General features: G+C 36.5%; 17 protein-coding genes, 4 long non-coding RNA genes, 1 other non-coding gene and 2 pseudogenes across 41 annotated transcripts; 16 read left to right on the top strand and 8 right to left on the bottom strand.

Moving 5' to 3' along the window:
- The first annotated feature begins 14,079 nt into the window (after positions 1–14,079).
- LOC106350276 lies at positions 14,080–20,786 on the top strand. The gene is made up of 4 exons (XM_013790184.2): positions 14,080–14,230; positions 14,365–15,964; positions 16,146–16,677; positions 20,631–20,786. The coding sequence occupies exons 1-4, from the start codon at positions 14,080–14,082 to the stop codon at positions 20,784–20,786; spliced, it is 2,439 nt and encodes an 812-aa protein (XP_013645638.1).
- A 41,591-nt stretch (positions 20,787–62,377) lies between these two features.
- On the bottom strand, positions 62,378–63,790 carry LOC106350275. The gene is made up of 3 exons (XM_013790183.1): positions 63,578–63,790; positions 62,734–63,447; positions 62,378–62,653 (listed from the first exon to the last, which is right to left on the bottom strand). Exons 1-3 carry the CDS (start codon positions 63,788–63,790, stop codon positions 62,378–62,380), a joined length of 1,203 nt encoding a protein of 400 aa, XP_013645637.1.
- A 9,553-nt stretch (positions 63,791–73,343) lies between these two features.
- LOC125575748 lies at positions 73,344–77,818 on the bottom strand. Its single transcript, XR_007314321.1, has 2 exons — positions 74,535–77,818; positions 73,344–73,722 (listed from the first exon to the last, which is right to left on the bottom strand). It is a non-coding gene; the product is annotated as an uncharacterized LOC125575748 (long non-coding RNA).
- Positions 77,819–99,756: 21,938 nt separating this feature from the next.
- LOC106347701 lies at positions 99,757–101,614 on the bottom strand (annotated as a pseudogene).
- An 8,956-nt stretch (positions 101,615–110,570) lies between these two features.
- On the top strand, positions 110,571–111,164 carry LOC106350274. The gene has a single exon (XM_013790182.1). The coding sequence runs from the start codon at positions 110,571–110,573 to the stop codon at positions 111,162–111,164; it is 594 nt and encodes a 197-aa protein (XP_013645636.1).
- Positions 111,165–119,157: 7,993 nt separating this feature from the next.
- Positions 119,158–119,265, top strand: LOC125575978. The gene has a single exon (XR_007314518.1). It is a non-coding gene; the product is annotated as a small nucleolar RNA R71 (small nucleolar RNA).
- Positions 119,266–136,143: 16,878 nt separating this feature from the next.
- Positions 136,144–139,208, top strand: LOC106351756 (endoglucanase 16). Of its 2 annotated transcripts, XM_022687495.2 has the most exons (9): positions 136,144–136,588; positions 136,731–136,943; positions 137,155–137,355; positions 137,451–137,528; positions 137,673–137,822; positions 137,904–138,012; positions 138,122–138,285; positions 138,581–138,939; positions 139,031–139,208. In XM_022687495.2, the coding sequence occupies exons 1-8, from the start codon at positions 136,367–136,369 to the stop codon at positions 138,902–138,904; spliced, it is 1,461 nt and encodes a 486-aa protein (XP_022543216.2). In that variant the 5' UTR covers positions 136,144–136,366; the 3' UTR covers positions 138,905–138,939; positions 139,031–139,208. The 2 variants fall into 2 exon arrangements, with proteins under 2 accessions (XP_022543216.2, XP_022543215.2); XM_022687494.2 differs by lacking the exon at positions 139,031–139,208 and having other exon boundaries at positions 138,581–138,996.
- Positions 139,209–140,328: 1,120 nt separating this feature from the next.
- On the top strand, positions 140,329–143,952 carry LOC111198906. Its single transcript, XR_002653023.2, has 3 exons — positions 140,329–141,697; positions 141,780–142,148; positions 142,229–143,952. It is a non-coding gene; the product is annotated as an uncharacterized LOC111198906 (long non-coding RNA).
- Positions 143,953–166,479: 22,527 nt separating this feature from the next.
- Positions 166,480–167,487, bottom strand: LOC106351755 (40S ribosomal protein S29). The gene is made up of 3 exons (XM_013791507.3): positions 167,318–167,487; positions 166,821–166,920; positions 166,480–166,733 (listed from the first exon to the last, which is right to left on the bottom strand). Exons 1-3 carry the CDS (start codon positions 167,377–167,379, stop codon positions 166,725–166,727), a joined length of 171 nt encoding a protein of 56 aa, XP_013646961.1. The 5' UTR covers positions 167,380–167,487; the 3' UTR covers positions 166,480–166,724.
- A 45-nt stretch (positions 167,488–167,532) lies between these two features.
- On the top strand, positions 167,533–168,660 carry LOC106347700 (protein BUNDLE SHEATH DEFECTIVE 2, chloroplastic). Its single transcript, XM_013787290.3, has 4 exons — positions 167,533–167,853; positions 167,928–167,964; positions 168,274–168,357; positions 168,444–168,660. The coding sequence occupies exons 1-4, from the start codon at positions 167,575–167,577 to the stop codon at positions 168,494–168,496; spliced, it is 453 nt and encodes a 150-aa protein (XP_013642744.2). The 5' UTR covers positions 167,533–167,574; the 3' UTR covers positions 168,497–168,660.
- Positions 168,661–173,307: 4,647 nt separating this feature from the next.
- On the top strand, positions 173,308–179,945 carry LOC106350273 (cyclin-dependent kinase B2-1). Of its 4 annotated transcripts, none has more exons than XM_048734814.1 (15): positions 173,308–173,576; positions 173,858–174,061; positions 174,133–174,244; positions 174,322–174,415; positions 174,500–174,605; positions 177,629–177,766; positions 178,048–178,251; positions 178,323–178,434; positions 178,512–178,605; positions 178,690–178,930; positions 179,022–179,187; positions 179,270–179,374; positions 179,487–179,596; positions 179,668–179,771; positions 179,869–179,945. In XM_048734814.1, the coding sequence occupies exons 1-10, from the start codon at positions 173,548–173,550 to the stop codon at positions 178,797–178,799; spliced, it is 1,203 nt and encodes a 400-aa protein (XP_048590771.1). In that variant the 5' UTR covers positions 173,308–173,547; the 3' UTR covers positions 178,800–178,930; positions 179,022–179,187; positions 179,270–179,374; positions 179,487–179,596; positions 179,668–179,771; positions 179,869–179,945. The 4 variants fall into 4 exon arrangements, with proteins under 4 accessions (XP_048590771.1, XP_048590772.1, XP_048590769.1 ...); XM_048734812.1 differs by having other exon boundaries at positions 173,309–173,576; positions 178,690–178,913; XM_048734813.1 differs by having other exon boundaries at positions 173,309–173,576; positions 178,690–178,918.
- Positions 174,606–176,974, top strand: LOC106347699. Of its 10 annotated transcripts, none has more exons than XR_007314312.1 (9): positions 174,606–174,997; positions 175,080–175,184; positions 175,297–175,406; positions 175,476–175,579; positions 175,677–175,766; positions 175,898–176,053; positions 176,159–176,256; positions 176,353–176,518; positions 176,626–176,974. It is a non-coding gene; the product is annotated as an uncharacterized LOC106347699 (long non-coding RNA). The 10 variants fall into 10 exon arrangements; XR_007314318.1 differs by having other exon boundaries at positions 176,159–176,265; XR_007314317.1 differs by having other exon boundaries at positions 176,136–176,256.
- An 8,943-nt stretch (positions 179,946–188,888) lies between the features above and the next one.
- On the top strand, positions 188,889–192,103 carry LOC125575747. Its single transcript, XR_007314310.1, has 4 exons — positions 188,889–189,409; positions 189,508–189,592; positions 189,662–189,821; positions 189,917–192,103. It is a non-coding gene; the product is annotated as an uncharacterized LOC125575747 (long non-coding RNA).
- Positions 192,104–193,854: 1,751 nt separating this feature from the next.
- On the bottom strand, positions 193,855–195,084 carry LOC106351753 (serine/threonine-protein kinase BSK1-like). The gene is made up of 2 exons (XM_013791506.3): positions 194,394–195,084; positions 193,855–194,310 (listed from the first exon to the last, which is right to left on the bottom strand). Exons 1-2 carry the CDS (start codon positions 194,745–194,747, stop codon positions 194,176–194,178), a joined length of 489 nt encoding a protein of 162 aa, XP_013646960.1. The 5' UTR covers positions 194,748–195,084; the 3' UTR covers positions 193,855–194,175.
- Positions 195,085–196,249: 1,165 nt separating this feature from the next.
- On the top strand, positions 196,250–201,853 carry LOC106347695 (kinesin-like protein KIN-12E). 2 transcript variants are annotated; one of them, XM_013787285.3, is made up of 19 exons: positions 196,251–196,654; positions 196,729–196,968; positions 197,036–197,269; positions 197,336–197,428; positions 197,494–197,583; positions 197,658–197,728; positions 197,804–197,878; positions 197,972–198,059; positions 198,141–198,199; positions 198,281–198,344; positions 198,436–198,501; positions 198,571–198,729; positions 198,817–198,921; positions 199,027–199,262; positions 199,348–199,417; positions 199,504–199,599; positions 199,688–199,747; positions 199,836–199,915; positions 199,989–201,853. In XM_013787285.3, exons 1-19 carry the CDS (start codon positions 196,379–196,381, stop codon positions 201,655–201,657), a joined length of 3,831 nt encoding a protein of 1,276 aa, XP_013642739.2. In that variant the 5' UTR covers positions 196,251–196,378; the 3' UTR covers positions 201,658–201,853. The 2 variants fall into 2 exon arrangements, with proteins under 2 accessions (XP_048590768.1, XP_013642739.2); XM_048734811.1 differs by having other exon boundaries at positions 196,250–196,654; positions 197,972–198,199.
- Positions 201,854–201,931: 78 nt separating this feature from the next.
- LOC106347696 (MD-2-related lipid-recognition protein ROSY1) lies at positions 201,932–203,042 on the bottom strand. Its single transcript, XM_013787287.3, has 4 exons — positions 202,815–203,042; positions 202,517–202,615; positions 202,274–202,434; positions 201,932–202,200 (listed from the first exon to the last, which is right to left on the bottom strand). The coding sequence occupies exons 1-4, from the start codon at positions 202,903–202,905 to the stop codon at positions 202,093–202,095; spliced, it is 459 nt and encodes a 152-aa protein (XP_013642741.1). The 5' UTR covers positions 202,906–203,042; the 3' UTR covers positions 201,932–202,092.
- A 1,980-nt stretch (positions 203,043–205,022) lies between these two features.
- Positions 205,023–206,958, top strand: LOC106347694 (glycosyltransferase BC10-like). Its single transcript, XM_013787284.3, has 2 exons — positions 205,023–206,356; positions 206,559–206,958. Exon 1 carries the CDS (start codon positions 205,259–205,261, stop codon positions 206,336–206,338), a length of 1,080 nt encoding a protein of 359 aa, XP_013642738.1. The 5' UTR covers positions 205,023–205,258; the 3' UTR covers positions 206,339–206,356; positions 206,559–206,958.
- A 27,420-nt stretch (positions 206,959–234,378) lies between these two features.
- LOC106347692 lies at positions 234,379–235,910 on the top strand. Its single transcript, XM_013787283.3, has 3 exons — positions 234,379–234,814; positions 235,232–235,339; positions 235,433–235,910. The coding sequence occupies exons 1-3, from the start codon at positions 234,410–234,412 to the stop codon at positions 235,742–235,744; spliced, it is 825 nt and encodes a 274-aa protein (XP_013642737.2). The 5' UTR covers positions 234,379–234,409; the 3' UTR covers positions 235,745–235,910.
- Positions 235,911–236,078: 168 nt separating this feature from the next.
- On the bottom strand, positions 236,079–238,720 carry LOC106347691 (outer envelope protein 39, chloroplastic). 2 transcript variants are annotated; one of them, XM_013787282.3, is made up of 11 exons: positions 238,461–238,720; positions 238,119–238,185; positions 237,997–238,032; positions 237,769–237,913; positions 237,537–237,695; positions 237,399–237,469; positions 237,219–237,297; positions 236,998–237,113; positions 236,770–236,917; positions 236,627–236,696; positions 236,079–236,547 (listed from the first exon to the last, which is right to left on the bottom strand). In XM_013787282.3, exons 1-11 carry the CDS (start codon positions 238,492–238,494, stop codon positions 236,384–236,386), a joined length of 1,089 nt encoding a protein of 362 aa, XP_013642736.1. In that variant the 5' UTR covers positions 238,495–238,720; the 3' UTR covers positions 236,079–236,383. The 2 variants fall into 2 exon arrangements, with proteins under 2 accessions (XP_013642736.1, XP_013642735.1); XM_013787281.3 differs by lacking the exon at positions 237,997–238,032 and having other exon boundaries at positions 237,769–237,955.
- Positions 238,568–240,429, top strand: LOC106350270 (annotated as a pseudogene).
- A 19,441-nt stretch (positions 240,430–259,870) lies between these two features.
- Positions 259,871–266,460, top strand: LOC106350269. The gene has a single exon (XM_048734810.1). It carries the CDS (start codon positions 262,005–262,007, stop codon positions 262,476–262,478), a length of 474 nt encoding a protein of 157 aa, XP_048590767.1. The 5' UTR covers positions 259,871–262,004; the 3' UTR covers positions 262,479–266,460.
- Positions 266,461–273,508: 7,048 nt separating this feature from the next.
- On the bottom strand, positions 273,509–275,122 carry LOC106347690 (ferroptosis suppressor protein 1-like). Its single transcript, XM_013787280.3, has 3 exons — positions 274,915–275,122; positions 274,485–274,741; positions 273,509–274,418 (listed from the first exon to the last, which is right to left on the bottom strand). Exons 1-3 carry the CDS (start codon positions 275,034–275,036, stop codon positions 273,697–273,699), a joined length of 1,101 nt encoding a protein of 366 aa, XP_013642734.2. The 5' UTR covers positions 275,037–275,122; the 3' UTR covers positions 273,509–273,696.
- Positions 275,123–280,866: 5,744 nt separating this feature from the next.
- Positions 280,867–282,786, top strand: LOC106351751. 5 transcript variants are annotated; one of them, XM_013791504.3, is made up of 6 exons: positions 280,868–281,177; positions 281,261–281,307; positions 281,548–281,617; positions 281,827–281,965; positions 282,127–282,316; positions 282,392–282,786. In XM_013791504.3, exons 2-6 carry the CDS (start codon positions 281,283–281,285, stop codon positions 282,409–282,411), a joined length of 444 nt encoding a protein of 147 aa, XP_013646958.1. In that variant the 5' UTR covers positions 280,868–281,177; positions 281,261–281,282; the 3' UTR covers positions 282,412–282,786. The 5 variants fall into 5 exon arrangements, 3 of the variants coding, with proteins under 3 accessions (XP_013646958.1, XP_013646957.1, XP_013646959.1); XR_002652743.2 differs by having other exon boundaries at positions 280,867–281,177; positions 281,548–281,687; positions 281,827–282,316; XR_001271384.3 differs by having other exon boundaries at positions 280,867–281,177; positions 281,548–281,963.
- Positions 282,787–285,792: 3,006 nt separating this feature from the next.
- LOC125609944 lies at positions 285,793–287,629 on the top strand. Its single transcript, XM_048781570.1, has 3 exons — positions 285,793–285,928; positions 286,175–287,310; positions 287,612–287,629. Exons 1-3 carry the CDS (start codon positions 285,793–285,795, stop codon positions 287,627–287,629), a joined length of 1,290 nt encoding a protein of 429 aa, XP_048637527.1.
- Positions 287,630–288,358: the final 729 nt, after the last annotated feature.

Here is a 288,358-nt window from a genome sequence, read left to right as displayed (position 1 = left end):
ACAAAAGATGACATCAGACATGTTTTACACACAACCATGGAGAGGAGATCTCAGCTGACACATACGCCAGAGTTATGAGACATCAGTTCAATCTTGAGAGTTTTGGAGATAGATTGCAAAAGATAGAAGATGCAACTACAATAATGAAGGACAAATGGCGCAGAAGAGATGAAGCAATACGAGACTTCACTGGTACATGGTTCAACAATTGCGAAGAAGAGATGGAGACTTGTTTCCCAAAAGTGCCAGCTTTCAACATTACTAGCCTAAATCACCTCCAAAGTCTAGGTAAATGACTATAACAAAGCGTTGAGTGGGAGACAACCCACTATTAGGTAATATTTAATTGGTTTTTATTTATCTACTATTTATGTTGGTTTTAAATTATTGCAGATCATAAAAAAAGATCCGAGTAGACGATTGCCGTCAGTATCGACCGACAAGACATTGTCAACATCGATCGATATAGCATCACCTGCCGAGACCGATATCAGCTTCCTTACATCGGTCGACATCCATTCCGGTCTGGTATATCGTTCTAACTTGTTACATTACATACTCATGATTTAATTATCACCATAACTCCAACTGATGTTACACTGGGAAAAGTATAGTTTAAGTCTGGGGGGAGATTTATTGATATTAGTTTATTTATTGGTGCGGCCCAGACTGAAGCCAAGCAAGACAGTTCCAGCAGTAATGAGGAAGGCGATGAGCTAACTGAACTCTGGTCAAGTGTGAACCAGGGCGATGGAGGTGCATCTAGTTGGAAGCCTGACATGGAACCTGAGGAAGACATTGGCATAGTTCAAGAGGACAGTAGCATGCTAGAACCGGCAGATGGGAACAGCGCGCCAGATCAAGACCCCTTGGTCTTGAGGGAGGGACCTATCACGAGATTCAGAGCCAGAGCCTAAGAGAAAGCCTTACAACACTTAGTCAAATTCGTGAGAGCTAAAGTGGAGGAGCTGGACGAGATCAAGACTAAACCAGCTTGTTGGTTTAATTTTTTTAAGTCATGTAATTGATTCAAATTCAGAACCAAAAGACATGTCGATTTAGGAGTTTTATTAAAGTAAACCAAAGACAATTAGGATTAAAATTCCTAAACCATCTCGGTTTAGGCTTATGGTTTTCTAGCTAGTGTAGTAGCCGCTTTCTTTCTTATTTATGTCATGTAACCAGCTAAGTTGGAGATTAACGATTAATCTAAGAACTTTGAGCTATTGCTTGTGTTGTGTCCTATTGCTTTCTCTGGTCAGCATCAAGAACATTGAACTCACCTAAGGAGAGGAGTCTCCAACATGATCATCCTAGCAACCAGCAGGGCGCACCTGTGCTAGAGAGTAGCTATACATCTTGTAAGCAACCCATAGCTTCCATGAGATGTCCATCCGTCCAAAGAGTGTTAGTAACCTCGGAGAACAACTTCAATTCGACCCACTTCAAGTGATCCAGGAACAACAGCCTATCCAAGGCCGTACCAAGTGGTATTAGAGCCACTTGAAGGTTAGGGTTAGAGTCTGTCTACTCAGATCATCCATCAAACACTTTTCTGATCTTTCTGTCTGTTGTATGCTGAACCAGCCGACCCCTTAAAGAGATCAAAGATCCAAATTAAAATAATAATAATAATAATAATAATAATAATAATAATAATAATAATAATAATAATAATAATAATAATAATAATAATAATTACCTGCTGAAGAGAAATCCAGCAAAGAATAAGCTGAAGAGTAATCCAGCTGGGGTGGTAGAGCGGTTTGGTGCCTAAAACTCTTGCAATCTTTTTGTCTGTACACGTTTGGGGTTAAGGTTCTAAGTCTTAGGTGATTGAACTTTGTCTTGAACTGAGCTTGTGCGAAGAGCAGGGACATTGGATGAGTAAAACTGAGTGAGAGAGAGATTTAATAAGCTAACTTGTGATAAGAACTTGTTGTAGGTACCATGGCTGACGCAAGAAGAGATGGGGAGAACGTAGACGAACCACCAGTGCAACGCATTGCTCTTGATCAAGTGCAATTTAAGGCCATGCTCGCAGATGTTACACACCAATTAAGAGGACATGCCGGACAGATTTATGCGCAAGCTAACCCTCGTGTAGTTGATCCTGCAGGTATAGCTGGAAAAGTTCGAGGAGCCTTGGCACGACAAACCATACGTGCTAGGAGAGGGGAACAAGCTGAGGAGGATGATGAACGAGAAGGACTTGCTAATGAGGAAGACGGTAGACGACCTCATAGGTTCAACAACAACAACACAAACAATAACAACAACAACAACAACAACCACAGACGTCAGCATGATGATAGCTTTGGCAATCTTAAGCTTAAGATTCCACCCTTCCAGGGAAAGGCTGATCTAGACGCATACATTGAGTGGGAACAGAAGATGGATGCTTTATTCAAGCTTCAAAGGTTCAGTGAGGAGAGGAAAGTCAGGCTAGCCGCAACGGAGTTTGAGCGATATGCTATTACGTGGTGGCAAAATCTCTCCAGCATCAGGAGACGCAGTGATGAATCAATAACTTCATGACATGAGATGAAGAAGGTTATGAGAAACAGATTTTTTCCCATCCACTATGGTCGCGATCTCCACAAGAAACTCAGGAAACTATCTTAAGGAACCAGGAGCGTAGAAGAGTATCATCTTGAGATGGAAACCCTCATGATCAAGGCTAAAGTTGAGGAGGAAGTTGAAGCCATGATGGCTAGATTACAATATGGACTGAATATGGATATCCAAGACAGGTTGGAGATGCAAGACTTCCATACCCTTGAGGAGATGGTTCATAAAGCCACACTGATTGAACAACAGCACAAGAGAAGGAATGCCACACGAAGTCCTTTTGGTTCTAACTCAAAAGCTTCTTACTCCAAGGATGACAAGTCATACACCAAGCCAAAGGAGGGAACTCCCTCAAATTCATCAACACCATCAACAACTACTCGTGAGGACAAAGGCAAGGGACCAGCGACACCAGTAAGGGCCAGAAACATCAAGTACTTTAGGTGTCAGAGTTATGGTCATTATGCCAATGAATGTACCAGTAAGAAAGTCATGATTGTCTTGTCTAATGGAGAAGTTATCTCAGAGGATGAACGAGAGGAAGACGAGTCTGATGTGGAAGAAGATATGGACTACTCTGTTAAGGGTGAGATGTTAGTTACTAGAAGAGCCTTGAACGTCGAGCCTAAGGCCAAGGATACAGAGCAGAGAGAGAACTTATTCCACACAAGGTGCCTGGTGCAAAGTAAAGTGTGTAGTCTGATCATAGATGGAGAGAATTGTACCAATGCAGCAAGTGAAACCTTTGTGAAGAAGCTTGGGCTATCCGTACATAAACATCCACGACCATACTTGCTTCAATGGCTGAGCGACACAGAAGGAGAGCTAAGGGTGACAAAAAAAGTGAAGGTACCACTCACGATTGGAAGGTACCAAGACGAAATCACTTGTGATGTATTACCCATGGATTCCAGTCACATCCTGTTGGGGAGGCCGTGGCAATTCGACAGAAGGGTGCTGCATGATCGTTTCACCAATGACATTCCTTTTCCCATGGAGGAAAACAGATCACACTTGTTCCTTTGATGCCACAGGAAGTACATGAAGATCAGATGTACCTCAAGCCGAAGCTGCTGCAAAATCTCTACTGGTATAGGGAGCCGATCAGGTAAGTCATCTCAATTTATTAGCTACCTCAGGAGATCTTAAGGATGCCGTGTTTAATCAACAATCCCTGGTCCTGATTATTTACAGAGGTTTACTAACTCAAACTAACAGTGCACCTTCTATTCCTAGAGAAATTGAAAATATTTTACATGAATACAAGGATGTCTTTCCAGATGATAGCCCCGTTGGTTGCCACCCATCAGAGGCATTGAGCACCAGATTAATCTTGTACCAGGAGCTACACTTCCTAATCGTCCAGCCTACATGACCAACCCTGTGGAGACTAAGGAGCTCCATAAACAAGTCAATGAGCTTCTGGAGAAGGGACACATCCGAGAAAGTATGAGCCCATGTGCTGTACCAGTACTACTAGTTCCCAAGAAGGATGGGAGCTGGCGTATGTGTGTTGATTGCAGAGAATTAATAACATCACAGTTAAGTATAGACATCTTATCCCTCGTTTAGATGCTATGTTAGATGAGTTACATGGTTCATGTGTCTTTTCTAAGGTTGACTTAAAGAGTGGTTACCACCAGATTAGAATGAAAGAGGGAGATGAGTGGAAAACTGCCTTTAAAACTAAACTAGGATTGTATGAATGGCTAGTTATGCCCTTTGGCCTCACTAATGCACCTAGTAATTTCATGAGATTGATGAACCATGTTTTGAGAGCTTACATAGGACTGTTCGTGGTAGTTTACTTTAATCACATTCTCATTTATAGTAAATCAATGAAAGAACATGTTGAACACTTAACAGGTACTAGATGTGCTTAGAAAAGAAACTTTGTTTACCAATTACAAGAAGTGCTCTTTTGGGACAGATAACCTGGTCTTTTTGGGTTTTGTTGTGACTTCACAGGGTGTACAGGTTGATGAGGAGAAAGTGAGAGCCATCAGGGAATGGCCGACGCCTTGAGAGGTCCGGAGCTTATTGGCTGGTTTCTACTGAAGGTTTGTAAAAGACTTCAGTACTATTGCTGCCCCAGTCACTGAGGTTATAAAGAAGAGTGTGGGATTCTTATGGGGTCACACCCAAGATAAGGCATTCCAATTGCTGAAAGAAAGATTATGTAATGCCCCATTACTTGTGTTACCTAACTTTCTTAAAACTTTTGAGATAGAATGTGACGCCTCAGGAGTATGCATTGGAGGTGTGTTGATGCAAGAGAAGAGATCTATAGCATATTTCAGTGAAAAGCTAGGAGGTGCTTTTCTGAACTACCCTACCTATGACAAGGAGTTGTACGCACTGGTGAGAGCCCTTCAGACGTGGCAGCACTGTCTTTTGCCTAAAGAATTTGTGATCCATACAGATCATGAATCTCTCAAACATCTCAAAGGGCAACATAAGCTGAACAGGAGACATGCAAGGTGGGTATAGTTCATAGAAACCTTTCCTTATGTCATCAACTACAAACAAGGTAAGGAGAATGTAGTAACAGATGCACTCTCACGCAGGTATTCTCTTCTCTCGTCCATGGAAACAAAACTCTTAGGCTTTGAACACCTAAAGACTTGTTATACAGATGACCCTGATTTCCATGAAATTTATAAGGAAACTGATAAGCATGCTAGTGGTCGTTACTATCAAGTAAAAGGATTTGTTTTCTATGATAACCGCCTGTGTGTGCCGTGTGTGTCTCTGAGAGAGCTGTATGTTAGGGAAGCTCACGGAGGAGGCTTGATGGGACACTTTGGTGTTGCGAAAACACTAAGCACCCTGCCAGAAAATTTCTACTGGCCTAAGATGAAACAAGACGTGGAGAGAGTGTGTTCCAGGTGTGTCACTTGTAAGCAAGCTAAATCAAAGGTACAGCCGACTGGTTTGTATATTCCTCTTCCCATATCTGAACATCCTTGGGTTGATATCTCTACGGACTTTGTTTTAGGTTTGCCTAGAACTAAAAGAGGTAGGGATAGTATCTTTGTGGTGCTTGATAGGTTTTCTAAGATGGCACATTTCATTCCCTGCCATACGACTGATGATGCATCTATTGTAGCTGATCTTTTCTTTAGAGAAGTAGTTAGATTGCATGGAATGCCTAGGAAAATTGTTTCGGATAGAGACACTAAGTTCCTTAGTTATTTCTGGAAAACTTTATGGGCTAAGTTTGGAACCAGACTGTTGTTTTCTACAACTTGTCATCCCCAGACTGATGGCCAAACTGAGACTGTGAATAGGACATTGTCGACTCTATTGCGTGCGTTAATTAAAAAGAACGTTAAGACTTGGGAGGATTGTTTACCTCATGTGGAATTTGCTTATAATAGATCACTGCACTCAGTAACAAAGTTCACTCCCTTTCAGGTTGTATATATGTTTAATTCGTTAGAACCTCTTGATTTGTTTGCATTACCACTGAAAGAACAAACTAACCTTGATGGCAGCCAAAAGGCATATTTTGTTAAGTCTTCGCATGAACAGGTTAAGAAGAACATAGAGGAGGGCACCAAGATGTATGCTAGGAAGAAGAACAAAGGTCGGAAGGAGCTAGTACTTCAACCTGGTGATTTAGTTTGGATACATCTCATGAAAGACAGGTTTCCTCATGAGAGAAACTCCAAGCTAATGAAACGGAAAGATGGACCCTTTAAAGTGCTCAAACGGATCAATGACAATGCTTATCAAATTGATCTTGAAGGTAAGTATCCCATTAGTTCTACTTTCAATGTTTCTGACCTTGATCCTTTTGTTGCAGATGACTTGGATTTGAGGACAAATCCTTTTAAAGGAGGAGGGGATGGTGCGGCCCAGACTGAAGCCGAGCAAGACAGTTCCAGCAGTGATGAGGAGAGTGATGAGGAAGGTGATGAGCAGGGCAAGTATAAGGACGATGAGCTAACTGAACTCTGGTCAAGTGTGAACCAGGGCGATGGAGGTGCATCTAGTTGGAAGCCTGACATGGAACCTAAGGAAGACGTTGGCACAGTTCAAGAGGACAGTAGCATGCTAGAACATGGCAGATGGGAAGAGCTTGCCATATCAAGACCCCTTGGTCTTGAGGGAGGGACCTATCACGAGATCCAGAGCCAGAGCCCAAGAGAAATCCTTACAACACTTAGTCAAATTCGTGAGAGCTAAAGTGGAGGAGCTGGACGAGATCAAGACGAAACCAGCTTGTTGGTTTAATGCTTTTAAGTTATGTAATTGATTCAAATTCAGAACCAAAAGACATGTCGATTTAGGAGTTTTATTTAAGTAAACCAAAGACAATTATGATTAGAATTCCTAAACCATCTCGGTTTAGGCTTAGGGTTTTCTAGCTACAGTAGTAGCCACATTCTTTCTTATTTATGTCATGTAACCAGCTAAGTTGGCGATTAACGATTAATCTAAGAACTTTGAGCTATTGCTTGTCTTGTGTCCTATTGCTTTCTCTGTTCAGCATCAAGAACATTGAACTCACCTAAGGAGAGGAATCTCTAACGTGATCATCCTAGCAACCAGCAGGGCGCACCTGTGCTAGAGAGTAGCTATACATCCTGTAAGGAACCCATAGCTTCCAGGAGAAGTCCATCTGTCCAACGAGTGTTAGTAACCCCGGAGGACAACTTCAATTCGACCCACCTCAAGTGATCCAGGAACAACAGCCTATCCAAGGCCGTACCATTCATGAATTTAAAAAATATTTTCAAACATTAAGTTTTTATTGAGTCAACAATGGAAAATGAACTTATTATATTTTTTCTTGTTATCTAACCACTCATTAGCACCATTCTAGAACTTACTGATTGCAGATAGTACTAAAGATACTAAAGTGGATCAACCTGTCAACTATGTTACACTTGCTGAGATTGTTTGAAGGAACCAAAGCTAACATCCAACACTAAACTTGACACAACTGCTTGTCTTGGGGCTTGGTATACATAGGATCGGATTCTTCAAACAAGTCTGGAAGGTAAAGCCTTGTGTCTATAGATTATCACCCTCTCTCTCTCTCTCTCTATTTTCGAAATATAGATATATTTAAAAAAATATATATATATATATATATATATATATATATATTTATTTTATTATTATACGTATCTATTAGAGAATTATTAGGAAGGGATTAGAACATGACTTGGTGGCTACAACCATTAAGGCTTCCTTCATAATAATTATATAGGAAAAAGATTAGAACAGGACTTGGTGGCTACAACCATTAAGGCTCGCTTCACAAATAATCTTAGAATATAGGTCAATAAGAAAAGAACAGAACTTGGTGGCAACCACCATTAAGTCTTGATTCATGGAAGCCTGTCCAATCTTGGTAAATGATCTTGCAAATATAAGCAGACTTTGACTAAGAGAGAAAATTAGTAGAGAGAGAGGATATGAACTAATGTTTATCTGAAGGTCCAAATACTTATTTGAAACTCCTTACATCCTGTGATCGATACTCCCAAGGTAAAACCTGCACTTTTATTTATGCTAAGAAATGAGGTTGGTAAAGGGGAATGTCAGACAAGATTTGCTAAGTTGTTAAGCTAGGATATGGTATAATGTGCTTTTGTGATTAGGACTTCTTAGATGTGGATTGCAATACTGTAGAGGTGATGATTCTAAGTTTAAAATTTTGTGAGTCCCTGCTGTTTTCAAGCCTCTTTCAGAGAGACTGCATGTTTGTTTTGCTTGAGGACAAGCAAAAGGGTAAGTTTGGAGGAGTTGATAGACCATGGATTTGACCCACTTTCACCATGGTTTATAGGTGTTTTTACTATTAATTATTATATTATAGAGTATATTTACTATATTTGTAAGATCAGGAGAATTTTGGAGATATTTGGAGCAAGCACCCAAGATGACCATCGAGCTCGACCATCGGTCGATATTGAGGAACAAATATCGATTGATGTTCACATTAGAACATCGATCAACAGCGAAGTGTGCAGAAAGTCCGTTTGGTCACAACCGACTTGAAGCCCAAGTCTTCACCAATTTACAAGATTATCCTTGACGAGTTTTAACCTAATTATATAAGCTTTGCCACCATGTCAGAGGCAAAGTGTGCTTTCTTGTGTTTCTAGTTTTATTATTATCAGCAAAGGTTTTTAGGATTATGATAGATTGGAGAAAAGATCCAAAGTTATATTTGTGATTGAAACTCCATTAATATATATTTACTATTCTAATGAAGTTTTCTTACCTAATTTATGTTATGAATTTCTTAGCCATGTCTGAGTAGTTTCATTGTTAGATTTTAGCGTTTAAATAAGTTATGAGGGATTAGCCCCAACTATAGATTGCTGACTTGTGATAATAATCATTAGGATTGTCATTAATATCTGATTCTAGATTAGCTACCTAGAACTTGCCCTAGGATTGTTAGATAAAAGCGATAGCTTCATTCTCATCCTGAAACCATTCTAATTGAGCTAAGTTTCTTGCTAAGAGTAAGGTGAGAGCTGATCTAGTGATCTTAGTGAGCAATATTCAACCCGCACATAAAGCTTAACTAGAAGTGCGTCGATCGATATCCGTATTAGATAAACGATTGACGGAGTGAAAGGTGTATCGATAGATATCCTTATAGGATCATCGATCGACACTTGCTATTGATCGCACACATTTGTTTGGGTCATTAGATATAGTTAAACAAGTCCAGAAACGTGAGAGCTGATTGATATGTTGCTTAGTAGTTGAGCTATACATTATCATGCATGCAACTCATTAGGCATCTGTAGGATTATAATTCCAAGTTTCCTGAATAAAAGCCCTAAGTCTAGCTATTTTTCTTTAAGCACCAAAACCTCAACCAATCAATCGAGCAATTACTTGCTCAATAAAAACTGCAAATTTCATTTTAATCATTAAAACATCCAACCTAACAAATCCCATTAGATTTATTAGGTTTCCTAGCTCCTTGTGCATTCGATACCTAAGTACTGCAATTGAACCTCTTATTTGAGAGAGTAAATTCACTCTTTAGGGTAATTTAAGTGAGATCAGAATGCAACTCTCTACCCATATCAGACATCAACAAAGCCAACAATGAACAACACTCAGCAACTTGCAGATGCAGCCGAACAAGAGAAATCAACCCTAGGCAAAACCTCATTCGTTCAGAGTGTCGAACGACACACACCTAGTATCGATCGACACACACCTAGTGTCGATCGACACACACCAATGTTGATCGACACCATATGGACGAACATGAACCTGTCATGGATCAGCAGGCAACACAAGAAAGAATTCCATAGAAGTGAGTGAACTCTAGGAAGCCCTATGTTCCCAAACACCTCAGGAGAGAAGCTAACAAAGATGAACTTAATGGATTTCCCTAAAGAGGGAAGAGGGTTCCAAAGGATATGTCGTTCGAGGATGCCTATCATAAATATAGACTTGGTAACTTCTTCAAAGAGAGCAAAGAGACAAATAATGACATTGAGTTGCTTTTAACAAGGTCAATCGTAAACTCAAAAAGACACTGAAGAAGGAATAAGAGCCTAGAAAATTTCTAATTATTTGTTGTATACGTGGCCACGGTTTCCCATATGCCCTCTGCAATACTAGATCTTCGGTCAGCATTGTGGGCAAAGACACTGCTGAACCATTATGATTAAATGTGGAAGCCTCTCAAGGCAGTTTCACCTTCGTGGATAACTCTAAGGTAAACTCAGTCGGCATGATTAAAAATGTTAAAGTAGAGATAGGGGAATGCACTGTCCCTGTGGACTTTCATGTCGTGAAGATCAAATCAGGTCAGGAATCTCCTCTTCTTTAAGGAAGATTCTTCATAGCTACAGTGGGGAAAATTTGTGATCTAAAGAAGAATAAGATGTGCATGACTAATGTTGATGAAACTGTCTTCTATGATCCTGTAGAGAGGACCAAAGGTGAGGAGTTTATTTCCTGCATATATTTGTCTGAATATCCAGCACCTACAGCCGATTCAAATTGCGAGACTGTAAAACCATCATCATCGTCGATCAACCCTCAGCCATCAGCATCTGTCAACACCCTCCGAATTTCATAAAAACCGAGACTGAAAAGCCTAAGTTTGGGGAAAGAGCCAGAAAGAAGAAAAATAAAGTACATGCAAATTTCTTTACACTGGTTCCTTCACGATGTCATGAGGAAAGTCTTGAGTATATGGTGCGCTGCAGAGAAGGTCTACAACCTTTTACCAAGGTCAGGGTGCAGTGTAATCCAAAGCTGAGATACAGATGAGAAGCTTCCGCAAAATATTTTATCAACTGCATTAACAAGATGAGGAAGAGAGACACTGAGACTTGTTTTGGAGCAAATTTTCATTCTTTTCCTGACAAAATCAGATCTTCAGAAGTCAAGCTAATGACTATAAGCAAGCGTTTGATGGGAGGCAACCGAATAGTAAGTTTTAAATTTTGTTTTATTTTCATTTCTTACTGATTTTTCGGTTTTATTTGATTCTAGTTAAAAAATGATTCAAGGAAGACGAGTTGATATACCAGCATTGATCGACAACCGGCCGGTGTCACTTCAATGTGTCGATCGACACTCCTACCAGAAGGCACGTATACAGTTTTTGCTTGTTAACGTTTACCTATGATTTATTTTCCTCACCAATCTTGGACTGTATAACACTGAGACAAAAATTTTTTCAAGTCTAGGGGAGGTAGTTACTGATATTGTGTTTTATTTCGTGAATTAGTTTTGTGTTTTTATTGAGTTTTATAGAATCAAGAAGGGGACGATGAAAATTTTCAAATTTACTTATTATCTAACCAATATCTAGCACCAGTCTTTGAGGTTATTGACTGCATGTGTACTGAATTGAAACGCCAAAGTGGATCACCTGCCAATAACATCCACTCTAGCTTAGAAAGTTTGAAGAAACTGAAGCTGACTTCCAATTTTAATCAACTTAACTTGCTTGTTTTAGGGCTTGGTATACTGATCTCACTCAAATTACCCTAAGGAGTTAATTACTCTCTCAAATAAGAGGTTCAGTTGTCGTACTTAGTGATCAAATTCACAGAGAGCTAAGGAACCTAATAAACCTAATCAGATTGATTAAGCAAGGTTGATTATGATTAAATGTAAAAGCAGGTTTTTGAGCAAGGCAGTTGCTCGATTGATTTGATTGGGGGTTTTGGTACTTAGAAGAAAATAACTAGACTTAAGGTTTTTATTCAGGTAATCATGATTATAATCCTACAATGCCTAACAAGTTGTATGCATGATACTATAGAGCTCAACACTTATAAACAAACCGATAGGCTCTCGCTTTCTTGGTTTGTCGATTGACAAGATATAAGTGTCGATCAATGATTCTATAGGAATATCGATCGATACACTTGTTGAACCGTCGACCGATTTATTCTATTAGAATATCGATCGACGCGTTTGGCCAAGTTTTAACGCGCAGGTTGAATGTTCTCACTAAGCTTCCTAGATCAGCTCTCGCCTTACTCTAGCAATCTTAGCTCAATTAGGGTGGATTCAGGGTGAGATGCAAGTAATGACCTTTACCTCAAACTCCTAGATCAAGTTCTAGCTAGCTAAACTAGAAACATGCTTTAATGACAATCCTATTGATGAATATCATAACTTAGCAATCTATAGTTGGGCTAATCCCTTATAACCTATTTAAACCCTAAACCTAAAAAGAGAACTACTCGGACATCGCTAAGCAATTCATAAAAACAATTATTTATAAAAACTGCATAGATAAATAGATAGATATTAATGGAGTTCCAATCACAAATCTCTTTGGATCATCTCTCCAATCTACTAAAAATCCTAGAAAATCTTTTGCTGTGAAAATAGTAAAAACAAGAAAGCACACTTTGCCTCTAACATGTTGGCAAGCTTATATAATTAGGGTAAAACTCGTCAGGGCTGATCTTGTAAATTGGTAAAGACTTGGACTTTAAGTCGGCTTGGACCAAACGAGCTTCTGCGCGCTTCGCCGTCGATTGATGTCATGATGTGAACATGATAGACCATGGATTTTACCAATTTTTAACCATGGTTTATGAGTATTTTAAGATATATTATTACTATATAGAGTCTATTTAGAGTAATTACAAGTTCATGAACTATATGGAAGAAAATGATGTATTTGGAGTTATTTAGAGATCTTTTGAGCTTCGCTGGAAACCAGACATGGACGAAGGCCGCGGCTCCATATCGACCGATAGCCACCACCAAATATCGATCGAAGTCAAGCCCTTGTATCGACCGATTATGAAGCCATTCGAGAGTTAATGACAAATTAGAAGATTTCAAGTTTCACAAAAATCTCAATAATTACATCATTAGTCCTTGGCCGCCTGTTAGGCTATTTATTAGGGGTTTGTATTGTTTTAGAGGCATTTTTTTGCCTGGAGACCTTTTTAGACCTATTTTGGAAGAGGCAAGAAGCCACCATTGAAAGAGGAAAGCTTAGGACTGGAGAGATAGATTTACTTCAAAACAGAGAAGATCTTGAACTCCCTTGCTTTCATTATTTTTGTTACTTTTGTTATTTAATTTATTTAAGTATTATTCAGACCATCATAACTATGTGTTCCATGAATATGTCTGAGTAGTCTTAACTGTTAGATTTATGTTTCCCAAATAGGTTGATAATTTAATACTGACACAACAATTATTAGGATGTTTAGAAATATAGTACAACCATCTAGTTATGCATTAAAGCTAAGTTTAGCATTGATCACCCTTTAAACTTAGATCCTAGGATAAATTGGGATCAAGCCATTGCTTGACTCAATACCTGAAAATAACTAGGATGATCTAAGTAACTAGATACAGACGAGAGTTGGTCTCGTTAGTCGTTAGAGAATACAAATCAAACCCGTTCGTAAAGCTCTCTGGAAGAAGTATCGATCGACGCATCGTTAGCTCTGTCGATCGATATTTTGAAAGGTGTATCGATCGATATTCACAAAGAATTATCGATCGACACTTTCTCGCGACCAAAATAACGAGAGTTGAGGTCCGAGATCCAAATTTGATAATCATAAAGATTATACCTTAGTTTGAATTCAAGAACAATTAATATTAACAAATTCCTAATTTCCCAAATTAAGTATTATTTATCATACCTGGGAATATACCTGAATCTAGCTACTTCAACCAACTGTTAACAAACTCAAAACAATCAATCGAGTAATAAACTTGCTCACCAACCAATTTACAGCTTTAAAACCCATAAACCATTCAATCTAGTAATAAGTTCAAAACCATAATCTATTGAGTAATCTTAGAGTCTCTGTGGATTCGATCCCTAAGTACTACATCTGAACCTCTTATTTGAGAGAGTAATTCACTCCTTAGGGTAATTTGAGTGATATCAAATCTGGCGCCGTTGCCGGGGACTCTTTCTTATTACCATTAGATTATGTTAAGAATTTAATCTAGATTTTGTTACTAAATTTGCTAAAAACGTTTTCTCTCTTTTCCTGCTGATACAGGAGCTGCAAGATGGAAGACATGGATTTCGGCCGGACAACGATCAACGAGGAGATAGGCATATCGATTGACGGAGGGAAAGCAATATCGATCGACATGTCGACAGAAATGTCGATCGACAAAGAACATCAAACATCGATCGACAATACCCCGCCGGAAGCAGGTAAGTATTCTCTTACCGATGATGCTAATGAAAGAATAGTCCTAGGAAACCTAAAAGTCAACTAAGCAACGCAAATAACCAAATTACAAGTGAACAGGGGACTGAAATCACTGTTCAAATTAAATCTATCTCAGAAAGAGATAATAAATGGAAATTGCCTTTGCAAGACTATTTAAATCCTGGAAGTACATATTCCAATAGGTCTGCAATTAGACTACCAAAAGATGATACCGAGAGATTTGGGATTAGTCCCAAATACTTAATCATGGTACGTCAAAACCCTTTCCGTGGGACCGTCTCAGAGCGACCACAAGATCACATCGAATATCTAGAAGAATTGATAAAGGACGAGTACAATCGCTGTAAACTATTTCCTTTTTCCTTAGAAGGCGACGCCAGGAACTGGCTGAACCAAATACCAACAGGATCTCTGACCTGTTGGAAGGAGATAAGGAATGCTTTTATAAATCAATTTTTTGATGAGGCGCACTACTGGGATGCAAGGTGGAAAATCTCCACATTCCGTCAAAACCCACGAGAATCATTCAGAAATGCATGGGAGATATTCAAGAGCTACCAACTTGAATGCCCCCACCATGGCTATTCAGAGCCGGAACTCATTAGTACCTTTTACAGAGGTGTTGACCTTCATTACCAGATCACGCTCGACACAGCCAGTGAAGGGAACGTAAATACCAGAAACCCTGAGGAGGCGAGGCGTTTGATCAATAATATAGCTACGGGTAGATCCTACGAAATGATGGACGTAGAGTTAGGAAGAAAAGCTGACCCAGATGATGAGTCACCTTTACTCAAAATCAAAGAACATCTAGACTCGCCCCATCCTGCTCTTGAGGGACAGAACCAATTTGGAATCTACCAAATTGATGATTCCACCTTATCTGAACTAGAACAGCAAATAGATTTCGTAGATAGCCATACCTTGAAAAATAATTACCCTAACCCCTATAGTTTTACCCAAAATTACGATGCTATTGTTGGATCACGCCAGGGAAGAGAAAAATCTAGGCTGAACCAATCTTTCACGGGAAATCGCAAATTGGCCACTGACCTGAACGGAAAGATAGACATAGTCTTCAGTGAGCTGATGAGGAAGTTCGACACTTTAAGTGTACAAATTAAGAGGCTGGACAGTCAGGTCGCGGAAAACGCCGCCGCCATCAAAAGAAAGACAGGAGGTCTCCCTGGCCGGACTGACGCAAACCCAAAACATCAGGTCAATGCTGTGTTATTTAGAAGCGGAAAACGCCTCATCCCGAGGGCAATAGAAATCAACAACACAAAGAAACATGTTGTGGTTGAGGAAACCGGTGAAAGTGGGTCACACCCTATAGACCTCGATGATTCCAGTACCGAGTCAGGAATACCTCGAGAAAGACAGAAGCCCAACATTGAGAAAGAGGCCATCGAACTCGAGGAAGAAGAAGGAGAAATAGAAGAGGATGCCGAAATCGATCGACAAGGAAGAACAAGTATTGATCGACAAAACACGGTTAGTATCGATCGACCCTCTGAAAAAAATGTCGATCGACTCCCGACTCCGACTGACCCGGTAATTGAAAGGATGTATAGGACTCTCCCACCTTTCCCTCCTAACAAGACGCAAACTAAACGAGAGCTAGATAAAGCAATCTGCAAGAAAGCATTCGATAAGATCACGTTGGAAATGCCATTGAGTGACGCATTCAAAGTATTGCCTTCAATAAAGAATGCGTAAAGAATATGGTATCCAACAGCTTTCCAGCCACTGAGAGCAGCGTCATGATGGTTTCCGAGGAAGTAAGTGCAATAATCCAAGGTCCCCGATCAAGAGACCTGGTCTGGGCAGTTTTGTTTTGGATTGCAATATACGGAACAAAAATTTTCCTCGATTTCTTTGTGACCTGGGTTCCAGCTTGAACCTCATGCCACATTCTGTCGCTATATCCCTAGGATACGACATGTTCATACCTATCAAAATAACTTTGATTTTGGCCGATATATCCGTTAGACTACCTGAGGGAGTGCTTGACGACGTGCCAATAAGGATCAACGGCTGTCACGTCCCAACGGATTTCGTAGTATTGAAATACCAAAATGAACCAAAGGACCCCCTTATTTTGGGTAGACCATTCCTAGCCACTGCTGGTGCGATAATCGATGTCAAGGAGGGTAGGATATGTCTGAACATTGGAAATATTCCAATGACTTTCGACATGGACAACCTGATGAGACGACCCTTGATCGATAAACAGACATCCAACGTGGACGACATCAGTGCATTGGCCGAAGGATCCTTCATAAACTCATGCTTAGACAATCCTTTGGAGAAAGTATTCACAACTGGTGAAGAGGAATCTTTCAGTGTCGATAGTAGAGCTGAAGAATATACACGATTAATGGATGCAAGCATGGAAACAGCAAGCGTTGATGACATAGAGGATGACGTTTCAGAAATCAACGTCGATCGATACTTATTAAAATCTGTCGATCGACAACCATCCTGCTCGAAGGAATGGGATCCCGAAAAATCACCGAAGATTGAGTTAAAACAGCTGCCCGCTGGACTCAAATATGCCTTTCTCTATAAAGATTCATATCCAGTAATCATGAATGCCAACCTCACAAACAGAGAATTTGCACTGTTATTAAATAAACTACGCAAGTACAGAAAGGCGATCAGGTACTCTCTCTAAGACATTCCTGGCATTTCTCCAGATCTGTGCATGCACCGGATTCACTTAGAAGATGGTTCTAAATTGTCAATAGAACACCAAAGGTGACTAAATCCGAACTTGAAGGAAGTGGTTAAAGAGGAAATAATCAAACTTCTGGATGTCGGATAGCAATCGGGTTAGCCCCGTGCATGTTGTACCAAAAAAAGGACGGAATAACTGTGGTGAAGAATGACAAAGACGAACTCATTCCCACCCGAACCGTCACTGGACATCGAATGTGTATCGATTATAGAAAGCTAAACGCTGCTACAAGAAAAGATCACTTCCCTTTACCTTTCATTCATCAAATATTGGAAAGATTGGCTAATCATCAATACTATTGTTTTCTTGACGGATGCTCCAAATTTTTTTAAATCCCTATACTTCCTAACGATCAAGAAAAGACAACCTTTACATGCCCCTACGGAACATTCTCATACCGCAGAATGCCATTCGATCTTTGTAATGCTCCTGCCACTTTCCAATGATGCATGATGTCGATCTTTACTGATATGATAGAAGACTTCATGGAAGTCTTCATGGACGATTTCTCAGTATATGGATCCAGTTTCAAAAACTGTCTCGATAACCTATGTAAAGTTTTGGCAAGATGCGAAGAAAAGATTCTCGTTCTGAATTGGGAAAATGCCACTTTATGGTTAATAATAGAATCGTCCTAGGACACAAGGTATCTGCTGCTGATATAGAGGTAGATCGAGCAAAAATTGAGGTAATGACTGGCCTGCCAGCCCCCAAAAACGTAAAAGATGTGAGAAGTTTTCTCGGGCATGCCGGATTTTACAGGAGATTCATAAAAGATTTTAGCAAAATCGCTAGACCTCTCACTTTCCTCCTCTGTAAAGAAGTTAAATTCGACTTCTCACCAGAATGCGTAAAATCTTTTGAAGAAATAAAGAAAGCCTTGATTATGATTCTAAAATCTAACCGTAAAATACAAATAATACTACAACATATGTTCGCAAATCCTAAACCAAAAACATTCATGACTTACAACATATATTTACTCATCTATGTCGAAAATAATTCCGTTTTAGTAAACCTAAATTTAAATTATTAAATTTTTTTTATAATTATATGATTTCTATTTCACACCCCCTCCCATGAAAATATTTTTTATAAAATTAATAAATTATTTTTGAAGATTTACTACATGAAAAGACTTCATGGAGTTATATTCGTAAAAAATATATATATTTTTTGTTTAGTTTAGTTGTAATTTACTAGCCTTTTAAGTTACTTTTTCATTTGATTCAATTTGGAATATAATTTTACGTTTAAAATCAAATTTAGGCCATATTGGCAATTTCCTTTTTTTCCACATAATATTTTATATATTCGAAATTTTAGATCATCTTCTTGAAACCTTTGATGTTCTTCTGTAACGTTTACTTCCGTTTCATTTCATTTTAGTCAGTAATTAGTGTAAATAAACTTTTATAGTTTCTTTATTATATTTTTCTGCGCAAAAGCAGAACGCACGATCTTGCTTTCTTTAAAAAACAACAACACTACTTTCTTTTAAAAAGAAGCTGATAAAATAAAGTTTGCACGAGGATAAAGGGAAAGCGGAAAAGATAATACAAAACGCTACTAGAAGATATTACAAAACAGTAACGTTTAGACAATAACCAACATTGAATATTTAGGCCCATAGAACCTAAACCTTGTACTTTTGGTGTACTAAGTCATACTGTATTTAGCGTATTTATATCTCCATATTGATAAAAAAAAATCTACATTAAGATCTTTGCAAGTGTATGAACAACTTTTACTCTTTCCCAACAAACTCTTCATGCTTTGACAAAAATTAATCAATACCCGGTTACCTCTAAAGTAATAGAATTATAATGTTTGGTTAGTCCTAGCCAGCTTTAAAGAGTTTTAAGCTGGTAGAGTGATGTAATATTGGTTAAATCTAATGTTCACAAAAAAAAAATTGGTTAAATCTAATGTTCAAAAAAAAAAATATTGGTTAAATCATGAGCAAGACGCGCGAGTGGGGACTCCAAGACTCTTTGGACCACATGCACCGAAAACATAACAGAGGACCAAGAGAAGTTTAATCAATCATCATATATGAAAAAGAATACGACTTTAGTCTTTCATTAGTACCACCAAGAAATTTGGAAGTAAAACAAACAAAACAAAGATGATGGTTAAATTTTTTGAAGAAACATGCAACAAAAGCATAAGTAAAATTTTAATATTTGTTTTTTGTTAAAAATGTTTAGGTCAAGAATAACTATTTTTGAGTTTTCTAATATATTATTTTTTCGAAGTGGGTTTCTTCACTTGTTCAGATCTGGCTTTACCCATCAACCATATTTCATCTTGGTCAGAGAATATATATATGCAAGGTTGTCCGCGAGTGGGTACTTCATGACTGAGGATGGCATAGACCAAATACACAACTAAAAAAGTGAAAGAATCGGGAGCTAGATAGAAACCTTTATTCTTGGATTATTTGGTATTTATGGAAAACTCATAACGATAAGATGTTACAAAGAATCACAGGGGATCCTCTTGAGTTGATTAGTATTAAGGAAGTATATCATTATAGATAATGACTATATTTTCTATTTACATACTGTTTGTGATCACTCTTCCAATATGATAAGTATGTAATTTCATAGTTTGATAAGGTTTAGGAATATCTTTAGCTGACTTTGATATTTTATATGTATACAGTTTAAAGGAACAACAATAAATAAGTTAGTTCGATATCTTATTCCACATGATATCAAAGTTAAAGAAACATAAACAATAATATTTTCGACTGTGTTCATAGTTTGAACAAATTCTTGAGAAGTCATGTCTGATGACAATCCCAAAAATGATGATGAAACATCGATATCTCTAGTGAAATCCGGTGAAACAATGGAGAAATCACCTCTTTCACCATACATTCTCTATTGTTCCGATAACCCATGAGATATGATCATTCCAGTTATGTTGAATGGAGATAATTATAATATGTGGGCCAATGAGATACTCAATGCATTGCAAGCCAAGAAAAAGGTAGGGTTTGTTAATTAAAGTTTGTAGAAACCATCAAGTGATAGTCATGATGATGACAATTGGGTAGTAGTGAACTTAATGGTCATAGGGTAGATACGAGCTTCCATTGATCCTAAAGTGAAGTTGTATGTAACTTTTGTGTCTAAATCTAGCCAATTGTGGAGCGGGTTAAAACAACGTTTCTCTGTTTAGAATAAAGTGAGAATTCATCAACTTAAAGCTCAACAGGCTCAATGTCGTCAAGAAGGTCAAACCGTCTTAGAATATTATGGACGGTTGTGTGCGTTGGGGGAGGATTTTACGATATACAGACCACGTCTAGTGTGCTCTTATGGAGCTGCTAATGAAATCAGAAAAAAAGAGACGGTGATAACGTCCACCAATTCATAATGGGACTTGACGACTCTCGTTTCGGTTCTGTGCACCACTTTGATTGGTATGGATCCGTTGGCATCTATTGGAGAAGTTTATTCTAAGGTGCTCAGAGAAGAACATAGGCTAGGAGTGTCTCGAGTTTGGAACATAAAGAGGAAGGAGTGGATTTTGTGGCTCGACAAACTGATGCAACCTCAAGTGGTGACAAGCAAAGTGTTTCCATTCTTCGCAACAAGGACCGAACTATGACGTGTTCTCATTGTGGCCAGAATGGTCATGAGAAGAAGGACTGCTGGGAACTCATAGGTTTTACAGGGTGGTGGAATGAGCGATCTGAACGAGGTGCAGCTGGTCGTGGATCTCGTACTTGTGGTGAAAATAATGGTGGTGGACGTGGCAGAGGACAAGCTTCGGCAGCTCATTGATATACCATGGTGATATACCATGGATTTTATATGTTTTTAGCCATGGTATATAGGTGTTTTAGAAGTTATTTGTTATGTTTTGAATTTTTTTTAGAGTATTTACAGGTTCATAGTGTTTTGAAGATATATGGTGATTTTGGGGCATTTTGGAGATAAACCTAGAAGAAACTCGTAGCTGTCCATCGAATCTGTCCAAAGTCGACATTCAGACTCAAAATTCGATTGACGGACAACTTTTGTCGTCGATCAACAGGGCCCGACTTGGTTCCCAGCTGACTTATAGCCCAAGTTCCACATCATTTACAAGAATACCTCTGGCCGACTTTAATTTAATATTTATGTGCTATGCTATTGTTTTGGGAAAACACGCTTTCATACTTTCTATTTTTCACGAGAAAACATATTTAGGGTTTTGAGTAGTTCAAAGAGAAGATCCAAGAGTCCTTCAGAGCTTTGAATTGGAACTCTAGTTTTTTCTACCTTATTTAATTTTTGCATTTTATTCAGATATTTACTATGTTCTGCTTTGCTATGTCTTAGTAGTTACATTTGTTAGATTTAGGGTAAGTAAGGTTATGAGAGATTAGCCCACAATATAGATACACTAAAGTGATAAAGATTTCCTTCATAGGAATTGTTATTAATGCTTATGTTCTAAAGTAGCTGACTAGAGCTCTGAACTTAGGATAATTAGGCGCAAGCGAAAGCATGGTCTTTTTACCTGAATTAATTCCCTTGAGGTAGGATTGCTAGAAATAAGCGACAGCTGATTTAGTCAAACTATTGAACCTATCGAACAGCTCGGTAACACTTGTCTAGGTAAACATCGAGCGATGCTAGTCACATAGCATCGTTGATTTGAACTATATGAACAAGGGACAGCTGAGATATAGACTTAGTCAATAGGATTTTTTTGCACGCGGAAGCTGGAGTACTTTGCAATTAGAATTCGTGTTCTAGGATTGAAAACCTTAGCATCTATATCAATATAATCTCAATTACGTAAAATCCTAGATATAGTTATTTCTCATAATTGTTTACAGCCAAACATTCAATCAACCGAACAACTGTCTTGTTTACCTCTGCTATTTACTATTTAATTGTTTGCCTAGCTTATTCATAAACTTGTTAGGATCTATTGTGTGCCTTAGGTCCTTGTGGATTTTATCCCTAAGTACTACGACCGAACCTCCTATTTGTGAGAGTAAAAGTCACTCCTTGGTGTAATTTGAGTGATATCAAATTTGGCGATGTTGCCAGAGAGTTTTGATTAACATTAGATCTTATTAGTTTGATTTTGTCTAGGTTTTACTATTATTGAAAAATTCTCATAAATTTGTTTCTTGACTTCTTTCAGGTGCATTCCCAACAGTACCTGAAGCAACAAGGAAAAATTGCTAGTATTCCCAGATCCCACACGCTTGGAACAAACGATCCGCAAAGAGAGACGAGCCGCATCGATCGACAACAACTCAGATCCATCGATCGATACTTGTGAGCTACCGCCGATCGACACTTCTACCCGAACATCGATCGACATCCGTCCGTGAGACAGTTGTGACTCTTGTTCTGATGCGAGGTGAGAATGGAGACATACATGAGAAGGAGGGTCATCTGCGTAATGCAGCAGGTCAGAGATTAGATGATCAGAGGGCTGTACCTCCTGATATTGATGCTGATGCAACTGCAGCTGATGCTCAGCTTGTAGGTGATGATAATGTGCATGCTGATCTACCCAAAACGTTAGCTGACTATGACCGTCCAGATCAATTATGTGCCAACAGATCTGCTATCTGTCCTCCAGCTATTCAGAGGAACGATTTCGAGCTGAAGCATCAGTACTTTACACTTGTGGGACATACACCTTACTGTGGTCTCCCACATGAGCACCTTATGGACCATCTGGAGTGGTTTAAGGATTTGCTTTCTGCCATTAAAGCCAATGGAGTCCCTAAGGTCTATCTGTTTTGCAAGCTCTTCAAGTACTCACTAGCTGGAGACACTCCGCACTGGTTCATGCAGTTACCACCAAAATTTCTTACATCATGGATTGAAGTCAAGAACACATTCCTGCGTAATTTATTTGATGAGGGATGCGCTGAAGAGTTGAGAAGCAAGATTTCTACATTCACACAGAGGCTTTTGGAATCATTCAGAAGCTCCTTGATGAAATGCAAGTCCTATCAGATATATTGTACACACCATGGATTCAACAAAGTGCAGCTGATGAACACTTTCTTCAGAGGCATCGCATTGTGATAGACTAAGGATTTGACCCATTTTCATCCATAGTTTATAGATGTTTTTACTAATAATTATATTATTATAGAGTCTATTTATTATATTTATAAGATCAGGAATGTTTTGGAGATAAGTGATGATTTTGGAGTATTTTGGAGATATTTGGAGCAAGCATCCGAGATGACCATTGAGATCGACTATCGGTCGATATTGGAGAGCTAGAATCGATCAATACACAAGACATGGTGTCGATCGACAGCAAAGAGCGCAGGAAACCCGTTTGGTCACAGCTGACTTGAAGCCCAAGATTTCACTATTTTACAAGATTGCCCCTGACGAGTTTTTACCCTAATTATATAAGCTTTGCCGGCATGTTAGAGGCAGAGAGTGCTTTCTTTGTGTTTCATTGTTTTACTTACAGATAGGAGAGAAGATCCAAAGTTATAATTTGTGATTAGAACTCCATTGATATCTATTTTATTTATTCTATGAAGTTTTTATATTTAACTATTGTTATGAATTGCTTAGCCATGTCTGAGTAGTTCTCTTGTTTGATTTTAAGGTCTAAATAGGTTAGGAGGGATTAGCCCCAACAATAGATTGTTGAGTTGTGATAATCATCTTTAGGATTGTTCATTAATGCATGTGTCTAGATTAGCTACCTAAAACCTGTCCTTGGATTGATTGATAAAAGCCATAGCTTAATTCTCATCCTGAAACATTTTAATAGAGCTATGTTTCTTTCTATGAGGAAGGCGAGAGCTGATCTAGTGAGCTTAGTAAGCATTCATTAAACCTGCACATAAAGCTTGACTAGAGTGCGTCGATCAATATTATACTTGAATAATCGATCGACGGTTCAAAAGGTGTATCGATTGATGTGCCCATTGGAATATTGATTGAGACTTTCTATAGATCAATATAACAAGAGTTTAGATCATAGATCTAGTTAATAGACAACAAGTCAATGCCCGCAAGAGCCGAAAGACTTGTTGATTAAATAGTTTACATTATCATGCATCCAACTCATTAGGCATCTACAGGATTATAAATCCAACTTTCCTGAATAAAACCCTAAATCTACCTATTTTCTTTTTAAGCACTAAAATCCCAAAACCCTGCTATTGAACAAACACTTGTTCAATATAAAACTGCAATTTACTTTTAAACATCTTTGCTTAACAAATCATATTAGAATCCCTAGGTTCCCTAGCACCATGTGAATTCGATTCCTAAGTACTACAACTCGACCTCTTATTTGAGAGAGTATAAATCACTTTTTAGGGTAATTTGAGTGGTATCAAATTTGGCGTCGTTGCCGTGGAGCTTTGATCGCCTATTTTCTAATTTTTGTTAAGTATTCTGACAGAAATTTTTTTTTCTTGGATTTTCCAGCAGTACCAGAAGCAACAAGGAATCCCAACTGATATTTTCACCAGATCCTGCAAGTTTGGAACACACGATCCGTAAGGAAGCGCACTCCCTATCGACCGACAACAACACTTTCGTGTCGCTCGATTCTGCTCAACCACCGCCGACCCAGACACCAGTTCCGTCGACTGATTCTCGCTCACCCCTGTGAATCGACAACAAAAACCTTCTGTCGACCGATACCCTTCACCCGACATCGATCGACATTCCATCTCGGACATTGATCGATACTGAACCGGGAGACATGGTTGTGACTTTGATACTTGTTCGGGACAACAATGGAGACATGCATGACAAGGAGGGTCATCTGCATAATGCAGCAGGTTAGAGAATAGATGGTCAGGGGGCTGCAATCCCTTAGCCTGATGCTACTACTACATGTACTACCTTACCTGTAGATGAGGCTGCACAACCCAGGATGTTATCTGGCTACAACCGTCCAGATCGCAACTACACCGACAAATCAGCCATCCTTCCTCCCACCATTGAGAGGGATTTTGAGTTGAAAGTGCAGTACTACACAATTGTGGGACAGCTACCCTACCATGGACTATCCCACGAGCATCCTATGGACCATCTGGAGAGGTTTGAGGATCTGATTTCTGCTATTAGAGTCGATGGAGTCTCTGAGGACTACCTATTATGCAAGCTTTTCAGATATTCACTTGCTGGAGAAGCTCTGCATTGGCTCAAGCAGTTACAACCAGGATCTCTTAAATCCTGGAGCGACATCAAGAATGCATACTTATGCAATTTCTTTGGTGAGGCGCATGTTGAAGACTTGAGGAGCAAGATTTATATATTCACTCAAGAGGCTGCAGAATCATTCAGGGTCTTTTGGATCAGATTCAAGTCTTACAAGATGGCTCTTGATGCTTCCAGCAACGGAAACTTCAACACCATGAATCCAGAGGAGGCAGTCAAGGTGATTGAAAACCTAGCATCCAGCAACAAAACCAAGAACACTGATTTTGAGAGGAAGAAAACTGCCACCATCCTAGGAATGATAAGATGGATGAGGTGAAGGCAAACTGGACAGTGTTCACAAGCTTCTCAAGAAGCAGGTTAGTTTTGTTGATGACGCACTGTAGAGGGTAGAGCAAGGAAGAAGAAGTAAACTACATTGGTGGAGCTGGATTCCAAGGAAACCAGGGTGGAAACAAAAACTCCTATGAAAATAGGAGTAACTTCAACCAAAATTCGCAGTACCAGAAACCCTACTACAACAGCTACAACAACAACATGAATTTTGGAAGTTCCTACTACCAGAAGCCACCGCCGCCTACTCAAGAGAGCAAGATTGAAGAGATGCTCGATAGGGTTCCTGAGGCACAACTGCGAATGACAGTGGACTTCAATGGGAAGATAGATTATGTGTACACCAACCTGAACACATTTGAAGAAGATGGAGATACAGGTTGTGCAGACAGGAGATGCTATTAGGAGGCAGGAAGCTTCAACAAGAGGAGTAAGGGATGATGTGATGAAGCACCACGTGAATGCCATTATTAAGGATGACTTTTGGCAAGTGGTGAAGGAAGAGAAGCTGCAAGAAGGCAACTTCGAGGTAGAACGTTTGATGAGTTTTGGCGGGTCACATTGGTGTGGATCGACACCACCCACCGAACATCGATCGACATACACCAACTCAAATCGATCGACAGGAGTATCAGAGCATCGATTGAAAACGCCTATGGAGTCAACTGCGTCTTGCAATGCAGTGAAGATTCTAACTCATGAGGACTTTGCAGCAAAACACCCACATCCGCCCAGCCCTAACAAAGTCCGAATCGATCGACATGCTAACAGCAATGTCGATGGACACTCAGAAGCTAATATCGATCGACCGCCATCACCGCCTATCGATCGACGAGCCCTTATTACCTATCGAGTGCAGATGCCGAAGATAGATGTGGCACGACTTAGCACACTCATGCCCAAACCTAAACCTTCAGAACAACCACCGGAGCCTGTCATAACACTTTCAGATGATGGAGATGATCCTATGGAAGAGGATACGGTTACTACTGGAGGAACCCTAAGGAGAAGAAAGAAAAAAAGTGGCGAAACATCTGAAGAGGGGGGCTAATGAAAAATAAAAGGAAAATTTCCAAAAGAGAGTCTTCAGGATTCCTCTACATAAGCCATTCAAAGAAGCTTATTACAGCCACAGATTGTGGATGTTCTTCAGAGAAACCAGAGAGAAAGAAGAAGACATTAGGAGAATGTTCTGTGAAGCTAGAGAAAAGATGAGAAAAATGATTACATTGAAGAAGAAGAGTGATCCTGGGCAATTTGCGATACCATGCACAGTGCAGGGTATTGATTTCCCACATGCCTTGTGCGATACAGGAGCATCAGTCAGCATCCTACCTAGGGTTATGGCAGACCATCTGGGTCTGCAGATGAAGCCTTCGCAGGAATTGTTCACTTTTGTGGATTGTTCCCAAAAGAACTCGGGAGGAATTGTGAGAGACCTAGAGGTGCAGATTGGTAATGCTCTAGTTCCAGTTGATTTCCATGTCTTGGACATCAAGTTAAACTGGAACTCTTCTCTACTACTTGGGATAGCTTTCTTGTCAACAGTGGGAGCAGTATGCAACTTGCAAAACAACTAGTTGCCTCTAACACTCATCGATCCTAATGCCCACTATGACCCTATCCCAGTCAAGAAGCTGCAGACAATCTCCAGAAGAGTCAATGATGCAGAAATCATTGCAGCTTGCCACTGTGGAGCCGAGTACGAATCTGACAACTCGGAATCGATCGAGACTCACACATCAACATCGATCGACAGTGGTCACCAGAAATCGACCGACATACCACATGACAAATCGTTTGATAGTAGTCCAGATGAATGGGAGAATGACTACTACAACCCCACTATTGATGCTTACACAAGACAAAATATGCATACAGACGAGTATGATGAAGACTTCGAGGAGGAACGAGCCATTGAGTACAGAGCCATCCGAAGATAAACTCTTACATCATTCCTCTTGGAAAAGAAACGCACCATCGTTCGACATGATAAGCTTGCCATCGATCGACACTCAACCTCAACAACGATGCCAAAAGCGAGTATCGACCGACACTGCCTACTACAAATCGGTCGACACTGACTTCAACCGTGTGCGAGATGGAGACTACTCGATTGGTAATTGTGTAGATGAACACCACCACGAGAGCTTTGCAGTAGAAACAGTAACCTACACACCAGGAGCAGGTAAACTAAAAGATAGTTTCACATACGAGGAGCTGCTCAACATGCAAAAGCGCGATGATACAGATCAATTTCAAGCAGAAGCTGCTTGGGAAAGAACACATTCTAGTCAATCGATCGACACTCGTCATCCGCAATCGATCGAAAAGCTTCCTCAACAATCGATCAACATCAACAATACCACGTCGATCGACAACCATCCAATACCGAAAACCACTATAAGCGAAAAAGATAAATTAGATAACCAGTATCTAACTCCAGACGAATTTAGTATTTTCAGGGACCCTAATGGCTTCGCAAAAGCCATAGACGGCTGCACACTACACGTATCTCGAGAAGATATTGCAGATATCCTTCAAAAAGCCAATGGAGCAGACAATTTGTTCATTGATCAACGCAGCAACCACGAACAGAAGACTACAAAGGAGTTCTATGGCACAGCTGGTGGCATAAAAAACAGTTTCAAACAACGATCTTGCCATACAACCCATCCCTCGATCAACATAGACGTCCGAACGGTCACCAGAGAGCCAGAATTCGGCAAAAGAGCTTACGACCTTTATGGTAACAGGAAATTTTACTGGGAAGAGAAAGATGAGTATGGAGTCTACAGAGATGATCGCGAATTTGCCAGAGATTTAGATGGACACACCATTCCTATTCACACCAAGGATATCAGAAGACTTATGGAAAGAGTTTCAAGAGATGAACCAGTCTACATATGTCTCCTTGAACATGCTAGCTCATTCACACAGAGAAAGTTGGTACAAGAAATCTACACCAAGGACGAGATCAATGAGATGTCTATGGAGTCTGTGGTGAACATGAGAGGAACAAATAAGCCTTCTAGATGAAGCTTGATGGTGTCTACTATCCATTGAATGATAGTATAAGTTGGCTAACTACTTGCATGGAGGAGATGAAGCAAGACATAACCAGAATTCAGAACGCGACCGACGTTGCTTGACCTCCATCGATCTACGTAAGACAACCCCAATCGATCGACATCAGACAATCACCATCGATCGACGAGCGCCATCATGCATCGATTGACAACCGCTTGGCCGCATCGATCGACACCAATCCGCCACGCCCACACACGATGAAGTCTCAACCAGATTTCCACACCAGAGAAGAGATAGATCAGTTGGTAGAAGGGATCTACAGAGCTCTGGAAACAACAGAGGAGATGCTTGATGGGAGATGTGATGACATCTATTTCCCAATGGATTTTAATCCAGTGCATTGACCTCCAAGGTTGAAGCTATACAAGGGGAGTTGGTAGAGATTCAGAGTTACATTTCGCGTCGACCAGAAGCATCGATATCGATCGACAGACACGACAACAAATCGATCTACACCCACAATTCAACATCGATCGACAGCGATACAAACCGAGGCCGGCTAGTACGAAAGATGACATCCGACATGTCCAACACATCTTACCATGGAAAGGAGATCTCAGCTGACACTTACGCCGCACTTACCTGACATCAATTAACCCTTGAGAGTCTTGGTGAAAGATTGCAGAGGATTGAAAACACAACTGCAGCAATGAAGGATAAATGGCGCAGATGGGATGAAGCAATGAGAGACTTCACTGGTACATGGTTCAACAAGCGCAAAGAAGAGATGGATACTTGTTTTCCAACAAGTCCCAGTTCACAACACTACTAGCCAAAACACCTCCAAAGTCAAGCTAAATGACTATAACAAAGCGCTGAGTGGGAGGCAACCCACTATTAGATAATATTTATTAAGTTTTTATTAATTTACTATTTATGTTGGTTTTTAATTATTGTAGGTCATAATAAAAAAACAAAAAGAAGATCCGAGTAGATGATTACCATCTGTATCGACTGATGCGAACAAGTCGACATCGATCGACATTGCCTTACCTGCGTCGACCGACTTCAACATCCCTACATCGGTCGACATATGTTCCGGTCTGGTATATCGTTCCTACTTGTTACATTGAGTCTTTATGATTTATTTTTAACCATAATTCCGACTGAATTTACACTGGGGACAGTGTAGTTTAAGTCTGGGAGAGGTTTACTGATATTTATTTACTTATTAGTCTTATTAAAAATATTTTCAAACTAAGTTATTATTGAGTGAAGAAAGGGATTATGAACTTATAGATTTTGCTAGATATCTAACTACTCTTCAGCACCATTCTAGACTTACTGATTGCAGATAGTACTAAAGATACTAAAGTGGATCAACATGTCAACTATCCACTCTTGCTAAGATTGTTTTGAAGAAACCAAAGCTGACCTCCAACACTAAACTTGACACAACTGCTTGTTTTGGGGCTTGGTATACATGGGATCAAATTCTTCAAATAAATCTGGAAGGTAATGCTTTGTGTATATAGATTTATCACTATTTCTCTCTCTATTTTTGAAAAATAGATTTTATAAAAAAAAATATGTATATATATATATATTATTATATTAGAGATTTATTAGGAAGGAGTTCGAACAAGACTTGGTGGTTACAACCATTAAGGCTTGCTTCATAAGAATTTCATAATTAAAGGATTAGAACATGACTTGGTGGCTACAACCATTAAGGCTTGCTTCACAAATAATCCTAGGATATATGTCAAAAAGGAGTGAACATTACTTGGTGGCAACCACCATTAAGGCTTAATTCATGGAAGCCTGTCCAATCTTGGTTAATGATCTTGCATATAAGCAGACTTGGACCAAGAGAGAAAATTAGTAGAGAGGGAGAGGATATGAACTAATGTTTATTTGCAGGTCGAGATACTTGTTTGAAAATCGTATAATCCTGTGATTTATACTCCCAAGGTAAAGCATTCACTTTTATTTTATGCTAAGAAATGAGGTTGGTATAGAGGAATGAAAGACAAGATTATGCTAAGTTGTTGGCTAGATGAATTTGATTGCTAAGCTAGGATATGGTATGATGTACTTTTGTGATTAGGACTTCTTAGATGTGGATTGCAATATTGTAGAGGTGATGATTCTAAGTTTTAAATCATGTGAGTCCTGCTGTTTTTAAAAACCTCATTCAGAGAGACTGCATGTTTGTTTTTCTTGAATATAAGCAAAAAGGTAAGTCTATGGGAGTTGATAGACTATGGATTTGACCCATTTTCATCCATAGTTTATAGGTGTTTTTACTAATAATTATATTATTATAGAGTCTATTTATTATATTTATAAGATCATAAATGTTTTGGAGATAAGTGATGATTTTGGAGCAATTTGGATATATTTGGAGCAAGCACCCGAGATGACAATCGAGATCGACTATCGGTCGATATTGGAGAGCTAGATTCGATCGATACACAAGACATGATGTCGATCGACAGCAAAGCGCGCATGAAGCCCGTTTGGTCACATCCGACTTGAAGCCCAAGATTTCACTATTTTACATGATTGCCCCTGATGAGATTTTACCCTAATTATATAAGCTTTGCCGCCATGTTAGAGGCAGAGAGTGCTTTCTTTGTGTTTCATTGTTTTACTGATAGATAGGAGAGAAGATCCAAAGTTATAATTTTTGATTGGAACTCCATTGATATCTATTTTATTTATGCTATGAAATTTTTACACTTAACTATTGTTATGAATTGCTTAGCCATGTCTGAGTAGTTATCTTGTTAGATTTTAGTGTTTAAATAGGTTAGGAGGGATTATCCCCAACTATAGATTGCTGAGTTGTGATAATCATTCTTAGGATTGTTCATTGATGCATGTGTCTAGATTAGCTACCTAGAATGTGCGCTTGGATTGATTGATAGAAGCCATAGCTTAATTCTCATCCTGAAAACATTCTAATAGAGCTATGTTTCTTGCTATGAGCAAGGCGAGAGCTGATCTAGTGAGCTTAGTAAGCATTCATTCAACCTGCGCATAAAGCTTGACTAGAGCGCATCGATCGATATCATACTTGAATAATCGATCGACGGTGCAAAAGGTGTATCGATCGATACGCCCATTGGAATATCGATCGATACTTTCTATAGATCAATATAACGAGAGTTGAGAACATAGATCTAGTTAATATACAACAAGTCAATGCCCGCAAGAGCTGAAACACTTGTTGATCAAATAGTTGAGCTTTACATTATCATGCATGTAAGTCATTAGGCATCTATAGGATTGCAATTCCAGCTTTCCGGAATAAAACCCTAAGTCTACCTATTTCCTTTTTAAGCACCAAAACCCCAAAAACCTGCTATTGAACAAACACTTGTTCAATATAAAACTGCAATTTACTTTTAAAACTCTTAAAACATCTTTGCTTAACAAATCATATTAGAATCCCTAAGTTCCCTAACTCCCTGTGAATTCAATCCCTAATTACTACAACTCGACCTCTGATTTGAGAGAGTATAAATCACTCCTTATGGTAATTTGATTGGTATCACACTAGCATATCAGATGGCTCTAGACATTGATAGTGAAGGAAAGTTCAACATTAGGAATCCATAAGAGGCTGTGAGACTCATTGAGAACTTGGCATCACGTAACAGCACGAAGAACACTGATATTAAAAGGAAGATTTCAGCCACTACTCTTGGGAAGGATCAGTTGGACGACGGCAAGGCCAAGCTGGATATTGTTCATAAGCTTCTCAAAAAGCATGTGAGTTTTGCAGAAGACGTAGAAGCTGTAAACGTCGACAGTGACATAAACGTCGAGGAAGTTGTGAACATCATCAGTGGTACTGTTTTTCAAAATCAGAGGTCTGGCAATCAGAGTGGATACAAAAACTCCTATGGCAATAAACAGAGGAGCAGCTACAACCACTGTTTGCAGTACTAGAAACCCTACTGCAACAACTACAACAACAAAACCTATGGAAATTTTTCTTGCCAGAAACCACTACTAGAGACCGAGGAGAGCAAGATCGAAGAAAAGCTTGATCAAGTTCTTCAAGGCCAGCAGCAGCTGACATATCAAAGCAGAACATAGCAAATATCTAAATAAAATGCATAAATAGAATAAGGTAGAAAAATTGGAGTTCTAATACAAAGCTCTGAAGGAGTCTTGGATCTTCTCTCCAAACTACTAAAAATCTAAATATGTTTTGCTCTGAAAAGTAGAAAGTATGAAAGCGTGTGTTGCCCAAAACAATGGTAGAGCACATAAATATTAGGTTAAAGTTGGTTAGGGGTATTCTTGTAAATGATGTGGAACTTGGACCATAAGTTGACTGGAACCAAGTCGGACCTTGTGTGCTTCGCTGTTGATCAAGGAAAAGAGTGGTTCGTCAATCGACGTTTGACTCTGAATGTCGACTTTAGACTGGTTCGATGGACATCTACGAGTTTTTTTTAGCTTTATCTCCAAAATGCCCCAAAATCACCATATATCTCCAAAACACTCATGAACCTATAAATACTCTAAAGACTTCAAAACATAACAAATAACTCTTAAAACACATAAATAACATGACTAAAAACAGGTAAAATCTATGGTAAATCAACTCCCTCATACTTACTCTTTTGCTTGTCTTCAAGGAAAACAATAGCATTCCTAATGAAGGTTTTGAAAACAAAATCACTACTCTCACTTCTGCAAATATGAAAGGTGAAAGTGAATGATTACTAACCTTGGATGATTCAATGTACTACACTCTAGCGTAGTCACCATTACCATACATCACACAACTCTACTGATGAAGTCAACTTTGGTTTCTCCAGACATTCTTAGTAAGTGTGGATGTGAGTAACACGTAATACACTGCGGCGTTTCCATCTAATACATCATGCAATCAATAAATCTAGATGGTGGTAGAGAGTGGTTAGAGTAGTATCTAAATGGTAATAAGATAATAATCTTGACTCGATAAAACTTAAGTAAATGCAGTTTTTTGTAAGACTCAAATAAACTAATATCACTAAAACTCCCCCAGATTTAAACAACAATGTCCGCAGTGGTTATTCAGTCGAATTTTGGTGAGAACATAAATCAAAAGTACTCAATTTAACAAGAAAAATGATATACATGCCCGCTAATGTCAGTGTCGATCGATCGTCGGTGGTGATGTACTGTCTATCGCTATCGGCTATGTCTCATCGGTCGATGCAAACAGCTAATTAAAACGTAAACAAAACTTACCAATGGATTGCCTCCCATTAAGCGGTTTGTTATAGTAAGGAGGTAGGTGACTACTTGTTGGGAAACAAGTGTCTACATCTTCTTTGGACATCTCGAACTAGGTACCAACAAAGCTTTTTATTGCTTCTTCACCTTTGGTTCTATGATTTTGCTGCCTCTGACTAATCCATTCAGTATAATCCAATTTCTGCTACAGCTCCTCCATTGTTTTGCTTATCCAAGCATTGCTGTTGTGGAGAGGGTAGAAGAGTCTGTCCATAGTTTGTTGCATCTTGTCGTACATCTTATCCTGGTCAGACATGGCTTTGTTCATTGTTGGGGTCAAAATCGGTCACGACAGAATCAATGTCTAAAAGTCCGTAAAAATCAGCATTAACATTTTTACGAAAAAGTAATCTTCGTAAAGATATCTTTACAAAGAGCCTTGCGGTAAAATCTTGTTCAAATCTCAATCGAACCACTAAATACCGATTGTCCGAAGGAAACAGACATGTATCCAATTCGGCCACGGACAAGCTCGAGTACGACAATCGGACCACGGACAAGCCAAGCTCGATCGATACGCGGCGACCAAGCATGCACACAGCCCGGTCGCTATGTAGCGAGCGAGCGTCCGTCCCGCTCGGTCGCTACGTAGCGAGCGAGCGATCGTCCCGCTCGGTCGCTACGTAGTGACCGAGCTCGAACCAAAGCTCGGTCGCTACGTAGCGACCGAGCTCGAGCCAAAGCTCGGTCGCTACGTAGCGACCGAGCGCTCGTCCCGCTCGGTCGCTACGAAGCGACCAGGCTCGAGCCAAAATTCGGTCGCTGTGTAGCGATTGAACCTTTCCGAACATCGATATGACACCAGTTCTTGCATTCTCGTCAAACCTTCGAACGCTATCTCCCGAAGACCGTAGCAAGCTCAGTCTATGTTTCCCGCCATTCTAATTCATCGATCAAACTTAGCGGATTAGAAACCGCGGAAAACTCGTAGTAAACGTGTCGAGTCGGAAGACGGCCCAAAGGGACCTAAAACCCGACTCGAGGCCCATCCTATGATTTTCCTAACCAAAAGCCCGTAAACCACAGCATGGTTTACGCTTGGCCCACAAGGAAGGATAAATGTCAAGTTTCCGCGAATAAATACGGAAGTTTTGAAGATAATTGTGAAGATCGGGAAAAATGGAATATCTCCATTTTTATGCTATGACGGCTTAAGGGCAGAAGAGTAAAAGCGTAAACCGACCTTGGAGCTAGTATATAAGGAGTCCTAGGCGAGGAGCAAGAAGGAGGAGAGAACTTTTTAGATTTGGAACTCTCTGCACTTAGAAACTTTAGGCTTATTCTCGACAAGTTTGGTTTCTATGACTGGCACTCAATTACTAGACGAACTCGCCCAGGCAGTTCGATCTCTTGTCCAGCTCTATCAATTGAACTACGTTCGGCTTGATCATCGAAAGGGGTACGTAGGCACCCTTTAACAAGGTTCAGTCCGAAATCAATCAAAAACCTTTTCTTTATCTATTTCGTCTTTCATTATCGAGCTGCGACTCAACTAGGTTTGAGCTATTAGGCCGCTAGAACTAAGTAACTCTCTGACAGCCTTTGCGGCCAAAGCTTTCATGATCTCTTGTAATGATCGCAACGCTCTTACGCGGAATCGAAATAAGATCAATTGTTTTCTCTAAACTCGTTTGTTATCTTTTCATAATTTCCGCATATATTTGGTCACTTGTCGTTGGCTCTCGCAGAGATCCAGGACCTCTGGGAAATTAGGGTTTTCCTAGTTTCCTTATTTAAACGGAAATCGACAGTGCGAATTTCGGTTCCCACAGTTTGGCGCTAGAAGGAGGGGGGGTTACGGATTACTCTTACTCATGGCCACAAAACTCTTGATCGAAACGATGTTTGGATATATGAAAGACAAACTCGCAGCACTGACTGCTCCTATGGCCAACGCTTACGCAAAACGCCGTAGTTATCAACAAAATCGAAAACTTAGTCGCGACCTTCCGCCACAGGAAGAGCACTAAAACAAGCTCACGATTTCTCCCTGTAAACAAGAAGGGAAACGATAAATCTTATCAAAACCCCGTAAAGAAATCTCGATGCGTAAGGGTTTTACAATAACACATTTTCCGAAAACATTTCGGAGGGATAAAACTTGTTCTCCCAAAAAAAACCGCTGAAAAACCCCTACGCTAATCGCGGAAAAAGGAAACACAACAAAACGATTACACAGCTCGGTCGCTACGTAGCGACCGAGCACGCACGCGGCTCGGTCGCTACGTAGCGACCGAGCACACACGCTGCTCGGTCGCTACGTAGCGACCGAGCACACACGCTGCTCGGTCGCTACGTAGCGACCGAGCACACACACTGCTCGGTCGCTACGTAGCGACCGAGCACACACGCTGCTCGGTCGCTACGTAGCGACCGAGCACGCACACGGCTCGGTCGCTACGTAGCGACCGAGCACACACGCTGCTCGGTCGCTACGTAGTGACCGAGCTCAAGCCAACTCCTCACTCGCTATAGCGACCTGTCAGGCCTCAAAGGGGTCCTCCTTTGCGTTCTCCTTTGAATTCTCATTGAAACGTTTTTCGTTTCGTCTCAATCGGAGTTTCCGTTGAGATTTTACGACAAACACAAGTAAACCTCATCTTAAACTCCTTGGCTTGTTTCTGCTCACCCTACCTCCATCTTTGCGTTCACTTTCGAATCTCGATCGAAACGTCTCTTGTTTCGCCTCGATTGAAGTTACCATTGAGACTTTACGATATAAAAAAAACCCGCAAAGACCTATTTTCTCGCATAGATTCAGATTAATCGTATAAAACGGCAATGGTTAACTTTACACCTTAGCCGCCTTAACTATACGATTACGTTGAACCTTTTTACAAAAATCGACGTCTTATCTAAGGAGAAGATAACAGTCAAAGGATAAACATCAATATCGGAAATGGCGAACATACACGAGAATAGGAAACGGAAATGAGCATGCAAAACTGAGAAGGGACAAAACTGCATCTTCGAGAGAATTAAGGTATTTCCGACTTGAAACTTTTGAAATCAGACTTGGAATTTTCGTAGGAAATTACTTTGAGGCTGCCATAGAACTTTAGGGAACGTAAAACCTAGGCGGATAGTCTAGCGAACTAAGTTTTAAGCGATTTTTCCTGTCTCGATATATTGTTCCATAATTGTTCATCCAGATCTTGCAAACCGATCTAAACTCTCCGAAAGTCGAGAAACGATCGCCACGCATATCAAGTTCGCTTCCTAAAGAGAGAAAAAGTTAGAGACATGAACGTCGTCTTAAAACCGATTCGTTTCTGGCAATTTTCTCGGAACCAAGTCGTCAACGTGGAAACAACCAAATCACAGTCCAAGCGTAGTCTATAAATCGTCCCGAATTATCGATCATTCCAAACATCAGGAGAGGAAACGTACACAACCCTTCAAAGTATCGGTTCAACCGTTTTTCTTTCGTAAAAAAAAAAAAGGGAGTAGGTACGTATACTATACTCGTATACTCCCAAACTTCAAAAAACTTCTGCAAATCGTCAAGAATAGGCAAACGACAATCTTAATATTCGTCTAAACGCTAGCAACATATCCAGACGATCATGAACATAATCTCAAAAACTATACATCATTTCTTGTCGCAATCATGCGTACAGAAAACTTGTACCAATATCAAACTGAAACTCGACGATTAGCCAAAGTATTGAAGCCTTTTCCGGCTTCAGAAAGCCAGTTTCGTTTTAAAAATTTCTACGAGAAATCTTCAATCACCAAAGCGTTTCTTTCAGTTTCCATTGTACCAAGTAAGTCACGGAAAAGCATCGAAAACATTTGCGACGAAGAAAACTCGAGAATATATGTAGCATCGTGCACATTAAAAGGAACATTTTCCTCCCGCTGGTTAGCTAGAACCACTTATGGTTGACCAATTCGTTCAAGAAACGAATGTGTCATAAGAATCCTCTCGAAAAACCTATGAAAAGCGTTCCGCGACTAGATCGTATTGAAATAAACTTCGGTAATACTCCATGGGTAACTCCAAGAAACTTTCATCTAAGATCAAAATCACAGCGGGAACGTTTCTAGTAGAACCCGCAGAAACAATGCTACTTTGACATATGTTTACATATCACTGATTTACAACCTTCGTAAAATCGGTTATATGATATGATAAATTATCGTGTAGCCCACAGTCGGAAATCATATGATAAATTCTTCGTAACGAAACTAAGTCCTAACAACCAAACGGTTAACGGAAAATCTAAACTTTTCGAAAATTGACCAAGTTCAATACGCTCCACAATTCACTTTAAGCCCGCAACGTTTTAACCATAATACGCGGCATGTAAGGAAAAATTCGTAACAAAGCTTCTAGAGCTATACGAAACATCCTAAAAAATGCACGAAATACATCTCGGAAGGCCAACTCTTCACAAAGAACCATGAAGGAAAACGCTTGTTCCCATGGACAAATTTACACGACACCTCAGTCATAATTCCTCGATCGCAAATAAAGCTATTAGCATCCGAGCAGGAACAACAATTTTTGGCTGCGAACATTCATAGTCAAACCAGAACGTTTCTCGAACACAGGGCTAATACTAAACCCTCGCAACATCGCGAAACATCTTCAAAGCCCGCGAACATTTCAAGCACGAAACGTGGCATACGAAAGAATAACAAATCTTCAGCATCGCGAGACGTCGCGGACGCCTGAAGATTAGTTCTTCGACGACATTTCCTTCCTCGATAAAAACACCTTCATGGAAGACCAGACAGTCATACGCACTAACATCTTCTCAAAACATATTTTTCGCGAAGACTCAAAATAGTAATTTTTACCATTAAGTTTGTTGCTGATCACAACAAACTCTTAAACGTCCTAAACAGACTTAGCCATCTCGTAGAAGATGACTCTCTTACATCCGACACAAGGATAATAGCGCTATAAAAGAAATCCGAAATTTTGGTCTAGCACTTCCGGTTTCCAGAGAGATGCTCGATTCGTATCAAACAAGTCGTATAAGCCGAGAACCTATCGCGGACTTTAAATCGATACGAATCAGGAAGAAATCGCAACAGGAAAAACGATAGCCGGCCAGTCACCGCACAATCCTTAAACCGAAAGTAAACCTAGGTCTTGCCCTAAACCCAGCGCACTGGTCTCTAACATCTCTAGGCATAGTATCAAACACCCTGATACGAGATCCCAAAATTTGTCTCTTTGCCAATATTCGAACGTCTTCAGAAAAATCCCGCAAGTTTACACACTGCGGAAAACTCTCGAAATAGATTATGGATATGGCAATACACACAGAGTTAGATTACGAGACGACAACTCGTAGTCTTCCCTCTGCACCCATACAAAATGCCATCGGCAGCAACACGCCTTATAACCGCTACATAAAAACTAGACCATAAAGGTCCTACTGGAAAACTAGTCATAAGAACCTTAAACTCCAAGACGAACTACGAAAGGCTTGATCCCTTCACCAAGGGTACGTAGGCAGCCGTCATAAGGTGCAGCCCCAATCTTATCGCGTTCTATTTTTAGAAGAGCGAGAAGACCATTTACCACTGACCTTTTTAACCATTAATTCCGCCTAACTCACTTGCCTAACTTGCCAGGCCACTCGCTAGAACCTCACGCTGTAAACTCATGGTTCTAACGAGCTGGGGGGCTAACCGTTGGGGTCAAAATCGGTCACGACGGAATCAACGTCTAAAAGTCCATAAAAATCAGCATTAACATTTTTACGAAAAAGTAATTTTCGTAAAGATATCTTTACAAAGAGCCTTGCGGTAAAATCTTGTTCAAATCTTAATCGAACCACTAAATACCGATTATCCGAAGGAAACAGACATGTATCCAATTCGGCCACGGACAAGCTCGAGTACGACAATCGGACCACGGACAAGCCAAGCTCGATCGATACGCGGCGACCAAGCATGCACACAGCCCGGTCGCTACGTAGCGAGCGAGCGTCCGTCCCGCTCGGTCGCTACGTAGCGACCGAGCTCGAGCCAAAGCTCGGTCGCTACGTAGCGACCGAGCGCTCGTCCCGCTCGGTCGCTACGAAGCGACCGGGCTCGAGCCAAAATTCGGTCGCTGTGTAGCGATTGAACCTTTCCGAACATCGATACGACACCAGTTCTTGCATTCTCGTCAAACCTTCGAACGCTATTTCCCGAAGACCGTAGCAAGCTCAGTCCAAGTTTCCCGCCATTCTAATTCATCGATCAAACTTAGCGGATTAGAAACCGCGGAAAACTCGTAGTAAAAGTGTCGAGTCGGAAGACGGCCCAAAGGGACCTAAAACACGACTCGAGGCCCATCCTATGATTTTCCTAACCAAAAGCCCGTAAACCACAGCATGGTTTACGTTTGGCCCACAAGGAAGGATAAATGTCAAGTTTCCGCAGATAAATACGGAAGTTTTGAAGATAATTGTGAAGATCGGGAAAAATGGAATATCTCCATTTTTATGCTATGACGGCTTAAAGGCAGAAGAGTAAAAGCGTAAACCGACCTTGGAGCTAGTATATAAGGAGTCCTAGGCGAGGAGCAAGAAGGAGGAGAGAACTTTTTAGATTCGGAACTCTCCTCACTTAGAAACTTTAGGCTTATTCTCGACAAGTTTGGTTTCTATGACTGGCACTCAATTACTAGACGAACTCGCCCAGGCAGTTCGATCTCTTGTCCAGCTCTATCAATTGAACTACGTTCGGCTTGATCCTCGAAAGGGGTACGTAGGCAGCCGTTAACAAGGTTCAGTCCGAAATCAATCAAAAACCTTTTCTTTATCTATTTCGTCTTTCGTTATCGAGCTGCGACTCAACTAGGTTTGAGCTATTAGGCCGCTAGAACTAAGTAACTCTCTGACAGCCTTTGCGGCCAAAGCTTTCATGATCTCTTGTAATGATCGCAACGCTCTTACGCGGAATCGAAATAAGATCAATTGTTTTCTCTAAACTCGTTTGTTATCTTTTCATAATTTCCGCATATATTTGGTCACTTGTCGTTGGCTCTCGCAGAGATCCGGGACATCTGGGAAATTAGGGTTTTCCTAGTTTCCTTATTTAAACGGAAATCGACAGTGTGAATTTCGGTTCCCACATTCATTATCTCCATGACTTCATCTCTAGTGTATATGTCATCTTCTGGTGAAGTTGTAGGTATGGGTTAGATTCTAGGCATCTGAAAACGTGCATCATACTGTGGTAGACTTATATACTTCCCTCCTTAATTATCAGCCATTTCTAATATTTCTTCTATATCCTTCTTAGAAACATTGATGATCCTCCCATCCAGTGCATGAGCGTTGCCATCTTCATCTCTGTATACGTCATACTCATCCGGCTGCACGACACAGATCTTCCTTTTCGAAGGGATAGCAATGTGAATTCCGAAGCTGGGTTGGTAGTGATCATTCTCCCAACTGTCGATCGATCCTCCTGGAAAATCGTCTATCTCATTCGCAGGGTCACTGTCGATCGTTGCTTCAAACCGACAATCGAATGACGGCTCAGGTTGAGTGTCGATCGATGCTCCATTATCCGACTCAAGTTTGGCTCCGGGATCGGAGTAACATACTACTATGAATCATGGATCATCTCTAATCTCCATCTATGATGTATGTGTCTTGACAACTCTCAGTGGATCATAATAGATGTTAGGGTCTATGAGTGTCAGGCACAACTGGTTAGTCTGCATGTTGCAAACTGCTCCTACAATAGCCATGAAAGCTCTCCCAAGTAATAGAGAAGAATTCCAGTTAAGCTTGATATCTAGGACATGGAATTCCACTGGAACTAGGGCATTTCCAATCTTCACCTCAAGGTTTCTGATGATTCCTCCCAAGTACCTCTTACAATAGTACACAAAAGTGAATGAATCCTCTAAGGGCTCTATCTCCAGATCCAGATGGTCTATCATCACCTTTGGTAGAATGCTGACTGAACAACGTGTGTCGCAAAGCGCACTATGGTAGTCAATTCCTCTTATCAAGCATGGCACTAAAAACTTTCCAGGATCACTCTTCTTCTCCAATGTAATCCTCTCTCTCATCTTCTCTCTGACCTCTTGGAACATCCTCTCAATGTCTTGTTCAGTCTCCTTGTTTTTTCTGAAGAATATCCACAATTTGTGGGTAAATTAAGCTTTGATAAAGATTTCCTTCATAAGAATTGTTATTAATGCTTGTGTTATAGAGAAGCTAACTAGAACCCCGAACTTAGGATAATTATGCGCAAGCGAAAGCATGGTCTTTTACCTGAATTAATTCCCTTGAGCTAAGATTGTTAGAAACAAGCGACATCTGATTTAGTCAAACTAGTGAACCTATCAAATAGATCGGTAACACTTTCCTAGGTAAACATCAAGCGACGCTAGTCACATAGTGTCGATCGACGTTCTAACTATTTCAACAAGTGACAGCTGAGATATAGACTTAGTCAGTAGGATTTATTCGCACACAGAAGCTGAAATACTTTGTAATTAGAATTCGTGTTTTAGGATTGAAAACCTTAGCATCTATATACCATTAATCCCAATTACATGAAACCCTAGATCTAGCTATTTCTCATAATTGCTTACAACCAAACAATCGAACAACTGCCTTGTTCACCTCTGCATTTACTATTTAATTGTTTGCCTAGCTTAATCATAAACTGGTTAGGATCGATTTTGTGTCTTAGGTCCTTGTTGATTTGATCCATAAGTACTACGACTGAACTTCTTATTTGAGAAAGTACAAGTCACTCCTTGGGGTAATTTGATTGATATCACTCATGCTACCAGCTTTAATGCATCGGCCTTTCCTGATTTCACGCATGACCAATGGAAAATCTTGTCTCAGATGATTCCAAAGAAATCAGGTATATATAAGTTATCTTGTAAGACAAAATTTGGTAATGTTATTTTGGACACTAGAGCATCGCAACACCTAACTGACAATTTCTCTCTTTTGAGAGATGTAGTCTACATTCCTCTGTGCTCTATTGATTTTGCAGATGTCACTCAAATGTTTGCTCTGAATACGGGTGTTTTACTTATATCAGAAAAGATTTCATTGCTCAAAAATACTTAAACAAACAGGATGCTTCGCAACATTTACTGATGTAGTTTATGTTTTGCAGAACCGTTTCTCGAAGACTCTGATTGGAACCGGTGAAGAGCGTGATTGGGTATATTACTTGATGGATGTTGCTACATAAAAGATACACATGGTTAATGCGTCATCTAATCCGACTTTGTGGCATCAGCGTTTAGAACATAATAGTTTTTTCTATTCTTTTGACTATACTATTGTTTTCTTCTACTTCTGTTAACTCTCGTTCTTCTGACGTATATTTTTGAACTAAGCAAACTAGAGGTTTTCCAGAAAGTATCAATAAATCTGATGGTTGTGTTTCTTTAATGCATGTTGATGTATAATGTCCTTACAAAGTCCCTTCTTTATGTGGTGCAGTCTATTTTTAACGATTTTTGATGAATTTTCTCGGGCAGTATGACATATCTTACGCTGAAAAATAATTTGGTAAAACTGTGAAAATCATTCCTAGTGATAACGGGACAAAGTTCATGTGTCTTTCTGCTTTCTTCCGCGAGAAGGGAACTCATCAAGCCTCGTGTGTTTCAACACCACAGCAGAATGGTCGAGTGGATCGCAAGCACATACACATGAGAAGTCAACTGTTTAGAACACTGCTTCATCTGGTTGCAGCACATAAGTGGAAGTTTACCAAATGGATGTTAGCAATGCATTTCTCCATGGTGGCCATGAAGGGGAGGTTTACATGAAACTTCCTTCTGGTTTTAAACACTCATATCCCTACAAAGTGTGTAGTTTTAGGAAGTCTCTTTTTGGTTTTAAACAGGCACCGAGGTGTTGGTTTAAAAAGCTATTGGACTCGTTGCTCAAGTTTGGATTTATACATGCATAAGATGACTACTCCCTGTTTTCATTCGTACAAAAGAGTGGTTCTTCATGTTTTAATATATTTTGATGATTTAATCATTATTGGCAACAATTTATAAATGATTGGGAATTTGAAGGAATACTTGGGAAGATGTTTCTCAATGAAGGACTTGGGAAAGTTGAAATACTTTCTTGGCACTGAAGTTAGCAAAGGGGCAGCGAAAGTACGCCTTAGACATCGTCACTGACACAGGAAATCTTGGCTTGCGTCCTGCACCCATACCTCTCGAGAAAAATCACCAACTCGCGGTCGTCGAGAGTCAATTGCTAACTGATCCTAAGAAATTTTGACGTCTCATGGGTCGTTTAATATACCTTTCACACACAAGACCAGATTTGAGCTACTCAATACATATTTTGCCTCAGTGTATGCAAACTCTGAAAGAAGCTCACTGGGAGTCTGCTCACTGGGAGTCTGCTCTTCGGATTTTCAGTTACTTAAAAGGCTCTCTTGGTTAAGGTGTCTTGCTAAGTTCATCTCATGGTCTGTCATTGACCATTAACTGTGACTCATATTGGTCGTCGTGTCATATCACCCGTTGGTCATTTACTGTGTTTGTCGTCATGCTTAGTAACTTACCGGTTGGCTGGAAAACAAAGAAGCAATACACAATGTGTCATTCTTCCGTTGAGGCTGGCTATCGTGCAATGGTACCTGCTCTGCCTGAAGTTATGTATCTTCGATGTGAACCCAGCACAAGAATTTTTACGGTTCTTGAAGGAGAAAATGAGTCGAGCTTTTCTCAAAAAAAAGAAAAGGAAAAAATGAGCCAAGTTGATGCAATAAACTCTATTTATATCGCCTCATCTTCGGCTTTTAATATGTCTCGTCTCGTGTGTTGGAATATACTCTTGTTGAGATAACTTAGTTCTCCGTAACTCTTGTTCTGTTACGATTACTTAGGAACTTAGTTGAGATATGATATCTCCTGTCTTGTATATATACATGTAATCACATTCAACGTAATACACAGAATATTTCGACATTTGCTTTCTTCTCTATTCCTCTATATGGTATTAGAGCTTGAATATCTTTTCTTTTAATTTTTTTTTCTGATCTCTGAAACAAAACAACGCCAATGACAACTGATGCGAACACGACAACAACGGAAATGAGAAGGAAGGTTTCTCCTTATGACTTACACTCTACGGATAATCTCGGGGTTGTGATTTCGCATCCTTTACTGAAGGGTACGAACTATGATGAGTGGGCTTGCGGAATGAGGACGGCTCTCTGCTCTCGCAAGAATTTTGGATTCATTGATGGATCTATCAAACGACCTGATGACGGTTCTCCTGACTTGGAGGATTGGTGGACGATTCAAGCACTACTAGTGTCTTGGATCAAAATGATAATTTAACCCGCCTTGCGATGCAACATTTCTCACAGAGATGTTGCTAAGGATCTATGGGATCATCTGAAAAGGCGGTTCTCGGTGCTCAGTGGACCTCGCATTCAACAGATCAAGGCAGAGCTGGCTTGTTGCAAACAAAGGGGTTTGGCGATAGAGGTGTACTTTGGGAAACTCAATGGCATTTGGGACAGCATGGCAAGCTACCGTCCTCTTCATGTTTGCAAGTGTGGAAACTGTACTTGTGATCTTCGAACGCTCCAAGAGAATGACCGTGAAGAAGATAAGGTTCACCAGTTCTTGTATGGTCTTGATGATGACTACTTTTGAATGGTGCGATCTTCTACTGTCTCACGCACACCACTCCAACCGATGGAAGAAGTGTACAATGTGGTGCGACAAGAAGAAGATATGAGAGCAGCACACAAATTGGAGGAAGATACCTCAACGGCTCCTGTGACGGCCTTCGCATTTCAAACCAAAGGTCGAGGACGTCCTGATGATTCAAATCAGTCGGTGTTCTGCAAACACTGTAACCGCACTGGTCATTCTACCGACAGTTGCTTTGCTGTCATTGGCTACCCAGAGTGGTGGGGAGATAGGCCACACGCAGGGTCTACGCAAGGGAGAGGTCGTGGTTCTTCTTCTACTGGCTATGGAAGAGGGCGTAGTGCGACAGTTACTGCTAATGCGGTAACCTTACCAGGGCGTCACCAAGTGGAGCAGGCAAATTACGTGGTTACTGACAAAGACCGTGATGGCGTCACTTGTCTGAGTGACAATCAATGGAAGTCAATCTTAAACATCCTTAACTCAAATGCGGGGAAAAGTCACGCTAACACAGCTGAAACTTTAACTGGTATGTCTTCTACTCATTCATGGATATTGGATACTGGAGCAAGTCATCATTTGACTGGCAAGCTTGATATTCTCACTGACATTAGAGATATGGAACCAGTTCTAATAGTGTTGGCTGATGGTAGAGAAATGCTTTCAGTACAAGAAGGGAAAGTCAGAATTGGACAGGGTCTGGTGTTGAACTCTGTTTCTTATGTTGAAGGAATGCCTTCGGACTTTATATCTGTTGGTCAGCTTATGGATGAGAATAGATGTGTTGTACAGTTGGCTGATCATTTCTTGATTATCCAGGACCACATTACGAGGATGGTGACTGGAGCGGCTAAGAGGGAGCTTGGAGCATTCCGCATACGCAGTATGGAAAGTGCGGCTGCAGCTATAACAAATGATGAAGAATCTTATAAGCTGTGGCATAAAAGGATGGGACATCCTGCTGCTAAAGTTGTTTGCTCACTCCCTGTTGTTTAAAGTTCAGTTAATTATGTTTTTCTCAATAAGGCGTGTGATGTTTGTCTCCGCGCAAAGCAAACAAGATCTTGTTTTCCAGTTAGTCTCAATAAAACATTGAAGGTTTTTGAAATGATACACACAGATCTTTGGGGTCCTTACAGAACAGAATCGTTTACTGGTGCTCGATATTTTTAATTCTGGTTGATGACTACTCTCGTGAGGTGTGGATTTTTCTTCTCAAAGACAAAACCAAAGCACCTAAACAGTTGAAATTTTTTATGTCGATTGTTCAGACGCAACATCAAACAAACGTTGGAACCATCAGAAGCGATAACGGCACGGAGTTCTTATGTTTAAAAGAACATTTCTTGCAACTAGGCATCGTACACGAGACATCGTGTGTCGGAACTCCACAACAAAATGGCAGAGTCGAGCGAAAGCATCGCCATATCCTCAACATAGCTCGCGCTCTTCGGTTCCAGGCACATCTACTAATTGAGTTTTGGGGCGAGTGTATCCTTGCCGCAGGCTACTTGATCAATCGGACACCATCTTCGATTCTTGGAGGACTTATACCTTACGAAAAGATTCATGGCAAACTGCCTACTTACGATCATCTAAAACTCTTTGGCAGTCTGTGTTATGCGCATAATCAGGAAACAAATGGGGATAAATTTGCACCACGAGGAAGACGTTGTGTGTTTATGGGTTGTCCTTACGGAAAAAGGGTTGGAGGTTGTTTGATTTGGAAAAACAAGAATTCTGGGTCTCCAGAGATGTTTTCTTTGAGGACCAATTTCCTTATGCGAATTTGAAGAGAGATGAAGAAACAGCCACAACAACTCCAGTTGTATAGGAATCCATTACTGGTGCAGATATGTATGAAGAAGACGACCCGCAACAGCCAAACACTCAAATTAATGAAACTTTGGGCCGAGAAGTTTCTCCTGCTCATCCCGCTAGGCCCATTATTCCATTAATACCACCAACGGCGCAACCAGCAATGGAATCAAGCTCTTCTTCTACATCGCAACCGGAAATAGAAACAAGAGAGCCAGCAGTTGTCACAATTCTGGAACCGGAGCTTGGTCGTGGCCAACGGAGACGACAACCACCGGTAACGCTGAAAAACTTCATTACAAACTCAGCTCAGACTCGGTTACTCGGAAGCTCTTCGAATGGGAAAGAACTGATGTATCCGATCACGAATTATGTCAGCTACGGACGCTTCTCAGCGTGCCATACGGATTATCAGGTCTCGACTGGTAAGATAACTCCACCGAAATCTTACAAGAAAGCTGTTGAGGATGAATGGTTCAAAAAGGCTATGGGAACAGAGATTACCGCGTTAGAAGGGAGCCGCACTTGGGATGTCGTTGATCTACCGCCAGGAAAGACGGCGATTGGGTGTAAATGGGTCTACACGGTGAAGTATAGGGCTGATGGACCGATCGAACGCTTCAAAGCACGTTTGGTAGCTCTCGGGAATAAACAGGTCGAGGGGGTTGATTACAAAGAGACTTTCGCTCCAGTCGCCAAAATGGGTACAGTTACTCTTTTTGGATGTAGCTACGAAAAGAGGTTGGGATGTACATCAAATGGATGTACACAATGCTTTTTTGCATGGAGATCTTCATGAGGAGGTGTATATGAAACTCCCTCCAGGGTTTCAGTCGAAGGACTCGACAAAGGTGTATCGACTGCGGAAATCTTTGTATGGACTACGCCAGGCCCCGAGATGCTGGTTTGAGAAGTTGTCTACAGCTCTCAAAACTTACGGTTTTGAACAATGTCTCTCGGATTACTCGTTGTTCACATATACCAAGGGTTCTACTCAGATTCAAATTCTTATCTACGTGTATGACTTGATAATAACAGGTAATCAACCTGATGCGGTAGACTTCTTCAAAACTTTCCTGTCGTCATGTTTCAAGATGAAAGACTTAGGTCTTTTGAGGTATTTTTGGGAATTGAGGTGGCTAGAAGCAAGACTGGTAAGTATTTGAGTCAAAGAAAGTATGCGCTTGAGATAATTCAAGACACGGGCTTGACGAACTCTAAGCCTGCTACATTTCCAATGGAGCAAAACCATAAATTGGCTCTCTCCGAATCTCCACTACTTGAACATCTGGAGATGTATCGCAGTCTCGTAGGGAGACTGATATATCTTGGGGTAACTAGACCTGATTTAGCTTACTCAGGTTCATATCCTAGCTCAGTTTATGCAAACTCCACGCACAGATCATTGGCAGGCTGCTCTAAGGGTTGTTCGATATTTGAAAGGCACACTGGGCCAAGGACTCTTACTGCGAGCGGATGACAACTTCCAGAAAACGGGATGGTCAGACTCTCATTGGGCTAGTTGCCCGGTTACACGAAGATCCATCACCGGCTACTTTGTTCAACTTGGCAGCTCACCAATATCTTGGAAGACGAAGAAGCAACATACAGTAAGCATGTTGTCTGCGGAAGCTGAATACAGGGCCATGGCTTACCTTACAAAGGAACTGATATGGCTCAAGAGGATACTAATGGTGCTTGGGGTCAAGCACGAACAACCGATAAGGTTATATTGCGACAGAAAAGCTGCACTTCACATTGGTAACAATCCTGTTTTCCATGAGAGAACAAAACATATTGAACTCGATTGTCATTTCATACGGGATGCTATTATTGCTGTTATTATTGCTACTTCTCATGTTACTACAAAGGCGCAGTTGGATGACGTGTTCACGAAGGCATTGGGAAAATATGAGTTTTAAGGTTTTCAAAACAAGTTGGGCATTCAAGACTTGTATGCTCCAACTTAAGGGAGGGTGTTGGAATATACTCCGATACTTTAGGGAATATCATTTGCTTGTTGAGATAACTTAGTTCTCCGTAACTCTTTTTCTGTTACGATTACTTAGGAACTTAGTTGAGATATGATATCTCATGTCTTGTATATATACATGTAATCACATTCAACGTAATACACATAATATTTCGACATTTGCTTTCTTCTCTGTTCCTCTATATCGTGTGAACTCTTTTCCCAAGAGCATAAAATTATTTTGAGTGAAGCTCCAGAAAAATAAAAGATTTATTGTTTCCAGTTTTGAGCATAAATATTTGGCCAGATTCGTCGAACATGGTCCACGTATATCACACAAAAGTTCATGAAAAATCCCTAATTTTGTAGTAAATTTAAAAAAATTGTCGATCCAGAGCCACCAACCAAAAAACAGGTTCCTGACTTTCCAAACAGGCGAAAACTAAACGCACATGTGACATCATTTCATATTGGGAAATTTGAATATCTTATACAATAAAGGAGAGTTGTCTCTCTCCTCCTTGAGCCACATCACCATCTAGCATGGGGCATTTTGAGCCACGTGGCATCTAAGAAAATCAATTAAACCGATTTTTCTTTTCCCTGCGTTTTTTTATTTGTCTTTGTCTCAAAGTCCAAAATTCTTTTTCGTTTCATATGTGTTATTTGATTTGGACTTCCTATTGTATATCTCCAGACCCATATTTTATGTTCTACAGAAAAAACACCATTTAGATCAATCGTCATCATTGTCCCGACGGAGCCGCCTCCAATACACAACCTGAAACACCTAATTTGGTCCTTTAATCCGAGCATTAACAAGCTTTGTCCCACTCTCCCCACTACTCAACATTAAATTGAGCTCAGACTCTTCGTATGTGACCGACCAAAGCTCTCCTATTAATTGCCATCGTTGCAGCGATGAAGACAGCCGTGTGTACGAAAACTACAAGTATCACCTCCAACAATCGCGAATTCATTCACCCTGCTTGGTGATCTGAAAGTCGGTCGATGTTCAACCACAACCAAGGTAATCTGTCCCGAATTTTGTAAACCCTTTTGACGATACCAGTTTTACAGAGACTGTAATGTTTTTCATTTGTTTGTCTGCAAAAGCAACGCTTATGCAAGGAAGGATCTGTGAATGCGAACCGTCTCAGCATCTGCAGGGAGCGTTTCACTAAAGGCTCTGTGTACAAGATGAGCGGGTTCGACGTTACCCAGAATTTTCGATTATCTGATGCTCCCTCGCCATACGTTTCACTAATGGCACTTTTTCTGAAAAGTTGCTAGAGTCCGTGAAGCAAATACCAAATGATTTTTTTCTGATTCCATACGTACGACCAGAAAACTACCTGGTATGTTTTTGGACTAAAGGAGTGTTATTTGTTTGTTTCTATTGTTCGATCAATCGTATCTCTCGACTCCTGATTCCTTTGTTATCTTATAGATTTATTGAAAAATGCTAATATTTTTGTGGTTAGCTTCGTAGCTTTTTTGGAGAGGATTGGATCGAGAAATCCTTCTGAATGCTCTTGAGGTCATTTTTATTTAGACGAAGCAGATATTTTTGGGTTAACTTCAGGGATTTGTTCTGCCTATTAACTTGAACTTCATGATATGTTTCTATCTGGGATGTATTCTGTGAAAATCTGTGTTACTCTTATCCACTCAAAAAGCTCAATTTTAACTCAATCTAGGATGTAATTTTCTACAAAACCACTGTTGTAAAACTTTTCTGTGCTTTAGTTCTCTCAGGCAAAATGTTTTAGATTTTTATAGTGATGAGAGAATCTGAATCAGCATGTTGAATCAACAAAACAGAAGCTGCTGCAATTTGAGTATCAAAGAATCCATTTCATTTTTATAGTGTTTCTGAGTGTCATGACAAAACATCTGCAAGGAAAGAGGCTTTGATCAACAAAGATTGACTTTCCAGTTCAGTACCGGTTTGACCATATACATAGATCCTATATACATGTCCAAACCCAAAAATTGTTTTGTGAAGCTAAGCGAGCTTTGTTGTGTATATTTTTGTTTCAAAGACTTGAGTGTAACGTTATTGATCCAAGCATCGCGTACTCTGTGTAATTCTGGTTCATACCATATAAACAAATAATTTTGGTTCATACCGTATAAACAAATGTTTTCCTTTAGTTTCACAGATTTTTTTGTCTTTGTAAGTTATAATTAATCAATTTCCCTTTATAACGGTCTGAATTGTTGAACTTTGCAAGTGGTTAATTTTGTTTGATTTATATTGTTTTCTTGAATATTGAACTTTGAAAGTTTTTTTTGTTTGAACTTTGCAAGTTATTAATTTTGTGTGATTTAAAATGTTTTTGGATATTGTTACGGTTTGATTAAGTACATATTATTTTTTTTTCTAAAATATCTTAATTAAATATATTTCATTTTTGAAAATTAAAGAAAAGAAATCAAAATAAATACATGGGGTAATGTATTAAATTTAGAAGCTAAAGGGATTTAATTTTAGTAAGTTTTAAATGGTCTTGGAAAATTTAAGAATTACTATGATTTAGATTAAATTATTCTAGAATTTCAAATAACTAAAGATTTTTTTAAAAACTAAAAATTCCACTAAAAACACTATACAATAAATGAAAATATTAAAAATTACAACTTCATAATATTTTAAACAGTTATTTTCAAATAGTTTATTAATAATCAAGTTCAATAACAAATTAAATTTTTATGTTTAAATAACAAATCAGTTGTCACTTTAATTTAAATTACCTCAAACTTCCAATTAAATAGACCATTAAACTAACCATGATTATTATAATTTTTTGTAAGAGATCATTAATCAATTTTCTTTTCATTACGGGTTGAACTTCTCAAGTAGTTAAGTTTGTTTGATTTATGTTGTTTTATTGAATATTGTTTAATAAATACAGCTAAAATATTTTAAAACATATTTCATTTTAGTTATTTACGTGAATTTTGTTCTTGAAGCGAATAAAAATTTTTAATCAACAGAAATACATGGGAATCTATTAAATTTAGAACCTGAAGCGATGTCATTTTAGTAAGTTTAAAAATGATTTTGGAATATTTAATAAATACTCTGATGTAATTTAAACTACTCTAAAATCTCATTTATTATAAGAATTATTATTTTTTAGTTTAAACTAAAATCTTAACTAAAAAGACTTTACAATGAAAACTTCTAAATATTTCAAAACAGTTCAATAGTTTATAAAATAAAATTAAATAAAATTTTAAAATTCATGTTTATATAACAAATGATTAATAATTTTAATTTAAATTACCTCAAACTTCTAATTAAATATACCTCATCAATTAACCATGATTATTAGAAGATAAAATATAGAATAACATGTGAAGGAACACACTAAAACATAAAAGAAACTAAATAACCTAAACTAAAAATAGAACCTAGCTTCATCAAAACAATTTTAACAAAATTTATTTAATAACAACGAGATAAAAACAAACATGCCGGTTAAAGTATCACGGTTGCTTCGCAAAAAAAAGGTATATCATGGTCTTATACGAAAATTTTAGATGTAATGTAGAACATTATATAGATAAAAATATATGAAAAATAAGGGCATAAATTCTTATATGACCCTAGAACATTATGAATAGTTTTAGAATGTCTAAAAATACACTGTAGATTATACACATCTACGTATGAGAATGAAAAGTTGTAATGATGAGGAAGACATTGAGGCATACTTGAAGCGCTCATCTTCATGCTGACGAGTCTAGCCTCAACGATTACTGACAGCTCTCCGGACCTATGTCTCCTTCCTTCTCCACCGCAACTTCCATCACCTCAACATTTAAGGCCAACTAAATGTTAAAACCCAACTGAAATGGCTGGTAAATTTTTATTTGGGATTTACATTAAGGCCTACTATATTATTTTAAATGTTTTACTTTTTAACCTACACATGTCTACAATGAATTTCCTAATAGATTGCTACATCCATGACATTGACAAAGCATCCAAAGATTGTTAAATTTCTAAGAGGGTAAACGAATTTATTATCTCCCTTCAAACAAAAAAATAACAAAACAAACACTTGTATTTACATTTTTTTTTTCTTTTGGAACATCAATTTTACTTTATATTTCAAATTCAAATATATTTACTTTGATGTAATTCTTAGCTATTTATTCTATTTTTATTGAATCGGTTAGTAAAACCCACTTACACTCCAACACTAACCACTATTAAATAGATCAAAAATACAATTATGAACTCATTAGAAAATATAATATACGAACCCGGCGCGTAGCGCCGAAATACCGCTAGTACGACAATAAAAACTATATTTCCTTGATTATCCAAATGATGTACTTAGTTGAATAAGCAGTATATAAATTGGATAAATACCAAAATATCCTTACGGGGTATTTAATCTAGTTATTGAAATTATTTGAATTTTATTAAGGGGGTTATTGGTTTAAGAATTCTAAAGAAATTATAAAAATTTGAGAATCCATGTTCGGTCGATGTTCAACCACAACCAAGGTAATCTGTCCCGAATTTTGTAAACCCTTTTGACGATACCAGTTTTACAGAGACTGTAATGTTTTTCATTTGTTTGTCTGCAAAAGCAACGCTTATGCAAGGAAGGATCTGTGAATGCGAACCGTCTCAGCATCTGCAGGGAGCGTTTCACTAAAGGCTCTGTGTACAAGATGAGCGGGTTCGACGTTACCCAGAATTTTCGATTATCTGATGCTCCCTCGCCATACGTTTCACTAATGGCACTTTTTCTGAAAAGTTGCTAGAGTCCGTGAAGCAAATACCAAATGATTTTTTTCTGATTCCATACGTACGACCAGAAAACTACCTGGTATGTTTTTGGACTAAAGGAGTGTTATTTGTTTGTTTCTATTGTTCGATCAATCGTATCTCTCGACTCCTGATTCCTTTGTTATCTTATAGATTTATTGAAAAATGCTAATATTTTTGTGGTTAGCTTCGTAGCTTTTTTGGAGAGGATTGGATCGAGAAATCCTTCTGAATGCTCTTGAGGTCATTTTTATTTAGACGAAGCAGATATTTTTGGGTTAACTTCAGGATTTGTTGTGCCTATTAACTTGAACTTCATGATATGTTTCTATCTGGGATGTATTCTGTGAAAATCTGTGTTACTCTTATCCACTCAAAAAGCTCAATTTTAACTCAATCTAGGATGTAATTTTCTATAAAACCACTGTTGTAAAACTTTTCTGTGCTTTAGTTCTCTCAGGCAAAATGTTTTAGATTTTTATAGTGATGAGAGAATCTGAATCAGCATGTTGAATCAACAAAACAGAAGCTGCTGCAATTTGAGTATCAAAGAATCCATTTCATTTTTATAGTGTTTCTGAGTGTCATGACAAAACATCTGCAAGGAAAGAGGCTTTGATCAACAAAGATTGACTTTCCAGTTCAGTACCGGTTTGACCATATACATAGATCCTATATACATGTCCAAACCCAAAAATTGTTTTGTGAAGCTAAGCGAGCTTTGTTGTGTATATTTTTGTTTCAAAGACTTGAGTGTAACGTTATTGATCCAAGCATCGCGTACTCTGTGTAATTCTGGTTCATACCATATAAACAAATAATTTTGGTTCATACCGTATAAACAAATGTTTTCCTTTAGTTTCACAGATTTTTGTCTTTGTAAGTTATAATTAATCAATTTCCCTTTATTACGGTCTGAATTGTTGAACTTTGCAAGTGGTTAATTTTGTTTGATTTATATTGTTTTCTTGAATATTGAACTTTGAAAGGTTTTTTTGTTTGAACTTTGCAAGTTATTAATTTTGTGTGATTTAAAATGTTTTTGGATATTGTTACGGTTTGATTAAGTACATATTATTTTTTTTCTAAATTATCTTAATTAAATATATTTCATTTTTGAAAATTAAAGAAAAGAAATCAAAATAAATACATGGGGTAATGTATTAAATTTAGAAGCTAAAGGGATTTAATTTTAGTAAGTTTTAAATGGTCTTGGAAAATTTAAGAATTACTATGATTTAGATTAAATTATTCTAGAATTTCAAATAACTAAAGATTTTTTTAAAAACTAAAAATTCCACTAAAAACACTATACAATAAATGAAAATATTAAAAATTACAACTTCATAATATTTTAAATAGTTATTTTCAAATAGTTTATTAATAATCAAGTTCAATAACAAATTAAATTTTTATGTTTAAATAACAAATGAGTTGTCACTTTAATTTAAATTACCTCAAACTTCCAATTAAATAGACCATTAAACTAACCATGATTATTATAATTTTTTGTAAGAGATCATTAATCAATTTTCTTTTCATTACGGGTTGAACTTCTCAAGTAGTTAATTTTGTTTGATTTATGTTGTTTTATTGAATATTGTTTAATAAATACAGCTAAAATATTTTAAAACATATTTCATTTTAGTTATTTACGTGAATTTTGTTCTTGAAGCGAATAACAATTTTTAATCAACAGAAATACATGGGAATCTATTAAATTTAGAACCTGAAGCGATGTCATTTTAGTAAGTTTAAAAATGATTTTGGAATATTTAATAAATACTCTGATGTAATTTAAACTACTCTAAAATCTCATTTATTATAAGAATTATTATTTTTTAGTTTAAACTAAAATCTTAACTAAAAAGACTTTACAATGAAAACTTCTAAATATTTCAAAACAGTTCAATAGTTTATAAAATAAAATTAAATAAAATTTTAAAATTCATGTTTATATAACAAATGATTAATCATTTTAATTTAAATTACCTCAAACTTCTAATTAAATATACCTCATCAATTAAACATGATTATTAGAAGATAAAATATAGAATAACATGTGAAGGAACACACTAAAACATAAAAGAAACTAAATAACCTAAACTAAAAATAGAACCTAGCTTCATGAAAACAATTTTAACAAAATTTATTTAATAACAACGAGATAAAAACAAACATGCCGGTTAAAGTATCACGGTTGCTTAGCAAAAAAAAGGTATATCATGGTCTTATACGAAAATTTTAGATGTAATGTAGAACATTTTATAGATAAAAATATATGAAAAATAAGGGCATAAATTTTTATATGACCTAGAACATTATGAATAGTTTTAGAATGTCTAAAAATACACTGTAGATTATACACATCTACGTATGAGAATGAAAAGTTGTAATGATGAGGAAGACATTGAGGCATACTTGAAGCGCTCATCTTCATGCTGACGAGTCTAGCCTCAACGATTACTGACAGCTCTCCGGACCTATGTCTCCTTCCTTCTCCACCGCAACTTCCATCACCTCAACATTTAAGGCCAACTAAATGTTAAAACCCAACTGAAATGGCTGGTAAATTTTTATTTGGGATTTACATTAAGGTCTACTATATTATTTTAAATGTTTTACTTTTTAACGTACACATGTCTACAATGAATTTCCTAATAGATTGCTACATCCATGACATTGACAAAGCATCCAAAGATTGTTAAATTTCTAAGAGGGTAAACGAATTTATTATCTCCCTTCAAACAAGAAAATAACAAAACAAACACTTGTATTTACATTTTTTTTTCTTTTGGAACATCAATTTTACTTTATATTTTAAATTCAAATATATTTACTTTGATGTAATTGTTAGCTATTTATTCTATTTTTATTGAATCGGTTAGTAAAACCCACTTACACTCCAACACTAACCACTATTAAATAGATCAAAAATACAATTATGAACTCATTAGAAATTATAATATACGAACCCGGCGCGTAGTGCCGGAATACCACTAGTACGACAATAAAAACTATATTTCCTTGATTATCCAAATGATGTACTTAGTTGAATAAGCAGTATATAAATTGGATAAATACCAAAAATATCCTTACGGGGTATTTAATCTAGTTATTGAAATTATTTGAATTTTATTAAGGGGGTTATTGTTTTAAGAATTCTAAAGAAATTATAAAAATTTGAGAATCCATGTTATTGGTTTACAGATTTAAAAAGTCTTATCAAAATCCATTGTTATTAGTTTAAATACTTTTAAATTTCATTAAAATCTTTTGTTATTCATAAAGTTTAGTTATTATGGACTTTATCATTCTATTGAATTCTATTGTTACTGGGAGGTGAATTCCTTATGTTTTTACTCATAAACTAGACTTTGAAAATATCATCTATTCTCATAAGATTTTTGAAATCTGTGTAATAAGGGGGTTATTGGAATCAGAATTTAGAAGGAGTTAAGTGATTTTAAAAGTGGATAAATTCTTAGAAGTTAAGTAGAGTTAACAAATATTCTACAAATTTCTATCAAATACTTTGAATTGACTTTTGTAGATTTTATTGATTTTTATGGATTTCCATAATATATTATTTTCAAAATATTTCTTCATTTAAAGCAATGTATAACAATCTCTTCAGTACATTTCCAAAAACAAAATCTCGATGTAAACCATATATACAAACATTACGTAATTGACACAATGATACCCATATCTTCTTCTCTTCTCCTTCTCCTTTTCTCCTTCTCTTTTTCGTGTCCTGCTACATACAGGTATCTACTTCTTCTGATCATTATTTTGTAGCTCTTTTTATATTCAGTAGAATAAAATTATTTTACAGCCACCATTGTTGACCATTGTGTATTATTATTCTACGTATTGCTTTGTGTTTTGACTTCTTTTTGTGACTTTCGTCATTTGATTTTTGTTAGCTTGTGTTTTTGTCTTCTTTTTTTTTTTTGTCATCTGATAATTTCATTTCATTGCTCAAACGAGCATCATAGTTAACGGTACAACACCAACAAACTTCAAGAAGACAAAACATACCCTCTAAGACCATAAAACAACCTGGTCAAAACATAACCCAAAAAATAGCCAAAAACCCAGAGACTTAGTTCCTACAAATTTGATTCGAAACCACTAAAATTCTTGCCATGAAGCTCTTCAGTAGTCAATCTAAAAAGAGGAAAGTCTCTCTTCATTCTCAAAGAAATCCAAAAGCCAAAAAGGAGCACCAGTAGCTACATAAGATTGAGCATAACCACCTTTGATCACACTTTGAGCTATGAGGAAAGCTCCTCTATTAGATGACCTCTCTTCTTTCAACACTCTCCACCGTTCTAATTTCTCCAATCTTGCCATAATCTGGATATGTTGACATTTGAAGTTTGGCCACGCGATCGGTCTTAGAATAACCTTTGGAAAAGTAGAATCATCTAAGGCTATTATGATTCTATTGAGATGATGGAAGTGAAAGCATTCCACAGACCATAATAGCGCTTGATATTTAGCATCTTCCAACGAACTGATATTGGAGAACGCTCGCCTGCTATGAATAAGGACCTTTCCTTTGTCATTTCTAACAACCCAGGCAGCACCACATCTAGCTTGTGATCTGTTCCAATGAACACCTATGTTCCCTTTCAGCCAACCTTTTGGAGGAACAGACCAGGACTTTGAAACATCCAATCCTGCCTCATGTTCCTCCTGTTCACGGTTCTTTTCATTTAACTGAGCCAGTAACCAAAAATCTGCTTCTTCGAAAATCTTTTTCACTAAATCCAACGTCGTCATTTGTCTATCACCAAAAATGATACCATTTCTATACTTCCATAGATACCACACGATCCAGGGAATAGCATTTCTTACTTCCTCAGGGATGATCGCATCATTCATCATCAAGATCAAGGAATGGAAGTTCGAGAAATGAGATACCTTATCAAAGCCGTTCTCTGGATATGGTACATTTGCCAACGCCCATACTTGCCTGGCTATGGAGCATTGGAAGATTATGTGATTGATAGACTCGCCTTGGAAACCGCAAGACTGACGACATGGATCCATTTTAATACCTCTCTTCACCAGGAGTTCACCCACCGGAATTGCATTGCTCATAGCTCGCCAAAAGAACATTTTAATCTTAGGAGCCGTATGAACTTTCCAAATGTCGGACTTCAAGACATTAATAGAAGGGTGAGCCTCAGCTTCTCTGATTTCTTCTCTTCTGCGCAGATTATTTATAAACCAGTATCCAGATTTCACCGAATAACTACCATGCCTATTATGCAGCCAAACCCAATAATCCTCTTCTCTAAACGCAGTTTTCATGGCCAAAATCCTTTCAATGTCTTCTTCATAAAACAGTTCACGAAGTTTCTCCAAATTCCAACAGTTGTTCTGGTGGTCGATAAGGTCACTAACCTTGAGCAAAAGATCAACAAAAATATTCTTCATGAGAGGAGCTCGACGCACATCACCTTCAATCCAACGATCCACCCATACAAAAATCGTTTCACCATTGCCCACCTGCTTTCTCAACCCTTGAACCAAGAGTTCTTTACCAAATTGTATGCTCCGCCATGCATAAGAAGGTCTTGATCCGATCTTAGCAGAAACGACATCTGAATTTTCAAAGTATCTGCTTTTAAAAACTTTCGCAAACAGTGAGTCAGGAAAAGCCAAAATTCTCCAAGCTTGTTTTGCCAATAGGGCTTGGTTGAAGCTCTGAATGTCTTTGAAACCAAGACCCCCTTGATCTTTAGCTAAACACAATTTAGACCAACTCAACCAATGCAATTTCCTTTTGTGTTCCAGAGAATTCCACCAAAAGTCTGCCATTGCTTTAGTAAGATTCTCACAAAAAATCTTGGTAAGCTTGAAACAAGACATTGCATAAACCAGCATTGCCATTGCGACCGCTTTGATCAGAATTTCCTTTCCACCGAGAGACAGCAGTTTCAAAAACCAACCCGACAATCTACCCTTGAGCCTATCATAGATATAGGCTAAGATCTTGGTTTTAGAACCGCTGAAACACTCAGGTAATCCCAAATACGAACCAGAACCTCCTTCTTTTTCAATGCCCGTAATCTCTTTGATGGCAACCTTCAGATTCTCCTTAAGCTTAGCACCAAAAGTGATGGCAGATTTAGAAACATTGACCAGCTGACCCGTAGCCCTTTCATAGATTTTCAGAATTTCCATCAGCTTTCTTGCTTGATCCGGAGAGGCTTTACTGATGAGTAAACAGTCATCAGCGAACAGCAAATGGTGAATCATCGGTCCCTCTTCACAAAACTGAATACCTTGAAGACTCCCATTCTCAACTGCCTTGTGAATTAAATGAATGAGCCCCTCTGTGCAAAGAACAAAGAGAAACGGAGATAAGGGGTCTTCGAAAGAACAAAGAGAAACGGAGATAAGGGGTCTCCCTGTCGAAGACCTCTTTTAGGAAGTATAAAGCCATGAGGAACATCATTGATCAAGGTAGCATAGCTGACTGTAGAAACACAGAACATGATCTTCTCAATCCAGTCCTGGTTAAACCCCAAAGCTGAGAGCAAAGCACGCAAGTATCCCCATTCCACACGGTCAAAAGCCTTTGACATATCAGATTTAATCGCCATAAACTCCTTGGAGAACTTAACATTAGTTCTCAACGCATGGATAATCTCATGTGCTATAAGTATGTTGTCTGTTATAAGCCTTTCCTCCACAAATGCAGATTGCGTTGGAGACACAATATTTGGCATAAGCGGTTTCAACCTCGACACCAAAATCTTGGATATGATCTTGTAAAGGATTGAACACAAGCTAATGGGTCTCAAGTCAGACATAAAGATAGGGTCATCAATCTTTGGGAGCAAACAAAGATGCGTAAAGTTCCACTCAGCTGGAAACAGACCATAGGAGAAGAAATCCTTTACCTCCTTGGTCACTTGATCACCTACAATTCCCCAATATTTTTGAAAGAATAACCCTGTCATCCCATCAGGGCCAGGGGCACTTCCAGGCTTGATTGAGAACACCGCTTCTTTGACTTCTGCATTACTCACAACCTTGGATAAGGAGTCATTCATTGCTGGCGTAACCTTAGCTGAGAAACCTTCAAACAACTCAGAAAATTCTCCATTATTGGCCGACTTGAAAAGGTTAGTAAAGTAAGCACTGGCGACATCTCCTTTAGCTTCCTCAGAAAAATGATCTTGACCCAGATCATCCTTTAGCTTAACGATTCGCTTCCTAGCTCTGTTATGCTTGACTGAGGCATGATAATACTTTGTATTCAAGTCACCTTTAGTTGCCCATTGCTCCTTACATCTTTGTTGCCAATATTCTTCTTCTTCTTTGTAAGCTTTGACAAGTTCTTTTTTCAGAAAGTTGATAGTCGTTGTAGAAGCACTTAAAGAGGATTGTTCTCTTTCCAGAGCAAACTGGATTTGATTGATCTTGTCACGCGAGTTCAAACACTCTTTCTTCTTCCAAGTACTCAAAGCTTTTCTGCAACACTTCAGTCTCTCCAAAACAGTTGCTTCAAAGTAGGGGTGATTGGTTAACCAGGCTTTCTTTAACACTTCTGAAACCCCTTTTTTATGAAGAAATCTTCCATCAAAACGAAACTGTCCTCTTCTGGCCACTGAAACAGATGAAAGCTTAACCAACACAGGTCTGTGATCGGAACCTCTTTTGTCTAAAAAAACCTGATTAGAAACCGGAAAGAGCCGATGCCACATTTTGTTTCCAAAACACCTATCCAGCTTTGATTGAATGGACAAGGTCCCTCTATTGCCTCCCCAAGTGAAACTATCTCCAGAGCTTTGAAGTTCAACCATCTCTCCAATTTCAAGCATTTCATTAAACGGCAGAAAAGATATATCACTTCTTCTAGGACCTCCTATTTTCTCATCATTGCTTCTAATCTCATTAAAGTCCCCAAGCATACACCAAGGATCTTTTCTAAAGACCCCAATCCGAGAAAGTCTCTCCCACAGATGTGGTCTATCACCACGAACCGGTTCACCATATACACAAGAAACAAAGAAACTGAGATTTCCAAACTGTACATGAAAATCCAGCAGGTGCTTATCGACAAACTTGAAATCTATATACACTGAGCTTTTCCACATCAACGCTAGGCCGCCGCTGTACCCAATAGGATTCACTGTCATGATCCTATCATAGCCTAGCCAGGTTTGAATATCTACCAAAACGTCTCGCTTGTTCTTCGTCTCCATCAAAAACAAAATTTCTGGGAAATGTTCTTGTCTCATCTCCCATAGTCTTGGAATCACCAGATCTTGTGCACGGCCCAAGCCCTGGCAATTCCAGCTAATCATCGTCATTTAGATATTGGGCGGTCCCTCATTTGGGACCACCAATGGTTTCTTAAACCTTGCAGAGCTTTGAGATGGCTCAACATCATCATTCGCCTTCCTTTTCGGATCTGACACTACACCTTCTCCAATTTGCACTCCAGAATCTCTGTCTGGAATCATGACAGCTTTACCATTGCCCTTGCGTTTAAAAGTACCTGGCCGTCTACGAGGTTTAGCTTTCTTCAAGGGAGTCCCGGAAGTACTTGTTTCTGCGAAACCCGTACTAAAACCCGTTGAACCCACCTGAGAGAGAGCAGAACAAACGGCACTACTTGAGCATTAAGAATTGGCAAATCAGAAACCACTTTTCCGGATTGTAAGACCCTTGACCCTGCTGCAATCGCCGACGCCATCAACTTCACTGGATTTGAGTTTGGTTTCATCTGAACACTGAAGTCATAAACAATCCCTTTTCCTTTGTCTACCTCATTAGTAACTGAAGGAGCTGTTTCTAACATCAGGCAAGTCTTCCTCCCTATCGGATCATTCCTTAACTCTTCTATAGATTTCCTCACTCTTTCAGCTCTAGCCAATTTTTCAGGACCATCTGCAACCATTAGATACATACGCATATCATCAAGAACTTCCGGTGCAATCTTAGGCTTTCCTGAAATAGGCTCCAATCCTAGGAGGTCTTCAGGGATGAGTCCAAACCGAGGATCAGAAGCAGGGAGACTATCAGAGATACCAATCCCTTTATTTCCAGTTGAAGAAGACTCAACTGCTAGAACCGGATCCAGCGACTCCTTCTTGAAAAAAGGGCACTGACTTTGCTCATGAGTGAGTCTTTGACAAGTATAACATCTTTTCTGAAGTCTTTCATAGTCATACAGAATGTTCACCACCTCACCACCTGGCAAAGTCACCTTTTTTGATCTCCTGAGCGGTTTTGCAACATTAAACCTGACTAAAACCCTGATGTAATCTTTGGTTTGAGGTTTATCTGGATCGAAGGCCAATTCAACCACCTGGCCTGCAAAGTCCCCAAGAGACCACAGAGCTTTGAAAGTATAGTGATTAATTGGGATGTTTCTCATCTGAACCCACACCATAAAGTATTGAAGATAATCTGCTGGAGGTCTTTCCACCCATCTCTCCAAAACAATCGGCCATAACCGAAACGTATGGACGCCTCTGTTGAGGATATCCAAAAGATCATGTTCATACGCCCCTGACTCTGTCGTATAGTTGCCATTTTCTAGGCATCTCGAGAATCAATTCAGACATCCTCTGACATGACGGATTAAGGAGGCGTCCCACCAAGCTTAGTGAGTTCCTTGCTGTAGAATAATACTCTGGCTTGTCCGGGAAAACGAACGGAACATCTTCTTCTTCTTCCAACGATAGATTTAACAGCTCTTTATCAAGATGAGACGACATGACTATCACTTCAAATCTTGATAAATAACAGGTCAACCACCAACTTCTACGGTCTTGAAATTAACTTGATCGAAGAAAATTCTTGAAGAACACGATGAACAAACACTAGAATTTTCTGAAATCAGGTTGGAAACCAGCGAAAATATCTAAAAAAGGTTTCTTTCTTAAAAGGAAACGTGTATAATTTGCCACGAAGCCCCACTATGCTATGCGGTGTACAATAGCAAACAGGGAGATAAGCCAAAAAGAGGGAGCCAGCTATTTTACGCCGAGAGAGAAATCGTTTTTAGTTTTGGCCTATGTTAATTCTCCATCTGTTTACCGCTTGTGTTTTTGTCTTCAGTTTGACTGTTTTTTATTCGATTGTTAAAATTATTTATACTAACTATAGTTAGTTCTTGAATAAGATTACAATGGAGGATAAGGAAAAAAAGTAAATATAATTCCTGTATTCAGGATGAAACGAAAGTATTGATTGAATTATTTGTGGAGGAAATTAAACGTGGATGGCGTGATTTTAGTGGTATAATAAACAAATCAACAGTAGAAAATAAAATACTACAAGTCCTCAATGAAAGAGTTGGATGCCAGAAACTCCACAAACATTATCAAAGCAGGATAAAGTTTTTGAAAAACCTATACAATAGCTATGTTGATCTTCAACGTAATAGTTCTGGATTTGGATGAGATTTTGAAACAAAAAGGTTTACAGCTTCTGAAGAAGTGTGGCAAGGATATTTGAAGGTATTTTTTTTATTTTACATAAAAGTTTGATATTGTAGAAAATCATTATTGTATTTCTTATGTATGTTTATAAAAATGACAGGCACATCCAAACTATAGTTAGTTCAGTAGAATAAAATTATTTTCCAGCCACCATTGTTGACCATTGTGTATTATTATTCTACAAATTGCTTTGTGTTTTGACTTCTTTTTTTGACTTTCGTCATTTGATTTTTGCTAGCTTGTGTTTTTTGTCTTCAGTTCGATTGTTAATTATTTATAGTAACTATAGTTAGTTCTTGAATAAGATTACAATGGAGGATAAGGAAAAAGGTAATTATAATTCATGTACTCAGGATGAAAGGAAAGTATTGATTGAATTATTTGTGGAGGGAATTAAACGTGGATGGTGTGATTCTAGTGGTATAATAAACAAGGCAACGGTAGAAAATAAAATATTACAAGTCCTCAATGAAAGAGTTGGATGCCAGAAACTCCACAAGCATTATCAAAGAAGGATAAAGTTTTTGAAAAACCTATACAATAGCTATGTTGATCTTCAACGTAATAGCTCTGGATTTGGATGGGATTTTGAAACAAAAAGGTTTACAGCTTCTGAAGAAGTGTGGCAAGGATATTTGAAGGTATTTTTTTTTATTTTACATAAAAGTTTGATATTGTAGAAAATCATTATTGTATTTCTTATGTATGTTTATAAAAATGACAGGCACATCCAAACCATCAGTATATGCTTTATGATTCACATGAACAGTTTGAAGATTTGAAGATAATCTTTGATGGTACAACTGCCAATGGTGGCAATTATCTTCTGTACCATTGGCAGTTGTACCATTGGCAGTTGTACCATCAAAGATAATCTTCAAATCTGTTCATGTGAGTCATAGCGCATATACTGGTGGTTTGGATGTGCCTGTTATTTTTATAAACATATATAAGAAATACAATAATGATTTTCTACAATATCAAACTTTTATGTAAAGTAAAAAAAAAATACCTTCAAATATCCTTGCCACACTTCTTCAGAAGCTGTAAACCTTTTTGTATCAAAATCCCATCCAGATCCAGAGCTATTACGTTGAAGATCAACATAGCTATTGTATAGGTTTTTCAAAAACTTTATCCTGCTTTGATAATGCTTGTGGAGTTTCTGGCATCCAACTCTTTCATTGAGGACTTGTAGTATTTTATTTTCTACCGTTGCCTTGTTTATTATACCACTAGAATCACACCATCCACGGTTAATTCCCTCCACAAATACACTACAAGAAAACAGCGACATACTGAGGGAAAAAATCGTCGGTATGTCGTCGGAATAACGCTATTCCGACGACATACCGACGAAAAAAGTCCTCGGAAATAACTCCTCGGAAATTCATTTTTCCTCGGAAATCCCTCGGAAATTTCCGACGAAATTCCGAGGAAATGAATTTCCGAGAAAATTCCGAGGACCACAAGTTCGTCGGAAAGTCCTCGGAATATTCCGAGGAAGATGTCGTCGGAATATTCCGAGGGATACACTTCCTCGGAATATTTCCAAAATTTAAAAAAATATATAAATTTATTTTTTTAAATTGAAATTCGAAAATAAAAAATTAAAATTGAAATAGAAAACATATTTAAAATACAAAAATAATAAAATAGTTTTTATAAATAAAAAAAATGTTTTATAAATACAAAATTAGTTATAATAAATATAAATATTTTTATAAATATGAAATCATCTTTTTATAAATACAAAATAGTTTTTATAAATACAAAAAATAATAAAATAGTGTTTATAAATCAAAAAAATGTTTTATAAATACAAAATTAGTTTTAATAAATATAAATATTTTTATAAATATGAAATCATCTTTTTATAAATAAAAAATAGTTTTTATAAATACAAAAAATAATAAAATAGTGTTTATAAATAAAAAAATGTTTTATAAATACAAAATTAGTTTTAATAAATATAAATATTTTATAGATATGAAATCATCTTTTTATAAAAATAAAATAGTTTTTATAAATACAAAAAAATAATAAAATAGTGTTTATAAATCAAAAAATGTTTTATAAATACAAAATTAGTTTTATAAATATAAATATTTTTATAGATATGAAATCATCTTTTTATAAATACAAAATAGTTTTTATAAATACAAAAAATAATAAAATAGTGTTTATAAATCAAAAAAATGTTTTATAAATACAAAATTAGTTTTAAAATATGAAATCGTCTTTTATAAATCCAAAAATCAAATTTATATACAAAAAACGTTTTTTATATTTAAAAATAGTTTTTATAAATACAAAAATAAAAAAATAGTGTTTATAAATCAAAAAAATGTTTTATAAATACAAAATTAGTTTTAATAAATATAAATATTTTTATAAATATGAAATCATCTTTTATAAATCCGAAAATCGAATTTATATACAAAAAACGTTTTGTAAAATCGAATTTATATAGAAAAACGTTTTGTAAATACAAAAATAATAAACAATTTATAAAAAAATTCTAAATCAATTCAACACAACCAAATCACAATTCTAAACCTATTACACAACAAATCACAATCCTACCCAATCACCCTAACAAAAATCTATCAAAAAACTTCTAAAATCATCAAATCTACTTAAGAACCTAACAAATAGGACATAAGAGAGTGGAATAAGGTCCTTACATGATTTGTAAGGGAATGGAGAGGAGTCGCCGGAGATATCGTCGCGAGAGAAGATGGAGAACGCCGGAAGGAGAGAGAGATCGCCGGAGAGGAAGAAGAGAGAAATGGGGAAGAAGATGCGTTTCGAGTTTATAAAACCTAGGGTCCGACGGATATGTTCCGTCGGAATTTCCTCAGTATTTTTAATTTCAATTTTCGCGAAATATTTGGCGGCTTGTTTGCCCGGTTAAATGAAAATATTCCGAGGAAATTCCGACGGCCACTTAAATATCCGTCGGAATTTCCTCGGAATATTTTCATTAATTCGAGGAAAAAGAATATCATGTGCATGTATTTCTATTAATTTATATTGTTCCTCGGAATTTCCTCGGAATATTCCGAGGAACACATGTTTGGGGTTTCAAAACATCAAATTTTTTTGCCCTATATCATTTCTTATACAAATGCAATGCATACCATTGAGAAATCTTTGTATAGATGATCATAAACCATGAAATAACAAAATTTCAAAACGAATTGTAAGTATTCCCTTTACCGTTCATTAAAGTGTATAAGTGTTTCTCTTATGTTGTGGGGATTTCGTTCATACAATCGGAAAAGTGTTATATAAGTGTTTCACTTAAACAAATTTTTGACTTCATAATCAGTCTAAGACACTTAATAGGGGTTATATAAGTGTTATTCAAACCACAAAACGTTGTTTTCGGTTTAAAAACCCTACTTCCTCGGAAAAGCCTCGGAATATTCCGAGGAAATTCCGAGGAAAAACAAGTGTTCCTCGGAATTTCCTCGGAATATTCCGAGGCTTTTCCGAAGAAACGGAAACCCTAAAAGCAAAGCCCTGAATCGTCGGAAAAGCCTCGGACTATGCCGAGGAAATTCCGAGGAACACTTGTTTTTCCTCGGAATTTCCTCGGAATATTCCGAGGCTTTTCCGAGGAAGTAGGGTTTTTAAACCGAAAACAACGTTTTGCGGTTTGTATAACACTTATATAACCCTTATTAAGTGTTTTAGACTGATTATGAAGTCAAAAAATTGTTTAAGTGAAACACTTATATAACACTTTTCCGATTGTATGAACGAAATCCCCACAACATAAGAGAAACACTTATACACTTTAATGAACGGTAAAGGGAATACTTACAATTTATTTTGAAATTTTGTTATTTCATGGTTTATGATCATCTATACAAAGATTCCTCAATGGTATGCATTGCATTTGTATAAGAAATGATATAGGGCAAAAAAATTTGATGTTTTGAAACCCGAAACATGTGTTCCTCGGAATTTCCTCGGAATTTTCCGAGGAAATTCTGAGGAACAATATAAATTAATAGAAATTCCGAGGAAATATGATTTCCTCGGTATTTCATCGGTATATTCCGAGGAAATATGATTTCCTCGGTATTTCATCGGTATTTTCCGAGGAAATATGATTTCCTCAGTATTTCATCGGTATATTCCGAGGATCTCATTTTCCGTCAGAATGTCCGTCAGAATTACGCTGTTTTCTTGTAGTGATAATTCAATCAATACTTTCGTTTCATCCTGAGTACATGAATTATATTTACCTTTTTCCTTATCCTCCATTGAAATCTTATTCAAGAACTAACTATAGTTAGTATAAATAATTAACAATCGAACTGAAGACAAAAACACAAGCTAGCAAAAATCAAATGACGAAAGTCAAAAAAAGAAGTCAAAACACAAAGCAATACATAGAATAATAATACACAATGGTCAACAATGGTGGCTGGAAAATAATTTTATTCTGCTGAATATAAAAAGAGCTATAAAATAATGGTCAGAAGAAGTAGATACATGTATGTAGCTGGACACGAGAAGAAGAAAATGAGAAGGAGAAGAAGAAAATGAGAAGGAGAAGAGAAGAAGATATGGGTATTATTGTGTCAATTACGTGATGTTTGTATATATGGTTTACATCGAGATTTTGTTTTTGGAAATGTTCTGAAGAGATTGTTATACATTGCCTTATAAGAAGAAATATTTTGAAAATAATATATTATGCAAATCCATAAAAATCAATAAAATCTACAAAAGTCAATTCAAAGTATTTGATAGATATTTGGAGAATATTTGTTAACTCTACTTAACTTCTAAAAATTAACTTGTAAAATCTCTTAACTCCTTCTAAATTCTGATTCCAATAACCTCCTCTAAGTTCTTAGATGATGTTAGGTGAATTGAGAATTTATTATGATTTTTATTAAACTACTCTAAAATCTTATCTATGACAAGAACCGGTCCTGAGATTTTCAGGATTCTATCCAAAAAATATTTATTAATTATTTAATATTTTCATAAATTTTAAAAATATTTCTTTTATATATTCATAATATGTAGTATGTCTTTTATTTATATCTAAATTATAATATAAAATTCATCTAATATTTTTTTTTCATTTTTCTAAACTAAAAAATATATTCACTTTTTATTTTATAGTTAGTATTTATCCCCTATATATTAATCATGGAGCATTACAACATGTTTTCGTAGCCACGTGTCATCACGAAAATGATTCTTAGAATTGTTAAAAAAATAAGTTGGTCCATATAAACATATACTATGCTTTTTATTAAACTAACTATCAAATTAATTAATAGTGTACAAAATAATATTTTTTATTTCCTTAAATAAAAGCTACGGAATTACCTAATATAGTTAACATACATATGGCAATTAATGATTATGAATAATACATATTTGATAAAAAATTCTAACCTTTCTCTTTTTTGTTTAATTTTATACTACTAAAAGAAATTAAACATTACATCAAGCATATAATAGAACCAATTATATTTTTTTTCTAATTTGTTATATTTTTGATTTTAAAAGACGACTATAATTACTAAAAATGGTATAAGTCTCACATTTTAAAAATTTGTGATCACTGGTTTAACTTTTTTTTTGTTCAAGCAAGATACAAATGATCCTATATTATAGGGATGGGCGTACGGATACACGTTTGTGTTTGTATCGAATATTTCAGTATAAAGGTATAGAACCCATTCGGGTATTTCTAAACTTCGAGTCGGGTTCGGGTATTTTATGTTCAGGTTCAGATATTTTGGGTCGGGTTCGAGTATTTAAATTTTGAAGAAAAAATAAATAAATTATTCATTGTTTAAGTTTTTGTGTTTAAAATATATTTTTAAAAGATTAAATTATTATAGGTTTGGAGATAAAACTTTAAAAATAGAATGACACTAATTTAGCTGTTGTTTTGAAACTTTAGATGCAACTTTTGTTAATGCAAGAAACAAGAACTTGATATGTATTTTAAGTGAGTAGCAAATGATTTTGTCCATGATTATATGTATATTATCTAATTTTGAGCAATAAGAATCATTAATATAAATATTTTGAATAAATTGAGAGAAATAAACTAGAAATATAGAGTTAAGCATACTTATGTTTGGTTATCTTCGGATATCCATTCAGGTTCGGTTATTATCCGTTCAGATTCAGATATTACCCAAACTGGTGAAAGAAGTAATTTGTTTTGTTGTTCTAATTATATGATTTTTAGACCAAGCTGGTGAATATATCCTAGACAAACATTTATACTTCGATTCTGCACTTATATTCTATAACAGCTTGATATATTAGATTTGAAAACTAACCTGTTAATATAGTTTGCCGGTGATTTTTTACAAATTTTGATTCTTAGATATGTAAATGGAGTGAAACTAATTTTTACAGATGTCCTTTTTTTTAATGACATTTATGTAATTCACTGAATTCATAAAAAAAAATTAAAAAATAAACTTAACTCATATCAATAAAACAAAGACGAGAACGAAAGCACAATTCTATAGAGGTAGAAAATGAAATCACTTATGGAGAGTCGATAGTAAACGAATCGAGAGCAGAAAACCTAATCCCCTTTCGTCATCATACAATCAATGTTGCCCATTTGATTTTGGTGATATGTGTCAGCCGTAAAACTTAATTTCCTTTTGTGTATATGAAGTCTTAAAAATAATTAAAATAAAATGTAATACGTTAACTCTTCAACAACGATGATATATTTAAGAGACCCACATTCGTATTCATCATTTTATAATCAATAAAGATTGTAATGTTGCAAAATATTAAAATCATTTCATAAACAAACATTATTATAAGAACTCACTCCGCGCATGCGCGCGGGTTATCTTCTAGTATTTGTTATACCTTAAATACAATTTTACTAAGCAAACACTTATATTATTATTATTATCATTTTGTTCCTTAGTGTGTATGTGAGTATGTAATAAAATTTAATTACAATCGAAAGATGTGAGAAGATGCTGCCTATTCCCTCTACGAGTTTCCCCGCTACCACCGGCAAATGCAGCTTTTCCTGTTGGAAGCAGTTGTTGGTGTTTTGGAACAATCACTCAAACCACTCTAAACCGTTTCAAACCGATCTAAACCTCATAAATTCAAATGATGGTTTTAACTAGTGTTTGTGGTTGCGGACGGTTGCGAGAGAATAATTTTCTTTTTCTTTTTTTTTAAGCAATATAAATACAAAAATAAAAGATTCAATAAAATTTTTAAATTACAATTATAAAAATACTAAAATATATCTATTATATTTTAATTAATATTATAAAAATTTAAAATAAATATATTTTCTATAATTTTTAAAAATTTAAAACTAGAACTTTTGAAATATATTTTTTATTATTATTATAGTATTATGATTTTTGATATTTTTATAATTATATAAAATGTGAAATATTGTTAATTTATTATTTAACCGATGATGCATCTGGTAGTTAACCAGTCATAAGTATTCCGCAAACACACCAAATTCTAACTGCAGACCCATTCGTACAAATCTCTTAAAACCGCTAGAAACCCTATCATCCGCATCCGCAAACTCCCGCAACCGTAGTCGCTGCGTTTGAACCATTCATGCCCTACGTAGGATTATAGAAATTATAAACATGAAATTTGTGTGTAGATTAGTGTGTATTAGTACATTTATCTCTCTCCTCTTCTGTTTTGCTAGTCTCTCTCCGAACTCCTCTTCCTACATACATGAATGTTTTTTTTTAAATGGAGGTCTCATTTTTGTTCGTTTAGCACATACAGCTTCATGCGGCTACGGCTGCGGATGATGCTTCGTCTGCGGCTGCATCATATTCTTCTGGTTGTTGTTTATTTCGCAGACGCAGCCACAAACACTGTCTCAGCCGCAACCGCAGATTATTGTTCGTTTAAAAGACGCTGGACGTGGATGCTGACGCTAGAAGCAAATTTACTGTTATTTATTTGGCAGACGCTGCAGCTATTTTTATTTAATTCATATTTTATTTTTATAAATTTGTATAATTGTACTTTTAATAAATAATATATAGTTTAATATATATTTACATCCATAAAATATTATATTTAATTGGTAATAAATATTTAGTCAAAAATAAAAATATAACAAAAACATTTGTCATAAATCATTAGCTAAATAAAAACAAAATGATATATCAAAATATTGATCACAAAACAAAAAACTAAATAATACATTAAGTCTTAAATAAATAAACAAATATTTCAATATCACATAGAAATGATAATCAAAGTTATAAGCCAAAAAAACCTAGTCATTAATTAATATATTTAATATGGTAAACGGTATGTTCATATACAATATGTCCAGTCCACCACCACCCCCATCATTATCATCTTCTTCTTCTTCTTCTTCTTCTTCTTCTTCTTCTTCACCATCTAAAAACAAAGATGTAATGAGAATCGAATTACAGAGACACCTAAACCAAATGAGGTGATGCAAACACAAACCATTTCTTGGAAGGCAGCAAGAAAATGAGCTCAAGCTGCCTTATCCCTGGTTTTCATTTTTTTGGCCATTGAAGCATTTCAAATCAGCTCGTATTAACTAGCTATGTAACCATTCTTTGCTTTACTAATATATATAACCTTTGTCAAACATTCTTTGGAGAGTGCACGTGCCCTCATTGTTATCAAAACAAACACCAAATTAGTTTTTAATATAACTGACAACAGAATCATATGCCGAGAGAAATTCAAATTTGTTTTTTGCAACAGTTTTGAGACCATGACTGAAGAATTTGAACCGACCGGTTTTGGTATAATCTGGATCAAACCTAAATGAACCAACAAACACATACACTGCTGAATACTCAAAGAAGCAATATGCAGAAGCAGTAAGAAGCATTTGTCACAATCACAAAACAACTAAACATTGTGTCCCTATGTATAACAAATGAAAAGGAATCTGCTCTAATAAACAAAAGAGAACACACAATTTTTTATATCATTCATCTTCTTTCACTTCCTTCATCTCCAAGCAGATACTGAGTATAGAGGTCGATCTTGCCAACAAACCATTGCACACCCGGTCTCTTCTTTGATCATATACCCATCAAAACCATAGCCTTGAAGCAACCTCCTAGCCTGCAAGCTCCTTGTATAGTCTCGACCAAGCTTGACGCCACTCCTATTGCTTGAACCGTTGTTTGCTTTGAAAGCTTCATATACTCACAAAGAGAGAACATAACATAAGTCAGATTCAATCGTCTGATCCAAACATCAAGCATAGAGATGTTATCATGATTTTCATGCAGCCATAACACTATTGCTCCATATAGGCCTTGAGAAACTTAAGAGAAACAGATGCATTCAACAAAGATACTCATTGAGCTCTAAACAAAGCTAAACTATCAGTCACCAACTAAGCAAACAACTAGATGAAACACACATCGTTCAAGTAACAAAGAAACTAAGAGTGAAACTGTATCAAATGAGTGTGAGGTTTTGGCATCATTCTTAAACTGTATCTCCAAAAATTAAACAAAGAACCTCACCAGTATTGTTCCTTGCTTCCAAAGTGGCAACAACCTCTAAGCAGTTCTCAATAACTGGGATCTTAGCCTACCCATTTCATCAAGACTTAAGATATCATAAAGTGTAAAGTCTTTGAAGACAACTAGTACCATCATACATACATACGTACATACACATCACACCACTAAGGATCTCTCATCATGTATACACTTATATACGTACAAAAAAACATGTCTTTACCAACTAGAACCAACCAAAACACATATACCAACCATTGGCAGAGATGAAACACATCGTTCAAGTAACAATTGAACAAGAGCATAATCTAATATCTCATTTGTTTTTTTTTGCAGACAATGATTCTTATAAACAAGGAAAGGTGAAAATGAAGCTGGAACAAGATGACACGACAAGTTATGCTCAGAAACTTTAAGGCTCTTGGATCCAAAACCCATTCTCAAAAACTCATATGAAACACAAAAACAGAGACAGTTACCTCAACAGAGAACAATGACGAGAAAAGGAAGAGATGGGTTTCGTCGAAGAGCTTGAGGACAAAGAGATGAGAGAGCTCGAGGTCGAAACTGTGTCTATTCGGAGAAGACAGAGCTCGAGGACGAAACTGTGGTGACAAAGCTCAAGGAGAGAGCTCATGGCTGCGTTGTCTATTCGGAGAAGACGAGTTGGAGATCTCCGTCTATTCTTTTTTTTTAACACAATCTGCGTCTATTCTGAAGAGAAAGCTGCATCTAATTAGATTTAGTTTTTTTTTAATAATGAGATAGTGTAAGGGCAAATATGTAAGTTATATTTTCTGCCGTAGAATTTTTGACCTTGATGCTAATTTACAGCGTTCAAAATTTATTAACGCTGGATGCTGCGGCGTTCGGACGCAGATAGCTGACGTCTGCCAAACGAACAAAAATATAGCCGCAGCCACAAGAATCTGCGTATGCCAAACATCATTATACATACATGAATGTTTAATTTAAAATGGAGGTTTCATTCAAATGTTTCACAAAAAATGCCCACAGACCGGGCGGGAAACAGCCATAACCTGCCCCAAGTTTGGTCATATGTTCAATTCATACCCAAAGTATAGGAGGGTGCGAAAACATACCTAAAGTTTCAAATAATTCAAGCTTCATATCCAAAGTTTATTTTTTATGCGAAAAACTGCCAATTAGCCACATGGCTAACGGATTATTCACAGACAAAGAAGGATATCCACGTAAGCAACGACGTCGTTTTGGTTGACAGAATATTTAACCCTATACAGAGGGAACGGTGTCGTTTTGGCGGAGAGCTTGAAAAAGATGTATCGGAGTCTCCTTCTTCGACAAAAAGTTGTATTGGGACTCTTAAAAGACAAAAAAGCTGTGTTATAAGAGTTTTTGCTAGATAAAATTGGTTTGAGTTTGACAAAATAGTCAATTTACTAACATAAATATTGCATTACAAAGTCAAACACCAATATCAAAAGAGTTAGAACAACATTGCCGATCATAACATAAAAGTCATACATAACCTAAACACTACTCTTCTTCTACTGCCTCTTTCAACTTCATATTGACCAGAATAAACAAACTTCAGTGTCCAGCACCATTCTTCTAACGTCTCTTCTATTAGTGATGGACCTAACTCACACCTAAAACCTAGCTCAAGAGTAGAGGATTATCCATACACATATATACTGCCCAAAGATCATTATATTGATCGATGTGGGACTTTAATAGCCCCTCTCGAGATGTGGATGGGAAACGGTCCAGTGGAAACAGCCCAAGCCCAACATCTCGGAAATACCACAACAAAATGGGTCATTTTTACAGGGTACATAAGTAGGAAACAGTTTATATGGGAAATAATCTGCTGGGCTTAACCATGGGTTCTGATACCATATTAGTGATGGGCCTAACTCACACCTAAAAGCTAGCTCAAGAGTAGAAGATTACCAATACACATATATATTGCCCAAAGATCATTATATTGATCGACGTGGGACTTTAATATCTTCTAACTTCACACTGTCCCGAAACAACACATTCGAAAACGAGACCAATAAGTTTTTAAGAATAACACCAATAACAGTCATAGAGAAAAAAATCAATAAAGGACACACTACCTTCAACCAAAATCCTAGTTTTGTGATGGTTGAGTTGGTCCTTCACTTTGACTTGGTCTAGATACTTGTTTCTTTGGCCTATAAACCGGACAGCCTTCATTTGGACAACTACGGCTATTGTAACATGAGATTTCACACCTTCCACAGTGTGAACTCCTTCCTTCCATAGAGAGCTTAATCATCTTTTTCTTAGGCTCCTGTAATCCTTTTCCTTTCTTTTTATTCTGTGGGGACTCATTCTTTCCTTTAATCCTCTTCTTTTTTTTTTTTTTTTTGTTGGCAGTGGAACATCTCTTGGTGGTGGTTCAATAGTTTTCTCCCCAAATGATCTCCAGAAGTTTATTCCATTCACGGGACGGATTGGATCGCTGTATTGCTGCCTCCAAGTCGATGTTAAGTACCAATGAGACACATATTGTAAAGGATCAAGCTACTTTTTCCCAATAACCCGCAAAGCATGTCAACAAGGAATACATGTCATGCTCCACCTCCTACAACCACAAGTCTTTGCAAGCATATCCACTGTATAAGTATGACTATTTTCCCTAACTTGATACACACCATTGCCACTAGGAACAATGCGACAGTCGAACAAATGCTTCTTCTCTTCCTTGATTGTTTCAACCACTTTTTCACTGTATTTTCCTTGCCACCTCAATGCATTAGTCTTTCTTGTATCTATACGGATCATAGCTGAACTTTCTCCAACATCTCCACTAATGGCATCTCTCGAGCAGTGTTGAGTGTATTGTTGTATGACCCATAAAAGTTGTTTGATAGATCTTCACACACCAAAGTTGAGCTGAAGAAAGCACGACTACAATTACTCGGATTCTTTGATAACACTGCTTCATACACTCCTGCATCAAACGCCTTCAGTGCTGTTAGAGCTCTATCATAGTCACCAATGTTGAAACTCTTTGCAACAGCCCAAAACAAGTATTTAGGCAATTCCTTTCCTGGATAAGATTTATCTCACTCAAATTACCCTAAGGAGTGAATTACTCTCTCAAATAAGAGGTTTAGTTGTAGTACTTAGGATCAAATCCACGAGGAGCTAGGGAACCTAATAAATCTAATCAGAGTGATTAATCTAGGTTTATTATGATTAAATGTAAAAAGCAGATTTGTGAGCAAGGCAGTTGCTCGATTGATTTGATTGGGTTTTTGGTGCTTTAGATGAAATAGCTAGACTTATGGTTTCTATTCAGGTAATCAGGATTATAATCCTACAGATACCTAACAAGTTGTATGCATGATGTTATAGAGCTCAAACACTTATAAATAAACTGACTGATGTTCGCTTTTAGGTTTGTTTATTGACCAGATATAACTGTCGATCGATGATTCTAGAGGAATATCGATCGACATTGATTGTTCTATAGGAATATCGATCGACACGTTCTTAGTCAAGCTTTACGCACGGGTTGAATTATGCTCACTAGGCTTCCTAGATCAGTTTTCGCCTTACTCTAGCAATCTTAACGCAATTAGGACGGATTCAGGGTGAGATGCAAGTGATGACTCCTAGGGCAAGTTCTAGCTAGCTAAACTAGAGACATACATTAATGAAAATCCTAATGATGAATATCACAGGTTAGCAATCTTTAGTTGGAGCTAATCACTCATAACCTATTTAAACCCTAAACCTAACAAAAGAACTACTCCAACATGGCTAAGCAATTCATAGCATCAATTAGGTATAAAACTGCATAGATAAATATATAGATATTAATGGAGTTCCAATCACAAATATTTTTGGATCTTCTCTCCAACTCTACTAAAATCGTAGAAAACCTTTGCTGTGAAGATAAGAAAACAAGAAAGCACACTTTGCCTCTAACATATTGTAAAACTATAAATATTAGGTTAAAATTCGTCAGGAGTAATCTTGTAATTTGGTGAAGTCTTGGGCTCTAAGTCGGCTTGAACCAAAACGGGCTTCTGCACGCTTCGCCGTTGATTCATGTCACAGAATGTGCATCGATCGATTATTGTCTCTGAATGTCGACCATTGGTCTTGCTCAATGGCCAGCTCAGATGATTTCTCCAATTATCTCCAAAATGCTCCAAAATCATCACTTTCTTCCAAATCACTCCTGATCTTATAAATATACTAAGTAGACTCTAAAACATAATAATTAGTTATTAAAACACTTATAAACCATGGCTAAAAGTGGGTAAAATCAATGGCCTATCAAAGATCTCCTTAGATTCCCGTAAATGTGGCGTGCACACATGCGATGCTACACTCTTGGCAATTCTTGGTCGACAGCAATAGGAAAACCCTGCCATTGGGAGCAAAACATCTTTAATCATACCTAAGAAGTTTTAACAGAAAAAAAAGTTGAAGATAGACCAACTTACTTTTTGTCTATCCGAGATTAGAGTGAAGCCTTGTCCATCCAACATGTTCAATTCGTGTTTAAGTTAATGAATAAACCACAACCAACTTTCAGTATTCTCCACTTGGATAACTGCCCACGCAACAGGGAGCAACTGATTGTTTGTGTCTTTCCCAACAGCTGCCAAGAATTGTCCTTGCACATTGTTCTTCAAGAAACACCCATCTATCCCAAATATTGGTGGGCAATGTGCAAGCCATATTCTTTTTCAGGAGGCTAAACAAATATATATATGGTCAAAGATCTCTTTACAATCTTCTTTTGTCACTGTCCCAACATCCACAGTAGACTCCGGATTACACTTAATGACCTATATTTTGTAATCCTTTAGCCTTGAAATTGCTCGTCATGTTCATCTTGAATCATCTGTGACACTTGTTTCTTAGCCTTCCTGCATAGATCATTTGAGACAATACGATTGTATTTCTCCTCCATCTTTTATTGCATCACCTTAGGCATGAGAGTAGGTTCTCTTCTTATGTTATTCAACAACAACTTTGCAATCATTCGACCTTTAACGACCCTGCTACAGCCATCTGGTATACAAGAATGCTCATCTTCGAACGTCTTGATCATGAACATCCCTACTGATCTCTCAAAGGAGCAGTAGATTCTGAATTTACAACTTTGATGCTCTTTTGTACTTACATTTCCATCACCATCCTGTTCAATATTATTGTTACCATCAGCTCCAGCAACATCGTGTTCATTATTGTTGCTACCATCATCTCCAGCAACATCGTGTTCATTATTGTTCCTACCATCATCTCCAGCGACAATTGCACACCTAAATTCAGATTTTTGAGACCCCCATCTTGTGAATTTGACATTGAATCCATTCTTTAGAGAGTAATCAACCACAGCTTTCTTGAACTCAGATAAAGTAACAAATACTTGACCTAACTTAAGCGCCCCACTCCCTTTTTTACACCTTTGGTATTGCCTCTCATCACCTTCACAATCAGAATTCTGCGGAGTGACCTCATCATTATAATTCTCTTCTTCATCGACAAATCCTTCTAAATTTTTCTCTACTCGTGCATCTTCATCAAGCATCTCAGCATCACCATTATATCTATCACCAGTCCCCCTACCTACATTACCAAAGCTCAATTAACACCGGAGACATTAGCAACTCCATCGTCAATATCGTCTTTCTCCAAAAAACATTCAGCAGCTTTGTCAAAATTGTTGACTGAACCAGTAAGTCAAACATCACATCACCATTACACATCATTTTTAGCTCTCCAAAATTCTCAGAAGGAAGCTTATACCAAACCCTTTGACCAAACAACGAGTTCTCTAGAGCCTCCGACATGTTTGCAAACAACATTTGTGGAGAACATACAAGTTGAAGAACCTCTCCTCTTTTATATGAAGTGACAGTACTTTCTAGTTCAAAATTCCCACTGTGAAATACAGTGAAACATACATCAACAGAATCACTGCAAATACAATGAAATCAAGATATTAGCATTTTATCGAACACTCGGGGTGTATAAGGAAAAAAAATGCCTTTCTTTGAAATCTAAGAAAAAAAAACAAACTGAAACACTTTACGTCAATATTATCAAGGAACCAGTTAAATGAACTACAAAGCGTGTTCAAACCCCAAATTTTTACTAACCCTAACCATCAGTCAAAGGTAAAACTAACGAGAAATTTAGCTGAGAATTGTACCTCATTTCTTGATCCATGGAATGAACTCAACTGCAGAGTATATCATGCTTATTCGTGAGTTTGAGCAAGAGAAGCAATTAGAGAATTGAGATGAAGAAATGAGACTATTTTTTCGTTGGTTTGTGTCGTCTTAAACGGGCTTTCTTTTACATTTTTTTTTACAGCAAAAGCATTTAAAGACTCATAGTGACTATGTAAACTAAAACGGTAACTCCGCATCCATGTGAATGACGAAAGACGACTGTTTTCTAGCACGGCGTCCTAAGCTATCCGCCCGAAGGTTCTCCGTCCGTAGTACATTAACGATGTCTGAGTTGAGGAAACTTCTTTTTAAAAGCTTAATGTCTTCCAAATAACTTCCAAATGCTGGCCATTCTTCTGGTTCCGAAACCATCTTCACCAATTGAGAACATCCATTGCAAACGTCACCTGAACTTGTCTTAAATTCTTCATACATTCCATTGCCCAAATTAAAGCCTCCACCTCCGAATTAAGGGGTGAGAGACTTGTCCTTACATTCTTTGCCCCTAATAAACCACCGAAACCCGGTAAAGTACTATACCAGCCTTGCCCTGAAAATAAATCCTTATCTTTCCATGGTCCATATATGAAGCACCATCGTCCTGACATCACTAACGTGGAAGTGGTCTGTACCTGATGCCCCCTCGTTGGATCCTTTACTACATGTGCTTCATTCCAGAGTGATGAGTGATGACTCCAATTCTGCTAATTAAAGTGTTTTCATCGGATCAATATCCAGATTGCTAAAAACTTTATTATTCCGGCCTTTCCATATATACCATAATATCCATGCAAATTGGTGATCATCCATCTTTGGATTAACTCTCCAAAGAAGATGATCCATATTAGCCATAAAAGAACTGATAGGAAAAATATTGGGATGCGATGGTATTTTAGATAATGCCCACACTTGACGTGTTGTAGGACATTCAAAAAACACATGGTTTATTGATTCCTCCGGATCTCCGCATCTGGCACAACATATATCCCCTTGTATCCCTCTTGATTTTAGAATTTTCAGTACCGCTATACATCCTGAAAGGAGTTGACATAAGAAGTGTTTTATTTTCGGGATGCACCGTACTTTCCAGCAGAAAGCTTTTAATGTATCCACCGTGGGACCATAAAATTATGGTGGTTTTTCCTTATCCGGATATACCCTTTCCACTTGATAACCTGATTGGACCGAATATTTCCCGTTGTTGGTAAAATGCCATTCATTTCTATCCTCCATCTGATTTCGACTTAATGGAATACGTTTACTAATTTTTGCATCATGAGGATCCACCAAAGCTCTGATTGCCTGTAAATTCCATGTTCGGGATTCCTGATTAATGAGGGAATCCACTGTGAGATCCGGGTAACTGTTTTGAAGGTTTTTGTCTGCTGGTCTCGGCCGTGTGGCTGGGATCCAAGGATCATTCCATACTGATATAGATGAACATGTTCCCACCCTTTTAATTAGTCTTTTACAAACCAAAGATGTAGCAGAATTTATACTCCTCCAGCCATATGATGGGGAGTATGAATGGATCGGTTCCAGGGGTGAAGCATTCATGTAGTACCGTACTTTGAAACTCTTGAAAAAAGAGTATTTGGCTTCTCAACTAGCCTTCACAATTGCTTACCAAGCATTGCTGTATTAAAATCCATAAGATCCTTAAAGCCTAGTCCACTATTATCTTTAGGCACACATAATTTTTCCCATGATTTCCAATGCATACCTTTTATACTTCCTCTTGGACTCCACCAAAACTGAGCTACTACACTCGTTAACTTTTTTATTGTAGCCTTTGGTAACCGATAAACAGACATTACATGGTTTGGCAGGACCGTAACCACCGACTTAATAATTACCTCCTTTCCTCTTTTAGTAAAAAATCTAAAGGTCCAACCATTAACCCTATTATTCAAGCGTTCTTGTACAAAACCAAACACCTGTACCTTAGATCCTCCAAGATTTTCTGGTAAACCTAAGTAAGATCCCATGCCTCCTATATTCTGAATTCCCAAAATATCTCTCAATTTTTGACGACTAGCTTCTTCAATCTTATGTCCAAATTGAATTGAAGATTTCTGGAAATTAATTTGTTGCCCTGAGACAACCTCATATTCCTTCAAAATCCTAAGAATGGTTTGACACTCCTCCTTATTTGCCTTACAAAAGAAAAGACTATCATCTGCAAATAGCAAATGAGATATTGCTGGACAAGCTCTTGCTACCTTTAAACCATTTATTGTTTCACTCTTTCCGCCTTCTTAATATTCGCGATTAATGACTCAGTGCACATAATAAATAAATACGGAGACAAAGGATCCCCTTGCCGTAAGCCCCGCTGTTGGGTGATAAAACCTCGTGGCTGACCATTGAGAAGGACCCTATACTGACCCATGAGTTAACATAATTACCATGAGTTAATAAATACGGGCTTTCTTTTACATAATTAACAGAAGTAACAGTTTTTCGCACAACTTTAACCATGAGTTTTGTTTTAAATTTTTTTTTAACTAAAATTAAAAATTCGCTACAACACTTTAAAACCACTAGAACCATCCTAAAATTCGAAACTAACAAAATTTTAAGTAAAAAAAGATTTCAAAGTATTTATTATACAAAATTTGCCAAAATAGATCAAAAACACACAATCTTTATCCCCTTAGTATAAATCCAACTTTAATTTGTCCCTGTAGTATAATAATTGTGCAAAACCCAAAATTAGCCCTTATTTAATCAAATTAATTACTTTATAATTACATTGTAATATTACTTTATAATTAATTTTAAATTATTCTTTACCTATTAACATAAACACTAAAGAAAAAGAGAATAAAATAAAAAATTAATAAACTAATCGATTCACTTATTAACGTCAACAAAAAAGGGAATAAAATATAAAAAGGCAATAATTATGAGTAAACATGACAACAAATATAAGGCATTTTAAATAATATTTTCAAAAACTATTTAAAAAAATAATTGTGTCATATTTTGTATTTACGAAATGTAAATATGTGACTCAAAAATTGATTCACCAGTATAAACATTTAATATTTGAATTATATGACTTATAATCTATTAAATATGTTGTATAAAGTATTCACCCAAATTTTTGTTATAGTCAAACAGAAATTTAGTTAATATATATATTTGAAATTGTTAGTATGTAATATTACGTTATTTTTTCTGCAATTTATTAGTATTATTAGCATTAAGTTTTGTTTTTAATTTTTATTGGTAATACAATGTAATACAATAATTGCAATACATTGTATTGCATTTTTTTGCCACATCTATTCTTTATTTGAGTTTAAAATTAATTTATATAATATAACATATAACTAGTTTTTTTTGAAGTTGTATACAAAATAATTTATGCTGATAACAGACCAGCCTTTAAAAAATAGAATTTCTAAAATAGTTAATCACAAGCCCTTAGTTATAATTTGTTAATATATAATTCCAATTGTATATAATTTAATTCAATATCCAATACCAAATAAAAAGATTTCCATAAAAATATATTGATTTCCCTATATTTTTAGGAAAGTCAAAAGATTTCCATATATTTTTAGAATATTAATTGAATTTTCCATATTTTCATAAATATAGTAATTCTTATCCGTAGAAAGTAGATTTCTACAGTGGGTAGAGAACGTAGAACTAATTCGTAAGAAAATTCGACCATATGTAGACTCTTGAGTTGTTTTTATATTTCATATTTGTAAAACTTTATAATTAAAGATATAAATAGAAGATGCATTCTAAAGAAATGTACCTATCTTTAATATGCGTAGACTTCACATTCCTCATATTTAGATTTTCTATTTAAAAGTGGATTATTGATTCTAATGAAAATAGAATAACTTGTTTAACTTGGAATTCACTTTTCACCATGCCAGTTTTCGTAGAAGATGACATCTTACGTAAAACATAATTATAAATTTTAATTTAACAAGTTTTACAATCTAAAAAAATTACCATTATATGTATATATGGATATTTCATCTTTTTTTTATTTTTTTATTGATAAAACTATTTATTTCATTAAATTTGATAAATGGAAAGGGTAATTAAGGCAAAAATGAGACAAAAATGTTTTATACTAAATGGATAAAGATTGTGTTTTTTACCTTTTTATATAAAAACTTCAATTACCTTAAGTTTCTTAGAATTTTTTTTTCTAAAGTTCATGTTTGAATAGTAATAAATTTGTCAATAATTTAATACATACTAGTATTTGGTTGTATTTCTTTTTTTTCAGATAAGAACTAACATCGAATTTTAAAATTTAATAACATTACATGTTTATGGTTAAAAATGTACTACCACGGTAACACCACATTCATCTTTGAATCTACAAAATAGGAAAATAGGAAGTTAAAACTAATACTGGAATGAAAAATTTATCCATCGAATCAAAAAACATTGTCCATATAAACCAATTAGGTCCAAAACGTTGTTTATTAGAATTTGATAATAAAAGGTATAGGTTCAGAGAAATTTTTGACCCAAAAAGGGTTCAAAGACACGTTATGGTAAAATTATTGATGTCATGTATCTAAAACTTAAGAAGTCAAGTCACCAAATAAAATTTTGAAAACCTTTGGTCATGAAAAGTACCAACTTTGAAAAAAGAAACTTGGTAACCATAAATCATCAAGTCATCGTAAACACATTATAATACTACAATTCCTACAATGAAGATCAATGCAACTTAAAAATAGTTTGTAATACAAATTTGAATCGTGGTTATAAAAATGAAGCAAGAATGGAACTCCCGAGTTTACAGTAATAATTACCTTTTCTATCCAGACAACATTTCTTTTTTACATAGTGCCTCAAAAAAACTTGGGAACGTCAACGATAGAGAAGAAAGAAGAAAAGCAAATACAGAAAAAATGAATTGATTATAAAGTATATAAACTACGGAACAGTTTAAAATCATGCCACGATTTGGAAGTTATAGATAACATGCACGTGATAGTGGTAATCAGAGAAAAAATAGGGTTTTAACTAACACATCGAATGAGTTTAGGGCCAATTTCTTGCTAACAATTGTTTTGTTAATTATCTGATTTGTTGCTTTTTAAGCATTATCTTAACATTAATTGATATTTTATTCAAAAGCCATATGCTCCACTTTGATTTGTCAAATAAGTAAATTCGTAGACCAAAAATTACAGGAAAAAAACATTTGAAATTCTGACCGAAGCAGTTTGTTTTTATGTTCTCTGCTTTTAATAAAGGGAAATCAAAGGGGAATATTGATCATCTAACGAAGCAGTTTGGCCAGACGATAAAGTTATAACGGTGAGACTTTTGTTCAATTATTTGCTCACTGTCGTGTTACATAAGTGTGAAAATATGTCAAACTAACTTAAGATTTCTTTGTTTTCAGGTTTAACAACAGCACAAAACAAACCAAGCAATTAAGTTCTTCTAAGACATAAATGACTTCGTGTTTGTCTGTTTGAGAACATGACTTTTGTCTTTTTAATGACTTTGTTTTTTTTTTTGAAAGAATGTTAAATTTTATTCATCAAAAAAATCTTTTTTTACAACAAGGTGTAGACCTGATTAAAGAAAACTCCTATCATTTACTCCAAATATCTAAAGCAAATCAAGATTTTCTACACTCTTGTGCTAAACCAGTATGGAAGCATGTCTTCCATTCCTTTGCAACCTTTTAACCTCATCAAGCTTAATTTGTTTCTACTTCTTTGTCAATTAGCTTCTTTGCTACAAATATGGGTAAAGGTTTCTCTCCATGTTTGATCTTGTTCCTCTCTCTCCAAATCGTATGAACAATGGCTTGAAAGGCATATCTTATACAAAAAAAAAACTCTCTTCTTATTTCTGTCCACTCGACCAAGCAGCGCTACAACTTCATGCAACTTTGTTTTTTATGTATGATTTGGATCATAACCGTAACCAACCTATGTTTTATGTGTTCACATTTTATCTTTTGAAATTAACAACAAAGCCAAAAAAATGAAATGTCCAAATATGCATTTTCATATAAAAATGGAATAATCTCATTATTATTATTATTTTTTAACAAAAACAATGTAGAGAAGATTTGGTGTTTAGAGTCTATATTTAGGGTTTCATATGTTATTTTTAGGGATTAATTTTAGGTTTTAGGGTAATTATAGTGTTGAGGGTTTATTAACAAAAGATAACAACACACACAATAGCAAAATAATCTATTTGTTCAAAAATTAAATGATGTAATCTTTCTACACATTTGTGGAAGCACCGTAGCCAAATGGTTAAGATTTAAAGGCTTCTACACACAGGTTTGGGTTCAAATCCCAGGCTATGTAATTTCTTGCAGATTGCGCATTATAGGAGGTCCAGGTTTCAATTCCCGGAGAAAGCGACTTATTAAACAATTATGCAAACTATGGAAGAAAGGCTTACAAGGAATCTTCAACATGGTGCAAGTTAATCCGGTCAGGGGTAGGTCTTCGTAGGACGGCTCAGGTGATGCAGTTAGATGTAGATCCTCATAAGGTAGGTAGTATTGTCGGTTGTCGAATGGTCTATGTAATCTTTCTCATAATTGTAATATCATAATAAATCAGCGTTAAAAAAGAAACTTTCCACACCTTTGTCGTTAAGGGTTTACATTTAGTGTTTAGTTTTAGGGGTTAGGGTAAATTGGTGTAGTTATTGTGTTTAGGGTTTATATGTTCACAAAATGATGTATTCATTGTATAGTACTGCTTTAATTTCTTTTTTGATCATTTTAAATTACACATACATTCCATTACAAATTTACACCATGTCAAAATGAAACAAAAACCATGGTGTTTTAAGCTTAGAACTATATTCTTGTTATACTATCTTTTGGAGCCAAACCAAAATATTTCCTTTTTCTTAGAGACAAACCAAAATATCAAAATTTTGGGAGCCAAATTAAAATATTTTATCTTTATATGTCGTCTATCGAAACAGGTTGTAGCCACCATGAACTAGGTTAGAGACTTATCTCCTTCCATCTCAAACCACCATGAATCTCTCTGAGCCACCACGATTCCATCTCGAACTACCACAAATCTCTATGTAGCCATCACGATTCCATCTCAAACTACCACGAATCTCTCTTAAGACACCACGATTTCATCTCAAACCACCATGAATCTCCCGTCTTTCCATCAATACCGACGATTTTTCCCTTTGCGTATCTCTGTACAACCGATTTCCCTCTGCGTTTCCATTGAACTCATCAACTTATATCAAAGGTTAGCGACCTCTAAACCGTAGATTTTTCTCATCGATCTCATTACTAGATTTCTCTAGTTATGAACGTAATGAATCTTACAGATCCTTAAAGATTCGAAGCCTTACAGATCTCGGAAAGGAACAAATACGAAGATAACCAACATACTCAATACCCAGGTCAGAAATACTCGAATTCCATATTCAGGCTATGCTTTTCGATTTATTCTTCACTAACTTGTGTTGAGATCTCAAATATCATATTCAATTTTCAGATTTATTATCATGTAGATCTATCTTGTGTTAACTTTTCAATTAATTCTTCACTAACTTGTGTTGAGATACTTAAATATCCTCTTCGATTTTCAGACTTATTATCCGAAGATCTAACTTGTGTTAACTTTTCAATCTAGAAACTCTAATGGAAGCAAGGAAGGGCATCATCTGTGGACCCGCGGCATCCTGAGTGAAACCACAACTCAAAAAAAAAAATAGCCACAACAAGAAGCACTCAACACAGCTTAAATGAAACACCCAAAACAACAACAAGGACAGTCCTCAGGAGGAAATGATATGGAAGAGATAACTAGAACCAAGTTCAGACGCTCTCAAGGATATTTGATACGCATTGAGGAACCTGAAGAAGACATCGTCCCAATGTTCATGCACTGTATGAGATCCCTGAATGCCCGCAACTCAGCTCTTATGAGACGACCACAACAAGAACAAGGACAGTCCTCACGAGCCAAGGGTGGCCGTCAATATTAATGGCATGGTTCTATAATAGCTGCATCATTGTGTGTTTTGTTTGCTATGGATCTATTGTAGTACATTATATTGCTTTTGGCATGTTTGTAATTTGTATGTATTTAATTAGAGTAAGTTATATTTTTAATTATTTCATTTTAAATTTACAAATTGTGCAATTAAATAATCCAAATAAAACAATTATAGCATAAATCAAACCGACAAATGTGTTATTATAAAAAATAATAGGGCATCGCAGATTAGCTATGAAAATTAACATCCCAGCACAAGAAACAAGCTATCTTATCTTATTCAAGAACATACGGAAAATGCTATTTTAGGTGCACACCACCAGAAACACAAGAGTTACAAAAATATATTCAATGGCAAAGAAGAAGTGTCATTATAAACTATGTTATGGCCACAAAACACGCCATGGAAAACGATATAATAGCAAAAATAAGACACTGTTAAAATTATTTAATATAGGGTGGGAGTCTATTATAGCTACGGCTGTCATAGCGTTCATGAAAACGCTACGAAAACGATATGGTAGTGTTTGTCGGTGCTACTGTTGGGATAAAAAACGGTTATCTCGAAATCAACATCTAATAATTGCGTTTCTGTACAAAAGCTTTCTCGACACACACTCTCGACAAAAATTCCTGAGCAAAAGACTCGAGAGAAGCAGATCATGGAACCAAACAAGCAGTCTAACTCGCCGAACGGGCGAGTTGGACCGAACGCACTGTCAAACTCGCCGATCAGGCGAGTTGGGCCGAACGCGTCGTCCAACTCCTCCCGACGCGCCATAAGGCGACGTGGAAATGAACTTGATGCCTTTCGTCGAACCTCGACGGATCAATCCCTCGTTTCGTATCGATTGGAGTTACCATTGGAGCTTTACAATAAGAGCCGCAAAGACTCACTTTCCCGAATGAAGTTCATGGTTATCGAATAAACGGCAATAGTTAACTTAACACACAATTGTCTAAACTACACAAGAAGTGTGAACTTCCTCGCTAAATCAACGTTGTATCAAGAAAGTTCTTTCGAAGAAATCGTAAAAACGTTTAAATCACAAAGAGGCCTAGAACACGGCTATAGGCACACATAAGATTTCATACGAAATTGAGCCCAACAATGCTATGACGGTGTATCTTTACTCGCAGAAGAGATAACTCTCGCAAAATCGGAAGATAAATGTCAAGTTTTCAAGATAATGATGAAGATCAAGAAGGAAATGAATATTTCCGCGAAGGGATAAACTCGACCTAGGGGTAAAAAAGGAAACGGGAACCGATCCAGAAGGCATATATAAGGAGAGCTAAAGCTAAAGGTGCAGAAGAGAGATTTAGACCTATAAAAAGTCTGCTAGCTTAGAAAAACATGGAATTTAGGCGGCTTGATTTCACTTAGACTCTTTTCGTCTTTGTTCTGAGACTGACTTGGTTAGCAAAACTCTCTTCGTCTTGTCTGTCAGAAACCTTGTAACTTTGTTCTTGTCAATCAATAATACGCCTCTGTGCAACTTACTTTCTATATTCTGTTATCTTCGTCTCTTTCATTTTTCGTATGTTTTCGCAGATAATCCGGGATCTCTGGGAAAGTCGGGTTGACTTGACTTTCCTTATTTTACGGAAAATCGACAGTGCGAATTTCGGTTCCCACAGCTGCTGATGCCGATATTCCTTGTAGTGCAAGTACCTGGTAGTAGTAAAAGGTTCCACCAGGGGGGGCTATTTCATCTGCTAGCCAGTTCTGGTACTGATGTGCCCACAACATCTGGAACCCTACGTCCATAATCGCAATCCTTGAAGATATGGAATATATTTGGGTCTTGTTGGAATCTTAATCTATATAAATCTAAGGCTGTGTTCATGTGCTACAAAAGAAGGAAAGTATGTACGACAACCAATAAAACACACCTGAGGATGTGTCAAAAGTAAAATCTCTTACCTCATCTTTCAACCAGAAGACCGACATTATATACGTATGTCCTCAGCTCTTGGGGTTGAACGGGTACGTCTCAGGTTGAACAGCCACCAAAAACGATTACTTTTCTCAAAATCTCCCACTACCTTTGTATTAGGTATTGGAGGACACATTAAACATGTGATATCTTCAAACTCAATAATCGAGAAACAAGGCTGGGTGTTTTCGATCAAAAACCAAAGCTCATATAGTTTCTTGCAATAGAGTTGTCTAGAAAGAACATAGTGAACCAATCTTGAGCTCCAGGCAAAATCCAGATTCATGAACTTAATAATTATCCCCATTGGAGACTTCTCAACATACTCTCACACTCCCACATTTTAACACCAACTACATCTTTTACAGCTTTTAGGGCCTTGAAAGTATAGCTGTAAATATATCATTCTTCGGATGTAACCTTGTTTCGTCCAAACAAAAACTTCGAAGGAATTCTATTGTATTCACCAGTTGGCAATATTAGAAAACAATGACAAACAAACACAAAAATCAAGTAAGTAAGCAATCCATGAGTTCAGCACATAGATTTCAAGACGCAACAACATATATTACTGAAAAAACATAGGAATTGGTGTTCCAAATTTTTTGTAAAAGGCAAAGGTTTTATATCATACTAGTTTCTAATCAAACAAAGTACGAGAGACAGAGACAGATTACCCCTCTGACATAAAGTGCCGGAAGTAGGTGTTTCCCTGGTAGAGTGAAGAAGAAGACGCTGAAGTGAAGTGGACGAAAAAATGACGAGGAAGAAGAACCAGTTGAAAGAAGTAGGGCTTGTGTGTCCTGGTAAGGCCTTGCGTGTCATGCTAGGTCCGAAAAAACTGGATAAGCCCAGCTACATTAAGAACCCATGAAGAATAAATATAAAATAAAATAACAGTAAATTGAACTTTCTCTCAGTAATCCATGTGTGTCCGCGCAATCATTTATTTTATTTTTAAAACAACAAATTGACTCAGAGATATTTACAACAGTTTAAAAGAACTTGAAAACTAGCTGTTAAAAAAAAGAACTTGAAAACAAGGTGTAGGAAAAAAGAACTTGAAAACAAGAAAAACCGCAAGGTTGCCAACTTTGGTTTATGATATTTGATATCACTCAAATTACCCCAAGGAGTGACTTTACTCTCTCAAATAAGAGGTTCAGTCGTAGTACTTAGGGATCGAATCCACAAGGAGCTAAGGCACACAATAGATCCTAACAAATTTATGATTAAACTAGGCAAGCAATTAGAATAATAAAAAGTAGAGGTGAACAAGGCAGTTGTTCGGTTGATTGATTGATTTGAGGTTGTAAACATTTATGAGAAATAGCTAGATTTAGGGTTTCAGGTAATTGGAATTACAATGATATAGATGCTAAGGTTTCAATCCTAGAACACGAATTCTAATGACAATATATTCCAGCTTCCGCGTGCGAATATATTCTATTGATCTAAGTCTATATCTCAGCCATCACTTGTTGATATAATTCGAACATATATCAACGCCGCATTACCAGCATCGCTCGATGTTTACCTAGTCAAGTGTTACCGAGCTGTTCAATTGGTTCACTAGTTTTACTAAATCAGCTGTCACTTGTTTCTAGAAATCCTAGCTCAGGAGAATTAATTCAGGTAAAAGGCCATGCTTTCGCTTGCGCCTATTTATCCTAAGTTCAGGGTTCTAGTTAGCTACTCAAAAACACAAACATTAATAGTAATTCCCATGAAGGAAATCTTATCACATTAGCGTATCTATATTTTGAGCTATCTCTCAATACCTTACTTCTAATCCCGAAATCTAACAAGGATGACTACTCAGACATAGCAAAGCATAACATAGCAAATAACTGAATAATTTGCATAAATATAATAGAGTCGAAAAACTGAAGTTCCAATACAAATCTTTGAATGAGTCTTGGATCTTCTCTCCAAACTACTAAAACTCCTAGATATGATTTGCTGTGTAAAGTAGAAAGTATGAAAGTGTGTCTTCCCCAAAAAATGGCAGAACACAAAAAATATTAGGTTAAAATCGGCCAGGGATAATCTTGTAAATAATGTGGAACTTAGGCCATAAGTCGGCTGGGAACCAAGTCGGGATTCGCGCGCTTCATTGTCGATCGACGACAAGAGCTGTCCATCGTTCGACGGTTGACTCTGAATGTCGACTCTGGAATGGTTCGATGGGCAGCTACGAGTTTCTTCTAGCTTTTGCTCCAAAATGTCCCAAAATCACCATATATCTCCAAAACACTTATTAACCTGTAAACACCCTAAAAAGACTCCAAAACACAGTAAATAGTTCTTAAAACACTTATATATCATGGCTAAAAATATGTAAAGTCCATGGTATATCAATATCTAACACATATAATGTATGTTACACAGACATATCTTCTAGATGCCTTGTTTCATCGTACATTTATGCACCAAGTTTCCTCTCATTATCTTCATATTAGGATCACGAAGATGTTCATCTAAAAATGCCACACCCATTACTAGACGCACAAGGAATTTGACTGCGTAAATTCCACAATCTCCATAAGGGGGTTTGCCTTGTGGAACCCCATCTGTTACAAATTGGATTGAAAATATGGAGTATCCATAGCCTGCTTAACTTCAGCGTCGGAGAATGCATACAAGACGTAAGGGACCATGTGAGCAAAAGGCTTCGCCTCCTCTTGATAATATCCTTGGAAGTCAAACCAGTCATATTATTATAGCTTTTGATAGTTCGGTCTGGGATAAAAATGACCATCAACGCACAGTGACAGTTAGCTACCATCAGAACTGACTATAATGTATCCAAATCTCGACCCTATTGCTTGCCAAGTGGGCTAAAATTTGGCCTCTTACTGTTGTAGTAATCATAGACTCCCTTAGGTATTTTCGACTCAACTCCTAGCCAGCCCTCGTATTTACTACTCCACCACAGAGAGAAAAGTGTGTCCATTATTAATGAACACCTTGATGATTTTCAATCCCTTTTTGATAGATCTGAGGGTGATTTAGCCGATCCTTTTGATATCTCTTTGTGATTGATTTGATGAGGATTTTGAATCTGGAGCACGGATCGGTTCATGGAGGGTTTGATGAGTGAGTTTCTTCTGGTGGTATGAAAGATGGATGATGATAGAAGATGGGGATGGATCTTCAGTGTGAAGTCGATGGAGAAATAAACACTTGTTCGTTGTGTCTCAGATCGAGCAGGTCACCGCTCGGATGTGATCTAAAGACGAAAAGCTTGAAGATCTTTACTCCTAAGCAATCGATGTTCAGTTATGAACAAAGGATTCACAAGTTTTGAGAGAGAGTTTTTGATAAAAAGAGTGAATGATCTTATTGAAAACAAAACATGAGTTTATGTAGAAGTTTAGGACATGTCAAGAGACTTATTAAAAAAGGTGTCTTTCAAACTTCCTAAGAAATCGAAAAAGTCTAAGTGAGATTGAAGACTGAGTAATTGATGATCTTGGTTTGGTTCTCGGCTTGATCTTGGTTTGAATCTGAGTTTGGATTGAAGTAAACCAAACCAACAATTGCTTCTTTCATCTTTTTGGTTTGAGATCGAGTAATTGGCCCATTGGAGAAAGAGAATGGGTCTCGTGCTGAGTTAAATCCAATTGAACTCCCATCCTGCTCCTTGTAACCAATTGTAGTGTTCAGCTCATCCAGCTCCTCTTCACTGTCACTCTCCTCCAGCTTTTTATACGCAAGATCAGCTACTGGTTCAGTCATGCTCACATCATCTTGCTCAAATGTAGCTTCTGGTTCAAGCCTGGTTGCATCAATTATTGCAATCCTTGGAGATATGAAAGCACTTGTACTCCTGGAGAACCTTGGTCTGTACATCCCTAAGGGTATATCAAGGTGCTGTAAAAGAGGATATAACAAACTTAGAATTACGTCAATATAGCAAGGGTATTAATAACCCCTTTGACTTAGAGTAAAATTTAACCAATCCCTCATCTTCAAATAATTTTTTGAAAAAATCTTTGGCCATAATATCCCCACCAGGCGGATATGTGGAACCTTCTCAGGCGAAGAAAGACCGCTAATTTCAAGTCAGACAAAAAGTTAAATAAAATAGAGAGTTTGGTGACATGTGATACTTACTTTTTTTTACGAGAGTGTTCAATGCTTTTAACTTTTTTTTTTCATCAACTGGGTCATACACAACCAAGTAGCTTGCCATTGAAACCCATTTGAAGCTGTGTTAACATGCCATTTGTTATCATTGCCATTAGCTTGCCTTTTCTTAATAGAAGCGCTGGTATTTTGAATTACTGGGACTATTTCAACAAATTTCCTTTCACAGGGTGTTGATTTTTTCTCTTCAAAATGAGGCATAATAGACTATTCTTGATTGTTAATAGCTTTTTTGACAATGAATGGCTATTTTATTATTCAAACTTGAGGTGGTCTGGGCAAGCAGGCCGGAATAGAACAACCAATGTAACATAACTCTCTAGAAAATGATTTTGTAGTCTTAAGTAAAGAATCAGAAATTCCATTGTGAGCTCAAGGGATATGAGAGATTTTGAAGATCGGGAAACAATTTCTCAGCATCTTTATGGTCTCCAACTCTGTTACAAAACTTGGCCGTGCGTGAGGCTCCTTTATCATCGCGATCAGATTCTTGCAATCTGTCCCAAAACTCTGACATGACGAAAGTTGAAGCATACTCTCCATTGTCCATCATAGTGCTTCTACTTCAGAATGTAAAGCAGATTCTCACCTTCTTAAATTCCGCGTCCCCATAAGTTGAATCTTTCTGAAGCTATCCATCCAAACTCAACCACAGCCACTAAACTGAGTTGTGGAAGTCCATGAACCATCCACCATGCAAATATTATCCGAGCTTATAGCTTGTGATTCTTCTACACTATGCTCTTGTGATATGGGGCTTGCTATCTCATTTGCATTAAACCAGACTTGGCGTTCATTCTGGAAGAAAAAAAAATATAAGCATGTTTACCATGTTGCAAGATTATCTCGGTTAGTTCATTTATAAGACTTACCTTTATAGATAATTTGGAGATTATCTCGGTTAGTTCATTTAAGGAGGAGTATCTTGCAGTATGCTAAGAATGATGCAAATGAATGGAAAGAACTGGAAATTATGAATCCAATTGCTATTAATAATGAGATTGGATCTTAGAGAATAACATCATGTCAAAAAAGATGGAAAAGGCCGAATGAGGGGTGGGTAAAAATATAGTAATGTTGATGGATCTTTTATTAATTCAGAGGTGGAAAATTAGGACGAATAGTGCAAGATTATCATGGCATTTACAAAGGATCAGTTCAGGCTAAAGGAAAAAAGATTCTAAATGCTTTGGAAAGTGAACTACAAGCAATACTGATGGCTCTACAACATTGTTGGATTCAAGGCCATATAAGAAGATTACAAGATGGCAATGGATATTTTTAATAATAATACTTTTCATTTTGATGCAAAAACTTGGACAAGCGATTAAATGGTGGAGTCAAAGGTTTGAAGCAATATCGTTAAGTGGCTGGAAGAGAAGCTAACAAGATAACAGATAAGTTGGCAAGACAAGTGTTATGAGTTGTATGAAAAAGATGATTTTATAGAATTGATAAAGTCATTACAAGGTTTGACAGAATTAATATTGGGAGTCTCTCTCCTTCCCCTTTTACAACTTTGATCAAATCCTTGATGAAAAGCAAATACAATATGAATGTTGATATATAAAGTGACTTCTCCTGTTCCAACATCCCACGTGCTCGTAGTGACCGAATACTCCAGCTCATCCTCTCTTATTCCCTTTATTCCTTATTGGTCCTCATACCTCAGGTGCTACCAACAACCTCTTCCTCCACGTCACTCACGTAATTCTCACCCTCTACTTTCTGTTTTTGCTGACTCATCTTCTTCCTTCTCTGATACTCAAACAGAATAGGAGGTCACAAGCTCTCATACCTAACATTACTCCCCGCTGCCAAATTGACCTTGTCCTCAAGGTCAAACTCAGGAAACTGTCCTGCAATGACTTTCCTCCACTCCCAAGAACTCTCATACATTGGCATTCCCTTCCACTGAATAAGCACCTCCTCCTGCCCTGTAACTGAATGGTTGCGGACCCCCCATCACCTTCTCTGGTTGTGCTTCTAAAGCTCCCTCTGCTGTGAGTTGGACTAGCAAAGGTACCGACTGCAACGCATCCCCCACAGCCTTCTTAAGCTGCAAAACGTGAAAAGTGTTGTGTATCTTAGCTTCTGCAGGAAGTTTGAGGCGGTAAGCCACTTCCCCAACACGAGCCAACACTTCAAATGGTCCGTAGTATCGAGCAGACAGCTTCTCATTCATTTTCCCGGCCAGATTGCGTTGACGGTAGGGACGCATTTTCAGATACACTCGATCCCCAACAGCAAACCCGACCTCTCTACGATGCCCATCAACCTGCCTCTTCATCACCTGCCGAGCTGCACTGATGTGTTCTCGTAACAGAGCTAACTCCCCGTCCCTCTCTATTAGCTTACTTTCAAATCAGCATTCGCCGTAGACCCCTCCTCATATTTGAGCAAGGTAGGAGGGTCTCTTCTATAAACAGCCCAGAACGGTGTCATTTTGATAGCTGAATGGAAAGAAGAATTGTAGCAGAGCTCAGCCCATGATAGATATCTCGCCAAAGTCTTAGGTTTATCACTCGCATAACAACGCAAGTAAGTCTCCAACCCTCGGTTTGTCACCTCCGTCTGACCGTTAGATTGGGGGTGATACGATGTACTCGTACATAAGTTTGTGCCCGCCAGACGAAAGTGCTCCTTCCAAAACAAGCTTGTGAACACCTTGTCGCGGTCAGATACTATGGTTTTGGGAAAACCGTGAAGCTTCACCACCTCCTGTACAAACACGACCGCTACATCCACTGCCGTGAAGGGGTGACTTAACCCAATGAAGTGGGCATACTTGGACAACCTGTCTATCACTACCAAGATAGCATTGTACCCCTCAGAACGTGGTAAACTCTCCACAAAATCCATCGCGACATCCTCCCAAATAGCCACAGGTATAGCCAACGGCTGCAATAATCCGATGGGTGCAAGAGTAGAGTACTTGTGGCGCTGACACACTGAACAGGCTGCAACATACTTGCGGATATCGGACAACATTCCAGACCAATAAAACAGATCACTCACCTTCTTCTGAGTGCGTAAAACCCCACCATGACCTCCAATTTTTCCATCATGTAACTCCTGCAGAATCACCCCCACCAACGGTGACTGTTTAGGTATCACCATCTTCCCTTTCTGAAGTAGCTTTCCCTGACTCAATGCGAAATCCGAAAAGGAAGAAGGGGTCAGCTGCGATAGCATCACAAATCCTTTGTAACTCCGGATCTCGTGACACGGCTTCCTCCACATCCTTAAACTGAACGGCTGTTGGAACAAAGAGAGCCATCAGATCAGCTGTGACTCCACGCCTAGACAGAGCATCGGCTGCCTTGTTCTCTAACCCTGGCTTGTATTGGATTTTGAAGTCAAATCCCAATAGTTTAGAGAGCCACCTTTGGTACTCCATGTTGATCTTCCTCTGCTCAAGGAGAAACTTGAGGTTCTTCTGATCAGTTCGCACCAGAAATTTCCTTCCCAACAGGTAGTGACGCCATTTCTGAGAATAGCAAAGACGACTGCCATCAACTCTCTCTCGTAGACTGATTTGAGTCTTTGCCTATCCGATAGAGCCTGACTGAAGTAAGCTATTGGCCTCTTCTTCTGCATGAGCACCGCCCCCAACCCAGAGCCAGACGCATCAGACTCAACTACAAACTGCTCATCAAAGTCCAGAAGAGCTAACACTGGAACAATCACCATAGCCTATTTCAGTTTGTCAAACTCCCCAACAGGTGCTTCTCCCCAACAAAACCTGTCCTTCTTCAGCAACTCAGTAAGAGGCCTTGCAATCATACCGTAGTCTTGAACAAACTTCCTGTAGTATTCGGTGAGCCCAAGAAAACCTCTCAAGTCCTTAATACTCCTCGGAATGGGTCACTCAGTCATATCACGAATTTTGCTGTCATCAGTTGCTACCCCTTCGGCTGTGATAACATGCCCTAAGTACTCAACGCGAGTGCTACCAAACTCACACTTCTTATGATTCGCATACAATTGGTGCTGCTGCAATATTTCCAACACCAACCTCACATGGAAGACGTGCTCCTCCTTGTTCTTGCTATACACAAGTATGTCGTCAAAAAACACTAAGACGAATTGCCTCAGGTACGGACGAAACACCTCGTTCATGAGAGACTGAAAGGTGGCCGGTGCATTCGAAAGCCCAAACGACGTAACGAGAAACTCGTAATAGCCGTCGTGAGTCTTGAATTCCGTCTTGGGAACATCCTCAACCTTCATGAGAATCTGATGGTATCCTGGCCTGAGGTTCAGCTTTAAGAACACCACTGCCCCTCGCAGTTCATCTAGGAGCTGATCTATCATTGGTATTGGGTAACTGTCCATGATAGTGGCTTTGTTGAGAGTCCTATAATCCATGCAGAAATGCCAGCTGACGTCCTTCTTCTTGACCAGCAAAATTGGGCTAGAGAATGGACTAACACTCTCTTGTATTATCCCTGCCTTCAACATCAGTGTCACCTGCCTTTCTATCTCGGCTTTCTGCGCCTGGGGATAACGAAACGGCCTGACGCTCACCGGGTTGCTACCTTGTGTAAGGTTAATAGCATGTTCCCTTCCACGTGATGGTGGTCCCACCGGCTCCTCAAAGACTTGTGAGAACCCCTCCAACACGAACTCCAACGCCTTAGATGTGAGCTTCGGCTCCTCACTTCCCTTTCATACTACACTCAACTATCATCCCAACTTCCTTCTTCTCAAGTAACTTCTTCATAGCTTTACAAGAGACCTCCGAACTACACAGCCCCGGTTCTCCTTGCAACTCCACCAATCTCCTCTCTACCGGTATCTTCATAATTTGGAGTTTCCAATTCACCCTCGTTTCTCCTAGAGTTTCCAACCATTGGATTCCCAAAATGACATCAACGTTGTTGAGTTCCAATGGTAAGAAATCAGAGGTTACCGAGTAGTTACCCAGCACCAACGTGACATTACGGCACACTCCGATCCCTCTCACAGCTTTGACATCGCGCACCATCCCCTTCAGCTTGATGGTTCGAGGAGAGGAAATACCCATGGTGGAGCATGCTGACAAAGTGGCGCACTCTGCGAACTCTTGCGCCTCCTCCTCCACAGCTTGCACTGCCTCCTCTTCACTTTCCTCCTCGTCATCTTCGTCTTGGATGATCAACACCATCAGCTCTTTGTTTGGGTAGACATGTCTCGCATGGAATCTACCCCTGCACTGGAAGCACAGACCCTCCGCCTTGTAGCGAGCGTACTCCGCCGGCGATAATTCACTTTGCCTCTGCCCTTGGTTATTAGGGTTCTGATTCGGCGGCCTCCTCTCTACAGCTTGAGTCTTTTCTGCTGTGGCCGGTTGTTTGGGCTTTTGGTTATTGGGTCCTCATCCACTGTGGCTCTGATACCAAGATTGTTATGGGTCGTATGAAAAAGATGATTTTATAGAATTGATAAAATCGTTACAAGGTTTGAGAAAACTAATATTGGGAGCTAGTTTCTCTCCTCCCCTTTTTACAACTTTGATTAAATCCTTGATGAAAAGCAAATAAAATACGAATGCTAATATATAAAATTACGTCTCCTGATCCAACATCCCACTTGCTCGTAGTAAGCGACTACTCCACAGCTCATCCTCTCTTATTCTCTTTATTCCTTATTGATCCTCATACCTCAGGTGCTACCAACAACCTCTTTCTCCACGTTACTCACGTAATTTTCACCCTCTACTCTCTCACTCATCTTCTTCCTTCTCTGATACTCAAACAGAATATGAGGTCACAAGCTCTCATACCTAACAGCAAGGACTCCTACATGTAACATGGTGTTTCATTTTTATTTCATTATGATGTTCCTTTCTTCGTAATATACTCTTTTCACGAGGGTTATATATCTTTTTCATTATTATATTAATAAAGTCAGATGTTTTAAAAAAGAAATGCATCAGCAAATAACTGCTACGTATGAATTTAGAAATATCCCCCCCCCCCCTCCTCCTCCCACAATTCCATTTGCCTAGATTTGTCGCAATACTATAGAGAAGCAAGAATGTGATAAGTGAATGATTTCAAACTGTCAAGAAACTACAGCGAATTATGATGGGTTCAACAAAAGACAGAAGAAGCAATGATAAAAGTCAGGAAGGAAAACAGACATGGGATTTCGAAGAATCTCACTTTGCCATCATAACTTTGACGAACTCATCATAGTTGATCCGACCATCACCATCCACGTCAGCCTCTCGGATCATCTCATCCATTTCTTCGTCAGTTAGCTTCTTCCCAAGATTTGTCATCACGTGGCGGAGCTCAGCCGCGGAGATGAAACCGTTCTGGTCCTTGTCAAAAAACCCTGAAGGCTTCTTTAAGCTCTTCCTCTGAATCAGTGTCCTTCATCTTGCGGGCCATTAGGTTCAGAAACTCCGGGAAATCTATCGTTCCATTCCCGTCTGCATCAACCTCGTTGATCATGTCTTGGAGCTCAGCTTCTGTAGGGTTTTGCCCAAGTGATCTCATCACCGTCCCGAGCTCCTTTGTGGTGATGCAGCCTGTACGCAAACCATCTTCAGGTTTCAGACTGCAAGTCCAAGTATCAAATTTGGAACACTTAATAGCCAACATTTAGCAAGATCACGACGAATGCGCGGCTCAAACATGCTCTTATACTATTACCCAATCATCATATTTGAATTGACAAGTAAAACAGATTTGACGATTTGTCTAGCAAGAAACATGTCAAGTATCTTACAGTCAACAGCATCTAACATGTTTAACCAAATATCATAACAAAAGTACAATGTCAAGTTCCCAATTAAAAGCAAAAAATAATTGTCTATAGAAAAGCACTTGTATCCATCAGATGTACCCAAATCGGTAATGATTTGTCACATGATTGGTTCATAATCAATTCAGGTACGGAATTATCACAGAGAAACAACGATATCATCTGCTACAGGGAACGATATATAAATCAAACAAATAATGATCGGATCAAAACTAGAACCTCCTCGCATCACATGAAATAAGTACGACATGAATAGAAAATCAGGACGAAACACGATCGTAAGAAAACGAAAAAGGCAAGAGATCTGAGAGAACTAGAGACCATCTCCGTCCTTGTCGAATAGGCTGAAGGCTTCCTTGAACTCGGAGATCTGGTCATCGGTTAGCTGGTCCGCCATCGTTTTTCTTGTTTTTTTTTCAATTTAGTTCGCTGGTATTCGTTGTTTCTCCGATTCCCTAAAGCGCGTGGTTGATGCAATATGTTTATCAGTTTATATAGTGATGTTAGTTGTTCAAAAAAAAAAATCTCTACAATATTATTTGAGAAGTCACTTTCCTATGTGTCGCACTCACGTTAACTCTTTCAATCCCCTATATATTAAAAGAGAAGCATTACAACATATTTTTGTAGCCACATGTCATCACTACAATCATTCTTAGAATCCTTAGAAAAATATGTTGGTTCATATAAATATATAATAAGCTTTTTACTAAACTAACCATAAATTAATCATAAATAATCTACATTGTTTCATTAAATAAAAATCACAGAATTACCTAATGTGCCTAAAGTATATATGACAATTAATGATTTTGAATAATAAAGATTTGATAAAAATCAGTCTATTCTCTATCATTTTTAATTCATTTTAAAAATAAATTAAACAACCACATTAACTATATAATAAAAATTTTGATTTTTTCGTATATGTTATATTTTGAATTTTAAAAATCGAATATAAATGACTAAAGTTGTTAAAAATCTCACACTGAAATTTTTGTGATCCATGGTTTAAAATTTATGTTATAACAAGATATAAATGATTACAAAATTACATAAGTAGGAAGTCTCATGTAATAAATATTATATATATGGATATTAATACTTTTCAAAAATAAATTATATACCATATAAAATACATAAGTATTTTAATTTCGAATTTGATTTGAAATTTTTTGATAAACATTTTGAACAATTATTGACAACTTAATATTTAGATTTTAAACTTTGCATTGAATTTTTTTAAAATATTAAATTACTAAAACTATTAAACATCCCATAAATTTTTTATTGTTATCTTTGATTTAAAATTTTTGTTATAAAGAAATACGAACGATCAAAAATAATATGAGTATAAAATATTTTTTAACAGATGTCAATATTAAAAATGTACTATATATCTATGTTAATATCATTTAAACTTAATATTATAACATATAAAATAGAAAAAAGTGTTTGTCTGGATAAATAAAATTTATTTAAGTATTTGTACCAATTTAATTATATACGTAATAGTTACTAAACTTTTAATTATTCAATATATATTTATTATTTCATAATATGTAAAAAATATATAATACTTAAAAATAATATATATATATATATATATAATATTTATTCCGCGCAAGGCGCGGGTCTTAACCTAGTGGTTGATTATTACGATACCCCTAATGAAATAAAAAAGTACTTTCAAATATTATTCTTTACTTTTTAAAATTTTCCGAATAACATATAAATAAAAAGGAAACATTTATAAAGTTTTAAAAATAATTTAAAAACAAAAATATATGTATATATACTATGATTTAATAAAAAAAAAAAAGTTCACAAAATAGTAATATTTCATTTAAAAGATATATTTAAGTAACAAAAAATATATATACTTTTGAAGTAATAAAATATTTTTTTTATCTACATCTTCTTAGATGAAAAAATATATTTGTATATAAAGTGGTTTCATCAAAAAAAAGTTCACACAAATGATCTTGATATTAGAAAAAGATATATTTTTCCTTTAAAACATAATTTTACACAATACAAATATATATTTTCAAAGTAACTGAAATTTTTATATATATCTATATATTTTCTTAGATGATTACACAAAATAATTAAGTAACATAAACATATATAGGTTTAATTGACAAAAAATATTTTTTATTATTATTATTGAAATGACTTTTTATGTTTTTTTCATATATTTAGTTTACTATAATATCTTAAAATTACGGGAAAATAAATAAATTTTATTTTACTTATATAATATAATTTATAAAATACAATCACATTTTTACTGTATATTTTAAGAGATAGTGAAAAAACTAAAAATAAATTTTAGCAATAAACATATTAACAAATGAACATATTAGCAACTAATCCAACTTATATCTAAAATTATAGATGTAACTACAATAAGAATGTATAATTTATTAGCAACTAACCCAACTTATATATAAAATCATAGATGCAACTACAATAAGAATGTATAATTTATTTATTTTTTTATAATAATAATAATTTATTTATTTTTAATATAATAATAATTCATTTATTTTGTTTATTTTATAAATTTAAATTATATGATGACTTAAAACATATTAACAAATGATAAATAAAATATTAACTCACTGTTACAATTTAGATCTTTTGTAAAATTTATATATACGCATGAAACTTTAGAGTATTATCATTATATTGATTTATGTAATTTGGAATCAGACATTTTAGTTTATTTTTATTTCATTTTAATCACAATATATCTTAAATTATACATAATCTTAATAAAATTTACTTATGTATTTAAGACAACAACCAACCTAAAATGCAAATAAGAAAATTAATCAAAAATTAATATATTTACAAAAAATAAATTTTATAGTTGAATTCAAATAAATAGACAGAATCTAATATGTCCAAAAATGACAAATAAATTGACTGTTAAAACAACAAAACTAATTTGATAAATATTTAATTAAAGTAATATGATATAATTAATATAAATTATACGTACAAATTATAAATTAATTTAAAATTAAAAATAAATATCAATCAATTAATTATTATATTATATTTATTTTATAAATATTTATGTCCGTGCATGAGCACGGGAAAATCACCTAGTATATATATATGGCGATATTAAATCAATACTTTGAGCACAACCCAACTATCGTATTATTAGTTGAGAACACCTTGAAAGAACATTAAAATTTGATTGGTTAACTAATTTTCAGAGGTGATTTAGCTAATTCCCAACAGTGGCATAACATCTAGGTTGCACGGGTACGCCAACTTGGTGCCGTCTCATGTACCGGGTTCGGCTGGGGGACGGGTACGCTTCATGTACGCCTTAAAAACGTCCCCAACACATGTAAGGTGAACCCGAGACGGCATGACTCTTTCCAAGCAAAATAGATTATCCTTTGACTTTTTTGTGTTACAAACTATAAAGTTAAACCATATTTGTTTTTAATTTTTTATTCTATTAAGTCTAAAAAGATTAAAAGATGTAGTTAAACATTTTAGAGGTGTAGAAGCTAATAGTTTAGAGTTGAAGATGCTTAACACATAGTCAATTTTGTTCCTAAACTTGAAAACTCAGATATTTTTAATTTTTTTTTGGTTGAAATGTTAATTTTATTTATCTACAAAAAAAATAATATTTACAGCACGATAGAGCTTGGAAACATTTGTAGAGCTGATGTTATTTCAACAAGGAAACCCTAGGGAGGCGACGGAGATGGGGATCAAGCAGACGGCTACCTAGATCGACAATTCCCCTTGGATTTTTGATCTCTATTTGATCCTCACGTCCATTGATGGTGTGATCAGTTCGTGTTCTGTTCCAGTGACGATCTCTTCGACGAGTTTTGACGAAGACGACGATCTCTTTGATGTGTTCTTTAAAGATCTGATCCTTTGATTGATCTCTGGGACTCGACTGGTATCTTTCAGATTCGATCTGTTTTTGTGACGATTCCATTGACCTTTTAGACGCGTTTTTGACGATTCTCGGTGTTACGTCTTCAACACTCCACCACATCTGCTCCAGCCGTTCTTCACTCTGCCCACATCCGATCCTTTGATTGGGTCCTGGGACTCGCCTGGCCTCTAACAGGTTTGATCTGATCGGCTACAACGTGTTTCTGTGGGTGATCTGGTCTCTGCTTCTCGATACTCTGTTTCCATAAAAACAGAGACTCGTCTGATCCGATTGAAAAATGGGATCCTCGGTGCGATTTCAATCTACTCATATGGCAGATGTAAAAGGAAAATGAATCCTGTATGAGGATGATGATGCGCCAATTCAGCTTGTGGAGTCGGAGAACTCTCATGTCGCCGAGTTTCGACTATCATTGATTGGGAAGATACTGAACCCAAAGAAGCAGAATGTGGAGAAGCTGATTCAGTATATGATTAACAAGTGGGGTATGGCGGATAGAGCTACTGCGAATGATCTTGGTGCTGGAAATTTTCTTTTTACCTTCACAACTGAGGAGGACATCAAGGAGGTACTTCGACAGGGCCCGTTCCACTACAACTATTGTATGTTTGTGTTGGTGAGATGGGAGCCCATTGTCCACGATGACTATCCATGGATTATCCCCTTTTGGGTTCAGATAACAGGATTGCCTTTGCACCTGTGGGATGTGGACAATTTAAAAAGATTTGGAGGCCGTCTAGGTCACGTTGATACCATGGAGCTGGCGGAGGGGAGGATGCTGATCGAAATAGATACGAGAAAGCCTCTGAAATTCACTAGGAAGGTATTAGTTGGTGAGAAAGAGGTTACGATACAAATTGCTTATGATCTTCTGTTCAAACATTGCTCAACATGTGGAATGTTAACACATGAGAAAGAGCATTGCCCTACGTTAAAGGAGGAGCTTAAGGCTCAACTACCACTGGAAATATCTGACGTCTTTGCACGGGTCCAGTTACCACAGGGTAGGCCTGATCGTCAGCCTTTGCTGATGAATGGGAGTATGCGCGAAAGGGATCATGTTCGGCAGGGTGATGCACTAGCCAGCGTGAACAGAGTCAGAGATCATGGGCTCCAGGTGAGCCAATACAGAGGATCCAACAACAGCATATATGATTCTTATTCGGAAAGGGTTATCAGAGCTCGCGATGAAAAACCACGCAGTAATCGTTATGGTGGTTCGCGATTTGGAGCTAGACCATATGGTCGGTATGGTAAGGAGGAGGCAACATGGAGAGAGAAGGCGAAGGAGAAGGTGGGTGTGGGCTCAGGCTCCATGGCTGTTGTTCCATTTGAACACAACCTTGGCCACAAGCCCCTCTTGATTACAGAGGAGATAGCCTTTCGGGCCAGGATTCATAGAAGTGGAGGGGAGCAAGATGATGAGAGTCAGCTGAGATGGAGAGAAAAAAGAAAGGAGATCGGTAATGTGGAGTCTAGTTCCATGGATGTAGCTCCATATGAGCACATGCCATCTACCAAGTTTCAATCGAGCAGTGTTGATAGGCCTTACCAGAGCAAGGATCAAAAGCAAGGAGGAGAGCGAAGTGGGAAGCGATTGGCGAGTGCCATAGTTACCCCAGTGCGACAACAAGCCTCTATGGAGGATAATGTTACGGTTCGAAGCAGTCTGAATTGTTCTTTGACGTTCTCTCCACAAGGCTCAGCAATTATGACTGAAAATGATCAAATAATTGGTGCTTTAAACGATTTGGTGGAACCATTTGATGGTGCCATGATGGAATGTGATGATCATGCTGACGATTTGCTGGGTCAAGACCTCATGGATTTGGAGGCGATGGGGCAGTCATCGGGAGTGGCTGAATCATCTCGCGCTAAAGGGAGTGACAAGGATACAAAGCGGGTCAAGAGTGGCTCGAAAGGGAGTGCTCCTTTGGGCATTCAAACGAAGAAAACTGAGTTCCTTCGTCGGGGTTCTTCACGTATGCGATCAACTAAGTTATCTAGACACATCTCGACAGGAGAGAAAGAAAAGAAAAGGCGTTTACGACGCGATTCAAAGCGCTCAAGAGTGGGAACGACAAGTGATGGGGTGATGGACTCCAAAAATCCATCCAATAAGCATCTATGAAGACGCTCAGTTGGAACTGTCGAGGGATTGGAAACGACCTTACAGTTCGACGCCTTACGGAGATGTGTCAGAAGCATCGCCCAAGACTAGTGTTTCTGTCTGAAACGAAGAATAGGAGTCTGCTGTTGCAAAACATTCAGACTGACTTAGGATTTCATCATTTGTTTACCGTGGAGCCACTTGGTCTCAGCGGAGGTTTAGCTCTTTCTTCTATGGATGAATATCAAGTTAATGTTTTATTTTCAAATAACAGAATGATTGACATTGAGGCAATCATTGATGGAATAAAAGTCTTTGTGACGTTTGTTTATGGGAACCCTGTGTTAGAACGTAGGGATCAGGTTTGGGAACGTCTTACGCGTTTCTCAACAACACGAAATGGACCATGGTTCATGATAGGTGATTTTAATGAAATAACAAGCCACAACGAGAAAGAGGGAGGCAGAAGAAGATCTGATAGCTCTTTCCTACCTTTCAAGCAGATGCTTAGTGATTGCGGTATGCTGGAATTTCCATTTACGGGAAATATGCTTTCTTGTGTTGGAAAGAGGTCAGGTGGAGCGACGGTTAGATGCCGGTTAGATAGAGCGGTGGGGAATGAAGATTGGCATGAGAAATTCCCACATACAGCTAGTAAGTACTTCAGGCTCTGGGGGTCGGACCATCGTCCGATCCTAGCAGATATTCTCTCTAAACCAGTGAGAAAGAAAAATAAATTTAAATTTGATAAGTGCTGGTTGGACAATGCGGAACTACGCCAAGTAATCCTTGAGGGATGGAAATTAGAGGATCTTCCACCTGATGCAAACATAATGGAACATATAGCTAGTTGTCGTAAAGCTTTGAGTCAATGGAGGAGACAGAATAATGTGAATTCAGAAAAGCTAGTGGAAGAGCTTAAGGAAAAGGTGGAAATCTCTACTCGAATGATGATGCTACTACTGAGGAAATAGCAGCGACTCTGAAGGACTTATCTAACGCCCTTAAGGCGGAGGAAATGTTTTGGAGACAGAAGAGCCGGGTTCTTTGGTTAAGGGAAGGTGATAGAAATTCAAAATACTTCCATGCACTGGTGAGACGAAGAAGGGCGAGAAATAGGATCACACAAATTTTAGATGACAATGGAAATGTGGTGGAGGACGAGGAACGATTAGTAGCCATTGCTACTAGTTAATTCAGACAAATTTTTGAATCTGCAAGTACGGAGGATATAGCAGAGGCGCTGGAAAATGTCTCCATAACGATAATCGGGCCAATAAATGAGGATCTTACAGCTCCTGTTACTGAATGGGAAGTTAAATTAGCGCTCTTTGCCATGCACCCAGAGAAAGCACCAGGGCCAGATGGGATGACAACTCTGTTCTATCAGAAATTTTGGGATATTGTCAAAGAGGATTTAACTCGTATGGTTAATCAATTTCTTTTCGACGGAACAATGGCTCAGGGGCTAAATGATACCAATATCTGCCTAATTCCTAAAACGGAGAAGCCCAATGAAATGTCTAAGTTCAGACCGATCAGCCTGTCCAATGTCAGCTATAAGATTATATCTAAGGTCTTATGCCAAAGATTAAAGAAGATTTTTCCCCAAAGAATATCTGAAACCCAGCCAGCCTTTGTTGCGGGTAGACAGATAACTAACAATATAATGATAGCTCAGGAGATGTTCCATGCGCTTAGAACTAAGCCAGCTGGGAGAGTCAAGAGAATGGCCATCAAAACAGATATGAGTAAAGCATATGATAGAATGGAATGGTCTTTCATCGAGGCGGTTATGCGGAAGATGGGTTTCTCAGAGACTTGGATTGGCTGGATTATGCGATGCATTACCTCGGTTAAGTATAAAGTCCTGATGAATGGGGAACCAAGGGGAAATATTGTTCCAGGGAGAGGTTTACGTCAAGGAGATCCTTTGTCTCCTTTCATATTTATTCTATGCACGGAAGCGCTCGTTAGCCTTCTTAATCAAGTAGAGAATCAAGGTAAGATAATGGGGATGCGCGTGGCACGCGCCAGTCCCTCGGTATCACACCTTCTCTTTGCTGATGATAGCCTTTTCTTCTGTAAGGCGGAGCCCCGTGAATGTGAAGAAGTTATGAAAGTAGTCAGGAAGTATGGAAAAGCATCAGGTCAATGCATTAATTTTGAGAAGTCCTCCATTACTCTTTGGTAAGAGGATCGCGGTGAATGATAGACAACAAAACAAAGACACTCTCGGGATTCAGAGTGAAGGGGGAATGGGAAAGTATCTGGGAATACTAGAAGATATTAGCGGATCCAAGTGCAAGCTTTTCACTTTCCTAAAAGAAAAACTATCACATCGAGTGAACGGTTGGACAGGTAGATGGCTATCGAAAGGAGGAAAGGAAGTTCTGATCAAATCTATTCTCTTAGCTCTTCCCACATACATAATGTCAAGCTTCTTACTCCCTTTGGAGATTTGTGAGAACCTTGCAAGTGCCATTGCACAGTTTTGGTGGAGTTCAAACCCCCAAAAAGAGGGATTCACTCGGCTAAATGGGAAAAGATGTGTGCTCCTAGAGAGGAGGGTGGAGTGAGATTCCGCATGATCTATGAATTTTAGCACTGCTAGCGAAACAACTCTGGTGCCTTGTTCAGTATCCGGATTCATTAGTAGCAAGAGTCCTCAAAGGGAAATATTACCGCTTCAGTTCGCCTTTGCGAATTGCAGCAGTGGATAACCCATCCAACGTGTGGACGAGTATGTCAGCAGTGAAGAAGCTTTTGCTTTTGGGTATTAGGAGTAAAGTGCACTCAGGATATGAAATCAATGTCTGGCAGGATCCGTGGATTCCTTCGACGCCAGCTAGGCCGGCCCGCCCTAAGGTACCAGTCGTAAATCCAAAGATGCTTGTAAGTAGCCTTATAAATTCGGAATCAAAGGAGTGGGATGCTAGGATACTGGCACATTATGTTGAGCAAGAGGATGTACAGCTGATTATGAGTTTGGCCATAAGCCCAACACATCGCAGGGATTCTTTCTGCTGGAGCTACACTAAAAACGGCCAATACACGGTTAAGTCTGGGTATTGGGTTGCTACAAATATATTGGATGCGGAGGAGGAAGCTGAAGTTACACAACCTAGCATCACTGAACTTCAAGCCTTTGCTTGAAAAGTGAACGCACCTCAGAAAATTCGCCATCTTATATGGTAATTAATTTCGGGACAGGTAGCAGTAACAAGGAACTTAATACGTCGTAATCTGCGGTGTGATGATTACTGCCCAAGATGTGGAGAGCCAGAGGAAAATGTAACCCACGCGATCTTTGAATGTCCCCCAGCGTTACAAGCATGGGAACTATCATCTACGCCGTCAAACCCCCAAACTTTCCCCATATCGAGTATGTACGCCAATATGGACTACCTTTTTTGGAGGAAAAATACAATTAGAAGGCCAGAAGATGATAGAGACCCTTATCCCTGGATAGTCTGGTACATATGGAAGGCGAGAAATGATAAGCTATTCAGGGGGATTGATAGGGACCCTCTGGAACTGGTCAGGTATGCAGAGAGTGAATGTCAGGCTTGGTATAATGCTAAGGAGTCTATACTTAAACCCCCTCAGGCACCAAACACTGAAGTGGTACAAGCCTTAAGCTTGAATAATATGTGCATGGTGGATGGCTCTTGGACATCCACAGATCTTTTCAGTGGAATTGGATGGGTATGGAAGGATAACACGGGCAAGATCCAACTTATGGGAACACAGAATTTAAGGAGGCGGGAGACAGCACTACACTCGGAATTGGAAGCATTGAAATGGGCATTGGAAAGCATGCTCCAACACTTGGGTACATATTGCAAGGACCTGATAGCTATGATAAAGGAACCCCAAGCCTGGCCAAACTTTTCAACGGAGCTGGAAGCCATTCGAATCATCCTCATGTGTTATTCGGATTTCAAGATCACCTACGTGCCAAGAACACATAATGAAATTGCTGATTCTTAAGCTAGGAATGCTCGATCTTTTCATAGATCTCTTTGTTTTATTGGTTGTTCTATTCCGGTCTGGCTACCCAGACCACCTCATGTTTGAGTAATAGAATAGCCGTTTGTTGACAAAAAAAACATTTGTAGAGCTAAAACGGTATGCTAAGGAACAAATAAAATTATGTTGTTCTTCCCATCCACTCAATATTTTGCTATAGAAATCAACATTTTTGTGATGCAAGGAGGAGACTCTGTTTCGGATAATCTTGTCAATCTTCTTAGTGAGCTCTGGTGCAGTATGAAAGCCACTGTTGTGTTTGCGACTGTTTCGCTCACACCAAATACTGTGTACAACAGCTTGGAATGATACATGAAGCAGGCAAGTGACAGTGGTTGTTCGACGCCTAGAGAGAAGCATTGTGATAGTGATGTTCCAGTCTGGATTTGGTCTCGGTAGCAAGGATCCTACCATCTCTGTCCAGACCATATACGCATATGGACAACCGAAGAAGATGTGGTCTCGTGTTTCCTGTGGCTCACCACAGAGGCGACAGTGTTGGTGCTCACCCCAAGCTTGAGTGCGATCACCTGTAAAGAGACGGTTGTGAACAGCAAGCGATGCAATGAAAGAGAAACGAGGTATAGCTTGTGGAAACCAAACCAACTCGCTCCATGTCACTGTGGGGATTGATACCACTCAAATTACCCTAAGGAGTGTTACTCTCATCAAAAGAGGTTCAGATGTAGTACTTAGGGATCGAATCCACAGGGAGCTAGGGAACAATTAAATATAGTGTTTATTAATCCTAAGAGTTGTAAATGTTTAAATGAAATAGCAATAGTAACAAGCGAAATAACTAGTAAATGTAACTTGGTTGGAAATGATATTAGATGCAGGGCCACTATTCAGGTGTTGGAGATTATAATACCTATAGATGCCTATTTGTTGCATGCATGATATATTAGAGCTCAACCGCTTAACTCAGTGATCAGCTGTCGCATGTTTCACTGGTTAACAAGCTAGATCTCGTGTCTCAACGGTTAGTATGTCGAAAACGAAAGAGTGTCGATCGATGGTCCTATTGGGACGTCGACCGATACACCTTTGCCAATGTCGATCGATAGTCAGTTGAGGACATCGATCCACAGGTTCTAGCAAGGCCTATGCGCGAGTATGATATGCCCTATTAAGATACTAAATTGGCGGTTAGCCCTCTCTAGCAGTCCTAATATGATAGATAGATGTCAAGATGGGATAGCAAGGGTGCTTGAATATGCAATCATATGATCAAGTTCTAGTTAGCAAGGCTAAAACAAGCAATGAATACAAATCTATCATGAATATCACAACAAGGCAGATCTATAGTTTGGGGCTAATCCCACAAACCTATCTGAACCCTGGATCTAATAAGTGAACTACTCAGACATAGCAAAGCAATTCATAACAATGAAGAAATAGAAACTCATAGTATAGATGAAAAGAAATGATAACAAGGAGTTCCAATCACAAGTGATCTTCTCTCCAAAACTCTCTTCTCTCTCAAAGTAAAACTTGTAACCAAAAAGCTCTCTTGTCGTCAAAACACTTAGGCAGTATATAATCTACTAGGTTAAAAACTCGTCAGGACATTTTCGTAATTTGGCTTGGCCTTGGGTTTTAAGTCTGCTGGATCCAAAATGTCGTGTGTCTAATGTCTCGACATCGATCGATGGCACTTGTGTACATCGATCGATATTAATCTTCATCTATCGAGGCATCCCTTGGTGTCGATCGATAGCACTGATGCGCATCGATCGATTGTTCTTCCTCTCGTCGACATCTACATGGTCAGCTCGGGTGAAATGTCCTTTAAGCTCCAAAATGCTCCAAAATCATAGCTTTACTCCGAAATGCACCTGAACCTGAAAACATACCTAGAAGAGTAGAAAACATAGATATATATATAGTAAAACACCTATATACCATGAATGAAAACGGGTCAAATCCAAGGTATATCAACTCCCCCAGACTTATCCTTTTGCTTCTCCTTAAGCAAAACATACATGCAGTCTCTCTGAAAGAGGTTTGAAAATATTAGGGACTTAAGATTTTAAAGCATAGAAATGTTTTCCTCAACAATTTTGCAACCACATTTAAAAGGTCCTAATCACAGAAGCACACTATGCAATATCCTAGCTTAGCAACCATTTCTAACATAACACAACTCATCAATTCACGTCTGACATCCCCTCTACTGACTTCATTTCTTAGCATAAATATAAAGTGAATGCTTTACCTTGGGAGTATCGATCATAGGATGCAAGGATTTCAGACAAGTATCTGGAGCTGCAGGTAAAAGTTAGTTCCTAGTTTCTCTCTCTCTAATTTTCTATCTTGAGTCAAAGTCTGCTTCCATTGCAGGATCAGGGACCAAGATTGGACAGGCTTCCATGAATCAAAACTTAATGGTGGTTGCCACCAAGCTCTGTTCACTTCTTTTTGACCTATATCCAAGAGTTCTTTGCGAAAGCGAGCATTGAAGATTGCCGCCTCCAAGTCCCGTTTCGAACTCTTTTATTAGAGTCTTTATGAATCAAGCCTTAATGGTTTTAGCCACCAAGTCCTGTTCAGACTCATCCTAAGTAAACAATAGATCTTAATTTTATTTTTTATTATTTTTTTTTTCTGAAGAAATAGAACTTACTAACTATTCTAGGGTCGAAATTTAGAAAGAGAAAATGTGATAAATAATCTACACCAGGCGTTACCTACCAGACTTGTCTGAAGAATCCGATCCCATGTATACCAAGCTCCAAGACAAGCGGTTATGTCAGGTTTAGTGTTGGAAATCAGTTTTGGTTACTTCATACGTTTCAAGGCAAGTGTGTAGTTGATAGGTTGATCTGCTTTAGCATCTATAGTGCTATCTGCAACCAGTAATTCTAAAATGGTGCTAAAGATTGGTTAGATATTCAAGTTTAAATCAATATAAGATTATAGTCCCTATTTTCAATAGCTAAGCATAATTTATTAAAATTCCTTTTATATAAGAATAAAATAAATTATATCGGTAAATCTCCCCCCAGACTTAAATTATACTGACCCAGTGTAACTCAGCCGGAGTTATGATGAAATAGTTCATGATGAACAAAATGTAACAAGTACGGAAGATACATCTGACTGGATTAGATATCGATCGATGGGAATATGTTACATCGATCGTCGTGTGGTTGTCCATGTCGAGCGATGTCGACGTCTCGTCAGCGGTCGATATTCAGGTCTTCCTACTTGGGTCTCCTAAATCTGAAAGAAATAAAACGAAAGTAAATAAATGCTAGCTAAGAAAACCAAACTAAAATACCTAATAGTGGGTTGCCTCCCACTCAGCGCTTGGTTATAGTCATTTAGCTTGACTGTGTAGTGATTGGCTATTTGGTGGAGAAACAGCTGCTTGTTGGAAAGCAAGCATCCACGTCATCTCTGCACATTCTGGACCAAGATGCAATGAAACTTCTTGTGGCTTCATCATTTCTTGTCCATTTTTCGTCCATCTTTTCAAGTACATTGGAGATGTTTTGTAGCCTATCTTGAACATTGTCGATGCTGACCTGGTGCCAGCCTATGTTGTCATAGGCGTATGCTGAAAGTTCTGTCAGTTCCTTTTGCAATGACTCCATCGTCTTGTGTATCAGCTGCTCGCCGGCTGCTGTAGACTCAGCGTCGATCGATACCATTATGTGTTTGTCGGTCGATCTCGGTGACTTACCATCGAGCGATTTCGCTTGCTTCCTGTCGATCGATGCTGATATCTGGTGTTGAGCTGCGAGTTGCCTCTGAATGGCTTTGACTTATTTCTGTAGCCATTCTGCGTGGCTGTCTAGTCCACTGATTCTGTTGTCGAATGGAAAGTAGATGTCATCGCAGTGTTTGTCAAGTTGTTCCTCCATGTTGTCTATAGCAGTGTAAATCTTGGATGTGACCTCATCAACCTCTGCTGCTGTGTAGAGAAGTGACTCCTCAGGATTCTTGAAATCGATCCAAGGCCCTCTTAGCCTGTCGATCGATGATGAGATTGCCTGCAAAAATTTTTGATTAGTAATGTTATCAATATCCCTTTGGGCATGAAGTATTTGACTAGACAATTTGTTTAAATCTATCATGACTGGTGATATAAAACGGTCATGCATGTCCTCGTAAGTCCTCAGCCTCTCATTCATGGCTGAGACCTTAGCATCGAGCGATGTGATGGTACACACGTCGATCGATGTGGCTGGTTGTTGGTCCTTTTTGCGAATGGTGTCCAGATCTTGCTGTAGTAGCTCGATTTTAGTGCTCAGCCAGTCTATGTTGTTGTTGAGAGGGTAGTACACGTCGTTTATCCTTGTGTCGATGTATGAGACTTCCCATTCATCCTTGTGTTGTGCTGAACATTGCGGTATCTGAGCTGTAGGAAGACTGACATCGATCGATGGTACATTTGGTGCGTCGATCGATGGTGAGGTCGTGGCTTCCTTATCAAGTTGCTGACGTAAGCTCTCAATTTATGTCCTCATCTCTGCCATACTTCTGAAAAGCTCATTGTAGCCTCTATCCAAAGGTTGATGTGTATCTTCTACCAATGATTTGAGCTCCTCTCCCAGTCTTTCCTGAGCTTCACAAATACCAAACACCATCTCATTGATTTTATCCTTGGTGTAGAGTTCTGGTGCCAGTCTTGTGAGTGTAAAGCAAGTGGCATGTTTTGGAAGACAGATGTGGCTCTCTTCAAAAAGAGAGGTTCTTTCCAGTAATTTCCTGATGTCGTCCTTTGTGACAGGTATCATCTCACCAGCTACGCCTCGTGCGTGTCCACACTCATCTCTGTAGACTCCATACTCGTCCCTTCGTTCCCAAGTGAACTTTCTGGCTCCGTACATGTCAAAAGCGCGGTTTCCAAATTCATAACGTCTGTCGATCGACGTCGGGTCATCCCTATCGATCGATGTTGGTGTTACCCTGTCGATCGATGTCTCAGTTGTCCCATCGATCGACGCTTGATCTTTTGGTTGGCGTGATAGGTCTGGATTGATTTCTGTTGTGGCGACTCCGACGTGGTTGTTAGGATCTGTTTGAATGACGTCTGGAGTGCCACGTTGCTGTGAGAATAGGTTGTCAGGTCCATTGGCTACTTGAAGGATATCTGCTATGTCCTCTCTGGACACTTGTAAGATCCTTCCATCCATTGCACGTGCGTTGCCATCTGGGTCCTTGAAAATAACAAATTCATCAAGTGTTAGAAAACCGTAATCAATGTTTGCATTATCATTCAATTTAGAAATAGAAAGATTAGGGTTTAGAGTAGTATCGATCGATGTAGATACAAATGCATCGACCGATGGCAGAGTAATTTCTGCAGAACTTGTGTTCTTGAGATGATTGCTCTTCATGGATTTTCTTGTTGCTGTAGATGGAAGAGTGTTGATCTTTTTCGCCTTTGTGTCTGCTCTGGTGTGTGGAGGTGGTTTTAGGGGTGCAAAACGTTTTATATAGGTATCTATAAACCTAGTTGGAGAGGGAAAATTCTCCTGCTCCTGAATTTTCGCTGCGGCGCGAATATCGATCGATGTTCCTGTATGAGTGTCGATCGATGTGAGCGGTTGTTTTTCTGGACGAGGGTGGGTATCGACCGATGTGGAGTGCACTTCGGCGATCGATGTTGGAAACGTGTTGGTGAACTTATGTGTTTCAAAGCTTTCATCCTGCAAAGACATTTCTATTGCACGTTCTTTCCAATAATCCTCATCGTATTCCTCTGTATGTTCCTCGTTAGATGAAGTAATTACAGTGTCAACTGGAAAACTTTCATGGAAACCACTGTCTGCCCAACTGACTATGGAATAATCATCATGTCCTCTCTTGCTTGGAGGTTGGAAGGCAAAGTGTGGGTAACAATGATTAGGTGGGGCGAAGTGGTCAACCGGCTGATCAATATCGATTGACGTGTTGTTGCGGTCATCAGTCACAGTTGACTCATTGGAATCGATCGAGGGAAAGGTGGGGGTGTCGATCGATTCTGAGTACTCTGTTTCGTACTCCGATTCGTACTCTGCTCCACAATGGCATGCGCCAATGAAGCCAAGTTATTTTCCGTAATCCACAGAATAAATAACCTTTCTCTTAGGTCGGATGGGGTCGTAGTGGATGTTGGGGTCTATCAGCGTCGACACAATCTGTTTTTATTCATGTCACATACGGCTCCTACTGTAGCTAGGAAAGATCTTCCAAGCAGAAGGGAAGAGTTCCAGTTAAGCTCGATGTCTAGGAAATGAAAATCTACCGGGACAAGGGCATTACCAATCTGTACCTCCAGATCTCTTATGATATCTCCTGATCGTCTTTCTGAAAGATCCACGAAGGTGAAGGATTCAGATGAAGGTTCGATGGTCAAACCAAGCTGGTCTGCCATGATCCTAGGGAGGATACTAACTGATGCTCATGTGTCACACATTGAATGGGGAAATTCAACACCCTTGACTACGCATGGTATTGCAAACTTCCCAGGATCACTCTTCTTCGTCAATGTGATCATGTGTTTCATCTTCTCTCTGACTTGATGAAACATTCTCCTAATGTCCTCCTCAGTTACCTTTGTTTCTCTGAAGAACATCCACAACCGGTGTGTGAAGTAAGCTTCATCAAAAGCTTTTTCGATTGGGATTCTGAGGATTCTTTTAGTGAAACCATCCATCTCCTTCTCGTTAGCTTCCCTCTTAAGGTTCTTAGGAATTTTCTCCTTTCTTTTCCTTAACCTTCTCCCCTCAGTTTCTTGTTCTTCTTGAACTAGTTCTGGTGAACTATTTAAAGGGTTGGGTTTTGGTTCGGGTATGCTAGCTAATGGTTTAGGTGGTGGTCTGAGTGCGTTGATATAATCATTATCGATTGAGGGTAACCGCGCTCGGTATGTCAGAGGGGCCCGTCGATCGATGGGAGGTGTGTTGTGACGATCGACGTCGGACTCACTCTGTCGATCGATGGTTGGCTTAACCGGTCGATCGATTTTATCATAGAAAGGGAAGGGTGGGTGAGGATGCTTAGCTGCGAATTCCTCATGAGATAGAATTCGAATTGCATTGCATTCAGTCGATTCAGCGGACGACATCGATCGATGTCTGGAGTAATCCGTCCATCGATCTTCGTCATGGTCTGTCGATCGATGCGACTTCATCGACATCGGTCGACACCATTGGGATCCGCCGAGACTCATGGAGCTTTCGATTTCGAAGTCTCCTTCCTCAAGCTTTTTATTTCTCACCACTTGCCAGAAATCATCATCTATGATTGCAGTTACGTGGTGTTTTCCTTTGTCGGCTCCTGCCTCTCTAGCGAAAGCTTCTTGTCTTTTTATAGTCTCGCCCGTCTGAATTACTTGCGTTTCAAGTTTTCTCACCTGAGTCCCTAAGGTCTCGATTTTGGTGTTCAGATTGTTGTAGGCGGAGTCTATTTTACCATTGAAATCCACAGTGATATGTTGTTGTCCCAATAGTACTCGATCAAGCATCTCTTCGATCTTGCTTTCCTGAGTCTGGGGTGGTGGATTCTAGTAGTAGGAGTTCGAGTAGCTTGTGCTGTTGTTGAAGGGTTTTTGAAATTGTGAACTCTGGTTATTTCTTTGACCATTTCCAAAGAAGTTTATGTTTCCGTCCTGGTTTCCAAATTTCTGGAATCCGGTACATCCGATGTAGTTCACATTTCCTTCTCCTTCAGTATCTGCTACTTCTCCTTCCGCTGAACAGACTTGCTTCCTAAGAAGCTCGTGCACCACATCTAACTTAGCTCTTACTTCGTCCATCTGTTCCTTCCTGATAGAGGCTACAGACTTCTTCCGTTCAGAGTCAGTGTTTTTGGTGTTGCTACTGTTAGCAAGGTTTTCGATAAGTCTCACAGCTTCCAACGGATTCCGAGTAGTGAAGTTTCCTTCACTCGTCGTATCAAGAGCCATTGATACTGTAAGGCGAGACCTCGAAAGAAAGTGCTTAACAGCTGCACTTCGTTAAATCCGTGGTGTGGACAGTCTCTCGCTGGAAGAACCTAAATCTATTCCACGCATCTTTGAAGGACTCTCCAGCCTCCTGCGAGAATGTGGAAATTTTGTTCCGAAGTTCTTCAGCGCGCGCCTCATCAAAGAAGTTTTGTAAGAAAGCATTCTTGATGTCAGCCCAGGATGTTAAAGATCCTGTGGGTTGCTGCCTAAGCCAGTGCATCGCTTCTCCATTCAGCGTGTATCTGAAGAGCTTGCACAGCAGGTAGTCTTCGGGGACTCCTTCCATCCGTTCGGGGACTCCTTCCATCCGAATAGCAGCGATTAGATCCTCGAACCGTTCCAGATGGTCCATAGGATGCTCGTGCGGTAACCCATAGTAGGGTATCTGCGACACGAGAGTGTAGTATTGAGGCTTCAGCTCGAAATTCTGCTTCTGGATCTCTGAAAGTCGAATAGCTGATATGTTGGAATAGTACTCATCTGGGCGATTGTATTCGGCCAGTGGTTTCGATCAAGCGTCCTCATCTACAGGTTGAGCAGCTCCTGTAGCATTAGCATCAGGGACTACAGTCCCCTGAGTGTCTATTTTCTGACATGTTGCATTACGCAGGTGACCGTCCTGGTCATACAGGTTTCCGTTCTCGTCCTGTGTTAGAATAATAATGTTTAACATTTTTGACGACACAGTATCGATCGACGTACGCGGTGTAGTATCCATTGTTGTCAAACGATTGGGATCGATCGACGATGAAGGTCTAGTGTCGGTCGACGGTTGGTTGTGCGTATTGATCGACGACGATGTTGTTGCGTCGAGCGATGTGGAACGTTGACCTCTACGGATGGTGCATTTCAAGTGAGCAGGATCGTCTGAGAACAACAAGTCTGTCTCCTTGTTGCTTTTGGTACCGCTGGGCATGCACCTGAAAAGACAAGAAAAAAGATTATGTTAGAAAGGGGGTAGAGAAAAGAATAAAAATCAATAAAACTAAATCTAATGGCGATCAAAGCTCCCCGACAACGGCACCAAATTTGATACACTCAAATTACCCTAAGGAGTGTTACTCTCATCAACAGAGGTTCAGATGTAGTACTTAGGCATCGAATCCACAAGGAGCTAGGGAACAATTAAATCTGTGTTTATTAATCCTAAGAGTTGTAAATGTTTAAATGAAATAGCAATAGTAACAAGCGAAGTAACTAGGAAATGTAACTTGGATGGAAATGATATTAGATGCAGGGCCACTATTCAGGTGTTGGAGATTATAATACCTATAGATGCCTATTTGTTGCATGCATGATATATTAGAGCTCAACCGCTTAACTCAGTGATCAGCTGTCGCATGTTTCATTGGTTAACAAGCTAGATCTCGTGTTCAACGGTTAGTATGTCGACAACGAAAGAGTGTCGATCGATGGTCCTATTGGGACGTTGACCGATATACCTTTGCCAACGTCGATCGATAGTCAAATGAGGACATCGATCGACGGGTTCTAGCAAGGCCTATGCGCGAGTATGATATGCCCTATTAAGATACTAAATTGGCTGTTAGCCCTCTCTAGCAGTCCTAATATGATAGATAGATGTCAGGATGGGATAGCAAGGGTGCTTGAATATGCAATCATATGATCAAGTTCTAGTTAGCAAGGCTAAAACAAGCAATGAATACAAATCTATCATGAATATCACAACAAGGCAGATCTATAGTTTGGGGCTAATCCCACAAACCTATCTGAACCCTGGATCTAATAAGTGAACTACTCAGACATAGCAAAGCAATTCATAACAATGAAGAAATAGAAACTCATAGTATAGATGAAAAGAAATGATAACAAGGAGTTCCAATCACAAGTGATCTTCTCTCTAAAACTCTCTTCTCTCTCAAAGTAAAACTTGTAACCAAAAAGCTCTCTTGCCGTCAAAACACTTAGGCAGTAAATAATCTACTAGGTTAAAAACTCGTCAGGACATTTTCGTAATTTGGCTTGGCCTTGGGTTTTAAGTCTGCTGGATCCAAAATGTCGCGTGTCTAATGTCTCGACATCGATCGATGGTACTTGTGTACATCGATCGATATTAATCTTCATCTGTCGAGGCATCCCTTGGTGTCGATCGATAGCACTGATGCGCATCGATCGATTGTTCTTCCTCTCGTCGACCTCTACATGGTCAGCTCGGGTGAAATGTCCTTTAAGCTCCAAAATGCTCCAAAATCATAGCTTTACTCCGAAATGCACCTGAACCTGAAAACATACCTAGAAGAGTAGAAAACATAGATATATATAGTAAAACACCTATATACCATGGATGAAAACGGATCAAATCCAAGGTATATCAGGGATCCTCTCACACTTGATCCCATGTTCTCGATGAAGAGAACCATGCTTTGTAGTGGTCCTCCCCGTGTCTCCATAGCAAGCTATCATCGCCCGTAGGTGATAGCTGCAACATCGTCGAATGCTCCATTGTCCAGACGTGGCTGCATCAGCAACAGTTGCATAGCGAGTGATAGCGAGGAACTGAGTACCTGAGTCACCTGCAACATCAAGCAGCCTTCCCATGTCAAGCCAATTATCAAACCAGAATAAAGTGTGCCTACTGTTACCGATATCATATCGCAGATAAGAGGCAGCCTGTTGCAGGAGCTTAAGGAGCTTGCACCAGATCCACGAGCCAGAACCAGTGTCGTTTACATCCCAGAAGCATCGACAATGAAGCAGATTATGTTTTGTCCAGGAAACCCACAACGAGCCTTAGTTCGTGAGTAATTGCCATATTAGGCTTAGAGCAAAAATACGCGATGAGTCTTCCATGCGCCTGATGCCCAAGCCCCCTTCCTGTTTTGGTTTGCAGACATCCAACCAAGCAACCTTAGCCTTCGTGTTTGTGTGTGGAGAGCCTAGCCAGAGGAAGGCACTACACATGCTTTCGATGATTTCAAGACAGCGTTTTGGCAAGCGAAAAACAGAACACCAGAAGTTGGTTATGCTGACAATGACTGAGTTAATAAGCTGGAGATGACCAGCGTAAGATAGTGCACAGGTAGACCAAGAAAGAAAATGTGACATGATCTTGTCGATAAGAGGCTTGTAGTCTGCTCGAGACATTGATTTTGTAGTAAGAGGAAGACCAAAATATCGAACTGGGAGAGCGTCTATTGGTATGCCCATTCGGTTTACCTCTTCTTGGAAACCTGAGTGATTCTTCCTGCCATGAAGATTGACGATTTTTCAGGGTTTATTACGAGGCCTGAAATCGCAGTAAAATCATCCATTGTGGCAAAAATCCCACGGAGTGATGCTGGATCTCCATTAGGGAAAACCATAATGTCATCAGCGAAGCTTAGGTGGGTGAGATTTATCTCGGAACAAGTAGGATGGAAGCCAATCTTTCATGCCAAGGCTGCTTTCTTTAGTAGGCGAGACATAACATTTATAGCGATAACAAAGAGATACAGGGATAGAGCACATCCTTGTCTTAAACCTCTGGTGCTCGGAAAGAAACCCTCTCCGAAACAGAGAAAGCAGCAGTTGATAGGCAAATATGGATCCAATGCACGAACTGGTCAGGAATGTTCATTGCTTGCAGGGTGTCTAAGATAAAAGACCACTTTACTGAGTCGAAAGCTTTGGAGATATCAAGTTTCAGAACCTTGTGACGACCAATAGGGTCCTTATGGTAGTTCTTGACTAGCTCTGTAGCAAGTAGGACGTTTTCAAGTAGAAGCCGATCCTTAATGAATGCACACTGGTTTGGTTCGATCAGCTCAGGGAGAAGTACTTTAAGGCGGTTTTCTAGGACCTTTGAGACCACTTTGTAAAGAATGTTGAAGCAAGATATAGGCCGGAAATCTTTTAGATTTTTTACACCTTAAACCTTAGGGATGAGTGCCAGGGTGGTGGCATTAACCCCCTTAGGAAGGAAACCGTACATAAAGAATGATTGGACAGCAATGGTAGTCTCGGCTGATGATGGGCCAAGCTGCACCATAAGAACTCTGCAGGATATCCGTCAGGCCCTAGAGCTTTATTGGATGGCCTCTGAGATGGGGTGAACCAGTAGAGAAGCAGTATTATCAGGACAGCAGAACTCCAAAAGGTCTGGCAGATCAATGAGAGTCTCATTACGTGCAAGACTTTCAGTCGGGCCTAGAAAATGTGCAAAGTAGCTTGCTGTTGCTTGCTTGATTGCAGTAGGGTCTGTGATGATATCTCCATTCTGTAAGACCATATTTCTGATGGCATTGAAAGATGTTTGGGTTTGCATTATTCTGTGTAAAAAAGTGGTGTTCTGATCACCATACTTGAGCTATGTTATGCGAGATTTCTGCATGTACAAACGCTCTTCATCAATGCTTACCAAATGATTCCATGTGTCTATCGCTTCTGTCACACTGTTAGAAGAGGCAGTATTAGGCGTTGAGGCGTTGAGAGAGCTTTTTCTTGCATATCACTAGATTTTTGAATGCCTCCTTTGCTCGAAGAGGTATATCAGCAAACCATGATTTATTTGGCAGCCTGGTAGCAGGTTTCAATTGCTTCAGCGTATGGTGGAACAGGTACATAAATTTCTTAAAGAAGAAGAAGATGACCTTTTGTCATGTGACTATATATGCTCGGACTAGCGTTTTTAAATATCACACTTCCTGAAAATTTGTTTTAGTGGTTCATGTTCAGAATATTCAAAACGATGAAATAATGTCATCAACTAAAACCAGTTAAAACAGAGAAAAATAATGCTTAGAATTAAACTTTTTGTAAATTTTATACTACTTTTAGTGTTAACTTGTGATTTTTATATAATATATGTTATACATATAAGTATTTTTGTTGCCGTATCCCAGCCGTACCTTTGGTTTTGCCATTTTCCGTCCGGGTTCTCGTCCCCGTTTCCAGTCCCCGTGCCCATATCGGGGCTGCTTAGCATAACATTGAGCTTTTTTAGACTTGTTTACATACCTTATGCATGCAGGATTAGCTTTCCTAAACTATTTTTAATTACCGCTGTCGATTATCTCAGTTTCTCTTCATCTATTACTGGTTATCCTAATCAAAACTTGATGGGTTGTTATCCTTTAATTTCGGTTTGGTTCACAATTTTTTTGTCAACTCATATATTGTATAGTCTCAAATTATATTTTTCTGATCCTCATGGTTTAATAACATATTATATGGTTTGTTACACAAAACTACATAATATGTGATTCCAATTTGAAGCTTACATGTTTTATGTTTTATGGATTTGGGTTTATATTTGTAGACAGTATAAATTTTATGATGTTTAGGATTTAGAGTTTAATTAGGATTCCGTGTTCCATATAGTTAGGTTTTAATATTAAGTGTATTTTCCACGCGAAACGCATGAATCACAATATATTATGTCATTTAGATATTTATAATTATGGGGTTTGGTTGATTGATTATCACATATAATTTGAAATTATGTTTTGATATTGTATCAAAATATCACCCGACTAAATCTTTTCAAAAAGATAATAGGAGAAATAAGGAATACTAGTCACGAATACCTCTATAATATATTTGAATTTTTCGTTAAATATATTTTTTAAATTACTAATTGATTCTTCTCAAGGAAGTTTCTCCTTCTAAGTATTTTCTTATATAATGAATTGAGATCCCTTCCAAACGGAGTACATTTTTTCAATTGCCCTCTATATATGCATTTGTATAGTGATCTTTTCTATATAGTTAATCGATATTTTTTCCTAACTACTCTCTGTATTTTTATGCTCTTCATTCTTGTACTAATTATTCATAACTAATGCATGAATCATGACTATTCTGAATACCAAATAAGTAAGAAGGCAATAGAGAATGATTATTCATATCTGGCCGTCTTATGTATTTCCTTTAATATTGATCTATCATTTGTTCTATCCATTGTTTTATATGGATCAACTATTTTGCTCGAATTAATATTCTAATCATGCACTAATAATTCATATCTAATACAGATGAATCTTGACTACTTTAAATACCAGACAAGTGAGAAGTTAATTGATAATGAAGTGAGTACTCTTGCCGTCTAATATATTTTTCTTAATAATATTTATCTAATTCCCTCGACTATTGTTTATTCTATCATTCCTGCTCTAATGATTCCTTACTAATGCAGGTGAACGCTGAATGGGTAATGAAGGCAATGGGTAATGAAGTTAGTACTCTAGCCTTATAATGTATTTCCCTTAATATTTATCTATCATTATTCTATTGATTGTCATATTTTACATATTTATGTTTACTTAATTTGTTATTTTCAATTTTGTATAACAAAATTCGTCTATTAATGTTTTTTATCTAATTCAGAAGAATGAAAAAATTCTATGAGGAGCAAACAAATATGAAGCTAACTGATCATGAACCAATTGCCAAAAGAGTAACAAGGAAATGATTCAAGATGTGAGCATCTCTACAAATATATTACTGTGAACTAGGATTTCATATGTGACAACTCTGATTATTTTCATGTATTGTTCTATTAATATTCATCCAGCTCTCATTTTAATTAATCATAAAAAGTTACTTGTCAAAGATGGTGTGTATTCAAATTACCTTTACTAATAAATCATTTGTACAAGACCATCAATTTGTAATCTCTACTGATTTTTATATTATGTGTATAAAATGTTTTTCAACTCAAAGTATGACAATGCTACAAAAACAATGTATACCGTTTAAGGATTAGTTCAATATAAGGTACACTCTGATATTTTAGTTTTGATTGAGTTGGTCACTTTAAAAATCATATATAACATTTTCACATTCACAACCGATGACATATGATGTTTTCTCACACATAAGAAATGTGTAATCAACCAGTAAAAGTATATTCCTATTAAAATTTAGGCTATTTATGAAACTTCTACTAAAAACTTGGTTTTTGATCTAACACAGTATTATCATATAGTGTAATTTTAGTGTTTAATATAGGGTTCGAAATACTTTCTTAGTTTTGAATTTGATGACCACTTCAAAAGGAAATATTGAGGTTCTTAAGGAAGTTAAAATTAATTTGAACCGATAAAAGTAGTTTATTCATATAAAATATTGTATATATTGTTACTGTAACAAACACTAAAATTTTATTTTCTAATGACTGATATTCTCTCACACATAAATAAGAATTGAAAATCATCCAATCAATATTTAATCCTCCAATCTCGGATATACCCCAGTTTTGTCATTTAGTCTTTGTTAAACTTGAATATTTGTTAAAGATATTTTAAAGTTAAACTATTTTGAACCTATTTTAATCTTATATATTAAAACATAAGTCACAACCTTGATTCATGTGCAATATTTTAAAAAATGGACTCTTACTAGAAATCAGTTATGATTCATTTGTTCCTACTAATATGACTTAATTATATATCATTCCTAATATAACAATCGACTCCTATAAAACCAGATTGGTTAACAAACACATATTTGATTCCTTAATAAATTATACATAGTAGTAATATAAACCATTGTATAGTTCAAAATACTGAACCGATTTAAATAATTTAACCAATATATATATAATGAGTTGTATTAAAATAGAAATTGTGACTTCTTTCATGTATGATTTTTTAATTTGAACCATTTAAAAATATTAAATGTATTTTATTAATATTAATAATATATATATAATATTTGAACTACTTTAGTCATAATATCTTTTGATATCTTTTAATTTTAAATATAATTTTTTTTAAATCAAACAAATCTGTTTAAAAGATTTTAACAAGATCTTAATTTTCAAAAATTCTATGTAAATATTTTTTATAATTCGTAATTAGTTTTAAAATATTATTATACATTAATATATTTTATAAAATGAAGAATAAAAGTTTTATCTTATTTTACCTATTATATAATCATAATCAATCATATTAAGAGAAAATTATTATATTGAACTAAACATGATAAACTATATTAAATTATTAGATTAATATATTTTATTTTCAGAGGTATTTATGTTCAGAATATAATATGTTGGTAATAGGGGTTAACATTAGTAAGCTATATAATACATGTATAAAAATTAACATGTATTTTATTAAAGCTAATAATATAAAAAAATTGTTGTATTTATTTTAATTATGATATCTTTGCATTTTAACTATATATATATATATATATATATATAATTCTAACAAATCTGTTAAAAAATATTTTAACAATATCTTAACTTTCAGGAAGTTTATGTAAATATTTTAACTAATTTTGTAATTAGCAATGAACTATTATTATTCATTAATATATATTCAATTATCGTTTATAAAATAAAACACAAAAATTATATCTTATTTTATCTATTTTATAATAATAATAATTCATGTTAAAGTAAAAATATTATATTGAATTAAATATGATAAATTATATTAAATTGATAAATTTTATATTTTTATTTTTATAAATATAAAATATTTATACTAAAAATATAATAAGATGACATAACCACTTAACATTCGCAAACTATATGATACATGTATAAAAATTGATATATCTTAGATTTTTTGTATATATAAAGAATATATTTTTAAAATGAATAAACGTAAAAAAATATTGCTATAAGGAAATACGACTTTGAAGGTATGCGGGTCAAATTGAATATAAATTTGATATAAAATAATTTTTAAATATATTGTTTCATGCATATATTAATTTGTTTAATAACAAAATTCAAATACAGTAACATAAATATATAATAAGAAATGATAAATACATGTGATGGTTTTAAACTATTGATTGTTACACCATGTAAACTATAAAATTGTTATATTTGAAATAGGTATATAAACATTTAAATATATGGTTAACGTCAAAATTGTATACTACTAATGAACTAAAATAAATATATATATTTATAAAACCGAAAAAGAACACCCGCGCGGTTGCGCGGGTCAAGATCTAGTTATATCTTCTAATGGAAGCTTTTACCTCCGGTAATTTTACTATATATTACATAGATATCTCTTCATAAATCAAAGCAGTTCTTAAATGTCTAGCGGTATACTATTCTTGCTATGTTATTCATTTGTTTAAAACGTTATCATTAGCAGTTTAATCGTTTGTGTTTGTATAATATCCGTTTGATGATTCTTTGTGTTTTTGTATTGCTCATGCAGATGAATTTTAGAAAATTTGACGGACAAGAAAATCTCAAGGCAGTGGACTATGAAATGTGTAGTATTTGATATTCAATACTGCCTGATAAGTTTGACGGAAAGAAATTCCGTATTTGGCAATGAGAAATGGAACTATATTTATCGCATTTGAAGTTGGATAAGAATCTTAATGATGTGATCTCACTCAAACTACCCTAAGCAGTGAATTACTCTCTGAAATAAGAGGTTTAGTTGTAGTTTTTAGGGATCAAATTCTCAAGGAGCTAGGAAACCTAATAAATTTAATTAAATTGACTAAGATAGGTTGATTTTTATTAAATGTAAAAGACAGGTTTGTGAGCAAAGCAGTTGCTCGATTGATTGATTTGAGGATTTTGGTACTTAGATGAAAGTAGAGATTTAGGGTTTTTATTCAGGTAATCAGGATTATAAACCTACAGAGGCCTAATAAATTGTAAGCATAATATTATAAAGCTCAACGTTTATAAACAAACCATTAGACTCTCACTTTTTAGGTTTGTCTATTGACACTTTAAATGTTTTTTTTTAATGTGATCTTCATTGTATATGGGTTGAGTGTGGTTATATTGACACTGTAAATTTGCATAATTCTCTGTTTCATATTCTTCTAGAACCACTTTTGTTTAAGGGCATTGCCAACCAACTCTATATTTTATTCCGAAATAGAGTGGAGAAAGTAGTGATGAAAAAAAAATAAAAATAGTCTATTGATGGAATAAAACTTTTATTTTTGTTTATTACTCCATTTTAGAATCTATTTTGGAGAAAATATAGAATGGGGTTGAAGACGCTTTTATGATATAAAAAATATCAGATCTCTTTTCGAAAAGGTAAGTCTTCTGCTAAGTTGTTATATTATAACATTGTATGAACGACCATGTTTGATATTTCTATATCTTTATATTAACCGAATCATTACTTTCGTTAAAAATTGTATTCAACGAACATGTTTGGGATATAGGTGATACAATTTTTCATAATAAAATTGTACAAGCTTAAGCCATGTTGCATTTCTCTAAAGACTTTTCACCGTTCAATATGGTTAGTCTGCCATTATCTGCTATTCATTCACCCTGGCGTGTTTGATTTTTACAATTGGATCATCAATTCTTAATATTGACTGATTATGTATTTGTAAAAGTCATACTCTGTCCCGTTACCATATTATTGTTATAACCTGGCTTAAAAGTTTAACAGCCATTATTGAATAATATATTTTTCACTTTAAACATTTATTGTTATTTTTTTTTTGAATCGTAAACCAATGGAAAATTACAACTTTCGTCATTTAGAGAAAGAGTACGAATATAACAATATATATAGATGTTTTTGACGCAATGAGTATGCATATATTCCTTTTCTACGTTATTATATGTTCATGCACAATTTGCATCAATGTAAAAACAACTGGAGAGTCATTGTTAAGGTGTTAAAAAGGTGGTATGCCGATGATTGACAACTTAAGAAAGGAACGAAGTTACTCCTATCAGATGAAAAGTTTAGTTGGTTCAAAAATACGTTACTAAATCATTTATAAATACTAACATTATTTTTACTATTTCTAGCCTCTAGGATTAAAAAAGTGTTGCATCTGTCTTTAATCTTTATTTACCTTACTTTGAGAGGGTTTTACTAGAGTTAATATGGGTTGAATTGTCAAGTTTTATTGTTAACAATGATCAGTGGAATGACAAAATTTTAGGTTGACAAAGATAACAACTCATTTCGTTCTAACCGGCAACATCAATGTTGTCGATCCATACTCCGATAGTCAGTTTATTAACTTCACATCGTTTGACAATGTTATCCAAGAAGACGTTTACTCAGTCATCGACCGATGAGACCAAGTCGATATCGTTCGACAGCACGACACAAGAAATGATTGATTGCCACTTTATTGTGTCGATCGATACTGACATCAGTGAGTAGGTATATCATTTTTCTTGTTACATTATGTACTTATGATTTATGTTCTCATAAAACTTCGACTAGATATACACTGGAGACATTGTAATTTAAGTCTGGGGGAGGTTTACTGATATTTAGTTTATCTAGGAGTTTTATAAAATGTTTTCAAGAAAAAAAATTTTGAGTCAAGAGAGGGATAATGAACTTTACAATTTCACTTATTATCTAACCTCTCTCTAGCACCAATCTTAGACTTATTGACTGCAGAGTCTATTAGAGATACCAAAGTGGATCACCTACCTATTATCCACACTTGCTGAGAATGTTTGAAGGAACGAAAGCTGATCTCCTACCTAATTGAGCTTAATCTGCTTGTCTTGGGGCTTGGTATACATTAGATCGGATTCCTCCTGCAAGCTTGGAAGGTAAAAGTCTGTGTGTTTGTGATTCCCTTCTCTCTCTCTTTGGAATCTATATAAAGAAAATATTGAGATGATTTCCTGAGATGCAGAGGGGTAGGTACATTACCGATGACCCCACTGTTCTAACTAAAAGGAATGATCACACATCGTTGGAAGCGAGAGGTAGCTCAATTAGACTTATTGACTGCAGAGTCTATTAGAGATACCAAAGTGGATCACCTACCTATTATCCACACTTGCTGAGAATGTTTGAAGGAACGAAAGCTGATCTCCTACCTAATTGAGCTTAATCTGCTTGTCTTGGGGCTTGGTATACATTAGATCGGATTCCTCCTGCAAGCTTGGAAGGTAAAAGTCTGTGTGTTTCTGATTCCCTTCTCTCTCTCTTTGGCATCTATATAAAGAAAAGATTGAGATGATTTCCTGAGATGCAGAGGGGTAGGTACATTACCGATGACCCCACTGTTCTAACTAAAAGGAATGATCACACATCGTTGGAAGCGAGAGGTAGGTACATTAGCGATGACCCCACTAATCGTCTACACTTTGTCAAAAAAGAAAAAAAGAGAGAAAGATAAAAAAAAAGAGAGAAAATCGAAAAGAAGGAGAATAAAGATGGACTGTATCAGCATCATTTTTCATTGGAATTGAGATTCAGAGAAGAGAGAAAGAGGCAAGAAAGGGATCAGATAAGACTACATGTGTATTCAGAAACTTGCTTGAGTAAGAGTCCATATGTCTTTTGATCGATACTCCCAAGGTAAAGCCTACTCCTTTTGTATATGTATTAAATGAGAACAGTAGAGGGGCGAGTCAGACACTATTAGCTAAGTTGTTGATTAGATGGATTTGGTTGCTAAGCTATGATATGGCATATAAGATACCTCTTAAGTTAGTATTGATTTGATGTGGTTTGCAACATTTTAGAGGTGATGATAGTGAGTTCTTAAATTGTGTGGGTCCTTTATGCTTTCAAACTGCTTCGAGAGAGACTTCTCGTTATTTTTCTTGAAGACAAGTAAAAGAGTAAGTTTGGGGGTGTTGATACACCATGGATTTTATCCACTTTTAGCCATGGTATATAGGTGTTTGAAATACATTATAGTTTTTTTGCAGTCTTTTTAGTATGTTTTCAGGTTTAGGTACGTTTTGGAGGAAAGTGGTGATTTTGGGGTCTTTTGGAGCCTTTTGAGTGCAGAACTGCACAGGCGTGTCAGATGTTTAGATATGGATGGAGATCTTCCCACGGTGCGATTGAGCTGATCATGACACAAGATATAGCTTTGAGTTAGCTTTCCAATTTTACCGGTTTGAGGTCAATCCAACGGTTAGATCAGACGTTATGCATGTTTTACTGAAGAGTGTTCAGACTATCTCATGAGAGAGAGCTGTCGAGGAGATGAAGGAACATCGATCGACGGTGCACCCTTGGTGTCGATCGACGAGGATTCCAGAACACGAGCCAAGTATATTTCAAGACTGACGTAAGCCAAGAAGCAACCACAAATTACCAGAATACCTATGGATGACCTAAAACCCTATTTATGTATTTTCTAAGCCATTTTTGATGACTAAGCTTTATTCTATTATTTTCCCTTAGGTTAAGAGAGAAGGGAGGAACTCCTTCAGAGTCATCCTAGAACTTCTTTGGTTTTTATATCTATTGCAATTTCATCTATTCATCTATGGTTTTTTGTGACAACTATCATGTCTGAATATATCCACCTATTACATTTAGGGTTCAGATAGTCATGAGGGATTAGCCCAAAATATAGAAATGCTAAGTTGATAGGATATGGATCAATTAAACTGTTCTTAATTTCTGTGTTCTAGAATAGCTAACTAGGACATTGCGTATAGATATTAGGGCGCAAGCGGAAGCTTGGTGGTTCTCTGTCTGAATTAGTTTACATTGTGCTAAGATTGCTAGAAACAAGAAGAAGCTGATTTAGTAATCCTAGTGAACCGTTCAAACCCGCTCGCTAAAGCTTGCTAGAAGGAACGTCGATCGACAACTCAATAGTTGCACCGATTGACGATTTAAAAAGTGTATCGATCGACAGCTCGTTGATAGCGTTGATGGACACTTTCTCAAGACCAACAAGCGACAGCTGAGGTCTTCGATCTAGACAATAGATAATCTAAACAAACAAAAGTTGATAGATTATTCCTTAGTTTGAGTTCTGTAATATCCAAGCTTAGTCTCTATACTACTATAATCCTGATTGCCTGAATAGAACCCCTAAGTCTAGCTAACCATCCTTCCATCAAACAACTCATCAATTTACTGAACAACTAGCTTGTTCACTCTATTCTGCTATTTACTGCTTTGTAATCTATTAGCCTAGCTTAATCAATAACTATTTAGATCTAGTGTGTACCCTAGCTCTCTGTTGATTTGATCCCTAAGTGCTACAACTCGACCTCTTATTTGAGATAGTACAAATCACTTCTTGGGGTTATTTGAGTGATACCACAAGTGTACCTCAATCTAACGTTGTGTTAGCTTGGACATGCTAATATCAATTAACAACAAGTCGTTTACACAAAACATTCCTTTATTTATCATACAAGATACATGGTTCGCAACACACAACACAATATATAAGTAGTGGCATGCCAAAGAGCAAAGGTACATACTTATAGTCGGCAAACAACTTTAGCAAAAAGATGCAAACACTACACCAGCCAGCCTAACTCTCTGCGACTTCTATATTCCAACCTTAATCAATTCAAATCACTTTTTTTGGGCTTAGTATACATTGGATCGGATTCCTCCTGCGAGTTTGGAAGGTATTTGACAAAGTGTCTCTAGTTCCCCTTTCACCTCTTTTCAACATATTATAAACGATTGAGATGATTTCAAGAGATGCAGAGGGGTAGGTACATTACCTATGACCCCACTATTCAAATCAAAAGAATAATCACACATTGTAGGCGATGACCCTACTATTCGCCTACACTTTGCCAAAAAAAAATCAAGATTCGGAGAAGAGAGAAGAGAGAAGGAAAGAACCATAAAGAGTTACATGTCGGCCCAAATACTTGCTTGAGTTGAGTCCATGTGTCCCTTGATCAGTACTCTCAAGATGTAGCCTACACATTTATATTTATGCAGAAATGAGGTCAGTAGAGGGGTATGTTAGGCGCAATCAGTGGAGTTGTGTAATGTATAGTATGGAGACTAAGCTAGAGTGTAGTACCTTGAAACATTTAAGGTGGGTATTGACTCATTGCCACCTATTCATATTTTCAGAAGTGAGAGTAATGATTTTAAATTATGTAAGTCCATGTTGTTTTGAAACTTCTTTCATAAGACTACTCTGTGTTTTGCTTGAGGACAAGCAAAATGGTAAGTATAAGGAAGTTGGTATACCATGGATTTTACCAGTTTGTGGACATTGTATATATTTGGTTTAGAGTCTATTTATTATGTTTTGGAGTCTTTTTAAAGTCTTTACGAGCCTATGTATGTTTTGGAGTAATGTGGAAATTATGGAGTATATTGGAGCTAAAGATAAAAGAAATTCATAGTTGTTCAAAAACCAATCAGAGTCGACATTCAGATCGAGTGTGCTCTGACGTTGTATTAGGCAACGCACGCTTTCTTATATTTTATTATTCACATCAAACAGGTTTAGAGTTTTTAGTAGATTTGGAGAGAAAATCCAAGACTCCTTCAGAGCTTTGTGTTGGTACTCCATTGATTTCTTAACCTTATTCTATGCATTTTATGCAGGATATTGCTATGTTCTACTTTGATATGTCTAAGTAGTTTTCTTTGTTATATTTAGGGTTAACTAGGGTTATGAAAGATTAGCCAAAACTAGAATTGCTAGGGTGATAAAGATATCAATCATTAGAATTGCTATTAATGCTTGTGTTCTAAAGTAGCTAATTCTAGAACCCTGATCTTAGGATTGTAGACAATTACGATGGTAGGTTCTTCACCCGAATTGATTCTTTTGAGCTAGGTTGCTAGATACATGCGACAGCTGCTCTAGGAAGTTTAGTGAACCAATCAGATAGGACTTCAAAATTGGTTTGAAGAAGTGTCAATCGACGCTAGAAAGGTAGCAACAATCGACACTCATTTCGTGTTCACATGAGAAGCTGGAAGACTAAACTTAGGTAATTTATTAGACTCACATGCGAAATCTGGATATCTAAACATTAGAATTTGAGTTTTAGAATATCACATATATACCTTAAACATTATATATCTCTATAATCTTGATTGCATGAACCCTAAATCTAGCTATTTATTCTCATTACTTACAACCAACCAATCAATCTGCTTGATCTGTTTTATTTACTGCTTTTAAATATATTGCCTAGCTTAATCATTGACTGCTTTTGAGTTTATTGTGTGTCCTTGCTCCATATGGAGTCGATCCCTAAGTATTACAACTGAACTTCTTATTTGAGAGAGTAAAGTTGTTATAGAGTAATTTGAGCATTAACAACTTGTACGATGATTCTGAATATGAAGCCATTGTTTGTGAAAAAGAGTTCTCATTTGAATTGTGACATTCCGTCTGATGGTGATGAAGCTGAGTTCCATTGCACTAAGTTTAAGTTATACCATTTTTCTTTTCTTCTTGTTTGTTTGGTTGGTTTTGTATGTTTTTTGTTTAAACAATGATCATTTACCTGTTGTTATACCAAATTTAGATTTATTACCTCTATAATCAATATACGATCTATCTATTCCATATCATATACAAACCAAGTTCTATACAGTCAAAATCAGTTGAAGTTTTAATAAGTTGTCCAAGGTTTTGTATTTTCAACAAGTTTTTCTAAGTTATTCGTTCTGGGTTTGGTTTTAACTTGTCTTTTGATGGGTTCTTCGTGACTCGTCTCTTGTTGTCAAATCATCCTTTCGGTGATGAAAAAATGAGAGGATTCGAGGATACCGGAGACGTAAGAGCCTAAGATTGAATATTGATTCAACCCACCATTGTTTCAATGTATTGAACTCCCAATGAAGTCGATTAAGGTTTTACCCGATGGAGTATCCAATAGGATAGTCCGCCTCAATTTTATCATGGTTTTGTGGTCTTTTTCTTTGTTTCCGAAGTTAAATAAATAACAATTAAAATAGAAAAATAAGGGGAGCATATGATTTTTTTTTTATTTCGCCAAGAGCCTGCGAGACTTTGAGCTTAAAGCTTTTGGGTACTTATCTCAAACTTTTTTTTACTTATATCAAGTTTATTCATGTCTTCTTCATTTTCTTTAATTACCCAACGAAATACTGTTTTACGTCTACCCATCCGAAGAGGAGCAATTTACGATCTAAATTAATCAAAAAAACAAACAATCCAAAATCTTTATTTAGGATAATGAAAATTAGAACTAAAAAAATCAGAACAAAAAGGACAAAAAATAGTGACCAATGGATATGAAAATCTGTCAAGATTAGTAAGCCTATACTTAACTTTCCAAGAAAAATCTATTATAAGTCCTCTTAATAATCACTTCCACCATCTTAAACCGATATAAAACCTAAGAGAGAAGGAGACAAAAACAAAAACAAACACCAAAAACGAACACCAAAAAAAAAGAAGAAAAGACGAAAAGCATGCAATTGTTTTTCGTTTTTTGTTGAAACAAAAAAAAAACGAAATTCATTAAAAAGAGAACCAAACAAAAAGATTCAGTTACTTTTTCTTCCTGCTATCATTTCTTATATAAAGAGTTTGCATTTTTATTACAAAAGTAAATTTTGGAACTATGGGTAATCATGGAGAAAAAGAAAGAGGAAATGTTGTGATTAGGGCCATATTGTTGGGTCTCATAAGCATTGTGTGTGTGAATGGTACAAATATAAATTACAAAGAAGCCCTAACCAAATCTCTAATCTTCTTGGAAGCTCAAAGATCAGGCAAACTCCCTCCAAACAATAGGGTTCCGTGGAGAGGTGATTCTGCTCTTGATGATGGCAAACTTGCAAATGTAAGTTTTTGTGCAATAATAATTTTTTTTAAAGAAATTTCTGCAATAATTATTATAATTAATAATAATGTGCAATAATTATTAGGTTCCTACCCAACAGAAAAACGTTACAATAACTAATAAAGTGATAATATATTTATAGGTTGATTTGGCTGGAGGGTACTATGACGCAGGAGACAATGTGAAGTATGGTCTTCCAATGGCGTTCACGATCACGACGCTGGCTTGGTCGACCATTTACTACGATAAAGAACTCCGTGCCTCAGGAGAGCTCGAAAATGCTCGTGCCGCTATCCGTTGGGGCACTGATTATTTTCTCAAATGTGCTTCTCGCAAGAACCGCCTCTATGTTCAGGTCCGATCCAAATATATTTTTAAACAACTTTGTAATACATATTTGACATAATATTTAATCTTTCTAAATATGAGTCAAAGAGATCAAAAACCTTGTGCCTTACTTACGTTTGGAATGGAAACACCATGTACATAAATTTACATCATGCAAGTAAGAGGAACGTCCTTATTTCCTAACTAAAGTTACTCTGACTATGAATACGATCAAATAGGTTGGTGATCCACACCTGGATCACAAGTGTTGGGCGAGGCCTGAGAACATGCAAACAGCAAGGACAGTATTGCAGATAAGTGATAAAGATCCTGGCACAGAAATCGCAGCCGAGACTGCCGCTGCATTGGCTGCTTCCTCGATCGTTTTCCGCCGCATCGACCACAAATACTCCCGCCGGCTCCTGAACAAAGCCAAATTGGTGAGCTTATAAATATATACATACTTATATACACATTTATATAGTCGTTTTATTATTCAACGGATTAAATATTTGATCATTATTTCAATATGTAGCTCTTCAAGCTAGCGAAGAGCCACAAGGGTTCGTATGATGGAGCATGCCCTTTCTATTGTTCTTGCTCGGGTTACAACGTAATCTCATCTCATACTTCTAATGCATTTTCTCTTCCAAATATCAAATGTTGTTTTTCTATCTTTTTAAAATATGATTTTGTTTACATTTTAATTGACATCAATTAAAAAATAATTGATATCAATTTTGACACAAATGTTAAGGACGAGTTGCTGTGGGCGGCAACATGGCTATACAAGGCAACGAGGAAACAGGTGTACCTTAGCTACCTCAAATTTGAAGCCATAAGTGGCTACGTCGCTGAGTTTAGTTGGGATCTCAAATATGCCGGTGCGCAGATGCTCATTGTAAAGGTATAATACATGTCCAAAGTTATAGCGTTTCTTTGGTCAAATCCGATTTATATATAAATTCGTTTATATATGTAAATGTAGATGATCTTCGAAGGCACAAAAGGACTTGACCTATACAAACAACAGGCTGATAGTTTTATCTGCTCGAATCTCCCTGGTAGTCCTTACCACCAAGTCTTCAATACCCCAGGTTCTATCTCCATATACTAACATACATATTTAGAAACATATATATATATATATATATATATATATATATATATATGATTTTAAACGTTTATATTCTTGGTGTATAATAGGTGGTATGATTCACCTGAGGGATGGAGCCAACACTCAGTATGTCACCGCAACTGCCTTCTTGTTCTCGGCCTACGCCGATATTCTCCAGAAATACAACCAAAAGATCTTTTGCGGAAGCAAGCAATTCGATTCAACACATCTCATGGCTTTCGCCAAAAAACAAGTAAAATATTCGTTACTCTTTCATTAATTTCCCTTTATTTACCCACAAGAAAACAAGCATGGTTAATATAAACAAACGAAAGACCACCATACGGATCATGCCTAGTTTGAATCTTGCACCAGTAAAAGACAAAAATACCTTATTTTTGGAATTGGAAGTTTCAATTTCTTTCACTTGTGAAGTGATTCCTAATTTTTTAGAAATATATGTATTAAATCTTAATGCCAGGAAACGAATTGTGTTTCGCACGAGACTAAAAAAATGCCCTAATTTTCGTATCATATGCACGTTTCAGATTGACTACATACTAGGGCATAACCCACAAGGAAGGTCGTACATGGTTGGGTTCGGACCAAACCCGCCTAAGCAAGCCCACCACAGAGGAGCTTCAGTGCCAATGTCTGAAGCCAATGAGCCTTTAAGCTGTCCATTGAGCTTTGTGAAATGGTTCAACAAGAACCAGCCTAACGCAAACGAGCTGACCGGAGCCATCGTGGGAGGACCCGACCGTCAAGATAATTTCCAAGATTTTCGTTGGACATCCGTTTACACGGAGCCTTGCACTTACATCAACTCTATCGCCGTGGGTATTCTTGCCAAGCTTGCCGCCACGGCTTAGAGCCATAACATTTGATGAGACCACTTCGATGGAAAGTATTATTCTAGGGTTTCCTTAACCTAATATATTTGCAGAAGAATGTGGCCATGCAATGTGACTCTATTTTCATTATTTTTGCCTTTGTAGGTTGCTTTTTGGAAATCCGTTTTCTCCAAAAATATAAAATTGTATGGGTATAATAATAAGACCCTGATGATTTGAAACTACAATTAAGTGGAACTAATGAATAGCCGGAATGGTAGATTCATACCATTTCACGTAGATTTTTAACTCTATTTTTGTTTTATATGAAATAATGTTTTGTTGTTAATTTCTATGTAATTTACATTAAACTATCAAATATATGATTAAATAATTATCTATGTTTCTCAAAATAATTAATTAATGCATTATTATCTAAATAAATAGTTGCTCGCTCTCATGTGTGTGATGTAGAAGATGAATATATCATATATTATTTACTTGTGAGTTCATTGATAATTAGTTTGGACTGTTTCCAAAATTTATGACCCTGATTTTGAATTTTAATTAGGTTCCAGTATGAAAATATTCACAAATTATTGCCACGCCCTTAAAGCTAACAAGAGGTGCTCTGTGGTTTTGGAACATTTCCAAAGGATGATTCAAAATCAATTTCAAAGATACGTCGTTGCTTGCTGTCTACTATATACTATATAAAATTTGGGGCTATAAGGTATTGAGATTGTGCACATATGATTTAAAATCATCAAGTATAATATGCAAAATCATTATTTTAATTTTCAATTTTTAAATGTGAAATTTTCAAAAAATATAGTTTCAAAAAAATAAAATAAAATTCCCTACAAACGAAGGTAAACTAACAAAAACAAAAGTCACTAAAATAATTAACAAGATATAGAAATTATTTTCGAACATTAACATAAAGTTCAATAATTTTTTTTTGAAGAATAATATAATTTTATTTTACAAATGTATATTGTAGTAATTTAAATCACAAATGATTTTCAAAGTCCATACAAAATAAACTCAAATAAAAAAACAAAAATCATTTAAAAATAATCATTGTGGCATATATATTATTTTGTAAAATTAACATAAAATTTAAACACAATTGTCTAAAGAATTAATGTTTTTAAAGAATAAAGCCTATAATAATTTAAATCACATAATATTTTAAAATTTTAAGTTACATAATATTAAAAATCTTCGTGAAGAATTTAAAACATCAATAAAATATATCAAATCACTATTTAAATTATTATCTAAAATATTAAGCTTTTCAAAAAACATTAGTTCAAAATAAAATAAAAATCAATATTATTTAGCTCCTAAAAGAAGAATTAACTTGACTCATATGTTAACTATTTGAAAATTTAACATTAATGAGATTAATAAACAAACATTCTTTAAAATATGTTATAATATACAAATATCATATATCAATATAAAATTAATATAAAGTTTCAAAAATAAAATGAAAATAATATGAAATATACAATAAAATTTTGTTTTATTTTTATTAGGGTTACAAAACGGGGACAAACAGTCGGTGGGACCACATTTATCGGTTGTTTTATTCTTTTTTATTAGGGTTCGATCGTTTACTAATTTTCTTTTTAATTTGTTCTGCAGATGAACTCTAGACATGTTCTAAGGGTCATTCACGGGACATGGAATCTTCATCAAAATGGAGAGTGGAGCTTTGAAAGGAAGACAAACGATCTTGGGTTTCCAGCTATCGTGCGAACGTTAGAAAATTTCGATTCGCTTGAACGAATTGTCTGAAGCCTATACAACCTCGCAATCGAAACACCAATTTCGATGACTTATAGGCTTCCTGAGTGGATGCTTATTCCGGATGGTAATAAAACTCCTCCGATAACAATTCTTGAAACACCTGACATTCAATTTATGATGGCTGTGAGAGCTTGGTTTGCCGACCTCACACTTTGTGTAACTATTGGAGCCGAAGATGTTGCATGTTATCAATTCTTTTGCCAAGCTGACTTTAATATCGGGTCCTCTTCTTATAAATTCAGAAACGGAAACGAGGATCAGTCGTTCGAAGGTAAACCGTTGTTTCTCGATACTTTTCTTTTTGTCTCTTTTAAGTTTCGTGTTTTTTTTTGTTAATAATTAGAGAGAATCTAATTTTTACATACATTGCGTTTAATTTCATCAATAATTTCGTTAAATAATGTAAATTATTTGCAATCGTTTTAGGCTTTTTAGGAGAGGCAGTGGTTGCAAGTCAAGCGGTGCTAGAGGAGTACTTTAATGACCAAGAGATGATGGTTAATCATAGGGTTCACCTCGAAATGGAAAAAGCAAAACTGGATTTGGAAAATCAAAGATGTTACGAACTTGTTCATGGCAACGAAATAATTGTCATAGATGATACTGATTCCGACAGTGACGGAACCGAACCATTAGGATCAAACAAACTCTCTATAACTGTGTTTAACACAGGTAAGATGAATACATTTTTATATGTCACTAATAATAATTCTAATTATCAAATTGTTGACATAGGCGCTTCGTCAAATCAAGAATCTCCTTTCCCAACAAATGGACTCATCATTTCGGACGAGAGAAACAGTTAATGCAAAATATAGTTTATTACTCCAATATATATATAAATATAGAAAACTACCGCAAGATTTCGAATTGTTAATTTTTCATCTTCATATATTATTATAATAAATGTAACTTACGTTTACTAATTATGGTCTAAACAAATTTTCATTGACTTTAAATTACCAGGTGTTGCATTAGACTCTGAGTACATCTCTCAACCTAATGTGTCTAACGGTAAGATATAACTAAATTTGCTTTTTCTGGATTATCATTAATTTAGCCGACTATAAATGACATATTTTTTATTTCCTTCTAGATTCACCGATGGAATACTATAAAGGGATTCCCGTCCAATTTACGGTGGATGAAGATTTGGTTATTGTCCAGCCAAGTTCCCCTGCAATCGATGATGGCATTAGTTTTTGGGAAGGAGTTATTGCATCCGAAAATGACAATCATGTAAAGAACGAAGAACATTCCGACGAGATGGACCTCGATATTCTCATGTCTCAAAATATTTCACAGCTCCAACAAAATGGCACCACTAACGTTGAGGATGCTAACTCTTAGACCGACTCGACTCCTGATCTTGATGAAGTAAACAATGTCGTTCTTAGTTGGGAAAATGTTTCAGAAAATCTTTCGAACACCCAACCAATGTATGATAATCCCATTGTCTCGGAAGGTACGTATTATTGTTATATGTATTTATTTTAAAATTAAATAATATTTCCTTGTATTCATAAAATCCATTTTATGATATAGGTGTTCTTGATGATACTCTCGTGATCTACAATGCCGAAAATATGCCTCAGAACTCTGCAAGTGTCGACCTTATTCCCGCAGCTAATAATTCGCCTACCATCTCAGCAACTGTGGGGCTTATCTAATGGAGATGATAATCTGGTGATCAACCTTGATGATTCTTCCTTGGAAGACTCCATGGACAGTGGTGTGTTCTAGGTCACTTATTACTATGTTTAAGTTTTATAATGATTTCGGGGAATGAAGTGTTGTTTTTGCTAAGTTTATTGTGTGTCGGGGATCATTGTTTTTTGGTTTGTAAAAGGGATATCGGTTTAAATATGTGGTAATGTGTAAACGTCAACTCATATGTTTAATACTTTTTGTTAATGTTTAATACTTTTTGTAATGTTTAATATTAACGGATATGTTTAATCTAATCTTCAATGTAAAATATATTAGTTTATATTATGAGCTTTTGCAATATTAATTTCCTAATATCTGAACGTGCTAATTAATGTATGAGTTACAATAAACCAACACACCGAACTCTATGTTGGAATGGTATTTACAAACCGTGATGAATTTAAATTGCATATGGCCTTATATGCAATTAGAAAGAAGTTCCGGTTTCGTAACATCAGGTCAGCACCAAATGGAATGGTTTTAAGGTGTTTTATCTCCAACTGTCAGTGGAGGGTATATGCCACAAAATTAAAAGACTCAGACGTCTATGAGATAAGAAAACTCGATCCCATACACACTTGCTCCGTCGACGATAGATCCGGTTATCAGTCTCAAGTTACACATCATGTTGTTGGAGAGATGATGAAAGCTCGTTTCAATGGTAGTAGCGGTGGTCCAAAGCCTGGAGGTATACGTCAAGTCATGCAAGGAGACCACGATGTCCGTATATCCTACTGGAAGGCTTGGCGCTCAAGCGAAATTGCTTTGGAATATGCCAAAGGAAACTCACGAGGTTCTTACAATCTATTTCTTGATTACCTCCGTAAACTAGTAGAAGCAAACCCTAGCCGAGATTGAAACTGAATACAACGAGAAGATAGGAAACAGGTTTAAATATATGTTTCTAGCTATGGGTGCCTCTATTATGGGATTTGAGTACATGAGAAAAGTTGTAGTTGTCAATGGAACCCATTTGAGAGGAAAATATGCAGGGTGTCTTCTAACTGCTTCTGCCCAAGACGGCAATTACCAAGTGTTTCCACTAGCCATTGCTATCGTCGACGGAGAAAATGATAACTCGTGGGAGTGGTTCTTCAAAAAGTTACAAGCATTCGTTCCAAATACAAACAATATCGTGTTTGTATCTTATAGACATGCATCCATCTATTACTGTTTGGCCAAGGTAACTAATGGCTTTATAGTATTACATAATTGATTTTATATCCGGAAATCATATTTGTGAAGGATACTATCGTTATATCCAGAAATCTAAAGTCTATCCGGACAATGTATCAGGTTTATTCAGAAGCTAAACGCTGTGCATGCATCATTCATTTAAAGAGAAATATCAGGACTTATTACAAAGATAAGAATCTAGGATTCTTGGTTGCAAAGGCTGGAAGGGCATATAGGTTGGCTGACTTCTACAAGGTTTTCAATGAGATAAAACATCTCAATGCCTCTTGTGCAGATTATCTAATCGGAATAGGGTCTGAGCATTGGGCATGTTTCCATTTCCCCGAATGTCGTTACAATATTATGACGAGTAACGTTGTGGAATCGTGGAATGTAGTGCTTCGTGAGACCAGAGAATACCCTATATTGGCCCTTGTAGAATTTATTAGGGCAAAGATGATGTCTTGGTTTTCTACTAGGGGCTCAACAATCTCAGAAAGTTTAGATAATTTCACACCTAAAGTAATGGAAATTCTCGCTGTTAATTTCGAGTCTTCGGCAGGTTTTGAAGTGAAGAAAATAAAACACTTGGAGTATGAAGTACGGAACAAGGAAGGGTGTTCTTTCCATGTGGACATTTCCAAACGATTTTGCAGTTGTTTTGAGTTTCAACTCCTCGAAATTTCTTGTCAACATGCAATAGCAGCGGCCATCGTAGCCAAGGTAAAAGTCGATTCATTGGTAGCTGAAAAGTACACTAAGAGCATCTCCAAAAGACACTCTATAACTTCAAATATGAAGTTTTTTTATTTCCAAAAAAGAACGTCAAAACTTTAAATTTAAAGTTTTAAAGAGTAAAACTATATATTTGAAGTTTCACTACTCAAAACTTCAAATTTGAAGTTTCATATTTTTATTTGCATTTTGGTCCCTACAGTCACACATCATCTTTATGATTCATAAATATTTTCTTGTTTATTGTTTTAATCCTTAAAAAATTATATCTCATATATATTTTAATTTTTTTTTTTACAGATTTTCAATTTTACACATAAAATTAAATATAACTTTAAAATAAGATTTAAAATGTTTTAAATTAGATTTACACAACAATAACATACAAAAGAAACTTAACAAAAAGATTTTTTAAAATTACATGAAGACATAACTATTACACAAATTTAAATATTACAATAACACTAATAGTCACGTAAGTTTGATCCGGAACCTTCAAATTTTCAAATATTGTCCAAATTTTTTTGTTATACTGAAGATTGTTGTTGTTTTTGATTTTTTTCCGTACAATTCTTTATTGTTCATATCGAATATATTCACGAGTATTAATATCATCAAAAATAAATTAGTAGCAATATTTTATGTTTCTCTTTTACTTTCTTGTTCCAATCTTATGTATTTACAAGTATCAATATCATCCGATTTCAACAACTTTTAGCTCGCAATCTACAAAGTAAAAATGAGGAGAGCCATTTTTACTTCGAAATGCACTAATAGATCATATATGCATTACGAAAATCATTTTATGGAATAATATGATATTTTGTTTGAGGTTCAATATTAATTAGTTAATTTTATTTAAATTTTTATAGGATATTTTCTTTATTAATATTATTGTATTATGTTTATATATGTTCTAGTTATTTACAAAAGTTTTATGAATTCAAATTAGCTATGAAAAATATACGGTTCATGTTATAAAATACAAATAGTTTTGAAGTTGAGTTTGAAGTTTTGGTTTTGGAGAAAAACACCTTTAAACTTCAAATATAAAGTTTTGGAAACTTCAAAATAGAGTTCTTTTTGGAGATGCTCTAAGAATGAAATGGTTGCTGCATACACGGGTAGTGTCGCTCCAGTGATTGATACCGATAATATCATTGAACTCACCGCTCAATTGTCCGAGTTAGATATGCTTCCTCCGCTAGCAGGCGTCCCCCTGGCCGTCCATGCAAGAAACGTTTCCTATCTCGTGGCGAAGTTCATGTAAGTACTTTAAATAATTTATAATGTCTAATTTTATTATGGTTAATATGTTGTTTATTGAATTAATTATATAATTTGTATTGTTCAATAGATGAAGACCCCAAGAAGACGTACTGTATGTAGTCGTTGCAAAGGATGTGGTCACAATCGTGCGACATGCAAAATCCCTATCAATTAAGATGTCTTACTAATAAGAAAGGGATGTTCCCGGTGATGGAGATGTATGGAAAGAGGAAGGATAAAGAATTAAGTTTGTTAATACAAACAACTACTATATGTTTAATATCTAAAATGTGATTACCTATGTGGCGTGAGAGCTGTAGTTTTGATGGAATACCGGTTGTTAAATAAATAATGAAATCCCTTTCTATATTAGTCCTGCAATTCATATTTCCATAACGAGGGAATGTTATATATATCCGGTTAAGGTGTTGGTTGGGCCTCCAAAACTCTAATACGTTTAAAATTCATAGTACCCATACCCAACTAAAACTTCTTGTTGGATGTGATGCAATTTTTTTTTTTGTGATCCGATGATTTCTATCTAATCCAATGTATATAAAAAAAAAATATAGCGAGTTTAATTAATGACGACTCTCATTAAGAATAAATAAACTATAATGTAGGAATTAATAATTCATATTTCGAAATAAACATGATTATAGGTTCCTTAATTCCTAACCTAATATGACAATACGACAAAACGTAAATCATATAATTAGACTACTCAAGGGAGGTATTTCCAAGTCAGGCGTGTGTCTGACTAATAACATATGCTTCTGTTTTGTTTGCGTGTAGTAAAATATTTTTGTCATATGCTTCAGAATTTGAATCTCATCATGATATCCATACTAGAGTAGCCAGCTAAGATGTTTATTTTATTTGCATATATGGAAAATTTTGATCTTATCTGCATACTTGTTTACTTTCTTTGCATATATATCCAGGAAAACCCAATACTATTTCCTCACACACCTCAACAACTAAAGTCTCTCTTTTTAAGATGTCGACACCTCTGTGTGTGAGTTTATATCATGGAGCATGGCAGCGTAATGACGACGGTTATTGGATTTTCCAGAGAAAGCCGAGCGATCTCAGGTATATGGTGTTGGTCGAACCGACCGAGAGTTTCGAAGATTTGGAAACTATATCCGAGATCGTTATAAACTAAAGCCTGAAACACCCTTGCCGATGGCTTACCACCCCCGGAATGGATGCTTGAACCAGATGGGACTCGCAGGCCACCAACTACTGTGAGTACAACCTCCGAAGTAGAAGCTATGATGCATCTCCGCTTATGGTTCACAGATCTCAAACTTTGCATTTCATCTGGACATAAAATAAATCGAAATAAAATGCTTGGAGTCAATGGCTTTGATGGCTCCATGAGAACTAGCCGTTAGGCTGATTTGTTGCCTTTGGAGTAGACTGATCTTGTATCTTGATATCTTGGAGAAGTATCCACGAAATAGGAGTCTCTGGCTGCTGATTAAACTCTTAAGGATCTTGATTTCTTCTGGTTCAAAGGAATAGAGTCGTTAGTCCTTGCTCATTAAGTGGAGACAACTTTCCTTGAATGCATATGGTGTGGCCGGATATGGAAAGTAGATGGTAAGGAGAATCCGCCTGATCCTCTGGGTGCTGGTGCATCTATGGACGTCTTGGGTGTCTTCTCAATGGTCTAGAGTATCTCCTGGTTTCCATGGATAGGCTTGGGTCAGACCAAATCGAGTTGGTTGGAAACTTTCCCAAATTGATGTCGGTTTGGCCGGTTTTAGGAAATTGATTGCATCTTGGTTTTCCCTTGACCAATTCTTCTGATTTCGGGCTTCCTGGAAAGATAAGACACTACTCTTGAAGCCCATGCTTGAATCTGTAGAAGTCCGCTTCATGGTTGGGTTGAAATCCTCTTCTAAAGGCTGATACTCGCAACTGAACGGGCTGGGAAACCTCCAACTTATAAAATTCATAACTTCTTCCTCCGTGAAGATTTTCTTGTAATTCCAAGCTCCAGTGATGAATGGTTGAGCTGGCCTTCTGTTAAAATTTGTTTCATGCCAAACTTCCTTATGGTTGTTAAGATTAGGGCTGTTCAACATGGTAAAACCGAACCGTACCAAACCGAACCGAACCGAAATAGACAATATGGTTTGGTTTTGGTATATACCATATAAACCGAATGGATATAATTTTATAAAAACCGTAGGATTTGGATATGGTTTGGTATATAACCGATTAAACCGAATAAACCGAACAAAACCGATTAAAAGTAGAAACACGTAAATATGTATCTATTTTATAACAATACATGAAAATCTATTTGTTACATAAGTTAAATTTGTGTTAATAACTATTACTATAATTTTATAGTAATAAAGAGCCTTAATTTGTAAAACACTTGAACTATAATTAAATAACAATACATCGCAATTCAGACATCTTATTTTCTAAGTCTTCTTTTGATTTTTTTGCTTTATTTTAGTCTTCATTAAATTAATATGAAGATTATAAATTTGATGGACAATAATTAATGGAAAATTTTTACAACTTTTTTCTTATCTGTAAACAAACAGAGTTTCGTGTTCAATTGAAAAAACATGACTTTAATAAACAATATATAGGGAAGAGTGAAAATTTTTTTTTTTTCATATTTCTGTTTTGTTTCATATTTTTATTTTCAAAATTTCATGCTTTGATTTTAGTTATAGATTTGATTATTTTATTTGATGGTAGAAGCATTTTTACTTTTTTGTTCATTTATTGAACATGTAATATATTTTTAATAAATGACTATATTGCCAATATGACTCTAAAATTCATATAATATGATCTCAAACTAAATAATTATGTTTTTTGGTATAAAACCGAATAAACCGAAAACCGACGGTATATAAACCGAACCGAACCGAAGTAAATATGGATTTAGAACGGTAGTTATATTTTACTAACCGAAATACCGAAAACCGAAAAAAACTGAACCGAAACCGAACCGATATCCGGATTGAACACCCCTAGTTAAGATGCACTTCTTTGAATGACCCTTGGTCGCGGGTAGCTCTATTGAGGCAGTTGTGGCAGTTGTTGCTTATCTGGCTGAGCTTCGGTTCAGGTACGGTTTCTGTGCCTGTAACATTCCCTCCCCCTTGAAAAGGTTTCGACCTCGAAACTGTATAACCTGCACCAAGATAGAGCAAGTCAGCTTTTATCCTCTTTTGGGAGTCTAAGGACTTACCTTGGTTGGATTTTGATTTAGTGACGCATGGTGCATCTGGTGGTTCTTCTTTGAACAGATAGGATAGGATAATCCCTCTGGTCCGGCCTGGTGTGAATTTAGCCTTGGAAATATCTCCAGAATTTTCAGCGTTTGTTCCTGTCATAAACTCAACTTCTTTGGCAAAAGACAAGTGTGTTATGGCAGTCATGGGATATTCAACATATAAATCGGTTTGATGAGTTCCAATTTCAGTAGATGAAAAAATTTCTTGCTTCTTGTCTAAGTGGGATCTAAGACAAGGATTATGTTCTACATAATTTTCTAAGCATCCTAGTCTTTCTTCAAACTTATCCGGGCATAATAAATCAGTATGCATAATATCCAAATAATTGATTATCAAACAAAGGATAGTTGCACTTACCTGATTTGGAAGCTTGATTGGTGCATCCAATGGCACGGCCAGTCTGTTTGGTGACTGGTCTGGGGGTTCTTCCTGAAGTAAGATGCTACTGGTCGTAGTGCCATCTTTTCCAGAGAGGTGTTTAAGCAAAGATGGCTCTTTTGGTGGTGCCTTGTCATCTCTCTTTAAAATCACCTTCTTTTGCTTCATAGGTCCTTTGCTAAATGATATACCTGTGTCACGCCTTTTGGGACTAGACAAGCATATCATGGTAGCCTTGGAAGAATCATAAACAGAGCACACTAATTTATTTAAATTATTTTGTACCTCCTCATGTGCTTGGACCGAAACATCTACTAGTTTCAATGGATTTCTAGTGGCTGGTTTAAGTCCTTCTTGTGCGTCTGGTTCAGGGATGATTTCTTCTTGTTTTAACCTTGAAACCACGTCCTCCTGGTCCTTATTTAGACCTGCATAATCAGCCTTTGGGCAAGACAAGTGCATTATACCAGAAGTAGGAAATTTACATACTAAGTGAGATATAACTTCACTAGTTGAATCCAAGTTAACTTCTAGTGAATTAGAAGTCACTGCTAGCCTAGTTGGACAGGTTACAGCAAAGTGGCCTTTCTCATGACACCTATAGCAAATGAATTCTACTGGTTTTGAAGATTTAGAAGACTTACTTGGTTTCTTCTTCTCATGGAACTTAGGCAATGGCTTTGTACTTAGCTCTCGAGTTTTGGCTTGTGGAGTTGGAACTCCTTGCACGGCACTGGCCCTTGCTGCTGTTGTATGCTCGGTTGCTCCCTTGATGATGAGTGTAGACTCCTGGTGTAGCTTTAGGTTGTGAGCATTTTTGAGCTTAGCCTTTCGATTTGGCCTTTTTGCCAATATCAGCTGCCTTGGTTCAAGATTAGTATAGACCCGTATCTGATTCAACAGCTCATCTCCAGCTCCTTTCACATATTCTTCATACAAGAGTTCTTTCATTTCTTGCCAAGTAGCTTCTGGTTCATCATAGGCAAGTCGCCAGTAAGCATCTTGTTCCCACTTTCTAAAGGCATCTTCAGTGAGAGTGTCTTCGGCAATGGCTGTCTTATCCTCTTCATGGACTTGGTTAGAATCAAACCAATGTTCCATATCTTTCTCCCAGCACAAGTATGCTTCTGGTCCTTGATGATGGCCTGCAAAGATGACGTAACCAAGTTGATCATCATTTCTTCCAGCCTCACTTAAGGCCTCTTCTTCTTCAGCAATGTCTTGTTGAGAGTCTGGCTTTCCTCCATAGTTTCCCTCAGAGTTTCCTACACTGGTTTGTGAGCCAGTTTCGTCTTGGTACTCATCCTCCTGGTCAGAGTAAGGTACTTCACACCAGGGTATGCCTTCAGCATGAGACTCGTCTCCAACTTCTTCTTTAACAGATTGGAAACTTGCTTCTCCTCCATCAACATCTTCATAGACTTCTTCCGTTTTAGAGAAATTTTCCTCATGCTCATTTGCCTCTTCTAAACTGATTTCAGAATCAGCTTCCTCTTGCCATGAGCCTTCCTGGTCAGCTTCAGGATCATCACCTTCTGTCTCTTCTCCATGGCATTCATCTCCTTTATTGAAACTGATATTTGATTCAGTTTCTCCCTCATACTCTCCTTGGTAGCTGGTATCTCCATGTGAGTAATCAGGTGGCTCTGGTTCAGGATATGCTTCAGCAGGATCGTCTCCATACTCTGACATAGAGTAGTTATCATCAGAACATGACCCATCACAGCCATCCTCTTCATCGGACCAAGCTTGGTCGGCTTCATCAAGATCGGAGCCTTGGCTTGATTCATAAGAACTCTCTTCCTCAAAGTAATCTGCCATGGCGTCTCCCCTTATTGGTACCTTTCAAAAACAGAGAATAAGAGTATTAAGTCGTGGCTTAACAAAAGAAAGAAGAAGAATAAGAAACAAAAAAAAGATGGAAACCTGTATACTTTTTTTTTTTTGAAAGTTTTGAAACAAATGGAAAATTAACTCCTATATTTTTTTTTGGTTAACTTTATCAAGCAAATCTCGAAATCTATAAATATTTATTTTGGTTTTCAATTTAAAAGAAACAAAACAAGAAAAAAAAAGATTTTATGCTTGATGCAAATAAACCGAAAAAGGAAACTGGAGCTAGACAACTTAATACAAACAAGGGAAATTTTTTTTTGAGTTTTCAAAATGAATCAAACAAGATAATGAGGTATCCTTTTCGTGCCTATCTCTGGTTTTAAAACCAAGAACAAGCAATTCAAAATCGGACAGAAAATGCAACACTATGAATTTTTTTTTTTTATTGATTTTAATTGGTGAACAAATGCAATAAGATATGATGCAAGGATAAGATATCACCAGATTCAGGAGCTTGAGCTCTGATACCAAATGTTGCAGGCTGGGATTCAGACTACACGGATGGCTTGACTGAGGTTTGGTTTTTGATCGGTTTGGACAGATAGGACGGACGGACGATCGGCTAGGCGGCTGCGATGGAGGATTAGACCGGCTGATTTGTATCTGAAACAAAAGATGAACTTTTTTATGAGTTTTTATGGATTTATATGAAGAACATAAAACAAACTATATGACAAATGATGAACTGAAGCAAATATGATTTTTATGGATTTTTATGATTCAAAACTAAATGATATGGAAATTGAAAACAAATCAAATAAGAAGGATAGAAAGATGGATGATGGGATCTTTGTTGCTGGACGTGTGTCTCTCTCAACAAGGATCAGTGGTTGGTTAGATGACTGAAGATGGATTCCGGCTTGCTTGATATGTATCTCTTCCAAGCTGGATCGATGGATGGAGTGGATAGATGGATATGGATTGACTCTCTCAATCAATGGACGAACAGATGGTCTTGAATCACACAAGGCTCTCTGGACGTGTCTTCTTTAGGACTTAGTGAATCACACACAAAGAACTAGAGAAAGAACAACAAAGAATACACAACTTTGTTTTAAAAGAAAACGATTTCTTATTACTTCAAAAATGATCAAGGGTGCTTTACAATGAAACAAAGACTAGAGCTTTATAGGCTCGACCAAGGACTCTCTAACAGTCTGAAAATGAACTAAGGAAAGAAAATAAATCGAAATAAAATGCTTGGAGTCAATGGCTTTGATGGCTCCATGAGAACTAGCCGTTAGGCTGATTTGTTGCCTTTGGAGTAGACTGATCTTGTATGTTGATATCTTGGAGAAGTATCCACGAAATAGGAGTCTCTGGCTGCTGATTAAACTCTTAAGGATCTTGGTTTCTTCTGGTTCAAAGGAATAGAGCCGTTGGTCCTTGCTCATTAAGTGGAGACAACTTTCCTTGAATGCATATGGTGTGGCCGGATATGGAAAGTAGATGGTAAGGAGAATCTGCCTGATCCTCTGGGTGCTGGTGCATTTATGGACGTCTTGGGTGTCTTCTGAATGGTCTAGAGTATCTCCTGGATTCCATGGATAGGCTTGGGTCAGACCAAATCGAGTTGGTTGGAAACTTTCCCAAATTGATGTCGGATTGGCCGATTTTAGGAAATTGATTGCATCTTGGTTTTCCCTTGACCAATTCTTCTGATTTCGGGCTTCCTGGAAATCTAAGACACTACTCTTGAAGCCCATGCTTGAATCTGTAGAAGGCCGCTTCATGGTTGGGTTGAAATCCTCTTCTAAAGGCTGATACTCGCAACTGAACGGGCTGGGAAACCTCCAACTTATAAAATTCATAACTTCTTCCTCCGTGAAGATTTTCTTGTAATTCCAAGCTCCAGTGATGAATGGTTGAGCTGGCCTTCTGTTAAAATTTGTTTCATGCCAAACTTCCTTATGGTTGTTAAGATGCACTTCTTTGAATGACCCTTGGTCGCGGGTAGCTCTATTGAGGCAGTTGTGGCAGTTGTTGCTTATCTGGCTGAGCTTCGGTTCAGGTATGGTTTCTGTGCCTGTAACAGTTTCACTGGTTCATACCTATAATTTTGCATATACGGAACTCGAATAATCAATTATGTAAGAGTGAAGCATACATAACATACTAATATCAATAATTATACTCTACGAAAACAAAATAGTCAGTTCTCAAACATCGCATTCGTCTTAAATCATTACTTAAAAACAGAGTCTAATATAACAAATTCTACAAATTCAATGCATAAACAACAAACTAGAGTTTCATGTGGAACTCATAGAGCATAACAGCGACCCTTTGCGCCTCAGAAGCTAAGATATGGGGTGCGATACAACGACATGTTTTGATTCCAGAGAGATAATGTGTTTGCATTAGCAAAACCGACGCTAACAAAGAATATGCTGATATGATGTTCCGCGGAACGGTTTTTGCTCTTTCAACAACCATTGGTATCAGTTGAGATTTTGAAATTCGCAGCCCATCTTGTTTCATTAGGTAAGGAAACATCTCTGATATTGGTTTAAGTTTAGAACTCATCAAAGCTTCACTCCCTTAGCGAGGTGTTGCAATCAAAAACTGTAATGATCCAAGAGGAAGCATCCACACACAAGCCGACCCAGTGTTTCTTATCCAGATTAAAAGGAAAGTAGAAACGATAATGATCAGGATGATGGTCCATCACCTCTCCAAACACTTCTAGCAGACCCTTTGTAAACATATATGTGTTTCCTTTTCCGGTATTTTGGAGAATTTGGAGTAATTCCTAGACACAGAGGCAACGAACTTGGTATAAAAAATACCAAGTTTTTTCCCCCGACCGAAAGAGACTGCTTAGCATATGACAAGCTAAGATGCTTCATGAGTATATCCATCACCTACAAAGAATTATATTAATAGGTGGATCAATTTTTAATGATAACAAAGAAGATTATACTACCTTTGAAGAGTATGGCATGTATTTATTATTAACCTTTCAAAGATCGAAAAAGGGGGGGATCACTTAATTTTATTTTTCTGCTTTCCCGACTGACACAATATTTTTTATCATTAGATCTATCATTAAAATTTTGTCTATACTGATAGAAGTTTTTTCTTATTTTTTTAGTATTTCATCAAACTTGAAATTAAAATAAATAAAACTACAAAAAGTAACTATTATTATACTATTAATTAATAATTATATATACGATATATATTAATATAGATATATTAAAACCTTATATATATATAGAAACAGTAATATATATGTAAACTAATAATAGGATTTTTTAACGAATGCAATTAAGAATGACAAGATCGACACAAGAAAAGGATGTCTAAAATTCCTTTTCTTGTGTCGAAGACTCGCAAGACAAGTAATACTCCCTATAGTCCCTAAAATTTGTTATTTCGCCAATTTCTAGTTTCCTTTTTTCTGCGCTTGCTCTATTCGACATTGTCAATAATGTCTTTGTTTGAAACTTGACGCCCTTCGAGATGAATTTAACACTAGTATGTATAACTATATATTAATGACACAACTAGATCTTAATATATCTGGATAGAAATAAGATAATCGAATAACTTACAAATGGGATTTCAGCTTCTGGGCAAGTTTAGTATAATTTTGTGTATATTCCCAAGAAACATTTTTGCCATACACAACCATTTGGGATTCCCTTGCTCTATTTAATATATCTGGACTACACTGGAAAACATCAACGAGGCCATGGGTAACTGTTTTTTGTCTTTTGCCTCTCTTGCATTCTTGTAAATCAAAAGGATTATCTTTTTCTACTGCGACTTGTTCAGCAGCCGACCCGTTCACCAGGTCATCATTGTTATCTTCCTGGGACAAACCAAGGGAGAACGACAGAATCTCAATAACAGGGAACAATTCCATCTCAGACATCTAAAACGATAAGTCCTAGTGTTATAATTTTAACCACCAAACTAACAAAACTAAAACTACTATGGATTTTACATTTTGTACATGCTCTGCCGAAGTAAACAGAAGCAAAGTTGAATCAAGAAAGTTTTGTAGTCGCAAACTCTTTCGACGTTGTGGGAGCTTAACCTGACTGCCTTCTTCGACCGTTTCTGGTTCTTGAGAGGATATACCGTCAGTGTGATCCTGTTGTTCTTCCTGTGCCAAACCAAGCGAGAATGATGGATTCTCAAAAAATGGGAATGGATCCCTCAGGGCCAACTAAATAATATAAGTCTTAATGCCAAGAAAAACCATTCGGTCTAGAACAGAGTGAAGTTTAACAGAAAATATACAAAAAATAATTTACCTCTAAACTTTCGGTTCGGAGACTTTGGGTAGATACCTGGAAAAATAGGCACTATGTTAATATCCAAAGCTATAATACCATAACTTAATTGTAACATTTACTATCATTAACTGGGGACGAAACTTTACCGTCTTTGACGCTGGAAGATGTTCCATTTGATTTTCCAAAGATGTGACATTGGGAGGGGGAGTTAATCCAGATATATCAGACCACAAACCTCTGGTTGGAGAATCCTATTACCCAAACATGTTGCATTAATATAGAACTTTGACAAATATTTCGAAAGTTTAATTACTCATATGAGTAAAGCTAAAACAAATTCAAAGAGTGGATAAGTAATGCAAAACGTATGCTTACATGTATATTACTCTCCGGAAAATGTGGTGGTTCATCCTGAACAAATGTTTTCTCACTTGGTTGAACCAATATTTCACACGATATTTAGCTCAATAAAAACCGAAATTAATAAAATAAGCATACAATATCCAAAATGTCAAACGTTTCTGGGATATATATTATAAACCCGGATAACTAAACTATTGTTTTGTATTACTTTCTTGACCAAATATTCGAGCGTCGAATATTAATGCGGAAAATATCACTCTAACACAATGTATGAACATTTAACATTGTGTTTGAAATTTATTTTTTAGATGGTTTTAGAGAACTTACAGTTTCGGTATCATTGGACGTCGGGTTAGAGTTGTTCAAGTCTTGCACTGATGATGGCTGTGACTTTGAATTGATAACGGGATCCTGATGTTGATTCTTAAGCATGGTTTCAATACTTTGGATGATATCTCCCTTAATCTGAAATAGTTTTTGCTCTAACATTGGAACCATGACAGACTCTATCATTGACTTGATCTTATTCTCTACAAGCGTTCAAACCCGAGACTCCATTGAGGCGAATTCCTGAGTAGCAACTTTGACTGTTTCATTTAGATTCTTTATCGTTTCATGAAATCGAGAAATTTCTGGCTTCATTTTGTCATACAGAAGCGTAGCAAACTTCGGGTCCGAGACAGTTTCAGGACCCACCGCTTTCTTACCAGCTTTTGTTTCTCTCTTCTTACCCTTTCCCTTACCACCCATATGTTCAACATCAGCCATGGTTAAACCCCTCTTGAACATCAAATTGTTGAAATTATGTTTTTCGGAGTGTAAATGCAAAACGTTTTCAACCTTTGGATCGGTTTCCACGTCGGAGTAATCCTCGTATTCACTGTCCACAGGATGGGAAGAATTGTCTTCGATGATACATTTCACAGGTACCTAAATCCATTATCAATATTACTTTGAAAAATAAACTTTAATAAAATGTTTAAACTACTATATATAAAGAATGATCCGGGTGGATTTGGTTGTACCTCACATTTCTGATCAACATCCCTAGCATGTCAAGGGCTCAATGTCAGTTGCTTATTACGCTTTTCATGAAGATCATCGTCTTCCCTATCTGAGTCTGACTCGGAAGAAGAAGAAGAAGAAGAACCAGCTTTTGCACTGTAACACCCCCGAACCGTCCTAATCATAGGTCGACCCACCGGCCAACAATCAAACAAGAACATGACCGACGGATGAACCACACCAAGGGTTGGAGATGAAAGGCCAACCGGCCAGCCAACAATCAAACAAGAACATGACTGACCGTCCAACCTAACACCATGGTCCGGAAGCGCTACGTGACGGGCTAGGGACGATCCGGTCAGAGTCACAAACTTTACTCCACGACCTAGACCAGTTCATCCCCTAACTCGTCTCGTTGCGTCAAGGCATAAGGCTTTGCAACCCGTACCTAGACTTAGCGTTTTCCGTTAGATTAAGGCCTAAGGCTTTTCAACCCGTACCTCGACCTAACGTTGTGTTTGACCGGACTAGTAAAATATCAGAGTACTCATGAAGCGCATATAAAAACAATTTCTTTATTGGTTCAAGAAATATTCATACATTGAATAATTCAAGACTGTGCACAGTCTCATGCCAAATCGAGTCAACATAACACAATTCACAATACCGTTTACAAAAGGCATGAAAATCTACACCAGCGGTCCTAACGTCCAGCACCAAGCTATCTGATCATCCTTACCTAAAGCGACCTGCAAAAGGACAACGAAGTTGGATGAGTAATCAAGTATTACTCAGTGAGCTGGCGGCCTCTACCCGCAACCTAGACTCTAACCTAGACAACCCAAAATAACAATCAATATAGCCCTAGCATGCAATATAAGCTAAGGCTAAGCAAACCGTTACTAAGTTACACTTGGCCTCCTGCCATGATCTAGCTTCAAGTAACGGGAACCTGCATTAAAACAAGTCAACAAGCAATCCCTAGTTAACCATATATACACTTAGACTATACAAGTATCATTAGCCGATCGACCAACAATCAAACATGAACATGATCGGCAAACCAATGATACCGCATAGCTTTAATATCCACCACCCTTCACAAGCAATCACTCAAACACATACAGGTCAACGTCAGGCCTACAATAACCAAATACACACCAAGCCTAATCTGGTACCTAAACCAGACTTAGGACTTAATGTCAGAACCTGCAAGCAAATCAATCAACCACAATCACAATAATAACTATGAGTATCGACGACTCTATCTAACACATAACACCGTATATCGGTGCTACACTAACTCGAGGATTCCATAACCCTCTACGACACACTGACACAACACTCTAACATGGGCCCTGGTGACTTCGTGTTCCTCCTCTCTATCGGCAATATCTTATCTCCCTACCACAAAGGCCAGAAGAAAGAACTTTCAACCGATTGCGCCCCACAATCCTTCGGGTCACTGCCACATTACACCGTCTTGTAATCACTCAGCCATAGGCCATGACCCGTCTATCTGAGTCTTCCTGATCCAGCGAATAAGAGGTTTCCTTGAACCCGCTGAATACGAGGGCGAGGAAACACTATTCAACCCCCAAACATGCCTAGCATGGGCGGGTTTCGCACTTGCTGTCGGCATAACACTAGACACACAATCTCTAGGAAAGACCTAAGGGACAAGACTCCTATCCAAAACTACACAATACTTAGGAGTCTACTAACCACTAATACTCGTAGTCCTGCCTATATGGCATATGACCCGTAGTACCAACATCACAACTTGGAGATCGGTCTATATGGCCAAAGATCCCTAAACAACAACATTATCACTAAACAACTCAACCAGTTAGTCACTCCCTTATCAAGAGATGACTAACCTCAATCAACAAGATTAATTAAACGAGCAAGCATTTAATTAAAACTACTCAATCAATCTACTCAATCAAACCGTTACCCAAATAGTTCGGCCTCCTGCTACGACACTATCTTTAAAGATAACGGGAACCTGCACTCAACCATATCAACACGCAAGAATAGAAAACATGATGCCTCCTAGTCCTAGTCAGGTTATTATCTCAGTCTTAATTACACTTCTTCTCAGCTTATCTCTTGTTAAACTGAGTCCGGTTAAATAAATAACCCTAAGGAATCTGTCATGCAACAGCGTGAGCATTCTACTCTATATGAGACTCGATCTTCTCTAAGTTCCAAGTGGAACTCACAAAACTACCCTAAATTCCAAGTGAAATTCAAACAAGCAAACTCACAAAACTACCCTAAATTCCAAGTGGAATTCAAACAAGCCAACTGATAGTGTTCTAGGCGAGAAGCAGCTGGTTGATCGGAGAGGACTTGGCCAAAACCCAAGATGAACGTCTCGACTAGACTGGACTGAACTGGTCTCAACTTGGACAGAACTTCGGCTTCATAATGTAGACATTGAAAGGTCTGGACGGACTGATCTGAACTCGAGCAGAATCTCCTTTAGCTGCTGGACAGTTCTTCGGACTTCCCGGCGGAATATCGAGCAGAACTTCGACTGATCTGAACCCGTGGACCTGATCTAACTCTGGATATCACCTCCACTTGATCATCACAGAATATGACTGTCTTGGACGGACAGCTATGGACAGAGCTTCCGCATCACAATCGTAAAAAAGCGACAATTGGACGGAACTGGCCGTCTCGGTGGAGTATCGGTCTTCATAGGAGATAGCAACCAATCAGCTTCAGGTTGGTGGCAGCCCGTGTGTCCCTTCGCATGGCTCCAGACGCATGCGCAGCGGCACCTCGTGCTCCACATGTCTGTCTGGCTGCATGTCCAGAACACATGCAGAACGCCACCACTCCTCCCAGATGTCAGGCTGTATGACTATAACTCATGCAAGGCGCCACAGCAGCACACACATGTCGATCAGCATGCTTCGGTTGCATGCGTGGAGACACCTCGTGCTTGGTCGGTCCACCTCGTGCTTCTACATGTCAGGTTGCATGTACAGCTTCCATGCACGGCGACACCTCGAGCTTCTGGAGACACTCAGCTTGTTAGATGGTTGACACCACGTTCTGAACCCATGCAATGAGCTTCTCGGTCCATTGGCCTGATTTCGGTTCTTCCGGTAAATTTCTAATCCGCGATTAACCCCAAATATTTTTATGCTCCAGTTCAGATGAGTTTAATACTTTTAATAAACTCTAATTGATCTCTGAACTTGAGAGAAAATATTTCTCGATCCTTCGGCTTCATCGAAGACTTCATAATACTGAAATTATGGTTTTCGTCTAATTTCGGTTTTTCCCGTCGTGCTTTAATCCCGTCGTGCTTGCCTCCAAAACATCAATCTAAGAAATTGTCAAACCATGGCATAATGGCATACTTGAATCATGGTTCAAACAAGAACAATTTGATCGCCTGCAACTCGACCACCACAAAGATACTCGACCATTCTTTTTTTTCTTTTTTTTATTAACGGGTTTCTACATGCACAATCTCTGTTAGAGCCGGTACCGCCTCAACCATTACTAATTGCATAGCGTGTACAAAACCTTTAAGGGCGAAGGTGTTCTGACAAAGCGCTATCTCATATCTTTCCTTGATGCTCGTCATTAGCATATCAAACGCAAGTCTTCCCCAAGGAAACGAAAAGAATTCATTCAAATCTTTAATCATCTCTACATACTCTTTTGAAATCAAACGCAAGTCTTCCCCTAGTGATCACTACTCCTAACACAGTGGGAAACTCAGAAGATATAGCACCACGAAGAACCCACCCCTCTCTAAGGATCGGGTCACGAGTTGCTTCGCCTGTCACCGGAAAGCGAAAAGCTCCGGCAAGTGCCAGTGCAGCAAAAGCAGTAGGAAAACGCAAGGTCACTAAAGCACCAACCGCAAAAAGAGTTCCACGCAGCCCTTGCCATGGAGTTAGCCTTAAAAAGGTGAATGTAGCTCGCTCCCTAATGCCATCTCGTAAGAGATTGTGTTTGGAGAAAGAGCAGGCTGGCCCTAGCAACCCTGCTGCCCACACTCGCAGTAAGAATACGGTGCCAATACCGTCGATTAGGAGAAAGGAGGGGGATTTTCGGCCTCCTCTCCCTCCGCTTCCTTAGCTTTGTGTAGTTGGAATTGTCAAGGGATGGGGAACCCCTCGACAATTCGTCGGCTGAAGGATATCAATCGAACCTTCAAACCGGATATTCTGTTCCTCATGGAGACGAAACAGCAGGACACCTTCATCAAAGACAAGCTCCAGTCGTTAAACTTTCCGAATTATTTCTCTGTTCCACCAGTCGGACTTAGTGGTGGCCTATCGTTGTTTTGGCGAGACTCTGTTAATTTGGATGTACTTAAATCCTCCCCAAACATTATTGATGTTGAAATCAAACTAAAAGGCTCCGCCTCTTTTGTCTCTTTTATCTATGGTGCTCCTGAAATGGAAAATAGAGCAGCTTTTTGGGACAGTGTTTCTCAACTTGGCAGGGGAAGTGATATACCATGGCTCTTAACGGGGGACTTTAACGATATCCTTTGCAATGAAGAAAAAGCGGGAGGGCCTGCGCGTTGGGAAGGCTCCTTCACATCTTTTCGCTCCTTTGTGTCACAAAACGGGCTTTGGGATCTCAAGCATTCCGGCAATCATCTGTCGTGGCGTGGCACTCGCTATACTCACTTCATTAGATCACGGTTGGATAGAGCAATGGCCAATTGTGGGTGGGCTGAGGCTTTCCCTATGGGTCGCAGCAAATATTTACGTTTTGAAGGAAGCGACCATAGACCTCTGCTCACCTTTTTCAATGACTCGCGCACCAGGAAGAAAGGGCTTTTCAGGTTCAACAGAACTCTAACTGAGAACCCTGAGGTGACGGACCTGGTCGAGGGGGTGTGGAATCTAGACCCTTTGAGATCGGTGGTCTCCAAACTTAATGCCTGCCGTCAAAGCATCATCCAGTGGACTAAGGAGCGCAACCGCAAGAGTAACATTCTTATCTCCGAATCACAGGCCACACTGGACGAACTTCTATCAGCGGCTTCACCAGATTTACCTCGGATTGAGGCAGTAACCAAAACCCTCAATGATGCTTATAGAGAGGAAGAGGCATTCTGGCGGCAACGGAGTAGGATCCAGTGGTTGAAAAATGGAGATAGAAACACCGGGTTTTTCCATGCTGCAACTAGGCAAAGAAGGATGCAAAACTCCTTTTCGGTCCTGGAAGATGAAAATGGCGTTGCGGTTTTCGAAGAGAAGCAGATTGCGACAGTAATAGCTGACTTCTACAAGGGCTTGTTTACCTCAAATGGCAACCAAATCTTCTCTACAGTTGAGCAAGTCATAGAGAGAAAGATAACACCTGAAATGAACAGCTTCTTAACCACCATTCCATCCCCCGCTGAGATTCGTGAGGCAGCGTTCTCCATCAATGGTGGAAAGGCACCGGGGCCAGATGGATTCTCTGCTAAGTTTTACCAAGCTTATTGGCACATCATAGGAGAAGATGTTTCCCGAGACATTCGGTTGTTCTTTGAGACTAGCACGCTGAACCCGGTACAGAACCAAACTCACATTCGGATGATCCCAAAGATCACAGGCCCTCGGAAAGTGGCGGATTACAGACCTATCGCCTTATGCAACTCCCACTACAAGATAATAGCCAAGATCCTCACGAGAAGGTTGAAACCGCTGCTCCCACACCTCATCTCGGGCACTCAGTCTGCATTTGTGCAGGGAAGAGCTATTACGGATAATGTACTCATCACCCACGAGACCTTACATTTCCTCCGGACCTCTGAGGCTAAGAAATTTTGCTCAATGGCCATTAAAACGGACATGAGTAAAGCTTACGACAGGATAGAGTGGGGCTTTTTGAGAGCTATCCTCACTAAATTTGGCTTCGACAGTACATGGATATCATGGATCATGGCGTGTGTGGAAACTGTCTCTTATTCCTTCCTTGTCAACGGCTCACCGCAAGGTAATGTCTCACCGTCGAGAGGTCTTCGCCAAGGCGACCCGCTGTCGCCCTACCTCTTTATCTTGTGTACCGAAATGCTTGCGGGTTTATGTGAGAAAGCTCAGAATCAAGGACGACTGCGAGGAATCAGAGTGGCACGCGGCTGCCCACTAATTACCCACCTATTATTTGCTGATGACACCATGTTCTTCTGCCAATCGAGCGCGTCCTCCGTTTCTACACTGAAAGAGATCATTAGCACGTACGAGGAGGTGTCGGGTCAACAGATTAATTACTCCAAGTCTTCCATCACCTTCTCGGCCAAGACCCCAGGGGAGGTTAAAAGGAGAGTGAAGACTGATTTGAATATTGAATCAGAAGGAGGAATTGGGAAATATTTAGGCCTACCCGAGCTTTTTGGGAGAAAGAAACGAGACATTTTCGCCTCTATTGTTGACAGGATACGACAGCGAATCGGTCACTGGTCGACAAGGTTCCTATCGGGTGCAGGAAAGCAGATTCTCCTCAGGGCAGTGTTGGCTGCAATGCCAAGCTATGCTATGTCGTGTTTTAAGCTCCCATCATCGCTATGCAAACAAATTCAAGCCCTGCTGACTCGTTTTTGGTGGGACGCAAACACAGAAAAAAGAAAAATGTGCTGGGTTGCGTGGTCTACTCTTACACTCCCAAAGTTTGAAGGAGGGCTCGGCTTTCGTGATCTGGAAACCTTCAATGATGCTCTCCTGGCCAAGATAGGGTGGAGGATCACACGAAACCCGACATCCCTGGTTGCGCAAGTTTTACTGGGAAAGTATTGTAAACATGAAACCTTTTGGGACTGTCTAGCGCCTTCTAACGCTTCGCATGGATGGCGGAGTATACTCGCAGGTCGGGAAATTCTTAAACAAGGAACTGGCTGGGAGGTAGGCAACGGAGAGGCAATCTATGTTTGGAGTGAACCCTGGCTGTCGCTAGCTTCTCCATTGACTCCGATTGGCCCACCAACAGAGGCTTCGGCGCTGCTTAAAGTTTCGGACCTCCTTTGTCCGCTCACAAATACTTGGCAAACAGAGGCCATTCAACTCCATATTCCTCAGTATGAGGCCCACATCCACACTCTTATGACTAGTTCAGTTTCGCACCATGACAGGCGGGTGTGGCTGTACGAGAAGTCAGGGGAGTATACTACGAAGTCAGGGTACAACCTCGCCTGTACTACAAAGTCCGAACAGAGGGAACAGCCTCTGGAATGGCAAAAGTGCATCTGGTCCCTCAAGGTCTCCCCGAAGATTAAGGACTTTCTCTGGCGAGTGGCGAAGAAAGCGATCCCGGTTAGTGCTAACTTGGAGACGCGAGGCTTACCGGCCTTTCCGTGTAAACGCTGCTGTGGGATAGAAGATGACCTCCACACCTTCCTCTTGTGCCCTCTTGCCCAGGAGGTGTGGACGCTGGCTCCCCTCACACCACAACCTCAGGTGTCAATACCTTCTTTGTTTTACCTTTTAAAAACTGGCGCCCAATATGTTACCCTTCCGCCAACCGGTCTCACCACCCCCCTGTGGCCATGGATCCTGTGGCGACTCTGGAAGGCCCGAAACCTGCTTGTGTTTGAAAATAGATCTCTCACGGGCCAGGAAGTAATTAGGTTGGCTATTCAGGACGCAAAGGAGTGGGAAGCGGCGCAGGAAGTGGTTGCTTCAGCTGCACGTAACCAACCGAGCGATCTACCGATGCCACCAAGCGTGGAGAATGAAAAGCTGGTGTGTTTCGTCGATGCAGCCTGGGATGCTACCACTCAGAATTGTGGTATTGCGGGTGTCTTCAAAGGACAAGATCATAGGAGGCACCAAGGATTCAGAGAGTCACGAAGACATGTTGGTTCTGCGCTGGTTGCTGAGGCGCTGGCGGTTCGAAGGGCGGTGCTGGAGGCCTTTACTTCTAACGCAGACTCTCTTCGAGTTTTTTCGGACTCACAGACGCTGGTTAAGATCCTCAACGCCAAGAGCTCTTTAACAGAGCTGAACAACATTCTCATTGATGTTTACTATTTTAGCAACCGATTGAAGGTGTGCTCGTTTTCTCACATTTCTCGTTTGGGTAATGTAGAGGCTGACCTAGTGGCAAAGTCAGCTCTCTTAGATGTAAACTCATCCCTCCCTAGTGGAGGGTAAACTTTCCTTTAAGCAATGCAAGTTTATTTTGATCAAAAAAAAAAAGATTTCAAATTTGTCGGCATCAAAACAGACGAAACCAGAGCAAGAAGGGCATACTTAATTCTAATCTCTTTGTCGACCATTGTTTTCTTTCGTAACATCCTAATCACCGATGAAACACTAACAACGTCAGTACCACCAAACAGAGTAGGTCAATACGGAGTTTCTTCCATTCGTTCTTTCTTGTTTTTCTGTGATTTTTTGGGATATTTCCCACATGGTAAGCCAGTCACAATAGTGAATTCTTTTAAAGAAAATCTAATCGAATTTCCAGAGAAACGAAACCAAACTTGGTGCTCCTTGTTTACCTTTAGTTGTCTTGAAAGAATATATCGAGCAAACCTCCCAGAGAATGTTGGTTTATCTGCGAGATCGATAAATTTGCCAAAGGTAGAACCTTTGATAAACGGGATTTCGTCGTCTGACAAAACTCTTAGGATTGACTGGATTCCACTTGAACGGTGATAAGCAAGAACTCGTACATCAACTAGTTCTTCACCATCGGCAAACATTCGGTCAGGAAGTTCGATCATCTCGACCATATCTTATGACTCGGAAGAAATGGGTGAATCAACCAGGCGAACTCGAACCATGATTCTTTGAGTAAAGAAAACTGAATTTTGTCCGGTAAATTGAGAATTCAGAAACTTACAAATATATTTCTAAAAGCTGCAATTAATCCCGTCGATTGGTCAGTAGAACGGTTACAATAATTCATACACGAAATTTCTTTGCTTGGATGGAATATTTCATCGAAAAATAGGTATTGGTAATATCGGTTTTTCTTTAGTCTATGCATGTAGGGGACATCAAATCTGTATATATCGAATTGTCAGATACAAAGTAGGTAATAGACTTAAGGATCGAAATGGCAATACAATTTATAAATAATGATGAACAGTACATATAGTTAGTTTTCTAAATAGATAAAAGATGGTGTATATGGGACGCAAATTCTCAAAATAAAAGGCAGTGTTGGTGTCAAATCTTGGATGATTAGGGGTGCACATGATGAATTTAACCATTTTAGCTAGCTAGAACTTACGACTTTTACATACAAAACTTGTAAATATTGATTAAAATATGGGCTTATGTGCACCCACAACCGCTTTACTGGCTTCGCCCCTCCGTGGTTTGTATCCTCCTTAATATTAGTTAGCTCCACATTTTTTTTTTAAAATACTACAATTTAGCGTGACTTGATTACAATTTTCTTTGGTGGAGATCCTTTGCCGTTTATAATAGAAATATAATACTGAAGAGATATTTTTGAGACATAAAACTCAATTAGCTCTCCATCAAATGACACAAAAATCAGAATCACTCCAAAACAGCCCCTGTTTTCAAGCTATCAAATTAACCCAAGCGTATCAATCTTTCAAATCCAGTCGATATTCTTATATGATCAACCGGAATATTCCTTTACAACATTATTTGACATACCAATTTAATTGGAACTAAGTCAGTTATATTATTAGAAATATAAGACAATTCCTTTTATTAAACCACATATGTAATAGGTTTGTAAAGTATTGTTGTAAATCTAAATCTCTAATCTTAACATATAAATTCCACTCCTATAGTATGATAACACATTCATATTAAGAACAATATAAAGTTATAAAAACAACCCGTGCAGACGGGTCAGAATCTAGTAAGCTTTTGAGAGAAATTACATAGGTATCTAGAAAGGTCCACCAAATTATTCGATACCTCCCCACAAAATTGAAGTACATTAAAAAAAAAACTAAAACAGTTTCAGAGACAACTGATTGACGCCATAATTTTTGCGTATTACAAGCATCAATCAAGAACTGGTGCTTCATTAACGATACTGCAGCAACGACAGACCAAAAGCAGAATAAGAAATCAGGCAAAGAAATCAAATCGTGGAGATGATGAATATGATTAAATTTATTACCTTGATGAATCCAATCTCCTTGGCATTGCTGCGGAAACACTGTCTGCAGCAGTTCAGACCATACTTCCTGATCAGCCCGTGGGAGTTTCCACACACACGGCTGCATAATAATACAATAGTTAGAAACTTGACCATACTACGCTAACTGCACATGGTGATGAAAACAATCTTATACATAAGATAATCTCACATTGTGTGAAGAGAGAAGCCAAGATAAATAACTGTCTCTTTTCTATAGACAATCTACAAACAGTCAAGAATTTGTGGTGGTGTGTAAATTAAAATTTCAGAAACTTCTCAGATATGAGAGCAATACACAATTCATCATAGGAATTAATCTCACTGTCTCTATCTAACAACATATTCAGTCGATATTGTGGAACATATGCATCAAAGTCTCAGAAACGCAATCAAAATGATAACAAGAAAAAAAGACGAAAGGAAACCATACAATCGAGATTCATCAAAAGCTAAGAGAGGAAGACGATGATATATACCAGGTGCGTGAGCCAGGACCGTACTTCTTCGGATGAGAGTTCCACACGTTGTCATGACCCATTTCGTCGGAACAAGCGGCGTATGCGAAACCCTGGAGAATGTTTATTTTGAGGGATAAGCTGAATCTTATATAACTGGTCCTATTTTTTGTACAACCAAACAAATGGGCCTCCCCGTTTTTAAAGGCGGCCCATTAATGAGTAAATTCTATAAACTTTGTTTCGTCTCCACATGTTTTTGAGCTCGTCGTCAATCTATGGCCGCCACTCGACCTCTCATCTCTCTGCAACTCCTTTCCTCTCTTTCACCTTTTTCCTTAAACCCAACCCGGCAATCTCTCTTCTTGCCCAATTTCACTAAACCCAAAAGATTATCTAGGAGAAGTGGTGTTCATTGCTCGGCTAATCTCATCGCTCACCCTTCCGTTCTCTTCTTAGGCAGCTTCGATGGCGGTGGATTCGTCGATACACAGACCTTCATTGTCACCATCAGTCTCGTCGTTGCCATTGCTCTCTCTCTCTTCCTCGGATTCAAGGTTCATAATCCAATCCCTATCCTTTAAATCCATATCACAGATTCTTGAAATTGTGGCGTTTTTGATTCTTGCAGGGAGACCCAGTTCCATGCGAGAGATGTGGTGGAAACGGTGACTCTCTTTTATATTTACTCATGAGATTACCTTCTTTCTTTTACCTTCATTTTAATATGCAAAAATGATCAAACTCAAGTGGATGGCGTTGAAAGTTCCGACATTTGACAATCACGATGATTCTTTCTTGCATACTGTTCAACACAATACCTTACGCTTGCTGTATAGGATAGTTCCATTGGATACTTTCATTTCTATGACTTGTTTTGTTGGAAATGAGTATTTTTTAGAAACTACCTCGGATTAGTATGTTTTAAGTCTTCTCCTTTTTTTTCTTTTGTGTGCTAAATGGGTTTGCTCAAAAAGGCGGAACCAAATGTGTCTTCTGCCTTGAAGGTAAGATGAAGGTGGACTCTGGCATGGTTGACTGCAAAGTCTGCAAAGGTTCAGGTACCTAACTAAACCATCCCTTTTGTGCTCAACACTTTCTTACTTTCTTAACAAAATCTGAATTGGTTTTGCTTTATCCAATATAGGTTTAATTTTCTGCAAGAAATGTGGAGGTTCTGGATATTCTCGCCGTTTATAAATATATATATAAAATAAATCCTTTACTAGTGCAATGAAATTGTTTTCAACATTGGTTCTTTCCGACTATATGATAACATTTCTAACTTGTTTATACTCATAAAACAATAGTGCGGACAGCGGATCATTCCTTCCTTGGTTAAAATGTCATCCTCGGTTTTTCAATTTTAACTTGTTAGATCCGTTCAAAGGGGCAAATGATGGATACCAAAAATAAAAGTTAACGTTTCCTTGACAAGTTCTGACACGCAACTCATTTTTAGACTGACCATTTTGACGGGTTGTTAATGTTATGATCACATTTTAAAATATTAAACAACACTACCACAATGCATGATGTACTGAAGGATTTTAAAATAAAATTCATAGAAGATAAGTTCTACGGTTTACTAATATGCAAGAAGGTTAATGAAGAAATCTGTCGGGGATAACCAATCCAGAATACTCTTCACTTGATCTAGTTTTTAGATGGGTTGGAGAAAAAAAAAAAAAAAACCAATCCAGAAATTATGCTTACAGCAAAATGCCGCTTAAATGATTTGTGACCCCCTGGTCATGTTTTACTCTTGTCTCCGGATAAAATACAAATCTGTACCATCAAAAGAAAGAATTCTTAAAAAATCTACTTATGAAAAAGTTATTAGATCATTTCACTAAAAATTTAACATGTTACTTCATTTTTGCTATAGTTAACAATTAAATATACAACATTTAAAGCAAATAAAAAACTAATAAACAATTTTGTTTCAATAAATGAGAATATTACCTAACTAAACCATCCCTTTTGTGCTTAACACTTTCTTACTTCCTTGACAACCTCTGAATTGGTATTTGCTTTGTTCAATGTAGGTTTAATTTTCTGCAAGAAATGTGGAGGCTCTGGATATTCTCGCCGTTTATAAATAAATATATAATAAATCCTTTACTATTGCAATGAAATTGTTTCAACATTCGGTCTTTTGGACTAACATTTCTAACTTGTTTACTCTTATAAGACAATAGTGCGGACCAAATTTCGTTCCGTTCAAATATATAATAAATTATTGCAATCTCTAGGTAAAAAAACATTAAGTAAATCTATCCTCGTATACATTAAAAGAGAAGTCACTTTAGTGATTTCTGCTGACATGACATTAATATAGAGTTTTCAGAAAAATTGTTATAGTTTTAGTGGTCAATTTTTTTGAATTTTATTTTTCATTTATTTTAATCAATCGTTATGTAGACAACCCCAAAACTATTGTCGATTTCGTTAAGCTCATATATAGATAGGGGATAATAATTATCGATTTAGTTTAGCCTTGGACAAAATTTAAAACTAAGACAAATATTAAAAACTTTCCTTATTATTCAAATAGTAAACTTTCGCATGTTGATATCATATTAATTACATTTGCTTAAAAAATATTTTAATGTTTCTAATTAGTAGGGGTGGGCGTTCGGGTACCCGTTCGGGTTTGGGTCGGGTAATTTAGATTTTCGAGTATTTCGGTATAGAGGTGTAGAACCCGTTCGGGTATTTCTGTACTTCGGGTCGGGTTTGGGTATTTTTAGTTCGGATTCGGTTATTTCAGATCGGGTTCGGATATTTAGATTTTGAAAAAAAAATTAAAATTTTCATTTCTCAAGTTTCTTATATTTAAAAATATAACTTTCAGTTAACTAATTTTTTTATTTTTAATAGATTGAATGGTTAATAGATTTGGACATAAAAAAATTTAAAACTAAAAAGACATTAATTTAGTTATTTTAAAAAAAAAATTGGACGTAACTTTTTGTTAATTTTTTAAATAAAAAACTTGACATGCATTTTCGGATCAGGTTCGGGTACCACTTCGGATATCGGGTAAAGTGCACACCCATACTAATTAGGTTGTTTGTTTTTAATAATTTATCTTTCTAATATGGATTACTTGCGCAAGTTGAAATCATTAAATATGCAAATAACTTATTGACAAAATTTGTTTTTAATAACTTACCTTTCTAATATGGATTACTTGCGCAAGTTGAAATCATTAAATGTGCAAATCACTTATTCACAATATGGATTACTTGCGCAAGTTGAAATCATTAAATATTATCGATTTAGTTTACCCTTGGGCAAGATTTAGAATTAAGACAAATATTAAAAAATTTCCTTACTATTCAAACGGTAAACTTGCGCATGTTGATATCATATTTATTACATTGCTTACAAAATATTTTAATGTTTCTAATTAGGTTGTTTGTTTTTAATAACTTACCTTTCGATATAGATTACTTGCGCAAGTTAAAATCAAATCATATGCAAATCATTTTTTGACAATACACATTTAATATCTTTCTTTAAACGATTTAATTATTTATTGTGCAAAATATTGTGCGTCATTAATATGTGAAATAAATCGACTGTATATATATAGGAGACACCCAAGGTCTTAAAATACAAAAATTCTCTTTTCATTCTTTAAAGTATTATTTACAAATCTCTCCTCTCATACTATTAAGGTATTACGACGATGCTGCTTGTGTGCTAAGAAAAAATGTGTTTAGACGCAAAGGCTCCTCATCTTTCATCGACTCTGCCACCCACTTTGCCTTGGAAGTTCAATAAACATGTACAACCTAATAAAGGACTAACCCGCCAAGGCAATGGGAACTCAGAAGAGCTACGTTGTGTCATTGCTGTTATTCGACAGTATGTTTTCTTAGCATATAAATCACATTTATCTCCTCTATACTTCTATCTGTTAAAATTTTGTTATTACATGACAGTGGCGATCAAACTCCAAAACTGAAGGTGAAACTAAATGTTACAGAGGAGAAACTGTTAAACCTGATGCTGAAGTACAATGGTGGAAAGCCAAGAGCTGAGGTGCGAGAGGCTCCAGCTTTTCTGTCATCCATCTTTTATCAGAGCCTTGATTCATTTTATATATTTTTTTTCTTTTTGTAGACAAAACTAAAAAGTGCAGTCCAGTTGCAAGACCTATTAGATGCAACAAGAATGTTAGTTCCCCGTACAAGGTAGAACTATGAACTCAACTTTTTGTGTCTTGTCTCCAAAAAGCATGTCTGATCTATTCTTTCCATGTGGTGAATATTGGTAACGACAATATGGTCTTCCTTTTTTTATATGTAGACCAGGTCGTAGAGTGATAGTGATCCAGAAGACCTTGAACATGCTGAGAAGCTTCACCAAGTTAAAGCAGTTATTGAAGAGGTTCTTTAGTACTTTCTCTTTTTTTGTTGAATATAGTCCGGGGAAAATATTACATAGTATCATTTAGTAATACTATCTTATATCATTTTTTTTGTTGAATATACTACCTTATAAGTAAGCTAGCATTATGCATTTTTTATTTAATTCATGAGGTCATTTTCAAAGCAGTCAGAAAACCTAGAAAATTAATAATCGAACCAGCTACTTTTTTTTATTAGACCGGATATTAGTTCCACCAATAATCGTGGTCAACTTACCAACATGGTGCATATATGTCAAATTGACAAATCTACGTTTAAGTAACCCAACCTGTAAGGGATTTAGATTTTTTTTGTGAATCTCGTAGACTGATCTATCGCAGATTGAGGTTCATAGATGAAGTTTCAAGAAATTGTTATAATTTGATTGGTCGATTGTTTTTAATTTTTATTTATTTAATTTAGAACTAAAAATTTAAGATAATTCTAAAATCATTTAACATCACTTGCCATATAATCTAACGAATATTACAAATAACAATTTATGGAAACTAATTCTCGAAATTATAGAAAGATTAATAATGTTTTATTTATTACTTTTAATATTTATAAACTATAAAATACAATGAACGAAATTTTATATAAGATAATTATAATAGTTTTATACTCTACTTGATGAATTGTGTTCGAATATAATTATATAATAACTATTTTAAATATTACAAAATCCAAAAATGTTTATTAATATTATTTTTAAATTATTTATCGTTGTTTAAAGAATAAATTTATCATAATTTTAAAATAATTTATAAAATGCTTTCAAAATGCAAGGCAAAGTTGCACTTTCAAGAGTTAAGTCGAGATCTAGATTAAAAATCCTAATAACTGGTAAAGAAGGGAAGCCGCAGACAAAAATATTGAATGTTGTCTACAAACAAGTTTTTCAGAATATTTCGTAGTCACGGTACGTAATTTTAATCTACCTTTTTTTTCAAATACAAATTTTAAAATAAATAAACTGTTGCAATTATTTATTTTTTGTATTTGCTAGATGGGTTGTGATGAGTTAGGAGACCGATGACGGTATGTCAATTTAATATTATTTTATGTTCAATAAAATTTATAAATTTATAAATCTATCAAATAATGTTAACCCGTCAAATTGCTTACAAAATTTATTTAATTTTTTGCAAGTTTCTAATTGAATTTGCTTTCTTTATCGAGAAATGTACTTCATAATTTATATTATTTATGGATAATATTTTGATTTTTATTATATTTTCTTTTAATATGTCTACATAAATGTTTGTTTATTATTTATGGAAAAATAATATTATTCACCTAAAATAAAGAATTATGAAACATATACAATACAATTCTAATTAATGATAATATAAAATCTGTTACTTCTAAAACTATACACTATTTATTCTATTTTTTGAATGAAAATATCTTCGTAAACACACAAAATATTTTGTGACGTTTCAATTATACATACACACAATATCTGCCACTTCATACTGACGTTACTGTGTTCCCTCTCGTGAGGTACGGGCCGAGAGATAACACAGGGTGCGGGCCGGTCATGTTCTTATGTCCGCACAGGGTGCGGGCCGGTAACCTAGTATATACTATACTAAAAGGGATATATGAGGAGTAGGGAGGCTGTCCACGTCACCACAAAAAATCGACCAATAATAGTCATTTGTTTTGCCACGTCATCAGTATTTGTCCCGAGAAGGCACTTACGGGAAGGTTTACAGACCCAGAGAGAAAACTACTGGAAAGATCGTCGCTCTCAAGAAGACGCGTCTCCATGAAGACGAAGAAGGCGTTCCTTCCATCACTCTCCGCGAGATCTCCATCTTACGCATGCTCGCTCGCGATCCTCACATCGTCAGGTTCGGATTCCTTCTCTCACTCTCTCTATTGGAGTTGCATTAGGGTTTCGTATAGCATAGTGTTCGTTTCGTTAGATCTCGATTTCGTATTGCTTGGTTGATTCGTTAGATTGGAGATGATTGATCTCAATTAGGATTTTGGATGATCAATTAGGATTCTGGAGATGATTCGTAGAGTTGATAGATCTCAATTAGGATTCTGGATGATAAACCACTGCATCTTGATCCTCAGTATCTGTTAGTTTCATCTATTTGCTTTTCTGATTGTTGATTTTCTTCAGGTTGATGGATGTTAAGCAAGGACTGAGCAAAGATGGCAAAACTGTGCTCTACCTGGTGTTCGAGTACATGGACACTGACGTCAAGAAGTACATCAGAAGTTTCCGTCAAACCGGAGACAACATTCCTCTCCAAATCATCAAGATCTTGATGTACCAACTCTGCAAAGGAATCGCGTTCTGCCATGGACACGGTGTGCTGCACAGGTATATAATGTTTACAAGTGATAATGATTTAAGAGAGAGATCTTACTACTTTCTCTTGGTTTCGTTAACAGAGATCTTAAGCCTTACAATCTCTTGATGGATCCCAAGACGATGAGGCTCAAGATTGCAGATCTTGGTTTAGCCAGAGCCTTCACTCTCCCTATGAAGAAGTATACCCATGAGGTAATAATCTCTGTTGATCTGTTTGAGCTCAATGTCATTGTATCTGGTTCTAAACTGGTTGTTTTCCATTGCAACAGATAGTGACTCTATGGTATAGAGCTCCAGAAGTTCTTCTTGGTGCCACTCATTACTCTACAGCTGTTGATATGTGGTCTGTTGGCTGCGTTTTTGGTACGTTTTACTCACTTCAATATCAATTTTCACTTATAAAAACTACAGATAGTGACTCTAACGTTGTTTCTTTGACATTGACAGCTGAGCTTGTGACCAACCAAGCGATTCTTGCTGGGGACTCTGAGCTCCAACGTCCTCACCATCACTCTCACTTAAACTTCTTAATCAGACTTGAAAAAATTCTTCGGTAACGTCTTCTTCCGATTTGTTGCGTAATCAGCCTTCGACGCTCTCCGTCTGGGTAGATCGTCGCAGTTCATTGTTGCTTGGCTTCTCCGTTTATGGGACTCGGAAAACATCAAGAAGTATGGTAAATTCATGGGTATCACTCTACTTCTCCTTGATGAGAAGGTATTGTATCGAAAAAAGAGAAGATTATGTACTTTCGTTTTTTTGGTCGCTATATGTTTCAGATTGTCTCTCATCACACTGCAAGAAACTATATGAAGTCAAAGAAGGCAAATAAAAGTTTGATTTCAAGGTGGTCACCGAGACCGTTCCAAAATGAGCGTGATTATGTCCCGTTGAGCTCTATGGCTTGGCCAAAGACGAGTCTGATTACGGATGATACACAACAAGGTAAGTAAGCGTACAAGTGGATTTATTTTTATGAATCAGAATTTTAAGAAGAATTTAATCTGTTTAATTTTTTATATTATAGCTTCAAGATAGATAACAGTGACCTTCGATAAAGGAGGCAAGCCTACTGTTAGAGTTGCTAGCCTTGGCCACGCGTTGCATGTCTGGCTCAATTGAGAATACCTTGGTAAGATGTGAGATTGAGAAGGTGCATAGCTAGATGTTCTCACAAAAATTATGTGCTAACAAAAACATTCAAGTTTGATGATGAAATCTGTGATTTTCTTGTGTGTCAACAGGATAGTGTCTTATCTGGAGCATAGATTCACATGTCACACGTAGTGTTTCCATCTTAGGGTTGAGCTCTGGACCACTTGATCTCACTGAGAAAAACAAATGGGGAAACAAGGTTTGTCATGAATCGTACTTTCTCAACCTCCAAGGCAATTTGATCTGTTTTTTTTTTCCAAATCTGTAGGTGGGTATTGAAAGCTAGAAGCTCTATATTCACACGAGAAAGGGTAGAAGAAGGTTAAGTGGCAGAAATTCTCAGGAAAAGCATCAGGACTTACCTGGTATCAGGTGGAGTTACTAAATCTTTTCAGAATTGAAAAGATATATTTGTCATTTAGATACCAAGATGTGATCTAACGAACAATATTTGAAATATCTGTTGCAGGCATACTTTGATGCGCCAGGGGTTTAGTAATATTAAGTTTTCTTTTTCCATCTGAAGAAGATTCTTTAACGAACCAAGGAAAATAAATAAGTACGTATTCCTCTTAGTATCACTAGACATGAAAATAAAATTTTGTGCTCACTTCACTACCACAGGTTAGTTTATATCTAACTTAGCACCAACATCTTATGCTCATTTGGTATTCCTCTTACTATCACTAGACATTATAGACTGCATACTGGGAAAGTTGATAACTCTGAAACATCACATGAGTGGTGCTATATCTCATGCTCCAAGAGCTCCTGGAAACTGCAGCGTGGGCTTTCATCTTTAGTGTGTGGATCATATCATGATGAAAAAGCTGTTGGCATTGTTAGGTAATCTATGATGCAATTGGTTTCATACATGATTTAGGTATGCTCACAAAAAAAAATCAGTTTAATCCTTACACCTAACCAGTCGTCTCTCTCTTTGATGACAAGTACCGGGTGGAAATGGCAGTATCAGATGCATCCGACTCTGCTCTGTTTGTGGCTTTCGATGCTGAGATGAACAAGCTGATCAATGTTCCTGCTGCATGGTAGGACTGGTAACATCAATCAATTGGCCTCTGTTATTTGTGTGTAGCTTTAGTAAAATTGAAAGGACTGTTTAGTTATTTGTGATTGTCCAACAGGGCACCAGCATGGAGGATGCACATGACATTGCCTTCCCACAGTGCCTCAGAGACATACTGGGGAGGGCCTTAACATTCCAGCAGAAACTTTCAAGGTTTAATTTTTCATCGAAGCATCAGTCATTCACCTTAACCAGAGCTTCCCCTTCCAGATTTTGCAGAGCAGGTAATCTCTCTGTATATTTACGTTTAAGCACTCCAAGCATTATTGTGTTATGTATACCCTTACTCCTCCACATGGAGGTGATGAAAACACCGGCAATGATGTTCCAGGAGCTATATATAGAGATACTTCTGAAGCTCTTTAAAGAGGTGCTCCAGTCAACAACGGCAGACCCATTACTCATGTCATGGTGGAAGGCAAGAAACAGCCTCTAAACCTACCAAAAACCATGTTCGAAATGGTTAAGCTTCAGATTACTGGAGCCTAATGGAATGTTGCAGACTTCCACAACTGCTTTTTGTCGTTTTCTTAAAAAAAATCTTTAATAAATGTTTACTTGAGCTATTTGGCTCTGTATTTCAGATGACTTAGAAAAGAGCCTCCTTCAATTATTTATGTGTACTTGAGCTATTTGGCTATGTATTTCAAATGAATTATAAAATAGACTCCTTCAACTAATTTATATTTGCTTACACTTTTCAAGTGTATTAAACGAATAACTGGTAACAGAGTCAAATATATTGTTTCACCTGCTAGCTGATTCGTTAAAATGTCTTTTAATAGTTGTATGAATTGTTAAAATCTAACCTTAGCTATTTTGACCCGTTTTAAAGTGCATGTAACATCTATTCTTAAACACACGTCCACTACAAGAAAGCTATGTTTATGTCCTTTTGCTGATATTTTTAACCAAAGAACTGGTAAGAGATACAAATATATTGCAATTCCTTCGTGACGTCTTACATATAGAAAAGTATAACAACTCCTTCTCATCATATTATCGATAATTTGTATTAAAACAGTGAGAGCAAAATACATTCCCAGACTCAACCACGTTGTATCTTAGGGTCACACGGCATATCACACTCTCTGTGATAAAAATATCTATGTTGTAGAGCAACTTGCGACAAAATAATACTCTGTCCATGAGGTTCCTTTGTGTACGTTTTTTCTTAAGCGGGCCAATGAAAAATAATCATCATATACTAAAAGGGATATATGAGGAGTAGGGAGGCTGTCCACGTCACCACAAAAAATCGACCAATAATAGTCATTTGTTTTGCCACGTCATCAGTATTTGTCCCGAGAAGGAACTTACGGGAAGGTTTACAGACCCAGAGAGAAAACTACTGGAAAGATCGTCGCTCTCAAGAAGACGCGTCTCCATGAAGACGAAGAAGGCGTTCCTTCCATCACTCTCCGCGAGATCTCCATCTTACGCATGCTCGCTCGCGATCCTCACATCGTCAGGTTCGGATTCCTTCTCTCACTCTCTCTATTGGAGTTGCATTAGGGTTTCGTATAGCATAGTGTTCGTTTCGTTAGATCCCGATTTCGTATTGCTTGGTTGATTCGTTAGATTGGAGATAATTGATCTCAATTAGGATTTTGGATGATCAATTAGGATTCTGGAGATGATTCGTAGAGTTGATAGATCTCAATTAGGATTCTGGATGATAAACCACTGCATCTTGATCCTCAGTATCTGTTAGTTTCATCTATTTGCTTTTCTGATTGTTGATTTTCTTCAGGTTGATGGATGTTAAGCAAGGACTGAGCAAAGATGGCAAAACTGTGCTCTACCTGGTGTTCGAGTACATGGACACTGACGTCAAGAAGTACATCAGAAGTTTCCGTCAAACCGGAGACAACATTCCTCTCCAAATCATCAAGATCTTGATGTACCAACTCTGCAAAGGAATCGCGTTCTGCCATGGACACGGTGTGCTGCACAGGTATATAATGTTTACAAGTGATAATGATTTAAGAGAGAGATCTTACTACTTTCTCTTGGTTTCGTTAACAGAGATCTTAAGCCTTACAATCTCTTGATGGATCCCAAGACGATGAGGCTCAAGATTGCAGATCTTGGTTTAGCCAGAGCCTTCACTCTCCCTATGAAGAAGTATACCCATGAGGTAATAATCTCTGTTGATCTGTTTGAGCTCAATGTCATTGTATCTGGTTCTAAACTGGTTGTTTTCCATTGCAACAGATAGTGACTCTATGGTATAGAGCTCCAGAAGTTCTTCTTGGTGCCACTCATTACTCTACAGCTGTTGATATGTGGTCTGTTGGCTGCGTTTTTGGTACGTTTTACTCACTTCAATATCAATTTTCACTTATAAAAACTACAGATAGTGACTCTAACGTTGTTTCTTTGACATTGACAGCTGAGCTTGTGACCAACCAAGCGATTCTTGCTGGGGACTCTGAGCTCCAACGTCCTCACCATCACTCTCACTTAAACTTCTTAATCAGACTTGAAAAAATTCTTCGGTAACGTCTTCTTCCGATTTGTTGCGTAATCAGCCTTCGACGCTCTCCGTCTGGGTAGATCGTCGCAGTTCATTGTTGCTTGGCTTCTCCGTTTATGGGACTCGGAAAACATCAAGAAGTATGGTAAATTCATGGGTATCACTCTACTTCTCCTTGATGAGAAGGTATTGTATCGAAAAAAGAGAAGATTATGTACTTTCGTTTTTTTGGTCGCTATATGTTTCAGATTGTCTCTCATCACACTGCAAGAAACTATATGAAGTCAAAGAAGGCAAATAAAAGTTTGATTTCAAGGTGGTCACCGAGACCGTTCCAAAATGAGCGTGATTATGTCCCGTTGAGCTCTATGGCTTGGCCAAAGACGAGTCTGATTACGGATGATACACAACAAGGTAAGTAAGCGTACAAGTGGATTTATTTTTATGAATCAGAATTTTAAGAAGAATTTAATCTGTTTAATTTTTTATATTATAGCTTCAAGATAGATAACAGTGACCTTCGATAAAGGAGGCAAGCCTACTGTTAGAGTTGCTAGCCTTGGCCACGCGTTGCATGTCTGGCTCAATTGAGAATACCTTGGTAAGATGTGAGATTGAGAAGGTGCATAGCTAGATGTTCTCACAAAAATTATGTGCTAACAAAAACATTCAAGTTTGATGATGAAATCTGTGATTTTCTTGTGTGTCAACAGGATAGTGTCTTATCTGGAGCATAGATTCACATGTCACACGTAGTGTTTCCATCTTAGGGTTGAGCTCTGGACCACTTGATCTCACTGAGAAAAACAAATGGGGAAACAAGGTTTGTCATGAATCGTACTTTCTCAACCTCCAAGGCAATTTTGATCTGTTTTTTTTTTTCCAAATCTGTAGGTGGGTATTGAAAGCTAGAAGCTCTATATTCACACGAGAAAGGGTAGAAGAAGGTTAAGTGGCAGAAATTCTCAGGAAAAGCATCAGGACTTACCTGGTATCAGGTGGAGTTACTAAATCTTTTCAGAATTAAAAAGATATATTTGTCATTTAGATACCAAGATGTGATCTAACGAACAATATTTGAAATATCTGTTGCAGGCATACTTTGATGCGCCAGGGGTTTAGTAATATTAAGTTTTCTTTTTCCATCTGAAGAAGATTCTTTAACGAACCAAGGAAAATAAATAAGTACGTATTCCTCTTAGTATCACTAGACATGAAAATAAAATTTTGTGCTCACTTCACCACCACAGGTTAGTTTATATCTAACTTAGCACGAACATCTTATGCTCATTTGGTATTCCTCTTACTATCACTAGACATTATAGACTGCATACTGGGAAAGTTGATAACTCTGAAACATCACATGAGTGGTGCTATATCTCATGCTCCAAGAGCTCCTGGAAACTGCAGCGTGGGCTTTCATCTTTAGTGTGTGGATCATATCATGATGAAAAAGCTGTTGGCATTGTTAGGTAATCTATGATGCAATTGGTTTCATACATGATTTAGGTATGCTCACAAAAAAAATCAGTTTAATCCTTACACCTAACCAGTCGTCTCTCTCTTTGATGACAAGTACCGGGTGGAAATGGCAGTATCAGATGCATCCGACTCTGCTCTGTTTGTGGCTTTCGATGCTGAGATGAACAAGCTGATCAATGTTCCTGCTGCATGGTAGGACTGGTAACATCAATCAATTGGCCTCTGTTATTTGTGTGTAGCTTTAGTAAAATTGAAAGGACTGTTTAGTTATTTGTGATTGTCCAACAGGGCACCAGCATGGAGGATGCACATAACATTGCCTTCCCACAGTGCCTCAGAGACATACTGGGGAGGGCCTTAACATTCCAGCAGAAACTTTCAAGGTTTAATTTCTCATCGAAGCATCAGTCATTCACCTTAACCAGAGCTTCCCCTTCCAGATTTTGCAGAGCAGGTAATCTCTCTGTATATTTACGTTTAAGCACTCCAAGCATTATTGTGTTATGTATACCCTTACTCCTCCACATGGAGGTGATGAAAACACCGGCAATGATGTTCCAGGAGCTATATATAGAGATACTTCTGAAGCTCTTTAAAGAGGTGCTCCAGTCAACAACGGCAGACCCATTACTCATGTCATGGTGGAAGGCAAGAAACAGCCTCTAAACCTACCAAAAACCATGTTCGAAATGGTTAAGCTTCAGATTACTGGAGCCTAATGGAATGTTGCAGACTTCCACAACTGCTTTTTGTCGTTTTCTTAAAAAAAATCTTTAATAAATGTTTACTTGAGCTATTTGGCTCCGTATTTCAGATGACTTAGAAAAGAGCCTCCTTCAATTATTTATGTGTACTTGAGCTATTTGGCTATGTATTTCAAATGACTTATAAAATAGACTCCTTTAACTAATTTATATTTGCTTACACTTTTCAAGTGTATTAAACGAATAACTGGTAACAGAGTCAAATATATTGTTTCACCTGCTAGCTGATTCGTTAAAATGTCTTTTAATAGTTGTATGAATTGTTAAAATCTAACCTTAGCTATTTTGACCCGTTTTAAAGTGCATGTAACATCTCTTCTTAAACACACGTCCACTACAAGAAAGCTATGTTTATGTCCTTTTGCTGATATTTTTAACCAAAGAACTGGTAAGAGATACAAATATATTGCAATTCCTTCGTGACGTCTTACATATAGAAAAGTATAACAACTCCTTCTCATCATATTATCGATAATTTGTATTAAAACAGTGAGAGCAAAATACATTCCCAGACTCAACCACGTTGTATCTTAGGGTCACACGGCATATCACACTCTCTGTGATAAAAATATCTATGTTGTAGAGCAACTTGCGACAAAATAATACTCTGTCCATGAGGTTCCTTTGTGTACGTTTTTTCTTAAGCGGGCCAATGAAAAATAATCAGCCAATGAAAAACAATTAATCAAACAAGTAATAAAAGAAGGATAGAGTGTCTAGACGAAAATAATAGGCCAATGAGAAACTATATTTTTGTCATGTCACTCCTCTATTTGTTTTTACAAAATGATCCTTTAACTTTTTACTTAAACAATTATAACCAAAAATATTTTTTTAGTGAAATATATTATTTATATAAATATAATTATATTTTGTATTTACATAATAGTTTGTAAAGAAATATTTAGTGTAAATAATATCATAATTTTATAAAATACTAAAATAAATTGGGTTGGTTTTCAACTTTCACAAATAAAAAGTATTATTCGTAAACTTAAAAAAGAATATATCAAGAATATTCTTTTCAGGAGAGAAAATAGAAAAATATATTGGAGACAAATCCATCTCTGTTATGAAATTCATCTATTTTAGAGAAAAAAAAATAGAAGAATACATAGGAGATGGTCTAAGGCATGGCCGACGTAAATGATCGACGTTGAGATTTCAGGTTTTCTGATTCTTACTATTCTAATGTTTCAATATAATTTGAATATTCCCTTTGCTTTATAATATAATTATTTAAAAGTATTTTTTGTTTCACTATATAAATTGTTTTTATATTTCAATGTAACTTTATACTTATTGGATATTGTGTGACCAATTAAATTATGTAAATTTATGTGTAATTGATTAAATTTATATATTAAATGACAGTTTTATAAAGTAATATTTAAATATTACAGATTTTAATTAAAACTGGAGAATATAAGCCTCAGATAGAGTGTCTACGTAGGCGAAAATAATCGGCCAATGAGAAACTATATTTTTGCCATGTCACCTTCTCTATTTGTTTTTACAAAATGATCCTTTAACTTTTTACTTAAATAATTTTAGCCGAAAATAATTTTTGAGTGAAATATATTATTTATATAAATATAATTATATTTTTTATTTACATAATAGTTTGTAAAGAAATATTTAGTGTAGATAATATCATAATTTTGTAAAATACTAAAATAAATTGGGCTGGTTTTCAACTTTCACAAATAAAAAATATTATTTGTAAACTTAGAAAATAATATATCAAGAATATTCCTTTTTAGGAGAGTAAATAGAAAAATACATCGGAGACAATCCATCTATATTATGAAATTCTTCTATTTTATAGAAAAAAAGAGGAAAACATTGGAGATGATCTAAGGCATGGCCGACCTAAATGATCGACGTTGAGATTTTAGCTTTTCTAATTCTTACTATTCTAATGTTTCACTATAATTTGAATATTTCCTTTATTTTATAATATAATGGTTTAAATGTATTTTTTTGTTTCACTATATAAATTGTTTTTATATTTCAATAAAACTTTATATTTATTGGATATTGTGTGGTCAATTAAATTATGCAAATTACAGTGTAATTAATTAAATTTATATACTAAATGACAGTTTTCTAAAGTAATAACTTTTAAATATTACAGATTTTAATTAAAACTGATTACATTATGAAACATATAGAATAATCTATAAACTAACTCTATATAGATATGAGGACAAAATTGTAAAATGGTTTCACCTTGAATTTATCTCATTTTGTGCATTTTCAATTGTAAGGAGATAATCAACATCTAATATTATGTTACTCTCAGTATATTAGAAATGATCGAACTGTAAACTAATTAATGATGATATAAGTAAGACATAAAAATGTATTTCTAGTTATCACAAATATAGAATCAATTGACAACAACTTGATTATGTCTAGCATAGGACAACATAGGACAACAGAGAAGAGTTTTCATACATTTTAATATTATAATATCTCACTATATTAGTAGTCAAATCAGTTTTTTCTAGCACAAATACTCACTATATTCTTGGAGTTTAAGCTTTTCTATCTCATGATATTAGTAGTTTGATCCCAAAAAAAAAAGATACGGTCGAATTGTACATTGTAATTGGAGAAAGAAAACAAACAAAAATCAACCGAAGACTTTTAAGGTATATGAAACAAAAATTGGAAATAGTAATTCTCTGCAATTAAAGAATAAGACAATAAAATTGTAAGAATACAAAATAAAGCAAAAAATGTACACAGAAAGAAAGATTGAGTAAAATAAAATCATAATATAATTTTGCATAATTGATATTACTCAGTTACACTGAAAAGTCTAAATTTACAACATACACAGTCTTATTTACATCTTTAAACCTGTTATCTAATTAAAATGATTCTAAAAAATTTTCCAGCATGAAGAGTTAAAAAAATATACGATAAAATATAATACATAACGTTAAAAATACATTATCACTGATCACTAAAAAATCATGTTAGTAGTAATAAAAATGAAATTACAACACATTTATTAAACCCATAGAACGACACGCAACAAGGTGTTATTAAATATACAAACTACAAACTAAATATGCTCAACGAAAACACACATAAAAATGATACATCATATTTGGATATATTTAACTAAATAATTTTAAATATATTATATTCTTGATAATTTTAAAATTTCTTAAAAAGAAACTAAATTATTAAAAAAATTAATATACAAATAAAACTAAAGCAATATTTTGTAGCGTCAAAATAATAAATGAATGAAAAATATATTATGTTAATAAAATAGATTTTAGATTTTAAAGACTTCTAAGTCATGAAATATTACAAAATTCAAAATTTGTTTATTACAATTAATATTTTACCATTAGATATATTAAAATAATATTATAGATCAGTATTCAATTGTCAGTTTTCAGTTATTATACGTAAAACAATATTATTAACTACACTTTTTTTAAAAGGGAGTTTTATATTTTAAGTAGGTTATTGGAGTACTTTTTATTTTCGTGAATTTATTCGAGATGAGATTCCGATCTTTTAAACTGAGATAATTTATGTTCTATACATAATTATATTTTTTTACATAACTCTAAAATCTCAGACTTGATTCTTCATATTTTATTAGTTAATTGTGTTACATATAATAAAAATACTTACTTCAAACTAAAAGTATAATTTTTTTTTTAAATTAGTTATATATAATTTTGATATACAAAATTTACATAGAAATAAAAATGATATATGTAACAAATTTAAATATATTATCCGTGCGTAGCGCGGAAAAAGAATCTAGTATAGTATAATTACTTAATGTTTAAATATACTACGTGTCATGTGCTTAAATATACATTAAACAGATGGTTAATATTATTTTAATAAATAATAAGTTAACATATAAAATAAGAAATAGAAACATTATATTAAACATCTATCGTAATACTACAATTTGATAAAAAAAAATAAAAACAATTAGATAAGTAAATATACAATGAAAAAATAAATATACAATATAAAAAATGGAAAAATACATTAAACATCTATCTGAAAGTGTATAATTTTACAGTTTTATTATTTCCAAATATTTTTATAAGTAAATATACAATATAAGAAAAACAAAGAGAAAAAGACCAAAATAGCACTAAATTAAGTTTTTGTTCCCAAACTAGCACTCAAGGCCAAAAGTCACAAAAATAGCACTTAAGGATTGGGGTTTAGGGTTTAAAATTTAGGGTTTAGGGTTTAGAGTTGAGAAGTGAGGTTTTGGGGATAAGATTTCAAATTTTGAAAAATAAAAAAAAATTAAATTTTTCAAAAGATAAAATGCTATTTTGGTCATTTTAGTTTTTGAGTGCTATTTTTGTGATATAAACTTAGAAAGATGCTATTTTGGAGATTTGCCCAAAAACAAACATACAATATAAGAAATATAAGTATTACATTAAACATCTATCATAATATTATCATTTGATATAAAGCAAGAGAATTGTAATAATTAAATATACAATATAATAAAAATAAAAATAAGTAGAATACAATTAAGAAATGAAAAAACTAAATTAAACATCTCTATGAAAAATATATATTAAAATAAATAATAAGTAAATATATAATATAAGAAATAAAAATATTATATTAAAAATCTATCGTAATATTATAATAAGTAAACATACAATATCAGAACTGGAAACACTAAATTAAACATCTATCTGAAAAATAAATAGTAAAATAAATAATATATAAATATAGAGTACAACCAATAAAAATATTATATTAAACATCTATCATAATATTAGAATAAAATAAATAATTGGTAAATATACCATATAAGAAATCTAAAAACTACATTAAACATTTGAAAATATATAGTAAAATAAATAATAAATATAAATATTACATTAAACATCTATAAGTAATATTACTATTTGATATAAAAACAAAAAAAATAGAATAAGTGAATATACAATATAAGAAAATAATAAGTAAATATACAATATAAAAAAATTGAAAAACTACATTAAACATCTATCTGAAAAATGTATTGTTTTACATTTTTATTATTTACAAATATTTTTATAAGTAAATATATATATAATATAGTAAAAAATAAATAATAAATAAATGTACAATATAAGAAATAGTAATGTTACATATTATAATAAGTAAATTTAAAATATAAGAAAAAATAAATAATAAGTAAATATACTATATACGAAAAAAAACATTAAGTAAATATACAATATAAAAAAAATATTGAATTAAACATCTATCTAGAATTAGGGTTTAGAGTAATATAAAAAGAGAAACATTAAGTAAATATACAACATTTCTTAATGTTTAATTCAATAAAATAATCTAAACTTAGGGTTTAGAGTTAATAGTGGTGTTTTGATGATAGGGTTTCAAATTAAAAAAAAAATGGAGCTATTTTGGTCATTTTTCTTATTGAAGGCTATTTTTGTGACAAAAACTTAAAAATGACTATTTGAGAGAATTGCCTACAATATAAGAAAAACTAAATCATAAGTAAATATACAATATAAGAAATGAAAAACTATATCAAACATCTATTTATAAAAAATGTATAGTTTTCTGGGGTTTTCTAAGAAAATATATATTCACACAAACATATAATTCAGAATTTTGTTGTTTTTCAGACTACAACGTCCAAAAGAATAGTTATATAGTTAACATTTGAAAATCAAAATAGCTCCGTCCGTAGTGCGGATTAACTCCTAGTAGTATTATGAATGTGGTATTTGTGACAATTTCCCTTGTTATAACTATAAGCACGGCTCTCGCTCTGTATACGAGCAAACCAAAACTAGGGCTAAGATGGAAGCTAGGAACTATGGTCTGATTCTAATCGGCCGTGAAAATCCTATGAAAATTAATGTAGTGGAATAACATTTTACCCCCTATTCAGAACTACGCTAGGCGCTAATCGGGCGGCAATTCCGGGCCTAGCGACTTACCGAAAAATCGGAGATTAAGCAGAGATTAATTTGGACGTAATATTTAGGCTTTCTCTGTTTGATATGGATAAATAATATCCCTTATATACTAAAACACAAGTCACTCAACCAATAATATTTTGTCACATAATTTAAGAAAAAAAATATTTAGCAAAATCAAATAAAATCAAAAAGGAAAAGACCAAACCTCATGCATTACGTTTGATTTTAAATATTTACCAAAAGTAAATATTTTCTTAGTCCACCTCTCCATCGGTTATTTCTTCACAACCCACAATCACCATTAAGAGCACTTTAAAAATAACTAACCTCTATTCAACTATTTATATTTGTCTGAGATAATTCTATGAACGTTTAATGCTTTTTTTCTTTATAAAAAAATACAGTCTCTCTTCCCTAATCCACAAACCTGATAAGAGCATGCAGTGCTTCTTTTCTGATATAATGGTTAACTATACTTCGGCCAACCTGACAACGGCTATTATTTATCAAACCTCTTCAAGGCATGGACAGTCTAAGGTTATATAGTTATTTTCAAAATTCTATAATCTGAGATGAGGCAAAATGTATATATCTAAATTTTCCTATCTCTTAATATATTGTTCAAATATCTCTATTTATCTTTTTGTAGTCTTTGCATAACTGAATAAATAGTATCCAGGAGCTAAAAAAATAATGATTTGCCTGATGCAATTCTTAAAAATGTGAAAAGAGCAACAAATCTCACACACTTAAAAACTATCATCAAAAAAAGAAATTATATGTATAAGTATTCTTTTTTACTAAACCTTTTTAGTGAAGTTTTAAGTACCGTATTTTTGCATGGTTTATTTCTAATTGATATTTATTTATTTATTGGCACTAATAAAATAAAAGTTATGAAGATACCACCTATATAATATCATTATTTTTGTGAATTCTGTTAAAAAGCTACTTGAATAACAAATGCATATTTCTTTGTTTATTTTCCATATCAACATGTTTTTAAAATATGTTTAAATAGGGAAACTAGAGTCAAATCTATACTATTAAAGCAGAATACTTCTTATGAATCTACCCCTGAAATTTCCTATTAATTACAAAACATTCCAAGAACTTATCAATTGTTTTTAAGGCTTCTACGGAAATTTTAAGCCCACCACTACTATACTTTGGTTTTTGAAATAAAGGCCTATTTTCGAATTTACAGCAGCCCATTTCGTACTATAAGATTTTCAATATCAAATCAAATAAAGAGAATATCCCCAATCTTGAGGAACACGCAGAAAATATATGAGTTTGTTTGACATGGTAACTGAGTTTTCTAAAAACTCATCGGATAAAATAGACAGATTCTATTTTCCAATTTGAAATCCCCCAACTTTCTCCCCAAGTTTCTCCTAATTCCTAGCTTTGGATCCGATCAATATTATAAATACGCTTCACCAGTCTCCTATTCAAAGCCAAACCTTCTAACAAACCAAAAAATAAAGCAATGGCTACTAAGAATATTGCACCTTCGATGCAAATCCAAGCATCGAGAGGTACTAATGAACAATCTGTCGTCTTCGGCGACTTGAAACCATGGAAAAACACTTGGTTGGTTCATGTAAAGGTTCTACACGCTTGGAAACAATACATTCAATCCGTGGAGACCATGGAATTCGTCTTGGCTGATGAGACTGTAAGCTTTCGTTACTGTATTTATCAGTCCATTATGTCTTATTTAACATTTTGGGATTGGCTACTAATATGACAAATTCATATGGCTTTTGTTTTAGGGGCAAAAAATTCATGCAACATGTAAAAGGACTTACATTGAAAGTAAGGGAAGGATTCTTACGGTTGGAGCATGGCGCTACATCCGGAATTTCCAGATTACTCCTGCTGGTGGAGCTTATCGAACCACAGATCATACCTGGAAAATTGTTTTCAATCAAAATACGGTCGTTACGCGATCTAATCACGTTGACGAGCTGTATCTGAATTTGTCCGACTCTCAATCTGTTTTGTCTGGAACACTTGATGAGAATTTTTTAATTGGTAAGCATATAAATATAATCGGTTTAGCCACTATCTATTATGTAACAATCTATACTAACGTTTACAGTTTTTTTTTTACAGATGTGCTGGGTCAAGTTATGGATTGTGGTGATGTCGAAAACATTCAGTGTACCGGGGGAAAGCAACCAAAAAAACTTGAATTCACCCTAAGCGAAATCAAGTAAGTTAGCTGTCATTTACTCCAAAAAAAATTGAATTCATTCGGTTAAGATAATATAACTAACCATATCTTGACAACCTTTTGTAGTGATTCGCGTTTACCATGCTGCATATGGGCAACTTAGCCGAGAAACTCCATTCTGCAATTAACCAAGAAGTTGGAATGGTTACTATGCTGCTCAGGTTTGCTAAAGCTTGGGGGATTTAGAGGTACATAATTCACGCCAGTACCATGTTATTTCACATAATGTACTAATCCTTTATCAAAACTTCACTTACATGTAGTGTATTTTTTAATTATCTACTAGGAGAACTGCAAATCTCTAACGCTTTTGATGCTTCTCAAATGATGATCAACCCGTCAATACCTGAAGCTGAAGCATTCAAAGAATTGTAAGACCATATTCTGTAACTTCGTTATCACACACATACTACTAATTTTAATCTTTGTATTATAACCAGGATCAATGACGATGACAAAACTCTAACCTCATTCCAAAGTAATGAGGACAGTCAAGAGGACAACAACAAACAAGTTGATCAGTCAGGGAAGCGAGGACAGCGTGATAAGTGGTTACTTTTTCCCACTAAGAACATCCAAGAAATGATAACATCAACTCAAGTAAGCTGTTATTAAGTGATTTGGAAATCTCTCCTATATTATGCTATATAGAACCTTTTTTTATTTATAGTTTGTTAAATGCATTATAATTGTAGGTTGATAGATGCTTTGTGAGATGCACAGTCTATGCCATTGATATGGATTGGTCGTGGTATTACTTTGGTTGTAAAGCATGCAACAAAAGAATGATCAAAACTGGAACCAAAGTTAAGAAATTAAATGGTAAAGAATCACAACTCATATTTGGGTGTGAGACATGCAAAGACAGTGTTTTCGAAGTTTCACCAAAGTCAAGGACAAACATTGTCTGAAGTTGGTATATTTCTACCAAAACCGTTTTTTTCGCACGGACAACTATATATGGCTGTTTCAAGAGTGACTTCTAAGAAAGGCTTGAAGATGCTGATTGTTGACAGCGAAGGCAAGCCTCAATGCCAAACAAAGAATGTTGTCTTTAGAGAGGTTTCGATAATCTATAATCTATGCTTTCAGTTCTGTTTTTAAAAAATTGCAGATGATATGCTTTATTTGCAGACTTTGGTTTTATGTTTTACGTTTAACAAATGTTTAAGATTCATAACAGAACAATGTGAGTTTTTGGTGAGGATGTGAAGCCTCAGAAACAAACATATGATGTTTGTTGTTAAAATTATTTGATAGCTATTATTTCTAACAAGAAAAATGAACTTTAGGAAAAGTTCTACGTTGCAGAAAACAATATAATTATCCTATCTACAGATAATAACACCAAATCAATCAATCAAACTCCGCTTTCAATCCTAACTACCGATAGTCAGTTCCATTCCTAGCTTCTACAATTCTAAACAATGTTTAATAGTAACTTTTATATCATTGCAGAATGGTTGGATACATGTCATTACATACTGGTGCGCAAGTTTGGTTTGACTTTGCCTCATGTCTTTCATCATCATACAACATATAGACTCTGTTCTGTAAACTTAGGAGAAAACATTAGTTAACCGTTTAGATTTTACAAAATATCAAATATATTATAGTAATTGTATGCGTTTAGGTTACATCTAATAAAAACTTATCTTTTCTCAGGATTGAGGTTTTCGTGATTGAAGTTGGAGTCGCCTTAATAAAGCTCTACCAGTACTCTCTGTCACTACAAGACCTGCACATGAGTCGTAAACATTAATAAGACAACAAACTAAACACATATCATTCAGCTTCTGCTTTAAAACAGATTAATCAAATTATTCATACACTAATTTGTTAGTGCCTGAAATAAAAAATTAGAATCAATCATAAGAGACTCCAAATTGAGGAACATAGATTGTACAAGCATAAACATATATCATTCAGTCATTAGCATAAGAGACAGCAAAGAAATTCTTCTGGGACAGCAGCGAAAGGAAGTAACGAAGGTCAAAGATGTTACGATGCATAATCAATTAAAAGGATTTACCTCTGTTATAATCCATCTAAAAAGTTGGAAGTTGTTTTTGCTCGGAATTCTTATGTGACCAAGCAAATCACTAATCAATCTTCTTCATCTGTGATTCTGCAGAATAAAACAATTATTATGCCAAGAGGAAAGGAAATAAGATCGAAATTTTAGGTTGGCTTATGATTAATACCCGATTCATGAGAAACATTCACCAAGCAACAGTTTCGATCTTCACCACGCCCTATCCATCAAGATCGATAGACCTAACCACTGATTCTCTCACCGATTCTCAATTTCAGTAATAGCGTGTTGTCGATTCCTCAAAGAAAAATTTGATCGAGAATTTTTTTTTTTACTTTCCCTTTCTGTTTTTTTTTAAAGCAAACGGCCACAAAAACATATTTTTTGACGTAACATATTTTTTTTGTCTCTCTTTGGGCAATTCTGGCCCATTTTATCAGACCAAAAAACACATCCTAACCAAAACAAAGCCCAACACTAATTTTTTTTAAAACCAACTATAAGCCAATTTAAATACATAATTATTATTAAATATTTCGGTTATTATAATTTAAAAATTATACATGAATTAAAAATATGTAGATTGAAACATTTAATGTCTATTATATTTTTCATATAATATTTCTTTGATAAGTTAAAATTATGAATAAATAAACTTACCAAATATATCATCACAATATGATTAAATTTATTGAGTAAAAGGTTACCATTTTAAAATCTTTTAACTAATTAATTAGTTCACAAACAAACATTTTTATTTTAATATTAATTAAAAAATTAAAAATAAGACAATATAAAAAAAAATTGGCTATAAACAAAAAAACTATTAAAATATAGATTAGACAAATATTTATTTATTTAAAAGAAATGTTAAAAAGAAACGATCTCGTGCTTTGAAAGCGCATGTCAAAATCTAGTTCCCTTTTGTAAATAGAAAATAAAATATCTTAACAAATAATTCATAATTGATATTTTAACAGTGTTCTATAATGAATTTGGAACATTTATCATCTTTTATCCGTACACAGTACGGGAAGTATACTAATATTTTCATAAAACAAATAATTAAATATGCCGTCACAGTTGGAAAAGGAGTCGGTAGTTGTACTCTGCACCCAGGTTCGATTCAAAGACATCTCATTTTTGTGTGTTTTAACTTTTAACTATTGTTTTGTCTTCTAATGAAGGGTAAAAGCGTATTTTCCTCATTGTCTTCTTCTCTAACCTAATATTTCTCTGAGAATTTGGTCGACGGCAGCAATTCTTTTTACAGATTTCATTTGTTTTCATCATTTTCTTCTTCTTCTTTTTTTTTGTTTTTTGTCATTCATTTTCTTCTTCTTTTATCGATAAATTCATCAATTAACATGTGAAATTATGTGAACAAAAAAAAACATGTGAAATTACATAAAAATGAAAGAAAAGATGATTTTTCTCAATGATCCGAGTTTTTTTTTCCGAACAGCCTATAATCCAGACGGTAAGGGAACGCCCAATGCTTCTCCGCCGCGGAATCGGGCGCCTTGGCCGCGTTTTCGAACAGGACATTTTACTAACTCAAAATCTCTTTTCGTCTCTACTAATATAATCTCAGTTGAAAAAATGAAGAGATAAATGATTAAAACAAGTTTTATTTAGACTCTTTTCAAAAAAAAAAAATTATTTATATAAATTTTTTTAGGAGCAATTATCAATAATAGTACTTTTTCAGTTTTTGTTTCAAAAATGGCAATAGAAGGAGAAAATCACAAAAATAACATTCATTAAAGAGTAAAATAGCTCTAATACCCTTGGTTTAAAATTAAATAAACAAACAAAAATAAATAAAATAAAATAAAATAAATGAAAATTTTTTTATAATTGCAGATTATATGTTTTCAGATTCAAAATTTTTTGCATTCCCTACCTACACGTTTATGCATAATTAGCGATAGGGGTGGGCGTTCAGGTATCCGTTCGGGTTCGGGTCGGGTATTTCGGATTTTTGGGTATTTCGGTATAGAGGTGTAGGACCCGTTCGGGTATTTCTATACTTCGGGTCGGGTTCGGGTATTTTTAGTTCGGTTTCGGTTATTTCGGATCGGGTTTAGATATTTAGATTTTGAAAAAAAATTAAATTTTTTCATTTTTTAAATTTCTTGTATTTAAGAATATAAATTTTACTTAACTTTTTTTTAATAGATTAAATGGTTAATAGATTTGGACATAACATTTTAAAACTAAAAATGCATTAATTTAGTTATTGTTTTAAAATTTTGGATGTAACTTTTTGTTAATTTTTGAAATAAAAAAACTTGACATGTTTTTTAAGTGAGTACCAAATCATTTTTTCAGTAATTGCATGTATATCATATGAACTTAAAGTATGTGTAGTATTAATATATATATTTTATATAAAATAAGAGATGTAAACTAGAAATATAAGGTTAATTATACATATGTTCGGTTATCTTCGGATATCCATTCGGGTTCGGATATTATCCATTCGGATTCGGGTATCCAATCTCTCCTAATTCAATACCCGTTCGGGTATTTTGCTACTTCGGTTCGGATTTCGGTTCGGGTTTTTCGGATCGGGTTCGGGTGCTACTTCGGATATCGGGTAAAGTGCCCACCCCTAATTAGCGATATACCAAAAATCACTGTTATACACTGTACATTTTCTCTAATGTCTCTGCTACCCCTATTACTTCTACCTATCATAGACTTCATATTGTGTCGTCTCTCTCTCTCTCTCTCTCTCTCTCTCTCTCTCTCTCTCTCTCTCTCTCTCTCTCTCTCTCTCTCTCTCTCTCTCTCTCTCTCTCTCTCTCTCTCTCTCTCTCTCTCTCTCTCTCTCTCTCTCTCTCTCTCTCTCTCTCTCTCTCTCTCTCCACAAACTCCATTTCTCTGCAAATCTCAATACAGACAAATCCTAAATTACTTCACTGTTCTATACACAAATCGTCGGTTAAGATTCACAACACATTCTCTCCCACCGTCTCCATCACAACAGTATCCAATCAAATTCGCCAACCGGTTCTGTCTGAATTTCCCAACACCCCATGCTTCTTCCTGTAACAAAATTCAGGAACACAGATTTCAAAAACAAAGCCATGAACATAAACAAAATAATCAAGAAATGTTTTTTCTATTACCGCGAATTGTTTAGGATCAGGCCAAACCATCTTAGTGAACTTCTTGACGGCGATCCAACGGCGGTTCTGAAGTTGGCCTTTGTAGACCAGATTTGGGGATTTCTCGCCGCTTTCAGACACGATGTTGTCGGAGCTGAAGTTGTTTGTAGCTGCTTTGAGGTCGGAGAAAGAGAACGCAGAGAAAGACGGGATCCCTCCTCCTCCTCCTCCTCCTCCAGCTACACCACCATCTCCGCCGCTGTTATCAGCCGTCGTAGCGCCGCCGTGGTGGTTTTCAGTCACTTGCGTCGGTTGAGCTCCATCTTTCTCAAGCGGCTGGTGTTCGCCCGGACCCATGGATTGACAACAACCCATTGAAATTTCTGGAATTTTTTTCGTCACGACAGAAACAAAGCGAGTCGGAAAGTGTTTCTCTTTTGCTTTTTGTAAATAGAGAGAGAAAGAAAGTAAGAGAAGAAGGAGACAATATCAAGGAGATTAACATAATTTTAAACCCTCATTTAGTGCTGTAGACTGTAAACTTTTACTGTTATGGCATTTACCTAATTATGAACTTCTTTTTGGGTTTTCAACCAATCGACTCTTTTACTAACTCAAAATCTCTTTCCGTCTCTACTAATATAATCTCAGTTGAAAAAATGAAGAGATAAATGATTAAAACAAGTTTTATTTAGACTCTTTTAAGAAAAAAAGTTTTATTTAGATAATTTTTTTAGGGGCAATTGTCAATAATAGCACATTTTGAATTTTTGTCTCAAAAATGGTACTAGAAGGAAAAAGTTACAAAAATAAGTAAATAACATTCATTAAATGGTAAAATATCTCTAATACCCTTGGTTTAAAATTAAATAAACAAACAAAAATAAATAAAATAAAAATAAAAAAAGGCAAATCTCCAAAATAGCATATTTCTAAGTTTATGTCACAAAAATAGCTCTCAAAAACTAAAATGACCAAAATAGCATTTTATCTTTTGAAAAATTTATTTTTTTTTTATTTTTCAAAATTTGAAATCTTATTCCAAAACCCCACTTCCCAACTCTAAACCCTAAAACCTAAACTCTCAACCCTAAACTATAAATCCTAAACCTGTCTAAATTAATTTACCATTGGGGTATAAATGTAAATTTATCTCTTTTGATAAAATATTAAGTGTTATTTTGGTCATTTTATTTTTAGAGGCTATATTTGTGACAAAAACTTTTTTAGTGTTATCCTAGTCATTTTCTCTAAAAAATGAAAAAATAATTTTTTTTTATAGTTTAGATTTTATGTTTTCAGATTCGAAATTTTTTATAATTATTTTTTCAAATTTTCTTTTTATAATTCAAAACTAATTTTTGAAACTGTTTTTAAATTTTTATTTTTAATTTTTTAATATCTATTTTTTATTTTATAAAATTTTAAACCTTAATTCTAAAACTACACCCTTTAATTCTAAACCCTAAGGTTTAAATTAATTAATCCAAGAAGTATAAGTGTATATTTACGTCTTTAATGAAACATATTTTTGTGACTTTGAGTCTTCAATGCTAGTTTGAGAATAAAAACTTGGTTTGGTGCAATACTAGTCCTTTTTTTTAATACATTTCGTAGAAAAAAAGAAGAAAAATCAATAAATACGGTTCCGGTTTGGCTTGTATTTCTGGTCAAGGTCCCGATTCGTTTAACGTTCGCATTTTATTGGAATTGTAACTAATGTTGGAAATAAATAATAGTATTTAATTAAATAGAAAAAGAGAAGTCAAGTGGGGCAACGTTCCGATGAATTCAAAAAACGGAAATCAATCTGATCCGTTAATCAAAACGCTCCCTCAACCCTCCGATTATATCTATCTCGTCTCCTTGCCACAACGTCTCACTTTCTCACTCTCTCTTTCCCCCTTCACACCCGATTTCAAAATCCTCTCTCTCTCTCTCTCTCTCGAACTCACTCGCTCAGTGATTTTCTCTCTCTCTCTCTCTCTCTCTTAATAGTGAATCAGATGCCGTTTATTTCGGAAACTGCTAGCGCGATTAAGCGCCGATTCGGATTCAACGACAGGGCCGGCACGTCGGAGTCGGCACGCGCTGTGCCGTGCACGCCGGATCCAAGCGCCGTATCGAGGGAGAACCACGCTCATCATCAGGGCATGGTTCGAAGAATGGGGGATTTGGAGGAAGAAGCAGAGATTAGCGGTGGATCTGCAGCACAGATATCGAGGTCTCACAGCTTCGAGTTCAACGAAGATCCGGCCTTCTGGAAAGATCACAATGTGCAGGTAGATTCGGTTGCGCTTAGGGATTCACAACTATATATGTACACTGATTCATATATGTACACTGCTGCTTGTAGGTTATCATAAGAACCCGTCCACTAAGCAGCTCAGAGATTTCAACGCAAGGGAACAACAAATGTGTTAGGCAAGACAACGGCCAGGCAATCACTTGGATTGGGAATCCCGAAGCTCGTTTCACTTTTGATCTTGTCGCTGACGAGAATGTTACGCAGGAGATGATGTTTAAAGTTGCTGGCGTACCTATGGTGGAGAATGTTGTGGCTGGCTACAACAGCTGCATGTTTGCTTATGGCCAGGTCAGCGACCGAGAGCTGCCTTTCTTTTCTACTAATTTGATGATCATAATAATAACTTCTTTTGCAGACGGGAAGTGGCAAAACTCACACTATGCTTGGAGATATTGAGGGAGGAACACGTAGACACAGTGTCAACTGCGGGATGACTCCTAGAGTTTTTGAGTTTTTGTTCTCTAGGATCCAAAAGGAAAAAGAGGTCCGCAATGAGGAGAAGCTTCAGTTCACTTGTAGATGCTCATTTCTGGAGATCTACAACGAGCAAATTCTTGATTTGTTAGATCCTTCTTCTACTAATTTACAGGTATACCAAACAAACCCGAGGGATTAACTTTATCATGCTCTTAACCTCCTCCTCCTCCCTTTGCAGCTTAGGGAAGACCACAAGAAAGGTATTCATGTTGAGAATCTTAAGGAGATTGAAGTTTCAAGTGCCAGAGATGTGATTCAACAACTAATGGAGGTAATTCATTTCATACTGCAGTCTTTGTTGCTTTCTTTTGCAACTAACACAAAATTCATGTGTAGGGTGCTGCAAACAGGAAAGTAGCTGCAACCAATATGAATCGTGCAAGTAGTCGATCTCACAGTGTTTTTACTTGCATCATTGAAAGCAAGGTAATCAATTTTACTTGTTGAGCAGAGTTCTTCCGCTGTATATATCTTCTTACCTGTCCTGTGCTTTCTATTAGTGGGTATCTCAAGGTGTTACTCATCATCGGTTTGCACGGCTTAATCTTGTTGATTTAGCTGGATCTGAAAGGTAATATCAGCTCAAAAATTCTACAAGCGAACTTGCGTGCTTAAGATATTCTACTAACATACATGTGGGATACAGGCAAAAGAGTTCAGGAGCTGAAGGTGAACGCCTCAAAGAAGCAACCAACATCAACAAGTCTCTTTCAACATTAGGGTAAGAATATTTTTTTTTTTCTCAAGCGTCAATTATTCTACTTTAGTCGTTCTTATGTAGTTCTAATGATTTGTCCCTATAATGACTTTTCAGGCTTGTGATCATGAATCTTGTTAGTGTTTCCAATGGAAAATCAGTGCATGTTCCTTATAGAGATTCAAAGCTTACATTTCTGCTCCAGGTAAATTATTTCCTTAATGTTGATGTCTGCATTTACAGTTCTGTAATCTCTTGGCTGTCATTCTTACATACCTACCTGCAGGATTCTCTTGGAGGGAATTCAAAGACGATAATAATTGCTAACATAAGCCCATCTAGCAGGTACATATTACTCTTGCGTCTGTTTATCATTCCCTGAAATATTCACCGGCTGTATCTCATAGTCCTTTTTCCCTGATTCAGTTGCTCGTTGGAGACCCTAAGTACCTTGAAGTTTGCCCAGCGTGCAAAGCTTATTAAGAACAATGTAATGGAATTATTCCTTGGTATTGTTGGTTAAGTCATGGATCAGATATAGGGCACACGTTTAATTATATTATTTATATTATACTCAACAGGCAATTGTCAATGAAGATGCATCTGGAGATGTTATTGCAATGCGTCTACAAATCCAACAGCTAAAGGTATATATTTCAGCAAAGACTGTTTATTTTTCTCTCACACGGACCTTTTCTGAGGTGTTGTATATACAGAAAGAAGTATCCCGCTTAAGAGGTATCGTTAACGCTGGAGTAGACAATCAGGACATTGACACTGCCTCAATGAGTTGCCCTGCTTCTCCAATGTCTCTTAAGTGGGATGGATTCAATGGATCATTCACTCCTCTGACAACTCACAAAAGGACGTCTAAGGTTTGACATTGGTTTCCCCTAAGAATATGATCTCCAATGTTCAGCATTTGGCTTGTTCTTAACAATTTCACTTGCATGGGTTTGTAGCCAAAAGACTACGAAGTTGCACTAGTTGGTGCTCTCAGGAGAGAGAGGGAAAAGGACGCTGCATTACAGGCTTTGACTGCTGAAAATGAGGCCTCAATGAAGTTGGTACGCTAGAAATATACTCCTCGTTTGGGATTGATTCATTAGAGGGATAATTGAGGAAAGAAAGATGAAAATTGACGAGTTCATAATTTTATTTTCTCCAAACAGGAAAAGAAAAGAGAGGATGAAATACGCGGGCTGAAAATGATGTTAAAGCTCAGAGATTCAGCAATCAAGAGTTTACAAGGGGTAGCTTCAGGAAAGATCTCTGTTGAAGCACATCTGCAAAAAGAAAAGGCTGACCTTTTGAAGGAAATAGAGGTGCTACGTGCTCAGGTTGATAGAAATCAGGAAGTTACCAAATTTGCCACGGAGAACTTGCGGTTGAAAGAAGAGATCCGAAGGCAAGACACTTTGAAAATTCCCTATCTTTCCTCAGATTTAACTTTTACTCACCTTATGGTTATGAAACTTTTACTTGCTACACAGATTGAAATCACAATGTGAGGAAGGTGAACGGGATATCTTGAATCAACAAATTCAAGTGTTACAAGCTAAGGTGAATAAAATAATCTCTCATTTCTAGACCTCAGAAGTTTTCTTTACGATTTGAATTAGCATGTAACTTGGATCTATAATGTACAGCTGCTAGAAGCCCTTGATTGGAAACTCATGCACGAATCAGATTGCTCCACGGTGAAAGAAGACGGTAACATCAGCAACATGTTCTACTCGAACCAGGTATGGGCTTAAATGTCTTTCATCTGTGCTGGTAAGTACCTCACAAAGTATTAATATTCCGACACTTGTTGTTATTGTATTGTTGCAGAATCAGGAGTCAAAGAAACTTTCATCAATCCAAGATGAGAATGAATTCCTCCGGATGCAGGTTATTCTTGCCTTCTGTCGAGTTTTCTTCTCTCTTTAATTTCGATGAAAACAAACTCTAACTTATGGCTTGTTTTTGCTACCTGAAGGCTATTCAAAATCGAGCAGAAATGGAATCTCTTCAGAAATCATTAAGTTTTTCCATCGACGAGAAAGAGAGATTGGAAAGGTAATTTACTGCACATACAGTATGTATTTCAGCCATCAAGCCTCAGCTCATCTCTTTGGTTTTTCTCTTTCAGGCTTGTGGAAAATTTGGCTAAGCAGCTTGAGGGAATAAAATCCTCAGGCAGGGTTGGCGATGGTGATCAGATTGAGGTTGAAACAATGGTTCAAGCCATTGCATGTGCTAGTCAAAGAGAAGCTGTAGCTCACGAGACAGCAGTCAAGTTGTCGAAAGAAAATGAGGAACTGTGCCAGAAGATTAAGGTCCTGATTGAGGACAACAACAAACTTATAGAGCTGTATGAACAAGTAGCCGCAGAAAACAGCTCCAGGGCTTTGGGGAATACCGAGACACATTCATCAAGTAATAATGCTGAAGCTCAGAAGAACAACAGTTGTGATATTACTCTGGAGGTTGAGAAAAGTGCAGAAGAGGAACTAAAGAAGATGATTGGAAATCTGGAGAATCAGCTTAGCGAGATGCACGAGGAGAATGAGAAGCTAATGAGTCTGTATGAAAAAGCCATGAAGGAAAAAGATGAATTCAAAAGACTGCTCGCTGCTCCTGCCCAAGAGAAGCTTATTGAAGCTGATGCCAGTGACACTGAAATGGAGTTGTGTAATATTACTCCTTCTGACAGGTCCACAGGAGATTTAAACTCAGCGAGGCTGAAACTCGAATTGGCGGAGGAAAAACTTTCAGTCTCTGCCAAAACCATTGGAGTGTTCTCTTCGCTTGAAGAGATTATTTTGGATATAATCAAGCTGTCAAAGCAAAGCAAAGAGGCCGAAGACAAAGTTAAGAAGCATCAGAAGGAGTTAGGATTAATTGAAGCTGTCTCTGATCAAACTAAAGCAAGAAAAGAAGTTGCAGAGAGAAAGCTGGCTGCTCTCAGATGCTCGCTATCAAATTTTGTATCATCGTCAGCTTACTTTCAACAGCGAGAAGAACGGGCAAGGGCGCGTGTGAAGGCATCTTCAGATAATCTAAACCAGAAAAATGAAGAGCTCAACGTTCTCCAATCTTATAAAAGAGAAATCGACGCGGCAATGGGTAAGATCCAACAATCCGAGGCAGAGCTGAAGAGTAACATTGTAATGCTGAAGATAAAAGTGGATGAAGAGAACAGGAGACACGAGGAAGAGAAGGTACTCTGTGCGATTGATAACATTGAGAAGATCAACACTCCTCAGAGAAACACTCTGCTTACAGGGAAAGCCACAGATCTGCTGAAATCCGAGGAAGAGAAAACAAAGCTCCAATCAGAGATGAAGCTTTCTCGGGAGAAGCTTGCTTCGGTAAGAAAAGAAATTGAAGACATGAACAGAAAGTCTTTGAAGCTGGAGAAAGAGATCAAAACAGTAGAGAAAGAGATAGAGAAGAGATCAACGACAAGATCGGAATCAGAGAGGGAATTGGAACATACGATCCAGGAGAAGCAGTGTCTTGAAGAGATGGAAGAAGTAGGGATGTGTGAAATACAAAACATGATAATGGAGATTCACCAGCTTGTCTTTGAGTCAGATCTGAGAAAAGAAGAGGTGAAGACTGTAAGAGAAGAGCTAGATGCAGAGGAGCATAGAGCGAAAGAGGTCCACAAGGCCACAATGGTGGCAGTCGAAGATGCGTTGAAGAAGAAGAAGAGCGGAGGAGAATATTTGTTATCAGGCAAGGTTGAAGAAGAAGTAGGCAGTGTTTCGTGTTTGGTTCACGATGCCGCCAAGTTGCTTGAAGATTCTCATTAATAAGGAGTCGCACTTGACTCGCAAGTATGGGATTCTTAGTTCCTTTTTTTTTCTTCTATCATCAGCTCTATAAAACTATTTTATTTTTGTAATCGAGGAAGTATATCACTTCCTTTTCTTGGAAACTCCAGGTCGTCTACTTGACACTTAAGTCTTATCAGAACAAGTGAAGGAGCTCTCCAACTTGTTAAGAACACTCGAGTTTAAATGATATTACTGAATACTTATTATCTAATAATGATCGTGAAAGTCTAACTTGAGCAGAGGCAGGAAGTAGATGAAAGAAAGTTGCAAATGACCATGAATAGAGAGAAACAAAAGACTGAGGGAGGTTTAGGAGATCAAAGACAAGCCTCAAAGGGGCATTTTATTTGGACACCACACAAGTCTAGGAGAGAGTTTTACAAAAGAGGAAACATATTTGCACCGGAAAACTTAACTAGCAGAAACCGTGGAAAACAATGTGATCTTGAACTTGAAGCTGATGCAGGTCAGTCGCCCGCCATTCTTGTCGTTTATCGTCATCTTAAGCGTATAAGTACCCTGTTTCAAAGAGAGATCAGTCAAGAAGCCTTAGCTGATAATGATGGCAAGGAGAAACAGGAAGATGACTTACGGGTGGTGTAATAGAAGGCAGTGTTTGGGAATGAGAAAGGACAAAGGTGCCAGGTGCGATCGGGCAGGACGACTCATCGCAGAGATCATGAGTTTCGGTATGGATATGAACTCCATAGAGTGAAACACTGATGACTACTTCTCCTCCAGAGATGTCTTCATCTATTCACACCAAGGAAATGTTGACAGAGTGAGTGTATGTATGTTGTAAGCTTTTAAGAAGCAGGGAAGGAAAAGCTCATACCAGTAGAACCAGTGATCTTAAATGTTGCGGCTTTGCCACTCACAACAGGGTCAGGAGAGATCTCCACACCTGTGACCTTAACGGGATCGAGCCTCTTATCTACAAGAGTCAAACGTACAGAGATTATCTCACACTCAAGATTTATGTTTATGACAAAATGAAGCATGCTCTAAATTAGTCTTAAATAACCAAAAATCCAGAGCAAAAGATGCAAAATTTAATCGAGCAACCATCCGAAAAAAAACTTATCTAGCAGGTATCTTCGAGGGGAGCGTAAGAAGAGGGTTTAGAAACAAACCGCAGTTGTGGAAAGAAGTGGCGCGCAGAGAAGGTAAGAGGAAGAGTGAGAAGAGGAGAAGAAGCAGAGGCTGAGCGTGAGAAATCGCCATGGATGTGTTGGGAGGATTTGATGAAGCTTGCCGATTTTACAGGTGTTGAAAGAGTTTGGTATGTTTGACAATGAAATTGGAATCTAACGGTTTATGAATGAATACTCCTTGCATCCAACGGTTCCAGTTTATTGTACTTAAAAAATAAACGAAGAAGTTTTTAAAAGTCGACAGCCATAATATCCGCTAGACTATATTTGATAAGTTATTTGTATATATGTTATCGCTACATTAACTTTCATTAAAAAATGATGACATAGCTTAAAAGAAATATGACATAGCTTGACATGTAAAATTTACTATATTTAGATTTATGTTTTTGGTAAGATTTCTTAAATATAATAATGATGATTTTTTATACACAGATTTATATTTTTGGAAAAGTTTCATAATATAGTAATAACTAATAAATTTTATATCAAAAATATTTTTTTCAGTAAATATTCATTTTGGTAAGATTTTATGATACCTAATAACTTTTTTATATCTATTAAAATAATATGTTTTTATATATAAATAATAATTACGAATATTAAAATTTTACATCAATATATGAATCATATTTTTATTATTAAAATAAATGTAGTTTAAAATATATTTTATCAACGTATATAAGTTACTTTTATTTAATGAATATATTATTAGAAATAATTTATATATTTACAAATAGACATATTTAAAAATGGTAATAAACAAAGAATAATATGATAAAGTAACTTTATAAATTTCAATTATTTTTATCAAAAGTTAAGTAATGCAAAATTAAAGGGTCAAAGTAAACTTGAATAAATCAAACTAAAAACAATTACATTATGGTTTTATTTTTTAAACTAATAAAAGTAAAATATAAAAATATAAAATTTTATTTATATATAACATTTTTAAATATTTTTTATCTACGCATGGCGTAGGAAAACTCTTAGTTTGTAAAAAAAATACAAGCATGCAAAACTATTAGATTTTAATGTTTGCATTTGAAACATCAATCCTCCGTTTATTTATCTACATATATAAAGTATTGTTTCCTTAATTCGAAGCGCGGCAACTGAATTCATTTAGTATTTGAATTGACATTTTAAGTTTCAAAAGTGGTGTAACATTAGATGCGATAACTACTTCCCAAGATGTGGAGAATCAGAAGAATCAGCTACTCATGCAATTTTTGATTGTCCACCAGCTCTACAAGTTTGGGGCTTATCTTCGACGCCAACGAGTTCAATTATCTTTCATGTTTCGAGTATCTATGCTAACGTGGATTATCTCTTTCGGAAGAATAGCATTGTTGAGCCAGATATAGATAGAGATCCTTATCCATGGGTAATATGACACATTTGGAAGGACATAAATGATAAACTCTTTAGGGAATAGACCGAGTCCTTTGAAGCTAGTTTGCTATGCAGAGAATGAGTGTTAAGCCTGGTTCAATGCAAATGAGATGGTGCCATCAACTTCACAAAACCATAGTAATGACGAACCTCAAGTCTTAAGCTTGGGTAATATCTGCATAATAGACGGGTCATGGATATCTACATCACAGTTCAGCGGGTGTGGATGGGCTTGGATGGACAGCTTGGAGAAGGAATTCAACTTATGGGGATATGAAATTATATTCGACGAAAGTCTCCTCTGCACTCAGAAGTAGAAGCACTAAGATGGGCGATGGAGAATATGCTGTAATACTCGACATGCAGAGCTTTGGAACATACTGCAAGGATTTGTTCGCCATGATTGAGGAACCACACGCTTTGCCAAGTTTTGCAACATAATTAGAGAGGATAGAGACTTTGCAAATATGTTTACCAGACTTTGCAACAACAAAAAAATGCTTTAACCATATATATGTGTATATATATATCTTTTTTTTTTGTCAACATATATATATGAATCTTAGTTCTAGACATTAGACACGTTGATGTTGATCATTTTCCTAAAAGCTAAAATAACATGATCAAATTATCACCGACGAGATCATGGCGTTAACACAAGTGGGAGGCAAGGAACGCAATCGTTACATGACGTGGTTAGGGACACAGAGTGTGTGTGGGTCATGGATTGACAGAAATACCCTCAGGTGGCGTCGGACGCAAACAAACAAAGAAAGCACAATCATCTACCGTCATCGCCTTTTATCTCTGCATAAGATGGTCAGTCACTCTGAGAGATGCCCTTAAAGCTTTCCTTGCTCTTTTATTTTGCCAGTCGAAATCTGAAAGATCCTTTTACTCTTCGTCACTCTAGCCAAAAGGACAAAAGCTTCAAATCGCATCCTGATTGGCGGAAGCTTGTCCAAAGTTGGTGAATAGATGGGAAAGAAGCTAGTACTAGGCACATTCATCTAGTTTCGAAATCGCAAATGTTGTCGAACCAGTTCGTAATCTCCTTGTTCCTTCTTCTTTGTCTCCCCATCGTCTTCTTCCTCGTTGCCCCTCATGTCTTCTCCCCTCCTCCACGCGAATCTCTCATCCCTATCGCCGACGAGATCGACGACCAGATCCTATTCCGCCGCGCCTCCGCCGGATCCTCCTCGCATCTTTCCTCCGGAACCCCACACCCTAAGCTCAAAATCGCCTTCCTTTTCCTCACAAACTCCGACCTCCACTTCGCGCCAATCTGGGATGGCTTCTTCTCCGGCCACCCTCGGTCTCTCTACAACGTCTACGTCCACGCCGATCCCTTCGTCAACATCACCAGACCCGGCAACGGCTCCGTCTTCCAGAACGCCTTCATCACCTCCGCCAAACGCACCTCACGCGCCTCTCCCACCCTAATCTCTGCCACGCGCCGTCTCTTCGCCACCGCCCTTCTCGACGACCCGGCCAACGCCTACTTCGCAGTCCTCTCCCAGCACTGCATCCCTCTCCACTCCTTCAGATTCGTCTACCAATCCCTCTTCGAATCGCCCAGTTTCGATAAATCAAACCCGGATCCAACCTCCAAAGGGGTTCGAACCTGGCACCGGAGCTTCATCGAGCTCATCTCCGATGAACCCAGGCTTTGGAAGCGCTACATTGCTCGAGGGAGATACGCTATGTTACCCCAAGTCCCCTTCGACAAATTCCGAGTGGGTTCTCACTTCTTCCTCTTGACTAGGACCCACGCTCTTCTCACTGTCAAAGATCGCATCTTGTGGAGAAAGTTCAACCTCCCTTGCTACCGTTCCGATGAGTGTTACCCGGAGGAGCATTACTTCCCCACCTTGATGAACATGAAGGATCCAGAGGGTTGCACCGGTTACACTCTCACCCGAGTCAATTGGACTGCTACCGTCAAGGGTCACCCTTATTCCTACAAGCCTACCGAAGTCTCCTCCCACTTGATTCACCACCTCCGCCTTTCCAATCACTCAACCTCCTACTTTTTTGCTAGGAAGTTCATGCCTACTTGCTTGACACCTTTGTTGGCCATTGCCGACTCTGTCATCTTTAGGGATTGAGTTGCTTTCCTTTCCTTGGTAACTCTCACTTTCCATTTTTGTTTCTCTATGGTTCAAACTAGTTAATTAATTATGCAACTGCCTTTAGATCTCTTGGAAAATCACTTTTTGTTATCTTATGGTGTTAATTGATATTATTTCTCTGTAAAACTGTGTGTTTTGGACTGGTAATTTACAACTAACGAAAATAAAGTTTATTTTTGCCCTCTCTCGCTTTCAGGGAAGATTTGGATATTGTCTCCTTTGCAAGCAATTGGAATGAGAGAAAAGGTGTTGTTATCATAGATTATGTAGTTTCTTCATCTGAAGGCAAAATATGCAAGCTAGAGGCTGGAAAATACAAAGTATTGAGAGAGGAATGGAATTTGTATTCCAGATGATGATGATGATAAGCTTAGAAAATTTATGTGCTTGTAAAATGTTATCACACGAGAACAAGAGATCGAAAGGGCTTAGATACCAAAGTTGTAGGGGTTTTTTTTTTCCTTATTCTTTTTTGGGTTTATAATGGAAGAATGATGCTTTGCTTTTGCTTCTTTGGAACTAGTACTGTAGATAAACCCCAAAGTCGTTGGGATTGTAGCACTAAGAAAGATATATAAGCAGGGATTGTTTGTTCATTTGGAGTAAAGTATCAACTTCAAAGTCATACTTTACAGCTTCTTTTTGACCTCTTTAATTTCACCTTTCAATCTTGGGAAGATTGTTTTATAGGCAAAATAATAATAATTATATCCTATTAAACTAATTTCTATTTTGTACCATTTTTGTTTTTAATGATTTTAATATTTTTAAAGATAAATTAAATAAATAGTATTGTTTGTTCATTTGAAGTAAAATATCGACTTCAAAGTCATACTTTACAGCTTCTTTACGGGTAATAAGGCAGCTGATAGAGTAGCGAACGAAGCTTTTTCTTTAAAGAATCATGTTCCTAAGTTGTATTCTATCTTTGCCAATTTGGTTAAAATCTGTTTGTGAGGTTGATATGCCTGTTGTAAACATGAACTCAGTTGGAGAATGAAAGTAGTAGTTGAGCCCAAAAAAAAAAAAAAGTCATACTTTACAGCTTTTTTTTTACCTCGTTAATTTCACCATTTAATCTTGGGAAATTTATTTTTTGTTACACCAAAAAATGGTAACTATGCCCATTAAACTAATTTCTATTTTGTACCATTTTTGTCTCTAATGTATTTTAGTATTTTTTAAAAATAAATTAAATAAATAGTTTTACAAACAGAAAAAATTGGAAAAATAGTATTCTATCTGTTTCATAATAAGTGTCATTCTAACATTTTTTCTTGTTACACAAAAAATATCACTTTACAATTTCAATACAAATTATACTTACTTTCAGCTGAAAATAAATTGCAAACTGCATTGATTTTATTAATAATTTTATTTTTTCAAATACTATTTGAAATACTATTGGTTAGAAATGTGTGATTAATAATGATTTACATATATTTCAGCAACTTTCTTAATCTGTATGAAAAATGTCATAGTGACATTTATTCAGAAACGGAAGGAGTAACTACTAATGAAATACCTATTTGAACTTAGTGGTATTTTTTTTAGTTCTAAAAATGTTTAAATCATTATTTCAGATTTTGTTCTACATAAAGTAGAATTGGCATTCTACAAATTAGAAAATAAAATCCATTTTTTTTCATTGAATCTACCATGTTTAGAATATGTGATCTACGTAAATAATAGTACTCTAAAAATATTTAGAATACACATTCTACACTTAACCTACCGCTCTAAAATCTGTAGAAATCAGAATTTACAGATTACTATAAATCTAAAATCTGGAGAAATTTAAATATACACATTAGTATAAATCTAAGAACTTTTAGAAATAGAGTTCTACAAATTTACTTAAATCTAAAATATGTACAAATCGAAATCTATACATTGCTATAAATCTAAAAACAAGTAGAAACTGAGTTCTACAGATTTACTGTATTCTACGGATAATAATAATTAGTTCCGAAAAATATGGGAATAAATTTGGAAATATTTAGTTTCCATATAGGAAAAAATCGATTTTTCAGAAAAAAAAAATGTGGAGATAGTTTTTTTAAATTTGAGGATTTTTAATATTTTTATTTTAATTATTTATTATATTTTAATATTTAACAATTGTTTTGTTAATTGCAATTTTGAATTTATAATTGAAATTAAGCACATTATTACCATTTTGAAAATAATCAGTCTAATAAGACATAAAATATATAACATTAGTTTAATGGGACATACTTATCATTTTTTGGCCTAAAAAATAATTTTCCCTTTAATCTTTACACAGGGCTTGACAATTGCAATATGAAATATTCGGCTTCTCTATTTTTGTTGAAAATCAGTTTTCCAATTAAAGAAAGGGGTTTTTGCCAAAACTAACCCACAACTTGATTTTAATCCCAAATCTATACCCAAACTTGAATCAAATGCAAAACTAACCTAAAAGCCTAGTGAAATTACAGCTCAGCCCCTTGTGACCAAACAAAAAAACAGAAGCCATTTTTACGAATATAGCCCCAGTAAATCGTCTGAGTCGTCTGAGATGTTGGAAGTCGTCTGGACAACTGAAGTGTAAGTCGTCTGGTACCAGTTTATTTTAAAAATAATTTATAAATCTTGTAAAAAAATATTTTGATGCGTAAAAAATAAAAATCAAGTAATTATAAATAGTTTTAACTGATATAAATTAAGATATGATAAAATTGATTTGTTTTGAAGATAGATGAGTGGAAGTAGTGAATCATGAAATACTTTAGTTTAGGAGTTTGGCAAACATATGTTGTAGTATTGTATGTATTGTTAGGGTTAGATTTTGGAAAACTAAAATGTTTTTTTCAAAAATTAGTTTTCACCTATATGTGTTTATTTCTGTGTATAGTAAATACTTTTCAAGTTTGATTTGGTTTTATGAAGTGTTTAATTAGATAATTAAGTTTAAGGGTTATGTTTAGGGTGTGGACGACTTATATTTCAGTCGTCTGTTGAATAATTTACCCGGACGACGTATATTTCAGTCGTCCAGACGACTTACTTGTAAGTCGTCCAGACGACTTACTTGTAAGTCGTCTGGAAAGTCTTCTATTTTAGTTTCCCGCTAAAAATATTTAATTTCCCGCTAAAAATATTAAACTCTTCTGGACGACTTACATGTAAGTCGTCTGTTTTAATTTCTTCACCAGACGACTGAAATGTAAGTCGTCCAGGAAGTCGTCTGAGTCAAAAATATTTAATCTAATTGGATTTTTTGTCTCCCTATATAAAGAAAAATTTACACATTCTCTCTCCTCCTCTCAAATGGCTGCAACAAAAATGTAATGTTCATCATTTTAAAACTCTCCAACCTCTCTCTAATCTCTTTGACTTGAAAACACCAAACTTTATATGAATTTTTCAGTTTTGTCTCATGTATTTCTTACTAATCTATCTCTTTTGCAGGTTTTTAATCAAATGGTACTCATCTTCCACTAATTTAGAGGTAGATCTATTAATTTTAGATATGTATTTTTGTGTGTTCTATAAATGTAGATTTATCTAATCTTCCACTCATTTTCTCTATTTTTAAGTCATTTGAACGTTTTTGGATATGCAGGTTTTTCAGATCTGGATTTGATGTGCAGGTTTTTCAGATCTGGAAGACTTCTGGGACGACTTACCTGTTAGTCGTCTGGAAGTCGTCTGGACTTCTTGGAAGTCTTCTGACAAAGTCGTCTGGACTTTCAGGAAGTCGTCTGGACTTCCAGGAAGTCGTCTGGACTTCCACGAAGTTGTCTGGACTTCCAGGAAGTCGTCTGGACTTCTAGGAAGTCGTCTGGACTTCTAGGAAGTCGTCTGGATTTTTCTGAGCGTTTTGGTAAGTTCTATGTCTGATTTTTCTTCATTTGGTAACTTTTTGTTGTATAAAGTTCTTACTTTTTTCCCAAACTAAAACTTTACAAACCCACTCTAATCTCTTTGACTTGAAAACACCAAACTTTATATGATTTTTTCAATTTTGTCTCATGTCTTTGTTACTAATCTATTTTTTTTTTGCAGGTTTTTAATTAGATGGTACTCATCTTCCACTAATTTAAAAGTAGATCTATTATTTTTAGATATGTATTTTTGTGTGTTCTGTAAAGGTAGATTTATCTAATCTTCCATTCATTTTTTCTGTTTTTAAGCCATTTGAACGTTTTTGAATATGCAGGTTTTTCAGATCTGGATTTAATATGCAGGTTTTTCAGATCTGGAAGACTTCTGGGACGACTTACTTGTTAGTCGTCTGGAAGTCGTCTGGACTTCCTGTAAAGTCGTCTGGAAGTCGTCTGAACTTCCTAAAAGTCTTCTGGTAAAGTCGTCTGAACTTCCTGGAAGTCGTCTGGACTTCTTAGAAGTCGTCTGGACTTCTTAAAAGTTGTCTGGTCTTGTCTACTCAAGTGGAATCCAAGCTTGTCTTTGTAGATGAATGATCTATAATAGTTTTGTTTGTGGTCTGTTTTGTGAATTGCATGTATATTCTTTTAGTTGTGAATTTTTTGTAAAATCAGTAATAATGTTTTCCATGATGTATTAAATGTGCTAACAATGTGTTTACACATTTACAAATCAATGAAATACTAGACTTCAGTAGCCTTTTTCTTATCTTTGGATCTCTCATATGCAATAATAAACTCCAATGGCCTTTTTCTCATCTTAATAAACAAGAATTTTGGTAAGAGATGGAAACAAACAATAGTAACTAGTCAAAGCATATCATATTTTTTATAAGTTTGCATTGAAAAACTTAGTCAAATTTAGTAAAACTAAGGGAGAGAACATATTTTGTAAATATGAGTTTTACATATCTTGAAGTTACTTATCACTCTTAAAAATACAAGTTATTCAAAAACTAACGTAGAAGACTTAAAAACTAGTGGAGAAGACGCGGATGACTTCAATCTAAGTTGTCTAGACGACTAAACTATATGTCGTCTGGTCAACGCAGAGGTTATTTTTGCAATTGACTTTGAAATCTGTAACCTGAGACGACTGAAAGTTAAGTCGTCTACTATTGTTTGGTTTCAAAAAAAATTCCAAAGAACCTAGACGACTTACATTTCAGTCGTCATAGGTTAGTTTTGCATTTGACTGGATAATTTCAGAAGTTTGACTTCCCCAGACGACTTACATTTCAGTCGTCTGGCGAAAATTAAAATAATAATATTTTTTTAAAGTAAACGACTTACAATTAAGTAGTCATAGGTTAGTTTTGCAATTGAAAAAAAAAACTTCAAGATTTAATTATATACAGACGACTTATAATTCAGTCGTCCACGAGACGACTGAAATGTAAGTCGTCCAGGATTTACGAGGTTTGACCAGAATCTCGGAAAAAAGTCCTGGACGACTTACAATTAAGTCGTCTGGTGGACGACTGAATTATAAGTCGTCTGTGTATAATTAAATCTTGAAGTTTTTTTTTTCAATTGCAAAACTAACCTATGACTACTTAATTGTAAGTCGTTTACTTTAAAAAAATATTATTATTTTAATTTTCGCCAGACGACTGAAATGTAAGTCGTCTGGGGAAGTCAAACTTCTGAAATTATCCAGTCAAATGCAAAACTAACCTATGACGACTGAAATGTAAGTCGTCTAGGTTCTTTGGAATTTTTTTTGAAACCAAACAATAGTAGACGACTTAACTTTCAGTCGTCTCAGGTTACAGATTTCAAAGTCAATTGCAAAAATAACCTCTGCGTTGACCAGACGACTTCCAGGTAAGTCGTCTACAGCCAGACGACTGAAAGGTAAGTCGTCTACAGCCAGACGACTTCCCAAGTAAGTCGTCTGACGAACAGATCTGGAAAAAAACTCGATGTCATACCTTAAATTGGTGAGATAAGTTCCTTAGCATACATAAGGCTTCTCCAAGCACACAGAATCACAAACGAAAGTCACCCACCCATAATCGTTAGCTTCTATGACTCTATGAACCATAAAAATTTTAGAATCAAAATCTTGGGTTTTTTAGCTCATTGTGGAGAGAAAGTGAGAGATATGTTATGTTTAGTTCACAAGAATGGAAAAAGAAGAAGGGTAAATCGATTTTGGGAGCATTAAGAGCTTCAAATTGGTTGTTCATGGTGGTTGTGGTATTGATGACAATGGCAATCTTGTAATTACTTGAAGATGATGAGGGTGAGAGAGTAAAAATGTCATTTTCGAAAAAAAAAAAAAAAATTGATGGCATTTTCGTAAATTATATGAACTTGTGGGGTGAATAGGGCAAAACCAATTTTCAAAAAAAAAGGGAGGTTAGTTTTGTGTTTGACTTTAAGTTGTAGGTCAATTTTGCAAAAATCCCTTAAAGAAAATCAGGGAAATATAAAATTTAAACTCCGAAAGAATCTAAAAGACAGGGCAGAAGAGTACTACAACGCATACGAGAGATATATTATTCAAATGTTGTCCGATCCGTGAATGTGGTTTGGTTGTACACCACGCGTCTTACTTCTTATAGTCGAAATAAAATTAATCAAATCTAACCAGTAATCAGCAGTTGTTAAGTGTTGTTATAAATACTTGGAATCTTTGAAAGGAACATCTGAGCAACGGAACACGTAGCCTTGCAGTTGGGCCGGGCACTTGTATATGATTGAGTCAAACAGCTATTGATTTTCTCTTAAATTAATTTATTATTTGCATAATATATCCGCTATACATAAATGACAACCTTGAAAAACATGCTTACGTATCAACATGAGAACGTTTTTCAGTTCTCTTTTTTTAATAGGACCGATCTTACTAGGATTATTAATAAAGTGACATTAAGTAGACCTCTCAATACTTTATTATATATCATTAAATTCAAATATGAAAAAAAAAACCATTTAACTCTTTTATTTGATGTTAGGTCATTTAATGAATTAAAAAAAAACATGATTACTTTTATGGAAAAAAAATACTGGAATAGGAAGATGAAAGCCGGAGGGATTTCGGCAAATTGTATACATATTTGTATATATAATGTTAAAGAATAGTTTGAGCAAAATTTGATTGCATAACCGTTTTTTCTTTTTTTTTCTTTGCTTAGCCGACAGAGAATGAATTCAATTCTCTACATTAAAGATCTGAAAGAGAATGTATGTTTTTAGTTCAGTCCATTTACATTTGTTTTGGGACTAACGTAGAATTTAAGAATCTATAAAATTGACTGAATAAGATTGAATGTACAATATATTACGTTTTTATATATGTAAAATCAATTATGATGAGTAAACAAAAAAGCAAACTCAAATTTTTAAACAATTACCACCAACGAATTTTTAAACGAAAAACAACAAAAAAATATTTAATATTCTGTGTCATGTTTTTGTGTTACTAAATTTGAAACATGTTCTTATATGTAGAGGAAAAAAATAAATTATAAATACATAATTGATTTTAAATTGCAAACATGTTATTATTGTAGGTACTTTACCCCGCGCATAGCGCGGATTATCACCTAGTTATTACTTATGTGATAAATTTTCATAGCTGTGTACCAATAAGTGTAAATCGTAAGATTCTAGATTTAAAAAAATGGAAATTCGTATATAAAACTTTCAGATTTCTACTTCTGCAAGCATTTTCTAAGGCGTAAACCGTGAATGTGATAAAATTATTAAAACAGTAGAAAAAAATGGGAAAGCTTAAGGGTAATGGATAGCTTTGATCAATCGTTTCTATTCTTTGGAAAAAGTGTCCCCAAGAATATAAATCAAACATTAAAGGATACTTTTGAAATCCAAAATGAAGAGTAAATATGTTCCTACTTAGGATCTTGTAGCTCTAAATGTAAGATGTTTACTTTTTCACAAGTACATACTGCAGAATAGAGTTGATGGGCAGTCATCAAGATGGTTATCTAAAAGAGGGAAGGAGATTCTCATCAAATATATTGTATTGGTCCTTCCGACACATGTTATGTCTAACTTCTTGTTTCTTCTAGATATATGTGCAAGGCTTGCGAATACTATTTTACACATTTATGGTGAAATTCAAATATTCCTAAAAAAAGTTTTGACTGGGGATGATGAGGGAAACTTTGTTTACCAAGGGAGGAATCTGTTATTGGATTTCGTATGATCGACGAGTTTAATCTGGCGCTTTTGACAAAATATTTTTGGAGATTACTTCAATTTCTAGACAATTTGCTAGCTCGGATTTTGCGCGGTAAGTACTACAAACTTAGTTCACATTACAAATAAGTACTAAGAATACTTGTTCTGGTGTGTCCATCAACTCAGTAGCTGAACCAGAGGTCGACCCATCACACAACTCAACCAGTCAAGGCACCAACCAGGACATATGTGAAGTGAAAACATCATATCTTACACACTAGGAAGGATTTCAACATGAAACTAATTTTCATAGATTCTACACTCATCAATCTTTCTTATCCAAGGGTAATCCACCGTCCAGGTTCATGAAGGATCAAGTTTCTCACTTGGAGCCAAAATTCCATAAAAGGCTCCAACTGCTGGTTTTTTATTTATTGTTTAGTTTTGATATGTTTCTTTTATTTTGTTTTATGAACGTTTAAAATATTTTATCTAAGCATTATATAAGCTCATTTTTGACCTATGTAAAAACAACCTTTAATCAATAAAATACTATGTTAAGCATTTTCTTTTCAAAGAGTGTTCTTTGAGTAGCTCTTTAGAATTCGAAGTGTGAGAAACATTAGAGATCTACTGAGCTCATGGTTCTATAGGTTGTTTGAGAGATTCATCAGCCTTGAAGAGCACAGATTGAGAGAGTCAATCATCAACTTTTCATCACCATCTCCATCTCCATCATCGATCATCGATCATCAATCATTTATCCTTCAAACCATTTCATTCAATCTTATCTCTTTATTATAATTCTATTTTGTTATTTGTTTCATTCATCGTCTAATTATTCTTCCTTTGATTTCAGGTTAGCTTGGACTAAAGGGACAACAACTCATCCATCGATCACCTCCATTTCTACCGGTTTATCGACCATCTCACAATACTAGCTTTCGGGGATGTATCATTTGGTATCAGATTCTGGCCCAGGTTATATAAATCTTTCTAAGCATCTTTAAGTTTTCTTTCTACCATATTTTGTCTTTTATAAAACTGAAAACCCATAAAAGTTGTCATTTTCTTCTAGTTTTAATTTCTGCCATTTTGTGTTCTTATTGAAAAGGAAAAAAGAAAAAAGAAAGAGTTTGGGTAGTTTGATCCACGAGATTGTCTGAGAAATAATAGTCTAGTTGTTTGCATTCATTCACCCAGCTCCCCTTGCCATATTTGATTTCTTTCCATTAGTTTATTACATAGTTTCCTTTTTCGGTTTATTTGCATATAAGAAATTACTATCATTGCATTTGTACCTTGTTATTTTATTAATTTTCTTGCATATTTCCAGAAATTTATTACTTATTTTATGTATACCATTTTTTCATTCAAAACCTAGAATAAAAATTTTCAGCCCCCTATGTATTAATTGTGACTTATGCTGACGTGTCGCTCATATGTGAAGTTTCAAGAAATTGTTATAATATGATTGATTTATTATTTTTAAATATTTATTTAAATCAAATCTAAAAAAAGGAAACTCTAAAACCAATTAATACAAGTTACCAAAAAACACAAGTAATACCAGAAATAATAATTTATGGTAACTAATTGCATAATTAAAGAAAGAATATATAATGTTTTATCAATTTTTTATTTTTATAAATTACTTACTTATAGTTATTTAAAATATTTTAATACTCTATTTTAATATCTTTTTATAGAAATAAATATAATGGTTGTATATTCTTATATAAAGAATTATATTTGTATATAAGGCATTATTACAAATTTTATGTTTTTTAAAACCCACACGAGATTTATAAATAATTTATAAAGATTTTCGAATTATTTAAAACTTTTTTTAATTCTGGCCTACAAAATCATTTTATTAGAGTTTATAAATTATTTATGAGACTTTTATCAAATCTATTTATATAAATCTTGAGCACATTTCGTTTAAATACAAAATGGTAAATGCTTCTAGATCTAATTATAATTGTATAAATGTATATTTATAATGATTTATATCATATAGAATTATTTCACACTTATATATTAATTGAGAAATCACTTTAGTGACTTCTGCTGACGTGTCGCTCATAGGTGAAGTTTCAAGAAATTGTAATATTTTGATTAGTTGATCATTTTTATTAAATATTTATATTAATCAAATCTAAAATAAAAGGAAACTCTAGAACCAATTAAGACAAGTTAACAAAAACACAAGTAATATTACAAATAATAATTTATGGTATCTAATTGCATAATTATAGAAAGAATACATAATGTTTCATCAATTTTTTTTTATAAATTATTTACTTATAGTTATTTAAAATATTTTAATATTTTTTGGTAGAAATAAATATAATGGTTGTATATTCTTATATGAAGAATTAGATTTTTATATAAGGCAATATTAGAAATTTTATGTTTTTAACACCCCATACGGGATTTATAAATAATTTATAAAGATTCTGAAATTATTTAATTCTGGCCTACAAAATCATTTTATCGGAGTTTCTAAATCATTTATGAGACTTTTATCAAATTTATTTATATAAATCTTAAGCACATCTCGTTTAGATGCAAAATGGTAAATGCTTTTTAGATCTAATTATAATTGTATAAATGTATATTTATAATGATTTATAAATCATATAGAATTATTTCACTCTTATTATCTTATCTATTAAAATAGAAATAATTTAAGTGACTTATGGTTATTTTGTTTTTAAAAAAGTCATTTAAATCATATAAAATTATAACACACTATTTATTTAGATATTAAAATATAATTTATCTAAGTGATTTTTTGTTACATATATGTTCAGAAGTGAAATCTTAAAATTTTATTAGTTGATATTATATTTTTATTTTTTTCAGTGATAAAATAAAATTTAGTTTTACGATCAATTATCTGCGACTTTTAGATTTAAGTACTGTTTAATATCTTCTAAAAATAGATTTATAATGATTTATATATCATATAAAATTATTTCACACTTATATATTAATTGAAAAATCACTTTAGTGACTTCTGCTGATGTGTCGCTCATAGATGAAGTTTCAAAAAATTGTAATAATTTGATTGGTTGATGATTTTTTATTAAATATTTATTTTAATCAAATCTAAGAATAAAAGGAAACTCGAGAACTAATTAACACAAAATACCAAAAACACAAGTAATATTACAAATAATAATTTATGGTAACTAATTACATAATTATAGAAAGAATACATAATGTTTCATCAATTTTGTTATTATCAATTATTTACTTATAATTATTTAAAATATTTTAATATAATGGTTGTATATTCTTGTATATAACCCATTATTAGAAATTTCATGTTTTTAAAAACCCACACATGATTTATAAATAATTTATAAATATTTTGAAATTATTTTAAAAAAAAATAATTATGGCCTACAAAATCATTTTATGAGAGTTTCTAAATCATTTATGAGACTTTTATCAAATTTATTTATATAAATCTTGAACACACCTCGTTTAGATGCAAAATGGTAAATGTTTTGGGGAAATTACATGTTTACCACTTTTATGGCACCACTTTTTATTTTTACCACCACTAAAGAGACATTTTCAAAAATATCTTCTTCATTAATTGGTAAAAGACTCTTATGCCCTTTTTATTTATATAATAAATCATTATTTAAATAAAAAATAAAAAAAAAGTAAAAAAAAAAAAAAAGTAAAATTTTTTTTTATGTTTTCGAATTATACTTTTTCAAATTCGAACTTTTTAAAAAAAAAAATTCGATTTTTTTGTTTTATTTTTTTTTCAAATTTCTTTTTGAAAAACGAAAATTATGTTTGAAACTATTTTTAAAAAATTTTAATATATTTTTTAAGTATTTATTTATATATTTATTAGAATCCTAAATTTCACATTCCAAAAACCCTACCATACCCCTCAACTCTAAACCCTAAGTCTAGATTAGTTAACCCTAAGGATATAATTGTCTTTTACCCTTCATTAAAAGTGAGGGCAAAAGTGGTTAGTGTAAACATGAAAAATGATACTATTAATGTGCTATTTGTGGCAATTTCTCAAATGTTTTCTAGATTTAATTATAATTGTATAAAGGGAAAGAGAAATTGCCAAAAATATCATTTTTAAAGTACCACTTTTCATATATACACTAACTACTTTTACGATCATCTTTAATGAAGGGTAAAAGACATTTATAACCTTTTGATTAACATTGACAAAAGAAAACATATGGTTAACTAATATAAACTTAAAACATAACTCTAAATGACTTTTTATATGATTTATAAATCATTGTAAATATACATTTATACAATGGGAAATTACATGTTTACCACTTTCATGCTACCACTTTTCGTTTTTACCACCACTAAAGAGACATTTAAAAAAATGTATTTTTCATTAAGTGGTAAAAGGCTCTTATACACTTGTTCTTTATATATATAATAAATAAAAATTTAAATAAATAAAAATGTCAAAAAATTAATTTTATTAATTTTATTAATTTTTTTTTGAATTATACTATTTCAAAATTCAAACTCTAAACCCTAAAACTCAACTCTAAACCCTACCCTTTTTTTTTAAATACGAACCTTAAACCCTGAAACATCAACTCTAAACCCTTAACCCCGAAATATCAACTCTAAACCCTAAACCCTAAACCTTCAACTCTAAACCTTAAAACATCAACTCTAAACCCTAAACCCTAAACTTCAATTCTAAACCCTAAACCATCAACACTAAACCCAAAAAAGTGAACTCTAAACCCTAAATCGTAATAATTAACCCTAAACCTTAAAACATCAATTCTCAACCCTAAACCCTAATCCTTCTACTCTAAACTCTAAACTCTAAATCTTAAGCCCTAAACCCTAAAAACCTAGAGTTGATGTTTTAGGGTTTAGATTTAAAGGTTTAGGGTTTTAGGGTTTAAGGTTTACATTTAGGGTTTAGAGTTGATGTTTTAGGGTTTTGATTTGAAGGTTTAGGGTTTTAGGGTTTAAGGTTTACATTTAGGGTTTAGAGTTGATGTTTTAGGGTTTAGATTTGAAGGTTTAGGGTTTATGTTTAGGGTTTAGAGTTGATATTTTAGGGTTTAAATTTGAAGGTTTAGAGTTTAGTGTTTATAGTTGATATTTTGGGGTTTAGGGTTTAGAGTTGATGTATCATGGTTTAGGGATAAGAGTTGTTGATTTAGGGTTTAAAGTTGATGTTTTAAGTTTAGATGTAGGGTTTAGGGTTTATGTTTAGGGTTTAGGGTTGATGTTTTAGGGTTTAGATTTGAAGGTTTAGAGTTTAGAGTTAATATTTTGGAGTTTAGGGTTTAGAGTTGATATTTCATGGTTTGGGGTTTAAAGTTGATGTTTCATGGTTTAGAGTTGATGTTTCATGGTTTAGGGTTTAGGTTGATGATTTAGGATTTAAAGTTTATGTTTTAACTTTGAATTTAGGGTTTAGGGTTCACTTTTAGGGTTTAGAGTTGATGTTTTAGAGTTTAGATTTGAAGATTTATGGTTTAGGGTTGATGTTTCGGGGTTTAGGGTTTAGAGTTTATTTTTCATGGTTTAGGTTTAGAATTGATGATTTAGGGTTTAGAATTGATGATTTATTTATATATTAAAATATAATTTATTTAAGTGATTTTTTGTTACATATACGTTAAAAAGTGAAATCTTACAATTTCAATAGTTGATATTTATATTTTTATTTCTTTTTTCTATGCTAAAATAAAAATTATGTGCAACTTTTAGATTTAAATACTGTTTAATATCTTTTAAAAATAGATACTGAAATTTTTGATTATCAAACTATTAATTGCTAAAATTTTAATATTTCTAATTATTATTCAACAATTATAACATTATAAATATAACATTTACTTTTGTATAATATTATCATACGTGAAATCGTGGGCAAACACCTAGTTTAAATTATTTTTACTAGCATACCATATTTAGTTTTCTTTGCTTACAAAAAAGATACATAAAAATCATATCTAAGTCATTTTCAAATTTGAAAATCTTGTTTGTTATGCTTGTGTTCTAGAGTAGCTAATTAGAACCATGATTTTAAGATTGTGGACAACTACGACGGTAGGTTCTGGACAAAAATAGATTCCTTTGAGCTAGGATTGCTACAAACAAGCGACAACTGATTTAGTTAAGACTAGTGAACCTTGATAAATTGCTAAAATTTATCAATAGATACTGAAAATAAATACTGAAATTTTTGATTATCAAACTATTAATTGCTAAAATTTTAATATTTCTAATTATTATTCAACAATTATAACATTATAAATATAACATTTACTTTTGTACAATATTATCATACGTGAAATCGTGGGCAAACACCTAGTTTAAATTATTTTTACTAGCATACCATATTTAGTTTTCTTTGCTTACAAAAAGATACATAAAAATCATATCTAAGTCATTTTCAAATTTGAAAATCTTGTTTGTAATGCTTGTGTTCTAGAGTAGCTAATTAGAACCATGATTTTAAGATTGTGGACAACTACGACGGTAGGTTCTGGACCAGAATAGATTCCCTTGAGCTAGGATTGCTACAAACAAGCGACAACTAATTTAGTTAAGACTAGTGAACCTATTGATAAACTCGCTAAAGCTTACCTAAGGACACATCAATCGATGCTAACTCTATAGCATCAATCGACGTTCGATCCGTAACAACAAGCGAAATTTGAAATATTGTAGTTAGTCAATAGGATTGATTCACAGCGGAAGCTAGAATACTTTCTCATAAGAATTCAAATTCTAGGATTGTCAACCTAAATATTCTATATCAATATAATCTTGATTACCTGAAACCCTAGATTTAACGTTTTCTCATAACTGTTTACAACCTCAAACCAATCAATTGAACAACTACCTTGTTTACCCTGCTATTTACTGCTTTCACATATTTACTTAGCTTAGTCACATATTGTGTGCCATTGGTTCTTATGGATTCGATCTCTAAATATTACGACTGAACCTCTTATTTGAGAGAGTAAAAGTCACTCCTTGGGGTATCTCTGAAAAGTTTGAATTGATAAACTCTTCTGAAGAATAGACATGAATTCATTAGAAATGATCAGCCATGAAGAAGAGTGCCAATTTTAGTTCTTTGCAAAATGCAGTAAAGACTACAACAACACATACATCAGACAATATTGATTCACAAGTCGTATGGTTATAGAACATAAGTATGGTGGATGGATCATGAACATCTACATCACAATTCAATAGACATGGATGAGCGTGGAAAGAAAAACCTGGTTACATCCAACTAATGGGTACAAGGAACATGAGGCAGCGAGAGACTTCTTTGCTTTCAGAGTTATCATCACTAATTTGGACAATGGGGAATATATTAAGTCATTCTACCTGCCAAAACTTTGAAATAGCAAGTAAAAATTTAATCACCATGATTACAAAACTTCAAACATGGCCAAAATTTTCAATAGAGTTTCAGGAGATCTTTATGCTTCAAAGTAGATTCCAGTCCTTCAAGCAGAAGGAGGAGGAGTATAGGAGCTACCAACTCTTAAACTATCGACTACTTGGTTTTAATTTTCAAAAGTTCAAGCTTGTATTATCTTTCCCGGTTCAATTTGTAAGGCAATAGAAAATCAATATGAGATTTGGGTTGTTTTTTCTTCCAACAAAACAAAGCATTATTATTGCAGAGGGCTTGTCCCAACTCGAACTTCCATGATGGATTCATCCTTTTGCACCACAACGCTCTGATGATCCTGTCTCAAACATAAAATGGATCCTATGCTACACAAATTTTGAGGCCCATTTCTTCATAAAAATATATTTTTTTTAAATGAAACTCTAATCTAAACTGAAAAAAATCAAAAAAAGAAATGGATCCTGTGCAAATACACCTTCAGTACTGGGCCAGAGCCGGGCCTGCCGATGAAGAAGAGTTCTTAGCCTTGGTATATTTGAAAGTCGTAACTTATAGCGTTTTAAGCTTCAACAAGAACAGGTCACTGAAACCAAAATACAATAAGAAAGCCATTATTTTATTTTTTTCAGAAATAGAATTAATAAAAAAAACTTACAGATTAAAACCACATTGTATTGTTAAAAAGTCCTAAAATAAAGACGAGTCTGGGAAACTTTTTCTTTTCTTTTTTTTTGGCTCAACAGCAACTTAATATTAATCCAAACTCATTGTCTTACATGTTTGATCGGAAAACGGTGATAAAAGGATGTGGGTTTAACAAAGACGTTTTATTATGGTCGGAAGAGACGTTCAGTCGGTTACAAGAGAAGTAAAGAGAATGCGACAGAAGAGAAGCCGGTAACTCGATGAGCTACCGGAAAAGTACAAATAACGGCAAGATGAAACAAAGGTGAAAACCCTAATCTAGCCGCCAGATGTTAGTCAGATGATTTCGGATCCCCTTCTCGTTTCTCTTCCTTCTCCTTATATAGCCCTCTGATGTGTCGTTCTTGACCTAGCTTAAGTTGTCTTCGTGGGCCTTCCTTATTGGGCCGAGAGGCCTGCATTCGTCCGAGCGGTCGCCGAGCTGTGTGCCTCTTAGTCGGCGTCGCTCGACTCGAGATACTGTAGAGGCAAGCCGAGTAATCAACCGGTTTGAGCCGACTCTTCGAGCCATCGCTTTCCTTGGTCTGGGCCAGGCCTTCTATTCCTTGGGCCTTGTGGGATGATTAAATCCATCCTCTACAGTAAGTCCCCCCAGTCCATCAGTGAGCGAAGAGTCGACAAGCTCATGATGGATTCTGGAACTCGAAGGTTCAAAGGAACAGAAGTCCTGTCGGGGGATCGAAATGATAGGTCGATGAGTCGCGGGGAAGGCTGCGGCAATGCCTTCTCTCGGAGTCGTTGAGTCGCAGGCTCCCAGATTTTGATCGGTAAATCCTGGCTAATTTACCGGTTTAACCGAGCTTAGGATAACCGTTTGGTTAATTAAGATAAGAAGCCGGAAAGTCGCGGGAGTCGATGGGGTTTTTGGGGGAAACTCGAGGCCCGTTTAGGCCCATTTAGGCTTAATTATGATACCTCGAATCTTTCCCCCTTTTTCCCTTCATGAGTATCTCGGGGAGTTGAAACGCCGCGAGGGTCTGCTGGGTATTTAGGGGGAATTTCGAGGCCCATTTAGGCCCGAATAGACCTAATGATGATGCCTCGAACTCCTCCCTCTCTTCTCCTTATAAATATGCGGATCCCCTTCCATTTCTTTAAGTTTCCTCCGCGAGCAAAGGTACTTTCTCTCTCCTTCCTTTATCTCTCTAAGTGTTGTAGCCTTCGTTCGACGTGATCTTCACTATGTCATCGGTTCCGAGATTATCGAGGCAACAGAAAGGAAAATCGGTTGCAGCGACGTCGACGCCGGCAAGGAATCCCGGCGGAGGTCGTCTCGGGGATCTCGAATCTATCCACCATGCGGCGATGATGGATACCGCCAATTTGTCTCGTTCCCAAAGGCTCCTGGTCGCAGATGCTACGAGGCTTGCGAGGGAAGGGAATGAGAACGTCGCTGTTAGAGACGCGACGGAGTGCGCGAGAGACGGGCAGAGCGGGGCGACGCCTGTCGACTCGGTTACTTTGAGGGCTCGCCCTATGGAGGGCAATCCTCCTGAAAATGACGGTCCCGAAGCTGAGTTAGTCCCGACGACCTTCTATCCCGACGGGATTTTCGAGGAGCTTCCGAGGCTTCTACCCGACCTGCTTCGCCCTGCCTTCGTGGCTGGTCAAGACTGGGAGGGCGTAGAAGAGACTAAATCGACCCCGAGGAGTGTGAAGAAGATTCTTCGATCCAAGGGCGCTACAGGCGTAACCTTCCTTATCCCTACGAAGGAGCAGAGACCTTGGTCTCCTCCGATCGGATATCAGACGGTATATGAGTCTTACTTCCAGGAGGACACTCGCTGTTGGTTCCCGATCCCGCGATTAATCACTGCGTACGCTAGGCGGCGAGACATCGCGATTAGCCAACTATTGAATGGCTCGCTGCGACTGGCCGTCACCTTATCGGTTTTAGCGGAACAGATCGATATGCCGATGAGCGTCAGATCTTTCGAGGAGATGACCTCGATAACCGACATGAAGGACGGGACCTACTCGGTGAAGATGCGACCAAACTGTAACGTATGCGCCGGCCATCCGAACAAGACGCAGAATTGGCAGCGCTCTTACTTCTTTCTTAAATCCGACGACTCGGCTTTCGAGGAGCCTCCTCAGGAGGACTATCGGGTTCTTTGGAACCGTTCCTGTGGTAGAGTATCTTGTCGCGAACTGCGTCTGACTTTGTTGTTCTTAATGAGACTCTCCTTTTCTTTTGTTTGCAGTTGGCCATCCTACGTCTTCCGTCTATCCCGAGGAATTCCTGAAAAGCGTTCAAGCCGTCGCTTTGCTTAGAATCTACCGTTGGTCCGAGATCACCGTCGAGAAGACCTACGAGTTTAAAGATCGAATTGCTCGTAGTGCGTTCTCTCGCCGTTTCTGGTATTCTCTTTGGCCGTATGGTTTACTCACCGCGTGCTGACATCTTTGCCTTGTGTTTTCAGGAGAGTGGAGATCAGATCTTCCGACAGCTCTTCCTATTCGCAAGAAGAGACTAGAAATTTTCCCGAGAGATATCCAGAAGCAAGTCACCGAGGCAAAGAGAATGGGGACTCTTCCAGACTTAAGCGCGATGCTAGCTGCTCAACTGGGACTGGCTAGCGGGGGCGGGCCCTCGACGGCCGTCCCTCGTGCTGACGAGGTTCCTCCTTACGATGCTGCAAATACTGGAAAAGGTAGGAAGAGGAAGAGGGGTAACTCGGGTGTCGAGGAGAGTGCTGGGGAGGCGAGTGGCGTCCCTCTTTCCGGTGATCCTCAGGGGAAGAAGAAAAGGAGGAAGAAGACCAAGAGGTCTGTTGAGGTTCAGTCAGAGGATCCCGAGGAGCCAACTGGAGCTGAGGAGGAGGAAGAAGAAACCCAACCTGAAGAGGAGGTTTCTGAGGCTGAAGTCTCGAGAGAGCGAGACGAAACGGGGGAAGCGGATGGATCTGAGGATTCCCTTAACGTCGCCGTCCTGGACGGTTCTGATGAAGATAGCGGAGAGTCGCCGCTTTTAATGAGGAGGCACAACGATGAGATCGTCGATGAGGTACGATCTCCTACTTTGGCGTCTCCTCGCGAGGGAATCCCAGCTGTTACTGGGACTGGGGCCGTTCAGATCGGCACGTCTCCTCGCGGCTCTGCTGTCTTAAGGAGGGCTCCCGGGATTAACTTTCCGGACAAAGTCTCCTTCCACTACGAGGGGCCGGCCCCTCTGGCGTATGTTCCCGAGAAGTGCGGGGAGTTTCTTCGCCAACTCAGGGGAAGGGCGAAACCTCTACCTGCCGTGAAGGACCTCATCTTTGGGAGTGAATACGAGGAAGCTGCGAGGGCAAAGCTGCTGGTAAACGTTTCGATCTCTCCCCTTTTTTTTGTGTTTCGTTACTTAATTCTTTCTTACGATTTTCATCTCCTCGTTCGTTCAGGGAGACGGCGCGATGAATGTCGTAATCGAAAAATACGACACTGCCCTGAAAGGAGTCTCGACTGAACTTGAGCTGGCCAAGAAGGAGCACGCGGAGAAAGAGGAAACTTCTGCTCGTCAGCTAAGTACGTCAAAGGCTAACGTTGAGAGGCTCAATGGGATGGTCACTCGCGCGATAGCTCGAAGAGACGAACTCAAGGCCGAGTTGGTGGCGTCTCGCGGGGTTATCCATGAGCTCGAGCAGAAGAATGCCGAGCTCGAGAGCGAGAAGGCTTCACTCGCTGCATCTCATGAAAGAGAGATGAAGCGCCTTAGGGATTCCAGGATCTTGGAAGTGACGAAGGAAAGAGGAAGGGTTGAAGCCGAGATGTCTGCAAAGGCTAATCGTCGCTTCGCCAAGATTCGCTCCCGAGAGGAACGCCGAAGTCTTTACGACAAGGCTCGGTTGCTTCATAGCCAAGCTTTTGGGACCCGGAAATGCCTTGAAGCCTTAAAGAGGGCTGGGAGCGACATCTTGCAAGCCACGATCGATCTTTTCGCGGAGCAAGAGAAGAAGTACGAGCAGGAGGCCGAGGCGCTCAAGGTTGGCGAGATACCCGAGGGGGATCTCACGCTTTCTCCTCTTGTACTGGATTCCCAGTTTGTAGATGCTCGTATTTTGGCGAGTCTTGATCCTTTCGGGTCCAACGTCAGTCTGATTGATCCAGAGACCGCAGCAAATCTTGTTACTCTGCCTTCTGATCCAATCGATGGACGTCGTGACGAGCCGACGCCTTTTGTAGAGGGTTCTTCGGCTGCGTTTGAGAGGGAGACGCCTAATCGGGGGACCAACGCTGCTGAAGACGGTGCTCCTGTCCTCGTACTCTCGGATACTTCGGCTGAAGGATCTCGTCGAGGTAACGAGGAGATTGCTCGCGAGTCGAGTGTTAGAGCTTCGGAGCTTTCTGCCCTCAACGATCGTGAGAGCGACCGAGAGGATTAGCGTCTCTTGTATGTTGTTTTCTTTCGAGTCTTATATGACTCATTGTTGTAATTTTTCGAACCTTTGCCCTCGAGGCTTTTATTTTGTTGTTTTCTCGCCATCTTAAACTCTTTTGGTGGTTTGAACTGATTTACTTATCTTAGATTTGTCTATCAAAATCGTGATTTCTCAAGATTTGAAGTGACTCAGTTCGTTCGGTGTAAATGCTGTTCGAGATGTCGAATCGTTATAATTTTAAACTTGTTATGACTTTGTCTCGATCGACCTCTTTGAGTCGCGACCGTTTGCCACTTTAAGTCGTTAATTAAAAGTTTTCGACTTTGACGGTTCCGAGTCGATCCTAATGTAATTTTCAAGCGTTTGGTTGGCCAGACCTTACTTAGTTAATTATAGGATGAATTGGAGTCATTGTCTCGGCCATGTTGGTTTAGGTCGCAACGTGGTCGATTCCCGTGAATATGTGTCTGATCAGGACGTATTCGACGTGGGATGCGAGTGCCGATACGTTTGTTCGAGGAGCCGGGGCGTGCTCGTGTAGGCATCGTTTAGGTGATCGTCTGCTTCGGAGATCGATTCCTCGGGGAGGGTTTATATATTTTTTTTTTATTTCGGCTGGACCCTTTTCCTTTGGGCTGCCTACGTATCCCTTTGCGGGAATCAAGCCATTCGTAGTTCTTAGATTGCGAGTAAAAGTGGCCTTTGTGGCGCATTTACTCGATTTTTTTTTTTTTTTTTTTTTTTTTTTTTTTTTTGGGGTAAAAGCGGCCTTTGTGGCGCGTTTACTCGATCAGTAAATTGCGAGTAAAAGTGGCCTTTGTGGCGCATTTACTCGGGTTGGTATTTTCCCTGATTAAGGATGGAAGAGGCGGAGATGTTTGGAGTTCCAGGCTCTCGGTACTGCTTCGCCTGTCGAAGTCTCGAGGCGGTATACTCCTGTCTTGATGACTTCGACTATCTTGTATGGTCCTTCCCAGTTGGCTCCGAGCTTGCCGGCTTTCCACTCCTTAGTGTTTTCGAAGACCTTTCTTAAGACAAGGTTGCCCATTTCGAGAGGATGCGACTTGACCTTTTTGTTGTAATAGCTCTCGATTTGATGCTGGTAATTCTGGATACGGAGTAATGCTTGGTCGCGCTTTTTCTCGATATCGTCGAGTGCGTCGAGGAGCATGTCGCGGTTGAGTTCAGTGTTCTGTGGCATTCGTGATCGGCGTAGACTCGTCACGTTCACTTCTGCAGGAGCCATTGCCTCGATGCCGTAGGCCATTGAGAAGGGTGTAGTCTTCGTCGCTCCGCGAGGAGTGGTTCTATGAGACCACAGGACGCCATCCAGCTCGTCTGCCCAGCAACCTTTCTTTAAGTCGAGTCGTTTCTTCAGACCGTCTATGATGGTCTTGTTCGTCGATTCGGCTTGACCATTACTTTGCGGGTTTCTCGGTGTCGACATGTTGAGTCGAATGCGCCATCTGTCGCAGAAGCCCTTGAAGTGATGCGAGATGAATTGCGAACCGTTGTCCGTGATTATCTCGTATGGGAGCCCGTGTCGGCAGATTATGTTCTTCCAGACGAAGTTTTGTACCTCCTTGTCGGTTATGCTGGCGTAGGCTTCGGCTTCAACCCATTTGGTGAAGTAATCGGTGAGGACCAGGATGAATTTCTTTTGTCGGGATGCCGGCATCGGACCAATGATGTCCATTCCCCATCTCATAAATGGGTATGGAGTAGTCAAGGTGTGGAGAAACTCCGTTGGGCTGTGTATGGTTTTGGCGTGACGCTGGCACTTATCGCATTTGCGCGCGTATGTCTCGCAGTCGGCGTTCATTGTTGGCCAGTAGAATCCGAGGTTTTTAACTTTTAGTGCGAGAGCTCGCCCGCCCGAGTGGTTGCCTGCTGCTCCTTCGTGTGTTTCGGCCATGACGAGTCTTGTTTCTTCGCCGGCGATACACTTGAGTAGTACCTTTGTTGCAGTCCATCGGTGTAATTCCCCGTCCATGACGACGTAGTGCGTGCTGCGTCGTTTCAGTCGCCGGGCATCCCATTTTTCGACGGGCAGTAAACCTTCCGCGAGGTAATCAATGAGTTCCTTACGCCAATCCGTTGAGTGATCATCTGGCGAGGGGGATTCCACTTCGTCAATGTCCATCGCGTCGTTGATCGCTGCTATAATCGCTTCCTGTTCTGCCTTCGTATCGATGCTTGGTTTCTCGATTTTATGGATCGGGATTGTCCTTTTGACCTGATCATGTAGCTTGCTTCCCAGAGCGGCGAGGGCGTCGGCACAAACATTTTCTCCGCGAGGAACCTTCGTGAGTTCGAAGAACTCGAAGTCTCGCGTGAGGTCTTGGACGAGTTTGAGGTAGGCGTCCATCCTGTCGTTGCGGACGTCGTAATCACCGAGGTACTGGCTTACGACGAGTTGAGAGTCGCAGTAAGCGCTGATTCGTTTGGCTTTCACCGCTTTGGCGAGACGGAGTCCCGCGATGAGGGATTCGTACTCAGCTTCGTTGTTTGATGCCGCGAAACCGAAACTGAATGACTGTCGGATGAGTTCTCCTGTTGGTGATTGCAATTGCACTCCTGCTCCTGATCCTTTACTCGTGGATGAACCGTCGACGTGGAGGATCCAGTTTACGCTTGGTAGGATGAGGTCTTGTTCCAGCTCTGGCGTCAACTCGATCAAGAAGTCGGCAAGGACTTGTGACTTTGCTGCTGTGCGATTCTTGTATACGATGTCATGTTCGCTCAGCTCCATCGCCCATTTGGTCAACCGCCCCGATTGGTTAGTATTTTGCATAACCGTTCTGAGTGGTTGGTTGGACAGTACTTCGATCGTGTGCGACTGGAAGTAAGGTCGCAGTTTTCTTGCCGAGGTGACGACAGCTAGGGCCATCTTTTCGAGTGTTGGATATCTCGTCTCAGGCTCCGTCATTCTTTTACTTGTGTAAAAGATTGGTTTCTGTTCTCCCCTATCTTCTCGAATCAATACGCTGCTGACGGCGGAGGATGTGACGGCGATGTAGAGAGACAGTGTGTCGCCGGCTTCTGGCTTCGATAGCACGGGTGGGGTCGTGAGATAATGCTTGAGTTGATTGAATGCCTCTTCGCATTTTTCATCCTAGACGAACCTCCTGTTTCCCCTTAGTAGCTCGTAGAAGGGAAAACACTTGTCGGTCGATCGCGAGATGAACCTGTTGAGAGCTGCTATGCGTCCCGTTAGTCGCTGCACTTCGCGGCTGTTTTTTGGGCTTGGAAGGTCGAGAATCGCCGAGATCTGCTTGGGGTTAGCTTCGATTCCTCGCTGAGTGACGATGTAGCCGAGGAATTCCCCTGAGGTGACACCGAAGGTACATTTGGCCGGGTTAAGTTTCATCCCATAGTCGTTCAAGATCTTGAAGCAGTCGCGTAAGTTATTTAGGTGGTCGTCGGCCTTGAGCGATTTCACCAACATATCGTCGATGTACACTTCCATGGTATTGCCAAGCTGATCAGCGAACATTCGGTTAACGAGTCGCTGATAAGTCGCACCGGCGTTTTTTAGCCCGAAGGGCATCACCTTGTAGCAATAAGTCCCTCTGTCGGTGATGAATGCTGTCTTCTCGCGATCATCGGGATGCATCAAGATCTGGTTGTAGCCCGAGAAAGCGTCCATGAAGGTTAGGAGTTCGTTACCGGCAGTTGATTCGACGAGACGATCGATGTGAGGGAGTGGGTAACTGTCCTTTGGGCATGCCTTGTTGAGGTCCGTGAAATCGACGCATATGCGCCATTTGCCGTTCTTCTTCTTGACGACGACCGGGTTGGCTAACCATTCAGGGTATCGAACTTCGGTGATAAAACCCGCTTCGAGGAGCCTGTCGACTTCGTCGTTCACTGCTTTAGATCTTTCTGGACCGAGTTTCCGTCGCTTCTGTCGGATGGGTTTGAACGTCGGGTCGACGTGCAGTTCATGGGAAGTTACTGCGGGGTCGATCCCCTTCATGTCGGAGGTCTTCCAGGCGAACGTTGAAGCGTTGTCTTTGATGAAAGAGATGATCTTTGAACATATGTCGTCGGACAGGTAGACGCCAACTCGGATGATTTTCGTTGGGTCGGATTCATCGATTGCGACTTCGCGAACTTCCTCCTTCTGGGGGTATATCTTGCTGAGTGGTTTACTGACGGAGTTGACGAGGGAAGCCTGTTGCTGCATCTTTACAGTTGCAATCAGCAGTTCTCTCGCGGCTTGTTGATCTCCCCGAATCGTCTGTGTTTTGCCGTCTTTGCCGGGAAACTTGACGCATTGATGGTACGTCGAGGGAACGGCTTTCATGGAATGCAACCACGGTGTTCCGAGGATGGCATTGTAGGGTGCTTTGGCTCGGATGACGGAGAACTTGACGGTACGGGTTATACCACCTGCGTATACTGGAAGACGAATTGTTCCGATCATTTGCTCCGAGGCCCCGTTGAAGCCAGTGAGCGTGCGAGAGGAAGGCTTCATATCTCTCAAATCGACTCCCATTTTGTCCAGTGTGTCGCGAAAGATGAGATCGACCGAGCTGCCGGTGTCGATAAGGACTTTTGCGACTAGGCATTCTCCGATGTCGAGGTCGACGAGGAGAGGATCGTTGTGTGGCGTATGGATGCCCTTGGTATCCAGCGCCGAAAAAGTGATCTGGTGATCATTTTCGACTGGAGGCGGCCAGTTCTTGGAGGTGGTGGCTTGTCGTTTGTAGTCTTTGACAGCTCGAACTGAGTCGCCGCAAGGAGGTGATCCTCCCATGATTACGCTAATGTGCGGATTGCGGGTAGCTCGCATTGATTCGAGTTGCTTCCTTAAGTCGTCGGTTGTGTTCTCGAATTGAAGAGTTTCTGCGGGCTTTTTCTTTTTTGATTCGAGACGTCGTCGCAGATCGGACCCTTTTGAACGGTTGAGTTGGATTCGCAGGTCATCGGCCTTTGAATTGAGCTGGTCGCGAAGGTCGCCGTGTTGACCTATCCCCCTGGCGCTGGATTTTGAGATGGTCGCGCGGAGGTCGGCGCTTCCGACGTGTTCGTTCGTAACGTTCTTTCGCTTCAATAGGGTACGCAGATCTTTGTCTGTTGTCGGGGAAGTGAGAGATTGTTCGACTTTGCTGTTCAGTTTGTCGCGTAAATCTGATTGCATTGTCGAGGAGTCGTCGTCAGAAGAGTCACAAGGGCGAGAGAGTATGACTTCCACTCGTCGCCGGCGACGCGGATGTTCGTCTTCTGATGAGTCGTTGGCGGGGCCGACGTTGTTGACAGGAGTGCGCTCAGGGCTCGCTCTTTCCTCGCTAGGGGCCGTGTTCTGCTGAGACTTCTGTGCCTTCTTCTCCTTGTTCTTACTCCGACTTTTGGTGTTTTTCGGTGTCGTTGGAGAGGTGGGCATTTGAATTGTCCCGTTGGTAATTCCGTCGAAAAATTGCCCGATGAGGACTTTGCACTCTTTCGTATCATGGGAATCCCTTTTGTGGTAGAGGCACCATTTCTTTGGCTCCTCAGAGTTTGAACTCGCTGGTTCGGACGACTTTGATTGCTTCGAGGCGGAGTCTCGATCCCAGTGGTTCCAGGCTTTCTCTCGCGTGACGGCTGCTGTCTTTGGCGATTCCTCGTCGTCGACCGAGCTAACGTAGCCTCGCTTCTGAGTGGTGTTCCCACCGGAGGAGTGCTGGCGGGGCTCAGGGTGGGTGTCGTTTGTTCGGGCGGGTCGCTGTTTCGCTGCTGCTTCTTTTGCAAACTTTGCTCTTGTGTCTTCTTCCATGCGGATGAAGTTGTTTGAGCGAGCGATGGCGTCAGACACAGATTTCGTCGGGTATCGGTAGAGATCCTGACGGAACGTGGAGTCAACGTGCAAGGTATTCATCAGAGACTCGACAGCGATAGGATCAGGAATATCAACTTTCGAGACGATAGCCTTGAACTTTTCCATGAAGTCGCGGAGGCTTTGGCCGCTGGTATGAGTGAGGTTCCACAGGTCGGACACGGTCGTTTCTTGGTTGGTGAACATGATATAATTCTTCAGGAAGGCCGTCGAGAGGTCGTGGAAACAATCGACGGAGTTTTCTCTGAGGCCTGTGAACCAAGTAAGGGCCGGTCCCTCTAGGGTTTCGACAAAGAGTTGGCAAAAGCCGGCGTCTTTGTCTTCGTCGGTCAGATTTGCTCGTCGCATCGCTATGTTGAAGGACGTAACATGAGTAGAAGGGTCGGAGAGACCCTTGAAGGTTGGAAGACGAAGTTTCTCCATCTTCTGGAGCCGTACGCCGGTGACCCTTTGCGTGAAGGGTGTGCGAAGAGATTCCGCGAGTACGTGCTCGATTTGGGGCGCCGAGGTCGTCACCTGGTGGATCTTTGAGTTGATGTCGAGGACCGACTGTTTCAACGCGGCTAGCTCGCTTGCGGTGTCTGCGTTGATGTCGTTACCGGCGCTCAGGTTGCTGTTACCGGCGCTCTGGTAGTTGTTATCCCGCGCGGGTGCTACGTTGGTGGTTCGTTCAGTGGCGAACAGGTGTCGACGGTACTGCGCCGTTGAAGCTTCGGCGTTTGCAGCGATAGGGGCGAGTATTTTTGCTATCGCTGTGATTTGGTCGACCGCCGCCTTCTGCGCCGCTTCCTGTAGGGCGAGGCGTGCCAAGATGGTTTCCATGGACGCAGGAGGGGGTGGCGGAGTTACTGGTGTAGGCGTAGGTGTTACCTCGGGAGCCGGCATCACCTCGAGGGCTTCGCGCTCCTCGCCAGACGAAGAACTGTCGTTGCTGACAACCATAGTACTAACGTTACTTTGCTAAAGGCCCCACGGTGGGCGCCAACTGTTTGATCGGAAAACGGTGATAAAAGGATGTGGGTTTAACAAAGACGTTTTATTATGGTCGGAAGAGACGTTCAGTCGGTTACAAGAGAAGTAAAGAGAATGCGACAGAAGAGAAGCCGGTAACTCGATGAGCTACCGGAAAAGTACAAATAACGGCAAGATGAAACAAAGGTGAAAACCCTAATCTAGCCGCCAGATGTTAGTCAGATGATTTCGGATCCCCTTCTCGTTTCTCTTCCTTCTCCTTATATAGCCCTCTGATGTGTCGTTCTTGACCTAGCTTAAGTTGTCTTCGTGGGCCTTCCTTATTGGGCCGAGAGGCCTGCATTCGTCCGAGCGGTCGCCGAGCTGTGTGCCTCTTAGTCGGCGTCGCTCGACTCGAGATACTGTAGAGGCAAGCCGAGTAATCAACCGGTTTAAGCCGACTCTTCGAGCCATCGCTTTCCTTGGTCTGGGCCAGGCCTTCTATTCCTTGGGCCTTGTGGGATGATTAAATACATCCTCTACATTACAAATGAGCTTATCAACAGTTAAAAATTAAAATCCAAACTCATTGTCTGGGAAACATTTCTATATTTTGTAAGTAATTTCCAAACAGTTAATTTTCAAAAGTACTTTTACGAAAAAGCTATATTTTTCCTTTGAAAAGAAAAGAGAAAACTTTTGGAATTTTCCAAAGTCGGAAGAGTGATGAAGCTGCGGAAAACGACGAAGGCGAACGTGAAAGCCACAAACAGACTCACACACACACTCTCTCTCTCTTTCTCTCTTCACAGTTCCCAAAACATTTCGAAAATGCAAACCCTAACGCTCCTCGTCGTGGCTCTAACCATCGCCGGAGGAGCGGCTGCCTTGGGAGGAAACACCAACAACGTCTACTCGCCTTGCTCCGACACCAGAATCCAGAGATCCGATGGATTCACCTTCGGAATCGCCTTCTCTTCGCGTGCTTCTTTCTTCCTCAACCAGACGGTTCTTCTCTCTCCATGCGACCGTCGACTAACCCTCGCCGCCATGAACTCTCAGCTCTCTATCTTCCGTCCTAAGATCGACGAGATCTCTCTTCTCTCCATCAACACCTCTGCCTTCTTCCCTGTATACTCCGATTCTTTTTTTTTTTATTATTATTACTAATTTTAGTGATTAAATCAGAGTTTAGATTTTGTTTTTCTTATAACGACAAGTCAAACATGAGTATTTCCACTTTTGGTAACAAGTCCTTAATAGTTTCCATTGCTTGTCTTAGTGGATTTAATCGTCTTTTGTTTCTTGAATATTCCACTGCATTATGTTGACATTACTACACTAATTAGATTAGATTTTGATTCATGTCTCTGCTAACACAATTGTTATAAATATTTGCGGTTGAATAGAAAAAAATATATATCAGATTTGGTTTTTATGTGATTTTAAATTAACCCATGACTAGGTTCAAACATCACTGGCTTTACAAGTTGTACTTGATTTGGTTAATGCAGTTGGCTATAAATATATGTTGTTTTTGAATGCAAGGACAACTATGGTGGATATATGGTGGCTTTCGCTGGTCGGAAATATGCAGCTAGGTCTCCTCCGGCTTTTATTGCTAACTCCACCTACACCGTTACCAGTTTTACTTTGGTAGATCATCTCCCCTGTCTCAAATAATCTTATTATCTAGGCTCAGTCCTCCTCCAAGGACCTCTTGTCATGGCTCTGCATTTTGTTTGGAAGGTGATGGAGTTTCAGAAAGGCAGGCTTCAAAACCTCTTCTGGAAGAGAGACGGGTGTGCGTCCTGCAAGGGGAACTCCAACTTTGTGTGCCTCAACAAGCAAGATTGTGCTATCAGAACACCCAGCTGCAAAGGCCGCGGAGGCACTGTGGACTGCAGTCTCGGTATCCAGCTTGCGTTTTCCGGGACTGACAAACACTTGGCGGTTCTTAACTCGTGGTATGAAGTCGAGAACATGAAGCAGTATTCTCTTTACGGTCTCTATTCCAACCTCAAGAGCTCCCTTACCAGTCAGTTCAACAATTTCTTCTAAACCTTCCTTTTTTTTTTTTTCTTTTTAACAAGCTGTATGGAATGTAAGATGCAGAAATGGTTATGGTATGAACCGTAATGTCCCTTATTCAAGTCAATTCTTGTTTGGCTCAACCACACATTTGATTTTTAATCCGCTTACAAAAATCAATTCTCATACATATCAATTGGTTCTGGTTCTGGTTTCAGCAGTACTACTTTCTTTAAAATAACACACCCAAAGACTTCAGTTAAACCATCCAATTTCGATTGGTTCAGCTTTAATAGTCATACCTGTGGTTTTTTTAAATCCAAATCTTAAAAACGATTCTGCAAACTAAAGCTCAACTCAGATATGGAAAAGCAAAAAGCAAGAGATGCATTCAAATCAAATGTGTGTTCTCTTCTCAATTGAAACTTGCAGCATTCAGACAAAACTCTGGCAGCTGCACGCTATAACTTTTTGGTCATGTGACAATTACATGATTCCTATGACAACATTTTTTCTTTTCTCCTCAACATATCTGTCAAATTTTATAACAGCTTCTTCTAGGGCCGTGTTAGCCTCCTCTTGTGGCGTTTCCTGGTCTCAACTCAACACACAAATATATATGTATACGTGTGAATCAAGACACTGAATATGTGCTTCTCTTGATTGTAGCTATGATGAAGAGGCAAGGTTGGTGACACCAAAGTAAAGAGTCTTCTGGTTGAAAGCATTTATGGCATAATCAACCTGAAGGTGACCCAACGGGGACTTGAACCGTAGCCCATACCCGAATCCATACCCAAACCCCGGCTTCCCATGTCTCAACGACGGGTTTCCTTAAACCAAATTCCAATTGATTTCATCAATTTTAGTGTTCAAAACAAAAGTTCTGTATGGTTCAGAGGAGGAGCTTACCGGGGACAAGACGGCTTGAACCTAGGTCCGTTCCACAATCCAAGAAGATTGTTCCTTCTGTCATCTTGTTCTGCAAACAAACAAGGAAGCAAAGCTCACTTAAATGGTTTAGAATAAGAGTAAGGCAACAGCTCCTCATTTACCAAAGGCAATGCCAATTCTGTATTAGCAACGAGGCAAGAACGTCCGGATCCAACAGCGCCCTCACCATATCCACGAACACTGCCTAGCCCACCAATGGCAAATGCTTGATAAGGAGCCATGTCTCCTACAATTGACCCACCTGTCAGGCTGTCACAGAAAAATAAAATAAAGAGAGGAGGTCAGAAGAATCCACACCAAAGCCTCATCTACTTGTCAGCCAGTAGTACCTTGCTAAGAGAAAGGCCGGTCCCAACCTGACACCTTTTGATGCGACGAATTTGAAACGGTTGAAGATAAGCCACTTGGACACAACCGGAATACCTTGTTCTATTTGCATGCTGAACTGAAAAATAGGAAAACACAAGTCTGCTGGGATATTGAAACAGAAAAAAAAAAGAAGGTTTTTTTGGTGGGATATTGAAAGAGAAAGTGAAGAGCATCTTCTTACATGAGAAAGACCTTGGTCGTTAGCCTTTGCAAACCGGGATTCTTGCTTTAAAACGACCATACTGTCATGAGTATTTCCACTGCATAGGCAAAAACATATCTAGGCCCATGTAAATTATCAGTCTTATGCTAGGGATCAAGGAAACAAAACTCAACTCAACTCAAGTCAAGGTAATATCACCTGCAGGTTACAGGGAATCCATCCACGTCTCTCGTTATCAAACGTCCTTCATCGTTCATAGGACGCACATGCTGCACCAATATTACTCTTGTAAGTAGATGAACAATATTGTTCAAGGTGTGGAGAAGGAGAAGGTACCTCAAACTTAACACTGGTTGTGCTGCTCCACTTTGAACTCGCCGGCTCACTCAAGTCTAAACCAACTGCCAGTTTAGACAGATTTACACCTCCGCTTCCTGACCGGGAGAAATTGTCATATGGAGTTCCGTGGACTCCAATCTCAGGTGACAGAGAATGCTGTCACATTATTTTTGAAGCTATTATAAAATGCAGTTTTTGATATATATGTTTGTTTGATGATGGTTGAAACCTGTATAAAGAAGCACTGTTGGGGTCGCCATTCGGGTCTAGGTCTCCTAAAAGCCACGAGCACGTTGGAATCATACAACCCTTTATCCCACGATACATCAAGCTTCTCGCTTCCTCCAAACAAATTCGGATGCTTTATACAGAGGCTGCCAACATACAGAGACCACCCAAACCAACATTTGTCAGTTCTGCAGAGTCAAAAATTATCATTTAGAGTCAAAGAACTTGCCTGCCAATCACTAGAGAAAGAGGACTGCTAGTGTCCCTGTTAAAAAAAAATGATAGATTTTCTCAAGTAAGTATTGTTGATTAATGTTTTAAGTTGAAGCATATATTATGATGGGAGCAAACCTGAAAGTAGGGAACATTAAGGAAGTACAAAGCTTGTGAGTGAAATCCACATTCACATCAATCTTGGCTGAAATGCAATCAAACAGAAACAAAGCAATTCACAACCAAAACTGATAGATACTTCAATCCCATCATATACATCTTTTACTACTTTCAAAAACAAACACGAAATTCTTATTTTTTTTTAAAAAAAAAGAAAAGAACATGTTTTCCCTTACAAATGTATCTATACATAAATTATACAATCAGCTATGGTTGTGGCTAATTTTCACAATAAGTTCTCATTTTTTCAAACAATTAATTTGAGATAGTGTAGAACAGAAGGAGAACATAAGAATGGACCTCTGCCAGCGTGGATGCTCTTCTGAGCTCCCATGGCGATGGCCTAAGAGAAACTTCAAACATAAAAGAGAACCCAATACAGGATTTGGCGTAAAGAAAAACAAGCAATGTGGTTACTGTTTCTGATTTAAAACTGAGGAGAAAAAGAGGAATCTTTGTTTCGTGGGATTGCAGAGGATTTTGATGCCTAGGATGTGTAGACAAGGAAGGAAGTTTTGGTTTATCTCTTTCGTCTTTATTCTCTTCTGCGTTCTGGGCTTTATGCACGTGGGCCGTCTCTACTGTCATATTATAATACTAGAGAAACTCAAATGATTCATAGAAAAACAGTAAAAACTCTATAAATTAATAATATTAAAATCTTGAAATTTTATCATTTATAAAGATATTAATTTATAAAAATTTATTTATTTAGATTTCCTATTTTGAAATATATTTATTCTAAGATAAGAAAATATTTGATTTACTGTATAGACATTAACTGTTATTTTTTTGATATTTAACATTTATATTAATTATATTATATTATTTGGTGTATATAATATATACTGCATAAAATTTAAATGTTTTTTAGATATAATATTACTAAATCTCATCAAAACTACATTAAGTGGGGCTTATTGGATTAGGGATTTCATCAAATTTTAGGATTTTGCCAAATCTTCTCTTATTGGATTAGGTATTTATAAAAAGTTCTACAAATCCTCCCTTATTGAATGTAGCATTTATAAAAACCCTACCAAATCACCTCTTATTGTAAAATATGGATTTCATCAATGAGATTTATCAGAAATTATTTTAGATTATTGAAAACTATGATTTACTCTTCAAATCCAATAAAAAGAATACCATCTAAAGAGATGGAATTTAAGAAAAAACAATTATTTCATATTTGGGACAAGAGAACGGATCAGAGAGAAGCACTACGGCTCCAACATCATCCTCAAGTCACAGCTCTAGAACAGCTTCCTCTTCTCCATCCCTGGTATCCTCGCTCCCATCTCCGGCGTCACTATCCGCGATCTCGATCGACTCTCCACCAAAACCCCGTCCTCTACGTCACCTTCCCTCCAGGGTCGAATAAACCTTTTTGGAACGATCTTGTATCCGAAGAACAGATACTTGTCTCTGCAATTCTCTAGGTGGCAAAAACGTCTTATGCGATAACTATTTTGATAACATGAAAATCATGGTGGATTGGGACTAAAGAGGAAAACCCTGAAGAAGCCCGTCTTGATTTCCCTGAAGAATTGTCTCAGGCAGAGCAGACTGAGTTTGATTTCCGAGGTGGTGCAGGAGCAGTAGCAACAGCAGCTTCGGTTAAGACGGTTGCGATTCCTGAAACTGGTAGCTAACCAACGGAGACAGAGACAGACTCACCTGAAGTTGAAATGGAGGAGCTTTTGTCTGATGATGGAGAGTATATGGCTGATAAGATTCAAGTTACACCAGTTCAACTAACTCAGGTTCAACAGTCTCAGAGAATTTCTGGCAAGAAGTTCAACTTTGCAGATACTTTTCCAAAAAACTCTTCAGGTCAAAGTGAACTAGTTAAGACAATACATCTGATGAAGAAGATGGAAACCTGTGTTGGAATCTGATTTTTCAATAAAAGGTCGTGAGGAACCTCAAGCTGATATTACTATTACATCAGCAGGCAAGTTGCTTAATGAACTTCCAGCTAAAAAGGAAAAAACAATCATCAAAGACGGTAGCTCGTTCAAGCTACTGTAGCCAATATATTCAAGAAAGCAGAGCAGAAAACAGCTGGTCCTTCAAAGAAGAAATCATCATCGAAGGCCTAAGTTTTGTACTTTCGAGAAGAAATAGAGGTATGTTGTTTCTTGTGCTGTGAGAATGAACAAATCAAAGTGCGATTCTTACACTGAAATCTGAGTTCAGTAGAGGAACAGTTGATTATATATATGGTTTGGATCTGTCTAACGATGGATTAAGTGGTGTTATCCCATCAGAATTGGAGTACTCTCAAAACTACGAAGCCATGAATCTATCTCACAATTTCTTGTCGAGCTCTATACCGGATATCTTCTCAAAGCTGCTGGACATTGAGACCTTGATCTTTCTTATAACATGTTACATAGAAACATACCTCTTCAGCTAACAAACCTTACTTCTCTTGCGGTATTCAAGTCTCATGAACAATATATCAGGTATCATTCTCCAAAGAAGACAATTTAGCACCTTCAACGAGAAAAAAACTACATAGGCAATCCTCTTATTGGCGGATTACCGACAGAGAGAAGATGTGAAGGAGCACATAGGGAGCACATAACAGAGGAGAAATAGAAGAGTTGGACTTTTGTTTGAACTCTGCAACCTATCAAAAAACGTTTTAATTTTTTTTCACCGTACGCGCAATCGTTACAAGACTATATTTCTTTATAATGTATAGTAATATCATTTGATAATATATGTTTTAATATAAACCTAACAATCAGATTACGATTTTGTAGTTTAGTGGTTTAAGTTTTTGTTAAAAAAATATTAAAAAGATTTTACCATATCCTACCAAATTCTCTTTTTAAATCTCCATCAAAATCATTGAATTCAACAAAACCCTCCATCATAATCCTTGAATTCAACAAAACCCTCTAAATCTTAAAATCTTGAAAACTTTCTCAAATCCCTAATTCAATAAGGCCCCCTAAGTGTTAAGAAAATATGCAAGTGTTACAAAAAAAAAGTTAAGAAAATATAAAATAATTCTATTGTGAATATAAAACAAATAATATAATAATAGGTTCTTACTTATATAAAATATGTATAGATATAAATTATTTATTTATAATTTTAATGAGACCATATATTTACATAAAATTTTCCAACCAATTATTATCATATTATTTTATCGATTTGTGCAAATTTTGAACCGGTCCAAGTTGGGACAGACGAAATTTATTAATTTATAGAGATTATTAATTTATCGAGTATTAATTTATAGAGTTTCTAATATAGTAATAATTTACGCATATGTTTTTTTTTTTGGTAAAATGTTAAATTATTATACCAAGATTTTCAAGTTTTTGACAAAAGAACATAGAAACAAAATAGCAGAATGCAGTAATTAAAACTAAACAGAGCATCTAACCAACAGCAAACCGAAAGAAAACAGATCGAACCCTGAAATTAAACCGAACTCCAACGGAGAAGTGAAGGCTCTTAAACGAGGAATGAGTGGAATGGCCCATACAGTTGCCGCGAACTACCGGAAAGAAAGGCGCCCTCAAACCTTGAAACACACGGCTCCTACAGCTTCTGCACCGACCCCCACCACAACACCTGCGCAAAGAAACACAACTCGGACTCACAAGCTCATCCAATATCCCTCACCGGCAGCACGAAGCGAAGTCCATAACCAGCAATGCCGTCGTTCGAGGAGGAGGGCCAGAGATTGCTGCCTCAAACACTCCAACCCGGGACCGTATACACTCCTTTAACCCAAAACCCGTATAGAGTAACGGGACTGGTTAGGCACAACTGCCTCCGGAGAAAGGACCATCAAACTACCAAGGAGACCGATAACCCAACTGAAGCCAGTCCGCAAACGTCGGACCCAAACTCCATCACGCAGCCAACCGTCGAGAAGATGACTAAAGGAAAGAGAAAGGAGGGCTGAGCGCCACACCGTCAAACCTATTTCGCCTTCGAGGAAAAATCAAACACTCCACCTGCCAACAAGTCGACACAAACGGAGGAGACCATTCCAATACACGCCGCCACTGGAACTAAACCCTAGGTGAGACGACGACCCACCAAAGGATACACTCCACGCGCTTCTTCCAGAGACCACCGGAAGACCGAAGAGGAAAAGAGAAGCAAGAGATTGGCAAACCCACATGCTCCAATCCGCACCTAGAAGTCCCACCGCACAGCCAAATGCCACACCGTAGAAGAACCAAAGAGGATTTCTTAACGACTCACGCGCCACCACATCTCGAAGAAACACAGCCAGAGACAGAGAAAAACCCTCGGACAGAGACCCCTCAACAGAACTGAACTGAGACACGGCGGAGGCAGAGACCGTCCTCAAGCCTCGCCTAAACCACCACGCACGCGCCAGATCTATAACAGGAACCGCCGGATCTGAACCAAGGAGGACCCGGCTGCGCTCAACCCATAACCGCAAACAAAGAGAGAGACGACGGAAATAACAAGAGGAACGGAAGGAGAAGAGAGGAGAGAAACACACAGAAGCTCCGGCGACTACCAGAAAGGACACGGCGGCCGCCGGGGAAGACGAAAACCCTAATTCAGAAACCTTATGTAGAGAGAGGCGAGAGAGAAAAAGAGGAGAGAGAGCGCTTTCCTTATTCCAAACCTTTCCTTACGCATATGTTAATAAAAACTATTTAGTTGAATAACAATTGTTTAAAATGAATAAATTTAAGGGCAGTTCTCTCAAATAGCATTTTTATGTTTTTTTTTCACCCAAATAGTCATCAAAAAAAGAAAACAACCAAAATAATCTATCTTTTTTTGAAATTTTTAATAGTTATTTTTTAAAATTTGAAAAACCACCCTCAAAATACACCACTTAATTTTAAACCCTAAGTCTTGATTTGTAAATCCGAGGATGTAAATGTATATTTACCCTTTAATAAAACATATTTTGGTCATTTTTCTTATTGAGAGCTATTTTTTTGTGAAAATAAACTAATAACATTATCCTAGAGAGTTTTGGGAAATTTTCTCAAATTTTTTTTTAGGTTTTTGTCAGCAAAATAACTCTCAAAAAATGAAATGACCAGAATAACTCCTTTTTATTTTGAAACTTTTAATATTTATTTTTTATTTTTAAAAGTTTGAATCCCACCCTAAAAAATCCACCTCTTAACTCTAAATCATAAATCTAGATTAGTTAATCATAGGATATAAATGTATATTTGCCCTTTAATAAAACTTGTTTTGGTCTTTTTCACATCAAAAGCTATTTTTGCGAAAATAAACTAAAAAGGCTATCATGTAAAATATCTCTCAATTTAAATAGACAGAAAAGAATCACAAAATACCATTTACTAAAAATATAAAGACAAATATACATCTATGTATATTAACTATACTGAAATAAATAAACATATTTTATTTCAAAATTTAAAAAATAACATCTAATATTTTATAAAGTTAAATTTTCTTTCAATTTTTTTTTGTTTCTGAGTTAAGATGTAGTCATTTTAGAATGAGATTCCTATAAATATAATTAATATATTTCCAAATTACAACAACTCTGAATTTTGTACAATATGCCCATACAATGTAACATTTTATAAATGGTAAATTAATTTGTCCTAAAATATGTAATTAACAAATTTGTGTATGTTATATTACACATTAAGAATAAAGATTTTTCCTAATAAGAGACAACTAATCACATATATTGTCCATTTCCCACAATATCATTTTGACACTTGTGGACATTGAATACCTTTACTTTTTATCAAAATTCATATCAATATATTGAACAAAACAAATTAGGAAAAATATGAATTTTGATATTAACATACATATACATTTAACAACAACTAGGTGATGAGCCGCGCAAAAGCGCAGGTTGAGAAAATGCGGAGAGTATAATTTATATGCAGATAAAACACTTTGTTAATATTTATTTAAATTAAGGGACAAAACTATATGCACTCCTATAAAAGCTTGCATGTAATAAAACAACCTATAAACTACCGAGAGGTTGAACCTCCGACTGAAAAGAAAATTACATATAAACTATTACATGTTTCATGTTTCTCAAGAGCTGAAGCTCAGAAGATCGGAGAACTGACGGACCAAGGATTATTCCTTTTAAGCTCATATCAACTAATCGCAGGTTCGTCTTCTGGATTTATACGTGCTGTTGTAAATTGATTCTGCACCGAAGGCATAATCAACACAAAACATAAAATGATTCTGCACCAAAATAAGTCGACATCGTATCTAACGGTTTCAGGTTAATTAAATTTATATGTTAAGTTTTTAAATTGATTAAGTTAGGTTAGTTCTTTATTCTTGTTTCTTAACCGAAGACACTACACAACTAAAAATAACACATTATTATAGTTTATTTCTGTCAAGATAACTTAACAGTAGATAATCCTCAATTCAACTCGAAGATAGAAGGCTAAAAACGCAGAATCATAAAAATAGAAAACATCAACAACACATTGCAAAAAAAAAAAAACTCAATTATTCAGAAAATATTTATTCTTGGGTTCACCAACCAATATGATTGTGTTGTTTTTTATCCGATATATTTTATAAAAAGAAACCGAATCTTGTAAAATTATATTATGTTTTTAAAACAAAAAAAAAATAAAAAAAAAATAGTAGTAACAAAAAAAAAATATTTTTAACGTTGTCAGGAAAAAAATATATCCTAAACCATAAATCCTAAAACCTAAACCCTTTGAGTAAACCCTAAACCTTTGGATAAATCCTAAACTTTAAATGAACCCAATAATAACTCTTCAGAAAATAGAAGCATAGGTAGAATTCAAAATATAAATGTCTCCAATCAGGAGGCACTATATAACCGGAATCCTGAAAAAATAAAATCTTTCCGTCAGCTTAGTTTCTGTACATAAACATAAAAGTGAATTAATTAAGAAGGATTAAAATGTTTTTATTTCTTACTTTTTTGAAAGCTTCGTTCTCTGGAAGTTTAGGGTGAAATAAAATGTGAGAACATCATTCATAGCTCCTCACATATTTGAAAACCACCTGCTTACGTTCTCAAATCAAAGATGGAATTCATAGAACTCGTTTTTGTTTGGTGTCGCAGTTTAGATTTAGGTTGGTAGTGATGCTGGAGGAATGAGTTTAGTTTGTTATATATAGGGCCTGACTATTTCAAACGCAGCGGTTGCGGTTGCGGAAGTTTGTGGATGCGGGTGGTTGCAGTTTCTAGCGGTTTTAAGAGATTTGTACGACTGGTACTGCGGTTAAAAATTGGTGCGTTTGCGGGTGACTTATGACTGGTTAACTACCAAATGCGGTAACAGTAAAATAATAAATTAACAATATTTACATTTAATATAATTATAAAAATATCAAAAATCATAAAATAATAAGAAATATAAATTTATATTTAGAAAGTTATCATTTTAATTTTTGAAAATTTATTGAAATTGTTTTTATTATAAAATTTTATAATATTAATTAAAATATAATAGATATATTTTAATATTTTCATAAGAGAAAAATACTAGGATATCACCAAACCAAGTTTTTGTTCCCAAACTAGCACTCAAGGCTCAAAGTCACAAAAATAGGTTTCATAAAAGAGGTAAATATACACTTATACCCCTTGGGTTAATTAATCCAAACCTTAGGGTTTAGAGTTAAGGGGTGGAGTTTTGGAATTAGGGTTTAAAATTTTATAAAATAAAAAATAAATACTAAAAAATTAAAAAATTAAAAACGGTTTCAAAAAGTATTTTCGAATTAAAAAAAAAAATTTGAAAAAAAAATAAAAAAAATTTCAGAAAAAAATTATAAAAAATTTTGAATCTGAAAACATATAAAATTTTTTTTTTCATTTTTTTGTTTTATTTTATTTGTTGTTATTTATTTTTGTTTGTTTATTTAATTTTAAACCAAAGGTATTAAGGATATTTTATCCTTTAATGAATGTCATTTTTGTGAATTTCTCCTTCTAGTACCATTTTTGAGACAAACACTCAAAAGGTGCTATTATTGACAATTGCCCTTTTCATAATTTCAATTTTAAAATTTTTATTAAATATTTTTACTTTTGTATATATATTGTTTTAAAAAAAAGTAAAAAAATTTACCCTCCTGCAACCGTCCGCAACCGCAAACGCTACCTGGAGTCAGCTTTTGAATTTATGAGATTCGGAACGGTTTGAAATGGTTTAGAGCGATTTGAGTGATTGTTGCAAACCACCAACAACCGTTACCAACCGGAAAAACTGCGTTTGCGGGTGATAGCGAGAAAACCAGTCGCCCCTATAGTCCTCAAACTTAAGGTATAGGGACACGTTAATTGAATATAAACAAATATTGTGTAAATATGTTTCATTGCTAGATTTCCCAACATTCACGCAAGAAATGTTAAGCAAATTGGATAAGTATTATATTATCGTTCCTAACTATGGAAAACAATTAATATTCAATATCGTAACTGACCGTAGACCAATATATATACTTTTGCATCACCATTTATTAAAACAATAACTACTTTTGGATCACCAGTTTATGTTCATTCCTTACTAATAAATATTGGAGCTAACGTTCGTACTTTTTTCAAATATCTATGAAATTTAGTACTCCCTCTGTTCCTAAAAGATAGATTTTTTAGTATTTTCACACATATTAAGAAAACACATTAAACTACCATAATAAATGTATCAGTTTCTGTAATTTTTAATTTTCAGTAACTTTTAACCAATAGCAATTCAATAAAGTCAATTAATTTTCTTGAAGTTTACAATTTTTTCATAGAAAACACAAAAAATACATCTTTCTGAAACAAACGTTTTTTCTAGAAAGTCTATTATTAAAGAATGGAAGGAGTATATCTCTTATATATTTCATATTTATCTTTTGTGATGAAGTAATATATATATATATATATTCGCTACCTAAAATCCTTGGCTAAATCAAAGCCAAACTATAAACCCATTGAGATAGGTTAAAAAAAGTCTATCTAACGAACATATAGTTTTTTTTTTTGAACTGACCGAACATATAGTTTTGATCTTGAATTTTTGTTCTATGCTTAACATTATAATATGGTTTTCATAAAATTTAATATATATAAATATTTGGAATAAAAACATTGAATCAAATGTTGCTTTATAAAACTAATAAATGTGTAATAATTATATGATAATATACAATGTAATATATATATATATATGTTGTTTTACAAAACTATATAAGAAATTCATCTCGTACTGACAAATCATGTTGTGTTTTTGTTGGTTCATCTTTATTATATAGCAGAGAGAACATTCTGTAAATCATTCGATCAACTGTAGCTTTACAAAAAGATATATAAGCAATTCAAATCGGATACACAAATCAGTTTTTTGTTCTTCATGGTTTATCGAGGTTACATATCATAAAAAATCATGCAGACCATGGATTCTAAGCACTATGCATCAAAAGAAATTTAATGTGTGTATTTTTCAGATACATGGAACCAGGTTTTTGCTATCACTGAAACTGGAGCTGTTTTTCTTCTCGTATATGTCGAAGCTTGTTTACCAAAACCGAATAATAATGACTATAGCAAGTTCCACGTTTTGTAGGTTCCACTGTATAAAATATTGGTCCAAGTTTTAATGTTTGAGTGGCAATTTTCGTAATTGTTATATAAAGGGATGGATTAACTTAAATTTGATGTGAGGATGCATGTGGTGCTGACAACTCAGTAATGACATAATGTAAATAAGATACAAATTTAAAGTTATTTATTAAAATGTTTCTAAAATAATATAAAAGGGGTTTTTGATCATCATGATAGCATATTTACAGAGTTATGATACATAAATCATATATGAATCATGATGCATAATGTCATAATTGCTCAAAAATCCAAATTTAACAATAAAATTGCAAGAACATGATGCATAATGCAGAATATATTGTAAATGAATGCAGAATATACGACGTAATGCAGAATGTGCATGCACCAACCGAAGTTTATGCATGATGTAAAATGTAAGACACTCATAATACAACAAGAAAAATAATCTATAAAACAAAAATGTCATAATTTCTCAAACATCCAAACTTAACTATAAGATTGCAAGAACATGATGCATAATGCAAAATGTATTGTAAAATGTAAAATAAATTGTAAAATAAATTGTAAAATGTAAAATTCAGAAGTGTATAAGAGGTGATGCAGATGACACATACAACAACCAAAATTAATGCATAATGCAGAATGTACTTGCACCAACCGAAGTTTATGCATGATGTAAAATGTAAGACACTCATACAACAAGAAAAATAATTTATAAAACAAAAATGTCATAATTTCTGAAATCCAAACTTAACTATAAGATTGCAAGAACATGATGCATAATGCAAAATGTATTGTAAAATGTAAAATGCATTGTAAAATGCAAAATTCAGAAGTATATAAGAGGTGATGCAGATGGCACATACAACAACCAAAATTAATGCATAATGCAAAATGTAAGACGCTCATACAACAACCAAAATTTAATTATAAAACTGCCAACAAGAAATCAAAGGGTTAAATGGATAACCTTAGAGAGTTTTGGAGTTAAGCAAATAAAAACCACAAACTACATGAGACTCAACTAATTACAAAGAGGTTTGAAAAGCATATACCTGTTGCAGAAGTCTGATACACGTGGAATGTCCTCAGAATCTCTAACGATTTGAACACCTTTTGAAGCACAAACCTGAGGAAATCAAAAAGTAATTAGTCTTTAGATAAAGTAGTATGCCCCTTGGTTACCTCCCAGATCATGAATTAGTCTGTCTTCATGACATAAGTGATACAGTAAGAATCACATTTAATGCGTAATATTTTGAAGTTTTGTTGGTTGTTCTCTTTTTTTTTTTTCATCCAACAAAACCCCACTTATAAGCCTTGTGGTAGAGAAACAATTGTATCTTTGTCTTTGGTTGTCTGTTCCTTCCAACAAGCTGAAAGCTGAACACCTATAGGGCTATATAAGCCGTGGGTAAGTACTTACATTCAAGAATCTGTTTCCAGTTTGAAGCCTTTGTCTTAAGACTTTCTCAAACCATTGATCTTTTAATAACTGAAAACAAATTTTTTGTCAAGCCGTGGGTATAGTAAAGTCTTCTATCTTAAAGACTACAGAGAACCGTCAAAACGGTCCCCATATCATTGAATCTGTCTAAAGATTTTTAACCGATATTGTCTTTCTCTAGAGATTTTATAAGCCGTGGATAGTTCAGTAAAAAATCTGTTTTCAGTTTGTCGTCTTTGTTTCTTGTCGTCAAACTCCACCTCATTCAAGTAACTGAAAAACAGATCTGAGTCGAGTCAAGCCATGGGTTAACTCTTTTGTCTTAAAGACTACAGAGCCGTGTGGGTCTTATTAGCCATCCTTCAGTGACTTGTTCTAAGAAGCTATTTGTTTGTTCCCACAGAACAAGCTTCCAAACTCCCCCATTGTCACTGAATCTGTCTAAAGAATCTTAACCGATAGGTGTCTTTGTCTATAGACTTATAAGACGTGGGTAAGTAAGTACTAACTTTCAAGAATCTGTTTTCAGTTTAAAGTCTTTGTCTTAAGACTTTCTTAAATCGACTGTCGTTAAACTCCATCTCATTCAAGCAACTGAAAACATATTTGAGTCAAGCCGTGGGTAAGTAAATTCTTGTCTTAAAGACCATCTCCTAATGACTTGTTCCAAGAAGCTGGTCCAGTCGTGAAACTGCCCCTATCATGTTTCCATACACCAACAAGTCTTTTAACCGATCAATCGTCTACTTTTGTAAAGCCGTGGGTCTAGTGACTTTTAAGTCGTGTGGGTTTGTTTGCCTCCAATCACTTGTTCTAAGAAGCTTTTGTTTATTCCATCAAGTAAACCTCCAAACTGCTCATTGTCACTGAATCTGTCTGGCCTTCTAACAGATGCCTGCTTTCTCTAAAGATTTTATAAGCCGTGGGCAGTACAGTAAAGAATCTGTTTTCAGTTTGCAGATTTTTCTCACTTTTTGGTCTTTTAACTCGGTTCCCTTCTAATATCTGAAAGCAGATTTTGAGTGGGTCTTTTGTTTTAAGACTATTGAACCGTGTGGACCTTTAAGACTTTCTCAAACCGTTAATTTTTTAACTCCATTCCCTTCTTATATCTGAAAACAGATTTTGAGAGTCTAGCTGTAGGTCTTTAGTATAGTCTTTTGTCTTTAAGACTCTTGAGTCATGTGTTTTGTTTGCCATCGTCCAATGAATCGTTCTTAGAATCGGGGAAGCCTCCAAACTGTCACATTGTCATTGAATATGTCAAAGACAGAGAATTTATAAGCCGTGGGTACAATCAAGAATCTGCTTTCAGTTTTTAGTCTTTTTGTCTTTAAGACTTTCTCAAACCGTTGGGTCTTTGAATCCATTCTCTTCTAACATCTGAAAACAGATTATTTTGAGTCAAGCCGTGGGTAAGTAAAAGTGTTTTTGTCTTTAAGACAATAGAGTCGTATGGTGTTATTTGCCAACCCGTAATGATATGTTCTAAGCCACTGGTCGTTAATATTCATCCAGCCTTAAAACTGCCCCCATTGTCATTGTATTTCCTATAATGTTTCCATCCAAAAAGTCTTTTGACCGATCAACTGTCAACTTTTATAAGCCGTGGGTAATACAGTCAAGAATCTGTTTTCAGTTCTTAAAGTCTTTGTCTTAAGACTTTCTCAAACCGTTGGTCGTTAAAATCCATCCAATTCAAAGAACTGAAAACCGATTTGAACCAAGCCTCGGGTAGTGAAGACTTTTGTCTTGAAGACTATAGAGCTGATCCATTGTCTATTTTTATAAGCCGTGGGTAAGTCAAGAATCTGTTTTCAGTTCTTAAGTCTTTGTCTTAAGACTTTCTCAAACCATCACATTCAAAGAACTGAAAACATATTTGAACCAAGCCGTGGGTAAGTAAAGTCTTTTGCCTTAAAGACAATATTATAGAGCCGAGTGGGTCTTATTAGCCACCCCTAACATCCTTCAAGAATCTGTTTTCAGTTCTTAAGTCTTTGTCTTAAGACTTTATCAAACCATACAAAGAACTGAAAACATATTTGAACCAAGCCGTGGGTAAGTAAAGTCTTTTTTCTCAAAGACTATAGAGCCGAGTGGATCTTATTTTGCCATCCCCTGATACAATGCACTACCAAACCCATATTATCCCAGTTAACAATCGTGCTAGGGGATGGTCTTATAGAGGCAGCAACGGGACATTGTCCCCAAATAAGAATCTGGCAGAACACTATTAGATTAGTGTCTGCCTATGATCTTTTTTGGGTTTCAAGTGAAAAAAAATCAAAACAAAACCAAAAAAAACAAAGCTTGATCAAAATCCCCGAAACATGAAAGAAAGAAAGAATCTCAAAACGAAAACCAAAATAAAGCTTCAAGACAAAACGGGAAACTCTAGCATAGACGGAGAATAAAACTTAAACTCTAGCCAACGAAAAAAACTTAAAAGTAAATCGCAAAAGTATTTACACGAAACTTAGAAACCCTAAAATAGACTAACGAGAAAAAGAAACTCTGAGCAAGATCAATAGATCAAATTAACCGATTAGACAAACTTTGAAGCCTTAGAAACCGAATCGCAAATCAAAAATTTCATGGGCAACTTAGAAATCTTGATACAAATTCACGATTTACAGCGATCGAAACACTTACATATCTGTTAACGTAGAGGGCTCTCTGTTTCTGGAAGAGATGATCGATAAAACTATTCGAAGAAACATAAGGAGACCAAAAAAAAAAGGTTTCGTTTGAGAACTCGCGTCTCCTAATGGTTATATAGAGTCGACTTCGATCGAGCACATTCTTGGGGGAAAAAAGGAAAGCACGAAGTGCTTTGATAAACACGCGTTTCTCCTAACAGTTATATTTTAATTTTGAGTCGGTGGATTTTGTAATCGAACCGGTCTTGGATTCTTACGATACCAACATAAACCGAGCCGGTTCTTTTTCCACGCTGGCTAAATATTAACCGGCGTCATTTTTTCATGTCAATTTGGCAATTTCAATTTATTGGGTTACACTTCCGAGAAAGAAAACTAATCACATATTTTTCATTCATAAAATTTGATTGGTGAGGAATTACTCTTATTAAAATTATCATTTACAGTAGAAAAAAAAGATGAGTTATAAAACATCCTTCACACTATAAAACATAAGTCAGTTAGCAACAGTCTGTGTGAGTGACATGTGTCTTTTTCGATTTTTTTATTTGTTGCTTTTTCAAATGTATTTTAAATGATTTTTTTTTAATTTGTTACTAGGTGGATGCCCGCGGTTTTGTGAATTTGAATGTTTTGTAACAATATATTTATTATAATTTTTCAAATTAAAATATGTTTTTATCATTAAATGTTTTTGTCAAATATTTCTCAAAGAATAATTGTTTAAAAAGGGTAAATATGACTAAATTAAATATTTTTGGGGAAATTTTAGGTTTACCATTTTTAAGGTATCACTTTTCATCTTTAGCATCACTAAAGGAACATTTTCAAAACTACATTTTTCATTAAGTGGCAAAAGACTCTCATATCCTTGTTATCTATATATATAATAAAGGAGAAATTACATGTTTACCACTTTCATGGTACCACTTTTTATTTTTAACACCACTAAGGAGACATTTTCAAAAATACATTTTTCATTAAATGGTAAAAGACTCTTATGCCCTTGTTATTTAAATATATAATAAATTATTATTTAAATAAAAATAAAAAAAATAATAAAAAAAAAATAAAAAAAAAGTAATTCTTTTTTTATGTTTTCGAATTATACTTTTTCAAATTCAAACTTTTTTATAAATATTTTTTTTCGAATTTTTTTTTTCAAATTTCATTTTGAAAACGAAAATTATGTTTGAAACTATTTTTTTAAGTTTTTTATATATTTTTTAAGTATTTATTTATATATTTATTAGAATCCTAAATTTCTCATTCCAAAAACGCTACCCCACCCCTCAACTCTAAACCCTAAGTCTAGATTAGTTAACCCTAAGGGTATAATTGTCTTTTACCCTTCATTAAAAATGAGAGTCAAAGTGGTTAGTGTAAACATGAAAAGTGGTAATATGAATGTGCTATTTGTGGCAATTTCCCTATAATAAATCAATATTTAAATAAGAAAAATAAATAAATAAATTAAATAAATAAAATAAATAAAATAAATAAAAGGGCAAAACTCCAAAATAGCACCATTCTAAGTTTATATCACAAAAATAGCACTCAAAAACTAAAATGACCAAAATAGCATTTTATCTTTTGAAAAATTTAAATTTTTTTATTTTTCAAAATTTGAAATCTTATTCCCAAAACCTCACTTCTCAACTCTAAACCCTAAAACCTAAATTCTAAACCCTAAACCCTAAATTCTAAACCCTAAACCCCACCCCTTGAGTGCTATTTTTGTGACTTTTGGCCTTGAGTGCTAGTTTGGGAACAAAAACTTGATTTAGTGATATTTTGGTCTTTTTCTCTAAATAAAATAAATAAAATAAATAAAATAAATAAATAAAAATAAAATAAAAAATAAATTTATGTTTTCGAATTATACTTTTTCAAGTTCAAATTTTTTATAATTTTTTTTGAATTTTTTTTCAAATTTTTTTTTACTTTTATCTTTTTGAAAATTTCTTTTTGAAAATCAAAAATTATGTTTGAAACTATTTTTATAATTTTTTATATATTTTCAAGTATTTATTTATATATTTATTAGAATCCTAAATTTCACATTCCAAAAGCCTTACCTCCACCCCTCAACTCTAAATCGTAAGTCTAGATTAGTTAATCCTAGGGGTATAAATGTCTTTTACTCTTCATTAAAAGTGAGGGTAAAAGTGGTTAGTGTAAACATGAAAATGATACTATGAATGTGCTATTTGTGGGAATTTCCCAATATTTTTTGATATTTTGTATTAATAATTGTACTAATATTTATGATTCAGTTTTATGATTCAGTTTTGCCAAAACTAAACCACAACTTGATTTTAACCCCAAACATATATCCAAACTTGAATCAAATACAAAATTAACCTAAAAGCTTTGTGAAATTACAGCCCAGCCCCTTGTGACCAAACAAAAAAATAAAAGCCATTTTTACGAATATAGCCTTTGTAAGTCGTCTGAGTCGTCTAAGATGTTGGAAGTCGTCTGGATGACTTCAAAGTAAGTCTTCTGGTGCAGCTGATCTTAAAATTAATTTATAAATTTTTTAAAAAATATTTTGGTAAGCGAAAAATTAAAATCATTTAATTATAAACAGTTTTAAGTGATATAAATTAAAATATAACAAAATTGAATTGTTTTCAACATAGATGAGTGTAGGTAGTGAATCATGGTATTCTTTGGTCTAGGGTTTGACAACATATGTTGTAGTATTGTATGTATTCTTAAGGTTAGATTTTGGAAAGCATGAATGTTTTTTTTTTTGAAAAATTAATTTTTTACCTATACGTGTTTATTTTTGCGTATAGTAAACACTTTTGAAATTTAATTTGATTTTATGAAGTGTTTAGTTAGTTAATTAAGTTTAGGGGTTATGTTTAGGGTTTAAACGACTTACATTTCAGTCGTCTAGTGAAAAATTAAAACAGACGACTTACATATAAGTCGTCCAAATATTCCCGCCTAAAATTAAAAAAAAATTATTTTTCCGCTTAAATAATTTAAACCAGACGACTTACTTGTAAGTCATCTGGGAAGTCTTCTATTTTAGTTTTCCGCAAAAAATATTTTAATTTCCCGCTAAAAATATTAAAGTCTTCTAGACGACTTACAAGTAAGTCGTCTAGGAAGTCGTCTGAATCAAAAATATTTAACCTAATTGGATCTTTTGTCTCCCTATATAAAGAAAAATTTACACATTCTCTCTCCTCCTCTCAAATGACTGCAACAAAAATGTAATGTTCATCATTCTAAAACTATTCAACCTCTCTCTAATCTCTTTGACTTGAAAACACCAAACTTTATATGAATTTTTCTGTTTTGTCTCATGTCTTTCTTTCTAATCTATCTTTTTTTACATATTTTTAATCAGATCGTATTCATCTTCCACTCATTTAAAGGTAGATCTATTAATTTTAGATATGTATTTTTATATGTTCTATAAAGATAGATTTATCTAATCTTCCACTCATTTTCTCCGTTTTTAAGTCAGTTGAACGTTTTTGGATATGCAGGTTTTTCAGATCTGGATTTGATATGCAGGTTTTTCAGATCTGGATTTGATATGCAGGTTTTTCAGATATGGAAGACTTCTGAAACGACTTACATTTTAGTCTTCTAAAATATAATGCACTAGACGACTTCCAAGAAGTCTTCCAGACGACTTCCAAGAAGTCTTCCAGACGACTTCCAAGAAGTCTTCCAGACGACTTCCATTTCAGTCGTCTGGACTTCCTGGAAGTTGTTTGGACTTCCTGGAAGTTGTCTGGACTTCCTGGAAGTCGTCTGGACTTCATGGAAGTCTTCTGATGAAGTCAACCTTTCATAATAGATCTGAGCGTTTTGGTAAGTTTTTATATCTGATTTTTCTTCATTTGGTGTCTTGTTGTATAAAGTTCTTATTTTTTTTCCAAACTAAAACTCTCCAAACCCAATCTAATCTCTTTGACTTGAAAACACCAAACTTTATATGAATTTTTCAGTTTTGTCTCATGTCTTTCTTACTAATTTATCTTTTTTGCAGGTTTTTAATCAAATGGTACTCATCTTCCATTCAATTAAAGGTAGATCTATTAATTTTAGATATGTATTTTTGTGTGTTCTATAAAGGTAGATTAATCTAATCTTCCACTTATTTTTTCTGTTTTAAGCCATTTGAACGTTTTTTGATATGCAGGTTTTCAGATCTGGATTTAATATGCAGGTTTTTCAGATCTGAAAGACTTCTGGGACGACTTACATGTTACTCGTCTAAAATATAATGCACTAGACGACTTCCAAGAAGTCTTCCGGACGACTTCCATTTCAGTCTTTTGGACTTCCTGAAAGTCGTCTGGACTTCGTGGAAAAGTCATTTGGACTTCCTAGAAATCGTTTGGACTTCCTGAAAGTCTTCTTCCATATCAAGTGGAGTCCAAGCTTGTCTTTGTAGATGAATGATCTATAATAGTTTTGTTTGTGGTATGTTTTGTGAATTGCATGTCTACTCTTTTAATTGTGAATTTTTTTTGTAAAATCAGTAATAATGTTTCCCAAGATGGAATACATGTGCTAACAATGTGTTTACACATTTAAAAATCAATGAAATAATAGACTTCAGTAGTTTTTTTCTTATCTTTGGATCTCTCATATGCAATAATAAACTCTAATGGCCTTTTTCTCATCTTAATAAACAAGAATGTTGGTAGCTTCATATTGATACAACATTTTAAGAAGCATTTTAACCCTTCTTCCAACTCATAACAATAATCATCATTAGTGTCTATAACAATAATACTTAAGAGATGAAAACAAACAATAGTAACTACTCAAAGCATATCATATTTTTTATAAGTTTGTGTTGAAAAACTTAGTCAAATTTAGTAAAACTAAGGGAGATAACATATTTTGAAAATATGAGTTTTACATATCTTGAAGTTACTAATCACTCTTAAAAACACAAGTTATTCAAAAACTAGCGTAGAAGACTTAAAAACTAGCAGAGAAGACTTCCACGGAAGTCTTCTCGGATCAGTTAGAAACTTTAATTAACGTGAATGTTGGTAACATCATAAATATCACCAATTAAGTTATAAATTTCATTCAGTAGCCGAAGTATTCACTAATAAACATGAATTAACAAGAAAATGTTAAAAAGTTTTTATAGTTTTAGAGAAAATGCAAGTTTATTAAAAATTGACGCATACGACATCCAAGGAGGTCATCTAGTAGACTTCCAGAGAAGTCGTCCATTTAGGTCAACGCGGACGACTTCAATCTAAGTCTTCCAGATGACTAAAATATAAGTCGTCTGGTCAACGCATAGGTTATTTTTGCAATTGACTTTGAAATCTGTTATCTGGGACGACTGAAAAATAAGTCGTCTACTTTTGTTTCGTTAAAAAAAACTCCAAAAAGCTAGACGACTTACATTTCAGTCGTCATATCTCTATATTAAGGAGAACTACTTTTTTAAATTAATATCTCTATAAATTAATAAAATTTCAAAGTTTCAACATTTTTAATTTATAGAGGTTTTACTGTAAATTGTTTCTTTCATATTTGAATGCTAATTAAGGAGAACTAAATTAATTAGAATGCTAATTAAAATTAAGGAGAACTACTTTTATAAATTAATATCTTTATAAATTAATAAAATTTCAAAGTTTCAACATTTTTAATTTATAGAGCTTTTACTGTAAATTATTTCTTTCATATTTTATTATTCTATTGTCTATGTTTCGTTTTATCTTATATTCAGAATTTATGTTATGAAAGCAATACTTTATATTATCTATGTTTTGTTTTATCTTAAGTTCATAAATTTTATATATGTCTTTGCTTACCCTTATAGATTTGCTTCCACGACCTATACTTCAATTACACCTAACCAATAACACAATTTTTTAAAAAAAAATTGAAGCTTACCTTACATAAACATGCACCATTTCATCACATCTTTCATTATATAACATGCATTATTTGTGATTATTACTTTTACTTTTTTTTAATATCTACAAATCAAAAGTTATAATATTTTTAATCCATTTAATCCGCGCAAGACGCGGATTACCACCTAGTATGAATATTAAAATGCATGTGAAACATGTAGTTAAGTAGATAGAGTCTTATAATTCTTATCAATAAACTCTGTTAACGATTGTTTTCGTCTGCTGAGCAATGGTGCCTTGAAAACAAAATGTACATAAGAACAATAAGTAAGCTACATTTTCATGTTCCTTTCAAGACCATATGCTTTTATTTGGCTGTTTTAGATTGGACATCGATGCATTTACAACCGCTCATGATTGTGCTCTTCATGAGGTAATGATCACTGTAGCCTTCTCCATTCTCTGCTTCGTAAGATTCCAAGGCTGAAGCCACATCAGCTGCTGCTCTTTTCTCAAGCCCATTGCTTTTTGTTCCTGCAGGAACTCTCTCTCTCTCTCTTTCTCTCTGCAACACACAATGCTCCATAGATCACATAAACAACCTAGACTTGTATAAGGTTCAGTTTAATCCAAAATTTACTTGCATAATCTTAAAACAATGGCCAATTTTGAGAAAAAAAAAGTTAGAAATTGAAAATAATAGGGAGCTGGGCAACATTAAAAACCACCTACATTCCAAATCAAATAGGCAGGATTGGAGTATTATACACCTATGAGAAAGACTTTGCAAGTAGAATCCATTGATCAAATCAGATAGTATTAAAAAGTTTTAGATTATTGGATAGAGGGCAAGACATAAAATCAGAACTTTTGATAGGATATATTTAAGGAGTCAGACCTGCATGGAATAGCTATGGATCCAAGCATTGTGCCAGGCTATTGATATATAGACCTAAAGATCGACCTCTATACCAAAACCAATCAATACAAATTCAAAACCTAAACCACAGAGCACAACCAACCAATAAATTTAATTAAGATTATAGCAAGAACACACTTGGATTGGATGGTGAGGTGAGCTTTGGGATGGGCAAGACAAAGAGAGCAAAGCTCACCGTTGGTGCAGTCTAAGTAATACATATTGCAGTCACCCTTGTGAGAGTCTACATGAAACTTGCAGTGAACAAAGAACTGCTCTTTAAGCGGAGGTTTCAGGCATGGTGGCCATCAATTATCTTCCTCCTCTGGTCCACCAGCTCCCTACACCAAAACCAATACAGATTTGATTATCTGTTTCAGAACATAAACATTTGGTATACAATTATATATATACACTCGAAGAAAACATATAAACATATCTCTTAAACCACAATTGAACTGAAAACTTTAGAAAAAAAAGAATATCTAAAGTTGAATTGAACAATTGAACTTTCACAATTTTTTGGGTTGTGAAAGAGCTAATTAAGATACCTGAGAAGTGAGAACCGAGAAGGAGCTTATCCACTCCCATGAGCTCTCAACCAAGGCGGAGATTCCTGGCCTCCCACGGTGGGTAACATTAAAAACCACTTACATTCAATTGAAGTATGATACAACTCAAACCCAAAAATATTAACAACGAAATAGCAAATAAAATGCACGAATTGTAATATCACACCTATTCATGGGGCCAATTCATTAAAGATTTCCGCAGACGCATCTATTCCTTGCAATTTCATTAATTCATAATCTCGAGAAGGTGAGAAGAGTACGAAACAACAATCCTAGAGAGCTATGGCGTTACGAAGCAAGAGGTTAGTGACACTTATCTTCTCCATCTCCAACAACTCTCAGGTTTGCAATTCCGGTGGGATCGCGAGCACCGGGACATTGTTCAGCCGCCAGATCTCCTCTGCTACCTCATCTGCTGCTGTTGTGTTAAAGGGTATGAAGATTACGGGAGATCTCTAACGATGAATTCACTCACAAGGCGTTGCTAGTTGATGAAGGCCAGCAATAACCTGAGAGAAGGCGAGATCATCAATGGTAGCATGGTGAGCAGTAGGCTGTCCGGAAATTGCATATGAAGCAACAAGTTTCGAAGGAGTGATTTAGGATTCGTCGGAAGAGAAACTCAGATAGCGTGTATGAGATGCTGGATTTGAGGCTCAACCCTCACCTATTTATAGGGATAGTGTTTGTTTCTTGTTAGCAAACGCTTCAGTTGTTGATAATAAAGAAAGGGAGACGCGGAGACTGGGAAGCTAAAGAGTTTAACGTGTATGGAATTCATATGGTGACGGTGTAGCGTCAGAGGGGAGATTAAATCTGATCTAATCGACTCCTAGTCTAAACACCGATTATTTCTTAGTGTGGGCTTTGTAGCCCACTATCGTTAATTAATAAGGCTTCGATCAAGTCTTATTTATAAATCTGGTTTTATAATGGGCTATGCAGGTAAATATTAAAGGACCCAACAAATAATCGAGAATTTCATCATTCCGCGTTTGTCTTTGCCGATGGGAATAAATTATTAAGGTTTGTGGGTCCCACATAAATATAGAAAGTGATGACGTGGACAATTTTAGGAGAGTGAGATATATGGTGTTTTTTGCACCATTGTGTATATGCTCTGGAGTGGACTAAAGAGCTAAAGAAAGAAGCGTGAAGAAAGGAACAAGAATTTGAGCAGCTGGAATTCATGGACATCAGTTTTCTTCATTGCTAAGATGAGGGCTACTCCGTTAAATCTCGATCTAGTTTAGTACTACCATTATGGAAAGTTTAGTTTCAAAACATGATCCGTCTTTGTGAATCGAGTCTGTTTGAGGGTCTTGCTTTTTCATTATTGATATTGATTGTTAAACCGGAAATAGGATAATAGAGGATTCAACGGTTATGTGAAATGGTTGATTTTAGGGACTGCTATATATATGTATATATATATAGTTATATAGTAAGGACTATGTGACGAGTGCGGGGGTTCAGAGATATCTGAGCTAGTGACGCAGATGTTTGGTGTTGTGCGAGGGCCCAGAGATGTCTGAGCTAGTGATGCAGATGTTTGGTGTTGTGCGGGGGCCCAGAGATGTCTGAGCTAGCGACGCAGATGATGTTAGTGCGGGGGTACATAGACAGACTGTACTATCGACACAGCGGGTATGTATATCTTTATGAGGAAATGCATGGTGCAGAGAGTAGCTACGCATTAAGCGCACGGGTTGTAGGGACTACTTCTCTAGCCACATATTAATTGTTCTGTGTGGTGTAGTAGGCACCGTGTTTGTTTCATGCTAGAGCTAGGCCTACATAGTTGTAGTGCTATAAACTCAGTCAGTGGTTTGCGGTTTAGCATCTCATACCTCGCTGGGCAACTCCCTTGTTGCTCACCCCTCCTTTCTTCCTCCTTTCAGGTTAGACTATCGACCAGGAGTGATTACATCGGTTTGGTGCTTTGGGTGCTATTGGGCTTTTGGGCTTTTGATGTTTCCGCTTATTTACACATTTCGGACTTTCGGCCTTGTTTGGTTATTTATATTTTAGACATCTATTTTATTTACTGGATTTCCAGCGTGGACGTTGACTTTTAAATATTTATAAATGGAGATTTCAGATATTATTATTTATCATATTATTTTTATTATTTCGAAAGTGACAGGTGTCACAATTTTAGTATCAGAGCTATTTATTTATCGTAATATTTTATTCTGTAAATCGGGGTGTTACAACACTCTTCCGTAAAAAACATCTAAATTATTTTTTTAATAATTATATCAAATTTTAGTAACTACTGGACACATAAATACCAAATTCGCGAGTATTAGTGGAAATTAATTAATTTTAAAATGAAGCAACTATAACTGTTTTTTGTTATAATGAATTTGGTTAGTTAAAAAAACTGGTTGCAAAGAGCTCCCAAACAATATTCAAAACGGAAATGAATTTTCAACAAAAATACGTTCGTATTATGAAAAAGGCACAAAACGGAAACTAACATCATGCAAACTCCTTTTTAACAACATGCAAACTATATTTCTATATTAAGTCGATTGCCCTATTTATTACCAAATGGGGAAGGAGTTTGCAAACAAATAAAACAAATGAAGATAGATGTGAGCAAACGCCCACCCCCGTTTCAGTTGTTTTCCTCTATTTATCGCACCAACAAACTAACCAAAGTGTATTAATTAACGAGTAAAACTGTTTCAAAATTTTTTTTGTACTAATAAAACCCAGAAGTTACAAGATTTGAGAAAACAAAACACAATTAAGAGTTAAGACGCAATAACTCATAAATCTAGAAAGAGGATGAATCCCAAAACCCTTGTTATGAATCTTCTCATCCTTCTCCTTGTACAAATCTCAAACTTATCAGTAGTTGTAAACTCCTTAGAAGCGTACCACCAACAATACTACCACAGATCAGAGTTTAGGGTACCGCCAAATTCGGTTGTACGAATCGTCATCTCCAATGATCTGTTTGGTCTAAAGAATAATGGAAATGCAGGTTTTGTATGCACAAACGGTAATGGGGTATGGAGGAAAAGCAAACCAGGAGACCGGTACGTTGTGGCCCAATTCAAGTACGACGGTAAGAGGAGGCAAGCTTCCACGCATTGTCATCTCCGGTCCAGATTTGGATTTGTGAATTTTCCGGTTAATATTAATCCGGACACATCTGCTTATTGTTACCCTAGCTACGTATGTGGTTACTCAGTTCGAAAAGATGGGGTTTATTACAAACCTGAGATGAAGCTTTATCCATGGACGAGACAGAAGTAATGTTATATATATATATATATATAATGATGATGCCAATGTTTCATGTACCGGTTCGTAAAATTAGATTCGCGCACTTACGTAGAGAAAAAGCACTTGCATATAGCCCGTCAATGTTTTTAATTCCGTCATGAAATGTTATCAATCAGACGAAATATTTTTCAGAACTGTATCGGTGATGTAGTAGTAGTAAAAAGAAAAACAAAAGACACTTGTAGGTGTAATTATTTTAAGAATTTTATATTATTTCTTCTATCTTTCGTTACATAAAACTTAGTTAACAGACTGAGTTCTTTTGTATGATCTGCCAATTAATTGGGAAAACAAATTGGAGTACGGTTTGGTAACCGAAATAGAGACACCTTGGCTAATTAATTACATATCTTTTAATTATGAGTTACATATCTTTTTAGTTTATTATTTGAAAAAAAAAAGGCTAAACGAACCATTTTGAAAATGCTTTGTGCTAGTATACCTTTGATTATAAAACTTGCCCCAATATATCTTTGATTAATTATTATCCGGAATTAATCTTATAACTAATTAAGTTTACATATTAATATAGTTTTTAATATATTAATAAACCAACCAAATTTGTTTACAAGTATTTAAAACAAATAAAATATAAGAAATCAAAATCTTAATAACATATAAAAAAATCAAAGCCCAATTATTCCAATTAATTTTCTTTTGATTAGAAACTGATGGATTTCATAATTCACCAAGAAATAGGGGTACGGAATTTATGATTACTTGTATAAAAAAATTAAGAAAAGTTGTATATATCGATGATTATGTATGAACGATGTATATATGATTGATAATGTGAGTAGAAAAAGAAGGTGCAGAGGTATTGAGACTATAAGTTTCAATCTACAACTGAATCATTTTCTTCTTCCTCGTTGTTCTCTTTTTATAGGTATTGGCAAGATGGATCGTAACGGTGGCAAGATCTCCGGTGAGTTTCAGGTGCTTTTATGATCGTCTTGAATGTTTACTTTCTATTGCGCTCTGGTTTGATTATTTTAGTTCTGCGTGGGCCACCTCCTCAGCTTGGGATGGGCACTTGACGTTTGTGGGTCTGCTGTCTTCTTTTGGGCCTTAGTGGCATCAGGTCGATTACTTGGACCAGGTCTGGAGTGTGTGAATTCTTCCTCTAACAATAGCCCCTTGAACAACTGGAGTGTTTCAGGCTGTTATCCAGGTCAAATGTTGATTCCGAGCTGGATGTCACGTTCGAGGTCATCGGTGCAAGATCATTCTAGGACCCGGTTCAACATTCCGATTTTCTATCCTTAATTGTTGATTTTACCATGGATTTGATATAAATCAAAGGTTTGATTTTCATTTCTTAGGAACCAAAACGTTTTGAAAAAGAAAATTATTTCTTTCCTTGGCTTAAGAAGCATTAGACTCTTTATTTTCCCTGAATTGCCTTCATTACATCGTTTCAAGAGGAAGAGATGTTATTTCAACTGATGTAGGTAACTTTTTCTTTTACATTCTTCCACTTGTCTCATCTCTGTTTTCATCTTTTTCCACTTCTTTTTTCGATGGCGCCTCTGATCAGAAGAAAATCAAGGAGGGTCCCCCTGGCTTTGTCTCCTAGCAATTCCGATGATTCAACATATAACGATGGGTTCATGTCTTGAGCCCGCCTTCTTCTGCCATTATTTCATCTTTCGGGAATGTCGGTTTAGTTGGCCATTCTTCTGCCCTGGTGCCCGGGCTCCGGTATCAGGAGCAACGTTTTTTGTTCCCATTGGGGATTGCAAAACTTGACTTGGTTTGGTCCCTTGTCTCCTGGTATTCTTGGCTCCGAAAACTGTCGGTATATCGGAGTCGATTCAGGACTTGAGAGAGTCACTTGAGATTCTTATAGTGACAATTTTACTTTTCCTACTGGGGATTCCATGCATTGGTTAGCGCCTCCAGGGTATTTCACAATGTATGCAGCCTTCTTGAAAAAGTGTAACCTTTGGTTCCTTCTTCTCGCCATCCTGTTCAAATACTACCATAGACATGATAAGCCGTTGAGGCTTAGTGGATCTGAACCATCATTGTCCTTTTTGTTTTATCCTGTGAGATTGGGCAGGTGGGCAGGTGGGCAGGACGTGGAGCTACAGATACTTGAGGCCATCACCACCTTTAGGTCAATTTGCTAAAGCCCGGTATGTATGATATCGTTGGTTATCCCATGATAATAATTTCCCCACTATTTTGAATAGAAACTGGGAAAGCAGGTATTTCTTCGTCAAGATCGACGAGAACTCCGTCCCCGAGTTAATCGTTTTAGTTCTCAGGGTTATATGCTCTATAGGCATCTTATCCTTGAACGACATCGATTGAAACCGAGATGGTGCAACTTGTGATTGGCAAATTTAAGGAAATTGCCCCTTGTACTTGGAGTTCATTTACTCCTATTGGGATCACAACCATTTTTGACATTCTCTCTGATGAGCGGAATTCCAGCTGCTTGTCAATTTTTGTGTTTATTTGTTTTTGATTGTCTGATACTTTGTGATTCGGGAATTTGAGCTTGTCTAGTGGAGATCAGCGAGGCTCATGTTCTAGGTCTCGACATCAGCCGCTTGTTCTCTGAAGTAGTGAGAGGGAAGCTTCTGCATCAGCTAAGAGGACCATAACGGATTTGGATTGGACCCCGTTTTGATGATGATGAGTCATGTTCTCGTACAAGGGAGTTTTCTATGTCATTTGATTTTCCGGGGGACACATCCTTTTCTGAGGACCGTTCCTCTAGCATTGAGATAAACCAGAGTTTTCGCCTGGCTGGCAATCTGGTGGATAAGTTCGAGCACTCTGTGTAGAGCCATGTCTAGCGAGGCATATGTCGGACCAACGCTCGCGGTAAGCATATTCCTGTTTCAGTTTGGTTTGTGTTGGTGCGGAGTGCCAATTTTATTAATGTTCCTTGTGGTTTTTCCTTTCTTTTTAGCATATGATCTTGGTGAATCGACTCCGCACGTACAATGAATGTGCGCTCCTTTATGAGAGAGAAAGAAGGTTCTGATTTGGAAAATTCCACCAACCTCGATCGTATTGCACTGAAGATAGCACATGAGAGGGGAAAGAGTTGACTCACTGTTCATCAGAGCTGAGTTTCAGTTTGTGAAAGTTGAAGATCGGGGAAGAGGCCAAGATGATTGTCTTAAGGAGTTGGAAGCTCAACGTTCCACCCTTCGTTCTCAACTGAAAATCACACTTGGATCTTTGTCAGTGTCTAAGTCACACTCTCGTGCTATTCTAATCACTATAGAAAAAAAAGCAGTAAGATCAATCTTCGTGAAGAATATAATAAGATAAATCCTAGCAATTCAATTAGCAGTTCATCATAAGCCACTTATAATCTCTAAATCTAACAATATGCATATTCAGACATGTTTAAAGAAACATAAATCAAAGACTAAATAGAAATCATAACTAAATCCACAGGAAATCCAAGAAGACTCCAAAAGGAGTTATTCTCTTCTCTCCTTCTCTCAAATCAAGCGTAGCCTAAATAGTGGCTGGAAAAAAAATATAAATAGGTTAGGCCATGTCCTTAGCTCTTTTGTAAATAAGGGACACTTCTGGGCCACTTTGCAATTCTTGGAACGTCACTAAAACTTTTTGGAAAATTGGTTAGGATGGGTGTAGTTCGACGCCCATGTGGTGTCGCTCAATGCCCTTCAATTTTCTTGAATTCTCGACAGTTTCCTCTCGAGCGTCATACGAACCACCCTTTAGTAAAACATGCATAAACTTCGATCTAGGATCCTGATTGACCTCAAACCGGTGGCATTGGAAATTTAGCTCAAAGCTATATCTTATGTAAAAAGAGGACCTTAGTCGTACCGTGCTAAGTCTTCCATCTGGTTCTTACGTGGATGTATCTGCGCAGTTCTACAGTTCTACTTCACATAAAGCTCCAAAATCTCTAAAGTTGTCCAAAATGTACCTAAACCTGAAAAGACTCTAAAACAACTCCAAATACATAATATAAAATCTAAACATGACATATATCATGGTCAAAAACCGATAAAAACCATGATATATCACTTGGTCACGTAATTCTTCTATTGTATGTGTGTTGTCTCTCAATATTTCTTACAGTATCTTTGATAGTTCTTAGGTTTCCCATGTTAATGTTGTGCCAAAAAGGGGAGAAATCACCATGGTTAAGAATAAATAAGATGAATTGATTCCTACTAGAACTATCACAGGCCATAGGATATGTGTTGATTATCGAAAACTAAATTATGCATCTAACTATTTTTGACATATACTCAGGATTCTTCCAGATCCTCATCCACCCAAATAATCAAAATCAGCAACTAACAACTTTGGCAGACGAAACCACAACCTGAAATCAACAAAAAAAAATACTCTTAAAGCATTAACAAACCAAGAAGAGCCCCCAAGGGCGTTCTGATTTTGTCAGAATTCGAATCTGGAGCTCACTCGGAACGCAAGGAAGCTTGTACAACTTCATAAGAGAATCTTTATCCGACTATGAATCTGACATCAAATTAATTTGGCGAGGAACAGACAGTCTATAAGCTCAGTGAGGGTGGTCTATTTGTAACTTCAGCTCAAGGACGATGAGCTGTCTTATTCAAAGCACTCTTCACCTAAAAAAGGAAAGCTTGTCGACAGAAGAAAGGACCGACTTTTCTCCATATAGCTTCTAGAGAGTTAAAGAGATAAACTAGCAACCTCGATATTTATTGTATAGTGAGCTGAATTTGATAATCAAACATGCCTCACATGTATAACCTCTTTCCAAGTCTAGATTTACTTTTAATATAAACGTGATTTCTGACCTATTATGTGCCTAATCTACTCATTAAAAACATACTTGAACCTCACTCTCAACAAGTGAAGGAAGATCTCACTTCACCAACAAGAAGTTTGAAATTTTACTTAAGAAGAATGGAGTGAAGCAAAAGGTGTCAACACCTTACCACTCTCAAGAATTGGGCAAGTGGAGATCTCCAATAGAGAAATCAAATTTACCTTGAAAAAAAAAACAGTGGGTACAACAAGGAAAGATTGGGAAATCAAGTTATATGATGCTCTATGGGCATATCGAACTGACTTCAAAACACATCTCGGGACTACAACAACAAGGAATGACAGGGAAATCAAGTTAGATGATGCTCAATGGACTGGATAAGCCATCGCCATGCCCTTTGGGTGGATCCGTACGGGGCTATGGCCGATCGGCCTAAACCGGCTTCGTCCTTCAAAACTTACTTGTAAATTTCAGCTATCTCTCGACACAACTATAAATGGAGACTTCATGACTAAGTTTGTGGAAGATGCAACTCAGATGATTGAGAACCTTGCAGCTAGTAATAACAATTGTTCAGATTATGACAAATCCATAAGATGCAATACTTCTGAAAGTGCTCAGATATTTGAGCTGAAAACAATGGTAACTCAACTCCTAAAGAATCAACAGAGCCAGCGCATACATGTTAATTTATGTGATGATGTAGCTGAGATATATGTTGGGAAGGAGTCTTATGATCAAGAAAAAATGAATTATATGGGGTTCCAAAACATATGATTCAATTCAAACTTTATAAATATTCCTAAGGAGTTTACTAGAAAACCGTATGTGCAAAATCCGGCTCACGTTTCTTTTAACCCATGTTCGAAACTACGCTAGGCGCTAGTCGGGCGGCAATTTCGGACCTAGCGAGTTACCAAAAAATCGGGGATTAAGCGGGGTATATGCGGGGACTAATTTTTAAATTTTTTTAATATTTAAAACTAAATATATAATGTAAATATTCATTATAATGTGATAATTTCTATATACTGAAATTTGTATCAATAATTAACATTAATAAAAGCTATTGTTAGATATATATATATATACATTATAATGTGATAATTTCTGTATAGGGAATTGTTTTTGTACTTCTATTATATTGATATTGGATATATATTAGCGAATGCAAAAAATAACAAAGAATTTGCTGTCTCCAAGTGGTCCAGTCCCTTCATATTTCGCTGGGCAACCTGGGTTCGATGCCTTGTTAGTGCTCAATAATTATTTTACCTTTGTAATCTTAAGGTATCAAAGTCCCACATTTTTTGCAAAAGAGAAAGGAGCTGAAATGTGACTATATCATACTCTTCTACATGGTACGGAAATGTTAAGGTATTGGGCTTCACGTAGAGCCCAATAATATCTTCAAAAGTTGAAATTTTGAGCCGATTAATTGTTTTTGGGGCCGATTAATCGTTTATTGGGCCGATTAAGTGTCTTCCCGATTTTTTTGTCCGATAAGGGCAAAAGCGCGGTGGATAAGGTGAACATGTTATTTCCAAGGAAATCAGAGCATACAAAGTTGGGGTTTTCAGAATTTTCTACCAGTTTCACCAGTTCCTCAAGGAAACAATCTAGTATCATGATGAAAAAATTTCTAAAGGGTTAAAAGGCTAGAAAGTCAAAGGTGGATAAGGTGAACAATGATCCCAACAACAAATTTGATTCATTGGCCACTCATGTGAAGCAGATAAAAAATCAAAATGCCCAGAATGTTGAAGCCATCAAGTGTGAAGCATGACGTCTTCCTGGAAAGGTTGTGGTAAACCCAAGAGCTCAATGTAATGCTCTCACAAGTGAAAAGGAAAAAGGAGTTGAAAAGTTCACTGATTCAAAGAAGGATGTTGAGGAAAGAGGTGAGCACATCAAGAATCATGTTGGGAAGGAGTTTTATGATCAAGAAGAAATGAATTATATGGGGTTCCAAAACATATGATTCAATCCAAACTTTATGAATATTCTTCAGGAATTTACTAGAAAAGCGTATGTGAAAAATCCGGGTTCATGCTACTTTTAACAGTGATTTTCAGGAAAACCCTCCATGAAAAATCCAGGAACATGTTATTTCCAAGGAAATCAGAGCGTACAAAGTTGGTGTTTTCGGAATTTTCTACCAGTTTCACCAGCTCCTCAAGGAAACAATTTAGTATCATGATGAAACAACTTCTAAAGGGTTAAAAGCTAGAAATTCCAATGTGGATAAGGTGTACAATCATCCCAACAACAAATTTGATTCATTGGCCCCCCATGTGAAGCAGTTGAAGATTCAAAATTCCCAGAATGTTGAAGCCATCAAGCGGGAAGCATGATGTCTTCCTGGAAAGGTTGAGGTAAACCCAAGAGCTCAATGTAATACTCTCACAAGTGAAAAGGAAAAAAGAGTTGAAAAGGTCATTGATTTGAAGAAGGATGTTGAGGAAAGAGGTGAGCACATCAAGAATCATGCATCTCCATCATCCTCATCTTCTCCCAGCATGTCCATGTGTCTAGGATCCCATGCCTTGTTGTACCACAAATTCTTAGAGAGCCTATCAATGAAAAGAGTCTGGTTGGATTCTATAAAAGAGTGAAAATGATTCCTCCAAGTATCTCTTTTGAGAATGCTTGGGATCATTACTATCTGATAATTTTTTCTAGAACACCAGTGAAACAATGGAAGAGATTGAGGCATTGTTTGACAAGGTTAGGAGTGCATCTTCAGTGGTGAAGAAAATGCCAAAGTTAGAATATCTTGGAAATTTTGAAGTTCCTTGTTCTATATCAGAAGTTTAATTTTCACTAATTCCTTTTGTGATATTGAGTCTACAGTTAGTCTCGTGTCTATGAATATTACTGAGAGATTGTATCTTGCTACATAATCTCCTAACCTAACTTTGAAATTTGCATACTCCTCCACCAAATCTCCACAATGTATGATTAACAATCTCGATGTGAAAGGAACTGTCTTGTTCCTATTGACTTTCCGGTTGTGGAGATGGGAAGTGGTCCCGACAAGCCTTTTTCTAGAAAGAGCTTTTCCAGCTATAGTAGGTGCAGTATTTTATATGTCTAAGGGCCAAATCTCATTTGCGAACATTGATGAGAATGTCTATAACAAAGTTGAGCCTCAAGACAAAGGTAAGCATTTAGCCTCATGCACTAGTATGACTGGTGATCTTTTGCATATAGTTGTTCCTCATAGAGATACATGTGATAAGATTAATGTCAAGGAAGTCATGGATGTAGACATTAGCATCAAATCACATAAGCTTGGTGGAAATGCCAAAAAGAAGTTTAAGTGCAAAAGTTTCAAGGGTGATCATCACTTTACATTGATCCATCACAGCTAATATGATGGTGTGATTGAGTGTAAGGTGAAAACCAAATGAGTCTCACAGTCTTTTGCAAAATTTTGAGCTATTATCATCTTAGAATTGAAAAATAAAACCATGATGTTGTGAAGGGTTTCATGAGCATTGTTGTAAAGTTTAAGATATTGCTTATTTCTTACACCAAAACAGTGTGAAACAAGTCTTGGTGAGGGTTTTATTGTTTACTAACGTGTTTGTTCGTTATGTTTTCTTTTTCTTTAGTTGTTTTATTGTGTCAAAACTAGTCGGGAACTATGAGGTTTTCTTGTAACTAACCATCTAACTATTGCTTTAATGACCATTCTTTCAATTATTGATTGCAGATGGTACAAAAAAACACCAAAGTGGATTGATTTGCCAATAACATTCATGCTTGTGCGGGTGTCTGAAGTATACCAAACTGACTTCTCACATAATCTAATTGATTCTCTTGTCTTGGTGGTTGGTATACACTAGATCGGATTCCTCTTTTGCGTCTGAAAAAGCTAGTCTTTGTGAGTATTGTTTCTCTCTCTCTCTCTCTTTCCTTCAATAAAAATAAAAGAAAATAATAAATGATAAAGATCAAAAAGAAGTGAACCATGCACTTAGTGGTTAACCACCATTAGCATTTGTGTCTCGTGAAAGCATGTCCAATAAAAACATTAGATAAAAAAAATGATATCCTACAAAGTAGAGATAAATTAAGGAAGTGAGAAAAGAGAAAGAAAGAAATCAGAGTAAGATGTGTGATTAGAAACCTAAAAGGATAAGATTCCATGTGTCATATGAGACTGCACCTTGAAATCTTAAATGAGGTCAATGGTGGTGAAGTTAGGTATCTTTTATGAGATGTCGATTGAAAATGATTAGGTTGTTAAGTTAGGATCAAATACATGGAAGTACCTTTTTGAAGTTTGTGCTTATTGATGTGGCTTGTATTAGGTAGTTGTGAGATGACATTATAAATGATATGTGAGTTCCTGCGTTATAATACATTTCCACTAGTTTTTGAGTTCTTGTTAGTTTTTAATTGAGTACAAGCAAATGTTCAAATTTAGGAGAATTGATATATTGGTGTTTTTACAAATTTATAACTTATGTTTTGAATCTTTTATCAAGTCAAAGTAAGTGTTCAAGAGTCTTTATTCCTTTATCTAGTTTTTATAGGGTTTAGGTCTACTTAGAACAAAATAGGTCGAATTGGATGCAAAAAGGAAACCTGAAGATGTAGAACTATGAAGATGCGTCAGAAATTTAGCACGGGATAGAATACTTCCTACCAATGGATGAAGCTCAAATTTTGGGACAATATATATATTTGAATTATATGTCCAATGCTGCCCGTTTAAGATCAATCCTTTGGTTATATCAAATGTTATGTGTGTTTTAATGAAGACTAGTTTGTCTGATGGTTTAATACGACCAAAAAAAACTTTGGTTTTTCCTAATTTCAGTTTGTTTTTGCCTAAAAATCGACCAAAACATTTTGAAATATATATACTGTTTTGAGTCATTGTTTAGGTTAAACTTTAATTTGCAGCAGATTTTTTTAGGTTTTTGATTGTGGAGATACGAGAGATTGTTTTATGAACCTTGGTTGCTTCTTTGTAATCTAATGATGTTTTCTGATTTGATTTGTGTTTATGCTTCCGTGTGTAAGTAGTTTCACTGTTAGAGGGAAGGTTTTCAATGAAATTGAAAATATTGAATGTTTATGATTGATAGATTGTGGAATTTTTGCTATAGGTCATCACCTAGATTGATCTTTATGTTTGAACTGATTTGATCATTTTGTTTATTGATCTTAGGTTGATTAGAGGTAGCGAGTTTGTCTAAATGTTTTAAACAATTTTTTGTGAGTAAATTTTTCTTATCCAGCAAATGTTGATGTTAAGGCATTTTGTGAACATATCATAACTTGTTCTTCATGAGTATTTAACCTCATGAGTTCAACGGCAGTTTGCTCATTAGGTTGTTAGACATAGTAATTGGTGTCAAGTACATGGAAAGCTTATAAAATTTTGTTAAACGTGGAAAGAGTATAAATTTTTGTATTAGTTCAAGAATAGTTTTTCATTAATTTTTTGACAAAATACATGCATTCATAATCTGATTTCTTGCAAACTACCTGATGCATAACACTTTTCTTTTATAGTTTACATCATCTTTATTTACTTCATTATTAGTTTTTCTTAAAACCAATATGTGTCTTTGATTTTAACTGAGAATTGAAGTGTGTGTCTACTCTTTATCGATACGATCACGTACTTCTATCGTGCACTTACAGTTAGTTTATTGGGATAAATTGAGTTATCATATATCTTGAGAATAGGTTTTTTTAATAATAATTTATTATACTATTATAAACACTAAAAAAATATTACACAGATGACTTAATAACTGATAAAAGATTCATGTGTAATTATATCATCCGGAACAGTCTTACGAAGATCCATGTTTGAGAATTCTATTAATCTTCATAGTTCACCAAGACCAAAATCTCATGGTGATGTAAAAACATTTAAGTGTTTTTATTAATATCGCTCGACTAAAAGACCTACATTTTAAAGAGTTTCAATTCCAAAAAACTTACATATTATTAACAATAATATATTTGTAAAATATTCCGAGCTTTTTAGTGCATCATCTGCTCTCTTCTCTGCCCTTTCCGTAGGTAGTTTGTGTCTGTCTCAGTGTTCCCCTGTCACCAGCACTAGATTGTTGTTTATTCCAAGTGTTTAAGCCTTGTTTTCGATACCATCCGGCTGTTTAATTTCTATTGTATATATCTTTGGTTAATAAGTATTTTTAGGGAAAAAAATCTCTAGTAACATGACGAAATGAAACATCCGCAGTAGGGGAGTTCTCAATCCAATACTTTTTTAATGAAAGCTCGCAAAATTACACTTTATGTTACAACAAAGGCAACCCACACTATCTCGATAACACAGAAACATAAAAGTGAAACCAAATCAACAAAACTGATCAAAAGACCAAATGCGTCTGCACAAGAATCTCATCAATGAACAAACTGTTAAAACACAATCTTTCAATCCACAATATTAGGATCCAGACCTCTTGCCTTCCTCGTCTTCCCCACAAACAGATCCTTAGATTTGAGCAAACCAGGCACGCAACCCGAGACTGTCATGAAAGGGAACTGAGCCACCGAGTCCTTTCTTCCCAAAGATATTATGGCAATATCGGAACCGGGCTTGTAGCTCGACAGCTTCTTCTCGTTTCCACCAGACATCAACAGCTTTATGTTCTTTGTAGCCAAAGAGGCATGTTTCTCAGCGATGTATCCTTGTTTCATCTCAGGGATATCAGTGATATCTCCAATTGCGAATACATTCTTGCGACCCTTCACTCTCAAGTACTCATCGACCATCAGCCTTCCTTTACCATCCAAATTATCATTCAGAACAGTTCCTTTCAGCCATTCTGAAGACAAAGGCTTGCCGATGCAGAGGAAATAGCAATCCGCGTGTACCGTTTCTCCTCCTGATGTTCGGTAATTTTTATCTCCGTCTGAAGCTGAACTTAGGTCCACCCTTTGATTCAATATAACTTCAACTTTCTTGGTTTTCAGCCAGTCAAACGCTTTGTCTGCAGCTTTTTGACCAACAAATTCCAATAACCTTGGTCCATTGTGTACTAAAGTAACCTTCTTCTCAGGGAAATCAACTGCAATCTCAGCAGCAAGCTCGACACCCGAGGGTCCTCCACCAACAATCAGAATTGACTCAGAAGACTTGATCTTCTCATATTCTGCAAACCAAATCGTTTGATATCAGCAAGACTCGTGTTGGTGAGATATTAGTTAGAAATTCATACCCGATTGGTATTGTGAAAGCTTCTCTTGTCTGGTTTTGGGAAGCACGTCGTTGTGACCTGTAGCGATCACAAGATAATCATATCCAAAGACAAGCCCATCGGCTGTGACTACTTCAGAGTTGGTGATATTGACAGCTGGAGAAGTCACAACACGGCCGTTTTGAAGATACTTTTTGTGGTTGATCAACGTTCTTTCAGCAAAAGAAGGCTCCACCATGGACCTCAAACTTGCCCAGGTGATCTCAAAGTACTCCTTCCTGATATCAATCAAATCTCAGCTTACATTATTGCAACAACAATAAAACACATTACAGTAAGACTTAAAAAGAGACCTAACAAAGTACCCAAAATCAAATGTTGACTAGAAACTAATGTGTTGGATCCTTTTCCGTTACGAGTCAATGGTAACAACCAAATATATAAAACTTACGGATCGATAAGGGTGACGTCGGAATCGAACTGAAGGGATTTGGAGGCCAACGAGCCGGCGATTCCGCCGCCGATTACCACTACCCTCCGCCCATTTCCTGATTCGGGTTCTGTTCTTTCCATTTTATCGATTCAGATTCCAAATGAAACGTGTTCGAATGTTATTTGATTGCTTTCTCATATTTATATACCGATGCTGAGAATAGTCTTCTAGGGTAAGATTGGAATAAATTACTCTATGGTTAACGTGTTCACTAACGTCATATATGACGTCGGCTCCTCTCCCTGGGACGCCGGAAGGATCCAGCCATGTTTCCCCTAATCCTACGTCATCAGCTACGCTAATTTTTTCATCTGTTTTACTTTTTTTTTTTTTTGTAACACTAGCTGTTTAACTTCTTTTTCGTTTCTCTTGGTCTTGAAATAGGGTCATATACCTTCTCATTACCATTAGAAACAATTTTAAAAAAAATTTACTGTTATGAATATTGGGGTGATGTCCATATGGAAAGTCCTAGATATATTTGTTTCTCACTACAAATTAGACTTTGTCTTCAAGCTATTGTAATCTTTTTTTTGTCTGGTTAATTATACTATTACAAATTATGAGAAACATTACATAAACGATATTACAGCCGAAAATTCTACCTGCCTTATGAGGATTCACGCCTAACTGCAGCTATATGAGAACCATTCCTGACGGTACTCCTTGCACTATGCTGAAGATCTCTTGTAAGCATTTTCTCTAATTTTCTGCATAATTCGGCTTCTCTGGGAATTGAAACCTGGACCTCATCCTGTAAAAATTGCGTTGTCTGGGATTTTAACCTCAGACCTGGATGTAGAAGTTTTTAAACCTTGACCACTAGACCATAGATCTTCCACCAAGCTATTGTAATCTTATATAAAGGATCCATTACTCAATGAATAACATATACCAATTCATCTTTCTGCTCTTCTTTACTTATAGCCCGTGCCGGTCCGAGTCTGTACGGCGCCTAAAGTGCAATGCAAAATACTGCCCCATATTATTATAATAAAGTAAATTCTTAAAAGAACTAAAACCACAGTTTTTTTTACACAAACCCAAAACCACAATTTAAGTAAATTTTATGCTACTTCAAAGTTTCTAAATAATTTATAAAACTTACATAAAAATAGAGAAGACAAAATAGAAAACATGCGTAAGAGAGTCAAAATTATAGAGAGTAATCACAGAGGATAATCTAATGGCGTAGCAAAATTTGGCCAAGAAAACTGGAAAAAATGCATTCTGAAAAAAAAATGAATTGTCAAAATGTCAGTGTCCTAATAACAAAAGAGAATTAGATTTTTATTTTGTAATTTGTATGTTTTGATACCTATTATGTTTGATAAAAGGAAATTAGTTGTTAGAAAAGTAAATCAAAATTGATCGTGGGAATCTATCATATCTTAGATACAAAATCTTAATACTTTTTTTGAAGGAAAAAAATGAATCTAAAAGGTGTGGTTCGAACACAACTCATGTGGAACAAATATGCTAGCTAACGACAACCATATCAAAGACACTTGTTCTGTCTTGGCACCCCAAATATTTAATAGATTTTGGTGCTTCAAGCCACTGCTTCATGTGCTTTAACACATGCCTGGTACTGCTTATAGCATGTTATCAGCACGAAGTTCTAACAGTCTTAAAATAAAAGGTATAGATTTTATTATGTTCTTAGTCTTTATTAATCAATCCTTCTTCAAACCATGTTTATTATCGATTCATGGTTTGTAAAAATGAATCTAATTTTATCGATACTTAATTGAAATATTATTTATTGATACTAGAATCATGTTTATTATCAACTCATGATTCATCTACATATCTAAGAGTTTGAGTTTTGAAAGGCTTTAGTCGATGATATCGATTTGCCCCTATTTGGAGGTAGCAAAATCGTTTGATCACGTTCACGAGATCATACCGAAAGTTATAAGCTAGAGCTCAACTCATAGTTATTTCTACATTCGTATGTATAAGATTTTACTTAACTCATATTCTATTACGTGCTATTTAGTGACTAGCTAATGGTATAATTTTTACTTCAGTCTAATAAACATAATTGTTTCATAATGCTCGTTATTGTTTAACATGTTGTTCTTTAAACTTTATGATATTGTTATCTTGCTGTATATTTTAATTTTTGTTTATAGCAAGTAAAATTATAAGTTTGATTTTATTGCTTAGCAACTTTTAATGCGTTTAAATTTGATAGCTTGATTTTATTGCTTACAAATATTATTGTTTTACATATTTGCTTAAACTAGTAGAGTAACATGCATATAATATCTTGCTCACGTCTGCAATCGATTTTTTTTTAACGCTGATTTATTATGATATTACAATTATGATATAGGAAAGATTACATAGACGATTCGACAACCGACAATACTACCTGCCTTATGAAGACCTACGCCTAACTGCATCATCTGAGCCGTCCTATAAAGATCCACGTCTGACCAGATTTACTTGCACCATGTTGAAGATCCCTTGCAAGCCTTTCCTCTGTAGTCTGCATAATTGTTTAATAAATCGCTCTCTCCCGGACTTGAAACCTGGATTTTCTGTAATCTGCAATAAATTGCATAGTCTGGGATTCGAACCCCAGACCTGGGTGTAGAAACCTTTAAACCTTAACCAGTAGGCTACAGTACTTCCATCTGCAATCGATTTTAGCATATAGAGAATATTCCGTTAAGTTGAAATATTACAAACTTGTTTATGCGTCTGAGGAAGTGTCTAAAAGTTCATGTAGTATTGTAATATTGTTTAAATATTGAGTACATATTCTTTGAGTACATACAATATTCTTTACGGTGTATACTGTTTTCACGTGGTCTATGTTTACGCTTTGTCGTTTTTATTTTCTATTGTCAATTAAGCATGGTTTAAAGAAACTTAGAGAAAAGATCGAGCATGTTTGATTTATGAATCAGAAATAAGAAAATAGAGATTTGGTGATTAAAGATAATAGTAAAATTTCTTTTTAGCATACGAAGTCACATTACTCGAGATATATGATTTTACTAATATCAATTTTTACTAATGTTTGCATAAGCATGCTTATTGTTCGTATTTTTTTTGTTCAATGTTCATTGGTTATTGATTTGAACCATTTAAGTTTTCGTAAACAATTGGTTATTGTTCTCCGTGATTAGTATTCACTTTATTGGTATATAATTAATATTCTGATTTTGCATAATTACTAATGACAGTCATATTTTGTATGAGCAAATTTTAAATCTTTCATCAGAATCTATCCTACTATATAATAGCAGCTACATTGGGGCTTTTTAAACTATGCCACATAGGCACAAATATTCTCATCCAACCAAACTGCCATGTCATTTTAGATTGGGTTTAGATTTTAAAAAAATTAATCAGCTTTGCAGCCCTTTTGACCCATCGTGCAGCTGTCTCGATCCCGTTTCACAGCCCAGCCCATTTGCCCAGTCCTTTGTCGATTCTATTTCATTCGCAGGCCCAGCCCATTTTTTATACAGATAACAAGTTTATTGTTCCATATATGATTCTTAGTATTTGAATATAACATATAACATATAAATCTAATAATATTTAAAAAAAATTGTTTTTGTTAAGGGTAGTAGAACATCTGACATGAAAACTGAAGAACTAAAATATAAAAAATGAAAATTATATGATATTCATAAAATTTTCCATCTGCTTTGTCTTTAAAAAAATTAATTACGTAACTAACATTGCATGGTGTTACGTACAAACTTTTGTTAGCTTTTATTTTGTAGTTTATGATCATTACAATAGTATACATAATGAGAATGAATAATATGTATAGAAATTATGTCGTTAGTTATTGAAACTACTTTGAAAATTTTAAACATTTATTTTTTATTTTATACAATTTAAATCTAAATCCCAAATCCCCACCCGTTAATTATAACTCTAAATAACCACATCACACTAAAATCTTTCATTTTACTAAATTTAATAAGTAAAATGACACTAATACCCTAGATATATTAAAAATTACATTGAAAGTGGAATAAACTTACATTGAAAATGGGTGCCTCTTTCATGCTTCTAAGGAATTTAAATCAAAAGAAAGAGTTATGCAATGGAACACGTCTGATTGTTCCTTACCTAGGTGAGCGGGTTATTAGAAGTGAAATAGTTACAGGCTCTCATATTAGACATAAAGTGGACCTTCCAAAAATCATACTATCGGAATCAGTAACTAAACATCTATTCACCCTTAAAATGCGGTAATTTCTAATCAGGCTATGTTACGCAATGACAATTAACAAAAGTTAGGGTCAGAGTTTGAAATATGTCATATTGTATTTGCCACAACCCGTTTTCACCCATGGACAGCTCTATGTTGGTCTTTACCGAGTTATTACCCAATCAGGCCTCAAAATTATACAAGGAAAGGATCAAAAGATAGGAAGGGTTAAAAACATAGTCTACAAAGAAATATACAACGGTCTACCTCGCTCCCCTAAAAAAAATATTATTTTGCAACACAATTCACAACACAATCCAAAAATACTAAATTCTGTTCACTCTCCCCCACAATCACGATCAGATGCTCATCCAGAGCAGATTCCCCGGAATCACGAACAAATTTCTATACTATAAGATGCAAGTAACCAGTAAGTCTGCCGACCAAAACTCTCCGAACTCAATAATGAATATGTACTAACAAAATTCTTTTATAATAATAGGCCCGCTCGCAATAGAAAATGCCATCTCTACAAGACCATTCACAATATACTTCGCAGACATCGTCTACGTCTTATCTTATTTTTATTCTTTTTCGTTAGCTACCAAACTCTATTGCCTTTGGACAATTACTTATTTATACTGTCAAACTATTTAGTTTTGAACTGTGTGAACTGGATAACGTTTCCTTTGGATTGGATTGGATTGCGTTTACACGGTACTAACATTTTATTAAATAATATTTGTTTTAAGCTATAAATATATAATACAATAATTTTTTGTAGATCCAAAATGGTACGTCTAACCATATGGGACAACGAGGCGGCTAATTTCAGGGAGTTAAATCGCATATCTACCAAAAAAAACCAAATCGTAATCATCACAAGTATCATTCCAAGGTTACATGAAGGTAATAAACTAAACAAAAAGTTTATGTCAAACTAAATGCTTACAAATATTACACTTATACAGGAAAACTATCACTCACAACCACATCAGGATCGCACTTTTACTTTGACACCGACATTGATATCATACAACGCTTCTAAAAGACGAATAAACTGCTATCCTAAGCCTGATAGCAAACGACACCACTCAATACTCAAAAATACTCTTTTTTCTTATGAAATTTGATTGCTCAACACAATATATTATTCAAACTTACTTTTGTTTAGAAAAGAAAAACTGATCACCGCATCACATTCAAACAAAAACTCTATGGTTAAATCTACAACATACAAAATTAACAAACACTTTCTTAAACTAAAAACTACTAATCAAAAATATAAATTTTCTTAATTTGAACATGTTATCCGCGCGTAGCGCGGACACCGAATCTAGTACTAATAAAGTTAGGTTATGCTCTCTCCATAGGCTTCCACGACATCAAGGAGAGGGGTGCTTTTCGCGACACGTGTCAACTCGCTGTGGTATGTGTGTTTGTCACGCATTTCTTTTTTTTTTAATTTCTTACATTCACGCGCGTCACGTTTTGTTACGGTGAAAGGTGATGTCTACTCAATTTGGGCTTCGTTTTTATTTTGATAAATTGAGCCCATCATCATTCTTATCTCCTAACTAGCCATGAGTAACTTAAGGTTTGATCTAAAGAAAACAAAACGAAAGGATGTCGACTCAAGGAGAATGAGGCTTTTGCAGACACGTGTCCACTTTTCTTGAGCGACAAAAATGTTCTCGACTTCGTTGTAGGCTTCATTCACGTGCAGTAATTAAAACTTTTGACACCTCAACATATTGGGCTTTGTTTTCTCTGGTCCATCAAGGGATCTCCTTCTTCTTTGTGCTGCTTGAAGAAAACTCGAAGACCTTACGATCTCTCTTCCGCTTCCTCGGCAAAGTAACGTTCCGGCGTTATGTCAATCACTGAAGAAAACCCACTAAAGCCACGATTTCCTCTTCATTGCAACTTTTTGGATTGCCTCAGTTTCACTCTATATATCCTTTTGTTCTCTAGCTTCTCCTCTTTACCAAAATTACAAAAATCAAAGAATCTTAGCAAGCTTCTACAGTCCAAGGTAACATGATTCCTTTTGATTTTTCTCCACTAATTTGAATTTGAAGTCATAATTTCTTATAACGTACGATGTTGTATTTGTAGCTGCGAGATTACCTTACGAACAATGGTCGCAAAGTTGATTCCGTACAGTAAGTCTTTGATCTGTCTAGCAACATTTAACTATTTGGTTTTGTTTGTATCTTCCAGAGAAAAAGCAGAGAATTTTGTCAAAGAAAGGTTAACGAGTTAAAGGCTTATGAAAACCGGAGCTAAACTCATAGCGTGTATTCTGATTCTGTGGCCATTGATTTATTGATTTAATAGGGATGAAATTGCTTCTGATTCTTTGAGTGATGAGAACCCACGTCAGGTTTTTAAAAATTGTGTAGGTTCAAAGGTTCATTCTGCAGATCAAATGATCATATGGATGACGCAGCATCGAGCACTGAAACTTCACATGTACTCGCTCCATCTCTCTCTTCTCTCTGGTCTCATGGCGATTATGATTCTGTTTTTATTTAACTCCAAGGTATTCTTACCTGATTAATTTGTTTACAGGAAGCAAAATACGCTGCTGTATAGGACTATAAATCTTCTTATAATCTTAGGCTTCTTAGTTTTTTTAGGGTTTTGGCAGAAATTCGAAATTAATATGACAAATATTGCAGAGAACGTGTTGAGATTCATAAAAAGTCGTACGAGGCAGATGGGACTTTTGGCTCACCAGATCATTCTCTTAGCCAACTGCAAAAAGTTATGGACACTACAACCGACAATGGAACTAGGGGTCTCAATATATATATATGTGTGTGTACATCCTTTTGATATGGACATGGCTAGGTTATAACCAATATATAAGCTTCTGAAGTTGTGCAAATTTCAGTAGACTCATCTTTAATCCAATTAGTATTATATAGTAATTTGCTTTCTATTTTTAGTTTTCTAAGATACTGTGTGTTTGATTGCAGGGCAGGGGGTTGGTGTCAATGCTCATGTGGATAATGAACTGCCCCAGTTTGTTGCTGACATTGTTGGGAAGACCTTCACTTTTCAGCTCATGCTATGAGCGTTCAACTTCACTTCCAAGCATCAAACCTTCACCATCTCCCGTTCTTTTACTGAGTGTCAGCATGCACCACTCCCAGACTTTTTGGCGATGTGAGTCCCTAAAACTGGGATTAGATAGGATGTTTATAAAGTAATTTATTCAACTTATTGATGCGCTGTGAACAGGGAGCTCAACATGGTCCTGATGATCGGATTCCTGTCCAGAATCCAATAGCTTCTAAGGTCTCTGATGGTACCAGTAGAACTGTTGTTGAGCAGACTGATGGTGTGGCAGCAACACTTGTGAAAATACAAATGTCAACCATCAAACTTCCTCATCTGTTGTACCAGAAAGAGGGGGTTCAGCATCTAACAATCAGACTGTTGGCTCAAAGAATGGAAAGAAGGCACGGTTGGATTAGATCCAACTAGAAAACACAAATCACCATTACATTTCCTTATGTTTATATGTCGTCATTTTCGTTTGGTTATGCACTGTAACTTAGAACTTTATCTATTTTTTAACTAAACTCAACATGGCGGCGGCGGTGTTTAACCTATCAATGAAAGTTTTTTCAGTATACATGTCTTCCTTTTAGCTCAAATTAAGTAAACGCAATATATGCATTGAAGAAATCAAATCTCCTGCATGTTAAATTGTGTTAAAAATAATATTTAATTTTATATGTTAAAACTATTTATCAAAAACTATTTATACAGCAAGGAAATTACGTGACCAATTTTCTGAACTACTGTCAGGAATTACCCTCTTCATTTTTAGATATTCCATCCCTACATAAACATCAAAACTCTGCGTTAAACTACCTGCATCATAATATATAACAGTCTTTCTGTAAATAATCTAACTGGCGTTCATATTAGCTTGAACATATTTGCTAATGGGACCAAATTAAAGCAAGCTTCAGAGGGACAAAACTTCTTTCAGTACACTAAAATGAAATACTTCTTATTGCAATGAAATACTTCTTTCAGTACACTAATTTGTTGACTTTTTGTTAGACTTTTTTTTCTCTGCGAGTTTCTAACTAAATTGTTCAAAATGTGCCAAAACAGACTATGGTGTTAGGCTGCTGTCTTCTATCTAATAACCTTGTGTGGGTCAGGATCCATGAGTTTGGTTCCAGTGTGTTTATAGTACACAAAACATACATAAGTCTTTTGAATTACATTAAAATAACGTCAGGCCAATAAATCAATAATTATTTTATAAACTTATTTGCCAAGAGGATTTCACAAAGGTAGTATTAGTGTACACTTAAATATAATTATATGATCTTTACTCGGCCAACATAATCATAGATAAAACTCTTAAGAAGATTTCAAACACACAAAAGGAACGTTGTTGCTGACCGTTTGGCTAAGCAGGCTCTAAGCTGTGTATCAAGTCGTTTTACCACGCTACTCTGATGATTTAGTGAAGTTGCGTTCCAAAAAAGAAAAAGATCTCAAACACACAAAAACTGATAAAAAGTAATGCATACCTACGTATTATTTTTGGAACATAAACTTTACTTTATGTTCTAAGTTCAACTATATTTAATGCAACTATCAGTTATTTATTCTATTTTTATTGTATTAATCTATGAAAACTATTTATGATATTCCTCTTTGACCTAAGCAACTACAAAACAAAGTAATACACTACTATCATTAACCATATCAAATGAATCAAAACCGATTTCACATTCGTTAAAAAATAAAATACATGAACCCGGCGCGTAGCGCCGGAATACCACTAGTAATTTATAAAAATAAGACTGTAACTACCTGAAGTATGAATGTTTGGATCACCGATCTCCAAGACTCTCTTCAAGATAAGTATTTTATTTTTATGCTTTATTTACAAGGTTAATTATATTAAAACTAGATTAAATAAAATAATTTGTGTGAAAGTTGGCAATGATATAAACTGTATTCAGTAAATTGATTGAGTGGTTAAGAACCTTGTTAAATAGCATATTAGTAAAAATAAAAATTACTGTATTAAGTAATTACTATATGTATTATTTATTTCTTAGTAAAATGTTTGTGATAATACATATCTTTATAGAACTTGAAATAATTTTATTATCATATTTCAATACCATTTTATATATGTGAGTTTTAAGTTTAAGGCTTGACCGTAAAAAAAATCCACAAGTTTTGGAGAATCTATATATATAAAGAAATGTTTGCATCTCTCCTGTGATGCTATGTCAGAAATTCGGTTCACAATGGCACGACACGTGTCTTCCCACACAGTCCGCAGCGTTTCATTAACGTAATTATTCAATAGATGCAGGCTTTGTTTTGGATTTGGACCTTATGTTTTGCTGAAGGAACCAGCCCAATATAGAATGCAAACATAAGCGTCTCAGACATGATGTTAGGGTTCTTCCAATTTTTTTTCTCGGCTGTTCCAGAGCGTATGTTGATTTGAAGAATCTCAACGTAGGGTTTCGAATGCGTCGTTTCATCTTCTTTTCACAATCCGAAACGCTCCCAGTTACTGATTCATCGCCTTAATCCTCTTCTTAACTCTATCAACCACGATCTAGCCTTCAAATGCGAGGTTCTCTTATGCAAGGCGGTCTATCTGCGACTATAAAAAGGTTAACATTCTTTGACACAATCTTCTGAGATCATTTATAGGAAATACTTTCAAATTCACTTTTTGTTGATTTTCACTCCTTTTATTTATGTATTGCAGTCAACTCTCATACAAGCCACTGTGTACAGGGGGTTTAATGTATTCCATAAGCGATTTTGATGTGACTCAGAGCAATCTAAAGTCTCTCCTCTATCAATTTGACTGAATCGTGCGTCTCCACCGTCAAAGTGCGTCTCATCAGATTCTGGGAGGCTCTCCCTCTCTCTTTGTTTTTTTTAGGATGGTTATGATAGACAGATGGTTTTTTTGAACTGTCAACTCTATGTCTTTTCCTTCCTTGGTTTGTAATATGCTGATGAGAACTCCTCCTTCTATCATAGGCTTACTAAAATCTTGGGTTTGATCTATCACGAGTCTTTCTTTCCTGGATTGGCTTGGCTGGATTGGTCTATTCTAATCTATCTTCCTTGCCTTCCTGTCTTGCCTAGCTATGCCTTCTTTCCTTGATTTCAGCCAGGATCTGCTTTTAGCCTGATTGGTAGGTTGGGTGGTGTTGGTTGCCTCACGATAACCAAGTGGGGTTTGTTGATAGGTTTGTTATGCCTGAAGAGTTTATTACTCCCTCCGTTTCGTTATGTAAGCAGTTTTGCTTAAAAGCACGGGTATTAAGAAATTTCAACTTTTTCTAAAACAACAATAAAAACGTTTTTGTATTTATTGCACACATTCATTTTGTCTGCAACATTTAATTAGAAAGAGATTATTGTTAGTAATAAAATTAATAAAAAATAATATCAACAATCACACGTTTGAGTTTTCTAAAAACTTTTTTACAACATTTTAGAGCCAAATTTTTGTATAACTAATTTAAACTAAAAAAATCAAAATTTTATGATGGAGCCAAAGTAAAACTTTTGAACAGTTTGTAATATGCTTATTTAAGCTTCCAACCAAGAATGGTCACTCATTCTTTCCTATGGCGTCTGATTTTGATTTAAATGTTTCAGTTCAAAATTATGAGAGCGATATCTTGTTTGATTTAAACGAAATTCCATCAGAAGAAGAAGAAGAAAGCGTTACCAATGGCTACGAAGATATACCAATTAGTCCAGGTATTTTTTTCTGTTACTTATTATATTCTCTTAAAGAACAGTGTTAAGATTTATGTGGTGGTCACCACTAAACCATTATATTCTTGAATATTTAATCATTTATTGGCTTGTGTGATGCTCTGGTCAAAAATTGTTGGCGTAATCTTATTTCCTTTGTTTTAAAATATGTATATGTTGTTTTGTTGTCAGTCATAATTCTTCTATCCATTTAACCTTATTTTTTTCTTAAATTCATTTTTTTAACAGGACATGATGTTGTTCAAAGTCAACCAAATTTACCAAAAACCAGGAAATTTTTGTCAAATGAAGAAAGGTACGAGGTCTTCGGTGCTTTACTTGAGAAGAGCATTGCGGGAAAGTTGGAAAAAAATGTAACAAAAGAAGTTTCTCATCAGTTCTCGGTGTCTATTGCAACCGTACAAAGAATTTGGAGACAAGCAAAAGCAACAGCTAATACAGGAAAAGTTAATGTATCTCATCGGAGAACGGAGAATTGTGGTCGCAAAAGAATCACGATCGAGCCAACTCAAGTTACTGCTGTTCCATTATGCAAACGGACAACTTTGAGATCAATGTCTATGGCTATGGGCGTGAGTCTTACAACACTATTTAGACGAAAGAAAGAAGAGCTTATTCGACGTCATACCAACAGCATCAAGCCTTATTTGAAGGAAGCCAATATAACAAGTAGGTTACAATTTTGCTTCTCTATGTTGGATAAAAATAGTCTACCTCATGAACCCAAGTTTGTTGATATGTACAACATAATTCATATCGATGAGAAATGGTTCTATATGACGAAGAAGACCGAGAAGTATTATCTACTTCCAATTGAAGAAGAGCCACAACGTTCGTGTCAAAGTAAAAATTACATTGGAAAGGTGATGTTTCTAGCGGCAATGGCTCGTCCAAGATTTGATGAAGAAGGAAATGAGGTATTTGATGGGAAAATTGGAATTTTCCCGTTTGTTACTCTGCGGCCAGCTCAGAGAAAGAGTAAGAACAGAGATGCTGGGACGTTAGAACTAAAAGCGTCAACTTCGGTCAAGAGAGAGGATATAAAAGCATTCTTGATTGAAAAGGTTCTTCCGAATATTCAAGAAAAGTGGCCAAAGGAAGATAGAGGAAAGACTATCTTTATTCAACAAGATAACGCAAGAACACATGTTGAGTGTGGAGATAAAGATTTCCAAGAAGCAGCATCAAAAACTAGTTTTGACATTCATTTGATGTGTCAACCGGCTAACTCACCGGATCTAAATATTTTAGATCTTGGATTCTTCAGTGCTATTCAATCCTTACAACATAAAGAATGTCCAAAAACCATAGAAGACCTTGTTCGTGCAGTAGAAGAATCTTTCAAGAAATACTCGGCAGAGCAGGTAAACCATATATTTTTGACTCTTCAATCATGTATGTGTGAGATCATGAAAATTGGAGGGTTAAACAAGTACAAAATCCCGCATATGAAGAAATCTGTGCTGGAAAAAGATGGTCTTCTTCCTACGCGAATCAGTTGTGATGCAATGTTAGTTCAAAATGTGATGAACACACTTGGATTGTTGTAATGTTTGTTCTGCTGTCATATGGTTTATTTATAATATTATGATTGTTATGATTATTTTTGTAGTCTTCTTATCATATTCTACCAGGTATATGATTGTCCATTGTAATCTGTTTCAGTTTGAAGTTTGTCTCTGAACTTTGATTTTTTTTTTTATGAAGATAAAAAGATGTGGAGAGATGGCACGAAAGATATGTTTCTTCAAAGACCAAATACAAAAGGTTGGAGTTTCTCCTAAAGAGTTTATAGACAAATATGTTTATATGTACTTGGATGATGTTGAGGTGAACTCATATGCTTGCTTTTGTTTTTAATTTCTTGGACAGCCATTGCTTCTCATTTCGCCAGCCCTATACTTGATTTCTTTCTTTCCCTTTTTGAGGTCAAGCTTGGAGAGCTAGAAGCTGAACTTTCTGTAATCAAGGTCATAGTCAAAACGTTGCAGTGGCTATCAAGTATCAACAGTAGCATCCTTAGTGTCTTACATATGGCAACTCTTCCAAAGGTCTATTGTTATTGTCTCAAACATCGTTATATATATGAAAGATTCTGTAACTAAGGTAAACAAACTGAAGAAAGCAATTAAGTTTGATTGTAATAAGCACTAAACACTAACCAAAATAATAATATTGATGTTGTGTTCGCAGGCTTTTATGAAAGCTATACTGGAGAGCTTTACAAGAGTACTTCAAGGTTTAGCTTTTAACACTGTTGCTTAAAATGACTAATACCATCTTTGTAGACAAAACTATGAGATGCAGTGAATAACTTCTTATAGGTTTTACGTTTTACTTCTATGTTTGCGCTTTTTCTTCTTCTCTTAATTATATCTCCTGTAAATTTGGGTCAGATAAAAATCAATGTAA

The sequence above is a fragment of the Brassica napus genome, chromosome A6 (genome assembly GCF_020379485.1).
Source record: "Brassica napus cultivar Da-Ae chromosome A6, Da-Ae, whole genome shotgun sequence".
NCBI classification, from domain to species: Eukaryota; Viridiplantae; Streptophyta; class Magnoliopsida; order Brassicales; family Brassicaceae; genus Brassica; species Brassica napus.
Note: the sequence above shows the minus strand (reverse complement) of the source record. Positions and strands in the feature narration are given on the sequence as shown.

Coding starts and splice junctions, on each gene's coding strand:
- LOC106350269 (XM_048734810.1), top strand. CDS start 262,005: ATGAATCCCAAAACCCTTGTTATGAATCTTCTCATCCTTCTCCTTGTA.
- LOC106350275 (XM_013790183.1), bottom strand. CDS start 63,790: ATGTCGTCTCATCTTGATAAAGAGCTGTTAAATCTATCGTTGGAAGAA. Junction 63,448..63,577: donor TATACGACAGAGTCAGGGGC/GTATGAACATGA, acceptor GTGTGGGTTCAG/ATGAGAAACATCCCAATTAA. Junction 62,654..62,733: donor CGATTGCAGCAGGGTCAAGG/GTCTTACAATCC, acceptor GCTCTCTCTCAG/GTGGGTTCAACGGGTTTTAG.
- LOC106350273 (XM_048734814.1), top strand. CDS start 173,548: ATGCTCGCTCGCGATCCTCACATCGTCAG. Junction 174,606..177,628: donor AGACTTGAAAAAATTCTTCG/GTAACGTCTTCT, acceptor GAAGGTTTACAG/ACCCAGAGAGAAAACTACTG. Junction 177,767..178,047: donor CGCGATCCTCACATCGTCAG/GTTCGGATTCCT, acceptor GATTTTCTTCAG/GTTGATGGATGTTAAGCAAG.
- LOC106351751 (XM_013791503.3), top strand. CDS start 281,016: ATGTCAATCACTGAAGAAAACCCACTAAAGCCACGATTTCCTCTTCAT. Junction 281,178..281,260: donor GCAAGCTTCTACAGTCCAAG/GTAACATGATTC, acceptor TTGTATTTGTAG/CTGCGAGATTACCTTACGAA. Junction 282,317..282,391: donor CTCCCAGACTTTTTGGCGAT/GTGAGTCCCTAA, acceptor CGCTGTGAACAG/GGAGCTCAACATGGTCCTGA.
- LOC125609944 (XM_048781570.1), top strand. CDS start 285,793: ATGGCGTCTGATTTTGATTTAAATGTTTCAGTTCAAAATTATGAGAGC. Junction 285,929..286,174: donor AGATATACCAATTAGTCCAG/GTATTTTTTTCT, acceptor TTTTTTTAACAG/GACATGATGTTGTTCAAAGT.
- LOC106350274 (XM_013790182.1), top strand. CDS start 110,571: ATGGACTACCTTTTTTGGAGGAAAAATACAATTAGAAGGCCAGAAGAT.
- LOC106347694 (XM_013787284.3), top strand. CDS start 205,259: ATGTTGTCGAACCAGTTCGTAATCTCCTTGTTCCTTCTTCTTTGTCTC.
- LOC106350276 (XM_013790184.2), top strand. CDS start 14,080: ATGGAAGACATGGATTTCGGCCGGACAACGATCAACGAGGAGATAGGC. Junction 14,231..14,364: donor CAATACCCCGCCGGAAGCAG/GTAAGTATTCTC, acceptor AATCTATCTCAG/AAAGAGATAATAAATGGAAA. Junction 16,678..20,630: donor TTGATGACATAGAGGATGAC/GTTTCAGAAATC, acceptor CATTGTGGCCAG/AATGGTCATGAGAAGAAGGA.
- LOC106347700 (XM_013787290.3), top strand. CDS start 167,575: ATGGCCGCCACTCGACCTCTCATCTCTCTGCAACTCCTTTCCTCTCTT. Junction 167,854..167,927: donor CTCTCTTCCTCGGATTCAAG/GTTCATAATCCA, acceptor TGATTCTTGCAG/GGAGACCCAGTTCCATGCGA. Junction 168,358..168,443: donor CAAAGTCTGCAAAGGTTCAG/GTACCTAACTAA, acceptor TATCCAATATAG/GTTTAATTTTCTGCAAGAAA.
- LOC106351755 (XM_013791507.3), bottom strand. CDS start 167,379: ATGGGTCATGACAACGTGTGGAACTCTCATCCGAAGAAGTACGGTCCT. Junction 166,921..167,317: donor GGTCCTGGCTCACGCACCTG/GTATATATCATC, acceptor ATTATTATGCAG/CCGTGTGTGTGGAAACTCCC.
- LOC106347695 (XM_048734811.1), top strand. CDS start 196,379: ATGCCGTTTATTTCGGAAACTGCTAGCGCGATTAAGCGCCGATTCGGA. Junction 197,270..197,335: donor CTTCTTCTACTAATTTACAG/GTATACCAAACA, acceptor CTCCCTTTGCAG/CTTAGGGAAGACCACAAGAA. Junction 198,502..198,570: donor TACAAATCCAACAGCTAAAG/GTATATATTTCA, acceptor TTGTATATACAG/AAAGAAGTATCCCGCTTAAG.
- LOC106347690 (XM_013787280.3), bottom strand. CDS start 275,036: ATGGAAAGAACAGAACCCGAATCAGGAAATGGGCGGAGGGTAGTGGTA. Junction 274,742..274,914: donor GACGTCACCCTTATCGATCC/GTAAGTTTTATA, acceptor GATTGATATCAG/GAAGGAGTACTTTGAGATCA. Junction 274,419..274,484: donor GCTTTCACAATACCAATCGG/GTATGAATTTCT, acceptor TTTGGTTTGCAG/AATATGAGAAGATCAAGTCT.
- LOC106347696 (XM_013787287.3), bottom strand. CDS start 202,905: ATGGCGATTTCTCACGCTCAGCCTCTGCTTCTTCTCCTCTTCTCACTC. Junction 202,616..202,814: donor CACTTCTTTCCACAACTGCG/GTTTGTTTCTAA, acceptor TGACTCTTGTAG/ATAAGAGGCTCGATCCCGTT. Junction 202,201..202,273: donor TGCCTTCTATTACACCACCC/GTAAGTCATCTT, acceptor TCTTTGAAACAG/GGTACTTATACGCTTAAGAT.
- LOC106347691 (XM_013787281.3), bottom strand. CDS start 238,494: ATGGGAGCTCAGAAGAGCATCCACGCTGGCAGAG. Junction 237,298..237,398: donor GGATTCCCTGTAACCTGCAG/GTGATATTACCT, acceptor TTGCCTATGCAG/TGGAAATACTCATGACAGTA. Junction 236,697..236,769: donor CAGAATTGGCATTGCCTTTG/GTAAATGAGGAG, acceptor GTTTGTTTGCAG/AACAAGATGACAGAAGGAAC.
- LOC106351753 (XM_013791506.3), bottom strand. CDS start 194,747: ATGGGTTGTTGTCAATCCATGGGTCCGGGCGAACACCAGCCGCTTGAG. Junction 194,311..194,393: donor CTGATCCTAAACAATTCGCG/GTAATAGAAAAA, acceptor ATTTTGTTACAG/GAAGAAGCATGGGGTGTTGG.
- LOC106351756 (XM_022687495.2), top strand. CDS start 136,367: ATGGGTAATCATGGAGAAAAAGAAAGAGGAAATGTTGTGATTAGGGCC. Junction 136,589..136,730: donor ATGATGGCAAACTTGCAAAT/GTAAGTTTTTGT, acceptor ATATATTTATAG/GTTGATTTGGCTGGAGGGTA. Junction 138,013..138,121: donor CCAAGTCTTCAATACCCCAG/GTTCTATCTCCA, acceptor GGTGTATAATAG/GTGGTATGATTCACCTGAGG.
- LOC106347692 (XM_013787283.3), top strand. CDS start 234,410: ATGAAGCTGCGGAAAACGACGAAGGCGAACGTGAAAGCCACAAACAGA. Junction 234,815..235,231: donor ACACCTCTGCCTTCTTCCCT/GTATACTCCGAT, acceptor TTTGAATGCAAG/GACAACTATGGTGGATATAT. Junction 235,340..235,432: donor CCGTTACCAGTTTTACTTTG/GTAGATCATCTC, acceptor TTTGTTTGGAAG/GTGATGGAGTTTCAGAAAGG.